Here is a 288,358-nt window from a genome sequence, read left to right as displayed (position 1 = left end):
CAATAGATTTTCCTGCTTTGCAGTGAAGCCTGCAACGATTTCTTAAAAAGTGTTGTATCGTTTATCTGTTGGCTGTATGGTGCACCACTTGCAACTTTTCTGTCAAAGACTGAGAAGCAGCTGTCTTCTTATGCTTATCGCTGTGTTTCCTGCTTTTCATTTAACACTAACATGCATGACTCATATACATTTTGATTCATTAGTAGAAGAACTCTCTAGAACACCGATATGTATCTGCCTTATTAAAATTCATTATACAGACACAGATGACTGGACAAACAGCTAACTCAAATACGTTTTGTATCCAAGATTTGAAGTGATCTCCTATCCACCCGCTCCAACTTCTCTGCAAAGATGTGTTGTGAAAACACAGATTTGAGCAGTTTTGCTCAAACCTGAAAGTCCAATTTCTAGGTTTGCTCACAGCTTATGTTTGCACAAATGTACCATTCACACGCAACGGTATGGTATGTACACAAACATTTGAGCAGACAGGTCTGTGTGTGTGCGGGTGCTTACGTTTCAAGTTGCAGCTGGAACAACAAACATTTAACTACCGAACTGAAACTGCCATGAGCCCTGTCGATGCGTAACGATCTGTCTGAAAATATGTTTTCGCGCATCACATCTGCGCAGGCAGATCGTTGCCTGTGCATGTGAGATATGTGCAGATATATGATGTGTGCAAATCTGGGAGTTGGAGGTTTGAGCGAAATTTCTCAAATCTGTGGGTCCTAATTACATCTGCGCAAATATGTTGGAGCGCGTGGATAGGAGGTCGCTGCAAATCTGGGACAAGAACATGTTTCAATCGCCTGTTTGTTCCGTCAGGTGTTTCTCGTCTGCATGTGCACCAGATCAGTGGTGTGCACAGTGAATGTAAAAATGGCAGATGCATGTCAGTGTTCTGGAAAGTTTATTGCAGAACAATCTAAATGTATAGGAGTCACAGAAGTCTGTGGAAAATTAAAAGCACAGATACAGAGATGGATTTCTTTAACAGAGAAATCACGGCAGATAGAGAAACGGTACACAAGAAAAAAGAAATCTCTGCAGGATGTTTACAGCTAAAAGCTAGGGAAAGTAACGAAAGTTATTCGGTCTGGCGCCGTGGTATTTTTAGCATATTTTCACTCAGTACTGTCCTATACCATAACCTAATGAGAGATGTGACAGCGTAGCAAGAAAAAAATAAATAAATAAAATAAAAACAAAAATGTAGGCCCTATTTGTTCTAAGGAAGAGTGCAGGTGGAATACTGTGTTAAGCTGATAGTGGAAGATCTTGGAAGAGTGTGTAATGGATGTAGTTATTTTTGCACTTCTTTTACTTCCTAATATCGTAAGTAGTTCGTGACAAGAATGATTTAGAGCAAGAGCTTCTGTACAATGGTTTGCTGAAGGGAAGGGGGACCAAACTGGGGGAGGGGCGACAAGTATTTTTAATATTTTGGAAGATGAGTGGCGACTTGTAAGTACTGGTAACCATAAAAGCGTTCCAGTTCCAAGTCTGTTAAAAACCTGCGCCATACAGTCTTCGAAATCATTTTCTGGAAAGAAATATACCTTATTATGCTATATTTTTCTCTTTCCCTGAGAGGTAGGAGAGAGGGAGCGATCTCCCTTGCTCTTAGGCATGGATACTTTTGGTTTAGAGGTAACTGTAGAATGCACTACCCTATACTCGAATTAAAACTTCCCACCCATATTATGAGTCCCTGTCTAGAGTTCAAAACAAAAATTTTTATTCAGTTGCAAAAGATCAGACAGAGAATTGAAAATATTGACTTAGAAACAAACTGAACTACAGCTCATTGACTGTGTATATAATTCCTAAGAATGTACTGAGTCTCAGACACGTCTGAAACGTAGAAAATATGTGTCGTGTGTGCGTGCCATATTTGCAGCACACATACTTGCGCAGGTATCTGCGCAGCGAGTGGTGTCTACGGTTGGTTTTTAATAGTCGTGGAAGAAGTTTCTTTTCAGTGCTAGGCTTTGAATAGTCATGGCTGGTGTTGTGGGCACTGTGTTGCGGAAGGGGGTTTTACATTTTAATGGCAGTGGAAAAGTGTTATTTCAAAATGGGGCACCTATTTATTTTGCTGGGTATGATTTGTCAATGAGAACTTACTGACACTGTTGTTCAGTATGATACATGTGTTATTCAAAAATGTTTCTGCGCGCACTCTGTCTGCTGCGAATTCTGCAAAAACGGCCGTTTCTGTCAACAAACAGGGATTTCTCTATATAGTTTGTGCATGCTTATATTGTTTTCATGCTCTTGGTACGTTATTAATTGCAGCATCTGTTCGTCAAGTTTTACGACGACCATCTTAACCTTTCCGATAATATTACAAATCAGCGTTAAGTTTTTCAGTCGGTCTTGTCCGTTTTACATCTGTTGGCAGCAGAAAGATGCCCTTGCAACAGCCGAAGGGGTTGTGTAGATTATGTGTTTGATACAGTAGTGTTTATGAAGTACAGTAACAGACGGAAAAATTAATTAATGTGCATCGATTTTAAACAGCCAAAATAGGGGTGCAAAGAAATGGTTTCCTGATCCAGAATACATGAAGCAGTTTGAAGGACCAGTAATGTACCCAAATGAAATCACTGCAAAATGGAAAATGCCTCCATACAACAACAAACTTGCTCCAGTCGAGAAGACTGTGCAAAATATGACCCTCAACTTTGGACCACAGCATCCAGCAGCACACGGTGTACTACGACTTGTACTTGAGTTGGATGGAGAGGTAAAGCAAGCTTTTTCCCTTGATTGTATATTTTAAATGCTTGCTTGCTGGTTTCAGCATAGTATTCATACTATTGATAGAAATGGATTTAATTAATGAATACATGAAATAATGAAAGGATACTCAAATATTTTTTCAAGTTTTAATTTTTCCCAATATGTTTGATTTTCATTGTTACAGCACCCCTCTCACTAAGAAAGAAAAGTTATGCTGTTACAGCATTACATTTCAGTTTTTCAAAATTCAATGTAATAGTTCTCAACTGTTCCCAAGTTAATACTTTAGTGTCAAGAGTTTCAATGAAAAGCAGATGCAGAAGATAGTGATACAGTCTGCTTGATGTATAGTGGCAGACTGATATGTAGTGAAACCATTGTTGTAGGCCAGATCACAAGGTGACAGTACGGTTGTGAGTTGGTAAACTAAATAAATTTTCATGACACACACACACACACACACACACACACATATTATGTTTCTCAGTTATAGTTATGGTATATCCCCAGTGGAAACCCCCTATTATCACACAGTGGTCTGATACATTTAAGTTATTTATACGTTTGAATGCAGTGTTAAGAATATCTCTGCCCATATTCCCCCAGGAATCCCAATAGTTCGATTGTTGATATATAAATGGCTGTATAATCAGAACTTGTACAGAGGTTTTGGGTCAAGGGAAGCAACAGATTCTGCTCGTCTGCTTTGACCCGTGACCTAATGATGGTATGGTTTGTGGTATCACTATGATGTGATGTGTTGTGAGTTTGTTATATTTGATTGTTTGATGGCGCTTATATAAATGTGTGAACGTGTGTAGGGGGTGGGGAGGGCGTGTGTGCCTGTGGTGGCCAACCTAGATGGTATTGCCTTAGGTTTTTGTTGGTAAGTAATTATTGTTTTGGGTTTATTTTATAGTAATTGTGATGTTTTGTCTGTTACATATTTATGGTTGGTCGGTTGTGTTTTAATTCATGTATTGAATATGGAGAATTTGGGTTTTTGAGTTGTTGGGGTTGTGCTTCCACTTTTTGGAGCTGTAGGTGTTGGTATTTCTTTTTTATTGATAGCTGCGGTTGAGCTATATACACTACCGGTATATGATCAAGAGTATCCGGACACCTGGCTGAAAATGACTTAAAAGTTTGTGGCACCCTCGCTCAGTAATGCTGGAATTCAATATGGTGTTGGCCCACACTTAGCCTTGATGACAGCTTCCACTCTCGCATATGTTCAGTGCTCATATGGTCAATCAAGTGCTGGAAGGTTTCTGGGGGAATGGCAGCCCATTCTTCATGAAGTGCTGCACTGAGGAGAGGTATTGATGTCGGTCAGTAAGGACTGGCATGAAGTTGGCATTCCAAAACATCAATGTAGGCTTGTGCTGTGATAGAGCCTTGCAAAACAACAAAGGGTGCAGTCCTCCTCCATGAAAAACACCACACCATAACACCACCGCCTCTGAAATTTACTGTTGGCACTATGCACGCTGGCAGATAACGTTCACTGGGCATTCGCCATACCCACATTCTGCCATCGGATCGCCAAATTGTGTACCGTGACTCGTCACTCCACAAAACCTGTTAAATTGTCCAATGTGTACGCTCCTTACACCAAGCGAGGTGTCGTTTGGCATTTACCAGCATGATGTGCGGCTTATGAGCAGCCGCTCGACCATGAAATCAAAGTTTTCTCACTTCCCCCGTAACTGTCATATTACTTGCAGTGGAGCCTGATGCAGCTGGGAATTCCTGTGTGATGGTCTGGATAGGCGTCTGCCTATTACACATTACGGCATTTTTTCAGCTGTCTCTGTCGGCAAACAGACTAGATCGGCCTGTATCCTTTTGTGCTGTACGTGTCCCTTCACATTTGCACTTCACTATCACAAGAGAGAGAAAGGAAAAGGCATATCAAACAAAAAACAACGCCGTCCTTGAAGGCCCAACAGTACCGACTGGTTGCCATGTCATTTCAGCCCTTAGGTGTCACTGGCTGCAGATACGGAGGGGCATGTGATCAGTACACTGCTTTCCTGGCCATTGTCAGTTTTCGTGACCAGTGCTGCTACTGTTTCTCAGTCAAGTGGCTCCTCAATTGGCCTCAAAGGGTCTGAAAGGGCAAAGTGCACCCCGCTTGCCAACAGCACTTGACAGACCCAGACAGTGACCCATCCAAGTGCTAGCCAAGCCCGACAGTGCTCAACTTCGGTGATCTGATGGGAACCAGTGCTACCACTATGGCAAGGCCATTGGCTAAAAAGTCATATCACAAAACCAGTGGTAATTGGGCTATGTGATGGAGACATGCAACATTTTATGTTGAAACTTGCCAGGACATAAAATCTATGCAAAATGAGTACAGGAGGGTAATAAATCAGTCAAAAATTGAGAATATTAGGAGATTGCTCAAAGACATGAACTGGTTAGATATTTACGATTTTTCTGACTCAAATGAAAAACACGAAACATTAATTAATAAAGTTACTTCCTCATTTTCCCTTAAAGGTAACTCAAATCAAACAGAAGTCTAAAAGTAAATCGTGGATTTCAAAAGGGATAAAGATATGTGGGACAAAAAGGTAACTGTGTCTACTATCTAGGAACAGCTCTGATGTTAGCATTGTAATGCTTTACAAAGAATACTGCAAAATATTGAAGCAAGTAATCCAGAAATATAAACAGCTGTATTATGAGAAAAAGATAATTACATCAGCAACAAAATAAAAACGATTAGATATAGTGAAGACAGACAGGTGGGGCCAGAAAGGAAGAGGAACAGACAACTCTAAAAATAAATGAGACATTGGTAGACAGCTTGGGGCTACCAGGTTCAGTTAACAGTACAATGGAATATCTGAGACCAGTCTCTACAAATAACTTTAGTAAAATGTAAATGACGTTCACTTGTCCCTAAGAAGTTACAACCATAATAAAAGTATTGTAGTGGCTGTTGTATCATATAAACAAAGTTAATCAAAGAGTGTTCATATGAGTTGAGTTCTGTCATAAGTTATACAGCAGAACATTTCCAGACTGGCTAAAATATGTTGAAGTTAAGCCTCTTTACAAAAGGGGGATAAAGAGATGGTGTTAAACTATTGACCAATTCCATTTTTGCCAGATTTTTCAAGAATATTTAAAAATGTTGCATTCAATCATCTTAAGTTGTTAATGCAAATAATATATTGTCCAAGTCAGAGTTAGGGTTCATTTAGGGATTTGATATACAGAAGGTTATGTACAAAGTCAGTGAGAATGTACTTAATTCAATAGATAACAAATTAGAGGCTGCTGGCATTTTGTGTGATCTGTTAAAAGCCTGTGACTTAGTGAATCACAGCATTGTCTTAAGTGAATTAGATTACTGTGGTGTCACTGGCAGTGCTGTGAAGTGGTTTGAGTCTTACCTAACAGGAAACAAAGGGTATCATTGTGAAATACCTGTGGAGTAAGCAATCAGTCTTCATCTGATTGGGAATTACGTGTGGTGTTGCTCAAGGTTCCATCTTGAGTCCATTGCTTTCTCTTATGTACATTAATGACCTCTCATCTGTTATTCTGTGGTTCCTGAAGAGGAACAGCAGCCTTTTCAGTAGTTGCAGGGGCAACAGTCTGGATGATTGACTGATCTGGCCTTGTAACACTAACCAAACGGCTTTGCTGTGCTGGTACTGCGAACGGCTGAAAGCAAGGGGAAACTATGGCCGTAATTTTTCCCGAGGGCATGCAGCTTTACTGTATGAATAAATGATGATGTCGTCCTCTTCGGTAAAATATTCCGAGGGTAAAATAGTCCCCCATTGGAATCTCCGGGCGGGGACTACTCAGGAGGACGTCGTTATCAGGAGAAAGAAAACTGGCGTTCTACGGATCGGAGCGTGGAATGTCAGATCCCTTAATCAGGCAGGTAGGTTAGAAAATTTAAAAAGGGAAATGGATAGGTTAAAGTTAGATACAGTGGGAATTAGTGAAGTTCGGTGGCAGGAGGAACAAGACTTCTGGTCAGGTGAATACAGGGTTATAAATACAAAATCAAATAGGGGTAATGCAGGAGTAGGTTTCATAATGAATAAACAGATAGGAATGCGGATAAGCTACTACAAACAGCACAGCGAACGCATTGTTGTGGCCAAGATAGACACGAAGCCTACGCCTACGACAGTAATACAAGTCTATATGCCAACTAGCTCTGCAGATGACGAAGAAATTGAAGAAATGTATGATGAAATAAAAGAAATTATTCAGATAGTGAAGGGAGACGAAAATTTAATAGTCATGGGTGACTGGAATTCGGTAGTAGGAAAAGGGAGAGAAGGAAACATAGTAGGTGAATATGGATTGGGGGTAAGAAATGAAAGAGGAAGCCGCCTGGTAGAATTTTGCGCAGAGCATAACTTAATCATAGCTAACACTTGGTTCAAGAATCATCAAAGAAGGTTGTATACATGGAAGAGCCCTGGAGATACTAAAAGGAATCAGATAGATTATATAATGGTAAGACAGAGATTTAGGAACCAGGTTTTAAATTGTAAGACATTTCCAGGGGCAGATGTGGACTCTGACCACAATCTATTGGTTATGAACTGTAGATTAAAACTGAAGAAACTGCAAAAATGTGGGAATTTAAGGAGATGGGACCTGGATAAACTGACTAAACCAGAGGTTGTACAGAGTTTCAGGGAGAACATAAGGGAACAATTGATAAGAATGGGGGAAAGAAATACAGTAGAAGAAGATTGGGTAGCTTTGAGGGATGAAGTAGTGAAAGCAGCAGAGGATCAAGTAGGTAAAAAGACGAGGGCTAATAGAAATCCTTGGGTGACAGAAGAAATATTGAATTTAATTGACGCAAGGAGAAAATATAAAAATGCAGTAAATGAAGCCGGCAAAAAGGAATACAAACGTCTCAAAAATGAGATCGACAGGAAGTGCAAAATTAAAGCTGTGAGGACAGGGCGTGAGTCTGCTTGGATAGGTCAGTTGGTAGAGCACTTGCCTGTAAAAGGCAAGGGTCACGAGTTCGTCTTGGCCCGGTACACAGTTTTAATATGCCAGGAAGTTTTATATCAATGCATGCTCCATTACAGAGTGAAAATCTCATTCTGGAAATATGTTTGTTTCCGACCAATAGCTAGTACAGGTTTATAATTATAGAATTATATGAAAAAATACATAAAGTAGTTACAAAATATGGTGTGCACATGCTTTATTCAACATGTAAACATCACTACAGTTACTCAGATTTTGGTTATGACATGTTGGATATGCCGCCCATTATTGGATATGATGTGGCGCAGATGAATAGTCAAATTCTGCATGACCTGCTGAAGTATTGGAACATTGATGCTGTTGATGACCTCCTGAATGGCTGTTTCCAGTTCAGCAATGGTTTTGGGCTTGTTGCTGTACACCTTGTCTTTATTATTGCCCCCACAAAATGGAGTCGCATGTGTCCAGATCCAGAGAATATGGCAGCCAATCGAGGCCCATGCCAGGGGCCTCTGGGTACCCGCGGTCCCCAAAGTGCTCCTTCAGGGCATCAGACACTCCTGCTTCAGTGGGGTCGAGCTCTGTCTTCATGAACCACATCTTGTCTAAATCAGGGACACATTGGGTAACGGGGACGAAATCATCTTCCAGAACCTTACCGTGCCATCAAGGAGTATTGCACCGACTATTCTGTGACTGGACATTGCACACCTCAGTCACCCGTTTAGGGTGAAGAGACTTGATTGCGAAATGTGGGATCTCAAGTCCCCCAATTGCATTAGTTTTGCTTATTGACGGACCCATCCAAATGAAAATTGGTGTCGTCACTAAACCAAACCATACTAATTCCCATCATGACCCGTGGCCTACCATTCAGAAATTATGATTTTGTATCATATAGTTAAATAGTTGTCCCCCTGTACATAGTATAACTATGTAAATGTGGTAAACATCTCATTTGTTCATCACAATCCACAAGAACAGTTAAGTAAAAGATCAGGGAGCAGTACCAGTTCCAGGAATGGTCGTTGGTGAAGGGCCGGATTGTAGCAGATGAACAAACAAACGCAAATGCACAGATCTGCTAGAGCTTGCCGTGCTGGCCCTCTTATGTGGCTCTAGAGATCATGTGACCTTATGGGGCATTGGGGGATGTGTCTGCTGCATGGAGAATAGAACACTGCCAGTGGTGTGATATGTAAAATATTTTTGGAATTGCTGTCGGAGTAACTGGTAGGTGTGATATCCAACCCTGCCCTTCTTAAAAGTGCCAGGTAGTGGCTCACCTGGTTCAACTTCTGCGTGGTAGAGGTAGCATTTCTGAGCTTTTGTGATCATTGTGCTCACCCACTTTGTATACTGGCTGAGTGTTCACACACAAACTGTGGTGCCCATGGGGAAATGATAGCTTGATAATCTTCATTCATGATACTGTGGCTGGAGGAAGTGGAGGTAAGTCCACAATTGTCTGTAATGTAAGAGTTCGCCTGGTTTCATTCCAGAGATCGATATTGCTCCTTTAGTACTTAAAATTGCGAATTTTCCATTGCCAGGTTTACTAAAGTTCAAATTTTATGCACCGAATCACTATTTTATGTTTTGTGGGCCTTGTGAGAAGAATAAGAATTCTGAACACTGCTTATGTGACCAAGTAGAAACAAATTTTGTTATTGCTTAGGACACCGAAAGCATGGGTGCTGAACAAAATATTTGGCACAAGGAGATAGTGAAACATTTAGTACGTAACATTAAATGATAACGAGAATCCAAAATAAAGCCTGGGGAAGATTTGGAATCTCAAGAACACTGTTGAGAAGTTGTTAGTTTATTTTGCTCCACAGGGGAGCCCTTGCATGAGACTGGTTATTTAAGTATTCTGTTCCTAATTATAACCCTCTTTCTTACTGGCTGGACCAGTTGTTTGTCCTTTGTAGCTGTGCACTATGTGGAAACTGTGGAACGTGTTTGCCAGTGCCTTTCAGTGTCTCGTACAAATTCAAAAGTTGTCACAATTATGAGAATTTTATCTATAGACGGATCCAAAAACCTTAATTTCTGAGTGCTCCCTTCTTTGCCAGGTGTGTGGTGGATAACAAAGTCCCTGATTAGGGAATCAGCAAGTGAATACTTGTGAAGTGTTCATTGAGACAAACTGTAAAAGCAGTTCAGTCCTTCAAGATATGATGCACAGTGAGGGTACGACTTAGATTGCATTTTCTGGTGATAGTAGCATTCTGATCTGAAAACATGGTAACCATTTTCTGATTGATTTTCAAAAACAACTTAACCAATCCTGGAGAATGACAGGCTATCGAGATCATCAAAATGCTTAGTTTCCTAAGAAGAGACTGCTTCCAAGACAACAAAGGAAGAAAGAATAGATTTCTGAAGATCATGATCATGTAACTTGAAAGTGGCAAAATTATGCTGTAGTTGACAAAGGTACATTTTCCAGTCATTAATGCTGTCTTGAAATGGCACATATGGTGTAACCACAGGTGTTGCTGAGGATATAGCTGACAATACTAATAACTGTTGATGTTGCACGAGATTTTATTGGTAGTGTCACTCCTCGTGAGATGCGAACTGTTGTTGCAGCAAGGTATTTGTTGTTATTGGTAGACCATCTCTTGATGGTCTCACTACTCCTGAAACTTCAGAAATTTGAGTTGTTGCATCCATTTTTTTAGCACTGTGGGTTTGTATAGTTTCATCACCACTATAGGATCATGGTAAACGTAGCATTTATTAAACACGACACACAATAACAATTTACACAAGATAAGTCTCATACGAAGTTTCATTGATGATGTGATGTGGCGTTCCTTATTGTTGGAATCACCAATAACTTGCAGACAACTAGTGCTACATCATTCATTTTTTCATAGAGGTAAATATGACCCTTTCAGAGATTGTTCCTTTTTCCAGGCCCTAAGTGATGTCATTTGCAGCGAACTGTAGTTGAAGTGTTAAAGTTTTATTTGTTTCAGTATTTTCCGAAGTTAATGCCCCTTGTACTCAAGCATCAACGAAGTTTCTCCTGTGTCCAACATTTAGTTTCCAATTTTGTGTTGCCCACATGTAATTTTTTTGTGTACATTTTTGTTGAGCTTTTTACATTTCTAAACAATTTTTCTGTTTGATGTGTATTATTCTGTTAACTTTCAATATTTTTGTCACTTACCTTGTACATTTTTTCAAATATTGGTAATTTTTCTGCAGTTTTTACTACCCCTCTATAAAGGCCATGCAATTCATTGAAGAGTCATGATGTCTTTTCTTACATCTTCTTTTCTTACATGTATAATACCCAATCCAAAACGTTCTCTCATCTGGCCATTGTCTCTCATTGATTCCTAAAATATCGCTCTGCATCTTTTCACTTTTCCTTTGTATGTTCTAGTTTCTCTCTATTCAGTTTTAGCAGCAAACATTCCAGGTGTCCCACCCTAATTAGCATTCACATTTGTCTGACAGTTCCTCGACAGCGCCTCTCAAGTAGTCACTGATTTTAAATTTGAATTGGGAGGGGGGGGGGGGGCTACTTCACCCACAATGAAACTATCAGCAGCTGGACAAAGTAGTTTTTTGGGTGTCTTTCAGTTACCCCCACTTTTCCTGGCTTGTGATGGACTGAACCCAAGCCTGGCCTCTGAAGAGAGTTCAGATACCTGACGTCCTTTTGATTCATATGTGGGATCCAGTTATATTTCAAAACTACTCTGGAATTCATATACTGTAGGAATATGGGGCATATTTCATTTAATTAAAAAATCATTGTATCTACTGAGAGATGCTGCAATGAGGTGGTAGTTTCATGCTGTATAATGGAGATATGCCTTAGTGCCCAGGTGTGTTAGAACAACAGAGTGGTAATAGTACTTAATTATTTTTGTTTCAGACTGTGGTTAGAGCAGATCCTCACATTGGCTTGCTGCATCGTGGTACAGAGAAGTTGATTGAATACAAGACTTACACCCAGGCTTTACCATACTTCGACCGTTTGGATTATGTTTCAATGATGTGCAATGAACAGTGTTATTCTCTGGCAGTAGAGAAGTTGTTGAACATTGATGTACCAAAGAGGGCAAAGTACATAAGAGGTTTGTAAGTGAGGCATCAAATTTTATTTGGATGTATTGAATGACAGTTCAGTGTAGAGATTATTGCGGCATCCAAAAATTACACCAAATTAAAAATGATGGATATTATGAGTTACACAATATCATACAAATTTTATGGTGTTGTTGATGTATTGGTTTAACATATCAGTTTGTGTTAATGTGGACACAGTGTGACTGTGACACCAATGCATGCATTCACACTCATTTGCTGCTGTCTCCCGATGCTGCAACATGACTGGGGCGATTAGTGATCTTGGTTGACATAGGTAGTGGGAGTAAGAAGCTATAGGATGATACATATGACTTTTTCTGTCCTCCTCCTGCACCCAGTACCCAGACTCATGTGAGATATCTCTATGAAAGACTGATGTGCAATACCTCTCCCATCCATCCATCCAGCCACTCACTACCAACTTCTAGTCTGGATCCACTAGCTCTTCCTACCCTACAGAAGGCAGAGCCACCGGTGAGATTCACATCACTGGGGTCGATGAAGTCTGCAAAGTACTAAAGTTTGAATTGCAGGGTAGTCATGAAGATGTTAATCAATAAAATTGTCCCTGCAACCTCTTCAGTGTTCTATTTTGACATTACAATGGATAAACTACCAATTCAAATGAATGGCCACCAGCAAATAAACCACCCAGTAGTGGAGTTTCGTAGACCTCCAGCTGGGCGGCTTTCACACTGGCATTTTCCCCACCCCTCTGTGCCTACCATTCTACATACCAAATGGCAGCAGGAGAAAACACAAAAAAATTAGGGAAATGTGCAAGCTTGTGGGGCCAGTGGCTCCTCTTCCTAGCGGAAAGGTTCAGGGAGAGGAAGAGAGAGGTACGAAGGAAAAGAATAGGTGAAATTTAGAAAATGGGGAGAGTTACTGAACAATTGTCCAGAACACTGGGTTGGTGGAGACTCGCCAGATGGGATAAGAAGGAAAGATTGACTGTTGGGGATGGTACCAGATGAGATTTGAAAACCTGCAAGCTTAAATGTGGAGGTTAAAGTGTACACCTTGTGCCTACATTCATTCATCCTAACTGATAACTAGGTGATCGTCATACCAAAGTAAAAGATCGAACAGTGTTTACATGACAGCTGGTATGTAACGTGTTGTTTCATAGGTGGCTCTTGCTTTGGTAGTGTATGTGTTGCCAGTTACAGATCTGGTATAGGTGGTGGTGGAGGGGGGGGGGTGGGGGTACGCAACAAAATGGTACTCCAGTTGTGGGCAAACTGTCAGGCAGAGTGGACCTCATTTCACCCTTCTCAAAGCAGCTGATTAATATAGTTAAGACTAGGATAGTAGTGAGTGACAAGAGGTGTACTCCTAAGTTGTTTATAGGAGGGATCTGCAGCACCAGGTCTGGATGTGATGGCTCAGGAAATCTGCTTTTGAACTAGGCTGGTGGGGTAATTACATCCAATCAAGGCTGAGGAGATAATGGGGCTGTAAAGAGCTTGCAGCTGAACAAATTTTTTGCTGCAAATGCCAAAGTTGGAGGGAGGAAAGGTTTGACATGAAAGGGATGGCAACTGTCAATATGCAAGTACTGTTGTTTGTTAATAAGTTTCTTGTGAACAAAAGTGTGTAGCTGACACTCAGTCGGGGAAGAGGTCAGCCTCAAGGAGAGTAGCATGGGATTCGGAATAGGACCATCCGAAATTTTGGAGAATGTATTTAGACGTTCTAGAAATTTTAACAAGTGAGCTCCACCATGAGTCCATATGGCAAAGATGTCACTAATGTATTGAAAGCATACAAGGGGCTGAAGACTTGAGGATCCCAGGAGAGCCCCCCCAAGTGACCCATGAAAACATTAACGTAGGAAGGAGCCATCTTGGTTCCCATTGTCATGTCCCTGATCTGTTTGTATGTCTGCCCCACAAAGATAAAGTAGTTGTTGATAAGTGTAAAGTTGATTAAGGTGTGCAGGAAGGACATTGTTGGTTTGGCATCAGGTGGGAAAGGGGTGTCAGTGGTAACAAGCAAGGTGTGTGGTGGGAGTGGAACAGACACAGATTTAAGATGATCTAGGATATGGTTGGTGTCTTTAATATAGGAGGGGAGTCTAGGATGCAGGTGTTGATCAACCAAGGCAGATACACCTTCAGTGGGTGCATTGAAGCCAGCAAGTATGGGATGGCCAAGTTGATTGGGTTTGTGGATCTTAGGATAAAGTACGTGGTGTGGGTGGGATTAGAAGTTGTATAGATTGAGGAGTTAGTCATTGGGAGGGGCCTGTGGTTTTAAAAAGGGACTGTAGGCCTGTTTGTATCACAGGGATGGAATCTTGATGGCAGGTGCTGTACATATATCTCTTGGAAAGCTGGTGTAGACTCTGGTTTACATATACCTCTCAATCAAGTATCACAGTAGTAGATCTCTTGTCCACTGGGAAGATGATGATGGTCATCTGCTTCGAGGAACAAAGAGCCTGGATTCTTGCAAAGGACGGATTAGGGTCGTGTTGTAGGGACCTAAGAAAGAGTTTTGAAGCAGTGCTGGATGTTAGGAATTCTTGGAAGGGGTGTTTCTTTAAACCTGCTTCTCCCTGCCGAGATTTACTCTCAGAGGCTTAATGTTGAAAGTTCCTGTTTTTACATGTAGTCCTACTCTACAACAATCTGTTGTACATTTTCAAATACAGAAATCCCTTGTAATTACATGGCTAATCTGCGACCATAGGACTGACGCCATAGGACTGACAAATGCTGATCAGTGACTATGTTTATTTAATGCAGTTTGGAAAGTGAGACCCGAGTGTTGAGCTTGGGGTTTTTCTGTATGTGCATGTTGACTGAATGATCTGGGTGATGGCTTTGCTACCGAACGGGACGGCACTCGTATTTGGCCATACTTGGTGCTCTTCGCGGGAGAAGACACCATTACAGTACAGAAGAAAGTCATGGAACAAAAGAGGTCTGAGAGTATGGCTGCTGTGAACTGTTAACTTGATTCATTGCAAATGTTGTTGAAATATATTTGTCAAGCAGACAGAGAATAGTTTGAAGTGTTTCCCGCATGTAAAAAGCTATCATAATATATGTGTTTTACAATAGAAGAAAATTCTCTAATTTAGTAGTAGTCTGTTGTTTAATTCTCAGTGCTCAGCAGTGTGTCAAAAAGGGAAAGAAGTCAGTGATACGGGACATACACAGTATAGCTGGATGTCAATTTGGGGGAGGAGAGGAAGAGAGAATTTTTTCAAATCAAGGCACAGGTAATGAGAAAAAGGCATTTTGACATCAGCAGCCTACCTTCCAACTAATGTATTGCACTACTCATTGAAAACTGTGACAGAAATATCCAGGAAACATTTCAACCTCTTGTTACTCATTGCTATCCTGGTCTTGAATGTATGGTTCCACTGATTCGACAAGGCTATTACTTTCTAAAATCATACCCTGAAATGACATCCATTCTGAACCCCCTGGTCTCCACATTATCCTGGTCAGACCCTGTGCTCCTTCTGCACCCATTTCCCTACCCTTTGTCTACTATGCTTGTGACTATCTCTGTTGTAAGGCTTGGCCTGTGCACCCTCCCACCACTACTTATACCAGCTCTGTAATTGGCAAAACGTGTACCATCAAGGTAGGGTAACATGTTAAATGAAATGTCAGACATAGTGTTCCAGCTGTTGGTAAACACTGATCAGCCTTCTACATTGGTATCAATACCATCAAATTATCTGGTAGGATGAATGGGCATAGGCAGAGGATGTGCAATGGCTACACACAATATCCCGTTGCAAAGCATACTCTGTAACATGACAGTCATGACCGTAGTGCTTATTTCACCACACATGCCATTTGGATTCTTCACCCTGACACCAGTTTCTCAGAACTCTGATGGTGGGAACTGGCGTTACAGCATGTCCTTGGTTTTCGCCACCCATTTGGCCTTAATTTACATAATTTATTTGGTCTGATCATACTTTTCAGTAACTTCTTTTCTTCACTTGGTTTTAGTTTTCTACATCTTTCACTTTCTGACCTGCCTGTTTTTCCCCACCCCCACCTCTACCACATGCAATGTGCTTAACTTGCCACTGTTATTAACTCTTGCACAATATTTTGTCTTGGTTATTACCCAATCTTCCACCTTTAAGCTCTTAGGTTGTCAAATCTCATCTGGTGCTGTGCACAACGATGAGTCTTTCCTTTTTAATCCCATTGCAGCAAGTTGCTCCTGAACCAGTGTTCTGGTTGTCTTTTCTGTAACTCTCCGCATATGTTAAACCTGACCAATCATTTCCCTTCATTCCTCTTGAATCCTTCAGCCAGTAAAAGGAGCCACTGGCTCCGAAAGTTTGCTCATATGCTAAAATTTTTGTTTGTTTTCCCTACCACCACATGCTGAGTAGATATTTTACCTATCCAATTATATTTTCAAAAATTATTTTCATTGATATATTAACCCTTAATTGAGTGGAATTGCACAGTTCACAAGCTCTGATGCTTGTAAGAACTACAGTGCAGTGCAGCACCATCACTTTATTTGTTTTCTGGTAAACAAATGTGTCCTGTTAGTGTACCTGATGATATCATACTCAGATTAGTCGCATACTGGACTGGCAACGACTTCTTGCAGATCAGTGGGTTCAGTAACTGAGAGCTGTTACAGTTTAGTCATGACAGGCTGTACCAGTGTTCACATTCATCCTCTTCCATAACATTATGTAGGCACCACAGATTCATCCTCTACTTTAACTTACACATCAAGTGTTTCCATGCAGAATGATCTCACTCACTCATAACCAGAAATGCCTATGCCTGTTAACTCATGCTGGTAAAATTTTAAATAAAATTACAATTCATATTTACAAATTAATTTAACAATTGTATGAATTTGTTTTGTATAATAGCAGTGTGAATTAAAATATTTATGTAGATTTCCAAGTAGTTTACCTTTCTTTTGCTAATTCCTGACATTATACTAAGAGAAGTGTCCATTTGTGTTTTTAAATTAATGTAATGGTAGATAATTTCCTGTGGAATACTTAGTTCTGGCTCTCAGACTTTGTTGTTTAATCCCTCATTCTATCCCAGTTGCTTCTCCCACATTCCTTAAGAGTCATATGTTTCCAAAAGGAACATTTTGTGATAACAAAATCTTAAGACTTTCCAGCAAGCAAATATACTAATAAAACATTAATACTGTAATAAGCTTGAATTTGTTGTTGTTCTGCTGTTTTTTTTTAGTTCTTTTTGCTGAAATAACTCGTTTGTTGAACCATATTATGGCTGTTGGTACACATGCATTGGATGTTGGTGCCCTCACACCTTTCTTCTGGCTGTTTGAGGAGAGAGAAAAGATGATGGAATTCTATGAAAGAGTATCAGGAGCACGAATGCATGCTGCATATGTTCGACCTGGTGGTGTCAGTCAGGTGAGTTACAATTTTAATGTACGGTGGAAATAGAGTAACTTTCCTCTTTTCATCTTTAAATTTCTACGTCTGCTACAGGATTGATACATTGTGAGACAGCTTAGTAGCAGAAAAATGTATAATTTGAACTGTGTTGTAATACAGGATTCACTTTGTGCTCTCTTCACAAGGTAGCTTACTTGATTGATCTCTAGATATAAAAAATTTCATTGTGTTGCATAATGAACTGGTTACATTGACACAGTTTGATTCATAATATTCTAGGATCTGCCACTAGGTCTCCTAGATGACATATACGAATTTGCAAGCAAGTTTTCAGAACGTCTGGATGAAGTTGAAGATGTCCTTACAACTAATAGAATATGGGTTCAGAGGACAAAAGACATTGGAATAGTATCAGCTGAAGATGCTCTTAACTATGGATTCAGGTATTTTCTGATGTGTAACATATTTCAATACTTTTCAATAATACTTTGAACTTATTAGTGAAAATTTAACAAAAATATATATTTATTTATGTAATTTTTCAGTGGAGTCATGCTGCGTGGTTCTGGCATCAAGTGGGACTTGCGCAAAGCACAACCGTATGATGGTTACGAAGAATTCGAATTTGATATTCCCATAGGAACTAAGGGCGATTGTTATGACAGGTAATGTAGTTAATATTTATTTATATTGGCATATTTTAACTAATTTTGAGTAGTATCTTATAGTCTGTTCCACATATTTCGAGTGTCATTGGAACTTATTATTAATTTTTAATCTCTTAAGTAAAGTAACTCAATTTATTGTACTGATTATGTTTAGTAAAACTTAAACACACAGTACAATATCTGAATAATAATCTCCCCCCCCCCCCCCCCCCCTAGATATTCTATGGACATGTAATTTGATTGCTTGTTTGGCATAATTTGTGCTGTATTTCGTGTTGTGATATTGTTAAACATGTTTGTGACAGGGGAACTGAAATACAGTGAAATCCTGATTTTACACTTTCAAGAGAATTTTTAAAAAGTTGTAAAATCTGGCAGAATGTAAAATGTGAGAAATAACTTCTTAAATGGTAAAAGTTACGTATGGGATTTCCCCTTGGATTTTCATAGTTTATGTATGATATGTGTACGTAATAGGCATAAAAATAGTCATCAGGGACTCATTTATTAACAGTAAGGTTATCTGAATTATGTAGTACATTTAACTCTTGACATAACTGGAACTAGCAACTGACTGGGAAGTAGAAACATTTGACTTGATTTCATTCAGCATAATCGATGTTTTCGGAAAGCCTGCAGATATGTCATTCATTATTTAAATAATGAAACACTGCATCAGTTATCCCCAAATTTTTTTCAAGCTTAGCATGACGTATTTCGAGAATTTATTCTCATTGTCAAGTGTAAAAGTATTTTGTGCGACATTTGCGTATATGATGTTCTGCGACATTTGCGTATATGATGTTCTGCATCTCTTCCACCGTAGTCCTCTTTTTTAAGGTTATGAGGTACTGTGCCTCCTGTATTATGCAGAAAACCACACACATGCGGAACATCGCTCAAAGTGTTTATTTGTGGAATATATTAAAAAAATTCTTACATAATATTTGCACTTTACAACGGCAATAAATTCTCGAAACATGTCTTGCTAAGCACAAAAAAGTGACTGATGCATTGTTTTGTTATTTAAACAAGAAGCATTTGAGCAACGCAAAGAGAGTGCAGTGATGCCAACTAGCGCTACAAGTGGCCAAACAGTGAAACATTCAAAATATGCATTGAGCTGTCCTAACAATCAAATGTCTCTGCAAATGCAGTTGTAAAATGGTTGTGATTGGTCATTATACCTTAATTTGAACAAACCTAGTTACTTCCATCAGCCACTGCACTGAGTAGACAGCGGTAGGATATAAAGCACAAATTGTTTCAACTTTTACTGATTAAGGTTTGTTGAGTAGAGCACCCTGTGTTGAGAAGAGCACCCTGTCATCAAGAAACATAACCGCATGATGTTTGTAAACAGTACTTGAAGGCCAGTACTGTGCTATCATAATTTTATCTCAGTTGTATCAGTTTTTTCCACAAACACGGTTGCATAATGCGTAAATTGCGGGAAAATTATAAATATGTTAACATGAAATCAGGTGTGAATTAATATAGGAAACTTGACAGGAGAAATGAAGAAAATGTCATAAACAGTGGAAAAACATTAATTCTGGAAACATAAAAGTGAGTTTATGCTGTCCCTTTAAGAATTAAACAGCTGATGTTTCCAGAACATGTGTGTGGCTGTTGTCTGGATAGGCAGGAATATGGGAAGTCCCTGGTGGGAAATACTGATATAAGGACAAGTGGTGAAAGGACTAAATGTACAGTGGTGATATCAGCCTGCTGAACCTTCAAAACTGTTGAGTCTTTTGTTTTAACAACACACACACACAGAGAGAGAGAGAGAGAGAGAGAGAGAGAGAGAGAGAGAGAGAGAGAGAGAGAGAGAAGGGAAGGGAAGGGAAGGGAAGTCTTTCATTACTAAAAGTCCCACCCCTCTCTCTCTCTCTCTCTCTCTCTCTCTCTCTCTCTCTCTCTCTCTCTCTGTTTACTAGTTAGGATTGGAGAATGCTAACTCCAACATACATGAATAGGGGAGGTGATAAACACATTGAGAGATAAGAAAAGAAAGGGCTGTAAGTAAGTGATAGAAATGAATGCAGAAAAGAAGAAAAATAATATAGGATAAGTAGTGCAGTAAAATAAAAGGTATACCATGCTTATCTGACAAAAATTAAGAGCCCTCTTCTTCCATGTTAGTCATTTAAATTAGAGTTTTCCTACATTCACATACCATATGGTAAATTGTAGCAATTGATAATGAGTTAAATCATGCATGTGGCTTTAAAGTAGATGGAAGTAAGTTTTTTTTTTTTTTTTCAGTTCATACAGCCAACTTAAGGTTAGTGGTCATTATATCTAGAATAAAATAAGTTTGTTATTTACAAACTGAAGTAAGGGAAAGGGGGGGGGGGGGTCAGGATTGCCAACTAGTACACAGAATTCCATGTGCTTATGTGAACAGTAATTGTGTATGCACTGCAGAGTGAAATGACATGTACTAGCAGACAGTTGCCTTTGCCGTCGTCATTTGTGGGGGGAGGGGAGGGGGGGGGGGGCGGAGATTAGTGGTGATGGCAGTGGGAGCAGCTTTTTTTCCATTGTACTGAGTGCATTGTTATTGTAATTACACATTTAAAGGTGTATAACTCACATCTCACGAAACACCAGTTTTCACTTTCACATGGTGGATGTCACAAAGTAACTGAGTTGCCACTCACCCATATAGTGGAGATGCTGAGTCACAGATAGGCACAACAAAAAGAATGTCACAAATAAAGCTTTTGGTCAGTGAGGCCTTCGTTACTGAATTTTTCCCTAATAATGAATCACTTTTACTGCTATTTGAATGCTCTCTTAAGCAGCCATTAGCGTTGAATAAAATAATCATTTACTTAATTTCTTCTTGTACACTGAAAATGACATGCTACTCTAGTGGGGTGAAGTTCACCTTACAGCATCCCTTGTCATTCGTTTTCCTTTTGCCATTGTAAATTGCAACTTTGTTAAATTTTAGCGTGCCAAGAAGTTCTTCAAAATAGGGTGTGGTCATCTTGTGTTCAGGGTTGTAAATAATTTAAAAAATGCACAAAAATGAAAACTAAATATAGTTTAGGGAGAAACAGGAATTCTTTTGGAGCCATCAAGAAGATAGAAAGGGAATACTAGGACAGTGTGGAAATAATGAACAAAGAATAGTCAAGGTTCAGGCAGTGTGTTTTGGAACCAAAAGACTTATGGTTTCCACCTGCGTAGTTCACAGAAGGTAATATGTATGTCCAGTGATCATAAATCACTTATTTAATATGACCAATGTGTTCACTCCAAATTATGCTCCTATTTCATATACTAGACATATTTCAGAATTTCTCATTATTAGCAGTCTCTTATACAAAACTGAAAAATATTTTCTATTAGAACATAAGAACATCACAATTTTAAAAGCATGATGATTATAATGGAGTCACTTACAATGGTAGAAATGGAATCAGAAATGACTCAGTACGTAAGTCTAGAGATATACTTTGGTGCAAATCTTGCACTGGAATATAAGGGAAAATGTGACATACAAAACTTTGGAAGTGCTAGAAAGTGCATAAATCCAACTTGATTACTCAGATATAAAGAGAATTCCACCCTTGTCCGTTTACACTTCTATGCATCAATACTGACACCAACTAGTAAACAATAAAAATATATGCATAGGCAAAGAAATTAACTCAAAAAAAAAGAAAAAAAAGTTAATGACATACCAGAAGTAATGGCAGATGGGCGAACAAATTAGTTTTGAAGTATTAATTGCTTAACATACAGAGTTTTTCTTCCAAAAAATAATTTTTTATTGATGAAAAAGGTCATATAATGAATGACATTACATATACACACACAAAGCTAGCTTTTAAAGCCCAAAGTGATGAGTTCCAAATCTTCAAAGATTACCATCAATAAAATTCTGAGTGTACTTGTGCACTGGACTTAGACTGAATATTCTGAAACTTGAAATTATTTTCTCATTTCTGTGTAGCTATGAAGTCTAACCATGTATTTCACAATGGTTTCCTGTGAACATAGATCTTGGAGGAAGTGGCTGGAACACAGTGGATATATTTATCTTTAGCGCTAGAGAGCATTTGTCACTCAGCTGCGAACTGTTGTCACTTTCAGCCTCTAATAAAGTAACATCACATTCTCCTTCCCTTTCTGAGCTGCTAAATTCAGTATCAAACTCAGGATCACTATATATAGGTACCCTCTTTCAAAAGCATTGTCTAAAGAATACAGGTCAAAGGCTGAATGTGCACATTTTGTTGTGGAGTATCCGAAGCTCCACGCAGTAAGTACAGTATCTAGTGGCAGCCACCTCAACCGAATGACAATAGCAAGGTAACAAACATAGGAGGGATGCTCTCTAGCAGCTGAAATCTTTAACTATCATTGCTGAAACAGAAGTAAAAAAGATTTTATTTTTTCATAGGTCTGTTCTTAAGTTGCCTGAATGTAATTGAGGATTTAAGTTTGTCAAAATAATAAGAAAAAGGCTAACTCGGGATTTTGTATTATGGGGTTAAAAAACGAAAGTGTGCCTAGGTGTTTCTGTGTTTCAGTGCAAATGATTACATCTGGAGAAGTAGTAAAGCTAGAATGGTGCTATAATTGTTATATTTCATAAGCAAGAAGACAAACAGGGTGTGTACACAGACAAGAGAAAAAAATTCCTGGATTTTTCCCGAGTTTCCCGGTTAAAAATGCGCTTTCTCCCGGGTGAAAACACACTATGTCCATGTTAAGTGACAGTGTATTTTCCCTCAAAACTTATCAATCATTTGAATGGTTATGGTTTTATACGCGGGCATAGAATTTTCTGGAACTTTAGAAAACGAAACTCAGGGAAAAACACATTTTGGAAATATCTTTGATGTGCAGCAACATGTACGCTGCGTATCTTCGTATTACTAAAGTATACATTGGAATTCCACCAAACACCGCATGTTACTTTCCGAATCATTGAAATCGAGATTGCGATGCGCTTTTGTAAGCTCATGTCACGTGATCTCTCCAGCCGATGACAGTGGATATGCAGAGCATAGGACATGTGATGGTCAGCCAACAGCAACATCACTGTTACACAAACAGGGAAAGTTAATAGTTTAAATTAATATACATAGTGTTGCTAAAAGAAAAGAAAAGCTTCCACATATAATTTTGGTCTCTAAGGTTAATAAGCTGCAAGAGAAGCTAAGCTTTCGCTTACAATGTTGATTTTTTTCTGCGCGTGTTACACTTTAAGATATATCACACAAATGTGCCAGTAAAATTTTTAATAATGACATAACTGTCTGATCTTCAGGATTCGAAATTCTTCTAAATGGCTCGTGATCATAGAGTTGATTTTTAAATGAGAGTAAAATGCTCTGTGATTTAAGAAATTCATGGTACAGTCTCGCAAGTAGTTCAACTTACGTAAAAGGATATTTACTTTGAAAGTAACGCTTTTCAAACTACCATTTTCCCACGTCTTGTTAGAAACAGGCTCATTTCAGCAGTTGCCAGAGAGCGCAGATAACAGGCAACAGCGACGCCGTGCTTGCGCATCTACCATGACGTAGGAAGCCCATATGTACGTACGTATAAAACATTGAAACATCATACATTATGTCATAAAAGAAACAAGACATCAGAGGATACTCCAAGAGCACCGGAATTTCGTGAACCATACTAAAATGTGCACATTTAAAGTGCATACTTAAAGTGCGCATTCGTATGCCCAGATTCCCAATGAAGTAGACCTTGACCTGATATTAAGCTTTTCAGTGTGGTTTTCGGGATGTAAGTTTTCCTGGAGTGTCAGTACTGTATTATCGCCATGTTTGGTTCTTTATTATGGCATAATGCCATACGTGCTAGAAGATGAAAACATGCACCTGAAATGAAATGCGGTAGACAGTTGAAACTAGCCAGTACTGTGGAATTAACCATTTGGTTTGAAATAACATTGACTGCCTCTGTGGAAAAGGTTAATAAAATTTCTTTAGCAAACAGACAAAAATAACTTCATTGTTCTGCGAGGTGATTAATGCTTGACTGTCAGAAACGTGGAAATAAAATAAAATCTGAAACTAATAACATATTTTAGCCCTCCGTAATTATGTGAATGTATTTTAATTCACTTGATAGCTCCTGGCCACAGATATATGTTTTGTTTTCATTTGATGTCAGAGTAAATGAAAGGGAAACATCAAAATCACTAAATGTAAACATGGATCACGTGGAGACCACCCACTATAACTCAGACTGCTCTGCACATCAGCCCCGGATCCACGATATTTGCGAACCGGGTCAGTACTAAAAAAAAAATCGAATTTTCAAAAATATGTTCATCTTGAAGCACGCACATCTTTCTGAAAAGTCTGAAACATAAAACATATGTGTTAGAGGAAATGTAAGACATGTTATTTGGTCTTAAGTGTGCCAAAGTGCAGTGCCATGCCTCTTCATACAGGGTTCTTCTATCACACATCACTGTATTTCGCTCTGTGGAATTGAAACGTGTATGTTTTGTAATAGATGCCATCAAACTATATTCAGGACAGTGGAAATTGAAATGTCTGAAAAACTTGCAATTAATAGCGGATAGGATTGTTTGTAATCGGGAGAACAAGAACTCTTCAGAAAATTTGCACTCTTTACTGCCTGTTAGCTAATAACTTGCTGTTTTGTGTGACATAAAATTAAATATAGGATACATAAAACCAATGAGGACAAGGGACAAGCAAGAAAGTATAGATTTCTTCAGTCCTTAACTCCTAGCATTTTTTTCTCTCTAATCTTGCTACAGCTTTACATGGCGTGCTTTCCTTTCTGCGAAAGAATCTATTACCTCATCAAAGTTCATCAAACGTTTTTCTACATGAAAAATCAAAATTCGTTACCTAATACTGAAAATGCTGTTAATACAAATAATACCCAAGACTGGTGTGGTTTCTCGATCTGATTACGTCTATTTTATCACTTTCTGCTAGTTAAAACAAAAGACAAAATAGGCCTTTCTAATACTGCAGCAATTTTGCACACCAAATAAACAAGACTGTTTTGGCATAAATGATCATTTTTATAACACGACAGAATATAATTCATGAAGTAGCAATATCAAATGCCTATAAGACCTACTACAAGCAAAAAGCTCTATGTTAGGAAATAGTTTCATATTTCATTCACACGCACCTGTTTCTCAAGCATGAGATTGAATAATAGTATTATGAATTTTTTATATAAATTTGGAATCATCTTATTCTTCTATAATGTGTGTGATGTCCCCGTTTCTTCTCCTTCCTCATTCTAACAAACAATCTTGTCATCACCAATTCTGTAGCTATTTCTGCCATTGTCAAAACTTGTTCGCCGATTAACTTCACTAACCCTACCAGAATCACCAGTTTAGTTATCCCACGATTATTCTCCAGTTAGGTGGTGTTACATGTTCTTACAACATGTTTTCCGCATTACCTCCAGAATAGAACTTACGCGGCTGCTAGCCAGGTACTGTACAACTGGTCCTTACTAGTGTAGCGATCTAGCCTAAAATTTTCTGTCAAAATTTCATTTTCTTGGGTACACTGAGAAGGATAATATGTAATCTTTCTCGCCTGTTATTCCTGTTAGTTGTTTATTTCCATTCTGGTAGTCTGAATTTATGGATTTCACTAGTAATTATAACAAAGCCGATCATTCGCAAACCCAATCAACCACATAATCAGACAGCGATTGGCATTCATCCATTCAGCTTTACTCTGCTCAGCTCGTATAGCCCCATCCCCTTTTGTCTGCGGAAAGTTTATTTCTAGTTGCGACGAGGATTCTCCTGACAGAAACATCACGTACACTATCCATGCATTCAAACATCAGCTTATGATTCATTCAGAAATCAATTAAAATGTGTTCAAAAACTGACAGGGATGTGTTTCAAAATCACATGAATAATCGACAGACCAACGTGCGCTGGATGCTAGGAGCTTTGTGAAACAAGTCTTTTTTTTCTCAAGAATATGAATTTGGCGCCCCCTTTTCCCGGTAGCATCTAGATGCTTGCAGCGACTGCTTGTACAGCCAACAGCCACATTCCTGTAGCCAGAAGCGGGAGAATCTACTACTAAACTGTGCATGTGCATGAGCCCACTTGCAACTGCTAAAACGAATCTGATGTAAACAGTTGTGACTTCACGCTCGTCGGAGGCAATTTGTTGTTATGAGGCATTGCATTGTCTTCCTAAAACCTCAGACACATTTTGCTGTTGGCAGATGCTTGCATGAGCACTGTTTGTTGTTGTTGTATACAGCCCATTTTCTTTGCAATTTAAGTTATTTTCATATTTTTTCCTCTCGTTTATGTTTTATTGTTGAAGTACTATTCTGCAGTAGTGGCACACAGTAATCTCCTTCGAGTATCGATTCATACCAGTCAAAATTACAAAAATTTAACTGAAAACTAAAACAATGAAAAATTCCTGGAATTCTAAAAAATTTCCTGGTTTTTCCCGGTTTTCTCCCAGATGAAAAAATTCCCGGGTTTTTCCCGGATCTCCCGGTTGTCCCGGGCCGTATACACCCTGACAACCAAGTTATTAGTAATAGGTTTATAATTACTTTCACTAAGTGTAATGTGCAATCCATCCTCTAAAATCATTACCAAACACATGGAAAAAACATGAAGTTTTAGTCAGATAAAGGAACAAGCTGGCTTTAGATGTGGATGTCGCACAATGGACCATTTGCAAATCTTGAATGAAATTATAGAATAGAGTAAAGAGTATGACTGACCAGTTAGTTTGTCTAAGATTCATACTTTTGAGAACTTTGACTCAATTTCAACAAAATGCCGTAGTAACCTTCCTGGGTGTTTCTCTTGCTTTCTTGGCCATATTAGATGCAGACCGGTCTGCATTGGCTATCCTAATTTTATCGCAGTGTTGTAGCCCAGTTATCATATTTTCGCCAGGATTAATTCCCAGCTTTTTCAGTACCCAACACTTTTCATTGATACCCCTAGTTTCAATGTATGCATGTCTACAAATACAGTTTTAGGAAGGCGGTTACAAATTATGCTGTTGAAACATTCATTTGGGTTCTCTGTCTGCCCATGCAGACACTTCCTTAGAAGGTCAGGATGAGCCAAGTCTCTGAAAATATGTTTAATTGCTGTAGTAACAGCAACAGGAAGAGAATGCTGGTGAGAATAAGATTCTTCAGTTGCCGAGCCCTATTGTATTTGCACCACGAATTTTCTCCTGATGGACACACTCCACGACGTGCCTTGTAATCAGTAGAGGACTTGTGGAAGAATAGCCCAAACATCTCTCTTCATTGCCTCCAGATTTTCGTTATTTCTCCTAATTGCCTGTCCATAGTATACCTGCAAGTTTTCCATAACAACTACTCGCAATCACACTTGAACAAAAGTAACCGCGTGTTTGAAAGCGTGTTGTTAATGAACAGCAGAAACAAAAGATACTGACCGTTGCATTCCAAGGATAGCCACCACACACTTGGGAGGGGGGGGGGGGGAGGGGGGGGGGGAAACCAGCTTCATTTTGTGGATGAGATTGCACTGTTTATCTCTAGTGCAAACAAAGCACAACAATGAACAGAGGTATTTGATAGAGAAAATTGGAAGTAGACCTGAAAATCAGTTTAATAAGGCTAAAATAATGTGCAGTGATTACATGAAAATAATAAGGCAGAGGAGTTTTTGTCTGTAGGGCTGTTCAGTAGCTGACTGAATTGACAGGATAAGAAATGAAGAGATGAGTAAAAGTGGCCAGGAGTATTTTTGGTAAACTAAATAGGGCATTCAGTTGTTTGGTTTGTCTGAAAGAGAAAGTTTACAATCGGTCTATTTACCAATTTTACTTTCTGGCAGTGAAGTACAGACTTCTGATGTGAAAATCAGGTTTAGTCTTGTATAAGAGACAGGTGCATATTTGGAATTACTGAGACAGGCAGAAAACAAACAAATGGATCAGGGAAAAGACTGTAGTAGGAAACACAATGGTAGCTTTAATAAAGCCATATGGATGACAGATGGATGAAGTTCATATATATTCAACTTGACACCTGTACATTGTGGAAAATCAGATGTTGATTTTCATACAGGACACAAATAGTAATTAATGTGTACAGTAAAAGCCTCTGCTGAAATCATTTCTTCAGCTGTGTATTCAAAACTACCCTAATACAGTATTTAATATCTTGTTTTCATGCATGTCCATCTGTCCTCAGTACATTGTAATGTTGTCAAACAACAAAAGTTTTATACTGCATTGATCTCTACATTGAGAGGCTTACAAGTCTCACTGAGATCACTCATTTGTCTCCATTCAGGACCAGAATCACCAAGGACTTCTTGAGATACTCGAAATAGAGCAATCATTGCAGTGCTTAATTTTTAAGCTGAGCGTTGTGATGATGAACATTTGAGTGCTAGGGAAAAAGACGTACTAAACTAGTGTGTGCATTAATGTTCAGTGTTGTAGTGGGCCACACAATCAGAAAAATAAATAATTGCACGTCAAAGAATTTGTCTAGAAATGCAGTTAATATTATGTTTTACAAATGTGGTTCCAACATGTCAGATTGACTCCTAATAATCACATGTATTGGTTTTGTGGACATAAACCAATAAATAGAATAATATTTTTTTTAAAAGTACTGAGGAATAATATTTTAGTGTGTTATTCTCTTGTAACTTGACAAATTTCTTAATCTTGTGTATTGAGAAATTGTTTCAGTTGATGTAATGTACTCGTATATTTCTTTCACGTATGCTAATGGAGATACTGTTACTGCTGTTGCAGTCACAAGAGCAATTTGTGCCATACTTACTTTATTAGTTTTTCAAGATACATTATTTATTCCTCTTCATATAGTGTGATTGTCTGTCACAGATACTTGTGCCGAGTGGAGGAAATGAGGCAGTCTCTCAGGATTATCGACCAGTGTCTTAATAGGATGCCACCAGGAGAAATTAAAACTGATGACATGAAGGTAACACCACCTTCAAGAGCAGAAATGAAGGTGGGTAATTTTAAGATACTTTTGTCCTCCTTTTTAGGAGACAATTGTAGGAGGCATGTGGGATAAAGTCTAATAACGTACTCTGTCATCCTATGTTGCAGACGTCAATGGAAGCTTTGATTCATCACTTTAAATTATTCACACAGGGATATCAGGTGCCTCCAGGCACCACTTACACAGCAATTGAAGCTCCTAAAGGTAAATTAAACAAAAAGAAAAAAACTAATTTTGCTTCATAGTGAGGGTGTAGCACAGAGAAGCTTCAGTTAAAAAACGTGAGGCACATATTTAGCAGTACTGTGTGAAGCAGTAAGTAAAGTTATCTGGAACCCAAGTGATGAACACCAGTGCTTTACAAGGTTTGGTTCTCCTTCCTCAGTTTGTGAGTATAACTAGACTTTTGTGTGCTGAACAAAGCATTGCCAAAATGTGAAAGTAACATGAATGAAAGTAACATGAAGTAAAAATACAAGCATCTACTGTAAATTGAAGAAACCATTTTCATTTGTACTCTTGACACACACTGATCCGTAAAATAATAATAACAACAATAATAATAATAATAAACCAGATTCAACAGGACTGAAACTTGCACCAATTTAAAAACTTGGATGTAAAAGTTAGGGAATTTTCAGAAATTATGAAATGTGAAGAAGACAGGTTGTGGTATACAAATATTAAATGGAATGATATTTCTCTCCACAAATCATATTGAGAGGTGTAAGTTATACGTCCCAATATGGGATATCAGTAACTACTTCAAATTTAATTTTTAACCTAAACAGCTGTTATTTTATTAAGGGAAGATCACGCACATTACCAAGAACTTAACGTTGATCGGTTTAATGTAAAATACTGTATTAATAAACTTGAAATGTAAATCCTACTGAGGTTGAAACTCCCTGGCAGATTATAACTTGGTGCCGGACCAAGACTTGAACTGGGGACATTTGCTTTCAAGGGCAAGTGCTCTGACTGACCGACCCACCCTTACAATTTTATTTCCACAAGTAAATCATGACCTACCTTCCAGGCTTCACAGAAATACTCCCACAAAACTTGCAGGGCTAACATTCTCGGAAGAAAGAATATTGCCGAAACATGGCTTAGCCACAGTCGCAGGCAAATGCCCTGATTTTGAGTCTCGGTCTGGCACACAGTTTTAATCTGGCAGGTAGTTTCAGATCAGTGCGCACTCTGCTGCAGAGTGAAAAATTGATTCTAAACAACAGAGCTTGTTTAAACCCTTATAAAAACATACAAAATCTTTAACCTTGAATATAAAGTTACTGTGATGGTAATCTGTGATAAAAATCTATTTACTTATTTCTTTTGGTTTAGTCAAAGTTACAACTTACACATTTTGCTTTGAACAAATTGTTATGGATGTGTGCTAGCTACAGGTCTTTCTTTTCCCATCGTTCTGAATAAACACATATGTTTAACTCCCTTAGGTGGTGAATTAGAAGTATTTCAATGTTAACTGTGTTAGTACAACAAACAACTAATACTGAGTGTTAACTATTGAAATTTGTTGTTTGTGCGTAATTACCCATTGTGGTGCTAGTGTTTGGTGGGTTATTGATGGAGTGGGCTATGGAAGGCATGGAGAGGGACTGGGGGTGGGTGGCTAGTGGCTCAGTGAGAGGTGGTTGGTTTACTGGCTAGGAAGGAAGGATACAGATGACTTGGGTTGTGAAGCAGACTTGGTGGTCTAATTTGTTCTTGACACCAAATTGGCAGTGCACTGTCAGTCTAGTTGGCACCATATAGGGACTTAATTGTGTGTGTGTGTGTGTGTGTGTGTGTGTGTGTGTGTGTGTGTGTGTGTGATCTCCTATAATCATGAAGAACTTTCCTATAATAATTATATGAGAATTTGAGTTCGATGGAAGTGTGCTTGGATAGCTGAAGCGGTTAAAGCAACTGCTGGCGATAAGCAGCAAATCTAGGTCCTAATCCTAGTCCGGCACAAATTTTCACTTAACTGCATGGATTTACTTCAGTGCCTTATTGCAGCCGATATCAGAATGTCTTGTGTTGTGTATACATGGCTGCAGATCATGAATGGTGTCTGTTATTTTGGTCATGTCGGAAAGAACAGACAACACAAATATAAATTCAGATATTTTATTAAATAGACAAATTGAGTTTAGATCGTTCCCTGACCATCTTTTCTCTGTTTTTTTGTAATATTTTTTTCACGTTCAAAGTTCCTAAGTTATTTTAAATCTTTATAAACTTATACTTCACTTGCACTTCATTTGCTAATGAATAATAAATGCTTTTAAATGTAATCCACATTAATTTTATTATGTTTCATCCAAATATTTATGAGATTAAGTAACCAAGGTGACTCACTACCTTAATCACAGCAACATTGTTCAAAGCAACATATGGCTTTGCATTCTGCTGCATCAGCTACTAACAAATTGCTGTCATTAATGTAACAATCGCTGTCAGGAAAAAAGCTGACTCATTGAGTCCCTCCAGAGCAATGTATATCTTCGTTACAGCTGTCAAAACATCATTAGATGTCACCATGGCAGTTAAGTAAAAATATCTGCCTAAATTTTCATACCCAGTACACTTGTCATATTGGTGTCAGCCATGAGAATTCCGTGGCTGCTGCTGTAGTAGCAATATTTTTGCTACAGCCACGACTATAATTGAAACTGTGAATAATAGTGCACACTCGTTTATCTTTGTTACTGGTACTGTTGTTTTCGTGTGACTTTAAGATTTGCCTTTTAGCTCTGAAAAACTAACAGTGATTTTGTTGCAAAAATTTAGTGAACAAAATATTGTTCATATACTTTCATTCAGTTTCAAACACAGTGCTGTCTGTGATACACTGAGGTGACAGTCTTGGGATAATGATATGCACACGTAAAAGTGCTGGTACTATCGCATACACGAGTATAGGAGGATAATGCATTGGCATAGCTGTCGTTCATACTCAGGTGATTCATGTTTCCAATGTGATTATGGCTGCCCAACAGGAATGGTAGTTGTAGCTAGACACAGGGGACATTCCATTTTAGAAATTAAGGAATTCAGTACGCAGAGATCGACAGTGTCAAGAGTGTGCCAAGAACACCGGATTTCATGCATTATCTCTCACCATGGACAACGCAGTGGCCTGCGTTTTATTTATATATATATATATATATATATAATATTTTTTTTTTTTTTTTTTTTTTTTTTTTTTTTTTTTTTTTTTTTTTTTACTGAGAACAGCGGTGTTTGTGTAGAGTTGTCAGTGCTATCAGACAAGCAACACTGCATGAAATAACCACAGAAATCACTGTGGGATGTAAGACAAATGTATTTGTTTGGACATGTGGTGAAATTGGTGTCAATGGGCTAGAGCAGCAGACGGCCAACTTATGGCTTAGCTAACAGCATGACAATGCCTGCCGCGCATCTCCTGGGCTCGTGACCACATTGGTTGGACCCTAGACAACTGGAAAACCTTGGCCTGGTCAGATGGGTCCTTTCAGTTGATAAGAGCTGATGGTAGCGTGCAGCCCCCACGAAGCCATGGACCCAAGTTGTCAGTAAGGCACTCCATAATGGTGTGGACTGGGTTCTCTGGTTCAGCTGAACTGATCATTGACTGGAAATGGTAATGTTCGGCTACATGGAGACCATTTGCAGCCATTTGTGGATTCCATTTTCCCAAACAGTGATGGAATTTTTATGGATGACTCTGTGTTAGATGCCACCGATCCACAATTGCTCGTGATTGGTTTGAAGAACATTCTGGACAGATCAAGCAAATGATTTGGCCAGCCGCATTGCCCTACATAAATCCCATCGAACATTTATCGGACACAATCGAGAAGTCAGTTTGTGCACAAAATCCTCTGCCAGTAACACTTTCACACTTATGGACAGCTATAGAAGCAGCATTGCTCGTATTTCTGCAGGGGACTTCCAACAACTTGTTGAGTCCATGCCACATCGAGTTGCTGTGGTATGCCGGGCAAAAGGATGACCAACACGATATTAGGAGGTATCACATGACTTTTGTCAGATCAGTATATAAGCCTTGACTTTCTGCTAAGGCTTTGGTTGTTGGATGCACTTCTGATGTTAAGAGATTTCTGTGTTGCTTCCAAATAGCATGCTGTTGATGCAATGGTAAATGCATTCATAAAGTGTATATTTATTTTACACTTCTGGCAGGTCGATAGACACACAAAGATACACACAAAATTCAAGCTTTCGCAACCAACGGTTGCTTCATCAGGAAAAAGGGAAGGAGAGGGAAAGACGAAAGGATGTGGGTTTTAAGGGAGAGGGTAAGGAGTCATTCCAATCCTGGGAGCGGAAAGACTTACCTTAGGGGGAAAAAAGGACAGGTATACACTCGCACACACACCCATATCCATCCGCACATACACGGACCCAAGCAGACATTTGTAAAGGCAAAGAGTTTGGGCAGAGATGTCAGTCGAGGCGGAAGTACAGAGGCAAAGATGTTGTTGAAAGACACAATTTGTTCCTCTTCTAATAATGTCACAATTTGTTCCGTTTGCATAAGCTGGGGGAAGTGTGTTATATTCAACAGTTGACCCTATGCTGTAGGATAGTTACAGTAAGACAGTCCTCCTCCTGGGTATATGAATGGTCTGTAGCTCAAGAGCTATGCAGAACACTTGACCCTACCTTTCTGCCGCCAATAGGATTTCAGGTTTGAGTCCCAGAAAAATCCTGTTTTTATGTGCAGCATTTTGGGGCAAGTGGTAGTGCGTGCTGCCACATTATACCATTTGCATGCATATGTTGCTTTTTGGATCAATAACATTGTAACCACTTTCACTGTTTTCCCTTTCTGCTACATTTCATATAAATTCATCCTACTTTCTTCTTAAAAGGACCAAAGTGCTATGATCATCTTTGTGTGATGTTAAAATTAATAGAGTTAGTATAGTTGACCTCAACTTGGGTGGGGGATTACCTCCATAGTCTCAGATGTTATGGAATGCGTCATATATTAAAATGCAGGATAAAATTCAAAGTTATAAAAAATTCCTGGTCCAAAATACGGGCTGCCAGAGATTGCAACTTGAGGAAATGCGATTTTTGGCAAAAAAGTTAAAATGCTCTCTCTGTAGCATGGTTACGTGTGTTTGTTTTATTTAACAGATAATACTTTTCTACATCTACATCTACATCTACATTTATACTCCGCAAGCCACCCAACGGTGTGTGGCGGAGGGCACTTTACGTGCCACTGTCATTACCCCCCTTTCCTGTTCCAGTCGCGTATGGTTCGCGGGAAGAACGACTGTCTGAAAGCCTCCGTGCGCGCTCTAATCTCTCTAATTTTACATTCGTGATCTCCTCGGGAGGTATAAGTAGGGGGAAGCAATATATTCGATACCTCATCCAGAAACGCAACCTCTCGAAACCTGGCGAGCAAGCTACACCGCGATGCAGAGCGCCTCTCTTGCAGAGTCTGCCACTTGAGTTTATTAAACATCTCCGTAACGCTATCACGGTTACCAAATAACCCTGTGACGAAACGCGCCGCTCTTCTTTGGATCTTCTCTATCTCCTCTGTCAGACTGATCTGGTACGGATCCCACACTGATGAGCAATACTCAAGTATAGGTCGAACGAGTGTTTTGTAAGCCACCTCCTTTGTTGATGGACTACATTTTCTAAGCACTCTCCCAATGAATCTCAACCTGGTACTCGCCTTGCCAACAATTAATTTTATATGATCATTCCACTTCAAATCGTTCCGCACGCATACTCCCAGATATTTTACAGAAGTAACTGCTACCAGTGTTTGTTCCGCTATCATATAATCATACAATAAAGGATCCTTCTTTCTATGTATTCGCAATACATTACATTTGTCTATCTTAAGGGTCAGTTGCCACTCCCTACACCAAGTGCCTATCCGCTGCAGATCTTCCTGCATTTGGCTACAATTTTCTAATGCTGCAACTTCTCTGTATACTACAGCATCATCCGCGAAAAGCCGCATGGAACTTCCGACACTATCTGCTAGGTCATTTATATATATTGTGAAAAGCAATGGTCCCATAACACTTTCCTGTGGCACGCCAGAGGTTACTTTAATGTCTGTAGACGTCTCTCCATTGATAACAACATGCTGTGTTCTGTTTGCTAAAAACTCTTCAATCCAGCCACACAGCTGGTTTGATATTCCGTAGGCTCTTACTTTGTTTATCAGGCGACAGTGCGGAACTGTATCGAACGCCTTCCGGAAGTCAAGAAAAATAGCATCTACCTGGGAGCCTGTATTTAATATTTTCTGGGTCTCATGAACAAATAAAGCGAGTTGGGTCTCACACGATCGCTGTTTCCGGAATCCATGTTGATTCCTACATAGTAGATTCTGGGTTTCCAGAAATGACATGATACGCGAGCAAAAAACATGTTCTAAAATTCTACAAGAGATCGACGTCATAGATATAGGTCTATAGTTTTGCGCATCTGCTCGACGACCCTTCTTGAAGACTGGGACTATCTGTGCTCTTTTCCAATCATTTGGAACCCTCCGTTCCTCTAGAGACTTGCGGTACGCGGCTGTTAGAAGGGGGGCAAGTTCTTTCGCATACTCTGTGTAGAATCGAATTGGTATCCCGTCAGGTCCAGTGGACTTTCCTCTATTGAGTGATTCCAGTTGCTTTTCTATTCCTTGGACACTTATTTCGATGTCAGCCATTTTTTCGTTTGTGCGAGGATTTAGAGAAGGAACTGCAGTGCGGTCTTCCTCTGTGAAACAGCTTTGGAAAAAGGTGTTTAGTATTTCAGCTTTACGCGTGTCATCCTCTGTTTCAATGCCATCATCATCCCGTAGTGTCTGGATATGCTGTTTCGAGCCACTTACTGATTTAACGTAAGACCAGAACTTCCTAGGATTTTCTGTCAAGTCGGTACATAGAATTTTACTTTCGAATTCAATGAACGCTTCACGCATAGCCCTCCTTACGCTAACTTTGACATCGTTTAGCTTCTGTTTGTCTGAGAGGTTTTGGCTGTGTTTAAACTTGGAGTGGAGCTCTCTTTGCTTTCGCAGTAGTTTCCTAACTTTGTTGTTGTACCACGGTGGGTTTCTCCCGTCCCTCACAGTTTTACTCGGCACGTACCTGTCTAACACGCATTTTACGATTGCCTTGAACTTTTTCCATAAACACTCAACATTGTCAGTGTCGGAACAGAAATTTTCGTTTTGATCTGTTAGGTAGTCTGAAATCTGCCTTCTATTACTCTTGCTAAACAGGTAAACCTTCCTCCCTTTTTTTATATTCCTATTAACTTCCATATTCAGGGATGCTGCAACGGCCTTAGGATCACTGATTCCCTGTTCTGCACTTACAGAGTCGAAAAGTTCGGGTCTGTTTGTTATCAGTAGGTCCAAGATGTTATCTCCGCGAGTCGGTTCTCTGTTTAATTGCTCGAGGTAATTTTCGGATAGTGCACTCAGTATAATGTCACTCGATGCTCTGTCCCTACCACCCGTCCTAAACATCTGAGTGTCCCAGTCTATATCTGGTAAATTGAAATCTCGACCTAACTATAACATGCTGAGAAAATTTATGTGAAATGTATTCCAAATTTTCCCTCAGTTGTTCTGCCACTAATGCTGCTGAGTCGGGAGGTCGGTAAAAGGAGCCAATCATTAACCTAGTTCGGTTGTTTAGTGTAACCTCCACCCATAATAATTCACAGGAACTATCCACTTCTACTTCACTACAGGATAAACTACTACTAACAGCGATGAACACTCCACCACCGGTTGCATGCAATCTATCCATCCTAAACACCGTCTGTACCTTTGTAAAAATTTCGGCAGAATTTATCTCTGGCTTAAGCCAGCTTTCTGTACCTATAACGATTTCAGCTTCGGTGCTTTCTATCAGCGCTTGAAGTTCCTGTACTTTACCAACGCAGCTTCGACAGTTGACAATTACAATACCGATTGCTGCTTGGTCCCCGCATGTCCTGACTTTGCCCCGCACCCGTTGAGGCTGTTGCCCTTTCTGTACTTGCCCAAGGCCATCTAACCTAAAAAACCGCCCAGCCCACGCCACACAACTCCTGCTACCCGTGTAGCCGCTTGTTGCGTGTAGTGGACTCCTGACCTATCCAGCGGAACCCGAAACCCCACCACCCTATGGCGCAATTTCTGATGGAAATTGTACCCACAGCTTGGAAATGTGCATTTTGCCTCAAGTCAGTCATTCACAGCTGCAGAAAATTGGTTAAATAACAGCAGCGTATTTTTGCATACTCAAGATAATACACTTTTCTGCGAAAACTAAATAAAAACATACCAGGTGACATTCATTTATAGCAATCTTTAATTTATTAGTACCTTTAATTCAGAAATTATAATCTGATAAAACTTAACCAATGTCAATAACAGTGTGAATGGTTTAAAATGCTTCACATAGCCCTGGCTACAATATTTCTAGTTAAGAGAACTTTACCAGTTTGTTTCTGCTTGCCTTAAATCATCGAGCGTTTGTCAAATACAGGGCTATTCAAAGAGAAGGAACAGATTTCCAACATTTATTGCACCAAACTACAAAAGATAGAAACACAATTCCAACGTTTCTGGAAAGAGAAAAGTTTAAATTTTAAACCATTCGATGTGAGCACCATGTGTTTCGCAACAGGTATCAAAATGGTGGCTCATTTCCTGCCACACAGCTTCAACACTGCGATGTTGCAGACTTTCAAGAATGTCTGGCATAGGGGGGATAAGAACACGGTCTTTCACGTAACCCCACAGATAATTCACAAAGTGTGAGATCTGGAGACTGGGAGACCACAGACAATGAAGTTCATCTTCTGTTCCTCTTCCAATCCAATGTCTGTGGATGGTATCATTCAGGTAACATCGGATGTGCTTAGAGAATTTCTCCAAGCATGTCTGCCATTACCTGAAAGACACCATTCCGGGACACTGGATTAGAAGTGGAGGAGCAGAAGATGAACTTCATTGCCAGTGACTTCCCGGGTCTCCAGACCTCACACCTTGTGACTTATCTGTGGGATTATGTAAAAGACTGATTTTTTTTAAAAAATCCCTCCTATGCGTGACACACTTGAAAGACTGCAATATGGCATTCTTGAAGCTGAGAGTGTGACAACGAGAGATCAGCTGCTTCATGTGTGGCAGGAAATGAGCCACCATTTTGATATCTATCATGTAACACATGGTGCTCACATTGAATGCATAAAAATTTGAACTTTCTTTCCAAGTATGTTGGTAGCCCACTAATCAAGTAAAAGACGATACTGTTAGTAGTAGTGGAGACATGAGGCCAGTGAGAGGGCTCCAGCCATTTCAAAAAACTCACTATACGTATCTTAATGAGAAACTATAGTAGATTGTAAAACAAATATTTATTATACTTATTACATTTTTCCCAACATTTTCGTATACTTTTTATCTAATATGAGAGAAGGAGACAGCATACATAATTACATTTTTGTTAGTTACCTTGAATGGTTTACCCTCCCAGATTATTTGATTCTGCTCAAAAGTATAGTCTGGTTGTGTTAGTGTATTAAAAGTTTAATTGTGTATTGAAAGTTTCTCTGCATTACTTCAAAATAAATAAGCTGTATTTCTTGGTTACCTGATTTGAAGGTAATGAGTGTTTTTGACAGGAAACAGCATGTGCAAAAAAGAAATGAAGATTAGGATTTAACATCCCGTCCATGTGAGACCATTAGCAATGGAGCATATCTTGAGATTGGGTAAGAAATCGGGCATTTCCTTTCATGAGGAACCAACCATTCATTTGCCCAAGTGATTTAATGAAAACAAGGAAAACCCAAATCATAATGGCTGCTTGAGAATTTGTATCCCACCTCTTCTCGCTTGCCATTCTGAAATTTGGACTACTGTGCTACCTCACTTGATCAACACACAACTTCTCATATTCTCAGGAATGAAGCTGACACCTTTTTGTACCCATTAATAGTTCCATAACATAGTCTCATTATACATATTGTAATTTTCAGGTGAGTTTGGTATCTACCTTGTTTCTGATGGCAGTTCTAAGCCATATCGTTGCAAGATTAAAGCCCCAGGATTTGCCCATCTTGCAGCTATTGATAAAATTGGGAAGAGACATATGTTAGCTGACATCGTAGCCATTATAGGTGAGTAAACTGTCCATTTTTGTGTTTTTTAAAGGATATGATATTTATCAGTTTTGTAACTTACCACAGTTCAACAACATCATTTTAATGATGCAATAATACATACATCACTTTCCTGAAGGTAGGAATGATTTCCTGGTTGTTGACATATTGCCTATTGGCTTCTGTCTCACCTTCTTCAGCCAACTTTGTTTGAGATGATTTTTCTGATGTTTTGCCAGCATAGGTGGCTGGCATTGTCAAAGATTTACCAAACATTTTTGACTGCACTGGAATCGAGCAGACTGGCAGACAGGAGTTGAACCTGCAGCCACAGACTATTTGTACCTTATTCTTGTTGAAGGTGTTGCCATGTTTGTAGATTTCTATGGCTTCCCCGAACAATCAGGTGTGGTAGCTCTTCTCCCTAGCAATAACTTCCATGTTGGCGAATTTTATTATGTGACCAGTCTTACCCTGAAATGCCATGGTAGATCTTGCCACCTGTCCCAGGTAGCAGTGCTGTTTATGATGTTGGTGTTGGGTTGTCCAGCCATTCCCATATAGGGTGACAGACAGAATTGGCCATATATTGCACAAACATGCTGTGAAGACTATTTACAAACCAATCAAGAGTATTAATGGATTCTCATGGTGCAGCAAACAACTGTTGGAGGTAGCAAGGAGAGAACCACAGCATTAATCACCAGGGTAAAGTTCTCAGATTTTGATATGACCAGTACATAAAATTTCTGGTTGTGGGCTCAAATTGAGTCCTCCACCAGCAATGGAGGGTAAAGCTTCAAAAATGCTTTTCTCTTGTGCTTCCAAAATGTCAGAAAAATCATCAGACAAATGTTGGCTGCAGAACCCAGTACAGGAGCCAACAGCCAATGTTGACAAATGGCCACAAAAGCCTCAACAATTCTGTTAGTTGTTGTTGTCGTTTTAATTCTTATGACATTTTATGGTAAAACAAATATACTGTTTGTTAGCAATGGTTTGATTTCTATTCATATCTGCAATACAGACCTATAATGGTGGTCCCCTTTGTAATGTGTTTCAGAAACAAAGACCAAATTTGAGCCATGATGTAGTTCCTTTGAGATGAAAATTGAAACATATACACACTTTTTTCATAATTTTTAGTCTTTTGTAAGTAATTTTTGTCTTGGTCATTTGCAGGTACCCTTGATGTAGTATTTGGTGAAATTGACCGGTAAACAAAATCTGATTGAATGAACAAATTAGAAAACATCATGTGAACTGCAAGTGACTGACAAGGACCTGTACATACTGTTGGATAAGTTTGTCATAGATCTGGTGTTAACTCTTCTGTAAGCTCAGTATAATTTTGCCACGTTAGTGGTTTGTGATCTTTCACTTGCCTTTCACGTAAGAAGATATACACTAAATTAAATAAAGATTACTTTCTTGACTCGACAATGCATTGTGTAAATAGTTCTTAGGAGTAAAAATAAAATTTATTTATCATGACCTCTAAGAGAACATTATTAAATAATTCCATGTTTTTATGCTTTGTGGGGATTACCAGTTGATATTAGTGCCAGAAGCTAAATCCTATTAAATCATTGGTAATAACATAGCTTGCTTGACACATTTGTTGCACAGGTAGAGTATGAGATTGATATACAACATCTTTTCTTATAAAACTGAAAAATCTAGGCAAATACTGACGTAAGAGACAATTTTGGATGTGGGTGTGCTTACTACATTTTCACTGAATGAGATTTTCACTCTGCAGCGGAGTGTGCGCTGATATGAAACTTCCTGGCAGATTAAAACTGTGTGCCCGACCGAGACTCGAACTCGGGACCTTTGCCTTTCGCGGGCAAGTGCTCCACCAACTGAGCTACCGAAGCACGACTCACGCCCGGAAGGTAGGAGACGAGGTACTGGCAGAAGTAAAGCTGTGAGTACCGGGCGTGAGTCGTGCTTCGGTAGCTCAGTTGGTGGAGCACTTGCCCGTGAAAGGCAAAGGTCCCGAGTTCGAGTCTCGGTCGGGCACACAGTTTTAATCTGCCAGGAAGTATTACTTTTTCACTGTTATGCAGTAAATCCATCAGGCATGACATTTTAGTACATTACTTCTTTACTACTAATTGTATTCACAATTCATTTTGTAAACAGTATTCACATATACCACTGAATCCCTCTCACCTCTTCTTCTCCTCCTCCTCCCTTTCTTCTTAGTCTAAAGCATGTTCCCTTCAGTACCCCTCAGTCCACCCTGAGCTTGTCACACCATCTTTTCCTTGGTTGCCTAATATTTCTTTTTCCAACTGGTAATTTATTTCTTACAACTTTCACGGCCTTTGGTTTGTCCATCCTGTTTACGTTCGTTCCATTGCTGCTTTCTCTTATGCACCCACTCATTAATGGCTTCCACTTTATGACCTTTTCTAATGCTCTCATTTCCCACTCCCCCCCCCCCCCCCCCTTTTCTGACATTTCCAGTCATTTCCAGTGTGGGAAAGTTCAGTACCAAGATATTTAATTGTCATTACCTGCTGAATACTTTTTCTATCCACCTCCAGTTTGCATGTAATATGTTTCACAGATATTGTCAAACATTTGGGTTTTTGAGTGAATATCACCATATTTAGTTTTTTGACTGCCATGTTAAATGTATTTCAATGTTTCTACAGGATATATCACTGTTTGCTTGCAGAATTGCACCATCAGCATAACAAATTATTTTTATTTCTTCATCTCCTATTCTATAACCAATACCTTGCCAATGCCTTCTTTTATCACCTCTTCTGTAAATCAATAAAACAAAGATAAGCTGAACTGTTGTACTTCGACCTTCTTAACCCTTTACAGTAGCAGTCACTTCACAAAAGAAAATAAACATGCATTGCCGGGTGACAAAAAGCATATTGATGTCAAAACAGGAAGCATTTCACATTCTCACTGTTTACGGGCCACCTGGTCTGTCACTACACGTCAATTACTGAACATACCTACAATGTTTCAGCGTCATGCAATTTGTGCAGCCCACTGTAGCACTAGAACACCACCAGTTCAATTAGAATGATCCAGTATACTTGAATATATTTAGACTTAACAGTGATGAGTTTCATGGACATGTTTAATGATCATATAGGAAAATCTATGTGTACTTCACTGTACATGACTGGTCCAACACTTCATATACTAAGCTCTCACTTTGATTAGTCTGTTTGTCTATATTGTTTTCACCAACGTCTTGAGTATTGAAGAGCACCATACAGTTCCTGAATTGCATACTCCTATTCTTCCTTTCTTTCACTGGTGCCATGTCCCGCGCTGATGCAGGGTCGGCATTGTTAGGAACGAATTTGGCAAGGTTAGTGGAAAGGGTTGGTCGGATGCCCTTCCTGCCGCCACCCCGTACCCCCCGGGACGGAATTAGTGTACCCCTACTGTCCGTCGAGTGTAATTAATGGAATAGTGCGAGCATGTGCAGATGTCTGCGAGTTGTGTAACTGAGGCGGAATGTGGGGACCAGCCCGGGATGTGGAAAACTGCCTAAAAACCACATCCAGGCTGGCCAGCACACCGGCCCTCATCGTTAATCCAGCGGTTGTATTCGATCCAGGGCCGGCGCACCAACCTGAGTACAGGAAGCAGCACGTGAGCACTCTCGGCTACCCTGGTGGGTAATTGCATACTTCCATTGTGGGTCACTCCTTAATCCATTGGTTCAATTAGTGAAGTAGTGATTGGAGGGAGAAACATTCACTTAATCAGTCAATGAACAGTAGACAGATCTGAGTGGTGAGCAGGAACATTTTCTATAAAGTCAACATCGCTTTCACATCTTTAGTTTTCAGTTTGCAATTTTTGAACTTTTGGATACAGCTGTTCTTGAATCAGTCAGAGAATAATAGTTTGGTAACCCAAGCCATTTGTTGGCTTTATACCAGAATGCAATATGCTGTGTAATATTTTTGACTGCCCAATGCTTTAAAGTTGTCCCAGTTATGACTGATTTTAAACAGTGTAAATCATCAGCATTGCGGCACAAAATATAGGTGATTACTTAAATGTTATGTGAATTGCTTTTTCTGTTGGCCTCTGTATTGTTGAGGATGGACTTTCAGGACAAACCAGTTTCATTGTTTTGTCACTTGTGCCCAAGACAAATTGAGGAGTATTTTTTCAAGTCGATAAATAGTTAGTTGTTCATAATTTAGATGTTTGTATTTACAAATCAAGCTTGTTGTCGTACATGACCTGTTGAAACGGTTAGGTCAAAAGCTGATATTTGCTGCTGTAGTGTGTTGAAAACCATGAGTTTCTGCAAAACTCTATATTTGCCCACAGCCCATTAAACAAGAAGTCGATAAATCCAAACTGTGAAGGGAGAACAACAATGTAGATGTCATTGTCAGTGATGTGAGAGTGTTTCCTTCTGAAGGCAAGCACTTGCTGCCAGAACCTACAATAAAAATAAATTAGTGGTTTACACAATGACATTAATTCCTGATTATTGTGAAGTTTGAGCCAGTTAAAAAAAGAAAGAACACTGTTTCAATGGAGTTCAGCATCAGGAAAAACTGACCAAACAGTAACGGTGTGGTGCAGAATAAACTAATATCAGAGCTCTCCGCAGGTGACATTCAAGACAGGTTAGGCCGTACAGTTTATGCATTATGACTGATTCCTGAGTACAGATAAAGGAAAGGATTACTGTTTATACTTGGCTTGAAACAAAAGGCCCTAAAGGATTCAACCAAGTAGCCTTGCTCTGTTGGTTTTTCTCAGAAACCTTGAGGCGTCCCAGCCAGAAATTGGCCCAAATGAAAGTCATTCTTTTGTGATTACTGTAACAGTCAAACAATAATGATGTGCATACTAATGGCCTTGATGCCAGAAAGCAGAAAATGTAACAAGCTGCTACATTGTTTTCCTATTCATGGTCACAACTGCAAATCCAGACAACATATCGTGCAACAGCAATGTTGTTTTGAGACACAAAAGGATTGGATTTGATTTGACAGTGTGTTTTGATGTAGTGTAAAAGATTACCAGGAAAAGGAACATAGTCTTTCATGGACTGAATACTGTAAAGTACTGGAACAAAGTGGCGTTGTTAAGATAACAAATAAAAATTGGGAAACAGGATCTCAACTCCATTGCTCTAAAATGCTACACAAATAAGATGCCTTTTAGAATAACTTGATGCTTTTTTAATGCACCGAAACAGGTTGTGACAATAAAGGACTCACCAATTGCAGCTGTCTTACAGTTCATTTTACTTCCATTCATTATGAAGTTTAAAGGCTCTGGTTGCATGCATCACAAAGTTCTGTGTGACTTAAAATGGAAGTCCTATTGAGGTTGAGGTACAGAAATTCAGAAACTTTGGCAAAGGAGTGAAGAAAGCAGCCACCTTGGAAAAGAACAAATGGTCAGCAAGAAAAAGTATGAGGCATTTTAACATACCAGAAGGAGCAGAAGAGTTTTATGGAGTACATTGTTGAAAGTAATCAATAAATTTCCAGTTTAGTATTGTTGTAGTCAGTATTTCGTGTTGTATTTCAGTAGTGTTTGCTGGTTTGCACTTCTGCTTATCAAACAGCATCATGAAGTACTACACTGTAGTACATTAATGTATTTCTATGCAAAATGAACAATAATGTAGCTTTCTTTGTAATGAATGGAAAATAATCAATTTGAATTTGTATATTAACAAAAGTTTTAACTTCCATCCTTGCATTTATCAACTTCTTAAAAAACTGGGAACTTTGTCCTTCTATCCTGAAATAACAATGAAAATTTTAGAAAAGTCAAACACACAGTTGGAATTGTAGCCACAGGAGCTGTATAAATATTAAATTAGGCTGTATCATTTATATAATTAGTATTTCAGTATAATGTAACTGGATAGATAAAAAATCTACTCACCAAACGGTGGTGGGAAACATACATATAAAAGGTATTATGTGTGCAACCTTTTGGATTCATTGGTCCTTCTCATCTCTTCTGGTAAGTATCCCCTGACACTAGGTTCTGGGTGATCTTTCACCCTTCTTTCTTCCCCTTCAACCCTTCTGCCAGGAGTAGGAGCCAGTGGCTCCGAAAGCTTGCTTATATAATATCTTTTATACGAGGGTCAGTCAAAAAGTAATGCCTCCTATTTTTTTTTCTACGTTTAATTGTCAGGAAATTTAAATGCAATTACATAGGTTGAAAACCACAACATTGAGGATCATTTTGTCATTTTTCAATGTAATCTCCGCCCATCTCTACAGTTTTGGTCCATCTTTGAACAAGGGCATGTATCCCAGCACGGTAAAAATCACAGCTCTGCTTCCTAAGCCATTGACGCACGGATGTTTTATCGGCCTCCTCATCTTCAAAATGAATCCCACGATGAGCTTCTTTTAGTGGCCCGAACAGATGGAAGTCTGATGGTGCCAGGTCAGGGCTGTATGGGGGATGAGGCAAAACTTCCCATCCAATTTTGACAATCTCGTCAGAGGTGTGACGACTGGTGTGTGGTCTTGCATTGTCATGCAAAAGAACAACATCTGCCATTGATTTTGTTGGGCGAACTCGCTGAAGACGTGCTTTAAGTTTGTTGAGGGTTGTGACGTATTGAACAGAATTTATTGTGCATCCCTGCTCCAAAAAATCAACCAGAATCACACCCTCTGTATCCCAGAAAACTGTTGCCATAACTTTCCCTGCCGATCGCACAGTTTTGAATTTTTTCTTCCTCGGCGAGCTTGTGTGACGCCACTCCATTGACTGCCTCTTTGATTCGGGTTCAAAAAAATGCACCCATGTTTCGTCCCCGGTCACAATTTTTTTCAGAAACTCATCTCCCTCCAAACGGAAGCGCTGCAAGTGTTGGGAGGCTATTGTTTTCCTTGCCTCTTTATTCTGATCGGTTAACATTCTTGGAACCCACCGTGCACAAACTTTTGAGTACCCCAATTGTTTAATAATCGTGATCACACTGACTTTACTAAGAGAAATAATGCGACACACTTCATCTGCAGTCACCCGACGGTCACCACGAATGATGTCATCAACTTGCTGAATGTTGTGTGGAGTCACTGCACTCACCGGCCTGCCGCTCCGCTTTTCGTCAGTCAACGGTGTTTGCCCTTCAGCTTCCTTACAACGACGAACCCATCGTCTAACAGTGCTGACATCCACTGTCACAACACCATACACCTTCTTCAGTCTTTCATGAATGCGTATGGGCGTTTCACCTTCTGCATTCAAGAATTCAATCACACAACGCTGTCTCAAACGAACATCGATGTCGGCCATCTTACAAACTTCTGCTGTGCTGCCACCTGTTGACACAGAAAGTTACTACTGCAGTGGATTGCAGAAGAAGGTTTGAGGAATGGCGCCAAATTCAAATTTTTCACTTAACTTAATTTCTTTAAGTAGAAAAAAATGGGAGGCATTACTTTTTGACCGACCCTCGTATGTATTCGCCTGCCACTGCTTGGTGAGTTGATTTTTTTATATCCAATTACATTGTATTTTCAAAAATTGTTATTTTCATTGATACAGTATTTCAGTGTGATATTTAAAAAATGCATTTCCTCAAGAATTTACTTCTTTGTATTATTAAGTTTTAAAAAATGTTCCTTAATTTCCCTCTTCTAAAAAAGTCTTTTAATTTTTTTACAAAATGATTTTAACACTTGCAACATCTGCACTTGAAACATTCACCGCACTCTTCTCTGTTAGAGATACTGTGTTGATCATGGAAACTGAACAACCATCCAGAACTAGACTTGAAAATTGTTTGGCCTAATTTATCTGCAAATCTTTCCACTGCAGCTCAACTCCTCTTACAGGGAACCCGAGAAAGTGCTGTTGTTTGTACCAGATGCACACAGCATTGTCAATAGTGGTCAGTTCTGGTTCATTCATGCGTTTTCTTTTTCTGGCTAGTTTGTCTTGTTTTAGCACAAAGTCTGAAGTTTAGTTACATTTCTATATATATCACAAAATTCGACTTAAAATGTCAAACTCTGCCATTACACCCTGGACAGAAGCATTGGCTTGGATTTTATGAAGCACTCTCATTTTATCTTCAAAACTTAATGATTTATATGTGCTCTTAATACTCTTCTTATTTACTGTATTGTGCTGTATGACATTTTAATACAATTTTAAGTTGTCATAGAGATGTAATTTACCACAACTTATTATAATGGTCTTCAGGAGGTAACGCTGACCAGGAAGGTGGTCATAGGTCGGGAGTCAGCCGGGCATTTGGAAAGATATTGTTCAATAGTGGCAAGTCCATGAATGTTGGAAATGTCATGCATTCCTTACCAAGAAAGTCCTTCCATGCGGACTAGCCACCCAAGGTTATTACATCAGCAGTGACGAGCAGACTCCCTCCAAATGTGCCAAAGCTCTCACTGAGGTCTTCAAAGACCGAAAATATACTCCTAATATTGTTGAGAAGCAGATCTCTGCTGCCTTGCCTCTCTCGCTACCTACCAACTACCACACACCCACTGTCCAGCCACAAAGGGCCTTCTCATGACTTTACCAAGTAGGAACAGAGAAACTGAATCACAATCTCTGCCAGGGTTTTGACTACTGCTCTCTTCGTCCTGATAAGAGGAGTATCCCTCCACTATCATCCCTGACCCTCCCACAGGCACATTCAGGGAAGCTGATATTGCTCCACAGCTAAAGGTACTAAGCTTTTTTAAAAATAGTGTAGTTTGTGTGGTAAACCAGGAGCACAGTTTAAGGGGGCTATGAAAGAAACATACATGCATCGGAAAATAGTTGTATGAAAATGAAATGTTCATTTTATGATATTTCAGTCCTTTGAATAAATGCTCTTATGCGATCATTTTTCAATGAAGCATGATGTGCTAATCACATAAGAAGAGACTGAATTGCTCTGATTTACAGTAAGTAGCACTCTGCCTTTTCCACATTGTAAATATTACTGTGCCATAAAAAAGCCAACCACCAGAACTGTGTGTAACCTATATATACAGAGTCCAAAAATGTAAACTAAATAATAAAAATATGTACATATTCCAGGACACTGAAGACACCTTCCAAAGAATAAAAGGTGAAACGCGTATGGCATGAAAATTGTTTTCATTCAGTTGTAATCAGGCGGCCCAATGTAAAAATTATTAACATACTACAATATTATGTGCAACTGAGGATAACAGGATTAAAAAAGTTGAAGATGTTACCGTCAACCCAGATTACGAGCTGACTCGCAATATGCCAGCCGACGAGTCCTTAACATGCAGGTGCACTAATATTGTGGTCGAGTAATACCTTATGACAAATCAAGATGTAGAATGAGTCAGGTTTACCAGCATAGAGATATACTTAGTACAAATACAATACAAAAATGTACACACATTGGTTAATAAGCTGAAAGGTTGAAATAAAATTAACAATATGTAGTTCAAGAAACATGACATAATTACTAAAAATAAACTTAAGTACACAAAAGAATATTCATACATTGTTCATTTTAAACAAGTATGATGAATTTTGGCTGACACATTAAACACACACAGCCTTAAAACATATAATAGAAATATCAGTATGAATTTACGTAACAGCAAATGATTTAACTGCAGGTACTCAAGAGAGAAGAAGAACCTCCTTATAAAGTATTTTCTTAATCCATATTTAAATGTAGGCAACACGTTGCTGTGGATTGTGATATCTGATAAGGGAGAGTTGAAAACTTTTGTGACTGAAAGATGCAAACCTCGTATAAGAACTAAGGTGTTATGGATGCAATGTAAATCATTTTTAGACACTGTATCATGATGAAGGTATGTACTGCTAGAATGTGAATGGTTATTAGAGGCAAAAACCATCGAAGAAAATTAAGTACTGTGGTTAATCTCTCCTTTTTGGAGTCGCTTTTAATTTCATTGTGTTAATACATCATTATTCCAATGATATTATAGTGTAGTGGTTGGCTGTAAAGATAAAGTTGCCTTCGTGTTGCGCGCCGTTTGAACACCACTGATATTTGTCCCGCCGAAGCACGGCTCGCCGCGAAGTCGTAGATACACGTCAAGGGCTGAAAAACACACACACACACACACACACACACACACACAGACACACACAGTGTGTCAACGGAAGCAGCCTGTGACAGCTGCCGGCCGTGTGTGCTCCCTCGGCGATGGCGACATACGCTTTACGCTGAAGTTTTCGTGGTTTTCGATAATTTTGTCCAATGAACGGTAATTCGTATGGATACACGATTTCGCACAGATCCATCTTTATGAGCACAGTAAGACGTACCTTGCGTCATATATAGCTATCAGTTAGAGGCAAAATAAGTCTGCCGAGTCACTGTTGACGCTGTGCATTCCACAGGTATCGTCCGAATAATACCTGATACCGTATCATTCCATTATTAAATGAACCGCGCGTCTCAGGGAAGAAGTAAGGTTCCTTTTAGATACCGGATTCGTAGTTGTAAACGTGATTCTCTGCTGTTTGTTGACAGGGCGTGACTCAATCCGATGTCTGTATAAACATTAGAACTGTTTGACACGGTAGAATCAGAATTTCTTATCAGTCAGTTGTTACCATCGGCCACAGACCGATTTGCAATGGTTGGAATCGTACAAATGATGTTACGGAAAAGTGGCTTGCCAGTAAACGGACCGGTGAAAATGCTCTTACGCGTTCCAGCAACGAACTATTTATACAGGTATGTATAAACAACGAAACAAAGTGAACAGCATGATCAATACCTTTATTATTCGAATACAGCCCGGCATTTTCTGTACACGCTACAGTTTCAGTAACCCAAATAACATGATACCGGTAAGTAAAGAAAAACATGATGGTCTATCGTCTGGAATCTGACAAAGCACTCGCTGTGTTAGATTATCATATGATTACAAATACTAAGGAGGTTATGCTGAACCGGGACTTGAAATTACTTTCGCAAGGAAGTTGTAGTTGATTTTTATTTTGCTTTTCAAACTGTGAGATATATCTGAAGAAGTACGTAAGGAAAGTCACAAAATGATAAAATAAATACATGCAAACGATAAAATGATTACTCGTTGTCGGTAAGTTCGCAAAGTTAGTTTCCATAGGACTGTAAGAACTACAAAGAAGTTGGAAGCTATGAATCGATTCACCAGCGTGGCGGTTTCATCACCATGACTGTGTTCATGTCTCGGCCCGGCATATTAGCTACAAATATTAACTTGCTACAGATGTGTATAGATAATGTTGCAGGGCAACGTAACTTCACAAACCAAAATGATAACTGCAGTGTCATGCTTATAAGGAAAAAAGTGTTCTTAATGTTGTCAAGTAAGAAAAAGAAAAAAAATGTCGATACAGAGGCACAAAACTAATCATAACATTTTACAATTACCGATAACGAAATTTTGTGTGAAAATCAACATTTCATGTGCTTCAGAATTAAAAAAACAAACCGATGAGGGCGAATTATTGCTACGGCTAGTTTGGAGATTAAAGGTGTCTGGCATCAAGGTGAACACAAAAATCCCGTAATGATGCAGTAACAGATTCATCATTTGTCTTATTGTATTCGAATTTGATGTAGAAGAATACATTTATGTACAAAACAACCACCACCGTAATTAAAAAGTAGATTTAGACGGATATCGAATTACACGAGAACGCGAATAGTATGCTAAGCATTATACACGGTGGCCGTGGCATATACCAGGTAAGAAGCACACAATTGTTTGTAAATATTAAGGCCATTGAAAATTTGCCTGCCCTAGTACTTGTTACTGGACAGAGGAAATTGCGTGTATTGTGAAAGTATTAAAATGGGTAATTTCTGCTGTAGTGATAAAAAATGAGAAGTCAAAAAATATATACAGGTGCGCTCTGTTTTACAAAAAAATGAAGTTAAGGTGTCGTGACTGTGGAAGGCATGTCGGATCACATTAACGAGAAGATAATTGCATACGCCCCGACTACGTGGGTGCCCCGGGTCTCGTACAAACTTACATAATCTTGTGGGTGCGCGCACAAAATTTTTAGTTTGATAAAAATGAAGTAAATATTTCTCACTTTCCTTTATCAAAAAGTAATGAACTATTAAAACACTGGGATGGATGTTAAAATTCTGACCTCTAAAACCTATTTGTTCGTTTCAGATGTCTTTGAGCAAAGGCAACCAAGGATCACACTCCCCGAACGTTCCTTGCCTTTCCCTGGACAAGTAAAAGGCACTTCCTAGAATGATAGTTGCACTATACTGAGAATGAAATCCCGTCTTTTCAGCTTGCTTTTATGTTTCCTTACAAGTGACTCGCTACCGTACTGTACGCCCACTCCATTGTCAACAACTGTTTTAAAATGTCTACTGGCCAATGTTATGCAATAATAAAGAATAATCGGAGGTACAAGGAAGTCGACTGTTACAAACTAAGTTAGTAGTCATTTCTTTTTTCTAAAACATAACAGGTGATGTGGTTTAGATGTAACAGAAATTGTTTTCACATAATCCGGATTGTTTGTTGCGGCATTGGCTTCGAAGAACGAGGGAGCTTATATTGTAGACTGAAGAAGGCTCTATTGACGCGTTGCATGGAGCAAAAGGTCTTCGTCAGGCAAAAAATTTCGGAGCTTTCAAACGTTGCGCGACTATTAGACTCTTGTGGAACGCGGATTAATTTGTCATATATTTTGCCGTCGTCATCACAGATGGATATTACTGACACCGGCAACAGTGGAAAGCATGTTCAGCCAAAAAAATAAGGAATCCAAGAATAAAATCTTTAACATGGCTGCGATTCAGCAATTGTAGAAATTTGAAGAGGCTGAACAAACTCAGCCAACCAGTTGTAGTAGACCAAAGGTTTATTTAGCTCTTCACCGTGTTAAAGGCCGTAGTCACTGGCATGGTGAATACTTACGTTACGTGAATATTTCATTCTTTGGGCGTCTGTTTTAATTTTATGTAGACAAAAGCATTTATCAGTGGGCGAATTCAGTTGTGCATTCATTCTGATGTACGCTGAGTGCAATCTGGCTGCTGTCTTAAGCCATGGCATGTGATGGTTCTGGTTTTTATGTCTGTTTTATATATGAGAAGAGCCACTCGGCTTCAGCTAATGTAGTTTACCTCCAAGGCCCAATCCTTTTGATGAAGATATTTTTATAAATATCGAAATCTAGGTCGAGGGCTAAATAAACCTTTGGTTTTCTACTGGTTGGCTGACTTTTTAAACCTTTTCGAATCCGAGAATGTGCCTTCGAAGCTATGGCAGTCTGAAAGCGTGCTTATAGTACCGGTATATTTTACTTTATCACAGCACAGATCTTTATGACACAGGCAGTGTTCATAAAAGATATAAATGAAAGGTAATAATTTTCAAAAATACCAGAACCCTCCAGAAAACATATATTACATTCCGTCATCGATATGCACCCACAGAAATTTTGGAAAGTCGGCGCCCCTGGATTACTGTGACACTCTCCACACACGATGCGACTCGAAAATGAAACCCTCTGACGAGAACGAGTTGGTAACTGGCCGCTTACGAATCACTTACGTCCACTGCACACGGAGCAACACAAATACAACTCGTTACCGACGTCAGTTGATAATAGGTCAGCAGCTAATCACTTCCTGTAATCGTGTATGGTTAAACAGGGCTCTGCAGACGGTGTGCGACTGCTGAATGACACACCAGTCACCTTGCAACGCGTTTGCCATCCAGTTGCCAGCGACTCGATGCCTACGTCACCAAGCGCTCAGAGTTCCTTCGTTTCCTCGATCGCAGCTCTGTATTGGTTTAACCTGAAGATAAACTAGCAAGTTGTGAATTTTGGCTTTGCACGGGAAGTACTAGTTCCCAGGCTACTGCGGGAGGCATTTCACACCGCGCTGTTTCTATTAAAAGGGAAAGGAATTTTATATGACGTGTAATGTACTGTTCATCTGTTGTTTAAAATAAAATTACCGAGACGTCAATGGAAGCAAATGTAAATAACTGTGATGTAACTAGCAGGCTTTGTCGTTATGTAAAATTACACTGTCGCGTGGGAACGAACAGTGAAAAGCCACAAATCTTCGATACGTGTAAATATAATGGTGTTCACATAGAAATGATTTAACCAGCACAGACCACCATCACCACATTTCCGTGTACATAAAACTAAAGATATTTGGATTTTAAAACAAAAGTAACGATGTTTTATAGCTGAAGAAATCAAATAGGCCATATCGCTGTAGCACTGTTCAGTTGTCCTACAAAAAGTATGAATTTCATATATGTCTGTTACAGCTCCTTGTTTGCTGTATTTAGCCTGCCGTTTATATTTCACTGGATGTGCGGATTAATCCAGAGTTTTCTTCGTATTCTAATTAATCTATTATAATAACAGAGAACCACATGTCGAGAGAAACCAAAGATGCTTGGCTGCGACAAACAGTACTACCTCTCCACCTATCTCGCACTGTAGTTTCTCAGTTCTGAGCTAGGGACCGATGACCATAGCAGTCTGGTCCCTTTAACCCCCACAAACCAACCAAAAAAAAGTTCTGAGCTGTTCCGTGTACAGAACTGCATTGCCGACTAGACAGCAAACAGTTGTCGATGTAGGCCTGCCCTTTGCGTTCGTTTTCGGTCCGTCCATGTGCGGATGGCCTTTACTGTTAAGTTGAATGGGCCTTTTGGAGACGGCGCGACTGCAGAGTGACTCACCAGCAAATAGCTTGCAACGCGCTACCAACCAGCTGCCAGCGAGTTGGCGGGGCAATCTTGAGTTAGTGTGCTGTATGTAGAGGAGCACGCTACTCAGACGAAGGGTGTGGCGAATCACCTTTCAGTGGGATGGGCTCAGGCGACTGAATCAGCCCCATCGGAGGCCCCATCCAGCCCCCTATTTATGATGACCCAGCAGACAAAGGATGATGCTTCAGATTTCTTCATGGACACCTGCCCGCTAAATGCGCTGCAAGTGTATGCTATTACGCAATGCTTGTCCGGCGCCAACTACTCGGGATGCGATGCTGATGAGTGCGCATTCCACATTTTCCAGCAGTACTTGATTACTTGATGACTATTGGTGGCGCGGCCGCTCAAGAGGACAGAGTACCGTCAGGAGCCCTGCCAGGCGTGTTGGTACAAGCTGACACCACCCTGCTAGCGGCGGCCCCAAAGGTGCCACTTCTGGACCTTGCCACCCTGGAAGCTACAGGAGTGAATGTCTCCACTGCTGCTGGGCAGTTCACATTCGTGGCTGCCTACAGGCCACCTCGCGGGCATCTTCAGGAGGTGGGCATTGATGTGCTGCTGGCCTTCAGGGGGCTGGGTCTTCATTGCGGGTGACTTCAGTGCGAAGCACCCAGAATGTAACTCCTGCCTCTTGAACATCAGTGGCTGTCAACTTCATCGTGCTGCCCAGAGGAACAGCGCCCTGGTCATGGGTCCACACAACCACACCATTTACCCCACCCGAGGGCAGTTGGACATGCTTGACATTGCCCTTATCAAGGACATCAAGCACCACACGACTGCTGCCGCCCAGTGTGCTCCATCATTGGACCACCTGCCGGTGGTCTTCAGTATTGATGTTGCCGGAGCAGCTCTTACCCCACTGTGGCCAAAAAACATCACTGAGCGGTTCCACGATAATGTCCTGCAATTACTTTCAGACTCCCTGGACCCCACTGACATAGGTGCAGATGCTGTGTTGCTGTTTTTCCCCTACCAGCTGATGCAGTCTCCCCTCTCCCTCCATAGGAGCCCAGGGACTTCTCCAGAAGTCTCCCACCTCTCATCCGAGATCCAATCCAGGAGAAAAACAGAGTCTTCTGGGAGTAGCAGCTCATCCGCCAACCAGCAATGAAGCAACGTCTCAGCCATTTGCAGAGATGAATCAAGGCTGCAGTTGAGGCCAACAGAAGCAGTGTCTGGGCTGACCTGGTTGCATCCCTCAGTTCCAAGGATGACAGCACCTGGGGCATAGTCAAATACTGTCTGCGCAGACAACAGCGTATTCCAGCACTCCATGCCGGCCAGGAAGTGGTCTGCAGCCCTGATGGCAAAGCAGGGGCATTACCGGACCACTTTGAATTGTCATTCATCCTGGTGAAAGATGGCATAGAAGAATACCACCTCTGCTGAGTAGAGAAGCAACTCCCTGTGTTCCTGGAAGCCAGGGACGAGGGGGATGAGATGAACCCCATCTCCAAAGAGGAGGTGTCCGCACATTTGAGGGTGCTCAATACCAAGAAGGCTGGAGGCGCTGATGGCATCACAAATCACATCCTCGCTGGTATCTTCAATCACGTCCTTCATTCCGGGGTCTACCCCACTGAGTGGAAACACACAGAGTTGGTGACCATCCCCAAGGCGAACAAGGATGCCATCCTGCGAACTACTGACCATCAACCCGCTGCCTTTGCTCTTCAAGTTGTTCAAGAGCCTATACACCAGGCGTCTACTCCATCCCAGATGAACAAGTCGGATTTAGGAGTGGCTGTTCCACCGTACACAAACTGATGCAGCTGGTGGAAGAGGCCATGTGCATTCTGGAGACTTGGGAATTCCTCAGGGCAGTATTACTGGATGTCTCCAGGGTCTTAGACTTCATGTGGCACAACGGCCTCGTGTACAAATTCTTTGTGCATGGGGTCTGACATCGCATGGAGTCCTTCTCTGCTCCTACCTGGCTGACAGGATGTTCCACATCTGGCTGGGTGATGGCACTTTGGCCCACCGTCCATTACATGCTGGAGTGCCTCTGCTATACTCCCTCTTCACCACTGATGCGCCGCACATGGCGCCAGTGAAGTTGGCCCTATACACTGACAACACTGCACTATTCGTGCGGAGCATGATGACGGTGGGGATGAGACATCTTCTCCAGCACAACTGTGAGGCCCTCAGTGCGTAGTCAACCAAATGGCACCTTAATCAAAACGCCGCGAAGAGTCAGGCAGTGGTCTTTACACAAAGATTACTCCCTACTGGTCTCCCGCCAGTCACCATCATGGGAAACCCTGTTCCCTGAAGCAAGACTGGCCATTTTCTTGGTGTCACCCTCAACCAGAAACTCACTTGGAAGCCTCACATTCAGGACATCAGGAGCAGAGCAATAGGGCACCTACACATCCTGTATCCCCTGCCCAACCCATCATCAGCTCTGCCTCCCCACCGTGGCCTTACCCTGTATCTGGCACTGGTATGTCCCATGCTGGAATACGCAGCTGTGGTCTGGGACAAGGCATCTCACACACATGAACGCACTGCAGAGGGTGCAGAACTGGGCACTCAGGCTTGCTATGCACCTGCCATGGCTCTACTCCACAGCTCGACTGCATAAGCAGACTGGCATCCTGCTGCTCCGCGACCGATTTCAACAGTCAGTGCATGTCTTCTATGGACAGGTTGAATGGTCCAAAAACTGGCTCATCAGGGACCTGGTCCACCAAATCCATCACAGGCTGACCACTTATTGACCTGACCTTTGTGGGAGTAACACCCTGTAACAGAGTCAGGACGTCCCTTAGGACAATCCACAATGAGAGGCCACCACCCCCATTCCTAAACCCCAGGTACTGCAGGAATAACGTGCACCGCTTATACTGCACCAACACGAGCGAGGGCAGGCTCATTTGGACAAGCAGGAGCAACAACTTGGCATCTGCATTGTCGAGTGGTCTGAGTTTCCTTGTGTTCTTGAATACAGCTCTGGATTGCTTTCATCTGAAAAAATATGAGCATGTTGTGAATGTTGGTTTTGTACGGTGGGAAGCAAGGAAATTATCTCATTTTCTAGAGCTACAAGTTCCCAAGCTTTTGCTGGTGGATTTGATAGAAAGTGTGGTGTGAAAGCAGTTTAGTACGACAGGTATCAAGTGTACTGTGCATCTGCTGTTTACAATAAAATTGGTGGTACACCAATGGGACCAAATGCACAAAAAACATAAATCATAATGAAAGCAAGGCCTACCGTATTCTTTTGTGTGACTATCAGTGCTTGTGCCGTTCAATAAAATTACGTTGTCGTGTGCAAACAAACAGTGAAAATGACAAGAAAACTACAGAAATGCCATAAATCTATTTGTTTAAACAGAGAAGTCCACAAATACAAATGATTTAAGGAGTACAAAATGCCAGAATCACATTTCCGTATCAGTACGTATACCAAAATCTAATGACATCTTGATTTTCAAAACAAAAATAATCGACAACATATTAGAAGTAGAATTTGTTTTGTATTCATTCACACAAACCAGAAGATGCTGGGTGCAACAAATAATACTGTACTTACTCTCCTTCAAACTCGCACACACCAGCTACAGTTTCTCATTCCAGAGTTACTTTATCAGCCAGTTGGAGTTGCATTTTTTTCCAGTCACTCTTTGTGCAGACAGTCTAAATGTTGAACTGTTTAGAATCTTAAAAACGAAAACGTGTATGAAGTGGAGGAAGTAATTAAACGTGTTGGAGAAAACAAGCTACTCATAAATAGAAATAAAGAATTATAAATGGATAGGCAACCAACTCATACAACTGATTTCAGAACTAGTCAAGGAAACTCTTATCCCATAGAAGTTCATTGTTTTCTGACAGTTGTAAATATACAGTTGTGACAGAAACCTTTAAAATTCTACATTTATAGTCTGTGTACCACTATGAAGTATATGGGACAGTGCTTTCCATTGCACCAGTTGTTACTGCTTCTTCCTGTTTCATTCGCGTGTGGAGGGATAAAAGAATGATTGCTTAGAATGCCTCCATGTGTGCTGCAATTAGCCTAGTCTAGACTTCGTGATCTCTACGGAAGTGATATGTAGTGAGTTATAGTGTAATCCTAACTTCCCCGTTTAAAGTTAGTCCTAAATTATTAATTTTTTGTTTTATGAAATGAACCATTTTACGGTTTTGAACATTTGAAGGAAGTTGACAGTCTTTGCAGCACCCTGGAATCTTACCAACATCTGAATGAATGTTTTTGTAGCTAATTTCAGACAGGTGTTCATCATAGATAAGTGCATAATTGGTGAAAAGTCATGAATTATTATTATTATTATTATCATTATCATTATTATTATTATTATTGATGTCATTAATATCTAAAATTAACAGCCAGAAACCCAAGCCACTTCCCTGTGGCACAGATGGAGTTATTTCTACATCTCTCAGTGACTCCTCATACAAGATTACGTGCTGCATCTGCCTTACCAAAAAATCCTCAATTCAGTTACAAATTTCCCTTGGAGTTAGAAAAATTAACAATAATTACAAACCAATTTCACTACTTCAGACTACAATAGTTTCTGAGAATGTGGTCTATAGAAGAATACTGGCACTTTTTTAAGCATAACTGGCTAACTGCACCTCAGTTTGGCTTTCACAAAGGATCCTCAGTAGAGGAAGAGACAGAGCTAAACAACAAAAGCTGTCCTGAAACTTAATGGCAGGTTAAAACTGCGAGCCACACCAGAACTCGAACCTCATACCTCTGCCTTTCATGGTCAAGTGCTCACTGACTGAACTATTCAAACATGATTAATAACCCACCCTCACAGCTTTGCTTCTGCGAATACCTCATCTCCTATCTTCCAAACTTCACACAAGTTCTCTTACATATCTTATGAACTAGCACTCTTGGAAGAAAGGCTAATGAGGAGACATGGCTTACCTACAGTCTAGGGGATTGTTTCCAAAATGAATTCTCACTCTGCATGGAGTGTGTACTTATTTGAAACTTTCTACCAGATTAAAACTATGTGCCAGACCAAAACTTGAACCTGGGACGTTTGCCTTTTGTGGGAAAGTGGTGTAGCAGGTGAGCTATCCAAGCAAAGCCTTCCTTCCAGAGCTTTATTTACAACAGTGCGTCGTCTCCCACCTTCAGAACTTTGCTGAAGTTCTCCTTGCATATCCTGTTGGTGTTTTCTCACTTCTCCAGTACCTTCAACTTTATATTCTACTTGGGATCTCCCAATATTATGACATTATGTGTTTTCTACCTGCATGACTGGGTCTTTAACTTCATAACAGAAACCAGAGACTCACATTAACTAAGTTCATCAGAGGAACAAAACAAAACTCAGAATGTGGAACACAAAATGTGGTGTCCAACAACATTTGTTATTGTTTGTGGTCCCCTTTCTAACCTAGATGGAAAGAGACAGAGCTAAATAACAATAGCTATTCTGAAACTTCCTGGCAGGTTAAAACTGTGTGCTGCACCAGGACTCGAAACTGGTACTTTTGCCTTCCATGAGCAAATGCTATTCAAGTATGTCTCACAACACACCTTCGCAGCTTTACTTCTACCAGTATTCTCTGCGACTATAGGCCTATTCTTTCAGCAGCTGTGAACTGAATAAACTAGATAATGGTGCATCTTGGAGATGCTTTTCAAAGATCTGTGCCTTATTACACTCACTTCCCAGAACATTTAATCCTCCTGGCAAATTTGGGCTCTTATATTTTGGACAATTTTTTGTTGAAACAAATGAAATTTGGGTATCTTGTGCAACTTTATGCGTTCTCTTAAGAATAGTAACGAAACGAATTTTACAAGCCATATTCAGCTAGAAAAGTTTAGACAAAATCGCCCAAAAAAATCGGTGCCTAAAAAAATTTTGAAGTTTGGCTCTCAGGGCCTAAAGATATGACAAACGTGAATTTTGGCATGTAATAACATGACAACACAAGGTTCTCAAATATAAAGTTTCATTTATGTAACACTTTCCAGTACTGAATAAATGAAGTGCAAACTTGAAGATTTTGTAAAAATATAAAAAATCCAGTATTTTTGACCTGATTTTGCAAAAAACTGAGCTCTAAAAATCTTTACAAACTGGGCTCATTAGAAAGACCATAGTTTTAATCACCAAAAGAAGAATATTTGATTATCCAACATGGAATAGCAATGCTAAATAATCTGAATCAAAGTTGAACTCAAAAAATTGAAGCAAAAAAAAAAAAAAAGAAAATAAATAAATAAAAAAAAAATGTTAGTGTCAGATTCTTATATCTCACAGAGGAAACGCATGCTGAACATGAAACTTAAAGTAAAATGCTGAAAAGGCATGATTTTGGTCAATTTTCTGCCTCAGGGGAAGAGCATCAATGCACAACAATACTGTGAGACACAAAAGGAGAGTTCAGAACAAAAGGAGGAGAATACTGATGAGAGGAATGTTTGGGGAAAGGGGCTGGCAGGGCAGTTCCTCGAGGAGGACATAAGGAAGCTAGTGCCGTGGCTCACCACATGCACTGAACAGGACTGCAGTTGCGTGGAAAAATAGTCAACAAGTGTATCAATAATAGTCTGTAATTTTTTTAAAATACCATTTTTTTTTAAATCTGAAAATCTAATACACTTACTTTCAAAACATGCCTCATAAATTCCTATTAGCTGGTTTCTGTTCTTAAAATATATAGCTGTATCTCAATGCATTTCTATGTGGAGGACATTTGAATTGGATCCTCAGCCTTATAACTCAGTGGAAACTGCTATGAAATGACCTTGAAGGAGTTACTTATACCACCAATAAATGTTTTATAACATTAATAAGAAGAGTTCCAAGACAAGTGGAAAATAAGAGAAAAGACAGAGGGCATAAATGAACAGTGGAACCAGTTCAGAGACACCCTGAAAGCAACCAGTAAAGATGTTACTGGTCTGGCGAAGTGCAGGTGGAGAAGGAAACCGTGGGTTACCAATGACACAATCTTGAAGATGGCAGAATAGAAAATGGAAAAGCGCACAAACTGATGGAGGAAAAAGGCAATACAGAAGACTGAACAATGAGCTGAGAAGAGTAACTGACCAGTCCAGGGAAAAATGGATGAGAGAAATCTGCTCAGAAATTGAGACACTAGAGAAAAGAGGGAAATTATGAAAAGATGTATCGAGTAGCCAAGGAAATGGTATTTCAGGGAAGGAAGAACAAAACAAATATGGAGATAGAAGGGAAAGATGGAACTCTTTTAAGTGATCCACATGCTGTTCAGAATAGATGGAAAGAATATGTTGAAACTCTCTATGAAGCAGATCAAAGACCTTCCAAACTGCAGATTGGGAAGAAGAATCAGTAAATGAAGATGAAAAAGGAGATTTTATCCTAGCTTCAGAGGTAAATAAGGCATTGGGAGAACTTAAAAACAACAAAGTGTGTGGTGTAGATGACATTCCAGCAGAAATCTTAAAGAGTTTAAAAGAAACAGGCGAATATGAGTTGACCTCCCTTTGCAACTACATCTATGACAAAGGGGAATGGCTAGAAAACTTTCACATAAGTATAATAGTCCCAATCCCAAAGACTAATAATCCTAAAAAGTGTGAAGACCACAGGACAATCATCCTAATATTGCAGGCAGCTAAAGTAATTCTTAGAATTCTGAATAGGAGGCTATATGGTATGCTGGAAGAAGCACTTGGTGAAGAACAATATGGTTTCATAAGGAGAAAGGGAACACGAGATGCCATTGGACTTTTAAGAATCATCAGCGAAAGATACATAGAGAAGGACAGAGAAGTGTATGCTGTCTTCATAGACCTTGAAAAGGCCTTTGATACAGTGCAGTGGGATAAGCTGTTAGTTACCTTGAAAGACAAGCGAGTAAAGTGGAAGGAGAGAAGATTGATCACAAATCTGTACATTAATCAGAAAGCTCAGGTATGAATAGGTAATAGGATTCAGAAGACAGTAAGCTTGGGGGATGTGTTAGACAAGGCTGTTGTCTCTCGCTGATCCTACCTAACATATATCTGGAGGAAGTACTGGAAAGCTGTTTGGATGGCACAAGAGGCATCATGATAGGTGGTTGGAAAATTGAATGTATAAGATTTGCAGATGACATGGCGATCCTTGTAGATAATCAAGAGACACTGACTCAAATGCTAAATGACCTGAATGAAGCCTGTGCATCACATGGTATGAAAATTAATAAAAAGAAAATCAAAAGCATGGTCATAGGGCTAAAGAAAAGAAAAGTGAAAATTAAGTTGGGGTCAGACATCATTGGGAAGCTGGATTAAAGAAGACATGGATTGTCAACAAGATATCAAAGTGAGAATGGATCTGGCGAAAGAGGCATTTCAGAAGTAGGAAAGACTCCTAACTAATTATTTAAACAATGAATTAAGGAATCAACTGGTTAAGTGCTCAATATGGAGTGTGGACTTGTATGGAGCAGAAATGTGGACTTTGAGAAAGCAGGATGATAAGAGAATTGAAGCTTGTGAAATATGGATATGGCATAGAATGGAGAAGATCAGCTGGAATAATAAAGTCAGGAATGAAGAAGTACTGAGGAGAGTTGGAGAAGAATGAAGGATCCTGCTGATGGTGAAGAATAGGAAACTAAACTGGATAGGCCACAATCTAAGAAGAGATTGCCTTCTAATAGAGGCAATTGAAGGTTTCATTCTGGGAAAGAGAGTGAAGGGCAGAAGAAGGTTCCAGATAGTGGATGATGTCAGCAGGCCACAAGGAGGGCACCAAAGAATGAAGAGGACCACAGAAGAGAGAGAAGCATGGAGGGCTATGCAGTCAAAACCTGGTGCAAGGCAGACAACTCAATGATGATGAACATTAAAAATTCCTTTTTTTATAGTATGAAGGAATTCCTTACAAAGGAATACAACACTTTCATTTGTACCAATACTATTTGTAAGCACCAGTAATCAAGATGAATAGTGTTGTCTTATTATTTGTAATTGTTCCCATGACATTACGACTGGAAGTATAAAATATCGGTTGCCTGTCCAAAACAAATCCTTTATTTGTATGTCGAGAATAATTGAAATTTTGTGTTTATGATATTCTGCATTACGGTGTCATTGTGATCTAGCACAGACCATGGCATTGAGCTTCACCCCTGACCCCCTCTGCCAACCGGCCCCTCCCCTTGCCCCCAAACACGCACATAATACAGTGTTGGTAATGAAAATATGTTTGTGAAAGTGGTTTGTGATGAAGTTCACAGAAAAATTAAAAATTGTGTCTGTATGGTGAGTCTCCATCCCCCCCGCCCACATACCTCCCCATCCCAAAAAAAATTACATATAATTTGCTGTATGATGAATATCAGTGTGGTCATGTAGAAATTAAGGTAGAAATTGTTGCTGAACACCATCTGTTTAATACAGCTGAGGAAGCAGCAGCATTTTTCATATTAGGAGCTTCAGTAAACACAAATAGCTTATAATTATACTAGGAAAGTTCTGATAGAATGTAAATTCTTAAGAGTAAAGGAGACCACTCATCAAAAAGCAGAAGCATTGAGCTGTTGATAGTACAGGAAAAAAAGAAAGAAAACTTGCTAACTTTCTGAGTATATCCTTTCTTGAGCTAGAGTACAAATACACACATCACACACACACACACACATACACATGTATGCAAATACACATCTATGACCTTTCATGGCACTGGATGGATGCACAATGCCAGTGCTGCATTTGGCAGATGGAAGAGATAGTAGTGCATGTGCGAAGCTAGAAAGCGCTGGCCGACGAATCAATGCTTCTGCTCCCAGATGAGGGTTCTCCTTTATTCCTCAAGTGTCTACAGATAGCTTGTAGCAAGTTGTTAGAACATACAGCTGTTTTTGATGAGATGGATAAATAATAATTATATCATTCATAATAGTTGTATTCACACATCAGCGTTACATCATATATGCAGTGTGACGAAGAAGCAACTAACACAAAGATAGTCCAGTGTCTCATAGACAGTTACAGCAAAGATGAAAGAAGGAGTCAGACTACCAACATACAACACTACCACTTAATGTGGGGACAATTTTACTTATGAATAAAATACATATGATGCTCCATAGCAAGCGCTTTAGTTAACACACCAGCAGGCATTTCCATTGACTGCAAGTCTTCCTTATTTTCACACATTGTCTAATAATATGTACTTTGGAATGAACATTGTTTCAATCTAGAATGCAGCGCTGGATTTTGTGATAGTCCAACAGAACCCTCGATGTCATAAAAATGGTTAAAGGAATTCGATGTTCATTGTTTAACTATTCTTAGAAAAACACTTTACTAATACAATTATTAACTTAAGATCAAGAATTTCAGCTAAAGTAATGAGAGATCAAAGAGTATTACGTCTTACAACTGTATACCAAATTTTTGGGTAAATCCTTTAGCAACAAATCTATCACAGTAGTTTTCTGCTTTCCCTTTCAATTTAAATATCCATTTGTTTCCACAGATACTTTCATTCCTCGGTAGATCCATAAGTTCCCAAAACCATTGCTCTGGAAATGATTTATTTCCTCTTTCATGGCTTTTATCCAGTCTGCTCTGTCACTTCTTGACAGAGCATTCTCCAGATGCACAGGATCTTCTCCTAAACTGGAAAAATCACTTGCCAAATAAATACATGACATAATTTAGATACTCCTTAGCTTTGGGTAAATGAGGTGACTTGACTGACTGGTCATCTTCTGGAGCATCAAGGTCCGTCAGCAGTATCTCAGTCTGCTCTATGTCTATAACTGACTGAGCATCTGGTATGTAGTGTCTACACTGTCACTCCAAGTACTACTGACTCATTAGTTTATCTGTCTCACATCATTCAGTACACTGGTCACTTAGGCAGAGCACACATTAATCTCTATTTACAGCTGGTGCCCTGGTACAATCTATCTTTCATTAATCCATTCTCTATTTTCATCAGGTATGTGGACAAGTGGTTCAAAGAAGATACTACACCCTTCCATGGCTTCTGAGGAGTCTACATCTACATTTACATAGATATTCTGCAGAGGGTACCCTATACCACTACTAATCATTTCCTTTTTTGTTCCACTTGAAAATAGTGTGAGAAAAATGGCCATCTATATGCCTCTGTATGAGCCCTAATTTCTCGTATCTTATCTTTGTGGTCCTTATGCACAATGTATGTTGGTAGCAGTAGAATTATTTAGCATTCATCTTCAAATGCCAGTTCTCTAAATTGTCTCAACAGTGTTCCTCGAAAAGAACATTGCCTTCCCTCCAGAGATTTCCATCTGAGTTCCCAAAGTATCTCCATAATGCTAATGTGTTGTTCGAACCTAGCAGTAACAAATCTAGGAGCCCACCTCTGAATTGCTTTGATGCCTTCCTTAAATCTGACCTGGTATGGATTCCAAACACTTGAGCAACACTCAAGAATAGGTCGCACCGGTGTCCTATATGCGGTCTCCTTTAAAAGTGAACCACTCTTTCCTAATATCCTCCAAATAAACCAAAGCCAACCATTCATCTTCCCTAACATAATTCTCACAAATGCTCGTTCCATTTCATAACACTTTGTAACACACACCCAGATATTTAAACAACTTGACTGTTTCCAGCAGGACACCAGTAATGCTGTATCTAAACATTATAAGTTAGTTTTTTCTACTCATTAGCATTACCTTACATTTTTCCACGTTTAGAGCTAGCTGCAATTCATCACTTCTTCTTCTTCTTCTCATGGCATTACAACCCCATGTGGCTTTTAGTCTCATCAATAAGTATCCTCCTTTCTGCCCTCTCCAGCATCATTCTCCCCCACCCTCGTACTCTGAGAAATTTTATATCTTCTTCCACGTCATCTATCCACTGTTTTCATGGCCTTCCTCTGTCTTCTTCTGGATGGCCTCCATTCAAAAATCTTTTTAGTTGTTCTTCCAGTATCCATCCTGAGGAAAAGTCCAAAATCTGGCTATTCTTCTAAATTTTATAATTCTTATGATGTCAGCTCCTTGTATGCAGTGATCCAGCTCAGTATACATCCTAGATCTCTAGAAACCATTATTATCTTGAACTTCCCTATGGATCTTGTGCAGCACTGCACATTCAAATATTGTAGGCTGCTGCTCATCAGCACTCATTAGCATCCATGTTTCATACCCATAGGTTACAACTGGCCTGATCATGACTTTACGTAGTTGCAGCTTCAGCTGTCTGTGTAATAATCTAGAAGCCAGCAATTTCTTAAACGTTAGAAGCCAGCAATTTCTTAAACGTGTGGAAGCATCTATTACCACTTAGGCTACACAGTTTTATTTCAGTTGACATGGAATTTGTGCTGTTAATATTATTATATTAGAGCCCAAATAGACAAAATTCTGCACATGTTCAAAATTGTAACCATTTGCTGATAGTCTATCCAAGTTATTATTTTCTTTCCTGGTGAAATTCATGTACTTAGTCTTTGTTTCATTTATGGAAAGGCCTCTAGGTTCTGAGGCTTCTTTCAGTTTGCGTATTGTCCTCTCTAGTGATACCCTTCTTCTACTAATAATTGGTACATCATCAGCACATGCGCTGTTAATGTATATAGGCAGGGAAGAGGGGAGAAGGTTGTTACATATGCCTCGTGATGACAGTGTGCAGGAGGTCGAGCGGTTGGGATTTGAGAGTGGGAATCCAGGGCTACCATTAAATGACAAAACAGGAAATTAGGCACAATAAAGAGGATATATTTCAAAGTATGGTGTACATGGGATGTGCCTATGGGTCAGAAGCTACCAAGTTTAGGCCAGTCTAGGAGGTCGAATGATTAATTGAAATGGGCAAAGGAAGGGGAAGTGGTTCATATTAACTTACGTTGGTGGTCAGGTATGAAAAGCAGAGCCAGAGGCTCTGTCTTCCAAAAAGACGTCTGTTCTGCTCAAGGTCTGGATTACAAGAGAGTGAGGCAACTTTGTTCCGCTCCGCAGAACACTCCAGCATCCACACATGTGACCGTATCCCATGCATGCTATTGGCTAAAACCAATGGTGTGAATTCGCTAGCAATTTCAGCAGAGGTCTCAGGGCGTCTCTTGTCAGCAGCTTTAACTGGACAGAACTGCCTCAGTTTTTAAAGACAGGCAACTTGTGTCACGTAGATACAATGTAAGTTACTCTGAGAGAAAACTTGTAAAGAGTTCACTGGGCCTTTGAAATAAATTTTTTAAACCAATTCCCTAAAATATTCCTCGACTGGCTGCCACCCTGTACAGCGCATATCTGAGTCAACTTTGTGCCTATTTAACCAGATATCTGAAGCTTCCACATGGCCGCTTCAAGAGTCTGATTGAAAAGCATTGTAGAGAGTGCATCCCATTATCTGACTCCTACTAATGCTAAACCAGTTGTTCAGTTCTGCATCCACTTGCACTGCAGCCGTGGAACCAGCCAATAATGCTTGCTTAAGTGAGACATACTTCAATGGTACACCAAGCAGCAGCAAATAATGTAGCATCTGTGCTTTAAAGAGACTATCAAAGGCCTGCTTGAAGTCGATGGAGAGGTTATGAAGCTCAATGTTATATTCATATGCCTTTTCATGTATTTGCCTCAACACAAATATCTGGTCTGTTGTTGACCTATTAGGCTGAAATTTACACTGATACTCCCCCAGAATGTCTTCTGCATATGGTGCTAACCTGTTGTAAGCAATACGAGAGAAGATCTTATAGGTTACATTCAGCAGGGTAATGCCTTGGTAATTTGAACAAAAGGTCTTGTCTCCTTTCTTGTGTATTGGTTGAATTGCACCTAAGGTGCGTTCTCCTGGGATTCTTTTCTGATTCCATATCAACTTAATAAGTTTGTGGATCTGCTTATGAAGATCAGTTCCCCTATTTTTGGCAGTTCTGCAGTTACTTCATCAGTTCCTGGTGCTGTGTAATTTTTAGACAAAACACTGCCTTTTGTACTTCCTCTAATGTTGCTTCCTCTATTTCTGGATCTGCAGTATAATAGAGTGGCTGCTCATTCCTGATAGGATTGCCCTCCAAAATTCCCTTGAAGTATTCTTTCCATATATCCAGAACATCTTGTTTATCTGTCAGCAACTTTCCCTCTTTGTCCTTACAAACTGTTCTTCTTGGTCTATATTCTTGAGTTCCTTTTTAAATTTTCTAACTATGGTAACTCCAGGATGGAATGTAACAATATTAGATAAGCGAATTTGCTACTCACCATATAGTGGAGATGCTGAGTCACCATAGGCACAACAAAAAGATTCACACAGTTATAGCTTTCGGCCATTAAGACCTTTGTCAGCAATAGATACATACACACATGCACACACACACTCACGCAAATGCAAATTGCACACATGTGTGCAGTCTCAGGCAACTGAAACCACACTGTAAGCAGCAGCACCAGTGCATGATGGGAGTGGCAAATGGGTGGGGGTAAGGAGGAGGCTGGGGTGGGGAGGGGGAGGGATAGTATGGTGGGGGTGGCAGACAGTGAAGTGCTGCAGTTTAGACAGAGGGCAGGAGAGAAAGTGGGGGGAGGGGGGGTCGGGGTGGAGTAGCGGAAAGGACAGAAATAAAAAGAAATTAAAAGATTGGGTGTGGTGGTGAAATGATGGCTGTGTAGTGTGAGAATGGGAACAGGAAGGAGGCTGGGTTGGTGAGGACAGTGACTAACGAAGGTTGAGGCCAGGAGGGTTACGAGAACAAAGGATGTATTGCAGTGAGTGTGTGTGTGCATGTGTGTATGTGTGTCTATCGTTGACTAAGGCCTTAATGGCTGAAAGCTATAATTGTGTGAATCTTTTTGTTGTGCCTATCGTGACTCAGCATCTCCACTATATGGTGAGTACCAACTTTCCTTCTCTAATATTTTTATGTTCTTTAATTTTCTTGTAGAATTTTTTTGCTTTCATTCCTTTGGTAGTGCTCTTCCATCTCCTGTATCTTTCTCTTCACGGCTTCCCTTTTTTTCCTCCTACATACTGTTACTGCCTCTACTCTCTTTTCGTATATAATGCCTGATTTGATCTAGTATTTCGCTTCAAGCATTCCAGCCTTGCTTCCTTTTTCTGTTCCACTGCCTGTCTGCAATCATCATCATATTAGTCTTCATTCCTAAGCCTCCTTGTTTCCCCCAGTATTTCATGTGATGTTGTCCTAATTTCCTAATGGCATCTTTAATAGAGTTCCATTTTTTGTCTATATCATCTCCACCATCTTTTGTTTGTATCTTCTGTCTGAATATCTTTTGGCACTCCTTGAACAGTACACCTATCTTTCGGTTATTCTATATTCCATTTCTTTACTATGGTACTACTTCCTTTGGCAGTTCTGTCTCATTTTGGTTCCTAGTAGGTAATGGTTGCAATCAGAATTAGCTCCTTGGAAAGTGAACACATTTTCCATATTGGATGCCCACCTCTTTGATGTTAATATGTGGACTATTTGGTTTGCTTCTTTGTTCCTGATATTTTCCATGTCCCTATGTACATATTTTTCCTTGGGAAACAGGTAGTTACTGCCTTCAAGTTGTTTGCAGAAGCAAACTGGGCAATGCTCATACCATTGTTATTAGTTTCATCATGCAGACTTTACTTACCAAACACACTTCTGAACGCCTCTTCTTTTCCCAGTTTTGTATTATAATCGCCAAGAACTATTTTGGAATCATATCTGGGTATTCTGTCACTAACCTCCTATAATTGGTCATAGAAGATGTCCATGGTATCTTCATCTGAATCTTCTGTTGGTGCATATACAGTCACAAAGGTCACATTGTGGAATTCGTATTTCATATGGAGAGTAAATACTCTTCGTTATGTGGGCTGAAAGTAATAATAGATCTACGCATATCCTCATAGACTATAAACCCAACTCCTTACTCCCCTCATCTTTCATCTTTTCCTGAGTAGTACAGAGAGAATTTCTGCTTATAAATCTCTCCTCTTCCCTTCCATCTGATTTCCTTCAGTGTAATGACTCCCATTCCATACCTTAGCACCTCTTCTGCAGCACTATTCATCGCTCCTGTTTGCAACACCATATGCACGTTCCATGTTCCAAATTTAAGCACCAATAAAAACATATTCCTGTCTCCTAGCACAGTTTTCTTTGTAGGGGTGGCCCGGCATCCCTTGTTGAATTATTTACAATATTAGCTTTTTTACAAGGCAGGGGTTTCAACCTTGCACTCAACACTGAACGTGAAGGACTGGGCTTTCATTTCAGGGTTAGCTTCCATAGAGGGGTTGAAGACCTAGCCTATAGAGTCCCCCTACCCTATGGTGTGGGACACACTTCGTCTGGCTCCTCAGTCGAGATCACTCCAGCTTCGGTGACCCTGCCAGTAGCTACATTACCGCCAGCCCATCTCTTGACTTCATCAAAGCATGCAAACCCTCCCGCCTGGCACTGAAGGTGCCCATGACAAGGGGGTGTCTGCTATGAGGGCGCCACCCTTGTCTCTGATGAAAACTCACCATCGAGGACAACTTACTGGTTTCTATTACTTAAGAAGCATGCAATGGGGCACTGTGTCAAAGGCTTTCCAGAAATCTAGAAATATGGAATCTGGTTGTAGCCCTTCATCCATAGTTTGAAATATATTGTGTGAGAAAAGGGCTAACTGAGTTTTGCATGAGTGATGCTTTCTAAAATCATGCTAATTCATGGACATAAGCTTCTCAGTCTCAACAAAGTTTAATATATTCAAACTGAGAATATGTTCAAGGATTCTGCAGCAAACCAAAGTTGGGATATTGGTCTGCAAGTTTGCGGGTCTGTTCTTTCACCCTTCTTATATACTGGAGTCGCTTGCATTTTTTTCCAGTCACTTGGGACTTTGTGCTGGGTGAGAGATTCATGATAAATGCAGGCTTGGTAAGGGGCCAATGCCATAAAATACTCTGTGTAAAACCCAATTTGGATTCCTTTCAGACGTGGTGAATTATTTGCTATCAAATCTTTAAATTGCTTTTTTTATGCCATGGGTGCTTATTACTATGTCATCCATATGAGGATCTGCCCGATGGTCAAATGATGGTGTTTTTTTGCATGTTTCTCCTGTGTGAATGATTTCTTGAACATGAAATTTAAGACTTCAGCTTTTGTTTTGCCATCTTTAATTGCTATACCAGACTAGTCAACAAGGGACTGAATGGAAGCCTTAGACCCACATAACAATTTTACATATGACCAAAATTTTCTCGGGTTCTCTGCCAGATCCTTTGCTCAGGTGTGATGGTGGTAGTTGTTGTACACTTCATGCATAGATCTTTTCATGGATGCACAAGTCTCTACCGACTTTCACTTGTCATCATTTGTGTGATCTCTTTTGAACCAAGAGTGCAACAGTGTCTCCTTCCTCAGGATCTTCTGAATTTTGTTAGTAAACCATGATGGATCTTTTCCATCCTTTATCCGCTTACTATCCACATAACTCTCTGGACCATGATTTACAATGTGCTTAAAATTTGCCCATAATTCCTCTGCATCCATCTTATTAGAACTAAGTAATGTCAATTCACTGCCTAAGTGAGATACTAATAATTGCTTATCTGATCTTTTTAGCAGATTTATTAACTTTCATAATCATATTTGCTATAATGACATCATGATTGCTAATACCCGGTTCTATGCTGATATTGTCAATAAGGTCCAGCCTATTTGTAACTACAAGGTCTAAGATATTTCCATTGTGTGTTGGCTGCTGAGCTAGCTGCTCAAGACAATTTTCAAAAGTATTTTGCATTACTGTCTGTTTTTACTCCCCACAATGAATCCATAGACATCCCAGTCTATACTTGGTAGGTTAAAGTTGCCTCCAACTAATACTGCATTATCATGATATTTACACACTACTGACTGTAAACTTTCTTTGAATGACTCTAGAACTGTCACAGCAGAATTGGGTGGCTGGTAAAAACATCCAACAATTAAAACTTCCTGGCAGATTAAAACTGTGTGCCGGACCGAGACTCGAACTCAGGACCTTTGCCTTTCCCGGGCAAGTGCTCTACCAACTGAGCTACCCAAGCACGACTCACGCCCCATCCTCACAGCTTTACTTCCGCCAGTACCTCGTCTCTTACCCTCCAAACTTTACAGAAGCTCTCCTGTGAACCGTGCAGGACTAGCACTCCTGAAAGAAAGGATATTGCGGAGACATGGCTTAGCCACAGCCTAGGGGATGTTTCCAGAATGAGATTTTCACTCTGCAGTGGAGTGTGCGCTGATATGAAACTTCCAGGCAGATTAAAACTGTGTGCCGGACCGAGACTCGAACTCGGGACCTTTGCCTTTCGCGGGCAAGTGCTCTACCAACTGAGCTACCCAAGCACGACTCACGTCCCATCCTCACAGCTTTACTTCCACCAGTACCTCGTCTCCTACCTTCCAAACTTTACAGAACTCCTGCGAACCATGCAGGACTAGCACTCCTGAAAGAAAGGATATTGCGGAGACATGGCTTAGCCACAGCCTAGGGGATCCAAAAATTAACTTGGTTTCACCTATACTGGTTATACATGACCAGGTAACTTCATTGTCACACTCAACTTCAACCTCAGTAGAGACAATATTTGTGTCAACTGCAATGAACAGTCCCCCTCCTGTGGCCTCTAATCAGTCTTTCCTATATATGTTCCCTGACTCACTAAATATCTTAGAGCTGTCCACACCGGGGTTTCAACCAGCTCTCGGTTCCAAGAATAATTTGAACACGAGAACTTCCCTGGAGAGCAATAAATTCAGGAACTTTATTATGAATACTTCATCAGTTTACTGATAAAATTTTGACAGTCGAAGTGTCTTTATTCTGAACCCCATCTGACTACCCGTGCTGCTTACTGAGTAACGAGTGTTGCTCACATCACCTCAAACTACCGTCTAGCCTTAAAAAGCCTTATGTGCACTCCACAGGTACTCTGCTACCCATGTAGCTGCTTCCCTTGTGCAGTGCACCCTTGATCTATGAAGAGGAGTTCTACAAATCCCCACATGATAATGCAGGTCTGGAAATCTGCGTCATGACCGTCACAGAGTAAATGAAAGCCTTTGGTTGAGACTCTCCACTCAGCTCCAAAGCAAAGGGCCCTGATCAACTCTGGGAACAGTGCTACAAATTGTGAGCTCTGCTTGCAACCTACATGTGAGGCCAGCAGTCTTCACCACCTCCGCCAGCCGCCTTTGTGAACTGAGTCTTACCATTAAGTGCTCTATGAGGAACACGGTTCTCTATGTACACACCTGCACTGCATGCTTCTGCCTAATAGAGTGTCGCACAACTTAGGGAAGGGAGGGCTATGTTCTTCCCAGTGAGCTCCACCAAAGTAGTTGGGTATGGGTGAGGTAATCCCAGGTTTTCTGAACTGGGAACTGGCAATTGCCACCAGATCTCTTCTATCGTAAACTGTGGGCATACTTCAGGGACCATCTCTAGGCACAGCAGTGAAATGTCATGTATTTCAGATAATGAGGGTGTTGATTTCACCACTCAACTTTAAGAAAGCATTGGCTTCACCACCTGGGCCTTAAGAAAGGTGCACACTTCTATAAAGATGTGCTACATGCTGATGAAGTGAATAGCTGTTGAGGTAAAACAGTTTCTAGTGGGCAACCTTTGGGGCAGCTGCCCCTCATTCCTCCCCCCCCCCCATCCCTCCCATCCCCTCCCCCCCATCCCCTGCCACCCCCCCCCCCCCCTCCAGTTGAATAAGGCTTGTTCAGGCATACGGGACTCAAATTTGGGCCAAAATTTGTTTTCTTAGCAGCTTGTGGAATGCCTTTAGAGTCACCTCAGTTTACATCTGCTCCTGACTGGAAGGAACCATCAGGTAGTACCTACACCTACCCTACAAAGAGTGCTTGATTGGTCAGTCAATTTGAGAAGGAGTCTTGGATATATCGTAACAGGGCACTAGTCTGCTGTAACACTTTCATTGTAATCAAGGGTGAAGAGGGAACCTTTGAGGAGGTCTGCAATTTAAAGATTCACAAGGCATTGGAGGGTATTGATGGGTCCTTGAAAAGTGTTAAACAAGTTCATAATGGAAAACATCGAGTTGAAACTGCCATACCAAACCACCTGTTGTGACTGTGTTGCATAACAGCTTAATTTTTCCTTCTCTCTCTCTTTCTTTTGTGTCATCAGTCTTCTGACTGGTCTGATGCGGCCCACTACAAATTCATTTCCTGTGCCAACATCTTTGTCTCAGAGTAGCACTTGCAACCTGCATTCTCAGTTATTTACTGGGTGTATTCAATTTCTGTCCCCCTCTACAGTTTTTGCTCTCCACAGCTCTTTCTAGTACCATGGAAGTTATTCACTGATGTCTTAACAGATGTCCTACCATCCTGTCCTTCTTCTGGTCAATGTTTTGCACATATTCCTTTCCTCACTGACTCTGCGGAGAACCTCCTCGTTTCTTACCTTATCAGTCCACCTAATTTTCAACATTCTTCTGTAGCACCACGTCTCAAATGCTTTGATCTTGTTCTGTTCCAGTTTTCTCACAGTGCATGTTTCACCAACGTACCATTTTGTGTTCCAAACACATTTTCTCATAAATTTCTTCCTCAAATTAGGTCTATGCCTGATGCTAGTAGGCTTCTCTTGGCCAGGAATACCCATTTTGCCAGTGCTGGTACATTTTTTATGTACTCCTTGCTCCATCTGTCATAGGTTATTTTGTTGCCTAGTTAAGAAATTCCTTAACTATTTTGACTTCGTGATCTTCAATTGTAATGTTGCTGCTTCTCATTACTTTCTTTGATTTACTCTCAATCCATATTCTGTACTCATTAGACTGTTCATTCCATTCAGCAGATCCTGTAATTCTTCTTCACTTTCACTGAGGATAGCAATGTCATCAGTGAATCTTATCATTGGTAATCTTTTGCCTTGAATTTCAGTTCCACTCTTGAACCTTTCGTTTATTTCCATCATTCCTTCTTCAATGTATAGATTAAACAGAAGTGGTGAAAGACTACATTCCTACCTTACACCCTTTTTAATGTGAGCACTTAGTTCTTGATCTTCCACTCTTATTGTTCCCTTAAGGCTCTTGTACATATTGTATATAATCACTCTCTCCCTAGAGCTTACCTCTGTTTTTCTCAAAGTTTCAAACATCTTGTTTCATTTGACATTCTTCAACGCGTTTTCCAGGTCAAATAATCTTGTGAATGTCTCTTGATTTTTTTGTAGTCTTGCTCCCATTATCAAGTGCAATATCAGAACTATCTGGTGCTCTTACCTTTCCTAAAGCCAAACTGATCATCATCCAATGCATCCTCTAATTTTCTTTTCCATTCTTCTGTATATTAATGTCAGCAACTTGTATGCATGAGCTGTTAACCTGATTGCATGATAATTCTCACACTTGTCAGCTCTTGCGATCTTTGGAACTGTGTGGATGATGTTTTTTTCCAAAATTCAGGTGATATATTGTGGCAGTTCTACCTACTTTTATTTCTTCATTTGTTGTCCTCAGTGTTGATGTACTGCGTTGCTACACTGGCTGAAAAAATGGGTTGTGGACTCTGACACTGACTACTGCAAATTATGTAGCTGACAGGTACATAGTTGTGTTTCACAGTACTTTAATTTCACTGTTCACAACCCCCCCTATAATACACAGTTATATGGCCAGTGCACTATTATTTAACCTTCTATAAGCCTCATTAGTAGTTTGCAGGCGAAACCCCACATACTACTACAATAGTTTACTGTTGAACATCTACAAGCAGTAAAACCTAACCACAGAGTCCACAGTTCTTGAAGAATAATCAGGTACATATGGAGCAGTCACTGTCATTGGTTTTCACACAAAGCCTCATTGTTTAACAATTATTTCTCAGTTAAATTGAAGCATTGTTGTTGTTCTAACCAGCACAGGTTACTCATCTGAAACTCGGCCATGGGCTGACTGTCTCGTGACCAAAAATCAGGCCCTTGTATATTATCACAATAATAAGTACTGAAACTACACATTGTTTGAAGTTAAAATTACAGAAATTACAATTAAAACTTAACTCATTAAATTAACTGAATACATCAAAAAATTGGTTCTTTTTAACAGTTTCTTGTACTATAAGACTTTTGCTGAATTATTTGTTTAAATCATGTAATTAACAAATATAGTTAAGAAAACAACACTGTTAATTACTTTAGAATTAATTCAGGGCTGGTTTTGCTAACATGTTTTCGAATACAGTAAATGGATACTTTAAGATTACTAGTATTTCGTCTTTCAAATGTTCACAATTATTACAGAATTTATATTTGTTTATACATCAACAATAGAATTTAAGTTGCAAAACAATAACTGATTTTACCCCATAACAAACGATACTAACTAGGAATAGTCAAAATAAATTAGAAAATCAATTACATACATAAAACTAAGCACAAAATTAGATCTGGTGTTATATTATCTGTAACTGAGGGCCAATCTTTCTCTTTTATGAAATTGCAGATTATATTCACTTATGTTAATGATAATTAGTTAAAAGTAACAAAACAAATTTAAGGAGGCAGATGGCAAAGCAAAAGGGGAATTAAAATTATCCCAGCTTGCTTTGTCACAATATCAGAAGATTCATATGTTCTACACACTAACGTGAGTAGTCGTATTGTTGCTACTTCCCTCAATGATTTTAGAAATTCTGATGGAATGTTATCTATCCCTTTTGCTTTATTTGATCTTAAATCTTTAAAGCTGTTTTAAATTCTGATTCTAATACTGGATCCCCTATCTCTTCTATACTGAGTCATGTCTCTTCTTCTGTCACATTCTCAGATGAGTCGTACACCTCATAGAGGCCTTCAGTGTACTCTTTCCACCCATCAGCTCTCTCCTTTGCATTTAACAGTGGAATTCCAATTGTACTCTTAATATTACCTCCTTGCTCATAATTTCACTGAAGGTTGTGTTGACTTTCTAATATGGTGAGTCACTTCTTTCAGCAATCATTTCTTTCCCATTTTTTTTACATCTTTCATCCAGCCATTTTGCCCTAGCTTCCCTGTACTTCCTATTTATCTCATTCCTAAGTAATCTGTATCTCTGTTTTCTTGAATTGCACTGAACATTTTTTCAGGCTACTCTCCATCACTACTACATTGTAATATAAGGTTATTTCTGCTCCTGCGTACATATTACAATCCAATATCTCATTTTAGAATCTCTGCCTGACCATGATGTAACCTAACTGAAATCTTGCCGTATCTCCCAGCCTTTTCCAAGTGTACATCTTGTGTGATTCTTGAACAGGGTGTTCACTATTACTTGCTGAAATTTATTGCTGAACTCAATTAATCTTTCTCCTCTCTCATTCCTGATAACAAGCCCATAATGTCCAGTAACCCTTTCTTGTACTTCTCCTTCTACAATCATTTTCCAATTCCCCATGACTACAATATTTTCATCTCTTCATCTTTGGCTTGCAACATCGTTGTATATACCTGACCTGTCATTGTAGGTGTTGGTTTCCCCTTGATCTGATGGGAACAACGCTATCACTGAACTATTCACACCAACTCACTCTCTGTCCTACCTTTCTAATCATAATAACTCCTACTCTGATTATACCTATTTTCTGCCACTGTTACCCTATACTCGTCTGACCAGAAATCCTTGTCTTCTTTCCATTTCACTTGACTGAATCCAACAGAATCTAGATTGAGCCTTGGCATTTCCCTCTTCAAATGTTTTAGCTTCCTTGTCATGTTCAAACTTCTAACGTTCCACACTCCAACTCATAGAATGTTATCCTTTCTGTGGTTATTCAATCTTTTTCTCATAGTCTCCTTCTCCTTCACAGTCTCCTCCCTGAGACCCAAATGGGGGACTATTCCAGAATCTTTTACCAGTGGAGAGATCATCATGACACTTTCGAATTACAGGCTACATGTGGTCCTTAATGCAGTGGTTTCCGTTGCCTTCTGTATCCTTATGCCATTGACCATTGCTGGTTCTTCTCCTTTAGGGGCAGTATCCCACCCCAGGTACAAGAGAGTTCCCTGAATCTCTGTCTGCTCCTCCAGCATCTTTGACAAGGCCTTTGGCTGAATATGGGTAACTTCTTATGCCAGAAATTTTCATCCACCATTACCAACGATTTTTATTCAAAATTTAAGCAGTGGATGGGTTCAAACCTGGGACTGAAGACATTTGATTACTAATTAAAGATGCTACCCCTAGATCACACCCTTAACTACTGTAAGGATGTGGCTACCTGCTATGGTATAATGGAGGTTGGCCCTGAGGAGCTACTTTGAGGATGGATAAATATAGATATCATGGAAGTGTAGTACTATAGGACAAGACTGAATGGCACATTGGAAAGTATGCGGCATTTGTTCTAACTTTCAACACTTCAGAATTATTTGAACATATTCTTGCAGGCTGTATCCATTTTAATGTTCAACTGTTTGCTCTCAACTCAGTAATATGCTTCATATGTCAAAGATTTGGTCATACCAATGTACAGTAGAACCCTTCTAATCTGACCTTGGATGGTCCGTCACTCTGGTTAGTCCAACCATGCTCAGGCTCGCGAGCCTGTGCCAACTTGTCACTGTCTGGACGCCTGTCAGGCCATTGTTGCAGTGTCTACCGCTGTGCATGTTGTTATACTGTACGTTATTGTGCAGTTTTATCCTTTGTTGGGATTAAAACACGTCATTGTTTGCTTTATTCTGTGTACTCTGCTGTACTTATTACTGTAGATTCATTGTATGTACAGTTTTCTGTTTTACAACATGTCTGGATTCCAACGTAAACACGTAACTCTTTCTCTGAATGAAAAATTAGAAGTGCTACAAAGGATAATCGGTCCAAAAAATTGCAAAGGAACTGAATGTAGGTGTTACGACAATTAAAGATTGGAGGAAGCATCGGTAAGACATTAAATCCTATACAGTTACGATTGATGGTGAAAACTGGAAGCCGAAAGTAAATTTGCTGCCAGTGAAGGCTGGATTGATCGTTGGAAAACTCGTCATGGTGGCCAATTTGTTTCTATTTCCACTGAAAAACTATCTGCTGATACCGCAGCTGCCAAGGAGTTTTCTGTTAAGTTTCAAGAAATTGTAGAAGAAAATGAACTGTTACCCTGCCAAGTGTATAACATTGACGAGACAGGGCTGAAATTTAAAATGTTGCCAACAAAAACGCTTGCCGCTTCAAATGAAGCCGTGGGAGGAACAAAACCTATAAAAGATAGAATAACAGTCATTCCTTGTAGCAATGCAGATGGTACCCACAAGCTCCCCTTGTTTGTCATTGGCAAATCTAAGAAGCCAAGGGCATTCAAAAATATAAACTTATCTTCCTTGCGTGTTTATTACCGCAATCAAAAATCTGCTTCGATGGACTGCAACCTTTTTAAATCCTGGGGTTTGACGAGTTTGTGCCAGTGGTCGAAAAAGACTTGAAGCAAAAAAAATCTGCCTGTTCATGCTCTACTGCTGTTGGATAACGCACCATCAGATCCATCTGAGGAAGATTTGGTGAAAGGGGACATAAAAGCTCTCTTTCTGCCTCCTAATGTGACCTAACTCATCCAACCAGTGGATCAGGGCGGTATCAAATGGTTAAAAAGGTGGTAACGCAGAAAGTATATCAGCTCAATCTTCGAAAAATCTGAATGAGGTCATAACTTATTTCAGGCAATGAAATCCCTGAATATCAAAGATGCTAGCTACATAATCGCTGCAGCATGGGATGAACTGAAACCTGACTCACTGCAGAAATCGTGGCTTATGCTTTGGCCAAAAGTTATGACTGAAAATGAGCATACCGAAGATGAGCAAAACAACGACGCACTGGAAATTGTTAAACATCTACAAACTCTGGAGCCGAACGTCCCTGCCAGTGAAGTTGAAGAGTGGATCAACGAATGTGACAAAGACTGTGACACTTTTGAAGAGCTCAGCGACGACCAGATTGTTGCCACTGTTAGCCAGGAAACTGTGAATGAAGACTCGGATGGCAAAGATGAACCCCTCACCTGGATTTCACACAAAGATGCAAAAAATGCTTTTGACATCGCCCTTCAATACACCAAGCAGAATCCAACTTCAACTCCAATGGACGTTTTGTGGATAAAAAAATGGAGGGACACTGCAGCTAAAACTAGAATAACATCTGCTAAACAAAAATGTATCACTGACTTTTTTTCCAAGTAATTTGTTTTCATTTTTACTGTAGAAACATTGCATACAGTATAATCATTTCTTAGTTATTACATACAGTAGTTTATTTCTCTGTAAAAAATGTCTTTTTTATATACAGTGCTATAAACATTACAGTATATATCATTCATATGTTATTAAATACAGTACAGTACTGTAATTCGTTTGTCGTTTTTCCTTTTTAAACCAATACATATTATGGTTGCGCAGACGTTTTTTAGTTAATATATTGTTTAACACTGTGTAAAAAACTTCTTTTCTTATTGCTGTAGACGTCTTTTAGCTCTTCAATGGTTTAATTTTTTGTACTAAATGTCTTTTTACATTTTTTGCAATAAATATTAGATTTTTCGGATAATCTGTCCTATTTTTCGTTCCAACCATGGTCCCGGTCCCGAAGGTGATGGATTAGAGGGGTTCTACTGTAGTATGAAATGGGAGGGCAACATGAGGAAATTGTGGCAGCTCATCTCACTAATCAAGTGACTCTTGTACACTTCTTCCTAAATGTATAAACTGCTTTGGGATCACCCTGTATGGTGCAGGAAGTTTGGCTTTATAATGAGGAAAGGAAAGTTTAGGAGTTGAAAGTTGCAAGGCGCATACCACATGGTAAAGCTAAAAAAGTTTTCAAAGCTATGCTCCCTCCAGAGTATGCTACTTCTTTTGCATCAGACACCACTTCCATACACATTAACATCCTTCATGTCCTTGGTCTTACTGCTATTGAACACAACCTTTCCCTACGTCGTTGAGGTTACAAACCCACTCTGTCATTCGACATACATCATACTAACTTTATTCTGACTCACAACTACTTTCCCTTTGAAGGGAAGGTATATAAAGAACTCCGCTGCACAGCATTTGGCTCCCATGTGGCACCCTCTTATGCCAATATGTTTATGGGCCATCTAGGGGAGACCTTCCAAGCCTCCCAGAATGCAAAACCCTCACTGATGATATTTTCATTAACTGTATCAGGGCCAAGACACCCTATCTTCATCCAGTAACAATCTCAACACATTCTCTCTCCTCCACCATCCCCTTCACCTGGTCCTCCTCAGTCCAAAACGCCACCTTCCATATACTGGCCTCCTCCTCTCTGATGGCTCCATCCACACCTCTCTCCATGTTAAACCCACCAACCACCTGCATTTCGACAGCTTTCATTTCTTCCACACAAAAAATCCCTTTCATACAGCCTGTCCTGCTTGGGACAGGGTATCTGCAGTGACAAGAACTACCTTGCCCAATATGCTGAGCATCTCAGCAAGGCCTTCACAGACAGGCACTATCTGCCAGACCTAGTCTGCAAAGAAATCGCCTGTAGCATACCCCCAATCCTTGCACCACCCCCAAGAACCTGTTACAAAGGAGTGCCCCCTTTGTCACCCAATACCACTCTGAACTGGAACAACTGATCCACATCCTTCATCAGAGCTTTGATTAGCTAATGCCCTGAAATGAGGGAAATCCTACTCAAAATCCTTCCCACCCCTCCCAGTCAACCTCCACAACACCCTAGTCTATCCCCATGCTACTTCCAGTCCCAAACCTTGTCACAGGGATCATGCCTCTGTGGAAGACACAGGTGCAAGACCTGACCAGTCCCCCTACCTAGCACTTTCCAGTCCTGTCGTAGGTGAGCCTATACCATCAGATGCCATGCCACCTGTGAAAGCATTCACATCATATACCAGCTCTGCTACAGTCATAGCACAGCTTGTTATACTGGTTTGACTACCAACAAACTATCCACCAGGATGAATGGCCACAACAAAACTGTGGCCAAGAGCAAAGTAGCCCACCCTGTGCCACAACTTTCAGCTGAACATAACATGCTTGATTTTAATAGCTCCTTCACAACCCAGGCCATCTGAATCCTCCCTTCCACCACCAGCTTTTGTGCAAGTGTAAAGATAAAGTATCATTAGGTCAAAGACAGAAATTGTTTGAGAGCAAGCTGATCATGGAAACTCTGAGAAAAAAATTTGTAACAGATCGGAACTGCATACTTGCAAATTTCAGTATACATTTATTCTTGAATATCAAGTAGTAAAGGTATGCGAAATTATGTTTTTGCATACATTTGCTTTACTGATCAGTAGGTAAAAGCAATTTTTGGGAAAACTAGTCCAGAAGGTGTAGTAAGTGAGAGCAGTCATCAACAAACATTATGTGGTATTATGGAAGGGATAAGAAAACTTATAGATTCATTTGTTAAAGTAGTATTACACTACATTAGAAAGGATACTCTATGATGATATCTAGATAGCACCCTCTACATTTGAAATATGTACAGAATGTACATTCAGAAGTGCCAAGAGAAAAGGAAGGAACATGAATCAGCTTGGATGTATAGGTTTCCAATTCAGAATGCAGTCTAAAGCTTTTCAAGCCTAAAAAGGGTGCATGTGATGAGTGTGGTGTCTACAAAAATGCTTAATCAGAAAAAAGACTGCTTTAGTGGACAAAGTACAGAGACATCTGAAAAACAAAGACGTGGCTCTAGTAGAAAGAGACACTCAAGTAGAAAGAGATACTGACAAGCTGAAGGTGCAGACTGACAGTATATTTCTGTGTGCATGTTTTGATTTATAGCAGCTACTCATTACTCCACAATGTGAAGTATCATTGCTCTATTACAAAAGAAAGCTGAGCACCTACAATTTGATTATCTATAAGATTGGAATATGAAAGAGAATATGCTTTACGTGGCACAAGGGAAATGGATGTAGAGGTATCATAGACCTAGTGAGCTGTGTCTACAAATTTGTAAAGCAGCAAATTAAGATGGCTGACAAAATGTTTCTTTCTTTTCTGACAATTGCATTGGTCAGAACTGAAACAGATTAATTTTTTTCATGTACCTATATGGTGTGAGTACTCTACAAATTGATTCAATTACCTATACATTTCTGGAGAAAGGCACACCCAGAATGAAGGAGATGCATGCACAGTGTTATCTAGAGGACAATAAAGGGCATGAACATTTTTATGCCACAGCAGTGGTGCATTCTAGCAGTCACAATCAAGCAAAACCGAAAAAGGTATGATATACATGAGATGTCACAGAAGGATTTCTTTGATTCAAGGAGGCTTTATCAAAGGTCCAAAACTGAACTACAGCTGGAAATGGAGAAAGGGTAAGGTGGTCTGATATCAGAATAATAATTGTGATGAAGGAAGAACCAAGGAAAATGTCATTTAAATATGAATAAAACTCAGACAATACCATTGATTTAACGCACAAGTTTTGAGGTTGCAGGCCAAATGTAGAACATGCAGTAGGAGACATGCCATGTGCATATTCGTCCTCATTGCCAATTTCAGAGAAAAAATTTTCTGATCTGATGCTGCTCTGCCAGAACAACATTGTTCCAGTAGTTTAACATGAATTCTATCACAATCTGTGGTATGGGGAAGTTCATGATATTGAAGAGAAAGATGAATAAAGTATTAAAACTAATATCAGTATTAATTTTAATGTACAGTATTTATTTATTTTTCTGGGAGCTTTTTTTATGTTGTTGTGTTATGCTTACATATTATAGTCTTGTGCTAGGAAGTTCTGTAAATGAGAAATGTCATAGAGGCATTGTTGGTTGGTTGGTTGTTTCGGGGAAGGAGACCAGACAGCGAGATCATCGGTCTCATCGGATTAGGGAAGGACGGGGAAGGAAGTCGGCCGTGCCCTTTGAAAGGAACCATCCCGGCATTTGCCTGGAGCGATTTAGGGAAATCACGGAAAATCTAAATCAGGATGGCCGGACGCGGGATTGAACCATCGTCCTCCCGAATGCGAGTCCAGTGTCTAACCACTGCTCCACCTCGCTCGGTTATAGAGGCATTGTTACTGCCAACAGTATTTATGTAATAATGATATTCACATTTGTAGCCACATACTGATGTATCACAGTTTCAGTGAAATATGGTCATAAGTGCCATTAATGTCAGACATCAGTGCCTGTATTAATAATTCCATCTCTAGAACAACTTCTGGAACATTTTTTGCTATAAACAGCATAATAGCAATGGAACAACAGGACATTCTAAGCAGCATAAGCAAGCGTACATTTCCAGGATGATTTATGGGAAATACTGTAACTTTCAGTTTTCATACTGAAAAGTTTCAAAAATGCTACTCATGATAGTATTGCTGTGAACTGTCCATGTGTGTACAAGGTGTGCTTGCTTGTGTGAATGAATGTGTGTGTGTGTGTGTGTGTGTGTGTGTGTGTGTGTGTGTGTGTGTATTTCCTTTTCTGACAAAGGGTTTGGCTGAAAACTAATGTGTACATCCAGAATGAGATTTTCACTCTGTAGCAGAGTGTGCGCTGATGTGAAACTTCCTGACAGATTAAAACTGTGTGCCGGACCGAGACTCGAACTCGGGACCTTTGCCTTTCGCGGGCAAGTGCTCTACCAACTGAGCTACCCAAGCATGACTCACACCCCGTCCTCACAGCTTTACTTCTGCCAGTACCTCGTCTCCTACCTTCCTTTGAGTCTCAGTCCGGCACACAGTTTTAATCTGCCAGGAAGTTTCATATCAGCGCACACTCCACCGCAGTGAAAATCTCATTTTGGAAACACCCCCTAGGCTGTGGCTAAGCCATGTCTCTGCAATATCCTTTCTTTCAGGAGCGCTAGTTCTGCAAGGTTCGGAGGAGAGCTTCTGTAAAGTTTGGAAGGTAGGAGACGAGGTACTGGCAGAAGTAAAGCTGTGAGGACGGGGAATGAGTCATGCTTGGGTAGCTCAGTTGGTAGAGCACTTGCCCGCGAAAGGCAAAGGTCCCGAGTTCGAGTCTCGGTCTGGCACACAGTTTTAATCTGCCAGGAAGTTTAATGTGTATGTGTCTATTCATTGTGCCTGTCTGCAGCTCAATATATCATCTTTACAATGAGTAGCAATTTATCTTTTCCTTATATTGTCATGTAGTTAATACATAAATGAAGCTTTTTGGGCAGTAAGTTGCACATTAGGTGTTTTGGGGCCAGTGACCCTAGAGCAGGCAAAATGTTCTTTACTTTCAAATCCTGTCATGGACATTTGTGTGGTATAGTACTCATCCAGGCTAGAGGGAAACTTTTCCATACCAACAGCAGAATATACTTTTGATTTTGGGAAAGAAATTGATTTGTGTGTTATTGATGTGCCTGAAAATTTTGCAAAGTATAGGGAGATGGTTTTATTCCTTATTTGGCACTCTTTATTAGCAAGCATTTAAAAATGTATAAAACTCCCCATTGTCACCTGCTTTCATTATTGTCCAATAACATTTAGACGTGAATTTTTCTTAGGCAGAACAGGAATGTGAAGAAATGGTTCCCAGATCCAGACTACATGAAACAGTTTGAAAATCCTGTTATGTATCCAAATGAAGACACAGCTAAATGGAAAATGCCACCTTACAATAGTAAAATAGCTCCAGTGGAGAAGACAGTGCAGAATATGACTCTCAATTTTGGTCCTCAGCATCCTGCAGCACATGGCGTACTTCGACTAGTGCTCGAGTTGGATGGAGAGGTCAGTAAATTCTTGATTAAAATAAACAATACTTTACTCACTTTGTGACATACAAACTATTGTTTACATGTATCATAGCTTCAGTTGAGATTCTGAAGTAATCAATACTACCCATAAACCACAGTTTTGCCAAGAATGACTGTAATCATTAGCAGTGCCAGCAGCATTAACAGTATCAACTATTTACAATAAAGTAGGAAAAGATACATTGCTGCTCACTGTAAAGATAGCACACTCACTTGCAGACAGGCATAATTGAAGGACGCTTACAAACAAGCTTTCAGCCACAGCCTTCATTGGAAAAAGAGAAACACACATAATTCATTCACACAAGCAAGCACAACTCACACATACTTGACCACGAATTCTGGCAGTTTGAGCCACAATGCAACTATCACATGGGATGTCAAGAGCAATCAGGAAGAGGCAAGGAAGGGGAAAAGACAGCATTGTACGGTTGGGGAAAGAGAGGAGTGTTGTATGGCTGAGTGTCCAGAGACTACAATGCCAGTAGGCACAACATCAGGAGATTGTGGGGCAGGGAGGGCTGGAAAATGGAGTGAAAAAGGAGAGGAACAGGAAAAGAGGGGTGGGTGCATTGGCAGGAAATGGCAAACAAAGAATGTAGGAGAAGGTAATGGGGAGGACTAAGAATGACTAATCATCACCAGTGCCGGCAACATCAACAGTATCAACTGTTTACAATAGTGTAGGAAAATATACATTGCTGCTTACTGTAAACATAACACACAGGCACAATTAAAAGACACTTACAAATAAACTTTCAGCCACAGCCTTCATTGGAAAAAGAGAAACACACAACACTCAAGCACACGTCACAGATACATGACTGCCAATTCCGGCAGCTGGAGCCACAGTGCAACTATCACATGGTATGGTAGCAGCAATCTGGAGGAGGCAGAAAAGGGGAAGGAATAGTAGTGTACAAGTGGGGGAAGAGAGGAGCACTGTCTGGCTATGTGTCCAGGGACTACAATGGCAATAGGTGCAGTGTCGGGAGGTCGTGGAACAGGGAGGTGGGGAAAATGGAATGAGAAAGGAGAAGAGCAGGGAAAGAGGGGTTTGTGCATTGGCAGAAGATGGCAAATGAAGTGCGTAGGAGATGGGAATGGGAAGGAGGTGATAAGACAGAGGAGTCAGAAACTATTGGGTGGAGGGTGTGGGCACAGTATGTTGTTGTAGGTTGAGGCCAGGTTAATTACAGGAGCAGAGAATGTGCTGTAAGGATAACTCCCACCAGCACAGTTCAGAAAAGCTAGTGGTGGAGGGGAGGATCCAGAAAGCTTGGGTAATGAAACAACCATTGAAATCAAGGATGTTATGTTCAGTTGCATGTTGTGCCACAGGATGGTCTGCTTTGCTCTTGGCCATAGTTTGGTGGTGGTTGTTCATCCTGGTGGACAACTGACTGCTAGTCATACCAACATAAAAAAAACTGTGCAATGATTGCTGCAGAGCTGGTAGATGACATGGCTATTTTCACAGATGGTCTGGCCCCTGATTGTGTGGGGTAAACCTGTGACAGGACTGGAATAAGAAGTGCTGGGTGGGTGGTTTGAGCAGGTCTTGCACCTGGGTCTTCCACAGGGATATGATCCTTGTGGCAAGGAGTTGGGATTGGAGGTAGCGTAGGAATGGACTATGATGTTGTGGAGGTTGAGTGGGGACCACTTTAGGAGGAGTGCGAAGGATATCGGGAAAGAAGTCCTTCATTTTAGGGCATGATGATAAGTAATCAAAGCCCTGGTGAGGGATATGGCTCAGTTGTTACAGTCTGTGGGGTATTGGGAGATGAAGGGGTGACTCCTTTGTGGCTGGTTCTTGGGGGGCAGTAGGAGCATTGGGTATGTGAGGGAAATGACACAGAAGACCTGTTTTCAGACTGGATCTGAGGATAGTGCATGTCTGTGAAGGTCTTGGTGAGACCCTCAGCATACTGGGCAAAAAAGTTCTTGAAAATGCAGATATGCTGTCTCTGGGTAGCCAGCCTGTATGGGAGGGATTGTGTGGTGTGAAAGGGATACCGGCTGTCAAAATGCACGTACTATTGGTGACTGGTGGAGTTAGTGTGGACCGAGGATTGGATTGAGTCATCAGAGAGGAGGAGGTCAATGTCTTTGAATGTGGAATGCTGGTTTGATGAGGACCAGGTGAGGTGGATTGGAGAGGTGTTGAGGTTGTGAAGGAATGAAGGTTGGGTGTCTTGGCCTTGAATCTAGATCAGGGGTCTTCAAACTTTTTAGTCTGCGGTCCACATTGACTCCTCCACGAAGTCATAAGGGCCACTCACGGTGAGTGGTTATGGAAGCTAGCATTTTATACAGACTTAACTAAACATATGAATGACCTTAATTTAAAATTGCAAGGTGAAAACCAGCTTCTGCCAGCTTTATGCATGCTTGTTAAGTCCTTTCAACAAAAGATTGCTATGTTTCAGTCTCAGTTGAACAAAGTATGCTTCACACATTTTAATACATGCCAAACATTCAGTCAGCAAACTGAGATTCCGTTTCCTGTAACTTTCGCAATTGAAGCTTTGGGCACTTTAAAAATTAATTTTGAATCACGTTTTTCAGATATCGATGCAAATTCAAACATCAAGATATTTCAAAATCCCTTTGACGTCAATATAGAAGCGTTACCCGCAGTACTTCAGTTTGAAATTATTGATTTGCAATGTAGCGATTTTTTTAAAGAAAAACATTCAAAGTCAATATTACTGGAATTTTATAAGTGTCTTCCATCCGCACAGTTTCCAAATTTACATAAATTTGCCCGTGGCTTTTTTTATGATTTTGGCACTACTTATTTGCGTGAAAAAACTTTCTCCAAAATGAAACATGCAAAATGTATTTACAGATCAAAATTAAGTGATGAGCATTTGAAGTCACTGATGATTATCTCTACCAGTAAACTTGATCCACAACTGGAGGTAATTATGAAAGGAAGGTTACAGCTACATAAAAGTCACTAATTATCACTAAGATGTTAATTTCTTTACATGAATACTCTAACACTGTGAGTTTTCAAGATATAAATAAATTACAGTTATTTTTATACATCAGTTACAAGTAAAATATCCAATATCATTATGTACACCAGGTATTGTATTTTCTTTGAATTGCCTTTAAATAAAAATATTTTTACGATTTACTTGCTATGTGTATTTTACAACGTAATAAAAAGAAAGTGAAACCTCGCTTAAGAAGCATCTTCCATAATGATTGATTACTAATGCTAGTTGCCAAAGTGGCGTCCATTTGAAAGACTTGCACCAGACTCGTGAGTAGAATAAAATGCAAAGAATTTTTTTTACTTAAAATGTTTTCGTCAAACTAGTCTGTTAACCGTTCTTTTTTTTTTTCACCATCGCACGGAGAATGGTCTGTCTGTTTATTGTGGATAGCCACAATTATAAATATGACCTTCCGCTTTGTAAAGATAGGGCTCCGACAATGTCACAGTGTATTGGTCGCGATAGGCCTCGAAACTCAGTTGTTGGCAGTATAGGTACCACTTCAAATATTTGGCTGGCCGGATACCGGGGATATCCGGCCAGCTAGCGCGAGCCGGTTTGCCGGCCCTCGCGGGCCAGTTTCGGCCCGCGGGCCGTAGTTTGGAGACCCCTGATCTAGATCACGAAGATATCATAACTGAACCTGAATAGAGCTAGGGGTTTGGCATTGTGGGAGGCTAGGAACATCTTGAGTTTGAAGGACGTTGGGAGAGGTAATGTTCAGTAGAAGAAAGACCATGTTGGGATATAGGGAAGCAGTGTCAACAATGACAAGTAGGGATCCAGGAGGTAAAGTTATGGGGATGGTGGAGAGTCAGTGAATGCAGTGGTTGATATCTTTGATGTGGGAGTACAGATTTCAGGCAATTGGTTGGAGCTGTTGGTCAATGAGGGCTGAAATTCTTACGGTGGGGGCACAATAACCGGACACAATGGAGCACTCAGGATTGATGGGTTTGTGGATTATGGGGAGCATGTAGAAGTTGAGTGTGATGGGTGTTATAGGGGTGAGGAGGGAAATGGATTCAGGGGAGAGGTTCTGGGAAGGGCCTAAGGCTTTAAGTAAGGATTGGAGGTTATGTTGGACTTCTGGGAAGGGATCAAACTAACAGAGTTTATAGGTGAGGAATCAGATATTTAGCGGAGGCCTTTTGCCAGGTAGTCACTGTGATTCATAGCAAGAGTACTGAAACCTTTGTCTGTGGGTAGGATGATTAGGTCAGGATTAGTTTTGAGGCTGTGAGACCTTCCTAGCCTCCAAAAATGCCTAATACTTAGCCTGGCTCACGTTCATTGATTAGATCTTCACAATCTGGACTCAGGGCCAAGGCACCCTATCCTCATTCCTTCACAACCTCAACACCTTCTCTCACATCCACTTCACCTGGTCCTCCTCAAACCAGCATGCCATCTTCCTAGACAATGACCTCCTCCTTTCTGATGGCTCCATGAACACCTCTTTCCTCCTTAAACACACCAACCACCAACAGTACCTGCATTTTGACAGCTGTCAGTCATTTTACTCCAAAAAATCCCTCCCATACAAGCTGGCTACCTGGTGATAGCATTTCTACAGTGACAAGAATTCCCTTCCCCAGTATGCAGAGGGTGTTACCAAGGCCTTCATAGACAGGCACTATCCACCAGACCTAGTTTGCAAACAGATCTCCCATGCCATTTCACCTCACACCCCCCAGTTGTCCCACCATCCACAAGAACCAGCCACAAAGTGGTGCCCCCGTCATCACCCGGACTGGAACAACTGAACTACATTCTTCATCAGGAGTCTGATTACTTATTATTATGTCTTGAAATGAGAGACATCTTACTTGAGATCCTTCCCACCCCACCTAAAATGGTCCCCCACCCAACCTGCACAACATCGTAGTCCACGTCTGCGCCACTCCCAATGCCAGCCCCTTGCCGCAAGGATTATATCCCTGTAGAAGACTCAGTAGTAAGACCTTGCCAAACCATCCACCCACCACTTACAATTCTCTCACAGGTTTATCTTACCCCATCAGGGGCTGGGCCACCTGTGAAAACAGCCATGTCATTTACCAGCTCTGCAGCAATCATTGCACAGCCTTTTTTTTAGTGTGAGTACCAACCAGCTGCCCACCAGGAATGAACGGCCACTGCCAACGTGTGGCCAAGAGAAAAGTAGACCATCCTGTGGCACAACATGCAACTGATCATAATGTTCTTGATTCCAATGGCTGCTTCACAAGAGCCATGTGGATCCTCCCCTCCACCACTAGGTTTTCTGAATTGTGCATATGGGAGTTATCCTTACAAAACATTCTCCACTCCTGTAATAAACTTGGCCTCAACCTATTGTAACATTCTGACCCCATACCCTCCACCCAACAGTTTACACAACCTCTGTCTTATCACCTTCTCCCCATTCCCATCTCCTGCACTCTTTGTTTGCTACACTGTGCCAGTGCACATGCCCATCTTTCTCTACCCCACTCATTTTTCTCTCCATTTTCCCCATCTCCCCGCCCACAACCTTCTGATGCTGCACCTGTTGGCATTGTAGTCCCTGGACACTCAGCCAGACAGCACTGCTCTCTTGCCCCACCCGTACTATGCTGTTCATTCTCATTCCCTGCCCTCTCCAGATTGCTGCTATCATCACACGATAGTTGCATTGTGGCCCAAGCTACTGGAGATGGCGGTCTTATATGTGTGAAGTGTGCTTGATTGTGTGAGTGAATGATGTTTTTCAGTTTCCGTTGCTGGCTGTGGCTGAAAGCTTATTTGTCAGTGCCTTTAGTTTTGCCTGTCTGAAACTTAGAGTGTTAAGGAGCAGTCTATCTTTTCCTACATTGTTGACATTCCAACCTGGAGTATCAACTATTTTTGACTTAAAAGGGCTGCAGCTCCACTGCAATTTTGGTGGCAATAAAATGAAATTAATCCCTAGTAATATCAGTTAGTTACTATGTAACTAACAGAGGGCAAGTACACGATCTTTGATTTTTAGTGTGGCTCACTTAGTCAAAAGCGGTTTGGTCACGCACTGTTACTTAGCATAGGTCTATTATGAAGCACATTGATGAGCATAGAAATTAGCAAAATAATTAAATAAATAATAAATTGATAATGATCATTAAAGGGAAAATATTAACAAATAATCTTGTAGGTGATAATGTGGGCCACAACAGATGGGTTAATCTTGATTGTATGTTTATTCAGAGAATTGCTTACAGATTTGTTTTTAAATGCTTGTGTATTTAAATGCTGACTATTAACTCAACACAATACTGATTCAAGAGAGCACAGCATGATTAATTCATAGTAAAAGTAGAGCATTCTCCAGTATAAGACTTGCAGTGGAGATCTCAAAGTTCAGCAGCTACATACAGTAACAAACCTACTGTGATCAGAAATTTTTCAGTCACTTATAACCAGGCTGTGACTCTAAGTTCAGCAGCATTCAGACTTTCGAAATTTTCCAAGTCTTGAACTGGTGGACATGAAATATTTCTAAATCTATAATAACATAGTTATAATCAAGTGGGTTTGTGACTGCACAATATTTTCAAAACACGTTACCAGTCCAAGTCACAAAAGACCTTTAGCTCTGGCTTTCTTTTTCATTTAAAACCTTGGTCACATGACCACTACATTAGTCAGCCTAACGTCTGCCAAACTCACCACCATTCATGAAATTAAACATATTATAATATCTATACAACTTTGAGTATACACTTTACACACTCTTGATTAAATTTATTATTATTTCATTTTACAACAATGTCCTCTCTACATTTAGCATTAACAATCTGCTTTGTTTATTTTCTTTGCTGTAGCCAGAGCTGCAGCTAAAACTAGTTGAAACATTTTTAATCACATTGACACTCCAGTCTCATGTTAGCCAGATGACAATATTACATGTATGAAGTTATCAAAATATCATGAAATAAATTTGTGGATTAATAGGATAATGAGATGTGATTATCATATTGGCAATATTAAATCGTGTAGATGTGGAGAAATATTGATTAAGGCACCCCTTTTCAGGTTGTTCACTAAATAATTTATAACTATATGCTTATCTGTTTGACAGTAATAGAGACTTCTTCTTCCTACAGCTGCTGTCAAGTATTTCAGGTTGGCATATCATCTGCATACACTGTGTGTTTGCATAATTAGTTATGGATGAGGTATCTTGGACAGAATGATACCCTCCAAGGCAAACAGCACGTATTCCAAAAATGTTGATTATGTGAAACGCAACTCACACTTTTCTCACATGACATCCTGAAAGCTTTGGTTCAGGGCAGTCAGGTAGATGCAGTATTTATTGAGTTCCGAAAAGCATTTGACTCAGTATCATGTCTATGCTTATTGTCAAAAGTTTGGTCATATGGGGTATCAAGCAAAATTTGTGACTGGATCGAAGACATTTTGGTAGGGGGGACAGAGCATGTTATGGATAGAGCATCATCATCAGATGTAGAAGTAGCTTTGGGTGCACACCAGAGAAGTGTGTTTGAACCCTTGCTGTTCATGTTGTGCATTAATGACCTTGCAGACAATATTAATAGGAATATCAGGCTTTTTGCAGGTGATGCCATTATTTATAAAGAAGTACTAGCTGAAAGAAGTTGCATAAATGTTCTGTCAGATCTCGATAAGATTTCAAAGTGGCGCAAAGATTGGCAACTTGCTTTAAATGTTCAGAAATGTAAAATGTGCACTTCATTAAATGAAAAATGAAAAAAATTTAGACTCCTATGACTATAACAGCAATGAGTCACAGTTGGTATTGCCCAGCTGATACAGATACGTGGGTGTAGCATTTTGTAAGGATATGAAATTGAAATATGAAATTGAATGATCACATAGGCTCAGTCATAGGTAAGGTTATTGGCAGAATACTGGGGATGTGCAATCAATCTACAAAGGAGATTGCTTACAAATCACTCATGCAACCCATTCTGGAATGTTGCTTAAGTGTGTGTGACACATATCAAATGGGACTAACAGGGGATATTGAATGTATACAGAGAAGGGCAGCACAAATTGTCACAAGCTTGTTTGACCCATGGGAGAATGTCGCACAGTTACTGAAGAAACTGAACTGACACACTCTTGTAGATAGATGTAAACTACCCCGAAAAAGTTTACTAACAAAATTTCAAGAACTGTCTTTTAAAGGTGACTCTAGGAATGTACTACAACCCCCTATGTATTGCTGCAATTGGGATCATGAGGACAAGCTTATTATAATTACAAAAAGTACAGAGGCATTCAGACATCCATTCTTTCTGCACTCCATATGTGTATGGAATGGAAAAAAAAACCTAGTAACTGCTATGCTGGGATATACCCTCTGCCATGCACTTCATGGAGATTTGGAGAGTATAGGCGTAAATGTAGATTACATAAACAGTTTTAGTCTCAAATGTTAATAACTTTGTTAATAATAATTTTGTATACATGGTAATCATTTCAGTAAGCTAGTCTCACTGTCACAAATCAAATTCCATATTTAGTTTTATGTAGCATGTCTAAGAGTTTGCTGTTTTTGATGAATATATTACACTTTCATTTTACACTTTTAGACTTTTCCCTATCTGACTCTATCTTTTTCACAGTACAGTGCAGCATAGAATTTTCTTTCTTGCAGTCAGTTTTAAAAGAAAACCTATACATTGTTGTTTAAAAAAATACACAGTCTATGTCAAGTTGAATGCTTATTAGAGCATTGCACAAAATTTTGAAGTAAGTTGGTCAAGATCTTTTTGCAATTTTTGATAACAACATAACTGTTGTAATTTAAAGTGCACGATGCACATTGAGATCTGGATGAAGATAGGTGATTGAATAATAACACACACATCATCACTGTTAATAAATGTGTTGCAAATAAACAAACACTTACAACGTATAGAATGGCACTACCATTGTAGTATTGTCTTTACACAGAGATGTTTCTATGCATATTGCCAAGGTGCACCAAAGAGCTTATACAGAAAAGAGAAATATAAGCTGGGAATCCCTTGGTTTCTGAGTGCTTCAGAAACTGCGCTGAATTTTGATGATGGTTACCGCATTAACTAAACAGACATCATAAGAGAATAACTTAAAAGTCTCACACTATTAAATTCCAGGTTTACTATCAACTAGGTCATTTGCCCAGTCAGCATCACTGAATACGCTAATGTCAAAACAATCAACTTTGAAACATAAAGTCAAATCTTTTGTTTGCTGCATGTAACAAAACACCCTTTTTACTCTAGCCAAATGAGAAGCACATGTTTCAAAACTGAAATGACCTAACCTTCCTGCAATAAAGGCAGTATAAAATCGAGTACATGTGGAGGTATACAGCAGACAGCCCCCGGCTTTATGGTACAATTTTTGTTCAGTTGGCTTACCATTCTTGTCTTCACCTAAATAGTTGTTATTACATTGTGTAACTATACCCTCGCAGTTATGCATTTTTAATTCTCTTAGCATCTGCTAAATGTAGCTAGTTTGGTTTAATTTCACCTGTGCTTGAGACTGTTCCATCTCAGGTACTAGAATAAGCAACATATCATCCATTTCTTTAGTGTTAATGTTGGATTTTAAGACATTATTGAATGTTATAATCCTGTCTTCCTCACCTATTAAAACAGCTTGTCAACATGAATGCCACTGATCAAATTGTTGGAGAACAATACACAACAATACTTTTCACATTGTTTCAGACCTAGCTTTATAATGAAAGAGCAGAAAAAATCATTTCAGTCCTTACCTGCCTGGTGAAGCCCTTACAAATACCATGATTAGACATTTGTAACTCACCACACAGCAGAGCTGCTGAGTCAGAGACAGGCACAATAGAACTCACACACACACATTACCACAGTTTCTGGCTGCTGAGCCACTCTCATCCTGGATTTTCTATTGTTGAATGATTGGGCATTTGCAATTCTTCACTGTCAAAGGGCACTTTCCCAGATCTGCTGAGAATTGCTAAAGTCATACCTCTTTATAAGAAAGGTGACTTCCAGAAAATATCAAATTATAGAGCTGTAGCACTGCTATCTGATTTTTCAGAGATTATAGAACAACTCTTTCTAGCTTGGCTGGCAAAATATTTCAATCAGAATAATGTACTATCAGTATGTCGTCATGGTTTCAGCGCACGACATCCCACTGAGACTGCTACCTTTCATCTTGTCAACCACGTTTTAAGTGCAAAAATCAAAAAAATGGAAAATCCAGGCTGGAATGTAACAATATTATGAAAAGAAAAGTTTGTCAGATTATATGAGTAACAAAGTAGAATAGTTGCCTAATACTGTTGTTCTGTAATACTCTTTATATATATGAGATTTACTGGACTGGTAAATAAATAAATAAATAAATAAATAAATCCTTCCTTCCTCTCAACAAACAATTTTGGTTGCTGGATGAAAATGGTGCCACTTATGTTACTATTCAGATAAGCAATTTCTACAATAATGTGTTTCATTTTACATCTCTTTAGTACTGCTGTTGCTTTGTCTCATCACTGCACGATAGCTTCCCCAGTAATCTAGTCCAAATATCTCGCTATAGCCCAGAGCTACTGACTTTGCTTTAAATTTAGTAGTATTATCTTATCTGTTTTGCTTTGTTGTATATATATCCATTTACTTCCTATAACATGGTCAGCTTTCAATCTGTCGACAAGTTGCCATATATTGCAGCGTTATAGGCTACTCATCTCTGACCCTATGGCTGCACACCATTCACCTCTGTGAAATTAGGCTTAAACCTCTTCTTCTGATGTTGGATAAGATGGATTCATGTGATATGTAGAAATTAAAAAGCATGCAAAGAGACACAAACCACACTTCTAGGGGTTTCACCAGACATGAAGACTGTCGTAAACCCACTTCACTATTTGCAGTGGAAATTTCACTATCTAACACCATGATGCTTTCCTCACACACATCAATACCTTCATTGCTGGTAACTGCATGATCTTCTGTATCATATCTATCATTTTCTCTGACCCCAGATTGAGCCACAACTCCTCAACCAGCTGTTGACTCGACTGCATCAACTGCTGCTGGTTCTGCATTCCTCGGTGATGATTTATCGCCATCTGTTGTTAGATCTGGGAATCACAACCACACCATATGGGCATTGTCTGTTGTCACCTCATTGCTGTGTGGATCAGCTGTTGTCATCTGCATTGTGTTTAGTTCCCCTGGAAGACACAGTTCTTTGTTTACCACAGCCTTCAGAGAGAATACTCTCTCATCAAGGTGACATCTTCTTCTCGAAAGGATTTTTACTGTGGAAGGCTCCACAGATGATATACTTTTGAGCCTGCTTCCACTCCAAGATTAACACATTCTTCCGCTCACTCCCCCGAGTTTGTCAGATGTAAACATGCTTGTCCAGGCTGTGTAGTCAAACACTGTGGGCATTTTCAAAAATTCTTTAATAAGTTACACTCCTGGAAATGGAAAAAAGAACACATTGACACCGGTGTGTCAGACCCACCATACTTGCTCCGGACACTGCGAGAGGGCTGTACAAGCAATGATCACACGCACGGCACAGCGGACACACCAGGAACCGCGGTGTTGGCCGTCGAATGGCGCTAGCTGCGCAGCATTTGTGCACCGCCGCCGTCAGTGTCAGCCAGTTTGCCGTGGCATACGGAGCTCCATCGCAGTCTTTAACACTGGTAGCATGCCGCGACAGCGTGGACGTGAACCGTATGTGCAGTTGACAGACTTTGAGCGAGGGCGTATAGTGGGCATGCGGGAGGCCGGGTGGACGTACCGCCGAATTGATCAACACGTGGGGCGTGAGGTCTCCACAGTACATCGATGTTGTCGCCAGTGGTCGGCGGAAGGTGCACGTGCCCGTCGACCTGGGACCGGACCGCAGCGATGCACGGATGCACGCCAAGATCGTAGGATCCTACGCAGTGCCGTAGGGGACCGCACCGCCACTTCCCAGCAAATTAGGGACACTGTTGCTCCTGGGGTATCGGCGAGGACCATTCGCAACCGTCTCCATGAAGCTGGGCTACGGTCCCGCGCACCGTTAGGCCGTCTTCCGCTCACGCCCCAACATCGTGCAGCCCACCTCCAGTGGTGTCGCGACAGGCGTGAATGGAGGGACGAATGGAGACGTGTCGTCTTCAGCGATGAGAGTCGCTTCTGCCTTGGTGCCAATGATGGTCGTATGCGTGTTTGGCGCCGTGCAGGTGAGCGCCACAATCAGGACTGCATACGACCGAGGCACACAGGGCCAACACCCGGCATCATGGTGTGGGGAGCGATCTCCTACACTGGCCGTACACCACTGGTGATCGTCGAGGGGACACTGAATAGTGCACGGTACATCCAAACCGTCATCGAACCCATCGTTCTACCATTCCTAGACCGGCAAGGGAACTTGCTGTTCCAACAGGACAATGCACGTCCGCATGTATCCCGTGCCACCCAACGTGCTGTAGAAGGTGTAAGTCAACTACCCTGGCCAGCAAGATCTCCGGATCTGTCCCCCATTGAGCATGTTTGGGACTGGATGAAGCGGCGTCTCACGCGGTCTGCACGTCCAACACGAACGCTGGTCCAACTGAGGCGCCAGGTGGAAATGGCATGGCAAGCCGTTCCACAGGACTACATCCAGCATCTCCACGATCGTCTCCATGGGAGAATAGCAGTCTGCATTGCTGCGAAAGGTGGATATACACTGTACTAGTGCCGACATTGTGCATGCTCTGTTGCCTGTGTCTATGTGCCTGTGGTTCTGTCAGTGTGATCATGTGATGTATCTGCCCCAGGAATGTGTCAATAAAGTTTCCCCTTTCTGGGACAATGAATTCACGGTGTTCTTATTTCAATTTCCAGGAGTGTATTTCTGCTTCCAGGCTTCATATAGGATTATTGGGATCTTGTTGGACATCTATTTTGAATAAATCAGGCTGACATCAGAACTTCAATCCCCACCCTCCGCCTGCTGAAAGGTGCTGTGCAAAGCACCTTTGAATAGTAGACACATCATGAGGGATATAAGTGTCTAATTCAGGTCCTTGGCTTTTTTGCTGGATGACTGTGCTTTTCCAATGTAATATGCCTTCTTCCTTGAACAACTCTTCAAATCCGCTATTGACAATCACAATCCCTTCGTCAGATTGGAAACTCTGCAGTTTCCTCCCTGTTTCACACTCTGTACATCCCGTAAACTGCACAGTAGGCTCAAACGTGTCACTTTTATGCTTTAGCACTTTCACTACTGAATATCTTGAGTGATCATCCATATAAATAGCAAAATAATATGCTTCACTCAAGAAGGTCTGCTAATATAACCTACATCACTACATACCAGTTATAGAACATTTTCAGTAGTAGTTTAGCTTGGTTTCGAAAGGCTGTTTTTCATTTTTCCTTGCACACACACACACTTTATATTTTTCTTTGTACATGGTAGCTCCACATACTTGCATGGGGGACATGGACGGGGACTGTGGATAGGTGGTGCTAGGTGAGAATATGTGTCAACTGAGAGGCATGCTGAGATAAACACAATTGCGGTAAACACTGTGTCCAGATTGTGCAGTTGTTAACGTAACTGCCTAGTAAGCAAGAGATCCTGGGTTTGAATTCTGGTCTCATCACTGATGATTCCACATAGTCCCTTCCCTCTTTTTTCCTCTCTGTCCCTTCCATCTTCAATTTACATAATACGTGTCACAGCTGTGGAGTGTGCAAGGTGTATGTTCTTTCAGACATGTCTGAAAGAACAGACATCATGCATTCATATAATTGGTTCACCTCAATGGGAAATGAATCCACCCCTTCAGTGTGGATGCACAATTATGTCCAACATCCTGTTGGAATCTCGAAGTAGCGAGCATGGAGGACATGGATGGGGCCTGTGGATAGGTAGTGCTAGATGGGAATGTAGGTTGGCTGAGAGGTGTTCCTAGATAGTTCGCGCAATTGTGATAACACTGTGCCAGGTTGGCACAGTGGTTAATGCAACCGCCTAGTAAGCAGGAGACTGTGGATTCAAATCCTGGTCTGATACGCATTTTCACTCATTGTGGCTGATTCCACATTAAATCCCATTTCAGCTGACATCAATAGCCCCTTCCCTTTCATTTCGATTCTCCTCCCTCTACTTTCAGTTCACATATGATTATGATTGTGTTGCAGAAAATGAAATGCCCTGTTGCATCACATGCCTTATTGATTGTCCAAGTGCAAAATTTCTGCATATAAAAACTCTAACAAATTAAAGCTGTAACTAACAACTACATAAACTATTCTATGTCTTTTTTAAAATATGTTTTGGAGCAAAAGTGAATAAATACATAAGGACTCCAAACAGATTGGAATGAAAGTGACATGAAATGTTCTGATGCTGTCATCAGAAAGGTTAACATTGATCACTTTCAATGTCTGACATATAAAGTGTTTCAGGTGACACTATAAGAGCATTTATACATATGTGCCCAGCTGAGTAACGGGTCAACTATGTCCCATAATAGACCAATATACCTATCAATACTTGAAACTTCTGGAACCCCTGACAACAACAACTCATCCACAGAGATTGAAGAGACAATTGTTCAAGAGCTTTCTCCAAGTTCTTCCTGTTCCAAGTGACCTAAAGATGTAGAGTTGTAAGGCAGGAAGGAGCTTACTTCAACACCAAATCTGCAAGCACTAAAGGGAAAAAAGTGATGTTTTTTCATTGTTTCACCACAGGATTAAGACAAAAGAGCGGATATAAATACTTATACTGATGAAAAAAAGAGGGTGCACCTTTTTCTCCTGCTAAAATTTACTCAGCCAGTCAATAGGAAGGGATATGTAGTTCAATTGTGTGAGCTACTGAATGTAGATCCACAAAAACTGTGCTGTAGTTTCTAAACAGATGAATAAATTGTGAGTTGTGTCAGTAAGGTAATGATTTTCTCTTAACATGAATTGAAAATTCTATCCAGGATTTTACCACTGGTGTAATTTTAAATGTAAATTAGTTTTTAAGATTTGGAAGACAATTTTATTAGAAAATTACATTTTGTTTATGAACATTGTTACTTTGTAGGATCATGGTTCTAAACTTTAATTCAGGTATTTGGAGCATCTTTATGCTGCCAATTTATTAGTAAAGCCAGCAGTATTTCCGCTAAAAGAAAAGGTGTGCTATTTTTCCCCTTGGGTTGCCCAAAAAGATTCAGTGAACACATATTTGATATTGTGAATACATGGGGAAATATCTATTTTATGCTAAATTCTTCACATACATATCCTACTCAAGAAACATTGATGTAGTGCAAAACTGAATTTACACAATTTTTACTGGCTGAAGTCAGCTTTGAACTACAGATGACACTATAGTATATCATATTTGACCATATTTCTCTAAAATAGTCAGAATATTTCTGTAAGATCCTCTTTTTCATATTTTGATTGTTCTTTATTTCTTCACAAAGCATGCCAAGCTTGGGCAGGGGGAACATCAAACAAAAACTGTGCGAAAGTTCAACTCGAACTTCATCTACTTTGAAAGGACTTGAAAATGTGCACCACAATGAAGAGTATCACTTTTTATTTTGTCAAGGAAAGGCTCATAAGTCATTAATGTTTGAAAGTTCATGAAGAAATAAGAACTTATTTCCTGAATGGGATGTGGTAAGGTCGGCTTATGTTTGGAACATGACCAAATCATGGGAACAGAAATGTGCTGATACCTATGTTACACTGGCTCAAACTGTATTTTTATTTTCTTTTTTTTCAGTTTCTACTTTTAAGATATAAAAAAATATCACGTTATGTCCATTGAACCCTAAGATCCTAGCTCTTGGGAGAGTTCCGATTGAGAATCTTGTATTTCTATCCAAAGCTAATGTCAACCGTCTTCAACCAGCTATGTTGTTTTCTTCAGATAAGCAGAGAACAAGTTTAAAGAGCTTCCAATTCTAATACTGTCTTGTCTGTTGTGGATAACAGACTCAATGTTAATCATATAAAATTAAAGCATAGTATTGCCTTCAGAATAGATGTTGTGGATAATAAGCAAGGAGACAATGTGAAATCATATTACCTGAGTTACCACACGTACTTGGTAGCAACATCACATTCTTTCTGTGAAATAATTCATGAGCCATATTCACAATACTCAGTGACTGAGAAGGAGGTGTGTGGGGATCTGGTAGCGTCTTTGCTTTCAACAGAAAGGTTTCAGATAATGAATCTGGCATGTCACAGGCATACCCATTGGATACAAAGATGGAGTCTTCCAGTTAACAGATATCTTCACATGAGGGAAATTCATCCACTAGAGTTGATCAATGCAGTCAGGCTGTATCGTCCATGGTAGGGACATCTGATGCAAATGCTGCTATGAAATGTTGCAATTCATCTACATGTCTTTGGATGTGAACAATATTATTCTGCTCATTTACAAAAACGTGGAAGTTTGCAGGCCATCAACAGGTAACATACTCCTTACAATGAGAAGGAAGGATGAACAGGGCTCAATATCCCTTGGAATGAGGTAAATAAGGATGGAGTACAAGCTCCAGTAGGATGAGGAGGCAAATCAGCTGTGTCATTTGAAAGGAGTCGCCTGCATTCTCCTTAAACAAGTTAGGGAAACCACAGAAAACAGAAATATGGATTCGCAGATGGAGATCTAATCCTAGCTTGTCCCGAAAGTGGTCCATTGCCTTAATCACTGCACCACCGTACTCAATCCCACCCCTAATGGGTTTTTTGTATGATATTCCAATCATGTTACTGGTTTTAGTTTTCTTCCAGATGAATATGAAAATACAAGCTGAACGCAGGTTCATATGAGAAGAGGAAAATCTTTCATCAAATATGACCTACTCTTGATGTTGTTAACAATGTAATAAATGAGGCCAGCTCTACTACTATGATGGTTAGTGGAGGATGGCTTGGATTAAAGTTTAATAGGTGTGGAGAGTTGTAAAGGTGTGCAGACCCACATTCACACTGTTTGAGTACTTTAAGTTATTTCGGGCTTACTGTCGGTGGGTTAGTAGATAGGGCATCTCAATTTATGGTCTACATCAACCTCTACATCTATACTCTGCAAACCATTGTGAGGTGAATGGCAGAGGGTATGCCCCATTGTACCAGTTATTAGAGTTTCTTCCAATTCCATTCACATATGGAGTGAAGGAAGAATGATTGTTTCAATGCCTCTGCGGCAGTAATGATTCTAATCTTATCCTCTTGATCCCTATTGCAGCAATACATAGGGGTTGTAGTATATTCCTAGAGTCACCTTTAAAAGCCACTTCTTGAAATTTTGTTAGTAGACTTTCTCGAGATAGTTTACATCTAGGCCGGTTGCTGTGGCCGTGCAGTTCTAGGCACTTCAGTCCGGAACCACGCTGCTGATATGGTCACAGGTTCGAATCCTGCCTCAGGCATGGATGTGTGTGATGTCCTTAGGTTACTTAGGTTTAAGTAAGTCCATGAACCATGGACCTTGCCGTTGGTGGGGAGGCTTGCGTGCCTCAGCGATACAGATGGCCGTACCGTAGGTGCAACCACAACGGAGGGGTATCTGTTGAGAGGCCAGACAAACGTGTGGTTCCTGAAGAGGAGCAGCAGCCTTTTCAGTGGTTGCAGGGGCAACAGTCTGGATGATTGACTGACCTGGCCTTGCAACATTAACCAAAACGGCCTTGCTGTGCTGGTACTGCGAACGGCTGAAAGCAAGGGGAAACTACGGCCGTAATTTTTCCTGAGGGCATGCAGTTTTACTGTATGGATAAATGATGATAGCATCCTCTTAGGTAAAATATTCCGGAGGTAAAATAGTCCCCCATTCGGTTCTCCGGGCGGGGACTACTCAAGAGGACGTCGTTATCAGGAAAAAGAAAACTGGCATTCTACGGATCGGAGAGTGGAATGTCAGATCCCTTAACCGGGCAGGTAGATTAGAAAATTTTAAAAGGGAAATGGATGGTTAAAATTAGATATAGTGGGAATTAGTGAAGTTCGGTGGCAGGAAGAACAAGACTTTTGGTCAGGTGAATACAGGGTTATAAACACAAAATCAAATAGGGGTAATGCAGGAGTAGGTTTAATAATGAATAAAAAAATAGGAGTGCGGGTAAGCTACTACAAACAGCATAGTGAACGCATTATTGTGGCCAAGATAGACACAAAGCCCACACCTACTACAGTAGTACAAGTTTATATGCCAACTAGCTCTGCAGATGATGAAGAAATTGAAGAAATGTATGATGAGATAAAAGAAATTATTCAGGTAGTAAAGGGAGACGAAAATTTAATAGTCATGGGTGACTGGAATTCAAGAGTAAGAAAGGGGAGAGAAGGAAACATAGTAGGTGAATATGGATTGGGGCTAAGAAATGAAAGAGGAAGCCGCCTGGTAGAGTTTTGCACAGAGCATAACTTAATAATAGCTAACACTTGGTTTAAGAATCATGAAAGAAGGTTGTATACATGGAAGAATCCTGGAGATACTAGAAGGTATCAGATAGATTATATAATGGTAAGACAGAGATTTAGGAACCAGGTTTTAAATTGTAAGACATTTCCAGGGGCAGATGTGGACTCTGACCACAATCTGTTGGTTATGAACTGTAGATTAAAACTGAAGAAACTGCAAAAAGGTGGGAATTTAAGAAAATGGGACATGGATAAACTGAAAGAACCAGAGGTTGTACAGAGTTTCAGGGAGAGCATAAGGGAACAATTGACAGGAATGGGGGAAAGAAGTACAGTAGAAGAAGAATGGGTAGCTCTGAGGGATGAAGTAGTGAAGGCAGCAGAGGATCAAGTAGGTAAAAAGATGAGGGCTAGTAGAACTCCTTGGGTAACAGAAGAAATATTGAACTTAACTGACGAAAGGAGAAAATATAAAAATGCAGTAAATGAAGCAGGCAAAAAGGAATACAGACGTCTCAAAAATGAGATCAACAGGAAGTGCAAAATGGCTAAGCAGGGATGGCTAGAGGACAAATGTAAGGATGTAGAGGCTTATCTCACTAGGGGTAAGATAGATATTGCCTACAGGAAAATTAAAGAGACCTTTGGAGAAAAGAGAACCACTTGTATGAATATCAAGAGCTCAGATGGAAACCCAGTTCTAAGCAATGAAGGGAAAGCAGAAAGGTGGAAGGAGTATCTAGAGGGTCTATACAAGGGTGATGTACTTGAGGACAGTATTATGGAAATGGAAGAGGATGTAGATGAAGATGAAATGGGAGATACGATACTGCGTGAAGAGTTTGACAGGGCAGTGAAAGACCCGAGTCAAAACAAGGCCCCGGGAGTAGACAACACTCCATTAGAACTACTGATGGCCTTGGGAGAGCCAGTCCTGACAAAACTCTACCATCTGGTGAGCAAGATGTATGAGACAGGCGAAATACCCTCAGACTTCTAGAAGAATATAATAATTCCAATCCCAAAGAATGCAGGTGTTGACAGATGTGAAAATTACCGAACTATCAGTTTAATAAGTCACAGCTGCAAAATACTAATGCGAATTCTTTACAGACGAATGGAAAAACTAGTAGAAGCCGACCTCGAGGAAGATCAGTTTGGATTCCGTAGAAATATTGGAACACGTGAGGCAATACTGACCTTATGACTTATCTTAGAAGAAAGATTAAGGAAAGGCAAACCTACATTTCTAGCATTTGTAGACTTAGAGAAAGCTTTTGACAATGTTGACTGGAACACTCTCTTTCAAATTCTGAAGGTGGCAGGGGTAAAATACAGGGAGCGAAAGGCTATTTACAATTTGTACAGAAACCAGATGGCAGTTATAAGAGTCGAGGGGCATGAAAGGGAAGCAGTGGTTGGGAAGGGAGTGAGACAGGGTTTTAGCCTCTCCCCGATGCTATTCAATCTGTATATTGATCAAGCAGTAAAGGAAACAAAAGAAAAATTCGGAGTAGGTATTAAAATCCATGGAGAAGAAATAAAAATGTTGAGGTTCGCCGATGACATTGTAATTCTATCAGAGACAGCAAAGGACTTGGAAGAGCAGTTGAATGGAATGGATAGTGTCTTGAAAGGAGGATATAAGATGAACATCAACAAAAGCAAAATGAGGATAATGGAATGTAGTCGAATTAAGTCGGGTGATGCTGAGGGAATTAGATTAGGAAATGAGGCACTTAAATTAGTAAAGGAGTTTTGCTATTTGGGGAGCAAAGTAACTTATGATGGTCGAAGTAGAGTAGATATAAAATGTATACTGGCAGTGGCAAGGAAAGCGTTTCTGAAGAAGAGAAATTTGTTAACATCGAGTATAGATTTAAGTGTCAGGAAGTCGTTTCTGAAAGTATTTGTATGGAGTGTAGCCATGTATGGAAGTGAAACATGGACGATAAATAGTTTGGACAAGAAGAGAATAGAAGCTTTTGAAATGTGGTGCTACAGACGAATGCTGAAGATTAGATGGGCAGATCACATAACTAATGATGAAGTATTGAATAGAATTGGGGAGAAGAGGAGTATGTGGCACAACTTGACAAAAAGAAATGACTGGTTAGTAGGTCATGTTCTGAGGCATCAAGGGATCACAAATTTAGCATTGGAGGGCAGCATGGAGGGTAAAAATCATAGAGGGAGACCAAGAGATGAATACACTAAGCAGATTCAGAAGGATGTGGGTTGCAGTAAGTACTGGGAGATGAAGAAGCTTGCACAGGATAGGGTAGCATGGAGAGTTGCATCAAACCAGTCTCAGGACTGAAGACCACAACAACAACAACAACAAGTAGTTCTAAGTCTAGGGGACTGATGACTTCGGATGTTAAGTCCCATAGTGCTTAGAGGTATTTGAACCATTTTTTACATCTATCTTCGAAACTGTGTCAGTTCAATTTCTTCAGTATCTGTGTGACATTATCCTGTGGTTCAGACATGCCTGTGACCATTTGTGCTGCCTTTCTCTGTATACATTCAATATCCCCTGTTAGTCCTATTTGATATGTGTTACACACACACACTTGAGCAACATTCTAGAATGGGTCGCATGAGTTATTTGCCAGCAATCTCCTTAGTAGACTGATTGCACATCCCTAGTATTCTGCCAGTAAACTGAAGTCTGATACCTGCTTTAACTACAACTGAGCCTATGTGATCATTCAATTTCATATCCTTACAAATTGCTACACCCAGGTATTTGTATCAGTTGGCCAAAGCCAGCTGTGACTCATTGCTATTATAGTCATAGTGTACTACATTTTTTTCATTTAATGAAGTGCACATTTTACATTTATGAACATTTAAAGTAAGTTGCCAATCTTTGCACTACTTATCAAGATCTGACGGAATATTTATACAGCTTCTTTCAGATAGTACTTCACTATAAATAAATGTATCATTTGCAAGAAGCCTGATGTTACTCTTATGTTGTCTGCAAGGTCATTAATACACAATTGAACCGCAAGGGTACACTTCCCTGGTGTGCACCCAAAGTTACTTCTACATCTGATGATGATGCTCTATCCACTATAACATGCTCTGTCCTCCATACCAAAAAGTTCGCAGTCCAGTTACAATTTTCACTTGATATCCTGTGGATTAAACTCTTGACAATAAGCATAATTGTGGTACTAAGTCAAAGGTATTTTGAAAATCAAGAAATACTGCATCTACCTGATTGCTTTGATCCAAAGCTTTCAGTATGTCATGCGAGAAAAGTGCAAGTTGGGTTTCACATGAACAATGATTATTCCAAAGATCTTGCATGTCTTAGCTAATTGTATTGGGTTCTCATGAAGTGTTTGGATTTCAAGGTGTGGAATTATTCATCCTATAGTTATTGTCTGTGTTTTGAAATAGTTTTCCTTTGCACCAACAGTTACATTGGTTAATTTGGAGCTGGAGGGATCCTCTGCATTTCTGGAGTATAAGGTAGAGGGCAAGAAAATAGTGCCAGTGTAATACAGGAGGAGGTGAGAAGAGAGGACAGAAATGGAATGAAAGATGGAGGAATTAGTGTAGCTAATGGTGACAAAGAATCAAAACGTGTGAAATGTCGTGCTGTAGGAGGATGTTGAAAATTACTTTCGAGAATGTGAGACAAGCTGCCTCATGACTGTGTCACACTTGTTACTTCCATCTTCTATCATAGACAGCAGCTTCTCAAAACAGGCCATGTTCATCCCCACGAAATTTTGAAATTCTTGCGGATCTTTAAGCCTCAGTTCTTTCATAAGCAGTGAATATAATCCCCTCCATCGCTGCTTCTTTTCAGCCAGCGTCGAACTCAACAAATTCAGGCTTTTTGTTTTCATGGCCATTCTGCCCTAATCTGAAAAGTTACTGTCACTGCCAGGGTAATACCTCCAAAAAACAAGTGGGTCCTCTATGCAAAAAATGCTGTATAAACATATATACCTTTGTAAACAAGTTTCATTATATAAAACTAATTGTTGGCTCTGAATTCAGAACAGTTGTAACCTACATATGAGAATAACAATTTCTTATTAAATAGGAACCTTGAGCTCACATAAATAATTTGAACGAATGACATTCCAATATGTCATGGTAGAATGAATAACTTTACAAGAGATCAGACAGTTCTATGTGTGTTTCACATGTTATTACGATCTTCTGCACATATGCGCCAGGTATACCCCACATGGATGGTGTAATAGGTCTACGTCAACCAGCCTGTAGTTACAGATATACACGCCTGAGGCCCTGGTGCACAGGTTTACGGTTTAGCCACGTCATGTAATGGGGCCTTGAGGGCTTTAGGGGTGTAATCTTACCATCCTGCATATCACCATTAAAATTCTCTGTCTCTGTACAAGTTTTGAAGGCTGCATGAGGCGTAAGATTTACGAAATAAAAACTTTTTACTTATCTTCATTTTCTCTTATTGTTGGCTCCAGTTCTTGCAGCTAGGGATACATTCTTGTGGCTGAAATTTTGATTTAATGTTTGGGTACCTGATGACTAAATAACTTATGAAGATTTGCCTGTATTATGCTTGAATTTTATTCTTAATCACATTTTTCAAAATCACACTGTCCTTAAAGTTTCCACTACTATCACACCACAAATTACATTATTAGTGACACAATCAAGAACAGCTCTGATTCCATCAGAGACATGCCCACTACTACTCACATTCTGTGGTACTCACAATATTCCAAAGAGTTTACAAAACAAAAGAATTTACATACTTTCCTGACAAAAGAAGAATCATCACCAAGTTACAACATTATTTTATAAATGAATCCAGAAATAAATTTAATAATTACAGTAGCATTAAATTGTGCAATTAATAATCAGACTTTGAAGTATGCCAGATAATTCACAATTTCAAATATTTCTACAAGAAGAATAATTTTAGGTGTAGCAATTGTAACAACTTAATTGCTTTTTATATGTTTTAGCCTGAAATATAATAAATTGTATACAGAAGCAAATGAAATTCTTTCAGTGAAACAGGCGAGAATGTTCAACTATACCAGATCCGGGATTAATCCTGGTATTGGCTACTTCTATATTTAAAAAAAAGTTATGTTAGAAAAGGGTGTCCCATTACGATATCCCCCTCACAAAATTTGGAAACAGGGTGTTTACAATATTTTGTGACAGACTTCAAGGTTTTCCAAACAGTTTACAAACAGATGCCAAAAAATAGAATACAAGTGTACAGAAGTATCTGATACATAACATACTACAAAAAACATAAGAAAAATATCTACTATGCAACTCGTAATCTATACATATATCAGACTATGGCACTCAGATGTTCAGATCAGTGGAACATACTCTCACAAGACAAGTAATACAAGGTCAAAATTAGAACATTACTCCACTAAACAGCAGGTACACAAAGGAAGAATATACTCAGTCATGAGTAGAAATCAATCAGCCACATAAACTGTAGTATTTAAGGATATGTTGACTCATGAAAGAACAAAATAACAGAAAAACATTAGGGTGTAAGTTTACGATGTGAGGATCAACCCATGAATCCAGACCACACTGGGTACAAACCAGCAAAAAGTTTCAACACCACAAAATGAATAAAGCTCATAATCATATCAAATGTTCAATTATATGCAAAGAGTATTGTAAGAAACTTCTAGCCTCAGTCAATGGTTGTACACACTCCTTGAGTACACACACACACACACACACACACACACCACACACAGAGTCACGATGAACAGGGTTACCCAAAACAGAGTTAAGCATAAGTCTGCCCACAACTCAAGTTCCAGTCAGATACACTATTGCAATACTCAGCGTAATTACAAGTAAACAGAGTCATAAATTAGCTTTGAATGGTGACACAATCCCGTAGCTTGAGGACCAAAATCAGAGTATGAGAGTGGACATGTATACATCTTGTTATATTGTCTATACTAGTAAATATCTTCCACACTATTTGCCAATTATCCATACAAATTAACCTATGTACACAAATACCTAGAAGATTCATTTACAACTGATAAAAAAATACATATTGATTTAAAGTTACATAATGTATTGCAAAGTCAATCCCTTTACTTGAAAAAACACACATTTATGCTGAATAACACTGTCTTTAGCAGTCTTGGCTATCAATTCACAAATATCAGTCACAACGCAGATCCAGTCGACAGATGCTTGAGTACGTTACCCTGCATCGACGATCTCTTGCAAGTTGACTGGTCCAGCATGGTACAACCATACAGCAGTGTGGGGAGTGGATCTGCCCACATCTTTCAGCTTCCTCCCTAGAGTTCTCATCACAAACTCCAACAGATAGTAACTTCCTGTGTAGCAGTCACATCAAATCCTGAAATATTGTTTTGTGTACTAAATATGCTGTTCAATAGCTCCTTCACATCACACAAGATGTGCTCTCCTTAGTCATTTTACAAAGTCAGTTACATGGGATTTATGTCAGGTGTGATTAAAAAGTGTTCACATACGAAACATTAATAAACAGAGTTAAGTGCAATGAAAAGAATGGACTAATAAGGCATTACACACAGATATTCTTGGATATTATTCCTAATTTTTACAGTACAAATTATGACTATTGTCCCATTTCAAAATTCCAAAATAGATCTACTCATTTAGTCTCATGGCATATGTGTATCAAATTCTAAAGACAAATCTATATAGAAGACAAGTATATAGTGTATCATAGATTTTTAATTCAGTCAATAGATAAGACAGAACTACAAAACTAACATAATCTTACATACTAAATTCCAGACAGTCAAAACAATTATATAGTTTTATGAATCTACAAATAGATTCAAACTCAGTCAGTGGATAAGATAGAACTATAGAAACTACATCATCTTGCATACTACATTCATGGCAAACAAAACACAATTACATAGTCTTATAAACCTACAAACATAGTGAATATTTTCTTCTAACCTGAGGATCATTACGTATTCATATTCATAGGTCTTGTCCTCTATACTAAACATTGACAGTATTTGACATTTTACGGACTTGCTTTGCTTACCAGGAGCTCCTCTTATCATTACAAGTGCAATGGACATTTCCACAAAATTCTTACTCTATTTAATCTTGTCTCTAAATTGTCCAGATATACCACAAATCAGGGTTCTTGTATCAATCAAACTGTTGCCTTCTCACTGATCAAGCTTAATCTTGATGTAAGGATATCCAAAATCTGAATCATCATCTCTGTTATTATACACTTCATGTAAGAGATCACTTCCAATTTCATCAAATGCTACATTCACACTGTTCTTACAGGGTTTTATCAACTTTACTGGTATTACAGCATTCCTTTGGTTACTCATCTTGTCAGGTAAAGATTAAACACACAGAATGGATTCCATAGCACAACCAACATCACTTATTACAGAAGGAACACAAAATCTACATTTCCTACTTAGATCTTCTTTCACTTCATTCCACCAATTTGGATACAAATTTTGACTAACCAGAGCTAACTTATTCCAGAATGCACATTTATCTATTTTATCATCAATCTGGTCCCAAACAAATTTCAAAAAGTTTTCACCTTCATTCTCTAGGCTTACAGATAACTCACCTTTACTGTTTGGATCATTACTCTGCATGACATTAATGAAAAACTGCTTTGACTGGACTGGTATCCCATCACTCTCGCTTATATAATCACAAACATCACTTACCTTATCTGTATTTACAAATAACTCTGAAACTTCATTATTCTTAAACTCCACAAATATCTGATACTCATCATCATCAACATTATGATCATCATATTCTTCTAAAATTACTTCATTAGTATCATCATTAACAACGCAAGTCTCAATTCCATCAAAGTCACACACCTCACCTACATTCATTTGCAACAAGCTACCAGTCTCAGACTTACCAACCTCAGTCATTTCACAGCTCTCATTCACATCTATATAAAAAATACCACCTAATTTAGATTCAATACAGTCATCACCTGTTTTATGTACATCAGTAACACTGTTTCCTGACTAAGAGAAAAAATCATTAGTACACAATACATAAAAATTCTCATTACTCTCACATTCTGGTTTGTGATTAGTATCTATGTCACTATAATTAAACATAGTATTCCAAAACTTTTGATCAAAACACAAATGAGAAATCCCATATTCCTTCTGTTCAACTTCAGATATATGTGGCACATTATTAATACTGTTACTCTTGTCTAATTGTAAGCGTAAATTGGGGGTCCTGTATTTGTTGTATGTCATCGCCCCAAAACTGTAGATCTTCATTGAGGCGGACTGCCCTTTCCCAAATGGCCACCTATAGATTGTTTCTTCTATTAAATTGCCCGTGGTTAAATAATAATAATAATAATAATAATAATATTTATTCAACATTGAATAATCAAATACAATCCCTAGAAATAATACGTCAGTTTATAAATTACAAACTAAAGATTTGTTTGTATTAATAAATTTTACATTTTGATGGATTTTACATTTGGTAGTATACAATCATGATATTACAAATATTGTTTTTATCAACATTATTTTAGTTGTAGGTTACTTAAAACTATAAGCTTGACATACTTATGAAGCACTTTTCATACGGACATAATACTCGTCTAGGGATTAAAAAGGGTTTTCAATTAGAATTCTTTTTAGCTGATCTTTTAATTTATTAGTAGGAAGGGCTGTGAGACTTTTTGGTAGGGCATTGGCTAGTTTCAGCCCAGCATGAAGTGCATTTTTTTCATATAAAGCTGTTCTGTGGCTATTTACATGGTATCTGAACGTTTGCCTTGTATCATACTGGTGCAGGTCACAGTTGAAATCTGGATTTATTGTTTTCACAAGCAATATAACTTTCAATATGTATACACCTATAATGGTAAGCACACCTAATTTTGGGAACAGATTCCGACATGATTCTCAAGGTTTGGCACCACAAATAATCTGATAACTTTTTTCTGTAGTATTAATAATGTACTTAGGTTGGCTTGAGTTGTTGCACCCCATATTTCTACAGCATAGTTTAAGTTTGATGAGAATAGGGCATGGTAAGCAGTTTTTAGTAAACACATGTCATTACAATATTTGCTAATCATATTTATAGCAAACACATTCTTCGACAGCTTACATGCTAAGGAATCAATATGCATGTCCCATTTGAGGCTGTCCTGGATTGTAATTCCGAAGAACTTTGTCAATTTTTCCTTTTTCACAATGTCATTTCCTATGGATAATTTCATGTCAAATTCTATTTGTTTCCTTGTGTTAAATTCCATCATTGCAGTCTTTGAAGCACTTACATTTAGATGGCTTTCATTAAAATACTTGACTATTTCATTAGTTACACTGTTGCACTGTACCTCCAGACTCTCATAGTCTTTGTGTTTACACACTATTGATGTGTCATCTGCCTACAATATTTTTGTACAGTTAGGAGAATAATACTGTATATCATTAACATAAATCAAGAAAAGAAGGGGTCCCAAGACAGAACCTTGAGGCACTCCATATTTGATATTAGTAATTTTAGATTTGTAAGACCCACTGTTTGTTTTAAGCAAGACAAATTGTTTTCTATTGCTCATATACGATGTTATTAGCTCATAGCCAGTTCCTCTGATACCCAGGTTCCACAGCTTGTCAAGTAATATGATGATGTTGACACAGTCAAAAGCTTTTTCTAGATCAAGGAACACTCCAGTTGCATACTCCTTGTTCTCTATGGCCGTTATTATTTTGTCTATTAAATGTGCTGCTGCTTCTGATGTTGACTTGTTTTTCATAAAGCCATTCTGATTTTCAAATATTAAATTGTGTTGACTCAGGAATGTCATTAGTCTAGTATAAATAACTTTCTCAACTACCTTAGAAAATACAGGTCAGATTGAGATAGGGCAGTAGTTTTCAATTTTAGATTTATCACCTTTCTTGTGAATCGGGGTTACTTGTGCTGTCTTTAGACTAGCTGGGAAACAACCTGATGCAATTACATCATTTACTGCTGCGGTCATGGCATCAGATATGTTGTCTATGCATCTTTTCAGTGTACTGATAGACAATCCATCATAGCCTGCTGATTTTGTATTTTTAATGACATTACTATGTTTTTGACTTCCTTGTTATTGGTTGGGGCCAAGTATATGGTTTGTTTGATTGGAATGCCCCTATATCTATGCTGAAGATTCTTAAAATGGTCATTGACAGATTTTCCAACAGAAGAAAAGTACTCATTAAAAACTTTGCAATCTGACATTGACATTTCATGATATGCCCTTTATAGTTTGTAGTAAAATCACTTGTTGATCTGTCCTTACAATCCCTAAAGCTATTTATTACTTTCCAAACAGCTAAACCTGTGTTAGTATAGTTTCTTAACATTGTGGCTACATATTTACTTTTAGTTTCTAGCAGAAGATCTTTATAGTAATCCTGATAGTTCTTAAATTCTACCTTTAGTCTATTATTATTGTTATTATTTATCATTGCATATTGGAAAAGTCTAAGTTTCTCTCTTGCTGTTTTTACTTCATGATTTATCCAGTTATTTTTTTGTATTTTTTTGCAGTCATTTACTGTAAAGGTCATTTCTGGACATGAGACATTGAAGCAATAATAAAAATCTGATGAAAACTCACTGAAAGTAATGCTGTTTTTTTCACCCCATTGTAGGCTTTTTAGCAAACTGTTGAAATCTTTAACATTGTCATTATAGGTCATTCTTTTTGTCACATATTGTTTCTCTTTTCTATTGACATGAAGATTTTCAGCTTTTATCAATACCTGTATTGCGTGGTGGTCAGAAATGGCAAGCTTCAGAACTGATGCACTGCATGTAAAGTGGAACATGTTAGTTATAATATTGTCAATGCATGATTTTACACTATTGACCTCTCTAGTGGGCTCATTTATCAGAAATGCTAAGTTAAATTGAGCTAGTATTAGCATTAGTTTTTTAGATACAGAGTCATTGGACATCAAGTCAATGTTTATATCTCCAGTTAGTATTATATTAACCCAGCCATTTTTATTGCAGTGTTTACTGTCAATGTCAACAAGCAGGTCATTAAGAACATCAAAGAAACTATCTAGGCTACCAGATGGAGGTCTGTATAGGCCTATAATGATTAAGTTCTCTTTCCCCCACTTATAATTAATTGCTGCTAGTTCTATTACACCCTCAATGCTGAAAGCACTTACATCTATTACACTATAATTACTACCACTGGCTGCAAAGATAGCTACCCCACCACCACGTTTCTCTTTTCTACTGAAGGCAGAGCAAAATATCATGGAAAGTGGCTTACATACACTAATTAGCTCATCTGTGTACCAGTGTTCACTTATAACTAAAACATCAGGGTTATCAATTGCTTCAATGGTATCCAACTTGTGCTTATTGCCAAGACTTTGAAAGTTCTGCTGAATTAATTTGAAAGTGAGCTTGGATTGTTGAACGCTTGATGGACGTGTCACCCTACCAGAACCACTTATACATTTATCCCTAAAAAAGAAATATCAGTTGACAGAGTGGGTTTGGCATTTTTCACTATCCATTGATTCAAGTTGGTCTGTTTCCATGTACTGGGAGCCTGGGAAGAATCAGCTTTACCTGGTGTTTTCAGCAGCCATTTGTCCAATGTCATCTGTCTATACCCATTGCTGCAGTCTTCTTGTGTTGTGGAGCACTCATTCTTTGAATGTGTGTGTTTTGAGTATACGTTGTTCCTAGCATTTACGACGATTTCACAAATAATGGACGCTACGTGACTTTTTCCACGCCGATTGAGGTGAAGGCCGTGAATGGTGTAAAGATCTCTACTAAAATGTTGCACGTTAACCATTTGTATATTTGTGTAATGGTTGCAAATTTCTGCATATTGACTGTTTGTGTATGCTACTGCCCTGTTTACACACAAGAATTGAGGCAAGTCATACCTGTGTGGAATATTGAGAACAATGACGTTTGAGTCATTTAGATGGTTTAGAGCAGATTTTAGGGCATTAACAGCATGCAAACCATCGTTGTGTGCGACATCATTTGCACCACCACATATTACAATGAAGTCTTCCTTCATTGTCTTTTGAGAGATATTGTTTACACTTGAAAGCACTTGGTCAAGACTAGCGCCAGTTTTAATAAAACCTGAAGCATTCACTTCACTGTTTACGCTTTTTATTTCGTTTGCAAGGCCTCTATAAGATGACTATCACCCATTAAACATACGTTTATTCTTCTTGCTGCATTTGTGGTGTTAGTTAAATTAACTGTCATCTCGAATGTTGAATTTACCTTGCTTCTGTTTACGAGTGACGGTTTTGGCTGGCGAGGTTCCACATTTTGCTTAATAACAGGCTTTTTTTTCAGATGGTGCACGATTTGATCTTTTGTAGGTAGGACGACCGTTTTTTGGAGCACGGCAGGAGAATTTATTACTAAAGATGCCGAAATGATTGCATTATGGTTAGCGTTACCGGTACACAAAGAATGTGTTGGAAAACTTGAAATGGTTATCCCCATTATTCCTATTTTGCTATTCTGCCAATGTTCAAAATTTTTGTCTCTATTATCAATTTGACCCTGACAGAAATTACCATTATCTCTGTTTCTGTGATTATTACCATTGTGATGTTTATCATTTTGATTGTTATGGTAAATGCTTCTTTCTACTGCCCTATCCAGCCGGTCGACATTTGTAAAAATTGTTCAAGGCAATCGTCAGGTCCGTGTACTAAATCCCACTGCAATCTCTCTGGTAATCTCCTTTTTTCCCATAGTGCTTAGAGCCAGTCTCTAAGTTGGTCTATTTGGTATTGTACACTGTCCATTTTATCATTGTTTTCAGTTAGTATTTCTGTTAACTGATGACTGACCACACTAAATTTGCTATTATTGTCCATCTTCATTTCCTCTAACTTTACTAAAATCAACTGCAAAGTAGTGGTTTTCACTGTCTCTTTGCTGACTACATGTTCACTTGGTTCAAACATGTCTAGGCTATGTTCCATAGCTTTCACTTCATCACCACTACTCTGATTTCTATTCATTTTCCTGGCAACCACATGAATCTACCAAGAAAATTTAATTTCACAAGTGGTTTGTAATTATCTTTTCTGATGGCCTTCATTGTAGTTGTAAAGTCCTCTTTCAGTTCATACGACCTGTCATTGTTGATGTTATCTCATCACTGTTGGTTTGACTTTGTTGGGCAGCTCTCGGGTCTTCTTTCATTTATATACAAACTGTAAATGACACAAATCAAAAGTCAAAATGTTCAAATGTTTGTGAAATCTTATGGGACTTAACTGCTAAGGTCATTAGTCCCTAAGCTTGCACATTACTTAACCTAAATTAGGCTAAGGACAAACACACACACCCATGCCCAAGGGAGGACTCAAACCTCTGCCGCGATAATCCAAAATCCATTCTTCTTTTGCAACAGACAAAACTTCATTGTCAGTCAATTGATCCTAGCTTATGCCCACACTTGTAATCTTACCCTCCCAAACATCACCATTAAAATTCTCTGTCTCTGTACAAGTTTTGAAAGCTTTTTGAGGCATAAGATATACAGAAGAAAAACTTTTTACTTACCTTCATTTTCCGTTATCATTGGCTCCAGTTCTTACATCTAGGGATACATTCTTGTGGCTGAAATTTTGATTTAATGTTTGGGTACCTGATGACTAAATAACTTATGAAGATTTGCCTGTATTATTCTTGAATTTTATTCTTAATCACATTTTTCAATATCACACTGTCCTTAAAGTTTCCACTACTATCACACCACAAATTACATTATTAGTGACACAATCAAGAACACCTCTGATTCCATCAGAGACATGCCCACTACTACTCACATTCTGTGGTACTCACAATATTCCAAAGAGTTTACAAAACGAACGAGTTTACATACTTTCCTGACAAAAGAAGAATCATCACCAAGTTATAACATTATTTTATAAATGAATCCAGAAATAAATTTAATAATTACAGTAGCATTAAATTGTGCAATTAATAATCAGACTTTGAAGTATGCCAGATAATTCATAATTTCAAATATTTCTACAAGAAGAATAATTTTAGGTGTAGCAATTGTAACAACTTAATTACTTTTTATATGTTTTAGCCTGAAATATAATAAATTGTATACAAAAGCAAATGAAATTCTTCCCGTGAAACAGGCGAGAATGTTCACCTATACCAGATCAGGGATTAATCCTGGTATTGGCTACTTCTGTATTAAAGAAAAAGTTATGTTAGAAAAGGGTGTCCCATTACAGGGGGAAGACTGAGACTGGAAAAATGCCCAACAAATGATTGAGGACAATAGGTGCTAGTGCTGTTCTGAGATAAAGAGGTTAGTGTTGAGAGGAATTCATAGCTGGCAGCATCAAATGAGACAGAAGGAGCAGTTAGGTAGGAAAGATGTAATAAGGTGAACATAGTTAACTGAAAATATGTAGGTATGAAGTTCAAAGCAAAGACCAAAATGCTGTAGATAGGCATAAGCCTTTTTGAGGCCAAGAAGTGTAAAAGCGATGGAATTTTTTTATGTTGATTGCACAGGTGATAGGTGAGGTGCAGGAGTTGGTTATTAGAGGGAATGTCTGGAGTAAGCCGGACTTCTTAATACTTGGTTGAACTATTTATAGTTGTGTGGAGACAGGGCGAACCTAAAGACATTGCTCAGAACTGAACTGTTGCCGATGAGCAGGTCGAACATATCAGCTGGGAGTTACGATAATAGCTTGTGTGAAGAATGATGTTATAGATGTTGCCAATTACTTCCAGAAAGGAAGTTGACATTAGTAATCCTGTCATGACTGTGAGAAATGGTGATTTTTTTTATAAAGAATCTGTTTAATATCTCTTGCTGCAAAGATGTGTCGAGTTTGTTCTCTGATATCTACGGGATGTTGGTAGCAAGAGCTGGGACAGAGGTGGCGGTGCATTCAAGGTCTAAGGGTAGTGGAGAGCATGGAGAGAATTCAAAATGTGGGTCATTAGGAGTTCTACAGTTGTAGGCGAGGTAGAATGCAATGCAATTAGCTTCACTTACATTATCAGTTAGTGGGGGGAGCAGGTTTCTCTCTCTCGTTTTAAATCAGAAGATGAAACATTTTTCAGTACTTAGTTCTTGTTTGGCACCAATACCAGCATTTCATTGTATTTAATATCTTTCTGGTGCATTGCAGCATTTGCTGGCAGCATGTTATTGAATGTCAGTTGAGGGCAGTAGAAAACGGTCCAGACATTGGAACTAAGAAGAGTAGAGTCCGTAGAAGGAGTGTGGGGCTACAATGATGGATGACTTTAGTAGCACCATGGGTGGATAGAGTTTTATGTAACGTCTTCTGTAGAAAGGATACAGCACAAGGCTGTAAATGAATTCGCAGTAGGCATTTAAGCTTATGTGGGAGTAATCTTGGATTAATTTTAGTTGGTTGTTTGGTTTGGGGTGCGTGTGTTTGTTGGGAATAGTGAGTAAACAGGTTGGTAGTCACTTCCAATTGGATCAAAAACTTTTACAGTAATGCACACAAGAAGGTTACAAAATACTGTTTTTCCTTTCTTTCTTTCTTTCTTTCTTTTTTTTTTTGCATTATCATTTGGTACCCTCAACCTCAAGACAAGGGCTGGCTGGCTGCCATAACTAGCAGATAACACACAAATTGGCAAGGTATATAATTATTTTTAAAGCACAATAACCAACAATAATGAAATACCTATTAACAGCCGGCCGCGGTGGCCGTGCGGTTCTAGGCGCTTCAGTCCGGAACCGCGGGACTGCTACGGTCGCAGGTTCGAATCCTGCCTCGGGCATGGATGTGTGTGATGTCCTTAGGTTAGTTAGATTTAAGTAGTTCTAAGTTCTAGGGGACTGATGACCTAAGATGTTAAGTCCCATAGTGCTCAGAGCCATTTTTTGAACCTATTAATATAGGAAAAGACAGATTGCTACTTACTATAAAGAAGACATATCAAGTTGCAAACAGGCACAATTAAAAGAAGCTTTTGGCCACAGCCTTTATGAGTAAAAGGGAGATGCACACACAACAACACACACACACACACACACACACATAAGCAAGCACACCTCATGCACACGTGACCACCAACTCCAGCATCTTGGGCTGGAATGCCAGCATTCCGTCCTGAGATGCTGGAGTTAGTGGTTGTGTGTGCGTAAGCTGTGCTTGCTTGTGTGTGTGAATGCTGTGTGTCTCTTTTTTCTGATGAAGACTGGCTGGAAGCTATATGTAAATGTCTTTCAATTGTTCCTGTCGGCAACTTGACATGTCTTCTTTATGGTAAGTAGCTATCTGTCTTTTCCTACGTTGCTGATATTCCTAACTGGAGTTTCCATTGTTTGAAAAACATAATAAGATAAAGATGGGGATGATATTGTGAGACTCCTGGTAATTGTGGGACGGGAATTTTGATGGAGATATTATTGAGGGAAAGATTGGTGTAGGAGGATGTGTATGAGGTTCAGCACGAATGGATGGGGTGTTGGTCTCAGACAGGGTGTCAGATGTGTGAATGGTTGACACCTTTATTTGAATGGGGCAGGTGAGGGAAGGGTGTGGGTTGTTTAAAGATAGTCAGTACTTATGATTTAATTGGGGAAGGGGAGGATGTTCCCTGTTGTTGTCACCAGACCTGGGAAGGAAGGACATGTGAGTTGGTAGATTAGACTAGGGTGGATAGAAGGTTGAAGATGAAGGTACATGGTTTTTGTTTGTGAAAATAGATGGTTGTTGCATTGGATTGAAGAGAGAATGAGAGTGGAGTATGTGAGAATGTTAGAAAGGATAGTTGTCATGCAGGACTATTGTGACGAAGTGGACAATATCTTCAACAATGTGATGAAAAGGTTAGTTGCTACTCAGCATAAAGCGGAGATGCTGAGTAGCAGAAAGGCACAGCAAAAAGACTGTCACAAATGACGCTTTTGGCCTGTAAGGCCTTTGTCAAAGATATACTGCAGACACACGCACACACACACACACACACACACACACACACACACACACACACACACAAACATGCAAACACAACTCACCCACACATGACTGTAGTCTCAGGCAACTGAGTGCACACTGCAAGCAGAAGCACCAGTGCATAATGGGAGTGGTGACTGGGAGGGGGTAAGGAGGAGGCTGGGGCAGAGGAGGGATAGTAGGATAGGAGTGGCAGACAGTGAAGTGCTGCTGGGGAGTGCACAGGGAGGAGGTGGAGAGAGGGTATGGTAGCTATTCTTTTTTCTTTTCATTATATTGTGTTCATTCCACCCTGGCTTTTCCATTGTTTGATTTTTTCACTATACTGTTACATTCCATCCTGGGTTTTCCATTGTTTGATTCTGGACAATATCTTCATCTGTATGAGGTGAGGCCAAGGGAGTTATTGGGGTTGACTGGGCGGTCAGCTGTTCAATGGAGATGGTGAGGTCAGGTTTCATTGGGAAAAGCTGTTTACTATCTAGTAAAATCATTAGAAGATCTAAACAAACCTCAGAATGAGTTACACAAGATATCTGTACTGAGAACTGGTCCTAAACATTAAAAATGTGAGGTCCTCCACAGGTGTGCTAAAAAAATTCTGTTAAATTTTGGTTACATGAAAAATCACACAGATTTGGAGGTTGTAAGAAAAAAAAGAAAAACTTAGGGGTTACAATTACAAACAAACCGCAGCCACCACACAGAAAATGTGAACCAAATACTCCATTTCATCAGCAGAACACTTTGAAAATGCAACAAATCTAATAAAGAGACTTCATATACCCTGTTCAGCCATCCTCTTTTGGACTGTTCCTGTGCAGAATGGGATCCATACCAGATAAGGCTGATGAAAGATATCAAAAAAGTTCAAAGAAGGGCAGCTCATTTTGTATTATCATGAAAAAGGAGAGAAAGTATTATGCACTTGATAAGTGAGATAGGGCGGCAATGACTAAAACAGAAGTGTTTTTTGTTACCGCATAATCTTTTCACAAAATATCAGTCACCATCATTCTCATTGGAATGCCAAAATATTTTGTTGACCACACTTTCATAGGGAGAAAGGATAGAATAAGATAAATCAGAATTCTAATGAAAAGATCTGGGTGTTATTTTTTCCAAGCATTATTTGAGAGTGGAACAGTCAAGAGATAGTCTGAAAATGATACTATGAACCTTCTGCCAAACACATAGGTGTGACTTATAATGGTTTACAATGTACCACAGTCATGTAGAGGAACTTGATATTAAAAATTTGGTGGCTGATAGTCCAGTCAATGAAGATAAAAAAACGGTTGAATACGGGAAGTAATTTGTGTAGTTGCATGTTTTTGTACAGTGGTGCCATGAACAAAACACTTAAAATTTTGTTCTCTGCAGAACTCTTGGTGTCCATACTAGTACATTGAAGGCTCTGGGATTTTGTGTGTGTTATTATTTTCACTTACAACTGTTATGTATTAAGTGATTTTTAAGCAGATATGTTTTTAGTATGTGCAAGCAATGCCAAGTTGTAATCTCAGTTGCCCATAATGCTAACAATTATAACACACAGGTACTAATGTAGTCCCTCATAACGTTAACAATTATAACACAGAAGGTACTAATACAGTCCCACATGTTTTCCCCAATGATGCAAGTCTGCAAAAGATTTAACTGTAAAAATGCCGTGGAAGAGATGCTGTGAATATTACAAGCCCCTGAAAATGTTGTTGCCATTTTGAAGAAACTTGCTAAATTTGCTAAATCTACCACAGAAAGAAGACTGATGAATTTCCACCATGCAAGTTGTCTTGTAGTAGCATGAGTGATAACGCACTATGTGCAACAGAAGCAAGTAGAGAACACTTTAACAAATGTGAGCTCAATAGAAGTAAATGAGAAATTTTAGAAAGACTTTCATTGCGGAGGAAGCATGCTGATCAGTGTACATTTATGAATGAAGTTGTTTGTTGTATTTCAGGTAAAAATTGGTTAACAGTAGTCTCAGCAGAATTATTCACCTAAAAATAATTAAAATTTACGCCAGAAGGCAAACATTTACCCGTCCGCAATGGTGTCATCGAAACATAAGTCAAATAATGCACAAATCATCATTCCAAAGCAGGGAAAGTAGCATTTGTTATCCCCCTAGGGTGGAACTTATCACTATGAATGTAAAGTAAGTTGTGTAAGAACTTGTTGGCAACAGAAATGAAGCTCCTATGACAGTGTCTGACAAATTTAGGACTTCAACCACCTGTCGAGATTCTAAGCCTTATGATGACAAGATTTGGCTTATTTCTCACACATCATTCCAGCTTTGCTGAACATAAGGCACAGTAAGTGAACTCACTAATGTTTCCTATAAATCATATTTCACAGTACTGTTAAGCTCTAGAGCAAATCCCTTGTGATATGAGTGTATTTAAACAACTTTGATCAACATTCTTCACCTATTTTGATAAAAAAATTAATCATGGTGATGTGTCAAAAGGTATAAAAGTGTGTGTTGCTGTTAGATTAGCTAACAGCAAGTCAAATGATTTCTAGATCAACAGTGTCCATCTATATCATGACTTTTTTTAATCACCTGACACATACTGAGTGAAAATTATAAATATATCTTTTTTCTCATTAAAATGTTCCTCAGAGCCAACTTAGATATTTGTATGGTCGTTTACAACATTCACTTTGAGAGAAAACTGCAAAAACAACTGTATTCTGCACTCACAAAGCTTTGTTATTGTTTCTATGTGATAATTGTTTGAATTTTTTAAATCACCAGTGTCTGTTTAAAAGCTGGGCAAGTTAAAGAATGTAGCAGTGATGTTCTAGCAGTAGTACAATAGCAATTCATATTTCAATAATTCAGTAGAAATTAAAGCATTCCACAAATACATGATCCACATGTTATAGGGCTTCCATGGCCCAATCTTACTTTTTCTGTGGATCTTGGTTTACATCCTTTACATGTTACATCAATGGCTGAACACAGCTGAAAACCTACAGCAGAGCCAGCCATCTGGTGGTGGTAGTGCAGAAAGTGCATGTGTGCATATAATTTATCAAACTTTGTTGCTATAAATTAAACAATGGAAAATTCAGGATGGAATGTAACAATATTAGAGAAGGAAAGTTGCTACTCACCATATAATGGAGATGCTGAATCACAATAGGCACAACAAAAAGATTCACACAATTATAGCTTTTGGCCATTAAGGCCTTTGTCAACAATAGACACACATGCACACACACACACTCACACAAATGTAACTTGCACACAAGTCTGCAGTCACAGGCAACTGAAACCAGGTGTGGTTCAGTTGCCTGAGACTGCAGATATGTGTGTGAGTTGCATTTGTGTGTGTGTATGTGTGTGTGTGTGAGAGAGAGTGTATGTGTGTCTATTGTTGACAAAGGCCTTAATGGCTGAAAGCTTTAATTGTGTGAATCTTTTTGTTGTACCTATCGCGACTCAGCATCTCTGCTATATGGTGAGTAGCAACTTTCCTTCCCTAATATTGCTATAAATTAAATTGATAAAACTATTATTCTGTGTGAAATGATGAATCTATTCATGCATTAAAATATTGTGGTTGAATTTAGCTGCCAGTATGGAGCTCAACATTGTCATTAGAGCTGATTGTTGGTTGTTTCTATTACTAATGTATAACATGAAATGACTAGCTAGAAAGAGGTTCCAAATTTATTTAAATGGTGATTAAAGTAATAATTTCAGTAGTAATCTACCTGCAATTATGGGTACTGCATTATGCATTACAGCAAGTGGATCATAATTGAGCAATGCAAGATAAATACTAAAAGTGATAATTCAAGAGATGACATAATTATAAACCATAAAGGAAACCATTATCAAAAATAATACTCATTTATCTCTCGGAATGTGTCCTATTAACTTATTCCTTCCTTTAGTCAAGTTACACCACAAATTTCATTTCTCTCCAATTATATTCAGTACCTGCTTGTCAGTTATAAAATCTACCCTTCCAATCTTTAGCATCATCTCTAGTAGCACATTTGAAAAGCTTCTGGTCTCTTCTTATCTGAACTGCTTATCATATATATTTCACTTCCGTGCAAGGCTAAGCTCCAGAGAAATGCCCCCAGAAAAGATTTCCTAATACTTAAATTTATATTCGGTGTTAACAAACTTTTCTTCCTGAGAAACACTTTTTGTGCCATTGCCAGTCTACATCTTACATCCTCTCTACTTCAGCCATCATCACGTAATTTACTGTCCAAATTGCAAAACTCGTCTGCTATTTTTAGTGTCTCATTTCTTCATGTAATACCTTCAGCATTGCCTGATTTAATTAGAGTGCATTCCATTACCTCTGTTTTGCTTTTGTTAAAGTTCATCTTATGCACTGTTTCAAGACACTGTCCATTGCATTCAACTGCATTGCCATTTCCTTTGCTACTTCTGGCAGAATTACAATGTCATTGGTAAGTCTAAAAGTTTTTCTTTCTTCTCTCTGATCTCTAATTTCATTTACAAACTTTTCTTTGGCTTCATTTGGTGCTTGCTCAATGTACAAACTAAAAAACATCAGAAATAGGCTACAATTCCTTCTCACTGCATTCTCAATCACTGCTTCCCCTTCATCTCTTCAGCTCTTGTAACTGCCACCTAGTTATTGAACAAGTTGTGTGGCACAACTGCAACAGGACGTGTCAAATTCTTGTAGGGTGGCTTTCTGATGAAGTACAAATGATGAATACGTCAGTGTGCTTTCGGTGCTGGGTGCATCCAATAACAAGCTGCTGCTGCTTGTGCGTATGCTGCACAGTTCCCTCACAGCCGCCATCCCAATAAGAATGTTTTTCATCACCTGCAGCAACACCTTTGTCCACAAGTAACGGACAGAGGTAGTCCAAGGAGTAGACGTACTTCACAAACAGAGGTCATGATTCATGAAACAATTCTCCAGTCATCTCAGTGAAGTACCCATGACATTGCAAAGCAGTTACAGATATCTCATAGACTGGTTGTTGAAGTGTTGTACAATGAAGAACTGCATCCATATCATTACACATTAACTCAACACCATCAGCCAGAAGACCGCATTTAACAAGCACAGTTTTGGGAATGGCTTTTGCACCAGGTGGAAGATAATGAACATTTTATAAATAATGTGATATATGGACCAACAAATCTAGCTTCACCTGTGGAGGTATTTTCAACTTCCACAACAGCCATTATTGGTCAGAACACTATCCACATGTCACCTGTAAATGTGGCCTTTCAGCATGTTTTGCATAAATGTATGGGCTGGAATCATGGGAGAATTGCTTCTGGGCCCTTACCTTATTGCTGGACAAGTTGCATGCACCCCTGTATCGTAAGTTTCTTTGCAATACTTTGCTTGATGCATTAGAAAACATTCCACTTGGTGCTCGGTGACAGCTATGGTTTCATCATGATGGTGCACCACCACACTTCGGAATAAATGTGCATAACTATTTAAATGAAGCATTTCCAGGGCTATGGGGTCGTGGATGTCCAATGTTCTGGCCCCCTTATTCCTTGGATGTTAATGCACTGGATTTTTATTTTGGGGACACTTAAAGGAGAAAGTTTATAGCAGTTCACCTACAGATGTACATGATCTAAAAGCTCATCTGTATGCTACTTTGGCAATGGTGGGAGCAGGTGTGTTGTATAGGGTCCAGAAAATCATGATCCAATGAGTGGCGAAGTTTTTGCAAATGCAAGGTGCTCAATTTGAACAACTTCTCTAAAGTGAACTTTGCTTGTACATGTATGCCCTGGGTCTGCAAAGATAAGCCTGGATGTCAAAAATACAGAATGGAATTATTGTTAGTTGCATAAAGTGCACTGTAGTGTATCCTACCTATTGTGTTTTTTGTACCTCATTGGATACAGATGATGTTATTGTATCCACTATTATTTTCTATTGGCTTCATTTGTGTCATGGACAAAACAAAGTGGTTGTTTATGTCTGCAAGAAGTTCATGCTATGTCTTAATGTGTAAATAAAGTAACAGAAACAGAAGGAAATACCGAAGATACTCCCCAATGTGGAGGTACAAATTAGATACAATTTGATGTTTTACCCAGAAAAAAAAAGTGTGGCATAAACCCAACATGAACATCGGCAAGACTGTGTATCATTCTTGATGGCATTATCTTGTCTCACTGAGTTAATGGGCCAGCTCCTGAAAGGCAGATAGTTCATGCTACCTGTTCTTGGCCACACTGCATGCAGTTATAGCATTCGTAGAGCTTCATTCTTTTAATCAAATTTCTATTAAACCTATTGACAGGACAAGGGGATGAGGAATCTTATGCCGACTGCCAAGTGTGGCACTTTTTCTTCATCCTGTATAACCTTGCACTCCCTGTATTTTTCATCTGCTACCTTCAGAATAACAAAGAATATATTCCAGTCAAAATTGTCAAAAGGTTTCTCTAAGTCTACAGAAGTATAGGAGTCTGGTCCTAGACTCCTGCAGTTGTCAGGAGAGAGTCAAGTGGGATGTGATGGTGAGGACCTAGCTACACTCGAGAGTGCCAAGGAAGCATCCTTGACAATAATACATTTATTTGTCAGTAATACAAGACTGTTTTCCAAAATGTCACCTCACAGCTAGGCCGGCCATGCAGCCCATTGTCAGCAGCAGGAAGCCAGCATGTACTCCACTTGCATATACTGCCAGAGCAGTGAAGTGTTGGATAGCAGCTGATACATCACAAAGTGGCCATTGACCAGTGAACTACGGAAGCCTCCAGCTCTTTTTATCAATCTCCAAAGTGCACTTGTTGATGTCAAAGATTGCACTCAGGTGTCAGGCCATAGATCCACCTGAAGTACTTGATGGCTTACAGGGGTTATCTCTCAGCCCTCATTTAGGAGACAGGAGTTGACAGCATTTGTGTCTTCCACAGGTTCCGAATTACATGCAACAGTGTCCTTCACCCCCCCCCCCCCCCCCCCCGCCCCTCTTGAAGGCAGATGACACACAGTGACCAGGTCATGCAGGTCAAGCCTCCAGTAGACATGATGCAGGGTGATGGCAGCCCCTGCACCCCATCAGCATTGCCTTGGAAGTTGGCAGTGAAGCTGGCAGCAGCAGCATCCTTCCAGCTGGACTTGTGATTCAACAGGTGATTGAAGACAGCTATGTGCTGTTGAGGGTCTACATCCATAGCCTCCCGGCACACTGGATAGCTGCAACTGATACAAGGACTGAAACTACACACTGGGCAGTTGGCAATCAGTGCTCCACAGTCAGGCGTTTGTTAAGAAGAGTGGGGTACTTATCATGGCACTTCCTGTGCACTCTGTGGTGGCGACGATGGCTATGACATCACCTGTCCTGGTTTTCTGCTGCTGTCAGCTCTCCTAATGACTTCAGACTTTCACAACTTCACCTTTCAGAGGCTCTTTTCTGCTGGTTCGGCGCCTGAATATTTATTGTTGCATTGTACCTAGCCTTCCTTATGACACTCTGCTTTGTTACTAGTATGACAATATCTCTTGACTTCCATGATGTCATTATGCAGGGTGTTTATAAATGAATATTGGGGTTTTAATGCTTTATAATATTTATAACATTAAACTTACAGTTATAAATGATATGACAAATGAAAGAGCAAGTCAAATAGTTGTGTTTGGCACCTGTGCACATGGACAGCATGCAGTGTTTCCACTGCAATCCACTAGACTTGGTTGAACTTAACCGTACTCAAGCGCTGGATAGTCCGCACGGGGCCCAATGACAGTGCTTGCTTTGCATGTTCACCCAACCTAATGCCATGCGATTTTTTCTTTTGGGGCCTGCTTTTATGTGATGATATCCACTCTGCAAATCCAATGTGGAGAAATAGTTACACTGACCCAAGTTGTCGATAGTCTCTGTTATGTTTGGTATCAGATGTGCATTGGTGATCATTCGTGCATTGAGGTATTGGTAGTCACAGCAAAACCTGTATTTTTTAGTGTTATCTGGTGACTTTATGGGATCCAAATTATGAATGCCCCCCCAGGGACTATCACTATACTCAATAATACTGTCAACTATATGCTGGTCAATAAATTCTTCCATTATCAGTTGCATACACTTTGGAACCTGATATGGGTTCTCGTATAGTGGAGCGTTATTCCCTATTGGTATTCTGTGTTGTGTATGTGGCATTGCTGGTAACAGACAACTCAGATTAAACAAATCCATGAACTGCAGTAACAGAGCTACCATTGCTTCTCTACCATTTCCCTGTATATGTCTCACTTTCTCACGTAATGCAGATGCACTGATGGTTTGCTTGCAGCAGAGATCCTCACTTGATCTGTCCATGTCATCTTCCTCTGAAACATCCTAATTAACAATTAGTTAACTCTTTGGCAGACTTTCTTTGACCCTGCCAAAATTATCAAGACTGACCGGAACCATAAAATCTCCATCCATGTCACTGACATATACTGTAGTCCTGTGTACAAAACAGTGTGACTTCTCCCATTTTTCATTAGTTTCCAATGGCTCCACAACATATAATAAATCCTCATGTAGGTCCATATCTATGCTCACCCAGACCCACTACCCTGTAAATCGCTGTATTGTATCACATGAACTGATCTTTAGTGTCTGTGTCCATGGTTTGGTTTATTGGGTACCACCTTCATGATTGGTGAGCTTTGTGACAGTGTAACACTTGTAGTTGTTGCCCCTAGTTTATGTTGCCCACCATTTACTTTGCCTAGGAAGCAACACTGCAGCTCTGCATATGCTTCTGTAGTCTTGTGTTCTACCAGGAATGCTGTCTGATGGATGAGGCATTCCATTCCCATTTAATGGCCAAGTATTAGGACGTTGCTCATTCTGTGCTTTCTTCTGACAATCACACACTATATGGCCACTTCCTCTCATTCATAACATTCAGGCTGATGTGGCCTGTGTGGCCACATCTAAAACATTTCACTTCAGAAGAAGAAACACCACGATCACCATGTAACCATATTGATCTCCTCCAATTGCTTTGCAATTCTAATGGCAGCTCGTACGTCACTTGGATTCTCCATTCTGACCTCCTTGATGTATCAGTGGAAATACCTCTTAGAAACACATCCAGAGCCCTATTCTCCACTTCATGCAGTATTACTCTATTGGCCTCCGCATTTGGTGTTAGTTCAAATGTTTGTGAGTTCAGTTTCCTAATTCTGACAGAGAAGGAGGACTTCATTGATTTGCTGTGCTTCTGTGATAGTCCATTAAGTTTTTCCATAAAGAACCTCACACTGTTTGTTTCCGATAGTGCAGTATTAGACAAGAGATGACTTTGGATGAAATTTGTAATGAATCAAATGTTAACATAAAATGTAATCTATTCCATGATAATTTCATATCCTTATTTGAAAATAGCTTTCCACATATGCTAATCAAAAGGGCATTAAACAGGTATATAAAAAGAACCATAGATCACTAGAGGGATTAAAGTATCTTGTGAAAGGAAAAGGCAAATTATCTGTTGGCCAGAACAAGTAAAGAACCTGTGGTAGTTGCACATTACAAAAACAACTCAAAATTACCAAGAAAGGTTAGTAAAATATCAAGGAAATGCACATAATGTCAAAAATCAATAATTCTGACAACCGACTTAAGGCTATGAGGAATGTAGTGAAACAAGAGACAGGACAAGCAGCCACAGAACAGGATAACACCACTATTGAACTGGATGGAAGGGCTATAAATCATGTATCACAGGTAGCAAATAATTTAATAATCATTTCTTAAATATAGTAGAAAGCTTAGGGACAACCAGTTCAAGAGAAAAATCATTGCAGTATGTTGAAAAAGTAATCTCATAAAATTCAGCCATATGGATGTATCATCAACTTCTTCTTCTGAAATTAAGAAAATTATACATTCTCTCAGAAACAAAAGGTCATCTGGTTTTCATGGTGTTTCCAGTAAGTACTAAAGATTTGTTCTCACATAATAAGCCTAGCCTTATCTGAAATATATAATGCATCTCTAATTCAAGGCAGTTTTAAAGAGAGACTGAAAAATGTCATTGTTAAACCCCTCTTGAAGAAAGGTGATAGAGAAATGTCAACAACTACCAACCTCTTTCACTGCTGGCATCATTTTCCAAAGTTTTCAAGAAGGTGATGTATTTTAAAATAGTATCTCACCTTAACAACAATATTATCTGCAATAAATCACAATTTGGTTTTCAGAATAGTTGCTCTTCTGAGAACACCATTTACATGTTTACTCACCAAATTTTACAAACAAACATTAAGTAATAAACATTGCCAGTTTGATATTTTCTGCAACCTATGTAAGGCATTTGACCGTGTGAATCACAGTATTCTCCTAGATAAATTGAAGTTTTAAGGGATTTATGGTACAGCCAACCTGTGGATAATGTCATATCCAACCAAATGAATGCAGAATGTTGTATTTAGTAATTCAGCCAAAATGCCTTATCTGCCTATGAGCATGAAGTGTATACCAGATATTGTTTGCATTTATTATTGAGAACAATGTGCAATGTTGACAGTGAGCATATTTTATCTCATTACAGTACTGTTGTTACAGATGGGAGCTGTAACCTAAGAGAATGTAATGCTGACGACAATAGGAAGAAAGGGATAGATTGCTACTCATCATAAAATGACCCACTGAATTGCAGGCAGGCACATTTAGCTTTCTGCAAAAGCCAGATTAGATAAGGAAACACAAACACACATTCACACAAGCAAGCATGCAAGCAAGGCATTCTGATCTAAGCTGTTGGAAATGGCACTCGTGTGTGCTTGCTTCTGTGAATGTGTGTGTTTTCTTTTCTGCAGAAGGCTTTGGCCAAAAGCTAAATATGTAACAATCTTTTTGTTGTCCCTGCTTGGAACTTGAGTAGCAGTCCATCGTTTTCCTAATATTGTTGATATTCCAACCTGGAGTTTCCATAGAATGCATTGCTGAGAGGCATTTGAAATTTGAACAGTAAAAATACATATTAAAAAGTTATACTGTGACAGGTTCATTTCTTTTCTAAAAGTGGTTATTGAAACAGTAGTAGTTAATGAAGCAATTGCTAGCTACAACATGTACATACACCAGTAGGCTGTTTTAAATTTCTTTATCTAAGTGTTTAAAATTTTATGTTAATTTGGTCAAAAATAGATGATAGTTCCACCAAAAATAGCTGCTAATTTTGCCAAAAAATGCTACATTTTATGTCTCTGTTAGTAATCTATGCCACAAATTCCTATCAGTCTCCTTTTACAATTTTTGCTCTCTACTACTCCTTCTACTGCAAAGTGTTTCAGAGAGTTGTAAATGTAATTCCACAAACTTGTCTATTTTAACAACAACAATTTTTTAAATTGCAAAAGGGGTATTGTTCCATAGAATCTTCCATCTCACCTGCTGAATAGTTCAATGCTAAGTCAACTGCTTCCAAGATCTTAATATTTATGGAATTAATTATATAAGAAATCATTTTTAAAAGCAATGCTTTCCTCTTACAGACTGTGATGCGAGCAGATCCTCATATTGGTTTATTACACCGTGGAACTGAGAAATTAATTGAATACAAGACATACATGCAGGCTTTACCATACTTTGATCGACTAGACTATGTTTCAACAATGTGCAATGAGCAATGTTACGCTTTAGCTGTGGAGAAGCTGTTGAATATTGAAGTACCAAGGAGAGCTAAATACATAAGAGGTTTGTAACTGGCAATACCTTCAGCTTAACTTGTTATTTGTGTGCATTCAAAAAGATACTATCCACACAAGCTGTGGAACAAATGTATGAAAGTGAGAACATAGGCTATGTGAAGAGTGAATTGTATTTTAACACTGTAGAGAAGCAGCTCACCACTGATCTTAAAGATATAAGATGTGTTTTTTATGTAAGTACCATTTTGAAACCAAAGTAAAACAAGTAGTCTTTTCTTAGTACTTTTATTTTTATATGAAAACGTGTACTTTGATCTACTTTTCTACATAATTCCCAGCAATATTTGGTATGTTTACATTTGTTTGTGAGTATTTTATATGCTTCCTCCAATTGAAAATCCTGTTGACTGTGAAATATGCCCTATGATTCATTTTCCTAGTGCTAAAGGTGTGAAAGTGGCTGAAATTACCATCAGATCAGTGAAGTGTATGGAGAAAACATTATGAGTAATGGGACGGCATGGAAACAGATGAGAGCTTTTAAAAATGGCTGTATGAATGTGCATGATGAGGAATGAAGAATATGACCTTCAGTCATTTCCGACAATTTGGTGCAGAAAGTTGTTGAAAACATGAGAGAGAACAGACAATTCATGATTTTGACATTACGTGATGAGTTTTGTCAAGTGTCAGCAAGTGTGCTTTAGGCAGTTGTTGCCTAATCACAGACAATGGTTCAATCCCGCATCTGGCCACGCTGATTTAGGTTTTCCGTGATTTCCCTAAATCGCTCCAGGCAAATGCCGGGATGGTTCCTTTGAAAGGGCACGGCCGACTTCCTTCCTCTTCCTTCCCTAATCCGATGGGACCGATGACCTCACTGTCTGGTCTCCTCCCCCAAAAAGCCAAGCCCAAACACACAGAAGATTTCTATAAGGATGGTATGCAAAAGCTGGTTGTGTGATATGATAACTGCCTTAATATTGGTGGGAATTATGTTAAAAGTAGATTAAGTACAGACTTTCACATAAAAATAAAATTGCTAAGAAAAATATTCTGGTTTTATTTGTGTTTCAAAATGGCACTTACTTAAAAAAACACACCTTGTTTTCACAAATAGAGCATTCAAGATAGAGATCTAGATCATGATTGAGATAGCTCATAATAAGTAGCTAAATCTGGAAAATACAGATGTCTCCTTCTGAGAACTTACATGTACAGGGATTTATGCAGAAGCTCTAGTATGAATGCCTGGAGATGATTTGAATGACTAAGATGTTGATAAACATCATCTAAGTGGCTCAATTTCTGGCAAAACACTTTGATTGTATCTTGGTGTGGACAGTTGTTACAGTTATGTATACTAAACCAGTCTGAACTTGGTGGAAAGAATGGACCACACTGCTTGGTGATTTACATGTATTTGTGTAGCAGCAAAACTCCTTCCCGTGGTGGGTTCAGTAATTTCACTGTTTGAGCTCATACTTCAGTATTTACTGCAATACACAACTCTGCATACAAATACTTGCAATCAACACATTAAAATTGATACTTGCAATGTTGGCACAAGCATTTGTCTGATACTGGAGATCTGCTACCCAATAACCGCTGCTTCACATCCTATCTTGCATTAATTCCAAGTAAATGGCAACTGCTTGTGTATGTTTAAATAAATGTTTAGATAAGCTTTGGTGGATCACTGATTGTTGGTTGTTGTTTTACTCACCAGTCTTATGGGTGGTATGATGCTGTTCTGTATTCTGAAATTTTCTTCATTTCAGAGCACTCTCTCGGTAATTAAAAAACCATTTACTTTGTGGTGATTTCCATGTAGGTTTTCTTTATAGGGTCTGCGTATACTACTAACTGCTAAAAACTTAAAAACAGTCCTAAGTTTTTCTACACAAATACCTCAAGATGCTAATACACACAAATTATACATATACACAAATGAATTTGTTAGTTATTTTACACTTGCTGTGTGTGTGTGTGTGTGTGTGTGTGTGTGTGTGTGTGTGTGTGTGATGTATACCTTCCATGAATCTTGGCCTTTGCCAGAGTATGATGGCTTCCATGTGCAAGTGATACAGATAGTGTACCATAGATGCAACCATAATAGAGGCGATTTGTGGAGAGAGCTGTCAGATTTGTGATTGCTGAAGATGGTCAACAGCCTTTGAGTAGCTGAAGGGGTAACAGCCTTGATGATTGACTGATCTGGCCTTGTATCACTAGCCAACATGGGTTTGTTATGTTGGTATGGTGAATAGTTGAAAGGATGGTGAAAATACAGCTGTTATTTTTCCTGAGGCCATGCAGCTCTACTGTATGGATTGATGATGATGGCATTCTCTCATTTAAAATACTTCAGTGATAAACAGTCTGCCATTCAGATCTCTGGGTGAGGACACTCAGGAAGATTTCATCACTAGCAGAAAAAAACTGGTTTTCTAGAGGTCAGAATGTGGAATGTTAGCTCCCATCATTGGGTAAGTAAGTTAGAGAATTTTTTAAAAAAGGAAATGGATAGGTTCTTGTTGGATATAGTGGAAATTAGTGAAGAGTGGTGATAGGAAGAACAGAACTTCTGGGCAAGTGAGTGCAGGGTTATAAATATAAAATCAAATAGGGGCAATGCAGGAGTAGGTCTAATAATGAGTAAGGAAATAGGAATGTAGGTAAACTACTATGAACAGTATGGTAAATGAATTGTAGTAGCCAAGATAGATGTGACACCCATGACACTAGTACAAATTTATGTTCCTACTAGTTCTACAGATGTTGAGGTGGAAAAAATGTGCGAGGGATTAAAAAAAAATTATTCAGATAGTTAAAGCAGATGAAAATTTAGTTATGATGGGATACTGCCATTTGACAGTGGGAAAAAGAACGGAAGGAAAAATGGTAGGGAGAATGGGGACTGGGGGAAAGGAATGGGAGGGGGAAGCCATTTGGTAGAATTTTGTACACAACATACTTTAATTGCAAACACTTGGCCTAAGATTGTATTTTCGCACTGCAGTGAAGTGCGCACTGATTTGAAACTTCGTGGCATATTAAAACTTTGTGCCAGACTGGGACTCGAACCTGGACAGGCATAGGTCCCAGTTTCAAGTTCCAGTCTGGCAAACAGCCGAGGATACTTGGTTTAAGAATAAGGGAAAGAGGGTTGTATAATCAGAAGAAGCCTGGAGACAATGGAAAGCATCAGATAAATTATATAACAGTGGGGCAAAGATTTTGCAAAGTGGTTTAAACTGCATAATGTTTCTAGAGGCAATTGTATCACATCAAAATTCTCAATCATGAGACAAGTATGAACTTGTGATTGAGAATGTTGATGTCACACAATGTATCTAATGAGCAATTTTAAATAATTGACATAACACTACCTTTAATAATGACAGAAAATTGAAATGTGGAAGGTGTTTTTGGAAATAAAAAAGTGTGCTCAAAATGTAAGAAAAGTTACTAAAGTGCATCCAAATGGCCACTTTGTCTCACTGCAGTTTCATTCAAATTGCATAATGCATTGGTTATTAACCGCAGTTTAAAATGAAGAAATTGCAGAAAGGTAGGAAATTAAGAAGATGGAACCTGAATAAATTGAAAGAATCAGAGATAGTTGACAATTTCAAAAGGAGCAATAGGGAACAACTGACTGAAGCAGGAGAAAGGAATAGAATAGAAAGTGAATGTGTCTCTTTGTGAGATGAAGTAGTGAAGGCAGGAGAGGATCAAGTATGCAAAAAGACAAGATCCACTAGAAATCCTTGAATAACAAACAAGATATTGAAATTAACTGAGAGAAGGAGAAAGTAAGAAAATGAAGCAGGCAAAAGGGAATGGAGATGTCTAAAAAATAATTCAGATTATCTATTCAGATTCTTTATTAGCCATTAACTACATGTGGCAGAATGGGATTTATGTTGATATTTAATAGTAGTCACTATATTTATTACTGTTCACATTATATGTACAAATAATGTATTCTATATTAACCAGTTTACAGAAATGTAGTCATAATCTGAAAACTCAATTTCTACACTACTACGATATTTTACACACTACAAGACGCACTTTTTTCTTTGAAAAATTTCCTCCAAAATTCAGGTGCATCTTATACTCAAAATTAATATAAAAATGTCCAGTGTTTGATTTAAAAAGCCCAACATAATATGACAAATTGTTAATTGCAAAAAATGAAGAAGAAATACAGAGCCCTGAGGTACACCACATTTGACTTTCTTCAAGGAAGAATACCTATTTTGAACTGATACAAATTGCCTCTTGTTATCTAGATAAGAATTAATTATTTTTAATGTTGTATTATTTATCTCATAATACTGTAGCTTGGCTGCAGAAGCGGTATTTTTTCCTTGTCAAAAATCAAGCTGTCTACTGCAAAGAAGGTTATATTTTTCAAAGTAGTTACTAAGCTGTCTGTGAGAAATTGCTTCAAATATTTTGGAAAAAACTGTGACAATAGACATGAATTTGCTGTAAATTAAAAATGGGAAAGCAGGTGTGGGTAAAGGACAAATACAAGGCTGCAGAAGCAGGCTTAATGAGGTGAAAGATAGATGCTGCCTACAGAAAAATTAAAGACACATTCAGAGAAAGGAGTAGCTGCCAGATGAATATCAAAATCTCAGTCTGCAACCCAGAATTAAACAAAGAAGGGAAAGCTGAAATGCAGAGGGAATATGTAGAAGTGATGGATACAAGATATGAACTTCAAAACAGGATCATAAAGAAGATGTTGGTGAAGATGAGATGGAATATATGATGTTGCAAGAAGATTTTGACACAGCACTGAAAGACCTCGAGTTGAAACATTGTCTGGAGTAGCCACAATTCCCTTAGAATTATTGAGATTGTTGAGAGCACCAGCTGTGACAGAACCTTTGCTCCTGGTGTGTAAGATATATGAGACTGGTGATACTCTCAGACTTGAAGAAGAATGTAATACTTTCACTATCAAAGAAGGCTGGTACTGACAGGAGTTAATGCTGACAAACCATCAGTTTAATAAATCATGGATGCAAAATTATAACATGAATCATTTATGGAAAAATAGGAAACCAAACCAGTCTGCAGTTATAAGGGTAGGAGGACATGTGAGGGAAGCAATAATTGAGAAGGGAGTGAGACAGGGTTACAGTCTGTCGTTGATGTTATTCAATCTATAAATTAAGCAAGCACTAGAGGAAACAAAGGAGAAATTTGGGAAAGAATTAAATTTCAGTTGGAAGGAATAAAAACTGAGGTTTCCATGTGACATTAAATTCAGTCAGAAGTGACAAAATTTAGCTAATTAGTTTCATGTTCCATGGATCTTTTGTATGATTAATCGTAATGGTGTGGAATGAGTCATTTCACATTCATATTACACATTCATCGGTAAATATGACTACGTGCTGATCATCTTTTTGTTTTGTTTTATTACTGTTGTAAGTTAATAATTTCTGTCATCATCTTTTATACACTACAAAATTAGAAATTATTCTACAGAAGAGAAGGATTTTTGAAGGAGAAACATTTTCAGTTTCTTTTCAAATTCTACTTTGCTATCTATTGAATAAGTAATCAAAAAATTTGGTGGCAGCATTGTGCTCCCTTTTCTGTGCTAAAGACAACCTTAATGAGGAGTAATGAAAATATGTACGTCATTGCTCCTTTTGAACAGCAGTGGATTATTTACAACAAACTTCATGAGGGAATAAATATACTGCAAAGCAGTATTTAAAATGTCTAACTCGTTAAATGTGCATCTAAAAAATGACTGTCGGAAACCTCAACATATTATTCTCACAGCACATTTTTGAGCAATGAACATTTTCATTCTTAAAGTTGACTTACCTCAGAACATTATTCCATATGACAAATTCCATATGACATAACTGAATGAGTTTTTTCCTATTAGAGTCTCATCAACATAGAAGCCTAAAAATTTTGAATATTCTGCCCTAGTTATTATTTCCTCACCATGTGTTATACTTATCAATGGCAAAGAACCTCTAGATGAGTAGAACAGAATATGTTGTGTGTTTTTAAAATTGAGAGTGAGATCATTTGCAGAAAACCACTTAAGGGGAGCCGGAGGTGCCTATGCTGCCCATGTTAAAATCACTAAGTTTGAGGAACATTTATGAATAAACTACCAAATAGAAAAAATTGACTTTTTTTTACATATAGAGTGGTTTAGTATTGCAGTCATGACAGAGGGATTTTGGAGTATCTTTTCTAGTTTCCTTCCAGTTATTTTTTTTATTAATGACCCAAATTTTTTTACAAATAATTGCTTTATAATTAAACTGAAATGAAACTACTGAACATATTGCCAAATGGCTGTGGTACAATGTAAGTTTGACCACTAGGAGTGCTGTATAAAAATTTCATCTCTCTAGCTTGAGTGGATTTTGAGAAAATGTTCCTTATATTCGAAAAATTCTAATTTACAGGAAATGGCTATCAAAGTTTCTCAATACATTCCTGCACTATAGGATGGATTATCAGGGTCTTCTTCTTCATCCTCCAAAAGCTTCCTCTTCTGTCTTCTTTTCTGGCCTGTTGTTCCATCATACTTCATATGCCTTTCTCTTCTTTCTGCTCCTCTTATCCTTTCTCTGTCAATATTTCTTAGTGCTCGTACAGTGTTCACCCCAGCTGTAAATCCTAATGCCTTCAGAACTTCACACTTCACACTGTTCCTTTGGTTGTAGGTTGCTATTGCATCATAAATGCCAAAGTGCAGTGTTTTTATGCTTACAAACACCCTTTTAGGAATTACTTTCCAAATCAAATTGTTTACGCTCTCATTAGGATTCTGCATCTTTCTGTGTAGACATTTGTGTAACAATTCTGGCTGTGCTAAGTCATGAAAAATTGGTTTTATTGCATTTATCACAGCTGCTGGCAAACCATGTTTGTGATCATAGTCCTTTTTTGCATTATATTTGCACCAGGAATCTTTTGGGCACAGGCTGTGTTGAGGGTATTCATTGGAAGAGGCAGTATGACGGAACAATTCCCACACTGCTTTTCGCATGTCACTAACATTACTAGTATTTTGCCTTATAGCATACCCATAGTATCTCTGTAGATGTTCAATCACCTCATCAGTAAGCCTGCCTCTCCCTCCTATTCTCTTTCCATCACTGAGCTTACTTGAACCCAAAGTTTGTTTGAGCCTTCGAAGCCGTGCACCCATACGCTGTTGCACATGCCCAATGCATTCCAACTTTTCAACTACAAATTCATTTCCATATGGTTTCAGTTCCTCTATAGTCTTGAAACCTTTGGAGTCACCATCCCCAAGGTAGTATTTGTACCTAATGTTGTATCTGGGAACTGAACGTTCAAAAATTTGTTTCACTCCATCCACTTCCATTGCTCCACTTGACCCACTAAAATTTGCCTCACAGGTTCCACTGTGCTCTCCTTTGATTTTATTTTTGCACCTACAATGTTTTGATAATATTGCAACATCTATCACTTTTGCACTATCACCACAAGTAGCAGTTACAACCCCATTCAGGGATTTATGACCCCTCTTTTGCCAGGAACCATCTAATGCCACTACCAAATCCCTAGAACCACCGTTCATTTCTACAGATTCCTCCACTGCTTCCTTCATGGTTTTCAAAGCCACATCTTCAACAGAGGATCCTACCAGTTCACAGTAGTACCCAAATTTGCTTGGAGGCAATGGCAAGTTCATAATACCACAAAACAGTTTACCAGCAGCAGACCCTATCCCAATGGATCGAAGACCATACACAAGTCGAACATTCACATCAAACACTCTAGATCGTCCATTTTCACCAAAGAGACTGGCATGGGAATTGTAGAAAGTCACTTGATACTTGCAACATGCACAGATTATCTTCATCTCACAAGCTAAACCAAAGTACTTTGTTATCTCTAGTCCCACTCCTACACTTGAACACATTTTGCACAGAACACTTTCTTTCAGCACAGAATATAATAATCCAATATTCAGTACTTCGTTAATATCATCACTGTCACTAACATATTCACGAAATCTGTCACTTCCACCAGTCAGCTTCTTGCTAGAAGATGTCACAGGGCTATGGCCGGCCATGTGTTGCTTAGCAGAAGAACGCACTGTTTCAGTAATTGTAGTATCGCAACTTGGTATTAGTGTTAATTTTCTTTTCCCTACATTCTTCCTCTTCTTATATACACGGTTACTAAAACGTGGCAACGTAACCAGAACAACGCTTTACACAAGAAGTATAATACTACCTACAACAGGCGCAACACTGAACTAATTCGAAACGGTAAACAGCAAAGAGACGATGTTCCGCGCTCTTAGCGTTTCATTTGTCACAGAAAACAATGTAGCCAACCCTTAAACACTCGCTGTATGTGTAACATAAGGCGCTGTATGCGTAACAGGCCGAGAAAATCCCAAGCATTTCGCCAGGAAGTCACGAGAGGGTGTTAGATGCATTCAGCGGCCACCAATTTCCTCTGCAGGCAAGGGGGAAAATGTTAATAACTCCACTTCTAGGGAAAGTAGAACAATAATTCAAAGTTTACATTAAAGAGGAATGTTCCAATTAATTTTTGGTAGCAAAAAAAAAAAAAAAAAAAAAAAAAAAAAAAAAAAAAAAAATCGTAATTATTTGGATTTGACCACCTCCGGCTCCCCTTAATAATATTTTTGAGAAGATTATTTACTGTTTCTTCTATACTATTTATGCTGTATGTATGTTTGGACTGATTACAATACTTGCATCACCTGCAAAAAGAACTAACTCCGCTTGTTGTATGTTAGACAGAAGCTTCTTTATACACGTGAGAAACAACAGTGGACTTAATGTTGACCCTTAGAGAACCCCACAAGTGATTTGTCCCATCAGAAGACTCTACCTTAGTTACATTGGTTGAATTATAAAGTTTAACTTTCTGCATTGTTTTAGTTAGGTATGACTTTGTCCATTGATTTCAGTACCATAAAAAGAAAGAAAAAAAAAGTTTACCTGGGAGAATAGACTTGGAAGGGGGATTGAACAGAGTGGTTAGCATATTGAAATGAGATTATATTATGAACATCACCAAAAGTACAACTAGGGTAATGGAATCTAGTTGTTTTTATTAATTTATTTTGATCCAGCATCAGCTGATTACAAAAAAAGTATTTATTGTTCCAGTCTTCTGGATAAATCAGAGCCTTACTTAATAGAGTTACATACTATTGCCTGGCATTGTTATCTACACAACTTTTTCTAAATTTAGTTGAGAGAACAATGTTATATATATGTGGACTATACATAAAACAATTTGCAATTGCAGTACATAGATCAAGGAATTTACAGCTTGTGACACATTATTCAGATCTGAGATTCAAATATTTGCAGTTTGTGACACAGTCTAAGATCTGAGATTCATATACTTTTAGATGGATACTCTCCCATCCTAAGAGTATACTAGATCTAGAAGCTCATCTATTGAATATACAGAATTTTTAGGAACCATAATTTTAATTTCTTTTTTAGTTCTGTAATGGGCAATTTGGAGATATTAGGATGGAAGAAATTCAGTAGTTTTACGCCTGCATAGTGAGGGCTTTTCTCTTAAGTTTTGTTCTATGAGAGATGTTGTGGGGTCACTCTCTACCTCTAGTGTTGTGATCATGTACTTCTTTATTAAGTGTTTTGTTACTGTTTACTGCCATAATGATTATTACATACAAATTATGAACAGTTAGTATTTTAAATTCATTTAACAAATTTCTGTAGGACTCCCAGGCACATTTCTTTCCCATAATTCTAAGTGCCTTCTTTTGTAGGATAAGTACACTTTTCATATTACCTTTACTGCTGGATCCCCAAAACTCTATCCCATAGCTTAAATGGGATTCAAATAGTGCAAAATATATTTCCCTCAGAGTGGTAGTATTACAGAAAGGTGTCAGTTTCCTTAGGGCATATATGGTAGTAGATAGCTTTTTGAAAATATCATTTACATGATCAGACCAGTTTAACTCTGCATCAAGTGTAAGGCCAAGAAATTTGTTCAAGTATTCTTTCTTAATGTATTATTCACCCATTAAAATTTGGTTTTCATGAGTTTTTTGCCTCCCAAGATCAAATTCAATATAGATAGATTTATTTGTGTTTAAATGTAGTTTGTTTTTATGAAAATACTGCAGCATTATGCCTGCTGCAGTAGTGGATTCCACTTCAAGCTGTGAATAGCTTGGATTTCGGCATGTTAACATGGTATCATCTGCATATAAGATAGCTGTAGTGGGGTTTGTTATAGACTGAATATTGTTGTCATAAATAATAAAAAGAAGTGGTCCTAATATTGACCCCTCTGGAATACCAAAATTTATCTCAGTGGTGTTTGATTTGTGTGCTCCCTCTGTAGTGCTATTAGACACAAACTGCTTCCTATTTGTCAAGTAGGATCTAATCAAATTATGGGCTGTGCGTTGACAGCCATTGTTCCACAGTTTGTCCAGCAATATGGTCATATCAACACAGTCAAATGCTTTTGGTAAGTCTAGAAAGATCCCTCATACATGTTCTTTAATATCTATTGCTTGAGTGCCACCTTCGATTAAGTTGGATGCTGTTGCAATGGTGGATGACCCATTGACAAACCCATACTGCCCCTTAGAAATCACTTACTTTCTCAAAAATTTTGAATGTTATTGGAAGAACAGATATGGGTCAAAAGTTTACTACTAGATTTCTGTTTCCTTTTTTTAAAATAGGCACAACTCAAGCAATTTTCAACTCATCTGGAAATAGACCATATTCCATATGAAAGTTGGTAATTGCTGATAAAGGTGATGCAATTAAATGTATACATTTCTTAAGAGTGTCCGGACTAAGACCATCATATCCTGCTGCATGAGAATTCTTTAAGCTACTCACTATTTTAATTATTTATTCTTCAGATTCAGATTCTTTATTAGTCATTCAGCATTGTTACATGCAATAGACTTCGTCAGTTCACTTAACCTATTAATTTAAAAAAAAAAGAAAAAGATTACATATTTAAGTTGATATTGGGCATTTCTAAAAATTCTTCTAATGAATAGAATGGATTAGTTAACAAGAAGTTATGAACATTGTCTTTAAATAATTTGTCAGGCTTGATTGACCCATTTTTAGACAATTTGTTATATATTTTAATTGCCATATACTTATGACTATTGTTAGTTTTAGCTAATCTATTTTGTGGCAACAGCAGAGAAGTACATGGTCTTGTATAGTAGCCATGTCTTTCATTTGTTACACTTAAATTAGGTAGTTCAGCAAGTATGTAGTTAACACTGTCAAGAATATATAAATTAATTACTGTTAAAATTCTATATTTAGTGAACAATGGTTTACAATGTGTTCTATTATCTACCTTAGCCATTACTCTGATTGCTTTCTTCTGGATCACCATAATTTCATTTATTTTTCTGCTGTTTCCCCAGAGTATTAACCCATACCTTAAAACAGATTGAAAAAAGGCAAAGTACACTGTCCTTACGTACTCAAATGTCACACAACACATCAGTCTCTTCAACAAATATATAACTCTTGACAACCTAACCACTATGTGATCATCATGAGAGTTCCATGTTAGACTGTTGTCAAGTACAATACCTAAAAACTTTGCCTTTTGTTTTTCTATTTTTGTAGTCTTTGATAGAGTGAACCACATATTCTGGGTCTTTACCTCATTTAATAGCAGACCATTGGCATTAAACCATGATGTTGCATTTTCTTTTGCCAATTTCATATCACTTACAAGGTTATCAGGTACATGGTTTACAGATAGAAAAGTTGTGTCATCTGCATACATATATGTCTTTACATCTATATTTCCTGGTAAGTCATTTATGTGTACAAGGAAAAGAAGTGGCCCCAATTTAGATCCCTGTGGCACTCCATGTTGAACCTCGAGTATGTTTGACAGATGACTTCCTGAACTCACCACCTAAGGTTACCTGTGCGTGCGCATGGTCCTCAAATGCTGCTAGAATGTCTCTGACTAAGAGCTCTATGGGATGTATAGCTGACCTTCCTTTTCTGTAACCAAACTGTGATGCACTTAACATACCATTTAGTTCTAGGTACGCATACATCTGCTTATATATTATGCCTTCAAAGACTTTTCCTAGTACTGGAATTAGTGAAATTGGTCTGTAGTTTGCAGGATCTGATTTGACACCCTTCTTAAAGACTGGAGCTACCTTGGATAGTTTGAGAGGATCAGTAAAAAACCCTTCTATGAGACACAGGTTTATAGAATATGTTAATGGTGCTGCAATGTAATGTATGATTTCTTTCAATAGATTGTTTGACATATTAAAAATATCTGTACTGTATGAATTTTTCATTTCTTTGACTATTTTAAGAACTTTATGTTGGCATACCTCTTTGAAGTGTTTCAACGATGATCCGGCCCTATTATGATTTAGGTTTGCTCTCTTCAGATAATCTATACATGTTACATTGGGTTTACTGATCAGCTTTTTGATATCATCAGCACAGCTTACAAAATATTTATTGAATGTATCTGCTGGTATTGGGACTGTCTTGTCGAAGTTTCTGACTTCACCTTTAACAGTATTAATTACTGACCAGGCTGTTTTGCATTGGTTTTTACTATTTTTTATGAAATTTGTGTTGTATCTTAGTTTTGCTAATTGCAACTCTTTCTTATACAGTTTCTTAATGATTTTTTCGAGATCCTTAATTTCATTAGAATTGTTTACTTTGGCAAGGCGCTTCAACAGCAGTAGCTTATTTTTTAGATTCTCCAGTTCTTTGGTGTACCAAAATTTACCTTTTCTTGTTTTATGGGATATCTTTTGAACAAGATGGGCTTTTAAAATACCTGTTAAGTAATTGTGGAATGTTTCATAAACTGTTTGGGCACTGGAATCACAGTTTTGAAATAATTTGTCCCAGTTTGTTATGCTCAACTGGTGTGTTAGTTTTATGAGATTGTGTTTTGTTAATATTAAGGTATTAGATTTTGTTAACTTTTGTCCAGCCTTGCTCTCATCCCCTTTTATAAAATGTCTTAACTTTACTGTTAACATGGAGTGGTCTGAGAAAACAAACTCCTTTACCTTGGTGGAGTACATATCACGAGCACAGTTGACAAAAGCATTATCCAAGCACGCTTGTAGTCTTGTTGGTTCTGAATTTACATGATGGAAGTTGTGCTGCCTTAGCATATTCAGTAACTTATTTACACTGGGTTTGTTACATGTTACATCAAAGCTTGAATTAAAGTCTCCCCCAATTACAGTTACATACTGTTTCCATTTCGTTATGTAGCAGAGTACACTGTCTAAATTATCTAAAAAAGTTTTATCATCTGAGTCAGGGGAATGGTAGATACATACTATGATAAGTTTCATTATATCACATATGATCCCGGTAATTTCAAAGTGTTTCTCTACACATGCCCAACTAAGATCTAATTCTCTACACTCTATTTCATTTGAAACATAGATAACAGTACCACCATTACGGTACTGAGATCTGCAAAATCTGTTTCCATATTTATAACCTTCTGGTACATAGTATTGTATTTGTTCTGGTTTAAGCCAATGTTCTGATAGACATAAGAAAGAATACTTATTCTGGGGCAATGACTCATCCAGAATTTCAACTTTATTTTCAAGACCCTGAATGTTTAAAAATAGGATGTTGTTGCGACTTATCTGTGAGTTAGCAGGCTGGTTTTTCACATTTTGATTTTCTTCTTGGCTTGAAACCATAAAAAATTGTCACTGAATGACACAGATGTATTTTTCCTTTGGCTCCTCCTTAAGCATTGCTGTGTTTCTGCCCCAGTCGTTGTTGGTTCTGTTACTGCTGCTGCTTCTGCTGATAATGATGGTGCTGCTGCTGTTTCACTTATTTCTGGTGTTTGTTGTTCCATAACTGCTGTGCCTTTCTGTGAATTATTAACATTTGGAGTGTTCACTTGCATTAATAAAATTTCACATTTGTCTTGGGGAGGTGTAGCTTCACTGATAGCAGATTTCACATTGGATTCTACAGGATACACACACTTCCTGTCCATGAGAGGTATGACTTTTCTATCATCACACTGCACATTTGAGATTTTATTTACAAGTTCTAAAATTTTGGTTACTATTACGTTTTTTCCAAGTACATTTAGATGGGAACCATGTGTTGTGTGAAATCTTTTCCCTAAATTGCTGATGTTCACAAATGTTACATTTTCAAACCGCTTGCAAATATTTTCCATCTCTTTATTTGCTGTTTCAATTTCTTTATTTACACAGGACCATTCTATCAAATCGTAACGGTGTGGCACTGAAAAAACAATAACATTTGTTCCTCTCAGCTCATACAGTTTTCTTTTTAGCGAGATTAAGAGATCGTTTTTTTCGTTCCTAGCTATATCATTTGATCCCACCAGGAAGATGGAAAAGTCCTTTTTGCTCAATGAGGAAATTTTTTCTTGACTCATTGACGTAGCAGCACTGAATTTTGCTCCTGGTTTTATTGTACAGTTAAAACTAAAATTCTGACTACTTGTATGCCGAAATTCAGCGGCTGTATTTCGTCCTTGGCTGTCCGCATACAGTTCAATTTTACCGGTACTTGCTGTTCCGAGATTGCCTGTTTCCTGCCTATCTTTGCAGTAAGCAAAGTCTTGTTTGGCACTATTTATTGTGTCTTTTTTGCTAACACATGTCGATATTGTCTCAGTAGAGCAGCTTAGCGGCGGAAGATTTTTCGTGAGCACTTTCGCATATGATCTTTTACTTAACTGCTGCTGAAATATTCCATGTTTTACCTTATTCACAAAGTCGTTTGGTTTTCCACATGGGACACTCGCACTGTTAACTTCACTTTCACAATCCGTAGTCGAAAGAGCTTGAAAGTAATTTTCGTTCACTATATTTATGTTTCTTTCGCCGTTTTCTGTATCTTGTATTATCTGTTTGCGTCTTTTGTACTTCACTTCCGTCCAATTCTCCGACGTATTCATACTTTCATGGCGCGAGTTTTTCATGTTCCGTTCACTTTTTTCTTCTTTAAGTTTCTTGATATCCATCTTCAAGGAACTAACAATACATTGTAAACTAGACACCCGTTCACTGAGCTTTGTAATCAAAAATATACTTCCTGACACTGGTGTTCCTCTGAATTTGTATTTATGATTTTTAAGCTGATTGTTTTTGCTGGAGCCAACAGAAGCAAAGTAGTTGAATTAATCAGGTGTTGATGAGGAAATTAGATTAGAAAATGGAACACTAAAAGTAGTAGATGAGTTTAACTATTTGGGCAGCAGAATATTGATGGTGGCTACAGTAGAGAGGACATAAAACACAGATTGCCTATAACTAGGAAATCACTTCTGAAAAGAGTAATTAGTTGACAATAAATATAAATTTAAATGTTACAAAGTCTTTTCTTAAGGATAATCATTTGGAGTGTGCCTTGTGCAATAATGAAATGTGGATGATAACAGTTCAAACAAAAAGAGAATAGAAGCTTTTGAAATGTGGTGTGGCAGAGAATACTGAAGATTAGATGGGTAGATCAATAGCAGCATCAGCATGTGCATGTATAATTCAGAAACCACCATAATAAATAGTGAGACTACTTAATAGTGAAACACAAAAACCGTACAGAGATACTTGAAGTAGTGCTGGCAGGAGTTCAACATATACCATGACACATTTTCAGTTAATTTTTAAAAATAAATAAATATAAAGCTCAACATTGTTCACAAGCTATTCCTAACTGTGAGCCTTTCTGTATCAACTGTTGTTTATCATCATCATCAGCAACAACAACAACAACAACAACAACAACAAATACAACTCTGTATGGTATACACATCAACACTATATAACCAGCCACAGTACAACATATGACACACAAGGCCGCTGCCCCCCCCCCCCCCCTCCCTCCCTTGAACTTTTGTTTTTAATATTCCATGGACAATGGTGATTGATGGTCAAAAGCAAAATTTATTGAATACATTTCCAGGGATTTTGATATTTTAATATACATTTTGAGCTGTCACTTAGGACTTGATTTCAAATTGATATCTCACATGATCTTAACACAAAACTCAAACTAAACAGTAGTTACAACTGTATGAAATTACGTACTTCTTGAAGAATAAAATTTTTGAAAATAAATTGTTGGAGCCTTTTTTTTATTATTGTGGTTAACAGTCTGCAGTATTTATTGATGTTGACTTGACTGGTACTATAGAGCTGTTTAATCTTAACGTTGTCTTCATTCATGCTGGGAACTTGAATGGAAACAACAACTGTTAAATTTAAATGGCACTGTAAAACTAGCTGAACAACTGGGAAGCTCAGATCACATTTACAGTATTAGTTGAATCCTTTGACAATACTGACTGGATTACATTCTTTGAAATTCTGAATATAGCTACCATGCTACAACAGAAGTTTGTCAAAAAACAGCCTGTGGAAACACTTAACTATATACCAAACACAGTGATGCTGCAACCCTCCACTGGGAAAGAACTAAGCTGTGTTGTGTCAACCTAAAAAATAATATCTCAGCAGATATAGATGAAGTGCATGTGTGCTTGTTGAAGGACTACATAGTTGGTATCATAGGTCCTTCAATGAACATCATAAATGAATCTTTCAATGCAGGTTGCTTCCCAAAGGCACTAAATACTGCAAAAGTCCTGCCTCTATACAGGGTGAACATTAGTAAAATCAACGAACTGCAGAGATGGATTCCTGACTGGGAATGGAGGAAAAAAGATCCTGTGAACATGTGTCGAGAAATGGACGGTGTGTGTGCAATGACAACAAACTGTCCCAGAACACAGTACACAGCTGCATCACATCCACATCACAACATGTGTTCAAAGTAGCCTCCACTGGATTGCAGGTGATTGGGTTAGTAGCAGCTGTCATGCGGGATACACCTAATTGTACTGTGCTTACACCATGTCAGCAGGCCACTTGCCAGGAGTTTATACCAGGGTTCGTCTCTATATCCTGTAGAACCTGGTCCTCCAAATCTGATGTATGCACAGCCCACTGCCTCGCTGCATGTTTGTCTCTCTGAAAGAGCCCATGAGCACACAAACACACAAAACGGGCTTGAAATTTTGTGTGATGTGGTTTGTGTCTTTGAAGATACTTGTTTTGGTATAGCTGCACTGCCTTTTGACCGTTTCCATCTGCGTTGCTATATTCAAATACCATTTCAGTTTGTTCCTGACATGAATATCAGACCATTCTGCTGCTTACACTATGCTGCACCAATCACACAGCCTGCAACACACAAGGAACACCTGGCACATGGTCTGAAGAATTGTCATTTGTCAGTGCCATCTATTGTGGCAACAATGCATTTCTGGACACATGTTCATAGGACCTTTTTTCTTCCAGTTCACGTCAGGAGTCTATCCCTGCAGTTTGTCAGTTTTATTAATGTTCACCATGTATAAGAAAGGCGACCAAGAAAATTTGCAAAATTTGGTGTCCATCTCTTTACACTCATTGTTTTTGAAAGTAATAGAAACATAATGGAAAATACAGTCAAGGATTACTTAACAAAGCACAGTCTTCTGTGTAAAGAACAGTTTAGTTTCAGGTCTTGTAAAAGAACAGGATCAGCAATAGCTCTATTTACAAATATTGTAGAACCACTAGACAAAGATCATAAAACACACTTTTACCTTGAATTTACCAAAACATTTGGTACAGTCGACCACACAGTTCTGCTGAATAAACTGGATGCCATTGGAATAAGGGGGTTAGCAAATGAATGGTTTCATTCTTGCCTGAAAAACAAGAGTGCAGTGGGTGAGGTCTCTTAAACACACTCCAATCATACCATAAAACACCCTTCTTATTTATTTATTTATTTCATTCGTGTTCTGTAGACCCATTAGCGATAAATTGCTTGGGTGTAGAACGTGTCATTTACATAGATTTGAGACATTTGTTTATAATAGTAGGTTGTACAATGAATAATATATTACATAGAAAAAATGTTTATAAGAATTGTTTTTTTGTAAAAGTTACAAATTACATTGAACAGACTTACAATAGATCAAAATCAATCCACATATTCTCATACATAAATTCATCCAGTGAGTAAATTGTTTTACTTAGAAGATACTGTTTAAGTTGATCTTTAAAAATAGGTAGATCAGTATCTGACATTTTTATTGCCTGAGGGAGAGCATTAAATATTTTTATGCAAGAGTAGTGTACTCCTTTTTGCACCATACTTAGATTCTTTTGCTCAAGATGTAGATCATTTTTTACCCTAGTGTCATAGTTATGATACATGCTGTTCATTTCAAAAAGGGAGTGGTTTTTACACAAGAAACACATGAGAGAGAAAATGTACTGAGATACTGTTGTGAATATTCTCAGTTCTTGAAAGAGTTTTCTGCAGGAATGTCTGTAATTGACACCACACAGAATCCTACTGACCCTTTTCTGGGCTATGAGGATTTTGTTTGCCTTTGGCTGGTTTCCCCAGAATATAATTCCATAGGCCATCAGGGCATGAAAATAACCAAAATAGGTAGCTTTCAAATTATTTAAGTCACTGAAGGAAGCAATGGCACGAATAGCGTAAATTGCTGAGCTTAGTTTTTTATATAGGTAAGGAATTTGTAAGGACCAGTTTAGATTGCTATTAACAAGTAGACTCAGGAACTTTGTTGACTCCACTCTTGCTAAATTCCCATCATTATATTTAACTTTAATCTCCCCTTCGATATTTTGGCTTGTATGGAATTGAATCAATTGAGTTTTTTCAAAATTTAGTGATAATCCATTAGAAGTAAACCAGTTAAAGGTCTCCTGAAAAATTTCATTTACAGTGATTTCAAGATTTGTTGAATTGTCTACCAGAATCGTCGTGTCATCGGCAAACAAAGTAAATTTTATCTTAGCCGTTGTACACATTGGAAGGTCATTTATGAAAATAAGGAAAAGTAGAGGACCCAGAATAGAGCCTTGTGCAACTCCACAGTTTATTGTGCCCCAAGAAGAGGACACTGGTTCCCCATTAGTGTCATTTACCATGACTTTCTGTTTCTGGTCCTTTAAATAGGAGACAAGCCACATCCCTGCTTCTCCAGTTAACCCATAAAATTCTGCCTTTCTTTGAAAAATCTCATGGTTCACGCAATCGAACACCTTAGAAAGGTCACAAAAAATTCCAGTTCGAGACATTTTATTATTGATTGATTCAAGAATTGCATTGGTGAAAGAATATATTGCATCTTCTGTTGAGATGTTTTTCTGGAAACCGAATTGACTTTTATTGAGAATATTGTATTTACTAAAATGTTCAAGAATCCTTTTGTGTACAAGTTTCTTGAGAATCTTGGAGAAACAAGTTAAGAGTGAAATAGGACGATAATTGGTTACTTCGTTTCTGTCACCCTTCTTGTACAATGGTTTCACCACTGCATATTTAAGTCTATGAGGGACAATTCCTAGTCTCAGTGATTCATTAAAGATATGGCACAGGACCTGACAAATGAAAATGTGTGTGTGTTTCAACACTATGATGGAAATACCATCAATACCAGTTGAATTTTTGTTTTTCATGGTCCTTATTATCTTATTAATTTCCTCAACAGTGACAGGAGACATGCTAATCTGGGGTGTTGCACTAAGTCCACTTCTTTGTAAAAGATTCAGAGCCTCATTTATAGAACCATTACACCCTATTTTATCTGCTGCAGTCAAAAAATGCTTGTTGAAAATTTTTGCAACATTTTCACCTTTATCAATGATATTCCCATTATGTCTAACTTCAATATTTTCTGCATCGTTTGAGTAACTACCAGTTTCTCTTTTAATAATACCCCAGATGGTTTTTATTTTGTTGCCAGAATTATCTATTTCTGGTTTGATTAACATACTTTTTGCCTTTATCAGAACTTCATTTAAGATCTTGCAGTACCTTTTATAATGAGCTCTTATTTCAGGATCATTAGTATTTCTGAGAGAAACATAAAGCACTCTTTTAGTCCCACATGATGTTTTTATACCTTTTGTGAGCCACTGTTTGCTGGTGTGGCGTAGAGCGCCATAAATATCAATATTTGTTCAGTGTATAAGTGTGCTATCTTTGAGGAGAGAGCTTTGGGAGGATGTTGGCCGCTAACGGCAGTTAGCATCCAGACTTGTATCTGTGTAGAAGCGAAGTGCTAATAAATCTGTATCTGAGAGAATTCTAGTTGTTTACCTACAACTATATCGTATTCCCTCACTGGTGACCCCACTTTTTGTGTAATACGCGTCCGAGTTACCGCCCGAAGGTTATTTACTCGCCTACCGCGTCGGGTTTCTTTGCGATCACGAGGGCCGTTGTTCAGCTTCAGACAATGGCCTTTCAGCACTCACCGCCGCCCCAATTTCAGCAACATCTCTCCAGCATTCCTGCCTTCAGCCCGAACATGCAGTGGAATTCATCGAGTGCCGCCAGTTTCTTCCAACTGCCAACGGTCGCGGACTCTGCCTTTGTTAGCCTAGACCTTTCCACATGTTGTTTGGAACATCCCTACTCCTGTGTCGAATGCACAATTCAATACAGTTCATGGCATCAAGCGAAGTTTTGCTACTTTGGAAAATCCAGTAGTAAATTCAAACTCAAATCAGTTCCCACCACATGTGTATCCTTCCGCGCCGCCTAGTCAACAGGTGCTTAATGCTTGCCAAACAGCAAATATCACACCGAGTGTGCATCCTAGTGGACATGTGTGGGATCCTTGTGTTACTTCTAATCATGTCAATAATTCTGTGCTGGACAGTAATTACCCAGACATCAACCAGCCTCACCACTCACGGTCGAGTGAATACAGTGTGCATAACGGACATTCACCAGCGTGCTTAAGTACTTGTGGCTTCTCTCTGAGCTACCATGTCAATGAGAATGCACATTTTGACTACGATCCTCACACTATTCGAGCGTCCGTTGCTTCTTTGCCGCCCCCCCGGCGTCAAGTGAATTTCGCGATACCCGCATTACGGGACACCAATAATTCGGACTTGCTGTCTTCTGCATGCTCTACTTCCGTCCAAAGAAATAGGCGCACCTCCGCAGTGACTGCAGTGCCAAATCTGCTGAAACTACCAGACTTCAAACCCGCTCATCCAGAGTGCTGGTTTAACCTGGTTGAGCAAACATTCAATGTTTGTGCTTTGGACGATGACACACGCTTCGCCTGCCTCATGAACCATCTTCACGACTACGTCGATTTAATTTACGATCTGGTCAAAGCACCCCCCCCCCCCCCTAGCAGGGAAGTATGCTGTGGCAAAACAGACGATACTGGAATGCGCCTCGAAAACCAGGAGAGAAAATCTGCGACAGCTCATGTACGAAGAACGTCTCGGCGACACGTCTCCGTCCCAGCTGTGGCAGTGCATCCATCTTCTTGTCGATGAGCAAGTTATGCCTGATGACACGCTTACAGAAATCTGGACAGAAAAGCTGCCTTTGCCTGCCCAGACTGCAATCTCTGCGTATGAAGATAGGCCAGTAAATGAACGGTTATGCACCGCTGACAGAGCTTACTCCGCCAGGCAATGTGAGCTCTGTGCACTGCATTCTGAACATGACCGCACTAAGAAGCTTTCTGACACCACGCCCATGTCTGGTGCTGCTAATAACAAGTTTGTTAAACTAGCCACCCTGCCTGCACCTTCAGCTCCCCGCAATGACAGTGCATCGGCCTCTGTGGAAGACTCTGGGTCACATACTCCGTCACCTAGCAACTACCCACAGGAGCACAGGCCTGCCCAACCTTACTGTTTCTTCCACGCAAAATTTGGGGAGCAAGCTCGCAAATGCCAGTCACTGTGTTCTTACCCAAACTCCAACCGCAGGTAGGTTGCAGTGCCACCTCCTGCGATGTAAACAACGGGCACCATCCAACGTTGCATTCCGTTTCGGACAACAACAGTAAGTGTGGTCGAGTCTTTGTTCGCGATTTACAATTAGGTGTACATTTTCTGGTAGACACTGGCGCAGATGTCTCTTTGCTGCTGGTTCGCCTAGCAACCAATAAAGTGCAACCACACAAAACAGTACTTCGTGCAGTGAACTTGTCTACTCTACAGTGTTCGGGTTCTACTCTGTATACAGTGAAACTTTCACGCGAGTGCAAGCTGGAGTGGACGTTTTTAGTGTCAACAATTGAAGAACCTATTCTCGGAATTGATTTCCTCAAGCACTATCAGTTTTCACTAGATTTTGTGCAAAATACTGTGTTTTACCCCCCAATAAACAAACATATTCCTTTCGCTCAGCCGAGTGACAGTTTGGCTAACACCAAACATGTGTGCTGTGCTAAGAAGTGTTTAAACCTATCCTTGGAACTGCAATCTTGGACAAACAAGTGGCTTGTGGAGTGCACCAAGTCTTTGAAGTTGCGGATGGAACATATGGAAATGCTGCTGCATCTCCGCAACATACACCACAAGTTGGCCTCCACACAACAACGCCTCGCGACACTACAAGCAGATGACTCGTCGGCTACAGACAAGGTCAGTCCGTGCCAATCTGGTGTTCTTGTGCCCGCGCACATTAAGACAATGTTTTGAACTCTGTAAACTGTGTCAGCACCCCCTCTTGTAATGACATTGTATGTCCGAGTGCTCATGTTCCTTGCATTCTTAATGGACAATTAACCTCCTAAGCTTGTGGCAATGAACTATGGCAATCTGCTGTTCGACCATGCCCACTCGTGCCTACAGCACTGATAGCGGCACGCCCCCCTACCAAGAATCAATGTACCAACCTCGCCCACACGTGCGGCCTTTACGCAGCCTATGAGCGGTTGGCACATCTGTACTTCCGTGCCCTCAGCGCCACAGCTTTGCCCGTCTGCCACCGCCTGCTCCGCTTCACGGACATCTGACTGTCGTGCCACGCCACGTATTGCAGTAGTCACTAATGACACAGTTCATCGGTTACGTCTAACTGATGGGCCGCCCATATCGCAATGCCCACGCTGCCTGAAGCCGGGATTTATGAAAATTGCAAAAGAACAATTAGATGATCTATTACAAAAGGGAATAATTGAACCTTCTTCTGGTTGCTGGGCTAGTCCTATCCTGTTTGACCAAAAGAAAGACGGTACTTGGCATATGGTCAGAGACTATATGCGTTTAAATGCCTGCACCATCATTGATAAATACCCGGTCTCACACATTGTGGACTTCAATCATGCGCTCGCAGGTGCAAAGTACTTCTCTGTTTTGGACTGTAAGCACGCATTTCATCAGATTCCTATGGCTCCAGAGGATATTGAAAAGACTGCCATAACCGCTCCCTTCAGGCTGTTTCAATACAAATTTATGCCGTTTGGGTTGAAAAACGCCCCCCAAACATGGCAACGTTTCATCAATCAAACTTTATCCCATCTAGACTTTTGTTTCGTATACATGGACGACATATTGGTTTTTGCTTCTACTTTGGAACAGAGTGAGGAGTGTGTTCAACTCGTGACAGATACTTTAGGAGCCACTGGTATTGATCTGAACAATAAAAAGACTCAATTGCACCAGTCATCTGTCACATTCCTAAGTTATGTTGTGTCATCGGATGGTCTGACACCACCGCAGGACAAGATCAAGCCTATTCTCGAGATGCCATGCCCCCAGACCTATAGGGTAATTACGCAGGTTCATCGGAACAGTTAATTATTACCGTAAACATTTGCCAGCCGCTTCTGTAGTGCAGGCTCCTCTCACAGATACTCTCGCTGTCCCACAAACTTCTGGCACCCGCCAGGTCCCATGGACACCAGACATGGACAGGGCATTTAACTAACTCAAACAGCAGTTGGCCTCTGCTGCCACTATTGCTCACCCATGTGTGAATGCCACAATGGCACAATGTTTATCACTACTGATGCTAGTGACAGTGCTTTCGGTACAGTACTGAGTCAGACATACAATGATGTTATGACCCCCTGCAGTTTTCCTCAAAAAAGCTAAACAACGCGCAAAAGAAATACTCAGCATTCGACAAAGAATTACTTGCAGTTTACAAGGCCATAAGACACTTCAGAACTGATGTTGAGGGACGAGATTTCTATGTGCTCACTGATCACAAGCCGTTGATTCCTACCATAAAAAATCCTGCAGCTGATCTGCCCCCATGATGCTTTCTTCACATCGATTACATCTTGAAATTTACAAATGACATTTGCTACATCTGAGGAGTGGACAATGTGGTTGCTGATTTTCACTCGCGCGTTGGTGCTGTCACAACCTTAATTGACTTAACGGACCTACCTCGGTTGCAGTCGGCAGGCCCCAATACCATGCAGTTAATTTCAGACCATAGTTCCTCTCTCCAAACGGTACGCTCTACTTTCCCTGGCATATCTGACTTAGTGTGGTGTGATGAATCGACTGGTACGTTGTGGCCATTCATTCGTAAGCCCCTTCAATGCCAGGTCTTTGACAAATTACACACATTCGCACACCCTGGTGTCAAAGCTTCCACCCGTCTGGTATCTGAACAATTTGTCTGGAGAGACATGCGCCGTGACTGTCAGTCTTGAGCCAGGGCATGCGTGTTGTGTCGCCAGAAAAAAGTCTCCAGGCACATTTCCCCACCCATTGGCTGTTTTGCCCAACCGCCAGGCTGGTTTCACCATGTTCATGTTGACCTCGTAGGCCCTTTGCCCCCCTCCGAGGGTTTCCGTTACTTGTTTACGGCTATTGACAGGATGACTCGGTGGGCTGAGGCTGTGCCTATTCCGAACATTACCTCTGAGACAGTAAGTTGAGCATTCTTAGATTCGTGGATCTCTAGATTTGGCTCACCTGTTTATCTCACCACTGACCAGGGATGACAATTCAAGTCTTCAGTTTTCTCCGACTTACGTAAAATGTGTGGTATTGTCAAAATTCATACTTCTGCATACCACCCCCAAAGCAATGGGCTTGTCGAGCGATGGCATCACACCTTAAATTCTGCCTTGCATTGCCATGACTCACTATGGACAGAAGCACTGCCCTCCGTGCTTCTTGGCCATCATGCGACTTTCAAGGAAGACCTCAAGGGTTCCGTAGCCGGGTTTGGGTATGCCCAACATCTGGTTTTTCCTGGAGAATTAGTCACTCCTACCCCACTTCCACAGTCCTCTGAACTCCCTTCACTTCTTGAGTGAGTGAATTTGCACTGCAGCAAAATTCAGCCACCACCTCCGGCTACTCATACACCTCCGCGCGTGTACGTACCGCGCACACTAGACTCTCGTGAGTACATGTTTCTCAGAGACGACTCAATCAAAGCCCCACTTCAGTCACCCTACACAGGTCCTTACAAGCTTGTCAAACGCTCCAAGAATAACATGGATCTCCTCATAAAAGACTCGGTAACCACAGTCTCACTCAACTGAGTGAAACCAGCTTTCATTGAGCCTCAGGTGAACCTCCCTGATTCTGCCCCTATTTCTCCCACTCCTGCTTCGAGCGGCCATCCATCTTCTCATACCATATATTCAGGTATTGATTCTCCAAAGCGTGCTTCTCTGGCAAGCACTGCTTCTTCTCCGCGTTCATCTAATTCGAGTGGCCAATCTTTTCGAGGTTTCACTCCTTACAGCCCTCGCAGTCGAACTGCCAAACACTCAGATTCTACCATTGTGTTACCATCTTCATGTGACAACTCTTTGTCACACTGTTCAATCCACGCTGGCTCCTCGTTGCCTTTGGTCACGCTCCCTCGTCCGTCAGCTGATCGCCCGAGGTTGTCACCTGCGCAGTCCAGTGCGCCTGCCACCCCCCTCTTCGCAGATGCTTCCCCCTGCCATGGCTTTCCCACACCTCCCTGCCTCCCTGCCATTGCTCGTACAGGTGCCACCCAAGAATCCACAACACATGTACACCCTGACGACATACATAAATTATCTGCTGTCGTAGATGGCGATACACTGTGTGTGATACTCACGTGTGACAATGTTGAGTGCAGAAACTCGTGTGGTGCGCCGCTTTAAATTGAGCACAAGTGCTGCGTGTGGCAATATATGTGCCTTTGTTAGGCCTTCTGGCAAGGTGATTCTCCGCCTGCCTGCTGACGAAGTGCTACACCTCCACTCCAGGACGGGACGTCATCTTCAGCCGCCGGCGTCGCTTGCTGACTTCGCTGTCAAAGTACCAGGTTTCACCCCCTGGTCTCCTACCAGTCGACCACTTCCGCCTGATGCAGAAGAACTGTACGTTACCTTCCTAACTTCTCACCCCCCCCCCCCCCCCATTCACAGGGACGTACTCCATACTGCGCGGAGGGGGGAGGGGGGGGGGGTTATATGGCGTAGAGCACCGTAAATATCGATCTTTGTTCAGTGTATAAGTGTGCTATCTTTGAGGAGAGGGCTTTGGGAGGATGTTGGTCCTCCGGACTTGTATCTGTGTAGAAGCGAAGTGCTAATAAATATGTATCTGACAGAATTCTAATTGTTTACCTACAACTATATCCTATTCCCTCACTGGTATGGCTCTGGTACTTGTTCTTTGCAGTTCTTAGAGGGAAGACAGTTTCAAAGTGGCAAATAAATTCATTTATAAATAGGTTAAATTTGTCATTGACTTTCAGTGCTCTATAAATTGGACTCCAGTCAGTGAGTTGAAGATAAATGTTGATCATGAGGTTTTCATTATTAATTACCCTAAATGACCTTTTACAGACTTTGTTCTTCTTGTGTGGGCATATATCATTGATAGTTTGCAATTGGCCATCATGGTCTGAAAGACCATTTAGGACTTGTTTCACTGTTGCATTGGTGTTTCTATTCTCATCAATGAAAATATTATCTATAAGACTTGAACAGTAGTTTGTAACCCTTGTGGGAAAGTCTACCATGGGTGTGAGGTTGTATGTGTTCATTATATGTAGCAGGTCAGCTCTACTACTATCACAATCTAGAAAGTTAATGTTAAAGTCTCCTAAGACTACAGTATTTTTATTTTTTGAATATATATGGGATAGAAGAGATTCGAGTTGCTTAAAGAACATACATTGCTTCCCTGATGGGGCCCTATACACTGTTATTACAATGAGTGACAGGATCTTGGTGCTAATTTCTATACCACATTCAAAATGCTGATCAAAACAGTATTTTGTGAGCTCTAGAGATCTATACATTATATTCTTTTTTACATATATAATTACACCACCCTTCTGCACACTGTTTCTACAAAAGTGAGAGGCAATATGATAGCCATCTAGATTCAGCGTATTGATACCCTCCTTTACATGGTATTTGGTAAAACATAGGATATCGGCATTATCAATAGTATTACTGTCACTAATATTCACTGTCAACAGTTCTAGTTTACTTCTTAGCCCCTTATATTTTGATGGAAAATACACAGTTTGTCACCCAGAGTATATTCATATTGGAGCATTTCAAGGAAATGTATTGCCTCCAATTCTCTTCTTGATGTACATATATCAACTGTTTTTCCCAGTGTCAAACAGGGTGAAAATTACTGTTTGATCATGACAATAACATCATAATCATTGCTGAGTCACCAAATGTACAAAATAGGTAAGCTGAAGACATGTTTATGCACATATGCAGGTAGATAGAAAACAAAAATTTAACTTCAATATAAAATATAACCTAACAGTATAAGTTTGCACATTAGCGACAAACCCAACAATAAATTCCTAAATGCGATAGATGAACTGACAGAATGTATATCGATGACAAAATTCCCAGTGATGCATGTCAACTCAAAAATAAAATGGACTGAATGTATGACTCTCTTCGAGAAGCAGATTGCTTAGCTTCAGTGTACTATGCACTTAGAATAATAAATTCAGTGTATAGTAACTCATCTGCTAGAACAAAATATTTTGCCTATGTTTATTCTATAATTAGTTACAGCATAATCCTCTGGGGAACAAATGAGCAGAATATACAAACAGTCTAAGCTACAAAAAAGGACTGCATGTATCGCAACAAAAAGTAGGAAGAGAACTCACTACACTGAATTTTTCCAAGTGAACACATTTTGCAAACAATAGTCCACATAAAGAAAGATGTCGACCTGACGCTACAAACAAGCCTCTACATGAACACAGATTCAGATCCAGATATGACTTACATCTCAGAAGGAAAAACAAAACAAACAAAAAAAAACCTAAATAGTGTGCTATAGTATGGAATTAAATGCACAACAAACTTCCACAAGTGACAGAAGGGAAAAGTGAAATACATAACTTCAGAAATACCCCAAAATTACATTAGAAAATTGTTTTTATACCGTCAAGAATTACCTGAAACGTTATGTAAATTATGTTGACAATTATGCTAATGATTAACTGCTATGATTAAGAGGCATTTTACAATACACTCTGTAAAACAGTGAAGTATGATGTACAAACACATAACAACAGTAAAGCAATTAATGTAACATTTATGTATTTTTGTGTCTCTATTGTATAGATTTATGTGTTGTTGACATCCAAACTATTCATATTGTCTATGGGTGGATAAACTAATAAATAAAAATAAAATACATAAAATGGGAATAATAATTCAGAAGGGTTGATTTTGGATGCAGCATATCCCCTATATTATTTACTTTGTACACTTTGCAAGCAGTGAAGTAGCTAAAGAGAAATTATGAAACAGAATTGATTAAGCTTGAAGAAATAAAAACTGATAAGTTTTTTGATGACATTGTAATTCTGTAAAAGATGGCAAAGGACCTAGAAGATCAATTCAGTGGGATGGATACTGTCTTGAAAAGGTTTTATAGGATGAGTATTAACAAAAGTAGTAGATGAGTTTTGCTATTTCAGCAGAAAAATAACTGATGATGGTCAAAGAGAGAGAATATAAAATACAGAGTTGCAACAGCAAGAAGAGTTTTTCTAAAAGAAACAGAGCTATTTTAACATCTAATTTCAATTTAAGTGTGACAATGTCTTTTAGAAAAAATAGCAGTAAATCCCCAATTCTTTAAAGAATTGAACTCCCTAAGTGTAAAACAGCTTTAAATGTTTAATTACTTTACAACTGAGTTAACAGTTTAATGTTTTAGGATATAATTTTGCAGGTACATTCAGTGGTAAATATGACACTGTCTGCAAACTGTGTGCTGTGAGTAGAGTTGGTTGTAAAGAAGTAATAAATCTAATCTAATATATAACATAATTTCTGATGCTGCAGTTATACTTCATGAACAGCAAAAATGTAGTAAGTGATAAACTTTTTACCTTTCATCATTTTGTGGGCAGTGCTAATGGGAAACTTTTTTGTAAAGGTTTGAAATTATGTGTAAAGTGTATTAGAAGTTGCGAAGTGCTCTCATTCTCAAATACAGCAGACTCTCGAATATCTGGATTGTGACTTCTGGCCTCTATACTATCTGTTCTACTTAATTAGTATCATAACAATACATCTCCATGATAACACAAGGATTAATTTGTTGTGTGTACTGTACTTTTCTAAAATTTTAGCAATTGGTTGCCAGGTACAATGCTGTGTGGCTTTTCAAAATGTTTTAAGCATCTTTTGTGCTTCTAGCACATCTGGAGTCACAATTGTAAGGTACGCACTATATAGTTAATACTGAACAAATTACTGGAGCCACTCCTCAACAAACAATACTTAGAAGCCCACTTTTAGTTCTAATAAACAACAATGAACATACAAAGAGAACAGCTTTGATGCCAGCCTGTATTCTTTGTTTCGTCTGTTGTATGTGCTGTGTTGTGAAATTGTTGTTTCGTGCAGTCCTTTGTGTTGTAAATAAAGAGTCCAACTAGGGACAGAAAGAGAAAAAAAACTTGTAGTGACCAGGAATCAGAAACTATGTGCTACAATGCGATTGGATTCTGGGCAGCAGAAATGGTTGTTATGGAGTTAAGGGTGAGGAAAAGTACTGTTGGAGACTGGTAGAAAAACCAAGCAGAAATTGAAAAGTGGTGTGCTTCCCAAGCTAGTGAAAATGGAATAAAAGTAAGGAAGACAATGTCAAAAGATAAGCATAAAGAAGTTGAGGAAGGTTTATTTTTGTGTCATGAACATCAAAAATGTTTGTCCATTATTAGACTGATATTTTAGAAAAAAGCATTGCAGTGGCAAATAGAAGATTCAAAATTTACTGCCAGTAGTGGACAGCTGGAGAGACACAAAAAACAATTTTGTATTTGCCAGATTACCATTAGTGGAAAAGCTTAATCTGCTGATAAAGATGCTGTGCTATTGTTTAAAGACTAATTTTTGAATTTAGTTGATGAGGAAGGAATTTCTGGTGAACAGTCTGAGATACAATCCTCTCTAACTTCAAATAAACTATCAACAAAAATAAAGTTCATAGCAAATGCACTTTTCATAGCTTATGTCACTAAGTATATTCAACTGTTAGGCAAGTGGGATAAGTGCCCAATATATTTCTCTGCTGCTTTGTGAAAAATTTATTGCTTATAAATTATTCTGGCTCACTGTAAGTAAAAATACTGATGTCTCATGGGTATTATAAGGTTCAGTAATATGATTCAAACATTGCTTCCATCTGTTTCTTCATCAGTTGTTTTATTTTCTTCATATTACATATGTTACCATATATGAGACTTCCATTGTAATAAAATCATTTACCAAATGAATTGACAGTCCAACAGCTCATTCTAACTTCTAACTCACAACACCATAACTTACAGACACTCAGACTGGCTACTTGATGACAGTCATCTACATCTACATCTACATCTATACTCCGCGAGCCACCTTACGGTGTGTGGCGGAGGGTACATATTGTACCACTATCTGATCCCCCCTTCCCTGTTCCATTCACGAATTGTGCGTGGGAAGAACGACTGCTTGTAAGTCTCCGTATTTGCTCTAATTTCTCGGATCTTTTCGTTGTGATCATTACGCGAGATATATGTGGGCGGTAGTAATATGTCGCCCATCTCTTCCTGGAATGTGCTCTCTCGTAATTTCGATAATAAATCTCTCCGTATTGCGTAACGCCTTTCTTGTAGTGTCCGCCACTGGAGCTTGTTCAGCATCTCCGTAACGCTCTCGCGTTGACTAAATGTCCCCATGACGAATCGCGCTGCTTTTCGCTGGATCATGTCTATCTCTTCTATTAATCCAACCTGGTAAGGGTCCCATACTGATGAGCAATACTCAAGAATCGGACGAACAAGCATTTTGTAAGCTACTTCTTTCGTCGATGAGTCACATTTTCTTAGAATTCTTCCTATGAATCTCAACCTGGCGCCTGCTTTTCCCACTATTTGTTTTATGTGATCATTCCACTTCAGATCGCTCCGGATAGTAACTCCTAAGTATTTTACGGTCGTTACCGCTTCCAATGATTTACCACCTATGGCATAATCGTACTGGAATGGATTTCTGCCCCTATGTATGCGCATTATATTACATTTATCTACGTTTAGGGAAAGCTGCCAGCTGTCGCACCATGCATTAATCCTCTGCAGGTCCTCCTGGAGTACGTACGAGTCTTCTGATGTTGCTACTTTCATGTAGACAACCGTGTCATCTGCAAATAGCCTCACGGAGCTACCGATGTTGTCAACTAAGTCATTTATGTATATTGTAAACAATAAAGGTCCTATCACGCTTCCCTGCGGTACTCCCGAAATTACCTCTACATCTGCAGATTTTGAACCGTTAAGAATGACATGTTGTGTTCTTTCTTCTAGGAAATCCTGAATCCAATCACAAACCTGGTCCGATATTCCGTAAGCTCATATTTTTTTCACTAAACGTAAGTGCGGAACCGTATCAAATGCCTTCCTGAAGTCCAGGAATACGGCATCAATCTGCTCACCAGTGTCTACGGCACTGTGAATTTCTTGGGCAAATAGGGCGAGCTGAGTTTCACATGATCTCTGTTTGCGGAATCCATGTTGGTTATGATGAAGGAGATTTGTATTATCTAAGAACGTCATAATACGAGAACACAAAACATGTTCCATTATTCTACAACAGATTGACGTAAGAGAAATAGGCCTATAATTATTCGCATCTGATTTATGACCCTTCTTGAAAATGGGAACGACCTGCGCTTTCTTCCAGTCGCTAGGTACTTTACGTTCTTCCAGCGATCCACGATAAATTGCTGATAGAAAGGGGGCAAGTTCTTTAGCATAATCACTGTAGAATCTTAAGGGTATCTCGTCTGGTCCAGATGCTTTTCCGCTACTAAGTGATAGCAGTTGTTTTTCAATTCCGATATCGTTTATTTCAATATTTTCCATTTTGGCGTCCGTGCGACGGCTGAAGTCAGGGACCGTGTTACGATTTTCCGCAGTGAAACAGTTTCGGAACACTGAATTCAGTATTTCTGCCTTTCTTCGGTCGTCCTCTGTTTCGGTGCCATCGTGGTCAACGAGTGACTGAATAGGGGATTTAGATCCGCTTACCGATTTTACATATGACCAAAACTTTTTAGGGTTCTTGTTTAGATTGTTTGCCAATGTTTTATGTTCGAATTCGTTGAATGCTTCTCTCATTGCTCTCTTTACGCTCTTTTTCGCTTCGTTCAGCTTTTCCTTATCAGCTATGATTCGACTACTCTTAAACCTATGATGAAGCTTTCTTTGTTTCCGTAGTACCTTTCGTACATGATTGTTATACCACAGTGGATCTTTCCCCTCGCTTTGGACCTTAGTCGGTACGAACTTATCTAAGGCGTACTGGATGATGTTTCTGAATTTTTTCCATTTTTGTTCCACATCCTCTTCCTCAGAAATGAACGTTTGATGGTGGTCACTCAGATATTCTGCGATTTGTGCCCTATCACTCTTGTTAAGCAAATATATTTTCCTTCCTTTCTTGGCATTTCTTATTACACTTGTAGTCATTGATGCAACCACTGACTTATGATCACTGATACCCTCTTCTACATTCACGGAGTCGAAAAGTTCCGGTCTATTTGTTGCTATGAGGTCTAAAACGTTAGCTTCACGAGTTGGTTCTCTAACTATCTGCTCGAAGTAATTCTCGGACAAGGCAGTCAGGATAATGTCACAAGAGTCTCTGTCCCTGGCTCCAGTTCTGATTGTGTGACTATCCCATTCTATACCTGGTAGATTGAAGTCTCCCCCTATTACAATAGTATGATCACGAAACTTCTTCATGACGTTCTGCAGGTTCTCTCTGAGGCGCTCAACTACTACGGTTGCTGATGCAGGTGGTCTATAGAAGCATCCGACTATCATATCTGACCCACCTTTGATACTTAACTTAACCCAGATTATTTCACATTCGCATTCGCTAATAACTTCACTGGATATTATTGAATTCTTTACTGCTATAAATACTCCTCCACCATTGGAGTTTATCCTATCCTTGCGGTATATATTCCATTCTGTGTCTAGGATTTTGTTACTGTTCTCTTCCGGTTTTAACGAACTTTCCGTTCCTAATACTATATGCGCACTATTTCCTTCAATAAGAGATACTAATTCAGGAACCTTGCCCTGGATACTCCTGCAGTTTACCAATATTACGTTAACTTTTCCTGTTTTTGGTCTCTGAGGACGGACGTTCTTTATCAACGATGATAATGTCCTCTCTGGTAAGCCGTCAGGTATTTTATCGTTTCGCCCAAGGGGGGGTCCCTCTAACCTAAAAAACCCCCGTGTGCACGCCACACGTACTCTGCTACCCTAGTAGCTGCTTCCGGTGTGTAGTGCACGCCTGACCTGTCTAGGGGGGCCCTACAGTTCTCCACCCAATAACGGAGGTCGATGAATTTGCAACCATTATAGTCGCAGAGTCGTCTGAGCCTCTGGTTTAGACCCTCCACACGGCTCCAAACCAGAGGACCGCGATCGACTCTGGGCACTATGCTGCAGATATTAAGCTCAGCTTGCACTCCGCGTGCGATGCTGGTTGTCTTCACCAAATCAGCCAGCCGCCGGAAGGAACCAAGGATGGCCTCAGAACCCAAGCGGCAGGCGTCATTCGTTCCGACATGTGCTACTATCTGCAGCCGGTCACACCCAGTGCGTTCAATAGCTGCCGGAAGGGCCTCCTCCACATTACGGATGAGACCCCCCGGCAAGCACACCGAGTGCACACTGGCATTCTTCCCCGACCTACCCGCTATTTTCCTAAGGGGCTCCATAACCCGCCTAATGTTGGAGCTCCCTATAACTAATAGGCCCGCCCTCTGTGACTGTCGGGACCTTGCCGGAGAATCGGTCACTGGCCCAACAGGCGAGGCATCCTGTGGTGGCTCGGAAACGATGTCATCACCACTAGGAAGCACCCCGTACCTGTTGGAAAGGGGTAAGGCAGCTGACACACGGCCAGATCCCACCTTCGCCTTTCGGCCAGGCACGCGCGAGCCCACCACTGTCCGCCATTCACCCTGGAGTGATGGCTGACCGGTAAGATGCTCACTGCCGGAAGACGCAGCGACATCAGGGGTTCCATGTGATTCCAAGGCCACCAAAGTAGGCATAGGTCTCACCACAGTTGCCCCAAAGCCACTACGAGCCGATGCCTGCGCCTCGAGCTCGATGAGCCTAACAGACAAAGCCTCCACCTGCCCCCGAAGAGTGGCCAATTCTCCTTGCGTCCGCTCACAACAACCACAGTCCCTACACATGACTATGTTTACCCTACTCTATACGGTGACAAATTCCCAAGATAATCTTCTGATGAGCTACTCTGATAATCAAGAAACACTCACTGAAATACGAGACGTGAAAACTACGCTAGGTTTTCCCAGAAAAACTATTTAAAAGCTAAGCGCAGCAAATAAGTACAAAAACGCTTTATACAAACAGTACTCGCTGCTGCTGGTGCTCTCGCTCTGGCTGTCACAAGACAACTGCTGATTCAAGTGACTAGTGGCTAACGGCCGCGAAACAAACAAAAGACGGTTTTAGGGCGCTTTCTGTTCTAAACGATCAAGAAAACACTAAGAAATCTAACACGAAAACTACGTAAAGTTTTATCACGAAGATATGCGAAGTTTTTATACAGAGATGTACTTGTACAGTCAGTGCAAATTATCTTTCTTAAATGAAGAAATACAGTCAGTTAATGTTTGATAAAGAAAAGCATTTGTCTATCAATTTTATTTTTTAGAATGATTATAGGACATGATTATTATAATGAATCTGAATGTTCTTAACTTTAAATTATAGTGTATCAGGGTCTTCAATACTTCATGTAAAAGGATTGTATTGAGCAGTTTCATTACAACAGCCCACCAAGAATTTAGTATACATGAACATGTGAATAAAATTCTGACACCAAAATGATAGAATTGTTCAAGGCTGAACAAAATTATGCCACCAAAATAATGGAATTGTTCAAGGTTGTTTTTTAAGAAGTGGAAAAAAGACAACTGTCTTTCTAAAACAGAAATGTATCTGACAAGTATTGACTTTTTGGTGATTAAGTATTATGTATATATGGTGCCTGTTCTTTCAGACATGTCCAAATGAAACAGGCACCATTTTGATCTTGTAACCCTTATGAATTATTACAGACATTGGTTGTGGACAGGCATTGATTGATATCAATGAGGAAAGTTGAAAATTTGTGCCAGACTGGGATTCAAACCCATGTCTTCTACCTACTAGGCAGATGCTCTGATCACTGAGTTGCCTGTACACGGTGGTCATTGCAACTGCATGGACTATCCTAGCACGCATCGCCTGAGATCCAAGTTCTTATCTTATCCACATACTAATAATGTAGTGTTCATTGCCCAGAGTTGAACTCTTCTGGGAATTAGTAAAATGCCATGAGTACCCAGAGGCTACATCTGTCAGAGGCTGTGATCATGTGTGTGTGTGAGCTGTATTTGCACAATTGTGTGTGTGTGTGTGTGTGTGTGTGCGCTCCAATTCACCATCTCCACTATACTGTGAGTAGCAACTATCCTTTTCATTATACTGTTGCGTTCCATCCTGAATTTTCCATTGTTTAATACCCCACTGCATATTTATGTCATTTAGTAGTTTGTATAACAGCAGGTAAGAACATGTATGTTATGGTCTCTCTGTGTCCTTGGTATTACATCATATTATTACTTGTAAAGTATCAATCCTTTTCACATCTGGTGGATCGAAAGAAACATGGAAAACTGGTACTGTTGGAGAAGTTTAGCTGAAACTACTGCTCATCAACAAAAGAAGACAGAATGCATAACAAAAGTGACAAGGCAATAGGGTAAGAATATGAAAGGAGAGGGCTCAAAAATTAAGCTGAATGTCATCCAACACCAACCCCCCAACAATACAAAACCTCAAAGCAGATTGGCTGAAGGCATGGTTGTGGCCATGCCTGTAACAGCAGCATAAGAAACCTTATCATTGAAAAAATTTCTCCAAAACTTAACTTTTTATGCCAGAGAATTTCATACACAGAAAAAATATCAATATAAACTTGACATAAATGTACTAGAGATAAATGATCAACAACTGATTCTGGGATTGTTATGGAAACTGATTCACTAAGCAACATGTTGTAGACATACTTGACTTATTGACAAAGACCATAAGATAATAAAATAATTTAAAAGACAATAATGTGTACGTCAAAATCATTATTGATTCAAGTGAAAGTGAGATAGAATGAACATAAAGAGATAGCATTTATAGTTTTAAAGATAGAAAGTGCAGAAAATGAGGAGGAAATAAATGCTACAACTTGAGACCCTGTGATCGCTAAACACATAATATAAAATGGGTGTAAATTTCTTAGGCGGAATAATTTTTAGTTCAACAAATCTGACATTGCCAACAGAATAATGAAAATAATAGTAATTACATATATAAAAACAAAGATGAGGTGACTTACCGAACAAAAGCGCTGGCAGGTCGATAGATACACAAACAAACACAAACATACACACAAAATTCAAGCTTTCGCAACAAACTGTTGCCTCATCAGGAAAGAGGGAAGGAGAGGGGAAGACGAAAGGAAGTGGGTTTTAAAGGAGAGGGTAAGGAGTCATTCCAATCCCGGGAGCGGAAAGACTTACCTTAGGGGGAAAAAAGGACAGGTATACACTAGCACGCACGCACATATCCATCCACACATACAGACACAAACAGACATATAAATAAATGCATCTTTCAGTATTTAGTGAGTACAAGAAAGTATTCAATTCTTTTCCCTGAGAAAAACTTTCTTCTTTTTCATCTTCTTCTTCTCTTTTTTTACGAAAATTCTTTATGAATTACTTCTACCATTCTCTTTATATGGTTTCAAGGAAGTAATGTTCATAAACCCAAAACATTTTGTAACTAATGGATAAATCAAGTGATATGCACTAGGTTGCAGATTTTCCAAAATTTTGAATGGGTCAATGTATGTGTCAAAATAAATCTGTAGTTCAACAGTTAATGTATTTTATTGTAAGACACAAACAACAGTACGGTGACAATGAACCAAAGTTTTCTTATTCCACATATAAGTAAATAACAGTTGAGCACATAGACACAAACAAAGAATCAATCCATGTACTGGTACAAGCCATTGCTGACAATAAGTGTGAAGTCAATGTAAGGGTGAGTACCTGTTGCACTGTGCTTATAAAGATGAGGGCTCTGGTGAATGGTGCAGTGGATGCTGTTCCATGTGCACAATTCATGCAGCCCACTGCAGGTAGCCTCTGGTGGCCAGCCCATGCAGATGCTGTAGGCATGATATTCAAAGTATAGTGTGCTGGCAGCCTGGTGCTGTGTGCATAGCCAAGAATTACGTACAGGGTTGTAGAACCCCTCCCCAATTGGGGCATCAGGCATGCTTGAGCTGAAGGTCTGAAAGTGCCCTGGATGCTAGTTATGAAGTTCCAGAAGGTGGTAGCAGCGAAGCATCACAGGAAGGCCCAGCAGCAGGCACTGGTGGGCAAGGCCCCAGAGGAGAGGCAGCAGACAACAACATCCACAAGCAGGATGGGGTCTACCCTCACGGCAGGGACACCCCACAATGCCAGGACAGGTGCTGAGAAAGGAGGTGGCGGCGGCAGTAGTGAATCCACAGCCCTCGTCATGGCTTGAGGATGCAGCTGGTCATGATGGGGCACCTGCAGCCCATCACAGGTGTGTACTATACAGAAGCAGCAGCCTCAGCAGCTGTGGATGATGGCCAGAACCCACTTTGGTTGGCCACCAAACTCCAGAGCCCAGACTGTGTAGCCAAGAGCAAACTGTGATGAGGGCCACAGTGATGGGCATTGGTGGTATGTAGGAGGGAGTATGGCTGGTGAACATGGAGCATCTTGGCCAAATGCTGATCACCCACTAATGTAAACCTGTAGAAATTCAAAAGCATGTCAGGGCATTGTCCATGGAGGAGTTTGTGATGTACTTCTTCATTCGAACCTTGAACATGCAGAAGAGACCTTCTGATTCACTGGTAGATTGCCAGTGAAAAGGAGGATCACTCATGTAGCAAATGCCTTGAGGAGCACAAATATCATGGAAGGCCTCAGACACAAACTGTGGGCTGTTATGCATCACAGGCATTTAAGGCAGTCCTTCCGGAGAAAAAAATCTTCAAGAGAGCCTGAATCTAGCCGCAGCTGACATTGAAGGAGAGAGAAAGCATCAACAACCATGAACCATGAAGAATGTAAGAAGGGTCCCACGAAATCAACATGGACACATTCCCTTGGATACTACGATGCAGGTCACAGAGAGACTGTTGCCCATGGCACCTCCCGTGTGTAGTTCACTGACAGCAGGCTGTGACAAGATTTACAATTCACCATCAGTGCCAGTCTGAAATACACACTGATAGGCCAATAACTAGGTATGTGAGGCCTCCCCCCCACCCCGTCACCCTCCCCCACAACTTAATGTCTCTGATGTATGAGCTGAAGCCCATCCCACTGGAATCACAGCCCTAGGTGACAGTCCATCCATAGTGTAATAGGATGACCGTAGCGGATGACATGGTGGGGGTTGTAGGGCATGGCTGGGTAGAAGAAGGTGGCTGTTTTTAGTAATCTTCCTCTTTATTGTTGGTTCTTCCAATACATTTTGCGGTAGCTCAGCCCCACCACTCGTGTCGTGGTGGAGACGCGCCAATGCATGCAGTCTGGGGAACGCGACGCCACGCTTGGTCAGCAGCTGCGCAGGTAGTAAGATGTTAGCAGCATGAGGCCTGGCCTAGCATGCCTCCTGCAGAAGCGGTGGCTCATGACGACGCCGGGAGTCGCCGGTGCAGCAGCGGGCGTTGCCCTCCACCGGTCGGCCCTCAGAGACAGTGTCACTGATGACGCTGACGTAGCAGCGAACGAATGCCCAATCATTCGAACTGAATGCTGACGCCCACCTCTGATGCCCTTAAATAGTGCAGACTGTTGCTGAATCCGCCAGTTATGCGGCACCGTGTTTACTAGATGGTTCTCGAGGAGTTGGCTAACGCAAACGCTTCACACACGGCCCGCACCTGCTTACTTCTGCTAATGCTGCATTCTGGCTGTTGATGGGTGCTGCACACATACACACATACCGACGCTCATTGCAAAACTGTGTCACGTGCATAATGCGCTGGCCAGCCTCCGTCCGCCGTCTGCCGTGAGGCTGGCGCCTCGTGCACTGAAACACACTAAATCACAATTTCGCACCATATTTCCTAAAAATAACCCCTCTACAATTCCTCCCTTGTACAAAAAGAATTCGTCCCCAAATTTAACCAAAAAGTCAAAACAACTACAGTTCACTTCACAAACACCACAAAATGTGATTGATTCACTATTTACACTGTGTTCATTCACTTCTATCCTCAGTCTAATATTTGTTTATAAACATCACTCAGTGTCCTGCTGCAGTGCCTCACAACTGTTCAGTGATTTTGTCTGGTCCCTTAGGTTAAAGGTTGGAAGGGGCGGGATTTGGGCTACCTTCCTCTTGAGCTGATAGTACACTAATCCTACGGTGGTTGGTGATCCAATAACTAGTAAGCGCTGCTTATGCTCATTACGGTACTCATGCATTCGTTGAAAAAGATGTTCCATAGTTATATGTCCATCCTAAGCTGCTAGTATCCGGTCCAGAGAGGCAAGCAAAGTTGGGTCTAATGTGCTATTCAAAAGAGTGAGATTGTTTTTCGTGACAAATTGCACCGGTTGGTTGGGTACATAGATCAATGTGCGTGTTATGTTCATGATTGTAGCTCCAGTAATCACGGCTGGTAAATGGAAAGTTGGCCCTGACATGTCACACTGTGTGCCGTTAATTATCAGTCCCTGCCCCTGCAATTCTATTCTTTGCATACTCCCTTGCTTACCCTGCTCGTAACAAATGCAAATAACAACTGTGTTTTCTATTACTGAAAATACCCAATGTGGACCCACTTGCTGAAAGAACTGCACCAAGCCTGCTATAATTTCCTTAGGGCACTCCACAACTGGTTCTTGAGAGTAGAATAGAGAATACTCACAAGATTATGGAAACAGTGTGTAACAATTTCGCGGGGCAGATGGTAACTTCACCTGTTCGACAACGCAGCAAGGCTTGTGCAGTGAGGAACACATGAGCTTGTCTGTTATGTGCCACTAACAGTATTTCCCGTATGCTTAATTGTACGAATTTCTGCAAAATTTCCCACTTCACTGGATACGTATGCAAGGTGTAACATTCAAATTTACAATCCTTACATGTTAATGGTAATATGATATGAATTCTCAGCAGGGTACCTGTCCGCATACTAGTAACAGTGGCCATTTTATAGTACAGAGATAAGTGTACATCTGTTAATGTCATCAGTAGCTCCAGGGATGCGGGCAATTCTGACTCAACTTTCTGTAATCCTTCCCGAAGTTGTTCTGAAGGAAACAGTACTGGGGTTAGGTGCCTGCGCATTGCGTGCAACAAAGCCTCCTGTAGTTCCGTGGCTTCTATGCATGCTTCCGTAATACTATCAGCAAGAAAACAGAGCAGCTTAGCGATTATCAGCTGTGAACCGATGTTATCCAACCGGTACTTGATTATACCCAAGTCCTGATTGGTTGTGTCAGATGTGGCCTTAATGTGGGACATCAAGGTCGAGGCCAAAGCTCGCAATTTGCGCGTAACTACATCTTTCTCCAAACTCTCTAATTGGGTTGTGTGAAGATCTATTCCCTGGTTGCTATTCACATTATCCTGTACCTGCTGTAGTGTTTCATTAATACTTTTAATATCTTCTGCATCTTTGGTCCCAAGAACAGTTTTTAGGATATGGCCATCTGCGTCTAACCATCCTCTTTTCCTACAGATGTGCGGGATTAACCCTGCAGTTTGCTGTAACTGAGCTTGTAAGTGTGCAAAAGCTGATCATAGTAGCTGATATTCCCCCTGTGTGTCATCAAACCTTGACTGATTAGCCACTATGGAATGAAGTTCATTAAATGTATCCTCTAATTTACAGATTTCGTCTTCAACCACCCAAATATTACAGTCCACCCTTAAGGTCCATTGATGTCCGGACATAATTACATCCGCTTGTCGCTAGAACAAAACACCACTTGATATAGGATGTACCTTCAAGGCTTCAGCTAAGTTGCAACAGCAAAACAGAATAACTATGCTGAGAGATAGTGCACACATTCCCTCTTCAGCGCAACCCATGATGCTGGAACTGCTGGTTTTACCAGAACGTTACACCTTCTGGGAAACAAAAGAAAAACAATGTGATGGTGAAGTGCTCAGACTATGAGTGGAGATGGGTGCAGCTGTGATTTTAGTGAATTCACTAACTTATGTGACTTTATTGTTCCCAGGTACTTGACATTTGGTGAGTTGCAGCAAGTAGCATGTTTCAATTTTTGTGGCAATTTAAGGCTTCCACTATGTATAAATCTGTCGTTTGTTCCTTGATTTTTTTTTTTTTTTTTTTTTTTTTTTTTTTTTTTTTTTTTTTTTTTTTTTTTTTTTTTTTGGTAGTGGATGATATTGTTACTGCAAATCTGCTTGGTCCGAATGCTTTCCATTACAGATATGGTGCACCTCATTTCCAACCAGGTGCCCTACCCACAGTTGGTCTCTGTGTTCTGGGTTCTTGTTTCTTTTCTTGGATGGGTTTGGTTGTGCCATTTATTTTGTAGCTCGCATTATCCTGCAACCTATGATGTGGCCACACTTTTTCTGTGCACACTCTATTCCAGTAGCTTTTTGTGATCAAATAAGAACAGAATTGGACATGCTGATGTCTATGGGAGTCATACAGCTGGTCTATTATGTCAAGTGAATGGTCTACCCCACATTTGACTGTTAAAAAACTGACTGGTCAGCTTTGTCTCTGCGATGACTTTAAAGTTTCAGTTAATGCTCAGTCTATTAGAGACAGCTACTCTTTGCCCTGACCAGGTGAGTGATGGTTAAATTTGCTAGGGGCCAGTTGTTCCCCAAACCTGACTTTTCTGAAGCCTCTTTACAGGTTCCATCTGATAAGGATTTGTTATTGTGACTAACAAGCCCTTCAGGTTGTACCAATACAAGCACATTCTATTCAGTGTGGTTAGCAACCCTATGATTTTTCAGCATTTTTTTCAAACTGAAAATGTCCATTCCCATGTGCATCAACTATCTTGATGATATCATCGTGACAGGTGCATCCATGGATGAACATTAAGTAACTTATGCATCTTGTTCACAGTCTTACACACTGCATGATGGAAATGAAACAGCCAAGTCACACTTTTTTCCAGCCATCTACTGTGTATTTGGGGTTTGAGGTTCCTGGGATGGTGTTAAGGCTCTTTGTCATAATGTCACCATGGTTAAGTCTCTGCCTCACCCTACAAATCTTGAAGAAGTCCAGGCATTGTTAGGTAAAATTGATTATTATCCCAAATTTATTCTGGATGCAGCAATGTTGGCTCATCTCCTCCGCGAGTTGCTCCACAAGAACTTTCCTTTCCAGCGGACGCTGGCCTGCGAGTGTGCATTCATGCTTTTGAAATCTAAATTACACTCTGCTCCTTGTTTGGCTGCTTTCCATGCTGGCCAACACCTGGTTTTGGCTATGGATGCCTCTCAGTATTGACTTGAGGCCATTCTTACACATTGATTAAGGATGGTTCCAAATGTCTGATAGCTTATGCATTAAAAACGCTCAACTTCACTGAGCGGGGCTACTCCAAAATTGAAAAGGAAGCATTTGCTATCGTCTTTGTTGTCAAAAAGTTTCATGTGTTCTTGTATGGGTATAGATTCCACCTTATTACTGACCACAAGCTCTTGGTTTTGTCGTTTAATCCTTCTGCTTCACTGTCCAACAAAGTAGCACATTGCTCTACTGTTGGGCTTTCTTTGTCTTGCTACAACTATTAAATACATTTTCAGCCTACAGTACAACATGCCAATGCTGATGCACTGTCCCTGCTTCTGTTTGGGCTGAATTCTACTTTTGATTGGAATGAACTTCTTTGGTTTCACTTAGACGTCAATGTGCAATGTACAATGGGAGGATTTCCTCTTAAGGGCTCCCAGATCACTGCTGCTGTCACTGCTGATCTGGTTTTTCATCAAGTTCTTCACCTCGTCCAGCATGAATAGCCAGACAGGACTGTGGGGAGGACTTCTCACCCTTTGCATAACTATTTTAAACTCCATCACTGCTTTTCAGTATTTGATGGTGTTGTTCTCATAGCTGTTGTAGAGGACAAGGGGTTATTTTTAGGAAATATGGTGCGAAATTGTGATTTAGTGTGTTTCAGTGCACGATGCGCCAGCCTCACAGCAGACAGCGAACGAAGGCTGGCCAGCACATTATGCAGGTGACACAGTTTTGCAACGAGCGTCGGTATGTGTGTAGTTGCGTGGCAGCCATCAACAGCCAGAACGCAGCATTAGCAGAACTACGCAGGTGCGAGCCGCAGTTACATTAGCCAACTCCTCAAGAACCTTCTAATAAACACGACACCGCATAACTGGCGGATTCAGCAGCAGCCTGCACTTTTTAAGGGCATCAGAGGTGGACGTCGGCATTCGGTTCGACCGATTGGGTGGTTGCTGCTACGTCATCGTCATCAGTGACGCTGTCTCCGAGGACTGGCCAGTGGAGAGCACTGCCCTCTGCTGCACCAGCGACTCCTGGCACCGTCACGAGCTGCCGCATCTGCAGGAGGCGCGCTAGGCTGGGCCTCGTTCTGCTAACCTCCTACCGCCTGCGGAGCCGCTGACTGAGCGCGGTGTCGTGTTCCCCGGACTGCGCGCATCAGCACATCTCCACCACGACACGAGCGGTGGGGCTGAGCTACCGGTAAATGTATTGGAAGAACTAACAATAAAGAGGAAGATTGCTAAAAACAGCCACCTTATTCTACCCAGCCACGCCCTACAAGCCCAACCATGTCACCCGCTCCGGTCATCCTATTACAAGTGGTGTCAGAATTGGGATTCGAACCCATGCCCACCGAAACTCTGGATAATTTGGGTCAGTGTCGGTACTTCACGACCTTGGATCTTCGAAACAGGTACCACCAGTTGGAGGTCACCCCGGAAGACCGACAATAGCTTTTTCAACACCTATAGGTCATTTTCAGTATCGGTGAATGCCTTTCGGGCTCAAAAATGCTCCGGCAACCTTTCAGCGGTTACTAGATAGTGTTATGAGGGCTGAAACCTAATCGGTGTATGGTATATAATTGTTTTTCCGACACCTACAAAAGTAAAAGGGTTGCAGTCTTATTTAGGTCCCACCAATTTTTACAGGAGGTATATTACAAAATTTGCAGAAATTTGCAAGGCCCTTCACACAGTTGTTGAAGAAGGGAGCAAAATTTCACTGGTCAGCAGAATGTGAAGAGGCTTTTCAAAAGTTAAAATAAATTTGTTAACATCTAGTCTGGTTTTGGCTTTTCCAAATTTTAGCAAACAGTTTATATTATCTTGTGACTCTAGCAATTTTGCTTTGGGTATTGTATTATCTCAGGAAATAGATGGGCAGGAACACCCAATAGCATATGCTTCCAGACAGCTAAACAATGCAGAAAAATATTACTCAACAACTCAGAAGGAGTTATTGGCATTAATTTTGGAATAAGCTATTTCCAGTGTTATTTGTATGGACGACATTTCAAGGTGATTACTGACCATGTAGCACTTAAGGGGTTGTTAGGGCTTATAAAGACCAAACGAGTAGATTAACTAAGTGGGCTATGCGTCTTAGTGAGTACAATTTTAAAGTGGTTCATCGACCGGGTAAATCGGACGGAAATGCAGATGGTCTGAGTCATAAAGTATGCACCATGGAATGTAAAGGAATAAATGAGAATGAATGGGTAGAGGCACAAAATGCCAACGCAGATTGTCAATGATTTACCTCACAGCGACAGTTCGTCGTGGAAGATGGGATATTGTACCGTAAAACTAGGAACGGTCCACGCATAGTCGTACCAGAAAAATTGTGAAGCGAAATTTTAAGGCAAGCACATGATTCAATGTTTTCTGGTCATTCGGGTCGAAGAGCAACAGAAAGGAGGGTAGCACAGAGTTATTGGTGGCCAACATGTAGGCAAGATGTCGATCAGTACATTAAGAATTGCATTCCGTGTGCTCAATGAGCGAAATTGAGTCATCAGAAAATTGTGTTGCAATGACTACCAGAAGCGGATAGACCTCTCCAATTACTTGGCGTAGACGTCTTGGGATTGTTTGTGCAAACACCAGTGGGTAATCGCTATGTTTTAACACTAATAGATCATTTTTCACGCTATGTGTCTATGACAGCTATTCCGGACCAGCGAGCCGAAACAGTGGCTCATGCCATGGTACATCAATGGATATTGAATTTTGGAACACCTGAAACTATAATTACAGATCAAGGGACAAACTTTATGTCTGATTTGATGAAACAGTTATGCAAGTTGTTGCATGTAAAGAAATTGAGAATGAGCGCGTTACTCCCGCAGGCTAATGGTTGGACCGAGAGAGTTCATCGTACAATAGCTAAGATGTTAAGTTATTGTGTAAATTCGCAACACAACAATTGGGATACCCCACTGGCATTTGTAACTGCGGCGTATAACTCAAAAGTGCATGAAAGTACAGGATTGTCTCCGTATGAAGTACTGTTGGGCCAGAAGATGCCATCTCCATTTGAATTGCTCAAGACCCCACCAGGAACCGATATTTCGGCTGTTAAGGATGTATCCACAAAGTTGAAAACAATCTGGCCACAGGTGAAAAAAAATGAACACTAAAGTGTTAGAGAGACAGGACAAAGTTCACAATAGAAAGGTTACCCAAATATCATGTAGGACAATGGGTGATAATGACTAATCCGTATGTGCCCAATGGCAAAACAAAAAAATTGTATCCCGTTATCAAGGTCCTTTCCAGGTGATCGAGATGACATCACCGGTGAATGTAAAATTACAGCTTCCAACTTGCCCTACTATTGTGCATGTGAGCCGAATTAGGCCCTTCAAGGGGAATTTTGAGGAACTTCCTCCATTGTCTGCAGTAATTTCTAAGAAAAAGAATAAGAAAGGAGTAGATAAACAAGAGAACCAAGTTAATTGTGGAAGCGATCAGACATGCTACTATGCTCTTAGGCTATGCATAAAAAGGAAGAGCTAATGTGTGTAAGACTGTGAACAAGATGCATAAGTTACTTAATGCTCTTCCATGGATGCACCTGTCACGATGATATCATCAAGATAGTTGATGCACATGGGAATGGACATTTTCAGTTTGAAAAAAATGCTGAAAAATCATAGGGTTGCTAACCACACTGAATAGAATGTGCTTGTATTGGTACAACCTGAAGGGCTTGTTAGTCACAATAACAAATCCTTATCAGATGGAACCTGTAAAGAGGCTTCAGAAAAGTCAGGTTTGGGGAACAACTGGCCCCTAGCAAATTTAACCATCACTCACCTGGTCAGGGCAAAGAGTAGCTGTCTCTAATTGACTGAGCATTAACTGAAACTTTAAAGTCATCGCAGAGACAAAGCTGACCAGTCAGTTTTTTAACAGTCAAATGTGGGGTAGACCATTCACTTGACGTAATAGACCAGCTGTATGACTCCCATAGACATCAGCATGTCCAATTCTGATCTTATTTGATCACAAAAAGCTACTGGAATAGAGTGTGCACAGAAAAAGTGTGGCCACATCATAGGTTGCAGGATAATGCGGGCTACAAAATAAATGGCACAACCAAACCCATCCAAGAAAAGAAACAAGAACCCAGAACACAGAGACCAACTGTGGGTAGGGCACCTGGTTGGAAATGAGGTGCACCATATCTGTAATGGAAAGCATTCGGACCAAGCAGATTTGCAGTAACAATATCATCCACTAAAAAAAAAAAAAAAAAAAAAAAAAAAAAAAAAAAAAAAAAAAAAAGGTCAAGGAACAAACCACAGATTTATACATAGTGGAAGCCTTAAATTGCCACAAAAATTGAAACATGCTACTTGCTGGAACTCACCAAATGTCAAGTACCTGGGAACAATAAAGTCACATAAGTTAGTGAATTCACTAAAATCACAGCTGCACCCATCTCCACTCATAGTCTGAGCACTTCACCATCACAAACTCTTTGATAAACAGTTTGTTATGGTTCATAAGCATCGGACACACAATTAACATTCGTGATTGTGTCACTGGAGGTGGCTGGGAACAACACACAGTCACTACATGCTCTTTTTTCCTGCAGTTATTGCAGGTTGCACAACATTTAGGGCAAGTGCATCTGTTATGTTGCATGAAGCAGTATGTTTGGCATGTCACTGTCCAGTGTGGCATGGCTGTGTTTGTACGGCTGCCATGTTTTGTCATCCCCCCCCCAAAGAACTGACCAACAACTAACCAATGACTAGGAACAGGAGGCACCAAGGCACCATGGTGATGTCACACTAAGCTTCAATCTTATCACCAGCAGCATGACATGCCTCGAAAGATTAACCAGTATCTAACACTTCAGCCAAAGATGGATTCTCACACTGTAATGTGCATTTGTGCACCTCCTTATCAGGAGCCAACTGAATGATGGCATCATGGACCATAGAATCAGAATAGGAATAAGAATCATGATGAACATCAGTAACAAAGTGACATTTGCAGCTGAGGCTGTGGAGTTTGGTCATCCAAGCCTGGAAGGACTACTGGGGTTGTTTATGACAACAGTAGAATTCTACATGTGCTGCAGTGATGTGCATGCATTTACAGTGATAATTTGACAAGAACTTACACATTTCATTGAAGGAAAGTGAGGTAGATTCCTGGAATAGGACTAACTGGCACAACAGCTGGTAGATCAGAGGAGAATTCCAAGAAAGGAACAAAGCCTTACAATGTTTGCACCAGTGACACCAAAAGCAAAGAAGTGTTGCCGTAGCTACTTCTCATAGGCCCCTTAGGCTTTGACCACATTCTTGTAAGGAAGAAGGACAACCAATACACTGATGGTGTGAAAGCCAGAGTAATCAGTATGACTGACAAGTTCATCATAGCAACAGTCAGAACCTGCTGCTGCTTGAGGAGAGATTGGAGCATTGCTCCCAGGGACAGAAGAATAAAAGGAACAACCAAATAGACTGAGAATGCAGAAGCAAATGCCCCACTCATTGTCATTTGTGTACTGTAAGACTCAATAATCAGCACAGCCCCAGTGAACCAAAATTTATTCTTATTTCACATACCAAGGAACAACAACTGAGAACATACACACAAATATAGAAATAATCTGGGTACAGTAGACAGCGCAGTGGATGGTATGGTGTATGCAAAAGTCATGTGGCACACTGCAGGTGGTCTCTGGTGGCTGGCCCCCACAGGTGCCATTGACAAAATATTCGAAGTGTAGTGCACTGGCGATCTGGTGCTACAGCACATATTAATATATTATGTACAGGATTATAGCAGTTAACATTTTGAACTTTTCGTTTCATTTAAGTAGTATATATTCTCCAGTCCTAAATTTGTTGTTATTACTTTGCTAACATGCCTTCTCTTTCATGTTTCTCTCTGTTTTCTCGTGTTTTTTTTGAAAATTTTCTCATGTGCTTCTGCAGACATAATTGTTCACGGTGGAAACTCAACTAATACAGAAGGAGTGTGTCCAGGTTTATTATGAAGCAGTATCCAAAAATGTGAAAATCCAATAGAACTGTGTTGTAAGCTGTTCATAATGTCCTCAAAATCACCTTTTATAGTGGTGTTGTTTTCCCATTTTCTCTGAAACCTCATTTGTCCACATATTTCAAAAACTGGTCTGTAATATCATCTGGCCCATACATTTCAAAAACTGATCTGCAGTAACATCTGGCCCATACACTAAATCTATTGAAAGTCAACCGACAACATCCTTTTCAAAACACCAATCTGTGTTAACTCATCAAATGGTTTCTTTTTAAGTGTGCTGATTTTTCAATCTGAAATATTTCAAAGACAACAATTTACCGAGGAAAGCTCTGCTGTTTCCTGATAATATGCCTTCATGTCCTGCCAGTGATAAACTTACAGATAGAGATATCAAAGCATTATTTTTGTACCAAATGTGACTGCTCTTCATCAGTTATCAGACCAGGGAATACTTGAAATCCTATAAAAATATCGTCATCATCTTCTCAGTTCATTGAGAGCAGTGACTGATAATTTTGAAGACTGTGTAATAATTGGTAGATGTCATAAGGTATTTAGCTGAAGTGTAGGAGAAGATTCTGAATATATCATTTGTAAGGCCTTGGAAAACTCTTTTAGACCTTGAAATTAGCTATTTTAGCTTTGAATTCATATGAGAAACTGGAGTCAAAGAAGGAACCAATGATGTTGTTTTGTTGCTGTTGTACTGGGATGTGAGGATGTTGATGCAGAGGACATCACAGAATAGGTTGCAAATGATGAAGTTGATGAGATTGCTAATGATGAAGTTGATGAACTCACTGATATTATGGACATGGTGATGCAGGATGAGGTAACACGAGAGGATGAGGCAACCTTAGATGACTGGAGAATCTCATTCCACAGGGCTGAAGGAGGGAATCAATCATCTGTCAAAGACCTCTTTAAAACCTCAGACCTGTAAATCTCATCTTTTTTGTTAGGTCTGGCTTTCCACATGTGTAATTATACATTTGTACATTACAGTGCAGATTGTTTTATGTTTCTTGTTAATAATTTTTGAAGGGCACAGTATTTACATAACAAACAGGCATAACTAGCACATATTATATATTTAAAGTCAGAAAAATGTTAATAAAATTGGGTTTTGGTATAAAAAAGGGTGTTTTGAATAGTATGGTTGTGGTCGGAGAAGTGAATTTATAGAACTCTGGCATATCTGGGCTGACTTTCTGCCCTATTAGGCCAAATAGTCAAGCAGATAATTGTGCATGGTCAGTTATGCTGTCTCAAAACAATCACCTAGTTTCTAACTGGAGTACGTGTCTTATTGAATTATACGTTAGTATACTGTTAATGAGCAGCATATGACAGCATTTTAACCCTTTTAGTGCCAAATACGATCTGATCGTGATCCAGATTTTCGGCGAAAAATGCCAGTAACGATCTGATCGTGATGCCTTTCTCATTCATTTTTTCTGCGCTTGAAGGCAAAGTTGTTAGTATTTCCTAGCGAATGAGAAAGGCATCACGATCAGATCGTTACTGGCATTTTTCGCCGAAAATCTGGATCACGATCAGATCGTATTTGGCACTAAAAGGGTTAAATTTCGTCAGTAATTACGTGAAATATTGAAAATCAAATTTTTGTAGCCCATGGGTACCATTGGATAGGCAACTTGCAAATGGTACCAGTTTCCAGGTTCTGAGATGGCCAGTTAGTAATGAAGATCTGTCTGAAGTGTACGTTTATATGGAAGTGAAACATGAAATGTGGTGCTACAGAAATACAGTGAAATGGGTAGATCAGGTAATTAATGGAGAGGCACTGAAACAAATTTGAGAGAAAAGAACATCTATGGATCAATTTGACTAAAGTGTTCATTGATAGGATACATCCTGAGGCATAGAGGAATTGCGAATTTGGTAGTGGAAGGAAGTGGGGAGGGAAGGGGATTAAAAATTGTAGAGGGATACTGAGGTTTGTCTACAGTAAACTTGTGCAATGGATTTAAGTAGCAGCAGCTATGCAGAGATGAAGAGCCTAGACTAGCGTGGAGATCTGTATCAAACCATTCTTTGGTCTGAAGACCATTACAACAACAACATCAACAACAACAACAACAACAACAACAACAAACACTATGAATCTCACACTTAATAGAGACTGAAAACCTATGACCACCTTCTGCAGACAACATAGCACTGCTGCATACATGGCCTTTTGAAAGTATGCAAATGCATCACTGCATTCCTCCTCTCTTAAGTAGATCATGGATTCTTGAGACACCCATGCTGTCCTCATCTGCTGGGCTCTGGCTGAGTTGGTGTGCTGCAATGGGAGCAAACGGTCTGAGATGTTTCGAGCATGGTATAACAGAATGTAAAATCATGTATGCCAGTAATTTCTTTACGTGCAATGTTTTATGTAAATATAGCCTTTGACTGTGAGTTTAACAACTAAGAGACTGTTATCTTTGGTCATGCGGGAAGGAGGTGGATCTTTGGAAAAGGTGGTTGGCGGTCTTTTGATCTGGAGTGTGGGTTGGAGGAGGTGGTGATACAGATGTGGTGGAAAACAATGTCTTATTTCATATTAGTGTAGAAGTGTTAAATGTGAATAAATGAATTAAATAGTGATGTGCAAAACTAATGTAACGCTTGCTCTCTAAAAATCAAATTACCACATCGCCCTAAAAACCAGTTGGTCTCATCCAAACACAAAGAAAACCGTGGGAACTTCACAGTGGAATCATCTCTAGACTTCACAAAGACAACAACGCAGCCATCAATATGAGTTAAGTACCAGACTGTTCATACTTGTTAACAACCTCGGACTATAAATTTGAATCTCTTGTAGTTCCTGAAGTGACCATGTGGACAAAGGAGTAGGACAACTTATACTCTGTGGAAATTTTAGGAAGAGCTTCGTTAAACTTGGGGGCTCGTCCGGGATATTACAGTTAAGTGTGATGAGACTAATTGTGCTTTGTTTGCAGAACAGTATAAACATTATAATTCATAAAACATGAATAACATTGTACATGTTTCCTGGACCAGAAAAAGTAGTGTGAGAACCAATAAAGCGGAGAGGTGGACCTGTGATCAACGTCGTGGTGTGAAAAGATAAGTACGATTCTTCTTTGTTTTAAACTTTTCATCAAGACTGTGTCCAAACATGTGGTGTCATACTAACGCTATCAGAAGAAATTAAAAAGGAAATGGGAGAAATGTTGGACTCGAACGTGTGTGGCGTAAGTGACGATCCAGATGACTCACAAACCGAAAGATAACCGGATCAACAGGACTGGGTAAGGTTACTCTTTGCCAGAATGGGACAAATGCAGTCCAAATTAACAGTGGCAATGAATTCAAATAGTGAATTCCTAGAATCGAAAATAAATGCATCCAGTGAATCGCTAGAAGCGAAATTGAACTTAACTAGTGAATCGCTGGAAGCACAAAAATGAAAAGCAACGGTGATGTACTGAAAGAAGAGATCTCAAATTTAAAACTTCAATTAGGAGAAGGTTTGAAGGGCGTGAACTCCAAAATTAAGGCTATAGAAAATAAGTTTGTGATCTTAGAAAATAAATTGGCCACAGTTAGCTCAAGTCAAGGGAAAGAGATTGAAAGGTTAACCTCAGCTCAAAGAACTGTGGAGGAGAGGGTAGATAAATTAAGTCTAGATACAGAATCAAAAGTTAATTCCTTAGATGCTGAATTAAATAAGATACAAGAGTCTGTAACATGTAATTTAAGTGTAATAGACAAGAGATTCACTAAAATGCAAGATAATTTTGTGTCTAGAAATTTATATATGAATGGTGGAAGTGTGTGGAGTAATTCAACTGTAAAAAGTTTTCCTTGTGATAATTTACACCCTGTAGACTTTTTATAACACTGCTCTGACAATCTTGTTCCTGGCATGTCTGATAATCTAAAGATTAAATTTGTCAAAAAATTTCTTGAGGGAGAAGCTTTGTCTTGGGCAAACCAACATTTCAATGAGTGGTTTGAGACTGAACAGGCTGGATAAAAAGTTAATTTTTAAATGGGCCTAGTTTCAGGGGCAGAAACCACTCAATGAAAGACTTTTGCAGGGATCAACTTAGGAAATTGGTGCATCTAGATAAGCCCTTCGATGAAATGACGCAAACTGATGCCCTTAAAAGAAGGTTACCTGAAAGAATACAGTGGGAATTAGTGCATGGACCTGATGACTGTTTAGACCAGTTTCTAAAATATATAGACAAATTAGACAGGGCAACGGAAAGAAATGTGCAACAGTTTAGTAATGGAAACCATTACAGTGGGAGGTGGAATTCTGATTACCGTGGGGAGAACCCTAGAAGGGACGATAGATTTTTTCGGAATGAACACCAATGTGATAGAACAAGGGAGAGGGAGAGGGAGAAACTGGGAAAACAATGGTGTAACTAGGAACAACAGATGGGAAGGTAAGAACATAATGAGTACAAATTAGAGGAGTGACAATAGAGGTAGCCATCCGGAAAACTCCGGACTGCCTCAATGAGGGTCCACAGCTTTGGGGTGAACAAATTTAAACATAATAGGACCACTAACTTTCACACAAAACCAAATAGTGTAAATAACTGTACCATTAACAAACTGGTTAAAAACCAGGAATATCAAGTGAATTATATAAGTTTTGATAAAAAAATTTTGGGATGCTATGTGGCACAGTAGACCACCACAAAATAAACATAGGAGAGACCAAAGTTCTGATTCAATTTTGGATGAGGAGATGTTAAGTGATTTTTACAGCTGAGCAAAAAGGGGAGAGCAAGCTAATAATGAAGAGAGTAATAAATATTTTAGTTCAGAATTTGGGGGGGGGGGGGGGGGTTGTTCACACAAGAAGGTAATAGTGAGTCAGCTGATGATAAACCTAAGCGACAGGAAAAAGAATCAACCATAGAAAGTGAGAAACGGAGAGAAGTAGATGAAACTGGCAGTAAAGTATACCCTAGTAGTGATGATGTTAGTATTATTGATGTGAAAAGTGTGGTAAGCAAACCAGAAGGTGAGTACAATGTTTTTATTGAAATAAATAATGAAGTGTTGAAACTTGATGATAGTTGTGGTGACGAAGCAAAGGAATATGGTAAGAATAGTGAAGTGACAGCCGAAAATCAATTGTTACATGTCTGTCCTGATCAGTTCATGGTTAATGAAAGTGGTGATACCAACAGTGAAAATATTGTGAAAGAATTAGGTTTGCGTGATATTATTGAAAGTAAAGGAAGCCAATTTTTAGAAATTCTGTGGAACCAGTATAATGAGAGTTGTAGTAGCAAAGTATTTTGGTATCATCTAGGTATAATTAGTAGAATTTTATGCCCAAGTTGGTGGGAGAGTAAAAGAAAGAGTCTGAGTGAAAGGTACATAAACAGTAGTGAGTTATTTTGTGTGCAGCCAAAGTGTAAACTTGATGCTAATAACTTAGAATCTGAAACTCATGTAAACTTGATGAAGACTGAAAGGGAAGAAGTAGATGGAAATTATAAAGAAATTGAAAAAGATTTATTATATGAAGTTCCCGAGGGGAAGGCAGATGAAAAGGAATTAGACTGCCCATACATTAAAATAAGAGTAAATCAGTGGGAAGGAAATTGTCTTATTGATACAGGAAGCCCCATATGTGCAATATCAGAAAAATTTAGAGATAAAATTGGGGATGGTAAGAACTTTGTAGATATGCCAGTTGTAGGAGTAAAAATCAGAGGTGCCACTGGTAAGCAAAGTAAGGTACTTAAGAGTCAAGTATTGTTAACATTTGAAATTGAAAATGTGGAATTTGAGCAGGGTTGTCTTGTGGTCCCAAGGTTAGAAGAAAATATCATTTTTGGCATGGATTGGATCTTGAAAGTGGGTGTAAGCTTCTCTTGGGAAGATAAGAGTGTTATAATTACTGAACCTGAGAAAAATAGATTCTGAAAACAGAAATGTTCATCCTTAGCTGTAGTAATTCTTGTAACCATATCAAAGCTGTTGTAAGCGAGGTAGATAATCAAGCCATAAGTGGTAACACATCCTTTGATCTTATAAATGAACAAAATTTTGAAGAATTAGTCGAAGTCAAATTGAAGGAAGCTGGAAATCTAAGCGAAAGTCAGAAAAATCAGTTAAGAGAAGTGTTATGTGAATTTCAGGATACATTTAGTGAGAGACGAGGGAAGGTAAAAGACTATCAGTGCAGACTTTACTCAGAGATCATCATCCTTTCTTAAAACCATATGGCATTCCGTTCTCCAGGAAAAAAGATGTAGAAAGGGAAATCCAAAAAATGGAAACTTGGGGGATTATAGAAAGAAGTAGAAGTGCATACAACAACCCATTAGTAGTTGTGTCTAAGAGAAATGGTGGGGTTAGACTTGTACTTGATTCTAGGCACCTTAATAAGGTTTTGATTAGAGAAAATGACCATACTGACAATATGGATGAACTTCTGCACAAATTTGATACTGTAAAATTTATGAGTAGCCTAGACTTGACTCCTGGTTTTCACCAAATACCACTTGAACTTGATTCTAGGAAGTATACTGCCTTTTTGTATGGTGGCAAAAGTTACCAATATTGTGTTGTCCCTTTTGGATTGAATGTATCTGTGGCTGAATTTATCAGAGCATTGGATTTTGTATTAGGTGATGAATTGTCTTCAAAATTAATAGTGTATGTAGATGACATTCTTGTAACTGGAAAAACCTGGGAAGATCATCTAAACCTTCTGAGCCAAGGCTGTTCAAAATTGAGGGAAGGGAAAATGACTGTAAAATTGGAAAATTGTTGTTTTGGAATTAATGAACTGAAATTTTTGGGGCATAATATTTCAGAAAAGGGAATCTTAACTGATAAGGATAAACTTGAGGCCATTGTAAACTTCCCTACCCCCAAGAACAAAAAACAGCTCAAGTCCTTTTTTGGTCTCACTGGATTCTATAGAAAATTTCTTAGTACCCAAGCTTTAAATGCAAACTGCTTATGTAACTTACTAAAAAAGAATACTGTTTGGGATTGGACACAAGAATGTCAGGACGCATTCGTGGAAATAAAACAACTGTCCCAAAGTCAGATGTAGTATAGACCTGTTATGTCATTACCATTTTGTATAATGACAGATAGTAGTGAGACAGGTTTAGGGGCACACTTGTTTCAAAACATAGAAGTAGAAGGAAAATTAGAACACCATTCTATTGCTTTTGCTAGCCGTGTTTTACAAAAGTATGAAAAATTCATATACAGTCACAGAGAAGGAACTACTTATCATCCACTGGGCATTCAATAAGTTTAAAAGTTATCTGTTAGGGCTCAAGGTTATTGTCTTCTCTTACCATAAAGCTCTATCTTACATTCAGGAGTGCAGACTCTATCATGACCGTATAACAAGGTGGGTTTTATTCCTTCAACAGTTTGACTATGAGATCAAATTTATTCAGGGTAAACATAATGTCATTGCAGATGCCCTTTCCAGGCTACCAGTAGGTGCAGATGTTGAAAATACTTATGGAAAATAAGAGAAAGAGTTCAAACTTATGTTCTTAAAGAGTGTAAAAGATGAAGCTGAAATACTAAAAATCGGTAATGATATTCGTAGAAACCAAAATCATGATGAAAATTGGAAGTTGGTTAAAAGTTATGTAGGGAAAAAGGGAGGAGAAAAGGTAGATCAGTATTATAAAGTACAAAAAGGGATTTTGTTTAGGAGACCTAGACCTGACTTAGACAATTGGAAACTATGCTAGCCTGAGTAATGTATTGGCACGTTAATCAGTTACATACATGAAAGCTTCAGACACTGCAGAGCAACAAAATGTATACAGAAGATACAGGAAAATGTATAGTTCCATAATATCAGTAGGAGAGTGAAGAAAACACTTGAAACCTGTGATCGTTGTCAGAGAGTAAAAATGAGTAACCAAACATCTAAAGGATTGATGCAAAACATTTTACCAAATAAAAAAGAATTGACAGCTATCGATTTATATGGATCACTACCAAAATCAAGAGGAGGGTACAGTTACATCTTCATTATAGTTGATGTTTTCTCTACATTTATAAAATTGTATCCATTAAAGAGAGCAACCAGTAAACAAATTATCATCAAGCTGATGAATCATTATTTCACAAATGTTGGTATACCCCAGGCCATCATGTCTGATAATGGGTCACAGTTTACATCTAAATTATGGAAAATTTTTATTGAAGATACAGGAATAAAACATATTTTGATTTCGGTTTGTCACCCGTCAAGTAACCCAGCAGAAAGGTACATGAGGGAAATTGGAAGGCTTTGCAGAACATATTGTAGTAAAATTCATGTTAATTGGATTGAAAATGTTACTGACTTCGAGGGTATAATGAACAGCCTACAGCATTCATCCACTGGTTTTTCACCTTATGAAGTAATGCTTAATAGACGACCTGCAAATTTGATTTCTGAGAATGTTGATATCCCACCTTCTCAAACTATGACACCCCACCTATGACACAGCTGTTAGGAACCGTATGAAAAGACAAGGAGAGGTAAGAAAATGGAGACATGATGCAAGAAGTAAAGGAGTACAGTTCAGGACAGGAGATCTGGTTTTAGTAAAAACACAGGAAAAATCTAAATTGATGAGTTCAGAAATAAAGAAATTTTTTGACATCTATATAGGCCCCTTTGAAATCAGGGAAAACCCACACCCTAATGCCTGTAGGCTAATCTACCCAAAATCCAAGAAGTTATTTGGACTGCGCAATGTTACAGAGTTAAAAATCTACAAACATGACCCATAAAATAGTCATTAATAAATAAAATGCTGCTCGTAAAGAACTAGTTGACTGGCCCAACTATATCACTTTATTGTTTTATCATTCAAGGAAAACTTCCTGTCAAAGTGTGGTACTATGTCAGCGAAAAGTATGAAGTAGCTTTGTGTTAATGTGAATTATGTTTGTACTAATTTCTCTTTGTTCTCTAATATACCCATTCATTAAATTTCGTATGAGATCAGTGTGTCAGACTATGAACCATTCTACAGTTTCATAGTAATGTCTCTTAACAGAAACTAAAGTTAATGATGTGCACACTTTTAAAGTAATAAGATACGAATAATGATTGAGTGTAAGAAGACAAAACCTTGTCATTTGTAATTTATGTCAGATGGAACATTATTTAATGGATAAAGCAAACTGGAGGTACTTGTCAGATTATGAGAGTGTGCTTTGAAAGACCAGATATGTTGTAGTGTATTAAAAATATAGTGGGTAGTCATGAAATTTAATTATGCGAATTAAGAATGTATTGAGGTTTAGAGCATTATGGAGACAGTTGTTGATGTGTTACATTTGAAACTCTTGTGATGGATTGAAGGTTATGTGATACTAATTTTGAGGTTTATATTGTGGGAGAATATTTTTTAATAATTTAGATAATTTAATGTTAAAGTGAATGAAGAGCTGTTAGAAATTTAACCCATGCTCTGTTACACAATTTGAAATAATTTCTATTCGTGGCAGTATTCTATTTGAGCACATGAGAGTAAATCAAAATGAAACACTGTTTAATAATGATGTAAAGTTAAGGTATAAATACTAACAATCTTACACAATGTAAGTGTAGAATTTGTCATAATTTGACCCATAAAGCTGACATAGATGTACAATGTGAGGATACTGCAATGCTAGAGACACAATCATATAAGGAATGTCTCAGCTACCTTATTATAAAGGAAACATTAAATCATAAATATGTAAACCAATCTGACTCTGAAAATACAGTGCTGATCACGCATAATTGAATTTGCACTGGACTCACCATGTGATTACATTCATTACGCATACATGAATTTTCCTAAGGGACAACCATTTGACATTGTGTATAAGTATTGCATAATTTTGAACTATGTCTATTTTATGTATGTGGTTAAAAGAACCTGTTTATTTTGGAATAATGATTTCTTTAGCTTTAATGGTTGTTTTGGGCACAAGCCATGCCATAAGGTATTTTATTGAAACACTTATATTAAAAGATTGTTAGAGATGCCTTCATTCCACAGTTTACTTAATATATTGCAAAGAAACTGCTGACAATGTTTCCTGCTATCAGAAGAGTGAGTTTAACGAAGATGCATTAAGTCAGTATTGAAGTAAACTTGAGTTTATACATATACTATATAATTATGTACCCGTCTTAACATGGCTCTGCAGCTACCATGATCAATTAAATATAAGGTGCCATATTTTGTTGTTAGTTATAAGTTCATTACACTTATTAGTCAATACAACCAATGTAACCTTCAAATTGTATATCCGCTAATTTCAAGTTGCCGCCACTCATACCTCACCTGTCTTTCAACAACTTCTTTGCCTCTACACTTCTGCCTCGACTGACATCTCTGCCCAAACTCTTTGTCTTTAAATATGTCTGCTTGTGTCTGTATGTGTGGATGGATATGTGCGTGTGTGCGAGTGTATACCTGTCCTTTTTTCCCCCTAAGGTAAGTCTTTCCGCTCCCGGGATTGGAATGACTCCTTACCCTCTCCTTTAAAACCCACTTCCTTTCGTCTTCCCCTCTCCTTCCCTCTTTCCTGATGAGGCAACAGTTTGTTGCGAAAGCTTGAATTTTGTGTGTATGTTTGTGTTTGTTTGTGTGTCTATCGACCTGCCAGCGCTTTTGTTCGGTAAGTCACCTCATCTTTGTTTTTATATATAATTTTTCCCACGTGGAATGTTTCCTTCCGTTATATTGATATCATTAATTTGAGTCCAACAATTACGTTTGTTATTGTCACTGTTGCATTTCGAAATCTTTTCTGTCGTCTTATTTTCCTCTTTCTGTTTTTGCCAGTAGTTTCACTTTGTATTCACCTTCTCCTTTTTACCGTAATCTGCTATACTATTTTATCCCGCCTATATATATACTCAATAATACGTAACCCACTTCCAAACCATAACCAAAAAGATTTTTTTGCCGTTTTCAGCACTACCGCCGCTATAATATCCACCGTTTCTAGTGCACAAACAGCTCCTTTCACCTTTTAAACAACCATTTCGGCCAGTTCTAATAACTTTCGCTTTATTTCCATTTCCGTTTTTTCCCACACCACTGATCATTTTTAGCCGCTTCCCACAGGTTTTAACGCGATTATTTCTTCGTCAGACAATTGTTGGCCTCATTTTCATAATCTGCCACCACAATACCACTCCTTTTAATATACTACACGCAGTTTTTTCGAAATTTTCCCGAATTTCTCCGTCCTTTAACGTGTTTTGGCGGCAACACAACCACCTAACCTTTATGCACATCGTTTTCTACCAACCCAAGTCCAACATAGCCCAGCTGTAACCAACACCTATTCGCCTTTTTTCATTCCAGATCTCCAGTTTCTTTCCGGTTCACCTTTATCTCTCCCCATATATTTTTATTTTCATTTTCATTTCACCTCATGTTACACTTTCCACCTTCTAATACCATGTCACCCTCACAACACCCCCACAATGACCCCATTAAGTTTTATTTACATTCCCTCCGCAAACATGCCTTCGCCCTAGCCAGATTACGCTCGCATATTTTATTTTCTCAGGCTTGTCTGACATTTGGCATCACCCCCAAAGGCCTCACACTCAAAGTTCCCATCTCTGGCTGCAACCCTTCCTTCCATCAGTCCCTATACCAGTTCCAAACTGAACAATCCATTGCCCTCACCCACCTAATCCTTCACCTACACATCAACTCAGCCAATGAACACACCCGTCAACTCCTATCCTTAATAAAAGTCCTTAATCTTTCCTCTCCCACATCCACACCGGCTGTTCAGAGCATCCTCCTACAGGCCAACCGTAAATTAGAACAGCATGCCACCCTCCACCTCAAAAAACTATCCAATCTCCTGGTTTCCCACCTCCGGAAAGGCAACTCACTCACCCTTCACAACCTTTCCAGCAAACCTCAACCTCCTCTCATTGCACACAAACCCAGTCTCTCCCATCTACTCAATCTCCCACTTCCAGCTCCACTCCCTCCAAAACCTCAAAATTCCGATCAACACAATCTGGAACCACAACACCCTAATTCAGTAGTTAACCTTTCCTCCAAACCTCTCTCCCAATCCGAAACCTCTGTCCTATCCAAAGGCCTCACCTTCAGCCCAACTCCCAGATTCAACCAAACAGCCCTCGTCAAAGATTTACTGTCCTACACTCGTACTCTCTGCTGGAAGTATCACTTTGCCATGAAGAAAAATGATCCTAATCCTACTCCTAATGATCCGACTCCTCAAGACACCATCCAAATTGAACCCTGCCTGGAACAGTTCCGTCCTCCATCACAGCGGGACCCACCTCCTCTTCCTCAAAATCACCCTCTCCAAACCTTCCAGGAATTTCTGACTTCCAGCCTTGCATCTCAATCCTTCTTAAAAAACCTTAATCCTACACCCAACATCACCACTGCTGAAGCCCAGGCTATCCGTGATCTGAAGGCTGACCGATCCATCGTCATTCTTCCGGCGGACAAGGGTTCCACGACCGTGGTACTTGATCGTCGGGAGTATGTGGCTGAGGGACTGCGTCAGCTTTCAGACAACACCACATACAAAGTTTGCCAAGGTAACCCCATTCCCGATGTCCAGGCGGAGCTTCAAGGAATCCTCAGAACCTTAGGCCCCCTACAAAATCTTTCACCTGACTCCATCAACCTCCTGACCCCACCGACACCCCGCACCCCTACCTTCTACCTACTTCCTAAAATTCACAAACCCAATCATCCCGGCCGCCCCATTGTAGCTGGTTACCAAGCCCCCACAGAACGTATCTCTGCCTACGTAGATCAACACCTTCAACCCATTACATGCAGTCTCCCATCCTTCATCAAGGACACCAACCACTTCCTTGAACGCCTGGAATCCTTACCCAATCTGTTACCCCCGGAAACCATCCTTGTAACCATTGATGCCACGTCCTTATACACAAATATTCCGCACGTCCAGGGCCTCGCTGCGATGGAGCATTTCCTTTCACGCCGATCACCTGCCACCCTACCTAAGACCTCTTTCCTCATCACCTTAGCCGGCTTCATCCTGACCCACAACTTCTTCACTTTTGAAGGCCAGACATACCAACAACTAAAGGGAACAGCCATGGGTACCAGGATGGCCCCCTCGTACGCCAACCTATTCATGGGTCGCTTAGAGGAAGCCTTCTTGGTTACCCAAGTCTGCCAACCCAAAGTTTGGTACAGATTTATTGATGACATCTTCATGATCTGGACTCACAGTGAAGAAGAACTCCAGAATTTCCTCTCCAACCTCAACTCCTTTGGTTCCATCAGTTTCACCTGGTCCTACTCCAAATCCCATGCCACTTTCCTTGACGTTGACCTCCACCTGTCCAATGGCCAACTTCACACGTCCGTCCACATCAAACCCACCAACAAGCAACAGTACCTCCATTATGACAGCTGCCACCCATTCCACATCAAACGGTCCCTTCCCTACAGCCTAGGTCTTCGTGGCAAACGAATCTGCTCCAGTCCGGAATCCCTGAATCATTACACCAACAACCTGAAAACAGCTTTCGCATCCCGCAACTACCCTCCCGACCTGGTACAGAAGCAAATAACCAGAGCCACTTCCTCGTCCCCTCAAACCCAGAATCCCCCACAGAAGAACCACAAAAGTGCCCCACTTGTGACAGGATACTTTCCGGGACTGGACCAGACTCTGAATGTGGCTCTCCAGCAGGGATACGACTTCCTCAAATCCTGCCCTGAAATGAGATCCATCCTTCATGAAATCCTCCCCACTCCTCCAAGAGTGTCTTTCCGCCGTCCACCTAACCTTCGTAACCTGTTAGTTCATCCCTATGAAATCCCCAAACCACCTTCCCTACCCTCTGGCTCCTATCCTTGTAACTGCTGCCGATGCAAAACCTGTCCCATGCACCCTCCCACCACCACCTACTCCAGTCCTGTAACCCGGAAGGTGTACACGATCAAAGGCAGAGCCACGTGTGAAAGCACCCACGTGATTTACCAACTGACCTGCCTACACTGTGACGCATTCTATGTGGGAATGACCAGCAACAAACTGTCCATTCGCATGAATGGACACAGGCAGACAGTGTTTGTTGGTAATGAGGATCACCCTGTGGCTAAACATGCCTTGGTGCACGGCCAGCACATCTTGGCACAGTGTTACACCGTCCGGGTTATCTGGATACTTCCCACCAACACCAACCTATCCGAACTCCGGAGATGGGAACTTGCCCTTCAGTATATCCTCTCTTCTCGTCATCCGCCAGACCTCAATCTCCGCTAATTTCAAGTTGCCGCCACTCATACCTCACCTGTCTTTCAACAACTTCTTTGCCTCTACACTTCTGCCTCGACTGACATCTCTGCCCAAACTCTTTGTCTTTAAATATGTCTGCTTGTGTCTGTATGTGTGGATGGATATGTGCGTGTGTGCGAGTGTATACCTGTCCTTTTTTCCCCCTAAGGTAAGTCTTTCCGCTCCCGGGATTGGAATGACTCGTTACCCTCTCCTTTAAAACCCACTTCCTTTCGTCTTCCCCTCTCCTTCCCTCTTTCCTGATGAAGCAACAGTTTGTTGCGAAAGCTTGAATTTTGTGTGTATGTTTGTGTTTGTTTGTGTGTCTATCGACCTGCCAGCACTTTTGTTCGGTAAGTCACCTCATCTTATATATATATATATATATATATATATATATATATATATATATATATATATATATATATATAACTAAGATCATTTGGGAAACCAATTTTATTACTAACTTTCTAAACTGGAAATTTTATTATGATGTGTGTATTAGATATATTTTATTCCATAGTGACACACAATCCCATGCATGGCATGCATGGACTTGTGTGTGTGTGGAGGGGGTATTACAACAGAACGTAAAATCATGTATGTCATTAATTTATTTATGTGTAATGTTTTATGTAAATATAGCCTTTGACTGTGAGTTTAACAACTAAGAGACTGTTATCTTTGGTCATGCGGTAAGGAGGTGGATCTTTGGAAGAGGCGGTTGGCAGTCTTTTGATCTGGAGTGTGGGTTGGAGAAGGTGGTGATACAGATGTGGTGGAAAACAATATCTTATTTCATATTGGCGTAGAAGTGTTAAATGTGAATAAATGAATTAAATAGTGATATGCAAAACTAATGTAATGCTTGCTCTCTAAAAATCAAAATACCGCATCGCCCTACAAACCGGTTAGTCTCATCCAAACACAAAGAAAATCACGAGAACTTCACAGTGGAATCACCTCTAGACTTCACGAAGACAACAACGCAGCCACCAATATGAGTTAAGTACCAGACTGTTCGTACTTGTTAACGACCTCGGACTATAAATTAGACTGAGGAAATTTTAGGAAGAGGTCTGTTAAAATGGACACATTCTGCACCCAACTTTCCATGTCAAACAGTATGGCAACACCGATGACACTGGGGCTGTTTCCATGTCGACCTCGGGCATTGGCTCAGGTGACAATGCTCATTGTGCTGACCATTACTGGTATTAGTAGTTGCTCAGAATGGATGACAGAATCTCTGACAGTGATGCTGGAAGCAATAGAGGAAGTGCTGGTTTGGCCACCAAGGAGGGATGCCTTCACCCACATGGGAATGGAGAATCAGCAGTAACAGGTGATGTGATGCCCAATGTGGATGGTCTCAGAGGTGATGGTGCCTTGGGCAGAGGCCATCCTCTGTGTGGATGTTGCAGACATGCTGGCCCCTGCATCTGGTGATGACACCTGGAATCCATTTAGGGTGATGTCAGAAACTGCCCACACAGACAGCCACACCCAGCCAGAAGAAGTGTGGCAGCTGCGTGGATTGATGTCCAGAAATATGCAGAAGGCATAGCAGTGTCCTTGGCTGGCACGTGCGGAGTAACTCCACCAGCCTTTTCTTGCCTAACAGCTTGAAACAGTATGAGGAGAGAAACTGATGGATGGCAAACATTGGATGAAGAGATGGAAACATCCTTTTTCATCTGAGTTTTGAATGTTCACACTAGGCCTCATCATTAGATTGTGGATGGAATGTTGGGGCAAGGATGTGACAGATACCATGGGAATCGCAAAACCGTGCGAACTCTTGCAATCAAAATTGTGGGCCATTACTGGACACTAATGTCGTCGGCAAGCATTCAAGTGAAAAAATTTTGGACAAGGCTGTGACAATGGCAGTTGTGAATTTGGAAACACAACAAATGACATACAGAAAATGAGAATGTGTATCAATGAACAGTAGCCAATAAGTGTTGAGAAAACGGCCAGTGAAATCCACATGCCTATGATCCCATGCATGCGACGGTATTGGCCAAGAAGACAATAGTGTCCAAGGAGGTGCTTGTTGCATTGAACACTGTGAAAAGGAGGTAGCCAGGTGGGTAACGTTGCCCTCCAAACCGGGCCACAACCCAAGTCAGTGGGCCAACATGTTTGTGCGTGATACACCCCAATGACCTTACATGTAATAAATGGAGAACCTCCAAATGAAGCACTGATGAAATCACTACCCAAGCTGCTGTGTGATCATTGTCTAAAAGCACAACACCATCCACAACAGAGAATTGATGTTGAAAGATGTAATAATTACGAAGATGCATGAGAAGGTGGTGAATCCAGCCAACCATGTTGTGCAAGTGGCAAGTGTTATGGCCTTCCGCAAAACTGAATCTGAAACTACAGCTTTCATGACCTGTGTGCTGGTTACAGGGGAATCATCAACTGTCTGCCGTGTGGCGACATCAATATGGAAACAAAGCAACAATTCCTCTTGATCAAACCCCAGGTCCAGACTGGCTGGAAGGTGGCACAAAGTGCTGTCATTTGTGTTGATTCGTAGGGCAGAAATCAATCTCTTAGTTATAACATGAAAGGAAAAGAGCCCAATGTTGAATGTGATGTGCTGCTTTATCCGGAAATTATGCAGAAGGAATGAATAAGAAAACCAATGGTTTGTGATTGGTGACCAGGTAGAATTCGGTACCACAGTGAGAAACATGGAATTGCTTTACAGCATATGCTATGGCCAAAGATTCCTTTTCTAATTGAGAATACCTAGTTTAAACATGGGTCTACATTTTTGAGGCATAATCAACAGTCCGCTTGGTGCCATCAGTATATCTATGAGCCAGTACTGCCCCCAACCCATACTGTGAAGTGTCCATCACAAGGACCGAATTGAGGCCTTGTTGGTATGTCACAAAGCAAGACAAAGACTGCAATATGATCTTAAGGTTGGAAAATGCCATTTCACAAGCCAGTGACCAGCAAAACTGAGCCCCTTCATGCAGCAATGCATGTAATGGCTGCGTGATTGTTGCTGCCCCAGTCAAAAATTTATGGTAGTAGGCAACATGACATAATAGCAGAAACATATTGATGAAAGTGTTTGAGACTCTCATGAGAAACTTCAAACCCAAGATAAATAGTAGAAGCTTGAAAAAATTGGCATTCTCCCAAAGTACACTTCAACCCAGCTGCTTGAAGGACAGAAAAGAGAGTAGGGAGGTTTTGTAAATGGTACTCAGTGGAGGCACTGGAAATTACACAGTCATCCAAATAATTTGCAGAACCTGGCACAGATGCTGTAAGCTGTTCCTAAAACATTGAAAAATAGTGGGAGTGTTGGAAATTCCAAGAGGCAACAGGAAGTAGTGGTACAGTCCAAAATGTGTATTGATAAGTAACATACATTGTGACCCTGTATCTAAAGGGAGCTGTAACTAGGATCTGACTGGTCAATTTTTGAGAAATATTGACTACTTCATAACCTTGCAAGGAGTTCATTTGGGTGTGGTATTGGGTATGTATCCAATATACATTGTCCACTATAGATAGTGCGTTCAGATACTTTAGAACCACCACAGAGGCATAATTGGCCCAACGATCTCTTTACTATAACTATGGGGTAGACCATTCACTTGATGCAATAGGGAAAACAATGCTGGACTCTATGAGGTGATCAAATTCATCTTTGATTTGTTTCCTGACTGCCACTGGAACTGGACAGGCCCAGAAAAAGTGAGGCTGAGCAGCAGGTTTCACGGTAATGTACACTTGAAAATTGTTGGCACATCCCAGTCCAGGAGAAAACAAGGAGGGAAGCTCAGAATATAATGCATCTAACTGTGTATACAGCACATGTTCAGACACTAAATTCACTTTATTTGAAATGGTAAAACCAAACAACTTAAACGTATGTAATCCAAAATGATTCTCCATATGTTTGTTATCTACAACAAGAAATGTAAGTGACCAGACTACTGACTTATAGGTGATTGTGGCAGAAAAGTGGCCAAGAATAAGAATACTCTGTTTACTGTAATCTACTAACTTTTATGACATGGAGAGGTGAGCAGGAAACTAAATCCATATAAGCTTGTTGGTTTAACAAGGTTACTGCAGCTCCTGTATCCATTTGCATGTGCAGAGCTTTATGAAAAACCACAACATTAATGAAAAGCTTGTTTGATACAATGGAAGTAGCCAATATAATGTTTACATCCATATCCATATCAGGATCATTGTGCTGAATTTTTGCATTACAAACAGAAGCAGTGTGACCTTTTCTGTTGCAGTTTTGACAGGTAGCCCAGCATTTTGGGCAATCTGGGCACTCATGGTTAATGAAACAATAAGGGTGAGATGGGAATGTGGAATGCATACCTTGCTGTTTACAGGCCTGTTTACTTTGTTGTTGTGGCTGCTGCTGGGAGTGAGGCTGGCTACATTGCCCTTTGACACTGTGATTGTGTTTGGACTGCCATGACAATGTCTTCCCATTGCAAATTATCTGAAGCTTGGTGTGGAAGAGAGAGCTGTATTGCTGATGCCTCACACCATTGCTGAATTTGGTTACCATCAGCATGCGACACCTTGAAAGACTGTGAAATAACTAAAACCTTGGAGAAGGATTGATTTTCACACTGGAGGGCACACTCCCACAGCTCACAATCTGAAGCTAAATGAATGATAACACCTCTCACCATCTGATCAGCATACAGCTCTTTATGCACATTGGACACAAAATGATGATGGAGTTCAGCCTCGCATGATTGATAGGATTGATGTGGTTGCTTCCTGCAATAGTAAAACTCAACTGGGGTTGCAACAACTTGGGTGCACTTACCACTTAACAGTAGTATTGTGAAATAAGCTCACACATTTGGTCAAACGTTAAAGAAGACGGATCCTGCAAAGGGGTGAGTTGATATAGGATCTGATCCATTCTTGGTGATATCCATGAAAGGAGCAAGGCAAGACATAAAATAGCCTCAGTAATCCCAAGAGCTAGAAAGTCTTATCACAGACGTATCTCTTTTGCGTCCCATTCCTCAATGGACTCATCATATGACTCATCATATGTATAAAAGGGAGGCAGATGACCATGGGGGCCATGGAGGGCAAAACAGCAGGTGACACAGATGGAGGAACATGCTGACTAGGCAAAGCAGATGCCAATGATTGAAGTACCAGAGTTTGATTGTCCAGTGCCTGTGATTGGTGGTGCAATGCCAAGGCAAATGATTCTTGCTGTTCAACCAACTGATGTAAAATGTCCTCTGTAACACCTTCAGCCTTCATGAGAATAAATGGAGAACCAACCCAAGTAGAAATTTGTGCAGAAAACAGGACCACTCTTGACACCAATCATGTTGCAATTTGGTGTAGGTACAACATGACCAGCAGACGGACACAATTTTACTATGCAGAAGCATTAACAACTTGAACTCAGTGTTAAAGCAACATTCAGCAGGAACCAGTTATGTACACAAAGAGCTATAGCGACATACATAGAGAACTGAGGCAGAATGTAGCGCAGCTATCCATAAATAAACTGGAGCCCAAGGCGGGCTCTGCCAGTGATTTTCTCTCTCTCTCTCTCTCTCTCTTTTTCACATGCATGCACGCACACACACACACACACACACACACACACACACACACACACACACACACGATAATACAGCACTGCCCACTGCTGCAGATGTGGCCTTTTGAATGTATTGAAAGTGTGCACGTGTGTCACTGCAGAAATTACTCACATTACTTATGAAACACATTTGACTTTAACAATAAAATAAACGCATTTGGTTTCTATAGCTCACATTCTAGCAGTTATAATGAAAAATTCATTCATGGATTTACAGCAGTAGTCTAAAAAAAAAACAATTTCAATTGTAATTTGACAATCACTCCTCCACCATTCAGATATTTTATTTTAATGCATCAAAGAGCAAAGGTTATTGAGATTGCATGTTACATGCATCTTTGAGCCTCTGACAACTTCAGTGATGAATTGTAAGGGTTACATTTTTCTTTTTGTGTTGTAGCAGTGAACGCTACTGAAAGTGTTCAGTGCACTGCACTGTTGCTGCTGTGGCTTGGTGTTGTATCACAGATACACATATTTACCACAGTAACCTTCCTATCTTTAATCACTGTTATTTAATTAAATAAAATCATTAATTATCAAGAGTCTTTTAGACTTTGCATTTGTGTAATACTTTAACAACAGCAACAGTGCTACAAGCATATTTTGAGTTCATCTTTTTGTACACCTAGTTTTGGATCATCATTCAGTGAACATTGTGATTCAACTGCAGTTATTTCTTACATCCCAAATTATGTCATTTTCCTGTGACAGATACAGTTTATTGAATAAGGAACACATCACAGTTGCAACTTAAATTTCTCCTGTCTGTCAGAGTAGCATTTATAACAGTACTGGTCAGTACTAATTCACATTATAAATGAACAGAAATATTGCCAAAGTTGTGTAAATACTCGTTTCAAGTGCATTTTTAAATTTCCAATTTTTTATTTTAAATTATTGCATCCAAATATGATTCATGTCAAATTCTTGAATTTTAATTTTTTCTCTTTCCTGAACTTTGTTATGTAGTGAATTCATACAGGAAAGCTTCTGTTCTTTGTTACATAAATCATATAAAGGATAGAATGCAACAAGTGTGGAGGTAACTGAGTAGATATAGGAAAGGAATCTAAATCCCATCACTCACTTTGGAAACATGGTGCTCACCACAAAAACACTCACAAAATTAGGCTCTTGAATGATGGAACGAACACATAATTCCCATACTATATTTCCAGAAAACTTGGGTTTCTATTAAAACAAATGTGTAATGTAATATTTCAGATTGCCCAATATGCTTACATATCACTGACTCATAGCACAATGAAACTGCAGAATGTAAAAATATGATGTAACATCATTAGGGTAAGTCATATATGGGGTGTTCGTGCACAGTTTGAAAAGCTGGTAAGGGTGTTGCAGGATAGGTTGTGCTGAGAAATGATTCTTAAGCAAAAAAATTAGATATGTTTCTGAGTTAATTAGCATTGAAGTTAGCCAATCAGTCTGCTGCAACAAATTCAAGTGGTCCACCAGATACAATTAGTGTTAGTTCTTCTCATGGTGTAAGTGACAGCACACCAGACTGCTCAGCCGTTGGCTCTGGTTTGAGCCTTACTATCATCCCATGTCCAATTTTTGTATTGTTCTCTTGTTTGGTTTTAGGAAACCAAATGAACACATTTATTGACACTACCTCTGGTGAGCCACTTGAATTTGCTTGCACAATGGCCTGACTGGGTAATTTCAAGGATAATTAACTTGGAAATGGTGCAACATATTACTTTTCTCTTAACAGTTATTAATCAGGACAACCTACCCTGGAACACGCTAACATGCTTTTCAGACTGTTTCTGACCACAATGTATGTTAAAACCTACCATCTGAGTTACATGAACTTTTATGCCTAAATTTATGATACAGAAAACATCATATCATAAAATTGTTGACTATATAAAAGTAAAAGAAGATTATTTCGGTTTTCTCTTTGAGTCATCAATCTTTGTGGCTGATTTGATTGCAGCCTACTACAAATTAGTCTCTTACACCAGCACCTTCATCTCAGAGTAGCACTTGCACCCCACATCCTCAGCTATTTGTTGGGCACATTCAAATATACGTCAAACCTTACAGTTTTTATGTTCTACACTACTGACCATTAAAATTGCTACACCAAGAAGAAATGAAGATGATAAACGGGTATTCATTGGACAAATATATTATACTAGAACTGACATGTGATTACATTTTCACGCAATTTGGGTGCATATATCCTGAGAAATCAGTACCATAACAACCACCTCTGGCCGTAATAATGGCCTTGATATGCCTGGGCATTGAGTCAAACATAGCTGGGATGGCATGTACAGGTAAAGCTGCCCATGCAGCTTCAACATGATACAACAGTTTATCAAGAGTAGTGACTGGCATAATGTGATGTGCCAGTTGCTCGGCCACCATTGACCAGATGTTTTCAATTGGTGAGCGATCTGGAGAATGTGCTGGCCAGAGCAGCAGTTGAACATTTTCTGTATCCGGAAAGGCCTGTACAGAACCTGCAACATGCGGTCGTGCATTATCCTGCTGAAATGTAGGGTTTTGCAGGGATCAAATGAAGGGTAGACCCATGGGTTGTAAAACATCTGAATTGTAATGTCCACTGTTCAAAGTGCCGTCAATGTGAACAAGAGGTGACTGAGACGTGTAACCAATGGCACCCCATACCATCATGCTGGGTGATATGCCAGTATGGCAATGACGAATACACGCTTCCAATGTGCGTTCACTGCGATGTCGCCAAACATGGATGTGACCATAATGATGCTGTAAACAGAACCTGGATTCATCTGAAAAAATGATGTTTTGCCATTCGTGCACCCAGGTTCGTCGTTGAGTACACCATCGCAGGTGCTCCTGTCTATGATGCAGAATCGAGGGTATCCACAGCCACGGTCTCCGAGCTGATAGCCCATGCTGCTGCAAACATCGTCGAACTGTTTGTGCAGATGGTTGTTGTCTTGCAAACGTCCCCATCTGTTGACTCAGGGACTGAGATGTGGCTGCATGATCCATTACAGCCATGCGGATAAGATGCCTGTCATCTCACCTGCTAGTGATATGAGACCGTTGGGATCCAGCACGGCATTCCATATTACCCTCCTGAAACCATCGATTCCATATTTTGCTAACAGCCATTGGATCTCGTCCAACGCAAGCAGCAATGTTGCGATACGATAAACCGCAATCGTGATAGGCTACAATCCGACCTTTATCAAAGTCGGAAACATGAGTGTACGCATTTCTCCTCCTTACACAAGGCAACATTTCACCAGGCAACGCCGGCTAACTGCTGTTTGTGTGTGAGAAATCGATTGGAAACTTTCCTCATGTCAGCACGTTGTAGGTGTCGCCACCGGAGCCAACCTTGTGTGAATGGCTCTGAAAAGCTAATCATTTGCATATCACAGCATCTTCTTCCTGTCAGTTAAAGTTTGCATCTGCAGCATGTCATCTTCATGGTGTAGCAATTTTAATGGCCAGTAGTGTATTTATCTCTCTAGTACCATGAAAGTTGCTTCTTGATGTCTTAACATATCCTGTCAACATGTGCCCCCCTTCTTGTCAGTGTTTTCCATGTGGGAGACCACATGTTGTTTATTTCCCCATCCTTTCCCAGTTCTAGTTGCGCACCACCTATAATGATTGTAATATTAATGAGATGTTAAATTGTGACTCCTTCCCAGAATAAAAATATATATTTTTCAAATAACATCATATTCTGTAGGAAAAGTGTGATTCAATTTGCAACACTTCTTCTGAATTCCTGAGATAGCACCTATAGGACAAGAGATTTAACAACAGCTTCCATATATTCTACTGATCCAACTGAGCAGTGATTAACCATCCCAACATCTTACAGCAAATTTCAGAACTACTTCTGTTCATGTGGGTGGGCTATACAGGGTGTTTTGTGACTGTAATAAATACTTTCAGGAATGACAAGGAATGACAACTGTATCAATATGAGATAAAGGGTCATGCTGTGGAAATGACAATTAAAAGATACCAAATCAACTGTGCTAGTAGAATCTACTACTTGTTGGTTGTGCAGTGTAATACATCTATATGTTAATGTAGCTACCCAACATTGCAGGGTAGGCAAGCCTGACCAACATGTTGATGTACTTCATGAAGGGTGGGGACAGGGGGAAAAAAGCCTATGCCCAATAATTGGGTGAAAGCACAGGTTACAACAACTTATAAGAAGGGTGATAGAAGTGAACCACAAAACTAGATAGAAGTGAACCACAAAACTACTGTCCAGTACACTTGACATAAATTTGTTGAAGAATCTTAGAATGTATTCTCAACTACAAACACAATGAGATATTTCAAACAGAATGAACTCCACCACGTCAACCAGCATGGATTCCAAAAAACATTGACTACGTGGAACCCAACTTGCACTTTTCTCACATGACATAATGGAAAACTTTTGATAAAAGCAGTCATGCAGACACCGTATTTCTTGATTTCCAAAAAGCATTTGACTCAGTATCACATCTATCTCATTATCAAAAGTATGATCTTGTGGGATATCAAGCAAAATTTGTGTCTGGATTGCGGATTTTTTGGTAAGGAGGACACAGCATATTATCTTAGATGGGAAGAGTCATCAAAATATTATCTAGAAGTAACTTCTGGTGTGCCCCATGGAAGCATGTTTTGATATTGCTGTTCATGTTTTATATTAATATTAATCGTCCCAGACTTCTCACATGTGATGCACTCGTCTATAATGATAAGTTATCAAAATGGGGCAAAGATTGGAAACTTGCTTTAAATGTTCAGAAATGTAAAACTGTGTACTTCAGAATATGAAAAAACATAGTATCCTATGAATATAATATCAGATAGTTGGATTTGGAAACAGTAAACTCACACAAATACCTGAGTGTAACACTTAGTAGGGACATGAGGTGGAATGATCACATAGGCTTAGTTGTGGGTAAAGCAGATAGCAGACTTTGGTTTATTGGTAGAATACAAGGAGGATGTAATCAGTCTACAAAGGAGACTGTTTATAAATCACTTGTGCAATAGATTCTAGAATATAGCTCAGGTGTGTGGGGCCTGTCCCAGATAGGACTAACAGGGGGATACTGAACACATACAGAGAAGTGCAGCACCAATGGTCACAGATTTGTTTGACCTGCAGCAGAGTGTTACAAAGGTGATGAAAGAACTGGCTTGGCAGACTGTCGAAGAAAGAGAGAGAAACTATTCAGAGAGAGCCTACTCACAAAGTTTCAAGAGCCAACTTTAAGTGATAACTCTGGGAATAAACTACAATACTCTGCGTATCATCCAAGTAGGAATTGTGACAACAAGATTAGTTTAATTACAGCACAAACTGAGGGATTTAAACAATCATTCTTTCTGCACTCCATACATGAATGCACCAGGAAAAATCCTAATAACTGGTATAGTGGGATGTACCCTCTACCATGTACATCCAAGTAAGGATTGTGACAACAAGATTAGTTTAATTACAGCACAAACTGAGGGATTTAAACAATCATTCTTTCCGCACTCCATACATGAATGCACAAGGAAAAATCCTAATAACTGGTATAGTGGGATGTACCCTCTACCATGTACATCACAGTGATCTGTAGAGTACAGATGCAGATGCATATGCAGAAATGCATTGCATATACTCTGAATTGGTCAGTCTTTGTGCAAAAATATGTAAGACTGCAAGATGTGTTAACAAGTTGAAGTGTACAGTCAACCACCCCAAAACATGATGATGTTCATGATAACAGAATTAGCATTGGCCTACATGATTTTCATGTATGGGCAAAAAATGGATACTGTGTGGAAGTTGACATTGTATCAAGCCACATAGCAGACATACAACACAAAATATTTCCAAGATTATTCCAAATAGTTAAGGGAAATTGGCCAAGTGGAACTGTTTTATTGGAAACTTACTCACCTAATTTGACTCCACTTAATCCCTTCTTGTAGAGTCGTGTTTCAAGTCTTCTGTATGAGACACATGCTGTGAGCTTCTACGAAGAACTCTTGTTCTCTGTGACATCATTTAAGCAATGTTGGTGTTGTTCTAACATGTATGATGTAACTTTGTGCAGTGATATTATGCCTTCATAGATGTTGAGGGACAACTGTTGTGATTATAGCACCCTGTGTAAGTTACATAGATAAATAAAGGTACTAAAAAAATATCTCTACATGAATTTTTATCATTATGAGCAGACCAAGAAAAATTTGAAATTTTCTGCTTCACTTATAACTTTTGACTTAGTCATTTCTAGGCCAAAATTACAAATCACGAACTAATACACATGCCCTTCTCCGTCATCCTTGAAAAATCATCATTACGGAAACACACTGTTAATACAGGCAGATAATGTCAAACAGTAAGATAAGCAGCTTAAAATTGTGTACTTGTTTTTAAAAAAATATTGTTAACTTTATATTTTTATTAAATTGATAATTTTTTTGAGGGCCATATTGATAAATTTTATTTGTTGGTGCATCTAGTTCTTTTTGCAGAGATAACTCGCCTTCTGAATCATATTGTAGCCACAGCTTCCCACATGCTTGATGTTGGAGCAATGACACCACTCTTCTGGCTCTTTGAAGAGAGAGAAAAGATGATGGAATTTTACGAAAGAGTATCAGGGGCAAGATTGCATGCTGCTTACATTCGACCTGGTGGAGTCCATCAGGTTAGTTTCTACAGCTTTCTCATTAAAGTAACATATTGTGTAGAGTTGCTGTTATGTCTTGTGTGAGACTATATAAATACTTAGCAAACTGGGAGAATGAGTGGATGATTTAAGGAATACAGTACAAGTATGTCAGACAACCATTGAGTTAAGTAAAAATATAAATAAATATATTCACACAAAAAAAAATCTTGAATAGTTATGATTGTTAACTGTGTAACAGCTACTTTGTTTCAGGACATCCCCTTTGGTCTTTTGGATGATATATATGAATTTGTTAGCAAATTTTCAGAGCGTCTGGATGAAGTTGAAGATATTATTACAACTAATCGCATATGGATAAAAAGAACTAAAGACATTGGAGTAGTTTCAGCTGAAGATGCTCTTAATTATGGATTCAGGTGACTGGATTTTTAATGTATTTTCAAAACTGAAATCATATGCAGTTCTCAGCTACAATTAAATACTTTACTACATTCCTGATGTTATGTTGTAGTGGAGTGATGCTAAGAGGATCTGGCATTAAGTGGGACCTACGCAAGACACAGCCATATGATGCTTATGATGAGGTTGAATTTGATGTACCTATTGGAACAAATGGGGACTGCTATGACAGGTATCTCACCTTAAAGTTGCTGTACAAAATGCAAACAACAAGTCTGAACACTGTTGATGAATGACTTAATGAAGTGTAATAACCAGAGAAAATTTATATTATGACACAATGCAGGCTCTCATGCTGGAATTTACATTACTGGTGACTTTAGTTGTTTGGATATTAGGCTATGTTCTAAGGCATGTTCTGCACTAAATGTTAAGCACAGAAACATACCTTAGACCATGGCCTAATGCCTAAATAACTAAAACCACCAAGGTTATATTATGATATTTTGTTTATTTAGTGGATCAAACATACACTGATTTGGAATTTCTCCTATAATTTACAGAAAGCTGCTAATTTAGAACATCATTTATAAGTTGAAATGATTGCTATCATATCCAGTGTCCCTATTTAAACAATAACAAAATGGGTTTACATATTATCTGGAAGTATTTCATTGTCACTCTGATGCTCATCTGATACCCACAGCAGTGGCCTTACCAAAACTGAAAAAACTGTAATACTGATAATAGAAGATTAGAATAATACCCATTGTGGAAAGATAATTAGCTTCTGAAGTGCTGTTAAACTCCACTAAAGTGCTAACCCAGAAAAATATGCGGGAGAACATCTGTATAGTGTGAACATTGGGGTGAGGGGCTCATTGATTATGGCTTTGAGTTACTTTGATAGCTGTGCACAGTGGCCCAGGGGACCAAGAATGCAGTTTTTGGACAGTCTTTGGAGAATACCTCTATCTGATGGTACCCACTTCTCAAACCCTTGGTAGTGAAGCACTTTCATTGCCCTAATTTGTCAATAGTCTCAGTGGTGTTCGTTTTTGGTCGCACATCAGTTACGATTTTACTGTTAAGATGTCTGCACTCACAGCAGAATCTATACTAGTTTCATCAGTGCCTATTGTCACAACAAAAGTGTAATTAAATGTTTCTAAATGGTATTTAACTAACACATTTCATATTGTTTACTAGTAGATAAACGTGATCTAGGCTTAAATTTTCCAAGTTATAAACGTTTAAAAACCTGACCAAACACATTTGATACATAAATTCTTTAAAAGCAAAGAAATTACTAATTCATTCTTCTGTCATTCTATCTCTAAATCAGTACAAAAACAACAACAACCTGACTCATGGCACCAAGGCTTTTTTTTTTTTTTTACATGCAGCCAATCTCGCATCCTTTACAAATTTAAAACATCCTGTGGGAGCTGTTACAGGTTAGTGAATAGAGGGATTTGTTGCCAGCTGGCCGGAGTGACCGAGCGGTTCTAGGTGCTACAGTCTGGCACAGCGCAACCGCGACGGTCACAGGTTCAAATCCTGCCTCGGCCATGGATGTGTGTGATGTCTTTAGGTTAGTTAAGTTTAAGTAGTTCTAAGTTCTAGGGGACTGATGACCTTAGAAGTTAAGTCCCATAGTGCTCAGAGCCATTTGAACCACATCTGTTGCCAATCTTCTAGGAAATACTTTCACTGGGGTGTGGTGGTGGTGGTGGTGGGGGGGGGGGCTGCAGTGGGGAGAATGTTGGGAGAACAGGAGAGGCTTTCTCCTGGCACTGCAGAGTATGCAACAGGAACATTTTTATTTGGAAACAGGGAAGGAAAATCTGTGCCCTTGGCACAGTTGGAGGAAGCAAGGAAGGAACTGATAAGGATCAAGGGAGATAGGGCGGAGGAGGGTGGTTGGCAGCTGGTAGGAGGATAGAAAGAAAGAGAATGCAATCTGACAGTTTGTCATCAACACCAAAAACAGGTATCTACCACTGCCAGAGTTAAGTGGAGAAGAGCCTCAGGTAGAACAAGGAGCAGAAAATGTGCAGCACATTTCAACTGACACCAAGAAGCCTAGGAGTGTACAAGTGTTAGCAAGAAGAAAGTGCTGCTGCTAGGTAGTAGCCATGGGCGAGGTGTAGGCTCTCAGTTACAGGAAAGTTTAGGGGCAGTATACCAGTCCACCAGTATCTTCAAGCCAAATGCAGTGTTAAGTCATGTGATAGAGAACTTAGGGTCTTTATGTAAGGACTTTACAAAAGAGGACCATGTAGTGATTGTGGTTGGGGTGGGAAACAGTTTGGACAGGGATGGGGCATATGACATAGTGGTGACTTGGATGAGATAGCTTCCCTTACTCATGGCACCAATGTACACCTTGTTGAGTTGTTCCAGCGTCGTGATCGGCCACACCTTGATGGTGCTGTGAGGCAAATCAATGTGGGGTTAGGGATGGCTCTGAGGGCAGCCAACTTTGCTCATGTTTCTATGGTGCCTGTTGGGACTGTCAACAGATGGGGTTTTACTAGGCATGGCCTACACCTAAACAGGACTGAGAAGGGAAGATTGGTACAGCTGATTCATGAAAGTATAGCTGGTGGATCTCAGGCTACACATGGTCAAATACCTGTTGTCATGGGTAGGAAAAGTAAGTATTTTTTAGGACAAATCCAGACAACAGGTTCTCCTGCCTAAAGAATATCTCCAGAACTTCAAAAAATACTGAACAATCACTCACAAGACAGATTTTAACACTCCAAAAATCACTCAAACCATATGTCACAAAGGAAAACAAACAATTGGAAAGAGTAACATGGGGCATTTCACAGACTTAACAATCCTCCACCAAAACATTCAATCAATAAAAAATAAAATACAACTATTAGAATTTTAGCTTCAGTCTTTGATCTTATTGCAGAACTCCTTCAAGGAGTGGAGGATCATGCATTTATATCAGAAAAGGAGCACAGTTCAAATCAAGACATGACCTCAGTACAGCAAGTGAAGCAAACACTTTGAGATATCAGATATTCATTTAATAGGGCTTGATATCACCAAGAAATTAATCATTTTATGTGTGGATAGATCTCCCAGTGTTAGAGTGGATACTTTTTTCAATAAATTAACAGAAGTTATAGATTAAGTCTCAAGTACAAAGGTCAACATAGTTCTTTGTGGGGACATTAACATCAACACTATTATCATAAATGAATCCAGCAGCACCTTCATAAATATCCTTCAAAGTTTTGGTATGTCCCTATTGGCCAATAGTGCAACAAGGGTTACTACAATGACTGCATCAGTAGTTTACCATGTGGTCACAAATATGGACAAAGAAAAATGCGATGTAGCTGTAAAAGATCTCAGACTATCAGACCGTCTCTATCAAATAACAACAGTAAAATCAGGCATCGAATCATTCCCTAAACTACAAGCCTATAAACAACATCTATCAGAAATCAAAATAAAAGATTTTTCAAAGGAACTTGCAAAACAAAGCTGGGATGAAGTGTATAAGGAAACCAATGTGAATATGAAATTCTCTAAATTCTCCACATTATTTAAACTGGACTTTGAAAAGGCATTTCCAAAAATATCCATGTCTGTATCAACGTCTCACAAAAACGATGGATAACAACAGGTATTAAGAAGTCCTCCCAAACACTTAAATACTTCAGTTCCATGAAAAAGAGTTGCAATGATCCAGAATTCTTAAATTTCTCTCTTAGATACAAAAAGATCTATGGGAAGGTGCTGATTGCTGCAAAAAAGTCATTTAATGACAAAATAATATATAATGCAGGGAATAAAAGCAAAGCAGTCTGCAATGCTATAAAAAAGGAAACAAGGAGAGGCAAAGAAAGACAGAATAACATACTGCTAAGGGAGGGGGATAAGGTAATAAATGATCCAAAACACTTAGCAAACTATGTAAATGAGCATTTTTCAAGTATTACAGAGAAGTTACAGCAAAAATTCCCCCAAAGAAATGTGACGGGCATTTGAAAAGTCCGTGCAAAGTCTGAGAGATGGCATCACCAGCATGTATCGAGTCATGTTTAGTTAGTAGCATCTTTGGAAAGAACGCACACCAAGTTTCAGCCATATTGGTCTATTTCTTTGTGTTTGGCATTCATGTGAATCGAGGAAGTCGAGTGATTGTCAAAAAATGGATGAAAAAGAATTTTGTGTGGTAATTAAACATTACTTTATGAAAGGCAAAACGCCTCAGGAGACTAAAGAGAAGCTTGATAAACATTGCAGTAACTCTGCAGCTTTGATAAGAACAGTTTAAAGTGGTTTCAAAATTTTTGGAGTGGCCATATGGACACAAGTGAAGCTGAACGTTCTGGACACCCTGTGGAGGTTACGACTCCAGAAATCATTGATAAAATCTATGATATGGTGATGGATGTCAGAAGAGTTAAGGTGCATGAGGTTGCTAGTGCTGTGGGCATCTTGAATGAATGGGTACATAATATTTAGCATAAACATTAGGACATGAGAAAGCTATCCGCAAGATGGGTTCCACGATTGCTCACGCTTGATCAAAAATGGAATCATGTGAAGTGTTGCAAGGATGGTTTGCAGCTGTTCAGGAAGAATCTGCAGGACTTTAAGTGTCATTTTGTCACTGTTGATGAAACATAGGTACATTACTATACTCCTGAGACCAAATAACAATCTAAACAATGGGTTACTAAGGGAGAATCTGCACCAAAAAAAGGCGAAGACCATTCCTTTGGCCAGAAAGGTTATAGCGACTGTCTTTTGGGATTCACAAGGGATAATCCTCATCGACTATCTGGAAAAGGGTAAAACTATTACAGGTGAATATCATTCATCGTTATTGGATGGCTTGAAAACCAAGCTGCAAGAAAAACGCCAGCGATCAGACAGCAAAAAATTCCTTTTCCATCACGACAATGCACTAGCGCACACCTTAGCAGTTGTGGTCACAAAATTAATGAAAATAGGATTCCAACTCATTTCACATCCCCCGTATTCTCCAGACTTGGCTCTGTTGGACTACTATTTGTTCCCCAATGTGAAGAAATGGCTGGTGGGACAAAGATTTTATTCAAATGAGTAGGTGATTGCAGCAACTAATAGCTATTTTGCAGACTTGGACAATTCCTATTATTCGGAAGGGATCAGCAAATTAGAACAGTGTTGGACGAAGTGTATAAGTCTAAAAGGAGACTATGCTTAAAGATAAAAAAGGTTTACCCCAAACATGTAAGTAGTTTTTATTATTGCATGGGCTTTTCAAACGCCCCTCATATAACACTTGTAAATAAAGTTGCAATAAATACAATGATGTTACTTCCAACCACAGAGAATAAAGTCAATCAAACTGTTCAAAAACTAAAAAATAAAAAGTCAGTAGGCTTAGATGAAGTATCAATGTGTGTACTGAAACAATGCATAGAGATTATACAAGGCCCCTTAACAAATATAATAAATGAATCCGTCACATCAGGGATATTTCCAGAGCAGTTAAAACAGGCAAAAGTTGTACCTTTGCTTAAGAAAGGTGGTGCAGAAGATGTAGAATATTACAGGCCCATTTTCCTGCTGTCACCATTCTCAAAAATAGTAGAAGCAATTATGAAAAACAGATTAATGAATTACCTGAATAAATACAACATTTTAAGCGAATCACAGTTGGGTTTCCAAAGTGGCAAAAATTCGGAGTCAGCTATAGTAGAATTCACAATGGTTGTACTTGATGCTCTTGACAAAGATGAGTGTGTCATGGGCATATTTTTGGATCTTTCTAAGGCCTTTGACACAGTTGACCACAAGAGTCTATTAAATAAATTAGAAGCATTAAGAATAAGAGTGGTAGCTAATGACTGGTTTTGATCATACCTAGCAGATAGGGTACGAAGAGTAGAGATAACATAGTCTTCAAATAGATCTAAACATTTAGTAAAACACTTATCAAAACCAAAATACATTAATATAGGGGTTCTGGAAGGTAGCATATTAGTACCAATACTATTCTTGATATACATAAATTATTTTCCCAGAAGTGTTACTCATGGTGAAAAAATTCTATTCGCTGATGACAGCAATTTTATAGTCACTGAGAAAACAAGAGAACTCCTTGCAGAGAAAGTAAATGAAGCTCTCAAGGAAGTTTATGACTGGTCAATAAGCAATAAAGTGACATTGAACATAAAGAAAACTAACGTCATGAATTTCAGTTTGAAGAGGAAAAATGACAATGTTAAATTAAATGTAGATGGCACCTCAATAGACTGTGTAACAAATGCAAAATTTCTAGGAATGAATATTGATTCTCAGTTGAAGTGGTGTGAACACACAAAGGTACTTGCAAACAGAATGTCATCAGCGTGTTAAGCCCTTAGAATCCTATCATCGGTGTGTAACATGCAGTGTCTTTTAGTTACATACTATTCATATGTACACTCTGTTCTTAGCTGTGGCATTCTTTTTTGGGGAACAAATGCACAAAATATTAATCCAATTTTCAAACTCTAGAAAAGAGCCATAAGAATCATAACCAAAAATGGTAGTCAAGCTCATTGTAAAGATCTGTTCAAAACACTTGGGATTTACTAGTCAGTTGTACACATCAAAAATAACATTGGTAATTACTGCACAAACAGTTCTGTCCATGACCATGGAACAAGAGCTAGACTCAACTTACATTTGCCAAGAAAAAATAAACATAAAACTCAAAACAGCATTTTCTACCAAGGAATAAAACTGTACAATAAATTACCAAAACAGATAAAAGAAAATGCAGAAATACACTTATTTGAAACGGCAGCTAAAAAGTACCTGCTATGCAATACATTTTATACATTGAAGGATTATTTAGATAAAACAGAGTAAGGGTTTGATAAAAAAAAGTTTTACAAATAAATAATAATAATGATTATATAACATCCAACATTCCGCATACCACCTTCACACTATGTTTTTTCCTTCATTTTTCCTTTTCTAGAAAAACTTACCCCCAAGCTATGCAGTGCACAATACTAACACCTCTTCGTCTTTCTGAGTTCAACATCTCACTCGTAATAGAGGGATGCTGACTCAGTTTTTCAGAATAGCAAATGGAAAGTTGTGGTACAGAAAATGGCTCAGATATCACCAGTATGTGTGTATGTTTGTGTGTGTAGTGAGTGAAGTGGAGTGAATAGTGTGGCGTTACATTATTTAATAAGTTATTTGTAAAAAAAGTATTTTATACAAGGAGTAAATCTAATGATTGTCTCTAACTAGAAATCCGTAAACATGTGTGTACGAACTGACGTATTTTAAATTGGTCTAAACTTGTAAATACTTTGACATGTCCTGTATCCTTGTAAAAAGAGATCTACGGATGAATAAAGCTACTACTACATCTTTTACTAACATCTGGTGACTATTTTGACACAATTACCGTAGCTGCCCCTCATGGACTAGTGTTCTCCTCTACCACTCCATCTACTACTTGATAGTAGAGTGAGAGGAGAAAAGAGCATGGTATACACTTTCCCAAGCAACCTCTCCCACATGAATGCAATGCTTTGCCTTACTAAGCATCATGGTGTGTCTAATACATCATTTTATGCAAGTGGTTCTACCAAACACAACACATTAACTGGTCATTCCAGTTTCACATTTACACAGGCCAACTTTCCAACACCTTGTGGTGCAATAGTATGTTAATTGATCCTTAGTGGTGTTGACTGCAGTTCAAGTGGGTTGCCCCTTAACATTGTTGCTCCTTCTGACAGTACTTCACTAGTGACAGCCTTCCGTAGCTGGAACATTTTCCCTCTAAGATCAACTACATTCATTTAAGCTCAATTTTGGCATATTATGTCATCAGAAAGTCTAATCCTTCATTTACCCAGGACCAAACTTCTATGTATTGCTTAAAAAACTGCAGCCCAACCTGAAAATCTGCAGTTGCTGAACCCAAAGACTCCACATCACTGTCTCCAACTCCAGGTAAGTTATAGTTGGAGGGCTCAGTTGCCTCAGACCCTTGAGGTCCATACTTGCTATCAACACATGTACCATTGTATCCAATGAAAACTTGCACTTTATACCCTTCATCACTCCCAGTATGCCACATTCCACTCACACATCAAAACTTGTTGGATTAGAATTTACCAATATCTCCACAGGGTGGGCCTGGGGTTTCCTGTTGTGTTTAACATATGATTATTCATCTCATGTCATAACTTCATCACCAGCAGTAACTGATCCTTTAACCATCCCCCAATTCTCGTTGTTAATTGCCAGTCATCTAGAAAAGACATTACATCATCAGTCAACTTTCCAGAGAGAGGTGTGATTGAAATGGTGCTGGCTGGATGTAGTAAAGGACTAGGTTGCTTAGCTGATTCTAACTGTTTGTTCCCAGCTGAAAGCTTGTTTATCAAGTCAGTATTACCTGTTATCAATTGCACTACTTCATTAACTAATGCTTGAACTGTCTTTCAACCAGTGACACTCTTTGCCTGAGATTGTCATTGCGAAATTTTAAGCTCCAGTACATAGTGAGTAACACAGAACACACAACAGGTTGTATGCCACAATACAACATTTTCATCTTATCATCAACCATCTTGACTATCCATGTGCCTGTATGTATGACAGTTAACACAAATTTCATGGTGCAGAACGGCGTAGCAAATTACCCTGACTTGATCTCATGGGTTGTAAATAACGCTCCTTTGCATTGCCATGGAACTGAGACTGATCAGCTGGTATCACTGGCTGTATAAACATAACCCTCAAATTTCTGTCAATCTCCTGCTTAGATTCCATATCCTCTATGCACAAAATATGAGAAACAATCAGAAAAACCAATAATCCGTTCATTCACCTCACTGTATGATGGAACTACAGGCTGTGGTTGAGAAGTCATACTAAATGGAGGTTGAGTGTTCTGACACCAGTCACCAGACAAGGTCCAGTGATACTCAAATACTTCTGGCCCAAGTCATGACCTGGAGTGAGGGGGGTGCTACGGTGTAGGAGCAGCAGGGTGTTGAGGTGGTGGTGGTGCCCAGTAAAACTAGGCTACAAGGTAAAACATCTTTATTCATTCCTGCACTACAATGATCAAAGTGCAAAGTGCTGTGTTGCCACATCACTCCCCCCCCCCCCCCCCCCCCCCCCCATCCTCCCCACCAGCAAGTGCCCCCCCGGCATGTGATCTGCTGGCTGCACCATCACCTGAAAAAGGCAGTGGCGGTGTGCTGGAGATGTGGTGTCCATGTCCTGCTTTGCTGGCACTGTTTGCTTCATTCAGCACTGCATGCCCCATGCAGCTGTGAGCAAGAAGTGCCAGCAGTGTGAACATCTGCCTGACTTCTCATAGAGGTCCACTGCTATTGGGAGAGATGTTCACCCTGATGTGGGTGGATGGCAGTGGTACTGCCCTGGCCATAAACCACTGCCCCACAAGGCAGAAGTTCAACTGCTGATATAGAGCCTAGAGTTGGCTGATCATTGTGCTGTGTCAAGTCCACAGGTGGGGACTTAACCCTGTGAGCTGTCTGGTGGAGATGTCTGCCCAGACCAACATTGGCTGTTCGCCAGCCCATAACATGAGGGAGACTTATGTGGTCCCAATGTCATTGAGCATTCTGCTAGACTGTACATAACTGTGCCAGAATCAAAACATGTTTATAGTGATTAATGTCATGTTTTTTTTGCTGATATGTTGCTTTCAGGCTTACAGAAATAAACACTTTGATGACCCAGTGCTGTGGAAACTCCCCTCAGACCAGTGTTGGCTGCTCATCAGTCCATAGTGTATGAGATATTTGCATGGCCCTGGTGTCATGGATAAAGTGAGCAAGTAAAGTCTCATCATCAGAATTATGACGTGTCCTATCAGGATGGGTTTCTGGGGCAGAAATCAAAAGAATGAGAGAACAGAATCACTGTGAGAAATGTTGTGAAAAACGTAACTTACTACAAGAATCCTCACTGAACTTCTTATGCAATTCCTTGGCCAATGCCAGGAGGAGATAAAAACCTTAACTGTTCACAATTCTCATCTGGCTTGCAATCCACAGTGTTAAGTTTTGAGGTCAGCTCTGTTGCACTACACTCTTAGAGAAAGTTATGACTGCTACTATAATGATACTTGACTACTGCTAGAATTTAGCTACTCAACTAGGCAGAGCTGTGGTTGGGGGCCTCTTAAACACATGATCTGTGGTGCCAGTGGCACCTCAGCTCAAGTGGTGTGGCACTCATGTGGCTGGCAGCTGGCACACTCCTGGGGTTCTGCCACTGTCGGACAACAGCAGAACCTCTAGTAAAAACATCTGGTGTCAATCTCTGCACACAGAATAACTACTTCTTGTGTGGGATAGATGGGCTATGCCAACATTACTCCCCACTCCACAAACTTCCTCAGCATCATTGAGTAGTGGGCAGAATGACAAGAGGGGAAAGCTTGGCCATAGCTGTCACTGAGGAGGCAGGCACTAGAGCGACAGCCAATGCAGCACCCCTGCCCGCACCCTGCCATCCAACTTGTGAGTGTCCGGAAACACTGGCTCAAAAAAGGCATAGGGTGCACACCTGCAGCCAGCAGCTAAGGTGCTATTGAAGTGAATGACATCTTGGCTTCTGGTCCGTCCCTGATGTTGTGAAGAATCGCAGTTGGGCAATCCTGACCTGACCCTGACGAGTGCCACATCGATCTCCATCGGATTCACCTCCAGCACTGGTGGTGCCAAACCCAAGGGAGGTGTGAATGGCATTGGCAGTAAGAACCTGTGTTGCATCAAATCTGAAATGAGAGGTGTGAGGCGGGATCACACAGCCAACATGCACGAATTTGTTTGTAGTGCTGTCTGTGTACACCAGAAGGAACCTGAATGATAAAAAGAGAATGTTGCGTTCCCATCTTCTGTGGGCTCTGATCAATCTGAAAAAGACATCATTAATTTTAAACTGAGTAGTGAAAAGGTACTTAGCTGATCACTGAGATGAATGCAGAAGGTGAAGTAAAATTCAAATTGGGGAAAATCCAGGCTGGAATGTAACAATATTAATGAAAGTAAAGTTGGTACTCACCATATAGTGGAGGTACTGAGTTGCAGATAGGCACAACAAAAAGACTGTCACAAATTAGCTTTTGGCCAGTATGGCCTTCAAAAATACTCACACACCCACGACTGCAGACTCTGGCAACTGAAGCCACACTGCAGTGTGGCTTCAGTTTTGATGAAGGCCATACTGGCTGAAAGCTAATTTGTGACAGTTTTTTTGTTGTGCCTATCTGCTGCTCAGCATCTCCGCTATATGAAGTAAAATTTAGTGACAGTGGCCATGAAGCAATTCTGTGGATGATACTGCCTCTCAGTTGGGAATGGTAGGAAGCCAAGAATGTTGGTAGAGCCTGTTCCCATCCATGGGAATAAAAAATCTGTTTGTTTGCTACTTAAAAGTGCATAAAAAATATTCCACTCTCCAATTGACTGGGAATGGTTGGTTTCACAGATGCATTGAAATTCACTTGACACAAACTGTGGTCAATTGTCTGAAACAATTACCTCTGGAAGACCCTCTATACAAAAACCTGACATCAATGTTTTGATGGTTTGAGAAGCAGTTGTGGAATGTATGGGTACAACAAATGGAAAACTCCTAAACGCATCACCCACAATTGTGTTCCCATCTGGCAGTCAACTTTTTAACCTGAAAGTCCATCCTGACCCAAGTGCAATGGTGTCAGGCAAGGTTTTTTGTTCTGACCATGCCCTAATGACTTTGGTGCAACAAATGAAGCACTTCTTGTTGTAAAGACCTTGTTGTAAGTACCTGTGAATGACCCAATTCTGTATGGAGAAGAATGACACCTGCTGAACTGATAGGCCGTGACATGTCCATAACATCATTAACTAATGACTTCTGAACTGCTTTGACTGTCCATGGCTGACAGGTGGAGATGTGCTGGACCAACACTTGTAAATCAGGATCTGCTGCCCTTTCCTGAACAAACCTACTATGTGCGATTGGGAAATCCTACAGTGTTGCTGCATCCAGGGCATCCACATAAAAACGCAAGTGCTCTGACTTGTCAGAAACAGGTTCAGTCCCACCAGGTAAACATGACTAAAAAAGTTTCGGCTGACTCAGTCATTCATAGATAAGACTATTCAAAAGTGTGACAGATTCTCCAACATCAAGTTGCATACAGATGTCCTATTTGGAAATGTTCTGTGAGACTTAAACAAATTGTTCACTTGTCTTTGAAAAGAAGATAAGTTCTGGAAATTTGACAATGTCTTTGATTTTAATGTAACACTGTTCTTCTTGTTAGCTGGTTTAGATGTGACAACATTAAGACTCATGACTGGCCTGTTTACAGTGATCATTGTCATAAGAAATACTTGATATTCAGAACAGTGGTTTGCAGAGTATAGATACATATGTAAAAATATGTAATTAATAGAGAGACTGTACAGCAATTGAAGTTTTTAAAGTTTTGATATTTATGGTACATGAAGTTCAGAGATCAAATGTCAGTATACCAAAGTTGTTATGCTACTCTCAAAAATTCTGGAGAAAACTGACTTTGAAATTTTCAATAGGTCTTAATTCATTAATTCAGGGCCAGTTTTGTCAATGGGCCACATGACTCTTTGGTTAGAATGTCCGTCTGCATAGTGGGTGGCCTGACTTTGATTCCTGGCTAATGTAAATCTTTTAACAATTGTGCATTAAGCATGAAGTGTAAAATACATGAAGATCAAAAATTAACTTGTAATATCTTCACTAGCAATCTTTCATAAAAGATCAACAATATTACAAAAAGGATAGATTGATACTCTCCTTAAAGATGAGACCTCTAGTTACAGAAAGAGACAATGAGAAGACTGTTACACATTGAGCTTTCAGCCAAAGCCTTCTTCAGGAAGGAAAATACACACACATTCACACAAGCAAGCACACCTCGTGCACACTTGGCCACTCACTTTGGCCAGAATGTGACTGTCTCATGTTGACTGGAACAGCAGTCTGAAGTGGGTCAGGGAAAGGAGAAGGATAGCAGGGCATGAGTAGGGAGAGAGGAGTCAGCACTGCATGGCAGACTAGTATCTGGCAGGGACTAGGCGGCAGGGCAAGGTTGACAGCCAATATCGGGATGGAAACTGTAAAGTGAAAGGTGTGGGGACAGTGGGTATAGGCTCAGATGATTTTGGGAGAGAGATTGTTGTAAGGATAACTAGCATCTTCACAGTTCAGAGAAGCTGGTAGTAGACTAGAGGTCCAGGTGGCTCAGGTTGTGAAACAGCCACTGTATTCAAGTGTGTTATGTTGAGCTGCATGTTATACCACAGGGTGTCCTTTGGCAGTGGCCATTCATCCTAGTGGTCAGCTGGTAGGTAGTCACACCAATATCAAAAGCTGTGCAATAATTGAACCAGAGATGGTGTATGTCATGGTTGCTTTCACAGGTGGCCTGGACTCTGATTGGATAGGATAAGCCTGTGACAGGATTGGAATAGGAAGTTCTGGGTGGATGGACTGAGCAAGCCTTGCACCTGTTGGCTAGCGGTTGGGATTAGGATGTTGTAGACGTTGAGTGGGTGATGGAACACCACTTTTGGAGGAGTGGAAAGGATGTTGGGTTGGGTGTCCCTCATTTTGGGGCATGATGATAGATGATCAGAGCCCTGCTGAAGGATATATTTCAGGTGTTCCAATCCAAGTTAGTATTGAGTAACAAAGAGGGCACTCCTTTATACCTGGTTCTTGGTAATGGTTGGAAGGAGGACTGGGAGTGTGTGGGATATGGCATACTAAATCTGTTTGTGGACTAGGTCTGGGGTATAGTGCCTGTCTGTGAAGGCCTTTGTGATACCTTGAGCACACTGGGGAAGGGCACTCTTGTCACTGCAAATATGCCATCCCTGGGTGACCAGGCTGTATGGGGGAAGAGGATTTTTGTTGTGTAAGCATTGACAGTTGTAGAAGTGCAGGTACTGTTGGTGGTTAGTGGGTTTAACATGGACAGAGATGTAGATGGAGCCATCGGAGAGGAGCAGGTCAAACTTAGGAATGTAGTATGTGGGTTGAGGATGACCAGGAGATGCGGATGGGAGAAAAAGTGTTGAGGTTGTGAAGGAATGGGGATAGGGTGTCTTGGCTCTGAGTCCAGATTATGAAGATATCATCAGAGAAGCTAAACTAGACCACAGGTTTGGGCTTTTGGGAGGTTAGGAACACTTGCTGTAGATGTCCCATACCAAGAAAGTGAAAGAGGATGCCATGTGGGTGCCCTTGATTGTACTGTGGATTTGTTTGCGTATCTTCCCTTCAAAGGAGGAGTAGTTGTGTGTTAGGTGGTGGTGGTGGTGGTTAGTGTTTATTTTAACATCCCGTCGACAACGAGGTCATTAGAGACGGAGCGCAAGCTCGGGTTTGGGAAGGATTGGGAAGGAAATCGGCCGTGCCCTTTCAAATGTGTGTTAGGATATAGTGCATAAGGTATATGGCAAATCAGAATTCTGAAGGCCAGTGAGAGGGTGGTGTTCAACAGTGGTGAGAGAAATGTTGGTCTATAGGGAAGTGGTAGCAACAGTGATGAGTAGGGATATAGGAGATAAGAGGTGAGGACAATGGAGAGTTGGTGAAGGAAGTGGTTGGTATCTTTGATGTGGAAGACTAGATTTTGGGCAATTGGTTGGATGTGTTGGTCAGTGAAGGCCAAGATTTTTTCAGTGGAAACACCATAACCAGCTACAATGGGGGCTCCAAGACTGTTGAGTCTCTGACATTTGGGGAGCGTGTAGAAGGCAGATGTGCAGGGTGTCATACAGGTGAGGAGGGAAATAGATTCAGGGGAAAGGTTCTGGGAAGAGCCTATGGTTTTAAGTAGGGATTGGAGGTTGTGTTGGACTTTTGTATTGGGATCATTCTGGCTGAGTTTATAGGTGGAGGAGTCAGACAATTGGCTGAGGCCTTCGGCCAGGTAGTCACTGCTATCTATAACAGAAGGTGGTGGAATCATATTCTGTTGGTAAAATGATTAGGTTAGGATCTGTTTTGAGGCTGTGCGTAGCTGTCCTTTAGTCTACTGGAAGGTTGGTGTTCTTTGGATGGGACCTGGGGAAGGATGGTGAGCCAAGTTGGAGGTAAAGAACTCCTGGAAGGTGACCAGGTGGTGGTTAGGTGTGAGGGGCAGAGAGTCATTGTTGGATGTTAGTAATAATAATAAACGTCATGTGACTAGGGCCTCCCATCAGGTAGACCACTCGCCACGTGCAAGTCTTTTGATTTGACGCCCCTTCAGTGACTTGCGTGTCACTGGGGATGAAATGATGATGATTAGGACAACACAACACCCAGTCCCTGAATGAAGAAAATCTCTGACCCAGCCAGGAATTGAACCCTGGCCCTTAGGATTGACAATCTGTCATGCTGACCACTCAGCTACAGGGGCGGCCATTGGATGTTGGTATGAGCAGGGAGAGACAGGGTTCAGTTTTGGGATTAGGCTGGTTTTTATTGAAGATACTGGCACCAAACAAGTGTTTCCACTGCAGGGATCAGGAGAAGGAGAGTAGGTCTTTCACAAGTCCAATATGATTAAATTTGGGTGTAGGGCTGAAGCTAAGACATTTAGATAGGACTGAAGCTTCTGTAGTGCTGTGGATTTTAATAGAAAGGTTAACAACAGAGTTCTGGGATTGTTTTAGAGATCAGTACTTAAGAATTTATATTTTGGGTGTGACATGTGAATAAGAATATGGAGATATGCTTTTTTCATGAAAATGACAATTAGATGTATGTCAGTTAGCATATATTTGATGAATTTTATATTTAATTGGTGTAGGTATCAGATGTGAAAGAGGAGGGTGGAGGGTGCAGGAGGGGGGGGGGGGGGGGGTTGGAATTATGAGCGAAACCCTGAATTAAAGACACATGGAAAATTCCAAAGTCAGTTTTGTCCAGGATTTTTGAGAGCAGTACTGAACTGCTATGAGATGTTGATATTTCAGTTCTGAAATTCATGTAATATAGATATGAAAAATTATAAAAATCTAATCACCATGCTGTCCCCATGTCTTATGATTATACCAGATCATCACAGATCACAGACTAAATAACTGCAAGAGTCTACCAGATCTTTTGTAACATTGCCTGTATGCCAGGCTTTTTTGAGTAGAAAATTATTTGTGAATGTTAGTTATGCAGAAGTTTATGATACTGTCTTATCTCTGAGAAAGTATGTTAGTAAATATGACATTAAATATTGCAGCAGACTGCTTGACTGATGTACTTTATCTCTGAATGCTGCAGATATTTATGTCGTTTTGAGGAAATGAGACAGTCTGTTAGAATCATTGAGCAGTGTCTAAACAAAATGCCTCCTGGTGAAGTTAAGACAGATGACATGAAAATAACTCCTCCTTCACGGGCAGAAATGAAGGTAAGTCTTTTTTTTCATTTTTGACTACCCTTATTTCTCAAAGATTTTATACATTGTACAAGCACTTGTGCACATTCACTGGTGGTTCAAGCTGCAAATTGTGTTACAGACATCAATGGAGGCATTAATCCATCACTTCAAGTTATTTACACAAGGCTGTCATGTGCCACCAGGTGCTACCTACACAGCAGTGGAAGCTCCAAAAGGTTAGTAGTATTAATAACATTGGAAAAGTGGCTTTCTGGGGTGTTTTCTGGCAAACTACGTAAAGCTGTTAATACAAAACTACTCAAGTATATCTATTAAAATGATATCAAGAACCTGAAATAATTGTATTCATTATTTCTTCATAGCTGATTTACTTTTGAGTGTGTGCACTAAAGAAAATATTTTTTGTATACCAAATTGTAATTTGCAGGAGAATTTGGTATTTACATTATTTCTGATGGCAGTTCCAAACCATATCGCTGCAAAATCAAAGCACCAGGTTTTGCTCATCTTGCAGCCATTGACAAAATTAGCAGAAGACTTATGTTAGCTGATGTTGTGGCTGTCCTAGGTTGGTATGATTTTAAGTTCTTATCTTTTAAAGATTACAAAATATCATAATGCTAAAGGAATTGTGTAGTGCCAAGAAGTAAGGTGCGTAGTCACAAAATCTTCTGTAAGTAAAAACAATTTTGAATCTTTAACATCAACATATTTAGTCCTCAAATGCATACAAAGCTTTGCATAAAAATCAGTGTACTTGATATGTCTTCTTTCCATTTTTTATTTACTTGGGTTATCAGTCATATTTTGGGCTTCAGTCACTCACATTCAATCATTCATTGCACCCTATAGTTTGCTTGAAGAAGAAGAAACTTCAGAGTTGCTGGATCAGTAAAGGTACATATTAACAAAAATGAAAATTTTTACACCATATTAACAGTGAACTGTCAGTATAGTAATTACTAATGTTAGTGGCTACACCAGCTATGTGTAACTTAGTAAATAGCAGAAAAACTGAAAACTACTTAAAACATTAAATTTGGAAGCTCATTACTGATGAAAAGCTATAGAACTGATGACAACACACAGGCCTGACCTCTTTGAGGATGTCTGTGTTGAAACTGCAATGACCATGAGGCAGCTCTAGGAACAATGATTACTAAAGTACAAAAGACAGATAAAACAAGTAAAAGATTTACTTGTTCAGTAAGCTAGATAAAGAGGCATTGCTGTGAAGAAATCAAAACATTTACCTCTGGGTAGTTGCATGTAGCCAGAATGGAAAACAACAAAATCACCAAGAAAGCATTTGAAGGAACTCTCCAGGCAACAAGACCATTGGGCCGACCCCACACAAGGTGGAAAGATGACATAGAGAAGGACATCACACCATTAGGAATTTCCAGAGGGTGGAGAGAGGCTGAGAGAGATAGAAGGCAGTGGAAGCAGATTGTTGATGTAGTGCGTGGTATACAGGGCCTGTGATCGCTGAGAAGAGAGAGAGAGAGAGAGAGAGAGAGAGAGAGTTGCATGTAGAGGAACTGTGGCTTAGGTGTAAAAGAATAATTGTCCAGGCACTGAATATATATGTATTCTGTTGTCATGAGAGTGTTAGCCATGCACTGGATATATGTGTATTCTAGTGTCACAAGATTATTAGTGGTACTGATTGCCTGTAATCTGTAAGCTGACTTCCATCTCCACCAACTCAAATATTTTAAAATGTTGTTACCAAAATGAAGACTATGATCATGGATCGGTGTTTGGAGTAGCACAACAGAGAATGTGAACCAAATGAATATTACAAAATGTAATTTCTATATTGCAATTTCATAGTCGCTTTTTGCTGTATGATTGATTTGAAAAAACTCAGATTTCTTTTCTGAATGATTACAGATTCTGCATAACAATAAGTTAGAATGGACATTGCGAATTAGTAGTGAAACCACACCAATTGTAGATTGGTGTCACACTGAAGTATTGTCTCTTCCTTACTAGAAGTTCTGAGAAATAAATCTCAAAATATAGTTAATAATGAAATAAACATGTGGACTTGTTAATTGATAATAACACAGCATGTAAGTAACTCAGAATAAGTTTGTATATTCTAAAGTTATTACAACTACAGCCCATGGTGCTTATGTGTCAATAGCTGAAAGCAGAAAGAAAAGTAAAAAACAGCCAGGCTTTTCCTAGGTGCCCTCTGAAAAATTTGAAGGTTGCACCAACTCTTATTACACAGATATCGACTTCCTGGTCACAGATTTTTACACAAAATTTAATTTCTTAGAAAGGGGTATTACAGGTCTGATCCCGTCCCATGTACATTTTTTGTATTGCACTCTTATTTGATTGAAGGACACCAAGTAAAGAATGTGTTTGGTGACACCATCTCTGGCTGCCTGCTTGAACCTGCATGCACAGCAGCTTGATTGGCTAGCTTCAATGGAAATAAATAACACAGTGTATTGAATTTGTTTCTTAACAATTATGTCTCAGTACCCTCTACCCTGCACACTATTATAAGCTTTACACGCTATACCTTACCCCCCTCCCCCCCTCCTTCTGTATTTATATAGAAGAAAGCAGGCCTCAACTGCAATTCGACAATTAATTAAATTCAGTGGTGACACTGAAAATTTGCCAAAGTGGGTAAGTGACTGCTCGTGTAAAGAAGAAAATCTGGTTTCAAGTCCAAATGTGGCACAAACTTTCTGTTGTCACCACTGAATTTAAATTAGTGACCAGTTGCAGCTAAAGTCTATATCTCTCTTAAATCAAACAATGGAAACTCCAGTTAGGAATGTCAACAATGTGGGAAAAGATTGATTGCGACTTACCATAAAGAAAAGATAACACACTAAGTTTAAAACAGGACCAATTATAAGACACTTACACATAAGATTTTGGACACAGCCTTTACCAGAAAAAGAGAAACACGCACCATTCATTCACACAAGCAAGCACACCTCATGCACAAATGACTGTCAAATCTGGCAGCTCAAGCCAGAATGCAACTGCTGTGTGGGATGGAAGCAGTAATCTGGAGGGGGAAGGGATAGCAGTGTATGAGTGAGGGAGGAGAAGAGCACTGTCTGGCAGAGTGTGCAGGAACTAGAATGCCAACAGGCCCAGCATCAGGAGGTTGTGGGGCAAGAGGGCAGGGAAAACAGAGTGAAAAAGGAGAAGAGTGGTGAAAGATGGGAGGGTGCATTGGCAGAGAATGACCAACAGAGAGAGTAGGAGATGAGAATGGGGAGGAGATGATGTGACAGAGGGGTGGGAACTGTTGGGTGGAGGATGTGGGGGTGGTATGTTACTGTAGGTTGGGGCTGGGATCATTATGGAAGCAGAGTATGTTTTGTAGTGATAACTGCCATCTGCGCAGATCAGAAAAGCTGCTGGTGGAAGGTTGGATCCAGATGGCTCAGGTAGTGAAGTAGCCATTGAAATCAAGGATATTATGTTCAGCTGCATGTTATGTCACAAGGTGGTGTACTTTGCTCTTGGCCACAATTTGGCATTGGCTATTCATCCTCCACCAATATAAAAAGTTGTGCAGTGATTGCAGAAGAGATGGTAAATGACATGGCTGCTTTCACAGGTGGCCTGGCACCTGTTTGTGTAGGATAAGCCTGTTACAGGACAAGAATAGAAAGTACTGGGTGGGTAGACTGGACAGGTCTTGCACCTGGTCTACCACAGGTACATGAATTTTTGGCAAGGATTGGGATTGGGAGTGGCATAGGGATGAACTAGGATGTTGTGGAGGTGGGTAGGTGTCAGAACACCACTTTAGGTGGGGTGGGGTGGATCCCAGTTAGTATAGCCCACATTTCAGGGCTTGATCAACAGGTAATCAGAACCCTGGTAAAGGATTTGTTTCAGTTGTTCCAATCTGGATTAGTATTGGGTGATGAAGATGTCACTCCTTTGTGGCATCCAGGGTTGTTGGCTTTGTGGCTTTTGGGGAGCATGTAGAAGGTGAGTATGCAGGTTGTTGTACGGGTGAGGAGGGAAACAAATCCAGTGAAGAGGTTCTCGGAAGGGCCAAAGGCTTCAAGCAGGAATTGGAGGCTGTGTTGGACTTCTGTGATGGGATCACTATGGCAGAGTTTATAGGTGGGGGAGTCAGATAATTGGTGGATGATTTTCATTCTTCTACAACCTCAACACCATCTCTACCATTCATTTCACCTGGTCCTCCTCAACTCACTGTGCCACATTCCTAGATGTTGGTCTCCCCCTCTCTTATGGCTCCATCCACACCTCTTTCCACATTAAACCCACCAACCACCAACTGTACCTGCATTTCAACATACCAAAAAATCCCTCCCATACAGCCTGGTCACTTGGGGATGCCATATCTGCAGCTACAAGAACTGCCTTGCCCAGTATACTGAGCGTCTCACGAAGGCCTTCACAGACAGGCACTGTCCCCCAGCCCTAGTCCACAGACAGATCTCTCATGCCATTTCTCCTCACACTCCCAATCCTCCCACCACCCCCAAGAACCAGCAACAAGGGAGTACTCCCTTTGTCACCTGATACCACCCTGAACCGCATCCTTTCCCAGGGCTGTGATTACCTATCATCATGCCCTGAAACAAGGTATATTCTACCCGAGATCCATTCCACCCTTCCTCAAGTCGTGTTCCATCGCCCACCCAATCTCCCCACCATCCTAGTCCATCCCCATGCCTCTCCCAATCCCAACCCCATGCTACAAGGATCATACCCCTGTGGAAGACCAGCTCTTCCTATTCCAGTCCTGTCACAGGGTTAACCTACTTTATCAAGTGCTGGGAAATCTGTGAAAGCAGCCATGTCGTTTACCATCTCTGTTGCAATCACTGCATAGCTTTTTATATCAGTGCGACTGCCAACCAGCTGTCCATATGGATGAATGGCTGCTGCCAAATTGTTTCCAAGACTAAAGCAGACCAGCCTATGACACAACATGCAGCTGAACATAACATCCTTGATATCAGTGGTTGCTTCACTACCCGAGACATCTGGATCCTCCCTTCCACCACCAGCTTTTCTGAACTGTGCTGGTGGGAATTATTGTTACAACACATTATCCACTTCTATAATCATCCAGGCATCAATCTATGGTAACATGCTGTCCCCAGACCTTCCACCCAATAGTTTCCACCCCCTCTGTCCTATCATCTCCTCCCCATTGTCATCTCCTACCTCCTGATGCTGTGCCAACAGGCACTCTAGTTGTTGGCATTCTAGTCTCTGCGCACTCCACCAGGCAGCGCTCATCTCTTCCCCCACCTGTACACTGCTATCCCTTCTGCTTCCCCACCCCCTCCACACTGCTGCTACCATGCCACATGATAGCTGCTTTTTGGCCCAACCTACCGGAGTTGGTGGTCATGTGTGTGTGCGGTGTGCTTGCTTATTGGATGAATGGCGTGTGTTTCTCTTTTTCTGATGAAGGCTGTGGCTGAAAGCTGTCTGCAATTTTGCATATTTTGTCTTAAATCATGTATGTATATATGGCCACTGTATCATAAATGTCTATCAGACACTGACAGAACAGATATCACACATACAAATAACACAAATGCATCTTGACATTATTATTGACTTCAGTGCAGATACACCTGTCTGAACTCTTGAAGGGCGCAAGTAAAGCTTCAAGCAATGAAGGTAATGGATGATGGACACTACATTTATAATGTGTGACAAGCTGAGAATTTCGGTTGGACAGGAAATGTGTCCAGTAACAGAAGTGGTAAAGGTGATGGCTCATGTGAGGAGGGAAATTTGGGTTCAAGTTCCAGTACGGTACAAATTTTCACTTGTCGCCATTGAATTTAATTCAGTGGCCACTTGCAGCTGAGGTCTTTATTTCTCTTAAATCATGTATTTTAATACAGGATGATCAGGAGCAGTGAGACACTTGTAAGGGCATTACAATGCAGGTTGTACTGAGAAATAATTGTTAACAAAAAATTCAATCCATTGTGATGTTTCTGAGTTAATTAACACTGAAATTAGCCAATCAGGCCATTGTCATGCAAATTCAAGCATTCTGCCAGGAGCTTTGTTGCCAAGTGTGTTCTTTGTTTAGTTTCTTAAAACCAAATAAGAGAGTGATACAAAAATGGGACATGGGGTAGTGGTAAAGATCAAACCCAAGCTAAGGGCTGACCAATCTTGTGCAGCATTATCATTTACATTCTGTTGATTATATCAGACCGAACTGATATCACACATAAAATAATATGTATTGGCCTTGACAGTAACATTAACTTCATTGCAAATACACAGTATCTCTAGAGTGTTGCAGGTCCCCAATAGAGCTGTAAGCAATGAGGATAATGGATGGTGGATGCTATGTGTGTAATGTGTGACAAGCTGAGAATTTAGATTAGATGGAAAGTGTGTCTCGATAGCCAAAGCAGTTAAGATGACTGCTTGCATAAAGCAGGAAATCTGGGTTTGAGTCCTGCCCCAAATAACATCAGTGTGAATGTGCACAATGTCTGAACTCTTGCAGGAATCAGGTAAGGCTGCAAGCAGTGACGATAACTGATGGTGGATGCTGCATCTTTAGTGAGTGACAATTTGAGAGTTTATTTGGACAGGAAGTGTGTTTGGATAGGCAAAGAGATTAAGGCGACTGCTTGCGTACAGTGGGAGATCCAAGTTTCAGCCTGATGTGGCACAAAAGTCACCTATCACCATTGAATTTAATTCAGTGATCAACTGCAGCTGAGGTCTGTATTTCTCTTAAACCATGTAAATTTTACAATACTTTCCTACAAAATACTAAATTTATGAGGAGGTCATTGCGTAATCATTGAATAGGATGAAAAATGCCCATAACTTCCTCCTAAATATGAGTCTGCTGCCTTATCATTGTCTCTCCTCTCTTGATAACTTGGAAGATATGGGACACACCTTAAGAAGATTTGGTGACAAAAAGAAAAAAAGAATTATGTAGTTAACATCTATCTGTTTGTCATTGTCTTACTGTCACATTTTTGGGTCAATACCTTTCTCTGCTTGATGTTCTCCTCTTTCATTGTATTTACTTGAAGTTTTGCTCTTGCACTTTCCCTTTTCATAGAGTTCTTTGCCATATTCTAGAATTGAAGATGAGCAGTATCTGACTGCTCTGGTGACAGTGTAAATAGAATGAGTATTAATCATCTGAGAGGTGCATTGCACTTTTCTGGAGCGTTTCATAATCACAACTTGATTTAATAATGATTTCTTTCCTGTGTCTTTCCTATGGAAAATAGTGATTCTTTGCTAAAATTACATCACTCTTTAGATTCCTGTACTGTAAACAATAATCTTGTGGTTACAGGTACACTGGATTTAGTGTTTGGTGAGATTGATCGCTAGACAGAATCAAAGAAAAGAAAAATATGAAGAAATAAAATATAGTTTTGATGACATAGAAGATATCTGAAATAAACTCTGTTTATAAGAAGTATAACAATATTTTTCTCAGATTTTAGTAATTATTAAATTAATAACATCACTATGCATAATTAATATAATGAATATTATGGAATTGTTGGTGACATCTCATACTTGGCCCTGTATCTATTATAGAGCCTGTACATTATTCATATGAATGTTTTATGGTTCATCCAATAAAATGTACTCATTAATCATACAATTTAAGCTTTCATGACTGGTACTGACACTGCTTACACCTTCTGCACTAATAGGCCGTGATCAATGTATAAAACTTTCTCCTAACATTTCCTCTCTGACAGCAGGAGACATCTCTAGAGGTAAAGTAGCAAACTACAACCAGAACTTAAGGGAGCGCCAAATATATGGGCACTGCAGAGGGCACCACAGTCTATCATGGGACGTTGGCTACCAGGTTAGCTATGGTACTGAAAGCAATTGATCATCATTCTTAGGTTGCGATGTTGACATCATTAAATAAAATTCACTGAGACAAGTGTCATATTGAAAACATCACATTATCCAGCCTGTATCTATAGAGAGGGTATTGAGATTTATAAACACCACAATAATTTTAGCAGGAAAGAGGAAAGTGTTAAATTAGATAAAATTTGGTTATCAACATTGCAATGGAATAATAGTGATCGAGTAATTCCAGTTTTTAATTGATGGTAGTATCACAGATAATCTTGTAGCCGACGTCTCATAATACACTGCCCATACATTCACCGCTCCCTCAATTTCTGGTTGCAGTTTGCCACTTTTCCCTCTAAAGATGTCTCCCGCATTCAGAGAGGAAATGTTAGCAGAAAGTTTTATACATTAACCACGGCCTATTAGGCTGGAAGATTTAAGTGGTGTGTGTACATGTTAACTTACAACAGGAATGCAAAAGTGATGTGCTGACAATGACCAATGAAAAAGACTGAACTTCTCTTTTGGCTACATGAAACATGCATTTGACAGTTGGACTATGTATTCCAAAACAGGTAATGCTTTAGCACAGTGGTTGCTAAACTGTGTACTGTGGCACTTTGGTGTACCTTGGCTGTAATGTAAGGGTGTCAGGAAAATATTCTAAAATTATATGCTCTCTGCAACAGTGATGAATTGAGAGATGCACCATAAAAGCCCATTGAGTTATATTCACAATACATTTATCATTCATGTCATGCAATGATGATCAGCATAATAGTGAATAAATTGGGATTGTTTTTTTTTTTAGATAAACAAGGCCACCTACATCATATTTTTTAAAAGTTGTGTACACTGAATCTCTCCCTGCAAGAATGTAACATCGACAGTTTAAATTTTAAGGAGAATATTTCTCATGTCATAAAAAATTCTGACAATTGAAAAGAAAACTCACTGTTTTTCCCCATTCATTGCTGTCACAGCTCATCAAATAGTTAAAGAATAATAATTTCCTGCAAGTAAAATCAACAAATTTTGCATAGATACAACACCCATTTAGTGGCTATGCTCCAGCTGAATTTACATTTTTAGAAGGAGGAAATATTATCAAGTTGTCTTGGAGCTGGATGTTGAAGACAAAATTAAGGAGACTGAGACTTCATGATTTTTGGATGTCAGTAAAAGATGAATATACTCAGCAGTAAAGCTCAATAATCATTAATTCCATTTGCAACATTCTATTTGTCTGAGGGTAATTTTTCAGCAGTCACTGTAACGAAGAGTAAACACTGTTTGAAAATTAAAATGAAATGGGAAATGGAAGTGGATGTATCCAGTTTAATTTTGAGATCTGAGAAGTTGTTTAGTGAATAAAGAGCTTATCCATCCAGTTAATAATATTAATGATAACTTTAAATACATGTTTCATTTATCATTTTACTTTGAAATTAACCTAGCTGTGTCAAAAGGGCACTTCATTTGAGTTCAGTAGATCAATATTCCCACATATGGCAACATGGAAAATACTGATATATTAACATTGCCAGTACTCTAGCTAATGAGACAATAAAGGAAAATGGTCAGAAAATAATGTTTTCTATACATCCAAGTACATACGGGTGTAAACCCACTCCACTCCATCATCAAAATCAAGAAACTAAACCTAATTTGTCTGAAAGTCCCTGATATGAGTTCTTGTGACATTAAGTCTTAAATTGTCTGCTAGGAACCAGTTTTTAGCCTTCCAGCTGTCATATCGGCTGTGCCTCATATTTTTAAATGTGGCCCCTAGGCTAGTATGCATACATCACCAACAAACATGATTGTTTTGAGCAATGTTTTAAAGTCATTTGAAGGTCATTTATTTACATAATGACAGGAGAGTACACAATACCACACATTGTGTGATTTCACATTTTATGTGTCCCATCCTGAAGATTAGTTTTTTCTTGTGATGCAGTTAATTAAAATTGCTTTGTTCTTTCCAATTTGAAGGTAAGTTTCCATGCCGTTAATGCCATGACATATTAGAAACTGTAATTGAATTTTATTATTTATACAATCAAATGGCATGACAAGGTCACAGAATATACAGACAGGATAGTATTAAATCCTGTTGTGGGTGGTGCACACTACATTGACGTGAAGTGTCCATATAGCCAAAAGAACAATAGAACTTCATTATATAAAACCTTAAGCAAATAAAACTTAAATAGCTTCTGAATTAATACAACTAAAGATAATTCTGATCTGTGGATAAGAGTGTAACACCAATGCAATAACAGTTTCTACATCTCAAAGCTGAGTATGCTGTCCGATCTAGGTCAAAGTCCATAGCTGTTAATTCCCAGTGTTGACTGACTGGAGAGCAGCAGGTAAGCATCCTATAAAGCTGTCCTGCAGAGAGATACCAGAAAATCATGTCATCATTAAGTGGTCATTGAGATGAGCTAGTGCCGGCAATAACAGTGTTGCATCCAGTGACTGTCACAGTGCCGATACCACAACGGCTGCTGCAGGCTTGATATGCTGTGGTGGAGTTTGCAAGCTCCTAGAAGGGTGGCAACCATGACACACTGCTGTGGGGTTGGTGGCCAGATTGAAAGGCTCCAGCCATGGATACTACATTCCTCTTTCCTATGGAGGAGATAGCAGAGCCATCTCGCTCTACCATTGGTGGCTGTGACATACGCAAGAGATGGTAGTGACATCAGGGAGAAGAGAACCTGAAGAACAAGAGCCAAGCAAGTTTTTTGTCAAGAAAATCATGAGCATGCTGTCAAATGCTTTGAGACCTAGTGGGGTCAGGCTTATGGCAAAACTTCTACAGCTGGTGAACAGGAGCACTGGTAAGTCCAACTGAAGTCCCATGAAGGGCACTCTGAAAGGGAAGTGGTAGGCACCCTGTGGAGAGTAGAAGGCCCTGGAGTTCGCTGTAGACAATTGCAACTGAAGATGTCTGGGGTCTCTGACCAGGGTGGTGTGGCACAGAGCCAGGTCGAGAAGGAGGTTTGTCACATGCCGTGGAGGTGCCTATTGCAAAAGAAACTGCATGGGGTGAGCATGACCCACATTCCAAAGGGAAGAAGCCCAGGAGGAGAACCAGGGCTCCAAGGATGAGTGCTGAACATTGGAAACAGGCAGAAAGGATAGCTGAACTGAAGCCATTGTGTCCAGCAGGGACAAGATGTGGTCAACGGAGTTGACAGTGGACAGAGTGATGCCACCATCAGATGGAGAGATATGAGTTCATGGAGATGACAGGAGCTAATGGCACAGGAATCCCAAAAGAGGATCTGATGGAGGGGGGGGGGGGGGGCAGCAAGTAGGCTGGCAGCATGATGGCCGACAGTGAGGGCACTCGTAGTGCTGCTGCCTCTGGAGGCACTGGAACTGGGAGAGGCACTGGCACTGGAGCAGGTGCTGGAACCCAAAGAGACACTGGAAGCCAAACAGGTACTGGAACCTGAAGAGGAACTGGAAGCCAGATGGGTGCCGGAGCCCAAAGAGGAGGTGCTGGAGCCAGAAGAGGGGGCACTGGAGCCCCAAGGGGAGGAACTGAAGTTTGAAGAGGAGGCACTTGAGACCAATGAGGAGGTGCCAGAGCCAGAGGAGTTGCCAGACGTGGAAGAATTGCTGAAGCCAGAGGAGTTGCTGGAGCTGAAGGAGTCCCTGCAGCCTGAAGAGTTGTCAGAGCCCGATGGGGTCTCAGAGCTTGAGAAGATCCTGGAGCTGGTGCGTGCACTGGGGCTGGCAGAGGTTCTGAGTGCAGTGGACGCACTGGGGCCTGTGGTGGAGCAGGGGCTGGCAGAAGTGCAGGGTCCAGTGGAGGCTCTGGGGCATGATGAGGTTTCAGAGCTGGTGCAGGCACGGGGGCCAGCAAAGGTGCCGGGAATAGTGGAGGCACCAGGCAAGCCTGGTGGAGGTGCTGGGTCCAGGTGAAGCGGCAGCCTGTAGAGGCATAGGGACCTGTGGGGGCCCCAATGCCTGTGGAGGCATAGGGGTCTGTGGAGGTGCTGGAGCTAAGGGGACAGTGGAGGAGACTGAGCTCTCTGTGGAAATCATGAGACAACCACTAATGAATCCAGAGAGATCTAGAGAATTTGTGTCAGCTGCATGAGATAGGTGGGACATGAATCCAGGATGTCATCAAACTCTGGAAGAGCTACTTGACATGTAGCAAAGCAAATTTTAAATCTGATCTAGTTTCTCCTGGACAACTTCTTCTATTTCATGGTTGAATTTCTATTTAAAAACTGGTAGCCTAAAAGAAACTTGTTTTTAAGTGTATTTGCATGAGTAGGACTAAAAAAATAATGTGTTCACTAATGTTAACACTAATCATATACACTTATCTTGTAAACTTATTCATTCCACATCATTTCTTGAAAAGAATGATTCAAATGACTTATTGAGCATCAGTCTTTTCACTGTTGTGCACAGTACCTAAATGTTCCAAAAAGCCACACGTGAAAATGTGATTTTTTAGGGGGCTCATCTGTATTGATGACGATGTTTGGGGATAAAGTGTTTTAAATAGCTATTACCCTAGTGATCATTTGTAAACCTGTCAGAAGAACAGGTATAAAATAGCTATCCTACAGTACTGGATCAAAATTTAAACGTTATACATTTCCTCTGCCCCAGCTAAATTGAGAAAATTGGTTGATTCTTTTGCATTAGGTGTGGCCTTGGGTGGGCCTTAGATGGCTTATAAAAGCACATTTGTTCCTGAGCATATGATGCAATTCCCTTATTTATGGTCATTTACATTAGTAACAGACTAATTTTTTTGGTTTTGACAATGTATAGAATAATTTATAAAAGAATAAGTGTCATATTTGAAGGAAAGTTTTTACGGTATTATTTGTGGATAAAAGGATTGGAAATGATGAGGGAAATTGTATTAAAAGGGGTAAATGACTTTTTAAGATTATTTTGGAGTATATTATTGAATAAAGGAGGGGTTTCGTCTACCTGAACCGACACTGTAGCTAATGAAGAAAAAGTTGAACAATAGGATTTCGATAAGAATACACTGATATAAAAATTAAAAAATGTTATGTCCCTTCCTGATTTTTTTTAATACCTCTTCAATGCTCTTGTGACGTGTTAGGTGTTTTCTTCCATTATTACTGGTGTCCTTGCAGGTCCTGATGATCTTCCAAACATTATAATGTACTATGAATGAGCAATAAATATACATTTCAACAACCTTTTAAAACTGTCCAGAATATATTTGCACACACAACCTTTACATATCGTGTTCACCAGGTTGGTGTGCGTACACATGTGTCTAGTCTCTTTTAGATCTCCACACAGACAGACAGACAGCTACTAACTAATTAGTGCACACTGGATTGCTCATTAATAATCATCTCTGTCCTCACTATCTGTCATCATTGTCACAGATGGTATCCCTATCTAGCGGTTGTAGAGTGCGTCTTTTAATCAACTTAAAAATTACTGCCACATCTGCTCCCTACTGTGTGATGTTTACAAAGACATACACCACACTGTAGTTACAGATAATTGATGATTGACTTACATAAAGAGTTTGGTTATCACAAAACCTTACATATACAAATATAAAGCAGGCAGTGTATCATGATTAGTAAGGCCATATGGGCAGAGCCTTTAGTTTTCGGCCTTTTGTTACCTCAATCTGTTCTCTGGGAACATGAGGTGGAATGTTAAATTAATTATGATGGGAACCGTTTTAATCATAACTTAACTCTAAATATTGTTTTCTACTATTATAACAAAAATGAACAAAATAGAAACAAGTATTAATTACATAAATAGGTTATCCAGTTCTTGAGGAAGTGTGATTTTTCTTTACAGTTGTACACTCTACCTTTTACAAATATGAAAAAAATTGTAATATTACAGTACATAGAAATGGGTAAGTAAAAGGAGTAAATGTCAGTTTTGTTTTTCATTCTTTCTTTATCAAGTTTTGCAAAATTTCCAATTAATATTGTGAGATTGCACAAAGTCTTTATTGACTGCAGGAGAAAGGAAAAAAACTGATTGTTTCTGTTGGTGCCGCTGGTTGGACACACGTCTGGATTTGACTGCCACTGGCCACGGCCAGCTGTTTTTCATTGTGTGAACTATCATGGCACTATCTTTACTCATACATGATAGTGTGCAAGCTCGCATATGAACTACTCTTGTAACCATGCAGAGTGTGAGACCAGTGCTTCTTAATTTTATTCTGTGAGTGTAATATGTAGACTCTGACAACAGCATGGATATGCATCACCTAAAGAAACCAGTGAAACATCCACACACAATGAAATTATCCCAGTACCTGAGAGGAGTACAGCATGCCTAATCCAACAATGTGTCATTGTTCTGCTCGTAAAACCTGGTGTCATTATTGAATGGATTCCTCCTTCTGGTTTGCAAGAACAATTTGTGCAGTTAAAGAGTATACTTTTAAAGATGCACATCACATTAGTTTTGCACTGGGTGGGTGCCTCACTGATTTGAAGTATGTAACACTTTAATTCCATTTCACTTTACTGTGTAAAGATTTTTTCTAATTCACACATTTTGATCAGAGATGTTTTCACTTTCACATAGACTATTTACACACACATTCCCCCCCCCCCCCCCCCCCCCCCCATGAACCATGAACCATGAACCTTGCCATTGGTGGGGAGGTTTGCATGCCTCAGCGATACAGATAACCGTACTGTAGGTGCAATCACAACAAAGGGGTATCTATTGATTGAGGGGCTAGACAAATGTGTTGTTCCTGAAGAGAGGCAGGGGCCATTTCAGTAGTTGCAGGGGCAACAGTCTGTATGACTGGCTAATATGGCCTTGCAACATAACCAAAACGGCCTTTCTGTGGTGGTACTGTGAACGGCTGAAAACAAGGGTCCAAACTACAGCCATAATTTATCCCGAGGGCATGCAGATTTACTGTATGGTGAAATGATGATGGCATCCTCTTGGGTAAAATATTCCAGAGGTAAAATAGCCTCCATTCAGAACTCTGGGCAGGGACTACTCAGGAGTACGTTGTTATCAGGAGAAACAAAACTGACATTTTACATATCAGAGCATGGAATATCAGATCCTTTAATCAGGCAGGTAGGTTAGAAAATTTTAAAAGGGAGATAGATAGATTAAAGTTAGACATACAGCTGAAATACCCTCAGACTTCAAGAAGGGAAATAGATAGGTTAAAGTTAGAGATACAGGCGAAATACCCTCAGACTTCATGAAGAATATAATAATTCCAATCCCAAAGAAAGCAGGTGTTGACAGATGTGAAAATTACTGAACTATCAGTTTAATAAGTCACAGCTGCAAAATACTAACATGAATTCTTTACATATGAATGCAAAAACTGGTAGAAGCTGACCTCAGGGAAGATCAGTTTGGATTCCGTAGAAATGTTGGAACACGCAAGGCAATACTGACCCTACGACTTATCTTAGAAAATAAATTAAGGAAAGGCACACATACATTTCTAGCATATGTAGACTTAGAGAAAGCTTTTGACAATGTTCACTGGAATACTCTCTTTCAAATTCTGAAGGTGGCAGGGGTAAAATACAGGGAGCGAAAGGCTATTTACAATTTATACAGAAACCAGATGGCAGTTATAAGAGTCGAGGGGCATGAAAGAGAAGCAGTGGTTGGGAAGGGAGTGAGACAGGGTTGAAGCCTCTCCTTGATGTTATTCAATCTGTGTTTTGAGCAAGCAGTAAAGGAAACAAAAGAAAAATATGGAGTAGGAAATAAAATCCATGGAGAAGAAATAAAAACTTTGAGGTTTGGCGATGACATTGTAATTCTGTCAGAGACAGCAAAGGACCTGGAAGAGCAGCTGAACGGAATGGACAGTGTCTTAAAGGAGGATACAAGATGAACAGAAGCAAAATGAGAATAATGGAATGTAGTCGAATTAAATCAGGTGATGCTGTGGGAATTAGATTAGGAAATGAGACGCCTAAAGTTGTAAATGAATTTTGCTATTTGGAGAGCAAAATAACTAATGATGGTCGAAGTAGAAAGGATATAAAATGTAGACTGGCAATGGCAAGGAAAGCATTTCTGAAGAAGAGAAATTTGTTAACATCGAGTATAGAGTTAAGTGACAGGAAGTCGTTTCTGAATGTATTTTTATGGAATGTAGCCATATATGGAAGTGAAACCTGGATGATAAATAGTTTAGACAAGAAGAGAATAGAAGCTTTCGAAATATGGTGCTACAGATGAATGCTGAAGATTAGATGGGTAGATCAAATAACTAATGAGGAGGTATTGAATAGAACTGGAGAGAAGAGAAATTTGTGGCACAACTTGACTAGAAGAAGGGATTGGTTAGTAGGGCATTCTGAGGCATCAAGGGATCACTAATTTAGTATTGGAGGGCAGCGTGGAGGGTGAAAGTCATAGAGGGAGAACAAGATATGAATACACTAAACAGATTGAAAAGGATGTAGGTTGCTGTAGGTGCTGAGAGATGAAGGAGCTTGCACAGGATAGAGTAGCATGGAGAGCTGCATCAAACCAGTCTCAGGACTGAAGACCACAAGAACAAACACAACTTCAAAGTTAGACATAGTGGAAATTAGTGAACTTTGGTGGTGGGAGGAACAAGAGTTCTGGTCAGGTGAATACAGGGTTTTAAATACAAAATTAAATACGGGTAATGCAAGAGTAGGTTTAATAGTGAAGAAAAAATAGGAGCACAGGTAAGCTACTATGAACAGCATAGTGAACGCATTATTGCAGCCAAGATAGACACAAAGCCCACGCCTACCACAGTAGTACAATTTATATGCCAACTAGCTCCACAGATGACGAAGAGATTGAAGAAATGTATGGTGAGAGAAAAGTAATTTTTCAGATAGAGATGGGAGATGAAAATTTAATAGTCATGGGGGACTGGAATTCAATAGAAGGAGGAATGAAAGAAGAAGCTGCCTGGTAGAATTTTACACAGAGCATAATTTAATCAAAGCTAACACTTGGTTTAAGACTCATGAAAGATGTTTGTATACATGGAAGAGGAGACATTGGAAGGTTTCAGATAGATTATATAATGATAAGACAGAGATTTAGGAACCAGGTTTTAAATTGTAAGACATTTCCAGGGGTAGAAGTGGACTCAAATCACAATCTATTGGTTACGAACTGTAGAAACTGCAAAAAGGTGGGAAGTTATGGAGATGGGGCCTGGATAAACTGAATGAACCAGAGGTTGTAGAGAGTTTCAGAGAGAGCATTAGGGAACAATTGACAAGAACTGGGGAAAGAAATACAGTAGAAGAGGAATGGGTACCTTTGAGAGATGAAATAGTGGAGGCAGCAGAGGATCAAGTAGGTAAAAAGGTAAAGGCTAGTAGGAATCCTTGGGTAACACAACAGATATTGAATTTAATTGATGAGAGGAGAAAATATAAAAATGCATTAAAAGAAGCAGGCAAAAAGGAATACAAACGTTTCAAAAATGAGGTTGGCAGGAAGTGCAAAACGGCTAAGCAGAGGTGGCTAGAGGACAAATGTAAGGATGTAGAGGCATATATCACTAGGGGTAAGATAAACTGCCTACAGGAAAATTAAAGAGACCTGTGGAGAAAAGAGAACCACTTGAATGAGTATCAAGAGCTCAGATGGAAAACCAGTTCTAAGCAAAGGTGGGAAAGCAGAAAGGTGGAATGAGTATATAGAGAGTCTGTACAAGGAGATGTACTTGAGGGCAATATTATGGAAATAGAAGAGGATGTAGGTGAAGATGAAATGGGAGATACGATACTGCTAGAAGAATTTGACAGACCACTGAAGGATCTAAGTCAAAACAAGGTCCTGGGAGTAGACAACCTTCCATTAGAACTACTGATAGCCTTGGGAGATCCAGCCCTGACAAAAGTCTACCATCTGCTGAGCAAGATGTATGAGACAGGCGAAATACCCTGAGACTTCAAGAAGAATATAATAATTACAATCCCAAAGAAAGCAGGTGCTGACAGGTGTGGACATTACGAGTTTAATAAGTCAAGGCTGCAAAATACTGACACAAGTTCATTACAGACGAATGGAAAAAATGGTAGAAGCCGGCCTTGGGAAGATCAATTTGGATCCGACAGAAATGTTGGAACACATGAAGCAATACTGACCCTACGACTTACCTTATAAGATAGATTAAGGAAAGGCAAACTTATGTCTCAAGCATTTGTAGACTTAGAGAAAGCTTTTGACAATGTTCACTGGAATACTCTCTTTCAAATTCTGAAGGTGGCAGGGGTAAAAGACAGGGAGGGAAGGGCTATGTAAAATTTGTAAAGAAACCAGATTCAGATAGCAATTACGAGTTGAGGGGCATGAAAGGGAAGCAGTGGTTGAGAAGGGAGCAAGACAGGGTTATAGCCCATCCCCGATGTTATTCAATCTGTATATTGAGCAAGCAGTAAAGAAAAGAAAAGAAAAGAAAAATTTGGAGTAGGTATTAAAATCCATGGAGAAGAAATAAAAACTTTGAGGTTTGCCGATGACACTGTAATTCCGTCAGAGACAGCAAAGGACCTGGAAAAGCAGTTGAATGAAATGGACAGTATCTGAAAAGGAGGAGGGAGCAAAATAACTGATGATGGTTTGAAGTAGAGAGGATACAAAGTGAATACTGGCAATGGTCAGAAACGCGTTTCTGAAGAGAAATTTGCTAACATCAAGTATATATTTAAGAGTCTGGAAGTCTTTTCCAAAAGTATTTGTATGGGATGTAGCCATGTATGGATGTGAAGCATGGCTGATAAATAGTTTAGACAAGAAGAGAACAGAAGCTTTCGAAATGTGGTGCTACAGAAGAAAGCTGAAGATTAGATGTACAGATCACATAGATAATGAGGAGGTACTGAATAGAATTGGGGAGAAGAGTTATTTGTGGCACAGCTTGACTAGAAGAAGGGATGGATTGGCAGGACATGTTCTGAGGCATCAAGGGATCACCAAGTTAGTATTGGAGGGCAGCGTGGAGGGTAAAAATCATAGAGGGAGACCAAGAGATGAATATAATAAGCAGATTCAGAAGGATGTAGGGTGCAGCTGTTACTTTGAGATGAAGAAGCTTACACAGGATAGAGTAGCATCAAACCAGTCTATGGACAGAAGACACAACAACAACAACAACAACAAATTTGATATAATCTTGACATTTAAATTAGAGATCCAATCTAGCCTTGTCTTGCGAGCCTATTTTGATGTTAACTTCCTTCTTAGAAACCATTCATTTTATGGGGATCGGGATGTTACGTATGGTAATATCGAACCCAACATTAACTATTTGCTCATTTATAATGAACTAACTTTATTTTGATCATGTCAGTACAAACACATCCTCTTGAATACAGAGTTCGGAACACACTGAGATCAACAGTTTTCAAAGAAGTTTGTTCTCAAAGCTGAGGCGGTCGACTCTTGCAGTCGATAACCGCCACAGAGCCCCCACTGGTAGTGCAGAGCACGGTAAGGATGTTGAGAGGCGTGTGTGCACCCGGCTGGCTGATGGCGCCGGTGCGCGTGACCGATCGTGTCGTTGTGGCAGGCGCTAGTGCGAGGCACGATCGGACTGTTTCTCGATGTCTTGGTAGGCATGACCAGCGGAGGGAAGGAGGTGCGGAAGGTGTCCACAGGCTGACCGTGGCATGCTGCTGATGCCATGGTGGAAGCAGAAGGCGGCAGCGTGTCAGTGGGGAGACCATCGTCGTGCCGAGGCAGTGCGGCGCAGCGCGGTTTTGATCCAATCAAAGGCACAGAGTGCGTCGAAGATGCAATGCAATGTATTGCCAAAGTATTTGCTGGCGAGCGTCACGGTAAGTGCAACTTGTCCGGAAACAGTTTGTTATTGGCCGTATGACATAAAGGAGCAAGCATGCTGTGGCTTAACATGTTGTGTGAGAGATGCCAGATGAGCAGTATTCGCGGGAATGACGGAGTTATAGAGGCGCTTGATGTCGCAGCAGGGGAGAAAATAGCATGCTGCACATGACTGACCTTGGCGGCAGATGACTTTGGTGTAGATGGAAGCATCACCTCAGAGTCTGTGGACGGTGAGTGTGATACAGCAGTGGATGGCAGGATGTTCCAAGCGGAGTTGACAGTGTTGGTGTTTTTGATGTGCGAAACAGCCGTGATTGAAGGTAGGGGGCGAGAGCCCTGTGCATGAGGCATGGCGATGGCGAGAGGTGGTGGAAGGCAGACGTGGTTGGCGAAACCATGGTTGGAGCAGTAAGGCAATGATACGTAATGTGAACGTGAAGAAGTCGAATTGGCGGAGAGGCGACACAGTTCGATGGAACTGGAGCTGTGTGTGTGCTGTCGGCGTTGCGGTCGAATCGTAAGGCTGCAAGCTGCTCCCGTGAAACTGTTGCACGGTTGTGTGTCGAAGCGGAAAGATACTCACTCGTCGAAGCAGAAACAGCAGATGTGTTGGTCGTACATTGCGGAGGTAGTGGAGAGGGCGGCAAAGCAAGCGGCACTGGAATGCGGCTGGTTATGCCGTGGTACAGAAACGACGTGTCTGGAACTACCAAGGAAAGGTGGCAGTGGCGTAAATAAGTTGCTTGTATCACATCAGTAACATAGAATTTCCACTTGAGGCAGCGTGATGATGACAGTTGTGACATCTGTGACATAGGTCCATGTATGGTGATCGCCAGGGTATTAGTTGTAGCTGGTAGTAACGGTAAAGGATCGTCAGCAGTCGGAGGCAGAACAATGACAGGAGCATCTCGCTGCATGTCATGCTCGGTCAGTGTCGGCTGCAGCATGTGTAACTGATCTTGTACCAACAAGTTGTATGTTGCAATTTGCTGACGTAGCTGTTGCAGTTGTTCCGGCGAAAATGTACAGGGTGATGCAAAAAGAATACCACAACTTTAGGAATTTAAAACTCTGCAACGACAAAAGGCAGAGCTAAGCACTATCTGTCGGCGAATTAAGGGAGCTATAAAGTTTCATTTAGTTGTAAATTCGTTCGCTTGAGGCGCTGTTGACTAGGCGTCAGCGTCAGTTGATGCTAAGATGGCGACCGCTCAACAGAAACCTTTTTGTGTTATTGAGTACGGCAGAAGTGAATCGACGACAGTTGTTCAGCGTGCATTTCGAACGAAGTATGGTGTTAAACTTCCTGATAGGTGGTGTATTAAACGTTGGTATAAACAGTTTACAGAGAATGGGTGTTTGTGCATAGGGAAAAGGCAGCCCGTGACTTCATCACTGGCCTCCAAGAAGCCCTGATCTTACCCCCTGCGATTTTTTCTTATGGGGTATGTTAAGGATAGGGTGTTTCGGCCACCTCTCCCAGCCACCATTGATGATTTGAAACGAGAAATAACAGCAGCTATCCAAACTGTTACGCCTGATATGCTACAGAGAGTGTGGAACGAGTTGGAGTATCGGGTTGATATTGCTCGAGTGTCTGGAGGGGGCCATATTGAACATCTCTGAACTTGTTTTTGAGTGAAAAAAAACCTTTTTAAATACTCTTTGTAATGATGTATAACAGAAGGTTATATTATGTTTCTTTCATTAAATACACATTTTTAAAGTTGTGGTATTCTTTTTGAATCACCCTGTATGTCGTGAAGCAGTCTGCTGTGTATCACTGAGTAAGATGGGGTCGAAATCAGAATCTGTCTGTATCAAAGGGTAACCTGACGTACAAGACAAGGTCGGCGGCACAGTATTGACGTAAGAGGTCGAGTAGAAGAGATCGTGTGTGCGATCACGAATGTGAAACTCAGTACTCGGCGGCGGCGGAGTGAGAACACGTTCACTGCTGTATGAAGCATTGATACGGCTGAAATCATCTTCTGGGGTGGGTGAAAAAGTTGCGGGCGTGATCGAGTAGTGAATGGCCAGGCGGTAAGCAAGCGTAATGTTGGCGAGTTGTTGACAAGATGCGGGTGCGGTAGCCATGGCGGGATCATATGTCGCACAGCTGTTTGTTTTGACTGGGTCGAAGTTAGCCAGCAGGCGGCGGCTGTGACGACGCTGTCGGTAGCGGTAGAGCAGAGTTGGTGCGGCTCAGGTGCTGCGTAGAGGGAGGTGTGGCACGTCCAGTGTTGCACTGAGAAACAGCCGGCATTGTCGTCGGTGTAATTGGTGCATTGTTGTTGATCGGTAGGATGCCCTTGATGAAATTGTTCCTGTGATGTTGGTAGTTGAATGCTGCAAATGAGGGTCAAACGCGGAGAAGCGGCGGAAAAGTTGGCGCGAACATTCGAACTCTGGAAGACGGGCTGTGCAGAAACCGGGTCGAACGAATTTGCACGTGGCACGGAAGACGCGGTAGTCGTGACGGGCGTTTGTGAATTCGACCAGGCATGCAATTTAGCTGTAGTTCGGAGTTCGTACGAACTGGGATTTGCAACATAGTCCCCGTTTGTTGCAGTCCATTGTTTGGCGTGATTGTCCGATGTCGAAGCACAGCACAAAGTTAATTCATTACACAAATGCAACTGAAAATTGTCCAAATTAATCGGCGAAGGAGCACTGCACTGTCCGGAAGTGAAATTGGTGACGCATTGAGCAGGTTTCGACGTAAGACGTGTGTGCCTTGATTGCATTGTCGATGTATGAGAAGGTGACGAAAGTTACCAAAAAGCACGATTCACACAAGAGTCGGGAATTTACACACTAATTACACTTCCTGTACACTGCATCCAGATGCTGCGGGATGCGAAGTCGATGGACGTAGAAATCCGACAAAGGGTTGCAGCATTGTTTGTCCATGGTGATGTTCCAGTACACATTTCTGGCGTCGTAAGCGGCGTTCGTGAGCGCCGGGGTCACCAGTGTGGGGATCGGGATGTTACGTGTGGTAATATGGAACCCAACATTAAGTATTCGCTCGTTTATAATGAATTAACTTTATTTTGATCATGTCGGTACAAACTCATTCGCTCGAATACAGAGTTCGCAACACACTGAGATCAAAAGTTTTCAAAGAAGTTCGTATTCAAAGATGAGGTGGTCGACTCCTGCAGTCGATAACCGCCACACTTTTTTCCTTTTGTTTATTATAGTTTTCTCTTTCAGACAAAAAGAAAATGTCATTACAAGAGAGAAAACATAGGCGAGCTGAGTCTGAAAATCATGAATATTGATGTCTTCATACATGCAAGAACATTTCCACCACGCACGACGAGAGGATAAGAAAGGATTTTGTTAAGTGACTTATTACTCAAGCTTTATATTAAGTTTTGACTGTTGCTAGCTACCTTCATCTTCTAAAGGTATTGCATTGAGCAAACATTACTGTTGACATATGTATTTTATCATGCTCCTAAGAACTTGCAACCTCATATCTTAGAGTAATAGAATATTCATTAATGCATTTATACATTATATGTAATCTAACTTAATTCTTGAACAAGTATCTTTCGATACTTTCTTTCAAGTGATTTGCCCAGCAGCCTAATCATCATTACGTTTGGTGTTCAACGTTTGTATCAGTATTCCATCACGCAGGCTGTCATCAGTGTGACTTTGATCCGCTCTTTCCTTTTGAAAACACTGCAACAGAGTTCAAGCTTACCATTGCAGTGTAAAAGGACAAGTGTATTTGTCTTGGACACGTCTCGTTACTACTTGTACACAGTCACAAACGTACATACTTAGAAATTAACAGAATAGGGGGGTTTCTTGGGTACCTACCACCTAAACCTAATATTTACTTCAGTTGGGTCGTGCACTTGCAACATACCCTATGCAGTATTAATTATTACATAAATTCTTAAATATACATGTCGTCTCCCATAGGCTAGACAACTTTTCCACTCATTTGCAGAGTGTAGTTCTCCAGATTGCTAGACACCTCTGTTTATTTGCTTTCCTAAGAACAAACTACTCTATTACCTTCTTGTTTCAATATCTGACAGTGAATTCACCTGCAGTGATATGTTTTAAGGATCATGCTCTGTGCTGCCTCGAATCTGTTCTCTTGTATAGTTATCATTCCTTTCGGCGTTTTAGCATAGTAGAAATTCAGTTAAGATACACCTTTTGGTAGCTGTAGTTTCGAGTAGTTTGTAGCTGAGTAGCTTAATCGGTTGTAGTTCGTAGCAAACTTAGCACGAGGCATTCTTAGATTAAGTCTGTGTAGTTTGTAGAATATAAAGCGTACCCGACATGTGGTTTTAGTATAACTCGTTCTTCTGTTCGCTTAATAATCTCGTTGTACATAGTTTTTCCTTCCTCTTTGTGTGTCTACGTTTGTACATACTTCGCGCGCGCACTCGTGTGTGTGTGTGTGTGTGTGTGTGTGTGTGTGTGTGTGTGTGTGTGTATTTCCTTTCCTCTTGTATATGCTGTTTCCCACTACCCTAAGCTATTTTCTATTTCATCTACGGGTTCATTAGAGTAGCAATACTGGCGTTACGTTTATTCATTCAAATAGACCATTAGCTCGTTCCTGAAGCTGCAAGTGCGTCATATTCCTTACGATAAATATGTACATAATTTGGCCTTACTATTTAGACTACTTATCGCTACTTAATACTACAAGTGAATCTGTTAGCGGTAGCTAACAAAGTTCTATTTACAACATTTGCTCTCCATTGAGTTAAGAAATATTTATCCGATTGGTCAGATTATAATTGCTCTTTTAGTGAAGTGTAGTAGCGCTTGAAGAAAAGTAGAAGAAAAGGTTACAGGAGTATATGGGCTTGGGACAAGGAATGAAAGAGGAGAAAGACTAATTGAGTTCTGTAACAAGTTTCAGCTAGTAATAGCGAATACCCTGTTCAAGAGTCACAAGAGGAGGAGGTATACTTGGAAAAGGCCGGGAGATACGGGAAGATTTCAATTAGATTACATCATGGTCAGACAGAGATTCCGAAATCAGATACTGGACTGTAAGGCGTACCCAGGAGCAGATATAGACTCAGATCACAATATAGTAGTGATGAAGAGTAGGCTGAAGTTCAAGACATTAGTCAGTAAGAATGAATACGCAAAGAAGTGGGATACAGAAGTACTAAGGAATGACGAGATACGTTTGAAGTTCTCTAACGCTATAGATACAGCAACAAGGAATAGCGCAGTAGGCAGTGCAGTTGAAGAGGAATGGACATCTCTAAAAAGGGCCATCACAGAAGTTGGGGAGAAAAAGATAGGTACAAAGAAGGTAGCTGCGAAGAAACCATGGGTAACAGAAGAAATACTTCAGTTGATTGATGAAAGGAGGAAGTACAAGCATGTTCCGGGAAAATCAGGAATACAGAAATACAAGTCGCTGAGGAATGAAATAAATAGGAAGTGCAGGGAAGCTAAGACAAAATGGCTGCAGGAAAAATGTGAAGACATCGAAAAAGATATGATTGTCGGAAGGACAGACTCAGCATACAGGAAAGTCAAAACAACCTTTGGTGACATTAAAAGCAACGGTGGTAACATTAAGAGTGCAACGGGAATTCCACTGTTAAATGCAGAGGAGAGAGCAGATAGGTGGAAAGAATACATTGAAAGCCTCTATGAGGGTGAAGATTTGTATGATGTGATAGAAGAAGAAACAGGAGTCGATTAGAAGAGATAGGGGATCCAGTATTAGAATCGGAATTTAAAAGAGCTTTGGAGGCCTTACGGTCAAATAAGGCAGAAGGGATAGATAACATTCCATCAGAATTTCTAAAATCATTGGGGGAAGTGGCAACAAAACGACTATTCACGTTGGTGTGTAGAATATATGAGTCTGGCGACATACCATCAGACTTTCGGAAACGCATCATCCACACAATTCCGAAGATGGCAAGAGCTGACAAGTGCGAGAATTATCGCACAATCAGCTTAACAGCTCATGCATCGAAGCTGCTTACAAGAATAATATACAGAAGAATGGAAAAAAAATTGAGAATGCGCTAGGTGAAGATCAGTTTGGCTTTAGGAAAAGTAAAGGGATGAGAGAGGCAATTCTGACGTTACGGCTAGTAATGGAAGCAAGGCTAAAGAAAAATCAAGACACTTTCATAGGATTTGTCGACTTGGAAAAAGCGTTCGACAATATAAAATGGTGCAAGCTGTTCGAGATTCTGAAAAAAGTAGGGGTAAGCTATAGGGAGAGACGGGTCATATACAATATGTACAACAACCAAGAGGGAATAATAAGAGTGGACGATCAAGAACGAAGTGCTCGTATTAAGAAGGGTGTAAGACAAGGCTGTAGCCTTTCGCCCCTACTCTTCCATCTGTACATCGAGGAAGCAATGATGGAAATAAAAGAAAGGCTGAGGAGTGGAATTAAAATACAAGGTGAAAGGATATCAATGATACGATTCGCTGATGACATTGCTATCCTGAGTGAAAGTGAAGAAGAATTAAATGATCTGCTGAACGGAATGAACAGTCTAATGAGTACACAGTATGGTTTGAGAGTAAATCGGAGAAAGACGAAGGTAATGAGAAGTAGTAGAAATGAGAACAGCGAGAAACTTAACATCAGGATTGATGGTCACAAAGTCAATGAAGTTAAGGAATTCTGCTACCTAGGCAGTAAAATAACCAATGACGGACGGAGCAAGGAGGACATCAAAAGCAGACTCGCTATGGCAAAGAAGGCATTTCTGGCCAAGAGAAGTCTACTAATATCAAATACCGGCCTTAGTGTGAGGAAGAAATTTCTGAGGATGTACGTCTGGAGTACAGCATTGTATGGTAGTGAAACATGGACTGTGGGAAAACCGGAACAGAAGAGAATCGAAGCATTTGAGATGTGGTGCTATAGACGAATATTGAAAATTAGGTGGACTGATAAGGTAAGGGATGAGGAGGTTCTATGCAGAATCGGAGAGGAAAGGGATATGTGGAAAACACTGATAAGGAGAAGGGACAGGATGATAGGACATCTGCTAAGACATGAGGGAATGACTTCCCTGGTACTAGAGGGAGCTGTGGAGGGCAAAAACTGTAGAGGAAGACAGAGATTGGAATACGGCAAGCAAATAATTGAGGACGTAGGTTGCAAGTGCTACTCTGAGATGAAGAGGTTAGCACAGGAAAGGAATTCGTGGCGGGCCGCATCAAACCAGTCAGTAGACTGATGACAAAAAAAAAAAAAAAAAAAAAAAAAAAATGTTGCGCTTGCAGCTTTGTAGGAAGCTGAACAGCATATTGCTAGTATTTTGCAGTCCTTCGCATATGCGAGATGATTACTGTGTTCTCACCCCTTGCCTGCCGCACCGTACGTTCAGTGCACAGCGCACTGGGAATGCTTATCTTTTCAAATAATGTTATGAGTATAAATTCTCTTACAAACTCTTACTGTCAAGTCATCTTACTTACCTTACTTTTAATTATATTTACACCTCAACCTATATAAGTGTGTGTGTTTCACTTGTTTCCTTCACCTTCTTTCCTTATATTCAAATTGCTAAGGTGTGGAATAAATGTCATCCTAACAATAATTTGTGCTTTTTATGTTCACCTCCATAATTCGCCTTCATATGTGATTTGAAAATTACTCTCTCATAATTGTATTCTGTGTAATGTTTGAGGTCCAGGACCCCCGTCTTAGCGTATAAATTTCTTAAGATATTTATGCGTGTACAATCCACGAATTATTCCGGTTTTTGGATTACTCAGTAAGTTACATCCTGGGTGTGGTATTTTATCTATGACATAAGATCCTACATACACTAATTGCCATTTTCGGTTCAGTTTTCTGTTTTGTTGATAGTGGATGTGTTCGTGACAACGCTTCTTGCCTTACATAAAAGGTGGTCGTACGGCCAATCTTTTTATCGTACTGCACCTTCCTGTGTTGCGCGTTTTGTTCTACAGCTATCAATGCTTGTCGTGCCTTTTCTTCCAAAGGTATAGTTTTTTCGTCTAATTTCGGTAAAGGCTAGACTCATTCATCACTTTCAAGTTTGACAACCATTAATTCTGCAGGTGTGTGTCCTGTAAATAAGTGAGGCAAGTTGTTTGCTATTTGTTCGAAAAGTGTTACGTACTCTATCCGTTTTTACTGTGTTTAATGGGGATGTATGTTCAGATGAGTTCATTGAATTCTCAAAAAGAAACGTTCGATGGGGCTTTCTTCTGGGTGGAATTTAGATACAAAAACATATTTTATAACATGAGAGTTAACAAATTCTTTCTATTTAGAGCCTGTAAAATTGGGAGCATTCTCAGTGACTATGGCTTTTGGCTTGCATACTTGAACAAAATAATCTCCTACTATTCTCTTTACTAAAGGTTCCGCTGCAGGAGATTTGGTAACATACATTTTTATGTGTTTTGAAAATACATCATACAAGGCGATTACCCATTTTGCACCTCCTCTGGTGGTTGGAAACAGTCCAGCCCCATCAATAAACACGAGGGCTCTAGAATTTGTTGGTATAATTGGACGCAGTTCATTAAGACGTGATTTATTCGGGTGTTTAACCTTTTGGGGTATAATGCATTTCCTAGTTACCTGCAAATAGCCTTTTTCTAATATTTGGGAAATAACAGTAAGACGTGATGTTACTAGTGTACTTTGTCGCCCCATAATGACCCCATAAATTGTGTGCACTGTGTAAAGTAGTCGAAGCATTTTTCTAGCAAGCAAACATACCAGTTAGAGAATCAGGTGTTCTTCGGTAAAATAATACTCCGTCGTGCAATTTGTATCGTTTCCCTAGTTCAGAGTTGTTGCCCACAAGCTGTTGCCTTACCTTAGGCCACCGTTCATCCTCTTCTTGTATCTGTGACATGTTCCTACTCATCTTAAGGTGATAAGGTTTAAAAGAACCATCATGCAGAAGGAGTACTCTGTAATCTGAGGTCTGCTCCGTAAGGTCCGCATACTCGCTGAATCCTTGCGGAACCCCAGACAAGGTGACCGCCAAAATACTCTGTTCACTCTTGACATAAATGACTTCAAAATGGAATTCTTGTAAAAACAGGCAGCATCCGGTGTGGTGTCCTGCCCACTCGTCTAATATAGGGTGCCTAGGAAGCTGGGGTAGGTAGACAACATACAAGCGAATATTATTAATGGAGTTTATCACAGTAAATTGAATTGACAATATTTAACTTTGACTTTTTGCAGAGAGGTGCCGCAAGCAATTGGCGACATGCAAATAATCAATGTCCTTCGATGTACACAATTTCCATGCAAGCAAAACATAAGTCACGACTAAACAGTTAGGATGACAACTCGTCTTCCAGTGCGGCCGAGGCTACCTGAGCGGCGCTTATATTTTCTTCGTAAGGCCGTTATTGCAACAGGCCGCCACCGTGGCCCTGCCCGTCGTTGGGAATAGATTGTTGTGGAGCTTACTACAAAATAGAGATGGGCAAACTGAAACACGTAACTGTTTCGAAACAAATGAAACAGTACAATGTAATGTTTCGATACGCTGTTTCGAAACAGTGAAACAGTTTGTGTTTTGTAATCTAATAAACCTACACATTTTATCATCTTGAATGTCTACTGTATAAGTATGTCCATATAAACACAAATTTGGTACGAGAGCGTTAATCATATCGCAAAAAGTATGAAAGTATCAGTTAGGCGTCTTGGCAGTTTCGTATTTCCTGCAGCAAATGCGCTGCTTTCGTGTCGTGTGACTTTCATACTTTTCAATTGGCCGAGGACAGCCATAGCTGAAGACAGAAGAACCACCACGAACGGAACTGGAGATGGGAGCGCAGAAACAACGGATATGCTATTGGAATTCACACATTCCGTTAGTATGGGTAATATACCCATCCTGCTAATTTCCATGCTCACAAAGGGAATCATTGTGTATAATAGGCACAGTGACTATAGACTCACAAATAACGCCAAATAATTCGAATAAATAACAAAACATAACAGGAAAAATTTTGTCTTTCAAGGTGTTTCGAACCGTTACTATAATTTCACCATGCTTCCCAGCCCTTCCCGTTCACCATTACACTATCACTGATATGTCAAACAGATTGCTTGCAATTATACCTACATCAAATTTATGTATATATATCTAATAACTGTCAATCTACGCCTTTTTTTATTCAAAGTGTTGTGGACTTACTTGCGTTTCTTAATATGATTACATGAACAGAGAAGCGTATGTTATAAAAAAGTGTAATTTAACTGAATGATTTTCACACATTTATTATTTTGAATGTGAATAGTATGCGTTGTTTCATTGTTTGGTTAGTGTTTATAAAGCAGATGTTAAGCCATTTCGAAATAAGACAGTCAGCTACAATCGAAGCTTTATTTTCGGATATCTTAAGTTTCATGCTATTGCTTGTCAGAAAGATTTCGACACTCTTGAAAGTGTTTAATGAAGTGGTATGTCGTGTTTCAGTACCTGTGCCGAGCCCGAATCTCGTCCTACACAGAGCGGAATGAAACATCACTGTTTCGATACAATTAGTCCGTTCCAAGCACAGGTGGACTGAAACAGCCTTATTTTGAAACAACGATACAGTTTCTGTGTCTGGCTCGAGATCGAATCTGGTCCGGTTATCCGAGACATGGGCGGAATGAAACACCACTGTTCGAAACAGTGAACCACACCCGTTCCGAAACAATGAAACAGTTTCACGTGTTGAGACACTGTATCGAAACATAGAAACAGTGACCAAGTCTACTACAAAATGATTTAAAGTAGTTGTCACTTGACGTTTGCGCTGCCAAGTTGCGGCGTTGTCACGTCAAGCACTGGCTGCAGGCAGCCGCCTCAAGCGCATCGCTACCCCCGGCGACAGAAAATCGTTTTAAAGCCTGTATCTTCTACAAAAAGTAAGTAAAAAATTTCAAACCTACATATGATGTGAATCTCTACAATGTCTCTCCATCTGTCAAATATCTATTCTTAATTTTAATTAGAACAAGAGTTACGTTAATTTGTTTGAAACCATTTAAATTCTCGATTTCGCAAACAGCTTCTAACTTATAACGTCCTTACTGAAAAGCTATTGGTGTCACAGCAAAATATTTTTTTTCCATTCATTACCAAAATAATGCACTCGGCAAAGAATCCTTAAAGGTTTTCGTAGTGCATTACGTTTCCTGTATATAAATTTCTGAAAACAGCGTTTATAAAGCAACCCTATCAGTACTGAACTCGAAACAAGTATGACGTTTAAAATCTCTATCTCCTATAAATATTATGTAAATATTTTGAAATTTAGGTACAGCATCGGTCTCATTGGTATCTATATAAGCATATCAAATATCTTTTCTTAATTTTAATTAGGGCCGTTGTTACATTAACTATTGAAGTGTGAGAAATTTTCGCGTCCGGAAAAGTTTTCTTCTTTAGATTGCATATCTCGAAAACTATTACACACATTGAATAACATCTTGGTGTATATACAAAATGAAATAAAATTAAAATTCAGTCTAACTTACCGTAAGGAGATGACGAGAGCTGGCCAAACAGTACTTCCTAGTCTCGCAGAAAGAATAAGAATTAATCGAAATAAATTCACAAACACAACATTTAATGGCAGCAGGCAATCATTGTAGGCAAAATCGCCCATTCCTTCCGCCACCTCTACCTTTATGTCACCGTCTGTGGCCGTCCTATCGCCCTCACCCCCACCCCCAAGTACCTTGGCGTCACCCTTGACCGTCGCCTCTCCTGGACCCCTACCTCCGGACAATTCAAGCCAAGGCACGCTCCCGACTCCGTCTCCTCGAGCTCCTTTCTGGCCGTACATGGGGTCTGGACCCCTCCACCATCCTCCACCCCTATAAATCCCTCATCCGAACTATCCTCTGCTACGCCCACGCTGCCTGGATCTCCGCTCCTCCTACCTTTTACAAATCCCTTCAGATATTTGAACTCCATGCTCTTCGCCTCGCCTATCGCATCTGTCTCCCCTCCCCCACGCGGATCCTGCACGACCTTATTCAGTTCCCCCACCTCCTCTTTTTCCTCGAACGGATACGGATCCTCTACACCTCCCGTAAACTCGATCCTCCTCACCCGCTTGTCTCTCCCATCCTCTCCCGCCCCTGTCCGCTGCCGCGCCTGTATTTCCACGTCCCACCTGCTCTCCATCTCTCCACTCTCCATACCCTTTCCCAAGGTGGCTTCCGCCAGCTCCCTCTCCCTGATGATGCCCTCCTCCCCTCCATCTACCCCTCCTACCAACTTTGGTACCCCATCCCTCTTCCTGTGTTTGTTCCTATGGGTACCCTCTCTCCCTTCTCTCCCCCTTCCCTCCCTTCTCCCTTTCTCCCCCCTCCTCCCCCTACCCCCACACCTTCCTTCCTCCCACTATCTCCTCTGCCATTGGCATGTTTGCTCTCCCCTCTCCCACCCCCACCACCTTCTTCCCCTCTTGGCAGGTCCCCGGACTCCCACACGTTAAGTGGACATTCGCGCGCCGGAGATCATCGCCATTATTTTAGTGTGTGTGCCATCGCGTTTGTGCCTCAGTATTTTTCACCGCCCATGCTCCATCGTTCACGTGTCGTCTCCATCATCAGTGTATGTGTGCAGTGCCAACAGTTTCTTTAGGTGTCTTCGCGTGTGAATGGCTACGTGTTATTTGTCTCTGTGTCTACTGTTTTTTACCCCCCCTCCCCCCCCCACTTTGTTCTGTATATTCTGTGTCTCCATTGCATTTTCTTTGTAACACTTGTGGCTGAAGAGCAGCGTAGTGTGCTGCTGCCAGCCCACCTTATGTAAGGTGTTAAATAACAACAAAGAAAAAAAATTAATGGCAGTAAGTACACTACACACTAATCAGACAATGCGAAAAGACCGCTTAACTCAGAGTAGGAATCAGTGGAACTATCTGTGTCACTGCTCGTATTGACAGATATAATCAAGTCTTCGACACTTAGTTGTAAGATACCTTCATTGTTCCATGCATCCTGTATCACTCCTTTCACGTGATACACTACCTCCTGCCAGTCTTCCGATGTCACAATTTCATCTGCGCCTTTCAAAAGGCGTTCCACTTTGGTTAATGTGAATTTATTATTTTCTGCAGCAATATGCTGTTTAACCTGAGCCCAAATCAGCTCTATTGCGTTGAAATGGCAATGGTAAGGAGGCAATCTGAGCACTTTATGCCTGTATTTTTTTGCTACTTCATCCACAATGTAAATAGAGTTCTTTGGCTTGTGTTGCAATACAAGTTCTAATAATTCTGCCCTTGTCAAATTACTGTCGAACTGTACCGTATGTTTCTGTAACCAGCTAACAATGTCGTTTTTCCTCGTTGCCTTTGTGGGTGCTTTATCTTGTATTACTGAGTGATAACGAGCGTTATCTATAACAATGATAGTTTTTTGTTAAGTTCTGGAGCACACAGTCTTCAAACCATTTCACAAAAGTATTGTGGTTCATCTCTTCGTGGTAGTCGGAGGTCTTATTTGAACTGAATTGCAGCAGACAATTTGGAATGAAACCTTTTGAATTTCCGGCATGTGCTACAATTATCCTCTTTCCTCTGCCGATCGGAGCTGCCATACTACCGCTGATGGTACCGCAGGTCCAGCCTTTTTTTAAACTGTGTTCTGCATTCACCCACGTTTCATGAAGCCAAGCGATATCATCAAAATTTGTCCCCACTAATTCTCTAAGAAAGCGGCATCGCCAGGCTCCAGTATCTTGGCGTTCCATTAGTAACGTTCTGCCAGAGATGGATTTATAGCGGAATCCTAACATTTTCACGACTCGTAACAAAGATGATTTACTACCCTGAAACAGGTCAGCCGCTGTGACAGTAGCATGTAGTTTTTTGAGTGTTGGATACTCCTTCCTCGAATAAAATGCGTATATTTGACGACGAATAGCATCTTCCTGAAAAGAGTCAAGTTTTGTGACCGTCTTCTCTAGTCGCCTCTTTTTCCCAGATTTCTCCCATTTAGATGATTCACTTGAGCCTTCTTTCGTGAATTTCTCCTTGCAGATTCTTCGCTAACTTGGCAGAGCAGCTGCAGTTCGCTCCACCACCTTATCCAAAGGAACGAGAGGCCCCCCTGCATCCCCCTCTCTCTCAAAATACTCCCTTAAGGAACACACGTATTCATGCGCCTGACTGCGTATAACGACGCCATGTCCGCCACTTTTTGGAGGTTTCCGAGGAGTGTGCAGCCTCGGCCTCCCTCTACTGCGACTACTTTCATCAGACATCGTAAACACGCGAAGCTACAAGTCGCTCAAATCTCTCACCCGCACGTCTACAACGGCTCGCTGAGGACTGGCTGGCACAATGCCCTAGTCAGCTCAGCAGAGCGAAGTGGCAAAGCAGTGGCAGCCGGAAGCGCCGGCTGCCATTGGGTTATTGGTGGCGAGAGCTCTGCAGCCCGTTGCCTGTCAAGTGACAACTAGTTTCCATCATAGTATAGATTAGTGCAGCCAGTGCTATTGACTGCCTGCCCCGTCACCACGTCGGCCGCCACTGGTGGTGCAGTCTTGGCGGGGCGTTGTGTCAAGTGGAGCCTGTTACACTGGGTCGGCAGGCGGCGCAGGCACTCCTGCCAGCACCACTGGGTTTGGCCACCAAGTCGTCAGTTCGCTGTGCACTAGTGACTAGGGAACACGTCGGACAACAACTATACACACATGCTCCTCCTAGCACTTTTAATGAAAAGGAGAAGGCGAAGGGAGAGGAAGACGCGTGTACACCCTATGCTATCGTTAAGAGAATCTAAAGAATTGTGTTCTACTATTTTTGATGAACTGTGTTCAGACGACAACAAGTTTTTTAATTACCTACGAATGTGTATAGCGTCTTTCTTTGCTTAAATACTTGTTGTTGTGATCTTCAGTCCTGAGACTGGTCTGATGCAGCTCTCCATGCTACTCTATCCTGTGCAAGCTTCTTCATCTCCCAGTACCTACTGCAACCTACATCCTTCTGAATCTGCTTAGTGTATTCATCTCTTGGTCTCCCTCTACGATTTTTACCCTCCACGCTGCCCCCCAGTACTAAATTGGCGAGCTCTTGATGCCTCAGAACATGTCCTACCAACCGATCCCTTCTTCTAGTCAAGTCGTGCACAAACTCCTCTTCTCCCCAATTCCATTCAATACCTCCTCATTAGTTATATGACCTACCCACCTAAACTTCAACATTCTTCTGTAGCACCATATTTCGAAAGCTTCTATTCTCTTTTTGTCCAAACTATTTATCGTCAATGTTTCACTTCCATACATGGCTACACGCCATACAAATACTTTCAGAAACGACTTCCTGACACTTAAAGCAATACTCGATGTTAACAAAATTCTCTTCTTCAGAAATGCTTTCCTTGCCATTGCCAGTCTACATACTTTAAGTATCTCATTTCTTAATCTAATTCGCTCAGCATCACCCGACTTAATTCGACTACATTCCATTATCCTTGTTTTGCTTTTGTTGATGTTCATCTTATACCCTCCTTTCAAGACACTGTCCTTCCGTTCAACTGCTCTTCCAAGTCGTTTGCTGTCTCTGACAGAATTACAATGTCATCGGCGAACCTCAAAGTTTTTATTTCTTCTCCATGGATTTTAATACCTACTCCGAATTTTTCTTTTGTTTCCTTTACCGCTTGCTCAATATACAGATCGAATAGCATCGGGGAGAGGCTACAAACCTGTCTCACTCCCTTCCCAACCACTGCTTCGTTTTCATGCCCCTCGACTCTTATAACTGACATGTGCTTTCTGTACAAATTATAATTGCCTTTCTCTCCCTGTATTTTACCCCTGCCACCTTCATAATTTGAAAGAGAGTATTCCAGTGAACATTGTCAAAAGCTTTCTCTAAGTCTACAAATGCTAGAAACGTAGGTTTACCTTTCCTTAATCTTTCTTCTAAGATAAGTCGTAGGGTCAGTACTGCCTCACGTGTTCCAACATTTCTATGGAACCCAAACTGATCTTCTCCGAGGTCGGCTTCTACCAGTTTTTCCATTCGTCTGTAAAGAATTCGTGTTAGTATTTTGCAGCTGTGACTTATTAAACTGATAGTTCGGCGGTAATATTCACATCTGTCAACACCTGCTTTCTTTGGGATTGGAATTATTATATTCTTCTTGAAGTCTGAGGGAATTTCGTCTGTCTGATACATCTTGCTCACCAGATGGCCTTGTTTCGACTCAGGTCTTTCAGTGCTCTGTCGAACTCTTCACGCAGTATCTTATCTCCCATTTCATCTTCATCTACATCCTCTTCCATTTCGATAATATTGCCCTCAAGAACATCGCCCCTGTATAGACTCTCTATATACTCCTTCCACCTTTCTGCTTTCCCTTCTTTGCTTAGAACTGGGTTTCCATCTGAGCACTTGATATTCATGCAAGTGGTTCTCTTTTCTCCAAAGGTCTCTTTAATTTTCCTGTAGGTGGTATCTATCTTACCCCTCGTGAGATAAGCCTCTACATCCTTACATTTATCCTCAAACCATCCCTGCTTAGCTATTTTGCACTTCCTGTCGATCTCATTTTTGAGACGTTTGTATTCTTTTTTGCCTGCTTCACTTGCTGCATTTTTGTATTTTCTTCTTTCATCAATTAAATTCAGTATCTCTTCTGTTACCCATGGATTTCTACTAGCCCTCGTCTTTTTACCTACTTGATCTTTTGCTGCCTTCACTATTTCATCCCTCAAAGCTACCCATTCTTCTTCTTCTGTATTTCGTTCCCCTAATCCTGTCAATCGTTCCCTTATGCTCTTCCTGAAACTCTGCACAACCTCAGGTTCTTTCAGTTTATCCAGATCCCATCTCCTTAAATTCCCACCTTTTTGCAGTTTCTTCAGTTTTAATCTACAGTTGGTAACCAATAGATTGTGGTCAGAGTCCACATCTGACCCTGGGAATGTCTTACAATTTAAAACCTGGTTCCTAAATCTCTGTCTTACCATTATATATCTGATACTTCTAGTCTATCCAGGCTTCTTCCATGTATACAACCTACTTTCATGATTCTTGAACCAAGTGTTAGCTATGAGTAAGTTATGCTCTGTGTAAAATCCTACCAGGCGGCTTCCTCTTTCTTTTCTTAGCCCCAATCCATATTCACCTATTATGTTTCCTTCTCTTCCTTTTCCTACTGTCGAATTCCAGTCACGCATGACTATTAAATTTTCGTGTCTCTTCACTACCTGAATAATTTATTTTATCTCATCATACATTCCATCAATTTCTTCATCATCTGCAGAGCTAGTTGGCAATAAACTTGTACTACTATAGTAGGCGTGGGCTTCGTGTCTATGTTGGCCACAATAATGCGTCACTATGCTGTTTGTAGTAGCTTATCCGCACTCCTATTTTCCTTTTCGTTATTAAAGCTACTCCTGCATTACCCCTATTTGATTTTGTACACTCCTGGAAATGGAAAAAAGAACACATTGACACCGGTGTGTCAGACCCACCATACTTGCTCCGGACACTGCGAGAGGGCTGTACAAGCAATGATCACACGCACGGCACAGCGGACACACCAGGAACCGCGGTGTTGGCCGTCGAATGGCGCTAGCTGCGCAGCATTTGTGCACAGCCGCCGTCAGTGTCAGCCAGTTTGCCGTGGCATACGGAGCTCCATCGCAGTCTTTAACACTGGTAGCATGCCGCGACAGTGTGGACGTGAACCGTATGTGCAGTTGACGGACTTTGAGCGAGGGCGTATAGTGGGCATGCGGGAGGCCGGGTGGACGTACCGCCGAATTGCTCAACACGTGGGGCGTGAGGTCTCCACAGTACATCGATGTTGTCGCCAGTGGTCGGCGGAAGGTGCACGTGCCCGTCGACCTGGGACCGGACCGCAGCGACGCACGGATGCACGCCAAGACCGTAGGATCCTACGCAGTGCCGTAGGGGACCGCACCGCCACTTCCCAGCAAATTAGGGACACTGTTGCTCCTGGGGTATCGGCGAGGACCATTCGCAACCGTCTCCATGAAGCTGGGCTACGGTCCCGCACACCGTTAGGCCGTCTTCCGCTCACGCCCCAACATCGTGCAGCCCGCCTCCAGTGGTGTCGCGACAGGCGTGAATGGAGGGACGAATGGAGACGTGTCGTCTTCAGCGATGAGAGTCGCTTCTGCCTTGGTGCCAATGATGGTCGTATGCGTGTTTGGCGCCGTGCAGGTGAGCGCCACAATCAGGACTGCATACGACCGAGGCACACAGGGCCAACACCCGGCATCATGGTGTGGGGAGCGATCTCCTACACTGGCCGTACACCACTGGTGATCGTCGAGGGGACACTGAATAGTGCACGGTACATCCAAACCGTCATCGAACCCATCGTTCTACCATTCCTAGACCGGCAAGGGAACTTGCTGTTCCAACAGGACAATGGACGTCCGCATGTATCCCGTGCCACCCAACGTGCTCTAGAAGGTGTAAGTCAACTACCCTGGCCAGCAAGATCTCCGGATCTGTCCCCCATTGAGCATGTTTGGGACTGGATGAAGCGTCGTCTCAGGCGGTCTGCACGTCCAGCACGAACGCTGGTCCAACTGAGGCGCCAGGTGGAAATGGCGTGGCAAGCCGTTCCACAGGACTACATCCAGCATCTCTACGATCGTCTCCATGGGAGAATAGCAGCCTGCATTGCTGCGAAAGGTGGATATACACTGTACTAGTGGCGACATTGTGCATGCTCTGTTGCCTGTGTCTATGTGCCAGTTGTTCTGTCAGTGTGATCATGTGATGTATCTGACCCCAGGAATGTGTCAATAAAGTTTCCCCTTCCTGGGACAATGAATTCACGGTGTTCTTATTTCAATTTCCAGGAGTGTATTTATAACCCTGTATTCACCTGACCAAAAGTCTTGTTCCTCCTGCCACCGAACTTCACTAATTCCCACGATATCTAACTTTAAGCTATCCATTTCCCTTTTTAAATTTTCTAACCTACATGCCCTGTTAAGGGATCTGACATTCGATGCTCCGATCCGTAGAACGCCAGTTTTCTTTCTCCTGATAACAACGTCCTCTTGAGTAGTCCCTGCCCGGAGATCCGAATGGGGGACTATTTTACCTCCGGAATATTTTACCCAAGAGGACGCCATCATCATTTAATCATACAGTAAAGCTGCATGCCCTCAGGAAAAATGACAGTTGTAGTTTCCCCTTGATTTCAGCCGTTTGCAGTATCGCAACAGGAAGGCCGTTTTGGTTAGTGTTGCAAGGCCAGATCAGCCAGTCATCCAGACTGTTGCCCCTGCAACTACTGAAAAGGCTGCTGCCCCTCTTCAGGAACCACACGTTTGTCTGGCCTCTCAACAGATACCCCTCCGTTGTTGTTGCACCTACGGTACGGCTATCTGTATCGTTGAGGCACGCAAGCCTCCCCACCAATGGCACGGTCCATGGTTCATGGGGGCACTTAAATACTTACAAAGGTTATTTCTCTCAACCACGGACTGCTGCTCAAAAGCCGGTCGGAGTGAACAAATAATTTCATTCCAAGCATTTAGTTTTTACTGGTTGTTGCTGTAAGCTTCAGAACTGGTGTCCCAAAGTGCGAGATGTTGTTCAAGTGCACAAATGAAATCTTCGGTATTTACTTGTGTGTCCAATATCTTCTGGCATTCTTTCAGTGCTTCTTCCAGCTTCATGTTTTTCCCTTTTGCCGTGTCTACACTTCACAGTGACTTTCTGCAGTTTACTAGACATAGTGAAGCAAATGAAATAGTGCACAGAAAAGAGTGCGAGGAAAGCAGACTCGGCCGGTGTGGCCGAGCGGTTCTAGGCGCTTCAGTCTGGAACCGCGTGACCGCTACGGTCGCAGGTTCGAATCCTGCCTCGGGCATGGCTGTGTGTGATGTCCTTAGGTTAGTTAGGTTTAAGTAGTTCTACGTTCTAGGGGACTGATGACCTCAGATGTTAAGTCCCATAGTGCTCAGAGCCATTTGAACCATTTTGAAAGCAGACTGCCCAGTTGGCCACTGCGCCACTGGCGACCTAGTGTAATGAACAGCGCCTCCGGTGGCGTGGCTGGCTGCGCAGCCTGGCGGCGTAATGTAATGAGGCCCTACAGGTGCCGCACCTGTCGTGGTGTCGTCCTAGTCAGCGTTCTTTTGGCTGGCGTCATCTCACAGCCCTCTCTGCTGTATCGTTCCAGGCCGACGTGCCGGCGCTTGATGTTACGCTGTATCATCTGGCTAACCGTTTGTGTAGTATCGTGACAAAAAACAAAAACACATATAGCCGTCCTTATGATTTTAATTTATTTTGTCGCTACCAGTTTCGACGCTTCATTGCGATCTTCAGGCTGTTTTGATGCGGTACAGGTTGATACGATCCCCGTGCAAAACCTATCAGTTGCCAGCATTACTGGATTCACAGATAATGTGTCAGCACTCGAACCATCAACTGTCAGCTGACACGAGAACCATTCAGACGGGTAGCGACAAAATAAAATAAAATCATAAGGACGGCTGTAGGTATTTTTATTTTTTGTCACGATAGTAAACGGCCGTCGTCCCAGAGACGTCCTGCTAAAAGGATGGACATACAAAATTTTGTGTAGTAATTTGCATGTTAATAGGAATGAAAGCGCTTGATGATCGCAGAATACCTTAGTGTGATTTCCCCGTAAAAATACTGAAATATTTGAAAAGTCACTGCTTTGGATTCCGTGACTGAATAAACTCTTCACTTTCTGTAAGCGTACAACTTGCGAAACTGATGTTCATGTTTTGATGTCCCTGTTGTGTTGTGATTTGAAACAATATTGCCCCCAGTCCTTGTGATGAGGCATCAGTATTAAGACAGAATTCTTTTGTCGTGTTTGAGTCTGCTAAAATGTCTGTGTTTATTAAAGCCTCTTTAATTGCCTCAAAATCCTCTTGGCACTTGGGCATCCACGTCGACGTGTGGTTTTTCCTCAATAAATTCAGAAGAGAATCGCAATTTAGTAAATGATGGGTCACGAATTTTTGAAAAAATGATGCTTACCATAGTATGCCCGTAGAGGCTTGTTGGGATCAGGTATTAAACCTGTAGGTGAGATGATGAGGCTTAAAAATTTTCTCTCTTCCCGCGCGAACTCAGATGTTTTCAAGACTTTTCTAAGTATTTACTCAAGAGCTTCCCACGTGGATGTGGCGAGAAGAAGGTTAGCTACATACACAGTGTCTTGACTCAAAAGTTCTCGTCCAAGCTCTGTAATGCTGCAATAAATACGCCGGCACTTACGTTAAGGCCAAACGGCAGAACGCAAAATTGGTAACTTCTACTGTTGCAGAAGAAGGCAGTACTAGGTCTGTTGATATTTTTTTTAAATATAGGGATTCCGATATATCAATATTTAAAAAAATATCATTATCGGCCTAGATATATCGAGAGTAAATACCTATATATCAACGGAAAAAATATCGATGTATTGGCCTATAAAAATATCGGCTGCACATTGTACAAAGGGTACTGGGAAAGTTTTTCAATACAGCTTTATTTATTTAATTTTTTCGAAGTAATTTCCGCTACATTGAATATGCCTCTGCACCCTCCGAAACCAATCCCTAAACCAGTTCTCTCAAGTTTCTGTAGGGAGTAAGGCACACTCATTGTCCCAAGCCCTCAGGAGATCCCCATCACTTGAAAACTACACTCCTTCCATCTTCATTTTCACATGCAGGAACAGTCCAAAGTCACAAGGAGCAATGCCTGGACTGTAAGGAGGGTGGTCAAGAAGCTTCAGTCCCATACCCCACAAATATTCGGTGCGCGCTTTGGTGCAGTGAGCTGGAGCGTTGTCGTAATGGAGGAACCAAGTGTCCATTTTTGACTTCGCTCACAGGTTCTTCAAAGATTGGATGACTCTGGGCAGGCACTGATCAGTGTACTACTTAGGTGTGACTGTCTTCTGTGTGTCCAAAACGACACGCTCCACAATTCCAATCGATTGGAAAAAAACCTATCATTTTCTTCTTTACTGATCCTGATTTTCTGACAGCTACGGGTGTGTTGTCATCTTCAAAGACTCAAATTTTGTTTCAAGTCTTAGTGTTTCGAGTCTTAGTCAGCACATTACAGTAGTACAGCCAAGTCTCATCACCGGTCATGATGTTGTTCACATACTGAGACTGTCCCTTAGAAAGCATCTTTAAAATCTCCTGGCACCAAGTCACACGTCGTATCAGTACTAGGACAGAATTCTTTCATCATGTCTAGGTATGCCACCTATACTTGCTTCACCTAGTCAAAGGGTGTGATGAAAGCTCAAAGAGTAAAAAGACTCCTTCACACAGTGAAAGTAAAGATACGTTCCATTGTAATTTCAAAAAGACATTTTCAAATAATTACCGAAAATTGCGAGAAAATATAATATAAAAATATCTGACTCGATATTCCCATTTAGATACCGATATCTGGAGGGCTAGAATACCTATATATATATCAGTATTTTAGGAAAAATCTAGGTATATCGATATTTTGTCAACAACTGTAGGCAGTGTATTGGAGACTTTCAGGATGAGTAAAATTTGTCAGTACGAGACCCTGAGATCAATAGAGGTCAAATACTTAAGGGGAGTTAGAATGGGAATTTTTTTTTCATATTTTCGGATTTTTATCTCATTATAAAATTTGCAAGTTTCTGAATAAAATGATATATGTATCACTTATAAGCTCACATGGGAAGTATTTTATTTTTTAAATATAATCTATACCTGTCGAAAATGTTAAAATTTTTACATGCATTACTTCAAGATCAGCCGGCCATGGTGCTGAGCAGTTCTACGTGCTTCAGTCCGGAACCGCGCAACTGCTATGGTCGCAGGTTCGAATCCTGCCTCAGGCATGGATGTGTGTGATGTCCTTAAGTTAGTTAGGTTTAAGTAGTTCTGCACTACTGGCCATTAAAACTGCTAAACCAAGAAGAAATGCAGATGATAAACGGGTATTCATTAGACAAATATATTATACTAGAACTGACATGTGATTACATTTTCACACAGTTTGGGTGCATGTATCCTGAGGAATCGGTACCCAGAACAACCACCTCGGGCCATAATAACAGCCTTGATGCGCCTGGGCATTGAGTAAACAAAGGTTGGATGGCGTGTACAGGTACAGCTGCCCATTTAGCTTCAACACGATACCACAGTTCATCAAGAGTAGTGACTGGCATATTGTGGTGAGCCAGTTGCTCAGCCACCATTGACCACACGTTTTCAATTGGTGAGAGGTCTGGAGAATGTGTTGGCCAGGGCAGCAGACTAACATTTTCTGTATCCAGAAAGGCCCGTACAGGACCTGCAACATGTGGTCGTGCATTATCCTGCTGAAATGGAGGGTTTCGCAGATATCGAATGAAGGGTAGAGTCACGGGTCGTAACACACCTGAAATGTAATGTCCACTGTTCAAAGTGCCATCAGTGCGAACAAGAGGAGACCTGTAACCAATGGCACCCCATACCATCACACCGGGAGATACGCCAGTATGGCGATGACGAATACATGCTTCCAATGTGCGTTCCCGCGATGTCGCCAAACATGGATGCGACCATCATGATGCTGTAAGCCGGCCGGAGTGGCCGTGCGGTTCTAGGCGCTACAGTCTGGAACCGAGCGACCGCTGCGGTCGCGGGTTCGAATCCTGCCTCGGGCATGGATGTGTGTGATGTCGTTAGGTCAGTTAGGTTTAATTAGTTCTAAGTTCTAGGCGACTGATGACCTCAGCAGTTAAGTCGCATAGTGCTCAGAGCCATTTGAACCATTTGATGCTGTAAACAGAACCTGGATGCATCCGAAAAAATTACGTTTTGCCATTCGTGCACCCAGGTTCGTCGTTGAGTACACCATCGCAGGCGCTCCTGTCTGTGATGCAGCGTCAAGGGTAACCGCAGCCATGGTCTCCGAGCTGATAGTCCATGCTGCTGCAAACGTCGTCGAACTGTTCGTCAGATGGTTGTTGTTTTGCAAACGTCCCCATCTGTTGACTCAGGCATCGGAACATGGCTGCACGATCCGTTGCAGCCATGCGGATAAGATGCCTGTCATCTCGACTGCTAGTGATACGAGGCCGTTGGGATCCAGCACGGCGTTCCGTATTACCCTCCTGAACCCACCGATTCCATATTCTGCTAACAGTCATTGGATCTCGACCAACGCGAGCAGCAATGCCGCGATACGATAAACCGCAATCACGATAGGCTACAATCCGACCTTTATCAAAATCGGAAACGTGATGGTACACATTTCTCCTCCTCACACGAGGCATCACAACAACGTTTCACCAGGCAACTGCTGTTTGTGTATGAGAAATCGGTTGGAAACTTTCCTCATGTCAGCTCGTTGTAGGTGTCGCCACCTGCGCCAACCTTGTGTGAATGCTCTGAAAAGCTAATCATTTGCATATCACAGCATCTTCTTCCTGTCGATTGAATTTCGCGTCTGTAGCACGTCACCTTCGTGGTGTAGCAATTTTAATGGCCAGTTGTGTAAGTTCTAAGGGACTGATGACCTCAGATGTTAAGGTCCCATAGTGCTCAGTGGCATTTGAACCATTTGAACTTCAAGATCTAATAAAATCGGTAATTTTTTATGTAGAAGGTTGTGGATTGCTGTGTTATAAAGGTTAAATTACGTGTTTGTATTGGTAGCACTGTCAAAAACAGTATTGTATAGTTTCATAGTATAAATACGCGTTGTATGTCAAAGTGCTAATCTTTTTCCCGAGAACAAGTGACGAATAGACTGGTAAATCTCTCCAAAAGTGAAGTATGACGCCAAAACGAAGTGTTTTTAAGAAAAGTGGGTTTCATGGTAATAGATTTTAGAGTAAAGAGAAACATTGTGTTCAACATGTGTCGCGTGATGTTACAGACAATGAAATACAAGCGGACTTGTTAGTATGTAGAGAAACACCCATTAGTGCTTCGAAGATTAAAATAAAACTGTGTGATACACAGTTTTCTCAAAACCCTAGTGATGTAAATGGTAGGTTAGGTTATATTCTGATAGATTTATACATCCTAATAAGCGTGTTAGGTGAATGTCTGTGTTGTAAAATATGTGGAAGGCAAGTTGGTTTACATGAAGACAGTGGGGTATCAAATGGACTAGCCAGGGAACTTATCATTAATTGTGTCAGTTGTAAATATAGTCATTCATTTTGGAAATCTGATAAGTGTAAAGTTAATTATTTTGAAGTAAATGTTAAGTGGTTTTATGGATTGAGAGCTATTGGCAAAGGACACACTGCAGCAGAAACAATGTGTGCCGTGATGAATATGCTATGTCCACATTGTAAAATCGACAACTATGCAGGATTTACTGGAGCTGCTGTGGAATCTGTTGCATGTGAGCCAATGAAGGGTGCTGCAAACGAAACTGCTGAAATAAATGATGGTATGGCTGACATACCAGTCTCTTTTGATGACACTTGGCAGAAGTTCCACGAATTCTGTTGCTATGGTGACCAGTGGGGATACTGGAAAGGTAATAGGCGTCCAGTTTTTAACCAAACAACGTTATAAGTGTAAATCAGGGAATGAAGAAGGGCATATGTGTGACAGAAATTATGAAGGAACAAGTGGTGGTATGGAGACCTCTGCAGCTATTGAAATCTTTAGTCAATCTGTGAACGAAAAGGGAGTCTGTTACACTAAGTTCTTAGGTGATGGTGACTCAAAAACATATAACAGTGTAGTAGCCACTCAGCCTTGTGGTGAGAAGATTATCACAAAACTGGAATGTATTGGTCATTTCCAGAAGAGAATGGGCATCAGGTTGAGGAAGGTGAAACAAAGTTCGAGACACAAGAAACTTTCTGATGGTAAAACCATAAGACGCAGGCTGACAGACAAAATGATTGATGAACTACAGCAGTAATATGGGATGCCATTAGAAATAATACTGAGGATTTGTTGAAAGTGAAGCAGGCAGTATGGGCTACCTTCTTCCACAGACTGTCAACTGATGAAAAACTAATACACCACCTTTGCCCTGATTCATGGTGCAATGCCCAGTACTCAAACAGTTCATACAACCACAAACATTCGATCCCAGCAGCAGTCATGGATATCATAAAACCTATTTACAGAGACCTGGCAAATCCTGAATTACTGAAGAAGTGTCTGCACTGTCAGACTCAAAATCCCAATGAGTCTTTCAATAATCCTATATGGACTCGCTTACCAAAAAATGTTTTTGTTGGAATGAAGACACTAATGTGGAGGATCAGTGTTGCTGTTATTGCTTCTAATTATGGAAACATTGGTAGGGTGAAAGTGCTACAGCATATGGGAATTAATCCTGGAGCAAACTATATCAGAGAACTTGAACACATGGATAAGGTTCGCATTGATAAAGCAGAGTATGTAGCACAGTTGGCCACTAGGAAGTCCAGAAAGAAGAAAAGAAGAAAAAACTTGGAAAAAGGTCAAGAGGATGATACACAGTTTGGTGCAGGGTGCTTCTGAGTTACTAAAAATAAAAAATGAAGCATATATTAAGTGAGTTACAGTTTTTTGAAACTTTAGAAGCTGTTCCTAAAAATTTTCTGTTGCATTTTCCCCTAAATCTCAGAAACCACTTTGAGTAGAGTATTCAAATTTTCAGGGAGTAATAACATATGTATCCTGAGTGTACTGAACTAAAAGAAGAACATAATGTTATGTATAATTAAAATTATTTAGGATAACGTACAAAAAGTACACAAAATTTTAACTGTGTAGTTAAAAAATTGTATTTCCGAAAGCAGGGGCTGAAATGCAATTATTGTAGTTCAGTAGACTCAGAACATACAGTTTAATGTCCTGTAAAAGTTTCATGTCAAAAGCTACAGTAGTTCCTGAAATACCGGGAAGCCAAGTCACTAAATTTAACATTGTCAGGATAGGGCATTCCAACCCCCTTAACTCCGTGAAATTTTAACAATTGCTCTTCAATATTGTCTGGCCTGGTTCTTATGGGCAGGATGATTTTATTTATTTTCCCTGTCATCCAGGTCATTTGTAGGACAACAAGGACATCTGCGCAATTTGTTGGTGCCGGTTGCCTTCATGCAGAGGAAAGTATACATTCAGTGGCAAATCTATTGTTCTCTTTTGATTCACAGGTCCTTAACCTATTGTTCTGCTAAGATGATTATGATCTGCTGGGGATAATCCATCCTTAACCTATTGTTCAGTTAAGCGGTTTCCAAGTCATTCACATCCCTTCCCCACCCTCTCGGAAGACTGCCAACACTTCTGATACCAAATTAATTGACTAATTAATTAAACTGATTGAAAAAAACTGGCGCCAAATTGCTCAATTGTGCCTCTTTCGGTATTCACGAGCTGCTTCATGTTATTCAAATAGCCCTCCTAACACTGTATCAGTTTGATTGACTAATTAATTAAGTCGCTATCACTCAGATTTCCTTGCCGCCCTCCCCTTTCTGGAAATATTGATTCCTCAATTGCATTGCGTGGAATAATGTTTAAACAATTTAGACAGTTGTGGAACATGGTTTACTTAAACAATTTACAGGATAGAAGGTGGTGTATGGAATACAGTTTATTTAAAGAATTTGTAAGGTTATTGATTGCAGTGTGTGCAATATTTAAACAATTGTGCCGCCTTTTTCATTCCGATCATGTAAGGAAATACACAATAATGCTGTCACAGATCGCCTAAACATATCTGAAAACTTTTTCACATCTCGCCACCCTTGCGGATTGTCCTGGCTGTGCACCCAAAGGACCCCGATGGCCGCCCTGCCACTTCAGTGAGAGCCTGAGAAGTAGTGGTGCGCTCGGGCTCAAATGGCTCTGAGCGCTATGGGACTTAACATCTATGGTCATCAGTCCCCTAGAACTTAGAACTACTTAAACCTAACTAACCTAAGGACAGCACACAACACACAGGGATGGTGCGCTTGGGCTTATGCGCCTGGGCCTTGGAACCATCAGTGTCCATGCCGACCGCTACAACTTGCAGGAAGTTAAGCCCTCCCCAAACAAGAACACACTCCCTGTCAGCGTCCAGAGCCAACTCAAGCGGTCTGTGTGCATAAATCTATCTGTCGGTTTACGGCGCATGTGAGAGACACCCTCCCTCCAATGCAAATGCCTGACTGAGAATCGATCCAGTAATACTTCTGAAGTTAATACGTAATTAATTCCCGGTCACAGGATCGAGATGTATGGCATATGGGGCAGATGCGGTAGCTATTTCACACACACAAATCGACGAGTCACTTAACTAATGCCAGGCTGACTCGAAATACACTGTCAAAAAAGATCGTTGCATACAAAGAGATAGACAGAGAGCTGTAGTTTGCTTTGCAGATGACATACGAAGTAGGATGGGATGTTTCATTCCCCCATGGAGTCTAAACAGCCCCAGTCTTCCTGGTGCACTTTTTTTGTGGTACACTTCATGAACTGTTTCAGGAGTACTTAAATATAGTGCAGAAAATCATATCTTGAAGATGTCACAATAAGCACTTCAGAAGATGTGCCTTGGGAAACATTAATTAAATCGTTAATGTAGGCATTTAAAGAATTTACTTCACACAGTTTGGAACTACTCGAACTAAAAAAAAAGATCTACACTCCACAGAAGTTTTGCGTGCATAAGTAGGTGCCATGTTTTAAATAAGAAATTTTAGTAAATGATCCAAATCTATTATTATTTGACTTCAAAAATGGAAGCGGTGTTACACGAATTGGTAGATAGAATTTCAAATTTCGACGTGAATTTATATCGTCATGGTCATAGAATCTCCGACCACTACGGGACTGCTGAGTATATTTTCTTTTTTAAAAGTACTATAGAATTCCTAATTTGAGTGCTTCTCTCAGCTACACTAGGACGAAGAAGGAGGGAGGAAAGAGTTTACCGCATGGTAGGGTAGTAACAACAACAAATACCAGTGCGCTATATTGAGAAACATGACCCATTTATGGCTAGAGACAGAGATCGTTGAAAACACTCTCACATCCCACGTAAGTGGAACAGCGACTTAATGATACATACTTGTTTAGATGTTTTATCATGTGTGTGCGGGAGCTGAATTTTCAGAAAGGAATACCATCTTATATATAAACCTCCTACAGGCTTGAATGCAAAAAATGCTTTATTCCCAGCTTACAATAGACTTCTGTTTACCCCTTTCAGCGCACCAGCTGTATGCAACGGAATAATCACTATGACTCCATCGTCATTCAGTTCTTCAACTTCAAGTGTGTGCAGGATGTCTGTGAATAAGGTAATATCGTAATTTCAAAATATGAGCCCTTCTTTAAGCATTATGACTTGAATGCGCGATGCCACATTGATGGCCCACCTTCAGTTAAGATGTATTGTATTGGGTGTATAGCTGAAAAGATCAATAATAATGATAATAATAATATCTTTTCTGTGTCCACGTAAGATGCTACTACTTTTTAATGACCTGTTTCTTTACTTCATGGCTTCTATGATGATGAGCATAGACAACTCATATTAAAAGATGTTGCATCTTAGCGTACACAGAAGATGCCGGAATAATAGAGACATTCTCAACAATCATTGCATCACCAAGGTCTTTCAAGAATGTGAAGTGCGCTAAAACACCGAAGAGTGTGAAGTGGTTAACACATTTCTACCATGGACTTCACTAGGATGATCGTGGTATAGCCTATAAAGATATGGTGACGTCGCTTCAATTATTTCAAATGGCTCTGAGCACTATGCGACTCAACTTCTGAGGTCATCAGTCGCCTAGAACTTAGAACTAATTAAACCTAACTAACCTAAGGACATCACACACATCCATGCCCGAGGCAGGATACGAACCTGCGACCGTAGCGGTCGCCCGGCTCCAGACTGTAGCGCCCGGAACCGCACGGTCACTCCGGCCGGCACTTCAATTATTTGACCACAAGGATACCATCATCTACGTGAAGGGGAAGCAGAAGATCTCATAGATGAGTCGAATCTTCAAGTTTGCTACTGTTCAAGACCTGGAATTCTACGGGTACCCTGCTCTCCATCATCTCAAACAGAAGATGTGTAAATATAGTGTTGCTGTTGTACTTTCTTATGAAAATGTAAAATTACTTTGTGAAAGAAAGAAATCTTTACTACATAATATGTGCGTGATTTCTCTTCACCCCGTTCCGACTTCGATAGTATACTGTTTTGTAGAGATACTATGTCTTGTTTTCTTCAAACATGGGAGACATAATGTGACTTTAATCACTAGCAGCCGGTAAAAAGTTAAAAACTATTGTATTTACGAGATGCACACAGTGCACACACACACACACACACACACACACACACACACACATATATATATATATATATATATATATATATATATATATATATATATATATAGGGTGTACATACATTGTGTATGAATAAATATATAAATATTTTCTCTGTTTATGCTTTTTTAATAAATATAAATATGTTTCTTAAAACTTTTTTCACGCACACTGTATGCATGAATACATTTTTTCCTAGTTTTTACCTTTTTTTACACACATGGCATGTGTATATGCACTTGTACATAGTACAAGTAAAGATATAAATATTTATAACACACACACACAAACACACACACACACAAACACACACACACACATACACACACACACACACACACACACACACACACACACACACACACTCAGTTACTTACACTACGATAAAAAAGTCATACTACTACTCTGCCAATACTCTCTCTCCTTTTCACTCATTATCTCCCTCTCATTCAATCAGAGTACCCCACCCTTTCTCTCGCTACAAGTGAGTAGTGTGAATATGAGAGAGTTTCAATCCCATCATCACAAAAGACGCTTTATCGTCATGAGGTGACAGGCTGATTTTAGATAGCAGCACAGTAAATACCTCATGTCTTCTCTATCGAATACTAGCTCGCCGTACCTTATGCGGCGGTTGTGGTGCAGCACCGTGAGCACCGCTGTACAGTCACAGCAAATATTAATCGACAGAGGGGGCTCTCCGATGCCATATGACGCACACCCTTAGCTCGCCTCAGGGTGACATCTCCCAATGTGTGATATGTGTGCATTTTTGATCGCAGCTCTACAAACTCCACAATCAACAGTCCATTTGCTTCATCTTTCATAATGCCGATAACCTTCTTGTTCTGTGGAACAATACCATAAGGAGTATTGTGTGTGTATGAGGACATGTCGAATTCATTACCATGGGACCTTCATATGGATTGCATTTCTTCATCTAATAGATGAAGCTACCTGTATACATATAAAGTAATTTAGGATCTGCCTTTCGCAAACTCATAATGAAAGTGGTACATGTGGAGTTCTGATAGGTCTCGTATGCACATCCCCACGTAAATAGGTTTCATAAACGCTACTGCAGTCTTCGCCATCTCTACAGCATCAAAGTTCTTATTGAATATGGTGACCTCCAGAAAGTTTGGTGTGGCAATGCATTTTCTTACGCCGTAATGTCCATCGCATTCGGTTCAAAGCAAAATTTCACGTCTTTCCCTCAAAGTTTCCATTGTTTTGCCGAAAACTGAATTATTCATTAATTTATAAAAGTCTTTCTCGAAGTCGTAAGTTGTAGAAGTTCTCTGTCTCGTATTAAAATCAGTATACTCTTTCAGCCAGGGGGATTGCTTAAAGGAGATAGCCCAGTGATTCTAACCAGCTCAGTTCCCAAGCTGAGACACTCCTGGAGATTAAGATAATGGTTAAGGTATCTCCACTTATTCCCATGTGTTGTCATCAGTTTTGTGATGGAGCCTCATCATGGAACTAGTTGCTCTGGACACAGCGGCAAATCGGTGTGCATATCATGCAAAGCAGTAGTGTATGTGAGTTCTGCCTCCACCACATACACCGAGCGAGGTGGCGCAGTGGTTAGACACTGGACTCGCATTCGGGAGGACGACGGTTCAATCCCGCGTCCGGCCATCCTGATTTAGGTTTTCCGTGATTTCCCTAAATCGCTCCAGGCAAATGCCGGGATGGTTCCTTTCAAAGGGCACGGCCGACTTCCTTCCCCGTCCTTCCCTAATCCGATGAGACCGATGACCTCGCTGTCTGGTCTCCTTCACCGAAACAACCAACCAACCATCCACCACATACACTACATCAGAATCGGCCACCATACCTCCCATGATTTTTCCACATAATCCCTTGCATTCATCTTGAGGCACCCATCTACACTCACCAACTGGCTGTGATTGCTGCTTAGTGTGCCTGTGTAAGTTTGAAACATGTATGTCTGAAATATGATTGAAATCACATTACTGACAGTAGTCTGAAACACAACTGTTAGAATGGGAATGGCATGTGAACGTGTATTTTATCTCATTGTTTATGCGTTTTGCCCTGTACTGAACTTTTCTGACTGCGAGAATGAAAATTTAATTTAGCTGCGAGAGTGTACACTGACAATAACTTTAAATCAAAACCAAAACTGCATGAATTTACGCAACACAAAAGGGAATCTGATGCAACACTATTGATTTGAAATTTGCCCTGGTAATAAAATAAAACTTGATTAATTTGAAAATAATGGTCCTTGTTCTTAATGAATGCTATCCCTGAAATAATAAAATTTCTTGCCTTTGTCTGCACAATGGTAGCGCTCTTCACACTGCACTATGTTAGAACTTTCAACTGCACAGTCAGCAAAAAGCTATTGTGCAAGGGTGTTACTTAGCAAACATTTTAATTAAATCGAATATGAATGGACAATAACTTCTTGAGAAAAATAGTTAATGAAAAAGGACATGGATCTGGGAACTGGTATTGACTTGGGGTAAGTGACAATATGGCACTAAGTTTAAAACTTCTATTTTGTCTCTTTGAAAATTAATAATGCTCACAATTAACACACTCGATAAACTGATTATGCAATAATAATTAGCTTTACAAAATCATGAGATGTGAGTGTTGTACATTGTCTCAGTTATCACTTATGAATTGCATTAGTAACAAAAAAACTTTCTTTACCTTAATTATTTCCAACTTCTGTTGAGATTCCTTTTACAGTTAGCGAACATCGTAGTGTCTTGCAAATAAAAAAATCATTACTGCCCATTACAAGTAATTATATATCCAGCACACATCAAATACGTCTTTACACTTGAGAGTCCTCCATACATCTCTCCATCTAAAGTTACTCTAACACATTACCCATAACACTTTGAATCGGCAACTGCTGTTGAGCAGCGTCGCTGCTATATGATCAATATTACATTGACCACCTCTGGTTCAATATAATATTTTCTGGCAAAACTTGAATTAATTTGCCCTTTGTATATATCATTCAAGCTATTACATCCAAGTACATTACGTACCTTGAATCAAGGGATGCATTGAACCTGTCACCCATCTGTGGGTTATTTGCCTTTGTGTGCCTATGGAAACATTGGCGAAGTCCTCCATAGATCCCTCGCTCAAAGAAAATAAGCATGTCAGCATCGGTCAATATTTCGATGTTGCACTTCGTTTTCTTGCGCATTGCATCCCAAGACAATCCAGGCGCCGTGTAATAAAAGGCGGGAACCAGAGTATATGTGGTCATGCATAGACTCCGGAATTGGTCGAAAGGTCTGCAAGCAAGTGCACTTCTGTGTCCATGTAAAGCCATGTGTGCTCTCCTAAAGTGGAGGTGTTGAATTCCCATCAGACATTCATGGCATGCTGCGTTCATTATGGCATCGCCTGTAAGGTTGCTGGAGAATACAGTTATGTCGGGTAGCTTGGTTTTGTTGATTTTCGCCATGCTATCCACATATTCGTATAGGAAAACCCCCTTTCTAGTCAAAAACTGAAAAATTTCCTCGTCCCAAAATGCAGCTCGAGTGATATGCATATCCCTCTGAGGAAGAGTTTTAACAAGTTTCTGGAGTGGCGCTTATATAAAGCGTAGCATGTCAAGGAAGCTTAGTGTAATTCTTGGTATCACTTTTTTGTAGAATGAAATGTATTTCGCGACACTCTCAAGTAGGACACTGACCTGAATTTTCTTCCATCAGCCAAGTGCTCAGCTAGAAAGTGAGCGTCATGCCCGCTTAAATTACGGAAGAAAACGGATATGTGCCTTGATAATTGATACTTCAGATTGCATGTACTGTGAGCTGAATCATGGAACTTCCCTGTAAGATGACAGTGGTCCCTACAGGGAATTTCCGCTTTTCTACGGCAACCCACAAATATGAAAGTCAACTGCGTTGTTATACAAATCTTCATTCTCCTTCGATTTGGTAATGGGAAATCTGTCGCTGCAAAGCTTATCAACTTTCCATGAAAGTTTTTCGAACTCAGTGAGCAGCCAAATCCCAGGATTACCCCCCGACATAAGATTTGTAAGTGGTTAAGAGATGAGTCAAAGGTCGGTACAGTTTGGTAAGCTGCTGCATATGGTACATCTCTTTCTGTAAACGTGGTATGCGAAGTCGTGTGTTCACCTTCACAGTGAGTCACAGGAGCGAGGAGGCATGCAAAGTCGGCATACAATACAAACAGGCATCGCTCCTGGTGGTGAGCATTTTTAAAGTTTACGAATTTTTCTTCCTCAGTAGGCATAAATAATAACATGTACCGGGTTCTTGGATGCACAATCTACTAGATGCGGCGCTAATAACTTGTCTGAGGAAAAATAATTCAGGCACCTTAAGCAAACATGCTTTTTACACCTGTCGTTATTCAATTGAGAGAATAGAATTTGAACATGTCTTTGATCCAAACGTAATGATAATTATCACCTTCGGAGAATAGCAGCGTATTTAAGTTGATCTCACGCTCACCAGCAAGTTCTGAGAGCTGGAGGGGACCGACGACCAGGCCATTCCGATATTCTGGTAATGTGCGCCTAAAATTTAGGAATTTCTTGGACCTTGATGGGAATCTCGATGCCGTCAAAGCTATAACACTTATGAATGTCGAGGTATCTACCGCACTGAGATGTGTGCTGTGGATTTGTTTGGTACTTCACTCACAAGCCAGAACTGACCATGCAAAACATGCTTGATCACTTCTATTTTCGACATTAATACATGTCCTCTTATCGGATATATCCCTAGGGAGCTTGATATAGTTAGACCCTCTATTTACTGGATCAAACCCTTGTGTATGGATGTCCAGGTGTAGTGTTTGGCTGAGTACTTTAGCTGATCCTCTAACTTTCTTTTCTCGGAAAACTGTGCCAGCGTAGCACTCAAGGTGGATTTATGAAACCACTTGACAATTGACATGCTCTGCGCCATCTTGCCATTCTTCCCCAAAAGATAATGAAGACTTGTCTCTTCGGTGCCAGAGACAACTTTGGAAGGGGGATGGGGGTGCAATAGTTCGACACAGAGCACTGCATTGCATTTAATGCCGAGATACTGCAGATCATTGGCTACTTTGATGAGCTCCGTTTCCGCTACAGGAAAGCACACCCTTAGAAACCCGGTAGGCTCGCTGAACCCTCCTGCCAGATTGTTGATCCTTGTGAACGAGATTCGCTCATCAAAGACATCTGCAATCACCGAATATTCTAAATGCAGTATGGTGTCACTGACCTAATGTTCTCCACTAAAAGGGTAGGAGAGGGAACTGCCGCTAGCCACAGGATCATCTCTATTACTAATACTACAACTAGAAGATGAAGCTGCTTGCATTGATGTGTTGGGGGGTATGAGCTGTGCCTTGTGAGATCGGCGAGGACGTGATGGTGGAGGAGGAGGAGATGCTGCGGAATCTGGCCAGTGTGAGCAGTTCTACTGCTGAAGCCCTGGCCCTCTTGCCAGAGGAAGAGTGGTCCATGGACGCCAATACGGAGCTGCTGCGGGAGCAACGGTGGAGGGGGGGGGGGGGGGGGGGAGGGGTGGCTGCGATAGAAGCGGCGGTGTTGGCGGTGGCTGCGGCTTCTCGCTCGGTGACTAGCGGCGCCCTTGCTGGCGAAGCGTGCCACACAGAATCGCCGCCTCTGGTACACGAGCCAAGCCGTATTGTATCAATTCTCCTGCAATCGTGCCCGCCGTAGAGTAACGAAGAAAAAGCACGATGTACTAGACATCGCCAGCTGCTGCTGCTGCTGCTGCAAGGAAAGGAAGGACACTGATTGTTTGTAAGTAGAGTGAGTATTATCACCTATTTCGCTCTACCTTCTAGGCATCTCCCTCATCTCCTCATGACGACCAAGTACTCTCTCCATTTCCTCCACCCGCTGTGGTATTTAACCCTCTCCTGAATTGGGGAGGACTCATCGATTCATCTCACTGATATATATAGTGAAACAATATGAAATTTTTAGTGAAAAGGAAAGAAGTAACTTTTATCGATTTTGGTCTCTCCAAATCATCAGTAACAACCTCATTCTCATTGATCACAACATATTACATATACAATGCTGCTGTTGCTGCCGCTGCAGCTGCTGCCACTGTTGTTGCTGCCAGTGCTGCTGCTGTTACTGTAGCTGTAGCCTCTCGGCCTCTTCAGTTACCGACTGGATGTTGTTGTTGTTGTTGTTGTGGTCCTCAGTCCTGGGACTGGTATGATGCAGCTCTCCATGCTACTCTATCCTGTGCAAGCTTCTTCATCTCCCAGTATCTGCTGCAAGGTACATCCTTCTGAATCTGCTTAGTGTATTCATGTCTTGGTCTCCCTCTACGATTTTTACCCTCCACGCTGCGCTCCAAAACTATTTTAGTGATCCCTTGATACCTCAAACATGTCTTCCCAACCGATCTCTTCTTATAGTCAAGTTGTCCTACAAACTCCTCCCCAATTTCATTCAATTACTCCTCATTAGTTATGTGATCTACCCATCTAATCTTCAGCGTTCTTCTGTAGCAACACATATCGAAAGCTTCTATTCTCTTCATGTCCAAATTATTTACCGTCCATGTTTCACTTCCATACATGGCTACACTCCATACAAATACTTTCACAAACGACTTCCTAACACTTAAATCTATACTCGATGTTAACAAATTTCTCTTCCTCAGAAACGCTTTCCTTGTCATTGCCAGTCTGCATTTTATATCCTCTCTACTTCGACCATCATCAGTTATTTTGCTCCCCAAATAGCAAAACTCATTTACTACTTTAAGCGTCTCATTTCCTAATCTAATACCCTCAGCATCACCCGATTTAATTCGACTACATTCCATTATCCTCGTTTTGCTTTTGTTAATGTTCATCTTATATCCACCTTTCATGACACTGTCCATTCCGTTCTGTCTCTGACAGAATTACAATGTCATCGATGAACCTCAAAGTTTTTATTTCTTCTCGATGGATTTTAATACCTTCTCCGAATTTTCGTTTTGTTTCCTTTACGACTTGCTCAATATACAGATTGAATAACATCGGGGAGAGGCTACAACCCTGTCTCACTCCCTTCCCAACCACTGCTTCCCTTTCATGGCCCTCGAGTCTTATAACTGCCATCTGGTTACTGTACAAATTGTAAATAGCCTTTCCCTTCCTGTATTTTACCCCTACCATCTTCAGAATTTGAAAGAGAATTCCAGTCAACATTTTCAAAAGCTTTCTCTGTCTACAAATGCTAGAAACGTAGGTTTGCCTTTCCTTAATCTATTTTCTAAGATAATTCGTAGGGTGAGTATAGCCTCACGTGTTGCAATATTTCTACGGAATCCAAACTGATCTTCCCCGAGGTCGGCTTCTACTAGTTTTTGCATTCGTCTGTAAAGAATTCGCGTTAGTATTTTGCAGCCGTGACTTATTAAACTGATATTTCGGTAATTTTGACATCTGTCAACATCTGCTATCTTTGGGATTGGAATTATTACATTCTTCTTGAAGTCTGAGGGTATTTCGCCTGTCTCATACATCTTGCTCACCAGATGGTAGAGTTTTGTCAGGACTGGCTCCCCCACGGCCGTCAGTAGTCCTAATGGAATGTTGTCTACTCTCGGGGCCTTGTTTCGTCTCAGGTCTTTCAGTGCTCTGTCAAACTCTTCACGCAGTATCGTATCTCCCATTGCATGTTCATCTACATTCTCTTCCATTTCCATAATATTGTCCTCAAGAACATCGCCCTTGTATATAGCCTCTATATACTCCTTCCACCTTTCTGCTTTCCTTTCATTGCTTAGAACTGGGTTTCCATCTGAACTCTTGATATTCATACAAGTGGTTCTCTTTTTTCCAAAGGTCTCTCTAATTTACCTGTAGGCAGTATCTATCTTATCCCTAGTGAGATAAGCCTCTACATCCTTACATTTGTCCTCTAGCCATCCCTGCTTGGCCATTTTGCACTTCCTGTCGATCTCATTTTTGAGACGTTTGTATTCCTTTTTGCCTGCTTCATTTACTGCATTTTTATATTTTCTCCTTTCGTCAATTAAATTCAATATTTCTTCTGTTACCCATGATTTCTACTAGCCCACGTCTTTTTACCTGCTTGATCCTCCGCTGCTTTCACTACTTCATCTCTCAAAGCTACCCAATCTTCTTCTGCTGTATTTCTTTCCCCCATTCCTGTCAATTGTCCCCGATTGCTCTCCCTGAAACTCTGTGCTACCTCTGGTTTAGTCAGTTTATTCAGGCCCCAATTCCTTAAATTCCCACCTTTTTGCAGTTTCTTCAGTTTTAATCTACAGTTCATAACCAATGGATTGTGGTCAGAGTCCACATCTGCCCATGGAAATGTCTTACAAATTAAAACCTGGTTCCTAAATCTCTGTCTTACCATTAGATAATATATCTCATATAATATATCTCATACCTTCTAGTCTATCCAGGCTTCTTCCATGTAAACAACCTTCTTTCATGATTCTTGAACCAAGTGTTAGCTATGATTAAGTTATGCTCTGTGCAAGATTCTACCAGACGGCTTCCTCTTTCATTTCTCTCCCCCAATCCATATTCACCCACGTTTCCCTCTCTTCCCTTTCCTACTATCGAATTCCTGTCACCCACGAATATTAAATTTTCTTCTCCCTTCTCTATCTCAACAATTTCTTTTATCTCATGATACGTTTCTTCAATGTCTTCGTCATCTGCAGAACTAGTTGGCATATAAACTTGTACTACTGTAGTAGGCGTGGGCTTCGTGTCTATCTTGGCCACAATAATGCGTTCACTATGCTGTTTGTAGTAGCTTACCCGCTGGGTATATACTGAAAATTAACATGTATTCAATACGAAATTCTTTGTGAAAAAAGTCACAGTTATCGATTTTGATCCCTCGAAACTATCTGCAGACTCCATGGTCACACCAGTACTACAAAGATGGAATATATGCTTACAATGCTGCATATGCTGCTGTTACTGTCCCTGCTGTTGCATCACAGCATTCATTTCATACACGATTTGGTGTTTGTGCTGGTGGATATGCGCTGAAATAATAATAAGAAGAAAAGTATTCAGTACAACGAAATACTTAATGGAAGAGAAAAGTTACAGTTATCGATTTGAATCTGCACTTATCAGGGAATTCCCCTTTCATGGTCTAACGGTCTCTGCCGTTTGCCGCCACTAGCCTACTGACGGTGTTTGATGCTGCTGAACGCTTCATTTTTCACCTAATCTGCTGATATGCACGCAATAAAGGAGCAAACTGACGATCTACATCTGCATCTACATTATACTCCGCAAGCCACCCAATGGTGTGTGGCGGAGTGTACTTTCGGTACCACTATCTGATCCCTCCAAACCCGTTCCACTTGCGAATAGTGCGTGGGAAGAATGATTGTCGGTAAGTCTCTGTATTGACTCTAATTTCTCGAATTTTCTCCTCGTGGTCAATATGCGAGATGTACGTGAGGGGAAGTAATATGTTATCTGATTCCTCCCGAAATGTGCTGTCCCGAAATTTCAATAGTAAATCTCTCCGTGATGCACAACGCCTCTCTTTTAACGTCTGCCAGAGGAGTTTTTTTAGCATCTCCTTAACGCTCCCTCGTCAGCTAAACGATCCCGTGACGAAACGCATTGCTCTTCGTTGGATCTTCTCTATCTAATCTATCAGTCCTACCTGATAGGGATCCCATGTAGATGAACGATACTCAAGAATCGGGCGAACAAGCTCCTTATAAGTCTCTTCGTTCGTGGATGAGTTAGATTTCCTTAAGATTCTTGCAATGAATCTGTGTCTGGTGTCTGCTTTTCCCACTATCTCTTTTATGTGGTCGTTCCACTTAAGGTCGCTCTGGATAGTTACACCTAGATATTTTATAGCAGACCCTGCCTCCAGCTGTTTGTTATCAATAGTGTAGCTGTACAGCAGTGGATTTCTTTTCCTATGTATGCGCAATATGTTACATTTATTTACGCTCAGGGTCAACTGCCGGAGCCAGCACCATTCACCAGTTCTCTGCAGACCGTTCTGCAAATTCTTACTATCTTCTGGCGTTGCTACTTTGGTGTGGACAACTGCATCATTTTTTTTAATTTACACGTCAATTTCCGTAGGACCAAATTGAGGAGCAAATCTCCAAGGACATGGAACGTGTCAGTACTTGAAATTACAACATAAAAGTAATAAAAGATAAAAATAAAATTTTTATGAACCCGAAAAAAAGTCAATCCATACGTTTCAGTAAACGCAATCAACAATACAACAAGAATCAGCTGAATTTTTCTATGAAGTCCTCGACAGAACAAAAGGAATGACCCATGAGGAAACTCTTGAGTTTCGATTTGAAAGCGCGTGGATTACTGCTAAGATTTTTGAATTCGAGTGGTAGCTTATTAAAAATGGATGCAACATTATACTGAACACCTTCCTGCACAAGAGTTAAGGAAGTCCGATCCAAATCATCTGCCAATAGCCTTAAAGAGCAACCGACGCTTTCTAGTAGTTCATTTATATACATTGTAAACAGCAAAGGTCCTATTACACCACCCTGTGGTACTCCGGCTATTACGTTTACATCTGTCGATTTTGTTCCGTTAAGAGGGACTTGTTGAGTTCTGTCTGCAAGAAAGTCTTGAATCCAATCGCAAATCTGTTCTGATACTCCGTACGCCCTTAGTTTTTCCATTAAACGGCGATACGGGGCGCTGTCACTATTTTTTCCATTAAACGGCGATACGGGACGCTGTCAAATGCCTTACTGAAATCAAGGAACACGGCATCAACCCGAATGCCATTATCCACTGCGCTGTCGATCTAACGGAGGAACAGAGCGAGCTGAGTTTCGCAGGATCTCTGTTTGCGGAATCCAGTTGATTTTTATAGATGAGATGTTCATTTTCCAAAAACGTCATAACTCTTGAGCATAAAACATGTTCCATAACTCTACAACAGATTGACGTCAACGGTATAGGTCTATAATTGTGTGGATCTGGCTTACGGCCGTCTTTAAAAACGGGAATGATCTGCGCTTTTTCCAGTCGTTAGGTATCATTCGTTGCTCAAGCGGTCTACGATAAATTACTGCTAGAAGGGGAGCAAGCTCTTTCCCATAATCTCTGCAGAATCTTATAGGTATCTCATCTGGTCCTGACGCATTTCCACTACTAAGCGATTTTAACTGGTTTTCATTTTCGCGATCGGTTATCTCAATATCTGTCATTTCGACTGTCGCACGAGGTTCGAAAGGAGGGACAGTGTTACGATCTTCCGCGATGAAACAGCTTCGGAAGACCGAATACAGTATTTCGAACTTCTGTCTGTTATCTTTCGTTACGTTGTCGATGGTCGCTGAGAGAATGAATAGATGATTTTGATCCACTTAATGATTTTACATTAGGGTTTTTACTCAGGTCAGTTGACAACGTCTTACTTTCCAAATCATTGAACGCTTGTTTCTTTGCTCTCCTTGCGCTCATTTTCGCTTCGTTGAGCTTTCGTTTGTCAGCTAGGTTTTTAATTCTCTTGAATCTGAGATAAAGTCCTCTTTGTTTACGTAGCACTTGTCTAACACTGCTAGTAAACCATGGTGGATCTTTTCCATCCCTTTAAGGGAACGCTCTGTTCTAAGGCATATTGAAAGATGCCTTTGAAAGTTTTCCATTTTTCCTCCACATCTTCGTCCTCATCACCGTATATTTGATGCTGACTGCTGAGGTATTCTGAAATTTGTATCCTGTCACCCTTGCTAAGCAAATATATCTTCCTACCTTTCTTAACATTCCTTGTAGGATCCATAGATGCGCTCACAGCCTTACGATCATTGATGCCTTCCTCTACGTTAACTGATTCGATAAGTTCGGTCTGTTTGTTGCCAGGAGGTCTAAGACGTTATCCTCATGAGTTGGTTCTCTGTCTTCTCGAGGTAATTTTCGGACAAGACATCCAGAGCAATGCCACACGAATCCCTGTCTCTGGCATCAGTTCTGATGGCATAATGCACCCAGCAAGTTGAAGTCACGCCCTATTACGACAGCATGATCAGAAAAATTACTAACGATATTCTGCCTGTTCTGTTTGAAGCGCTTTACAACTACAGATCCTGACCCATGTGGTCTATATGAGCATCCGATCACCATTTTTGACCGGTCTTTGATATTCAGTTTCACCCACGAGCGAAAGCAGAACAGTCGACTTCACACTACGATGGTTGACGACAGAATGAGGGCGACTGGTAATGGAATGGCATTTATATACCCTCTGTCCCCTCTACCCACTACTTCCCCCAGGGAGCCAATAGGAATGAAGTATTCTACCCCATCCGCAGATGAGTGCTGACCTGAGCGTGCTGGATAGGTTGGTGCCGATCTGAGCTCCATGGACAAGTCTGTAATGGTCTGCAAGCACTGCTTGTGTCCTGCTGGCTGTGAGATTTTTGCTTTTCGGTAAAACCGAACGTAAGATTACTTGTAGGTAATGCTCGCCCTCATTTCGCTATAACTCTACGTTCAGCTTTATACATATATAGGGTTTCCACAATTTCTGTCTGACAAACTGGAACGTTTCTCTTAATTAACTAAAAATGAACGTAATGTGACCAGGAGAAATCGGGGCCAAGTGGGCTGCTTCTCTTAAACATAAAAAAAAAACTGAAAGATTGGGGCAAATACTGCTTTTAATTGCGATCAGCTGTAGTTATATCCAAAAAACGGAACTTTGAAAGATCAGTGTTTATTTGTTTGACAGTGTCGGGCGCTAGCAATTACTTCATAATTGCTGATTTTGTTATGCGCAACGTCACATTTTTTGCTGTGTCGGAAACATTAAAAAATTTGGAGCTTAGCGTGAAAATATAGTTAACTGATCTGAAAGACGTAATGACATGACAGCACATTGCTGACTTCGCTGCTGTTACTAATTGATCATGTTTGAATGATTTTGAAACAAAGTAATTGCCCATTTTTAAGTGCTTCCAGAGTCCACGTTTGATCTGCGCATTACGTTCGCTAAATAAACCCTAATCTCTGCTCTCCCCCCATCTCCAATAATATTATAACGCTTACAAATTACACATTCTGCTTCACAGTCACGCCTCCGTCGTTTTGTGAAGAATCATTCCTC

General features: G+C 40.2%; 2 protein-coding genes and 1 pseudogene across 6 annotated transcripts; 2 read left to right on the top strand and 1 right to left on the bottom strand.

Annotated features, from left to right (window-relative positions):
* The first annotated feature begins 1,972 nt into the window (after positions 1-1,972).
* On the top strand, positions 1,973-40,572 carry LOC126419340 (NADH-ubiquinone oxidoreductase 49 kDa subunit). The gene is made up of 10 exons (XM_050086526.1): positions 1,973-2,108; positions 2,530-2,755; positions 11,645-11,846; positions 17,076-17,263; positions 17,528-17,691; positions 17,794-17,913; positions 28,803-28,932; positions 29,034-29,130; positions 38,956-39,096; positions 40,261-40,572. The coding sequence occupies exons 1-10, from the start codon at positions 2,008-2,010 to the stop codon at positions 40,296-40,298; spliced, it is 1,407 nt and encodes a 468-aa protein (XP_049942483.1). The 5' UTR covers positions 1,973-2,007; the 3' UTR covers positions 40,299-40,572.
* LOC126419939 (5S ribosomal RNA) lies at positions 4,890-5,008 on the bottom strand (annotated as a pseudogene).
* Positions 40,573-49,250: 8,678 nt separating the features above from the next.
* LOC126419339 (NADH-ubiquinone oxidoreductase 49 kDa subunit-like) lies at positions 49,251-233,787 on the top strand. 5 transcript variants are annotated; one of them, XM_050086524.1, is made up of 11 exons: positions 49,251-49,443; positions 49,577-49,783; positions 85,296-85,521; positions 132,515-132,716; positions 208,256-208,401; positions 208,639-208,802; positions 208,898-209,017; positions 225,103-225,232; positions 225,324-225,438; positions 225,651-225,791; positions 232,557-233,787. In XM_050086524.1, exons 2-11 carry the CDS (start codon positions 49,683-49,685, stop codon positions 232,592-232,594), a joined length of 1,383 nt encoding a protein of 460 aa, XP_049942481.1. In that variant the 5' UTR covers positions 49,251-49,443; positions 49,577-49,682; the 3' UTR covers positions 232,595-233,787. The 5 variants fall into 5 exon arrangements, with proteins under 5 accessions (XP_049942481.1, XP_049942479.1, XP_049942477.1 ...); XM_050086522.1 differs by having other exon boundaries at positions 208,226-208,401; positions 232,557-233,786; XM_050086520.1 differs by having other exon boundaries at positions 49,252-49,443; positions 208,214-208,401; positions 232,557-233,402.
* The last annotated feature ends 54,571 nt before the right edge of the window (positions 233,788-288,358 follow it).

The sequence above is a fragment of the Schistocerca serialis genome, chromosome 9 (genome assembly GCF_023864345.2).
Source record: "Schistocerca serialis cubense isolate TAMUIC-IGC-003099 chromosome 9, iqSchSeri2.2, whole genome shotgun sequence".
In the NCBI taxonomy this organism is placed as follows: Eukaryota; Metazoa; Arthropoda; class Insecta; order Orthoptera; family Acrididae; genus Schistocerca; species Schistocerca serialis.
The sequence above is the reverse complement of the archived record's forward strand: the minus strand, read 5'-3'. Positions and strand labels throughout refer to the sequence as shown.

What these genes read in the sequence shown, in the direction of transcription:
- LOC126419340 (XM_050086526.1), top strand. Translation starts at nt 2,008, where the DNA reads ATGGCTGGTGTTGTGGGCACTGTGTTGCGGAAGGGGGTTTTACATTTT. An exon ending in TACTTGAGTTGGATGGAGAG is followed by an intron (nt 2,756 to 11,644) that starts GTAAAGCAAGCT and finishes TTTTTGTTTCAG; the next exon opens with ACTGTGGTTAGAGCAGATCC. An exon ending in GAGGGCAAAGTACATAAGAG is followed by an intron (nt 11,847 to 17,075) that starts GTTTGTAAGTGA and finishes GTTTTTTTTTAG; the next exon opens with TTCTTTTTGCTGAAATAACT.
- LOC126419339 (XM_050086520.1), top strand. Translation starts at nt 49,683, where the DNA reads ATGGTTGGAATCGTACAAATGATGTTACGGAAAAGTGGCTTGCCAGTA. An exon ending in GCAACGAACTATTTATACAG is followed by an intron (nt 49,784 to 85,295) that starts GTATGTATAAAC and finishes AATTTTTCTTAG; the next exon opens with GCAGAACAGGAATGTGAAGA. An exon ending in GCTCTTAATTATGGATTCAG is followed by an intron (nt 208,803 to 208,897) that starts GTGACTGGATTT and finishes GTTATGTTGTAG; the next exon opens with TGGAGTGATGCTAAGAGGAT.